This window comes from Pipistrellus hanaki (genome assembly GCF_964339955.1).
Source record: "Pipistrellus hanaki genome assembly, chromosome: 16".
NCBI classification, from domain to species: domain Eukaryota; kingdom Metazoa; phylum Chordata; class Mammalia; order Chiroptera; family Vespertilionidae; genus Pipistrellus; species Pipistrellus hanaki.
Genome location: NC_140518.1, coordinates 39510325 through 39719199, shown reverse-complemented (window position 1 = coordinate 39719199; position 208875 = coordinate 39510325). Strand labels below are relative to the sequence as shown.

Here is a 208875-nt window from a genome sequence, read left to right as displayed (position 1 = left end):
GGAGTCTGCTCCTGGCTTCCAGGAAACGTCCTGTGAAAGACAGAGCTTCTGCTTGCAGGTTCAGGGTCAGAGGGGGCGTCCCACGGTGCACCCTGCCGGCTGCTGAGTCTGGGGCCGGCCGGCGGGGAGCGTGCCTGAGTGCCCTCCTCCGAGGGGCCCGGACCCGGAGCCCCACGGAGGGGTAAGGATGCGTCCCTGGGGTGGTTTGGGGGGACTCAGATACAGCTCAACCTGTTTGAGAGACTTTCAACCCCAGGACCTCCCAGCAAAGCTGCCTTTTCCTTTTTGTTGTTTATCTGTTTTTTGATAGTTGGAGTCCTGCTGGGGGTTCTCAGCGCAGAATCCACGTTCCTTAAATGGCACCAAGACCTGCCATCTCCCCCCCTCGCCCACACGCCCACCGCCCCCAGCTCAGACCACCAGTGAAGACGGGGAGACAGAGAACAGTGTACAAGAGTTTATTTAATTGATATCTGAATTTAGTTCTATCATGTGGGGCCCACGTTACAAGTTCCATCAGGGTCCATTACAACTCTAAACAAACAAAAAAAAAAACTTTAAAAAATCCACAACTTTTTCCATGTCATTAAATATATTCATATATAATAACCATAATATATTAGTATGCATTGGAAAGGAGCACTGACCCAATGTCATGGTCACAACTAAACATTTACCATCTGAGCGAACAGAATCCCGGAACGCAGCGGGGAGGGGGGAGCGCGCCCAGGAGCGGGGGCGGGAAGGACGGCGAATGGCGAGGAGTGGGCCGGCTGGGGTGGCCGAGGCGAGGCCTCGGGGTGCACACTGTGATGCCCCCGGGGTGTGGCGTGGCTGCGGCTGTGCACTGTGGCCCAGGAACCCCCTCCGTGAGTCTGGTTTGTCTACTCGGTCTCTCTCGTGGGGTGTGACGGGGGCGCCTCCTTTGAGCATTGAGATCCCCACATTTTTCAGTTCTCCTGGCGGGATCGCTTCCTGATTGCTCAGAATCTTCTCGATTTCAGTCTCATTCCAACCTGGGGCCAACCCGAGAAAGTCGATACCCATTTCCTGCGTGCTACTGTGGAGGCAGGACTCCAGGTCACTGCAGCCTGGCCTGGGGCAGCGCACAGCCTCCCTCTGTTTCCCAGGACCTGCGGGGGCTGCTGCCCGCCCGCCCGCCCGCCCTGCTCAGGACAGAGGCTCGGCTGCAGGTGAGTCCGGGCCGCCCCGAGCCCCCCTCCTGCCGCCCCGTCTTCGTTCCTGTGCTCAGTGAAGCAGCCACTCCGCTGTCGGGGGCTCCAGACCACCCAGCAGGTAAGAAAAAGGACAACTGGGGAATCTTTTGCTTAAAACAAAAAAGGACTAATCTGGTGTGTTTTTCTTCAAATACCTACATATCACAATTCTGGTTAATACACTCTTCAAAATCAAAGTCTAGTTCACTTTACATCCCTTCCTAACTGTACACACGGGCACACCTCACTTCCTGTTCATCTCCTGGGGGAGGGGGAGCTTCCTCGGGGAGGGGCCTCACTGCTGAAGGGGGGGCTGGGTTCCAGCTGGGTCAGTGACACAGGGGCTGGGGCCAGGCGGCTGGGGGGGGCCTGGGTGGCCTTTGCCCTCAGGGGAAGAGCAGGAGGGTGAGGCTGGAGGCTGGTTGAATTTAAAGCAAGATGTCTTATTGCTTGGCAGGCTGCTGGCTCCAGAGCCGGGGGCCTCGGCGACCACCAGGGCTGGCCGTTGGATGGGCCCGGTGACTCAGACCCAGGGCGGGAGGTGGCGCGGCTGCCATGCCCTTCTGGACAAGCTGGCAGGGAAGCCAGGCCGGTGTAAATACCAGGACCAGCCCGAGCAGTGAGTGCCTGCACCAGACTGTGAGCCAGCAAAGTGCCAAGGCCCGCAAGGTGCTAATGGCACTCGGCAAACCACGCTGGCGTCAGAGGGCTCCCTGCGAGGAGAGCGGTCCCTCTGCTCCGGCCTCGGGCTTGGATTCAGGGAAGACAAATATCCCTTCCCAGGGCCATTCTGTCTCCTCTCCCCCCCCCCCCCCCCCCCGGGCACCTCTGCCAGCCAATTTCTCCTGAAACCCTCCACACACACCGGCCGGGCAGCCAAACGTCCTTTCCACTGCGTCTTAGACCAGCCAAGGCCCCTTCAGAGCCTTTGATCTACAAATTGTTTGTGTGCCTCACTCTTGCTCCACCCCTGAAGATGGCGTCGTGCCCGCCCCACACGCTATTCGCCAGGTGTAACCAGACGTGTCTCCGTGGCGACCTCCCGGGAGGTTGCCCTGGGAGCTGGTGCGCCGGGGCCATGGTGAGGGGGCCGTGGTGAGAGAGCCTGGCTCTGCACTGTGACCCCAGTTCTGCCGCCGCTCTCCCGGTGACCCCGGGCACATGTGCGTCAGTCTCCCCGCTGGTGAGGGGGGGGCAAGGATCCCTGCCTCACGGGGCCGTCCTGAGGGCCACAGGAGGTTGTGGGTAAAGTGCCAGGCCCAGGGCAGGTGCTCACTGCATGGCAGCCAGGAGGCGGCCGAGGGCAGCCGGACCACAGGGCCGAGCGTCACACTCGGTGTGACCCCTCTGAGCAGGCAGACTCGAAGGAGGGGACGCCAATTTGCGGACTGAGTGCTCAGGGGAAGGGAGACCGTGGGCCCCGGGCTGGGAACAGGCCCTGTGGGAGGCACTCAGACCCAAAGGTCGGCTGCCTGCTTGAAGGCAGTGTCTCTGAGCTTCGGCAAGGAGGGCATGGGGGGACCCACAAAGGGGGCAGCCGGGAAGGGTAGGCAAGGCTCTGCCTGGGATAGAGCAAGGCAGGTGCAGGCAGCCCGGGGGGGTGGGGGTGGGGGGGGGGACCTGCAGCAGGCTTTCTCAGCCCAGCAGCCGCTGCCCTTGGAGCCAGGAGTGAGGGCAGCAGCAGGAAGTGGTCATGGTTTCCGTGGTTCCCCGGAACCTGGTCATTCCCGGCCTTGCCTGCCCATGGTGCGGGCACACTGCACCCTGCTGAGCCAACAGACCCAGCCCTGACTCCAGCCAGCCCCGTCCCCCAGCCGTGCCAACCGCCTCTGCAGCCTGCATTCCATACCCATCCGGGCCCTGCCCAGCTGCGGGCGCTGCTGAGGGGCCTGGCGGGGCTGATGTCATTACACAAACAGTGTCACTGCCATAAACCCAGCCCGTGCCGTCCCCTCCCCTGGAAAATGTCATCAGGGGCTGCTTCCAAGTTTCCAGAGAGGAAACTCTCTGGGAGGTGGTGCCTGCCCAGGGCCGCCTCCGCCGGGCAGCTCCGTGAGGCACGACCACCCGGCTAGAGCTTCTCTGGGGTGTCTTTGGGCCAGAATCCTGGGCTGCAGCTGAACCCCAGCTGGGGTGGGGGACGGGGGGGGGGGGAGGGGGGAAAGGAGGGGTCGGTGGGTGCCAGCAAGGGTTCCTTCTTTGCCCCGCCCAGGAGGACCAATGCAGCAGGTGGCAATGGACCACCATCTGCAGGGAGAATCCCTGCTGCCCCCCAGATGCCTGTCTGGCCCCTTCCAATGGGGCCCACGTTGTCCCAACCAGGGGGTCTGTCCTGTGACACAGAAGGGTCCGGGAGAAGGTGGGGATTTTCAGTCTTTTATATTTGGGTGATGGTTTAGGCCGGGCTCACTCAGCCCCTGGCCCAACTGGGGGCCTGAGAATTCACAGTTCTCCTCCTCACGTCCCCTTCTCCATAACGGCCCACCGGCCGCAGGTGCAGCTCCACCTGCAGCTTCTGGGTCAGTCCCCGGGGCCCAGATCAGGCCACCCCGCCCCCGCCACGGCGAGACCCGCCCGGCCCTAGGGAAGCGCGTCCCTGCTCTGGAAGGAGCCCGTGAGGTAGCTAAGTCTCGTCCTCCTTTCTCCAGGGCCTGGCCTGTCGTGCGCCCCTCCCCGCGGCATGCGGTTCCACCCGGCGCGCAGAGTGGGGCGAGGGGCGGGGCCGCCGGGAGAGGAGCCGCCGAGGCCCCGCCCCCGCCGAGGCCCCGCCCTCCCGCCCCTCCCGCACCTGGGAAAGCCCTGGCGGGCCCCGCCGCCTCCTCCCTCCCCTCCCGCTAGGCCTTCTTGCACTTGCCCTTCTTCTCGCGCTGCTGGAACTTGCGCAGCCGCCGCGCCCACGTGTCCCGCCACTGGATGACCAGGCTGCTCTTGTCCGCCACGATGCCGCTCTGGTCCGGCGAGTCCTCCGCGTTGCCCAGCAGCAGGTACTTCTTGAGGGGCTTGATCTTGGGGCACTTGCAGGCGATGTCCCGCGAGCGGACCCACAGGCTCTGGTCACCGCGCCGGATGCGGCTGGCGCCCTGCTTGTACACGGAGATGATGCTCACCGTGAACTTCCACCAGTCCCCCGCCCTGTCCGCCTTCAGGATGTGGATCTGCACGGCTGCAGGGAGGAAGCACAGGCAGGCGGTGGGCGCGGGGCGGGTACGGCGGGTACTGCGGCCCGTGTGTGTGTGTGTGTGTGTGTGTGTGTGTGTGTGCCTGACCCTCCCCGAGGCGGGACTAACTGACAGTGGGGCAGCCTGTTTGATGGAGAGGAAAAGGACACCTGGCATTCCCATTGGAGGGGAAGAGGGGGTGGATGGTGGCAGAGCTAACCTAGAACCCCACCTCCTGATACCTGGGCTAGGGCCCTCAAGCCCCCTCTTATGTCCAGGAAGGAAAGAAAAAATTACGGAACTGCCCCCCACGCCCAGCACTCTGGGTAGAGTCCATCTGCCCAGGGCAGGTGCCTTCAGAGCACCTGGATGCTCCTTGCTGGTGAGAAGGAGGGGGAGGGGACACAGGGCCTCCTCAGGTGACCCCAGGCAATCCCAAAGGCCCCAATCAGCACCAAGCCTCATAACACTTCCAGACACACAACCTTGCACTTAACGTAATCTCAGAAAACCTGTGGGAGCTCAGTGCTCAGGTGCACCCCGATCCCACCCCTCAAGGTGCCCACAGCACCTCTTCCAGAGCGCAGGGTTCTTGTGCTTCTTTCCTTCCCCCCTCATTCTCCAAGCCATTCCCCTTCCCCCCAATTCTCTAGCACAGTGGTCGCCAACCTTTGGACCTCACGGACCACCAGTAGGCCATGGACCAGCAGCTACCTTAGCACATGGGTTCTCAAACCAAAGGGCTTGTCAAAACACGCAATTCTGGGGTGGAAGGAGGATACGCATTTCTCACAAATCCCCACATGCCGCTGAAGCTGCTGACCCAGGGATCGCACCAAGAACCAGTGCCCTAGTGAGTGTCACTGAATGTTACTTCTGCAGGGTATTAAGAGTTTAAAAAACAAAACAAAACAAAAAACTAGGAAATTATATATATATATATATATATATATATATATATATATATATATAGAGAGAGAGAGAGAGAGAGAGAGAGAGAGAGAGGGGAAAAAGCTTATTTTCCTCTGCAGGACTTTTCAGAGTAGCCTATATAATAAAACCCTAATATGCAAATTGACCAAACAGCCTAACAACCGGTTCCTACGACATGCACTGGCCACCAGGGGGCAGGCGCTCACTATAGGAGCTCCTCCCTGGTGGTCAGTGCATTCCCACAGGGAGCACCGTTCAGCCAGAAGCCGGGCTCACGGTGGTGGTGGTGGGAGCTTCTCCTGCCTCTGGGGCAGCGCTAAGGACCCCTTGGGATGGCTGACCGCCAGCTTAGGCCCGCTCCCCACTAAGCCAGCAGTTGAACTCCCCTGAGGTTCCTGGACTGCGAGAGGTCACAGCCGGGCTGAGGGATCTCTTCCCCCCGCTCCCGTGCACCAATGTCATGCACCAGGCCTCTAATCTATAAATTGTGTAGGAGGGAGTGTGCATGCGCATGTGCCGGCTTGGTACATTTCCCCTTGGGGCCTACGTGGGGAACAGCTGGTGGGAGGCCACATTCTCCCCAGTCCAGTGGGTAAATGGAGAGGCCTCTGCCATGGCCTCCATTAATGGACTCAGATCCTCTTCTGTCCAGGAAGACGAGAGGAATTCTGAATGAACTGACTGCACCCCAGCACCCTGGGCCAGGTCTGTCTGCCAGGGCCATAGTCCCATCCCCTCGGTCAGAACAGGGTGCCGTTCCAGTGCTGAGCCCACCCAGCGTGCCCTGGACCCGGCTGAGGATTACCCTGGCATCTGAGTGGACGTGAGTCCCCCGAGAAAGGCAGCTGCTTTTACAGTGAGAAAACTGAGTCCTAGCAGGTTCAGGGACTTCAGCAACCAGGAGGACGTGTCCCCAGGCAATGTGTCCCCAGCGCCTGCCCATCCACAGCTCCAGGCTCTGGGCCCACCCACAGTTCATCCCAGCCTCCCAGCTGGCCCGCTTCTCCCAAGGATTCTGTGGGCCTCTTTGCCACCTCCATTCCCAGGGCCTCTCCCCTCCCCGCCTGGGCCCAGGGCGATGGGAGGGGCAGGGATGGCTGGGCCCAGGGGAGCATGAAACACCATCCAACGCATCCTTCTGGGGTGAGGGAAGTGGCAGATTTTCCCATATTTTCATTTCATCTGTTCTTGGGCATCCTGAACTTTGCACTCCCCGTCTGAGGGCTCCAAAGAATGGCTGCCATGGCAACCGTTTCCATGTTTTTGTCACCAAGGGACTCAACACTCACTGTGAACTCTGATGGGGGCGGGGAACCCTCCAGCCGAGAGAAGTGGCTGGGTTGTGTGTGTTTGACTGTGCAGACGGAGGTCACCGTGGCAACTGAGTGCCCCTTAGCTAAGCAACGGGGAGCCACCCCCCGCTTCCCTGAGAGCCCTGGTTTCCTCTCCTCGGGGCTGAGCAGAATACGGAATGAGCCTCCGTCCGGATGTGGCTGTCCCCCTGCATGGACCGCAGCCCCCCAGCCAGCCAGCGTCCCCACCAGGGTGGGCCGGGGCGGCCGGCGCGGACGCTACAGAAGGCGCCTCTGGCTGCGGCCGCTGGAGCATTTGCATTGATCCTAAGCCCCGAGCACCTGTGGGTGTCATGCGCTGAATCGTGATGCCCAAAATCCATACGTTGGAATTCTAACCCCCAGAGCCTCAGAAGGTGACTGTGTTTGGAGATGGGGGTCTTTAAAGAGGTGATTAAATTGAAATGAAGCTACTGCTGTCCTCATAAGAGGGGATGGGGACACGGACACACACCGAGGAACAGCCACGTGAAGACAGAGAGAATGCACTGCCTGTGAGCTTGAGAGAGAGGCCACGGGAGAAGCTGACACCCTAATCTTGAACTTCCAGCCTCCAGACCTGTGAGACAATAAATGTCTGTCGTTTGAGCCCCATTTGTGGTGCTTCATTCTGGCAGCCCCAGCCCCTGGACTCCGAGTGCTGGGCCTCAGCCGCGGGCCAGGTGGGAGGCCGAGCTGGGGAGGCCACGCATTCTGAGACCTGGCTGGACGAGGCCGGCCCTCCTCTTCCCTGCACTTGCAAGAACAGTGGCCCTTTGCAGGAGGACTTGACACCGGCCCCGCCTTCCTGACCTGGAGCCACCACCCCTCCCTCCTCCCCCCAAAGGACTGCCCTGGACACCACCAGGCAGGGCATCCAGAGCAGCCACCACCCCACTTCCCCAGGCTCAGCCAGCACGGGGAAGGGCACCCACTTAACACTGAGGACACAGCCCAGAGGGGTACCCACCCCTGGTCACCTCTCTGCTCTCGAGAATCCAGGGGTCAACGCAGGGGACACGGGTCTGTTGGGACAAAGCACTGGCCCTTGTGCTCCGCCCACCCGGCAGCTCCTGGCAGCTCCTGCCGGGGGTGAGGCAGCTCAGGCCCGGGAAGGTGCAGGGAGGGTGGTGGTAGGATTCACATGATTATACTGGAAAAAATCCACATTTCCGCTGCCCTTGGCAACGCCTCCGCACATTACACAGCCCACCAAGTATGAGCTGCACACGCAGTGCACGGGCCAAGTCCCGCCGTGCACATCCAGCCGAAAATATTCAAAATACACTGAGGCGGTGACCTCAGGCAGAGCCGCTCAGCAGGCTCCCGGCGCGCAGCCCGCACAGCATGGCACTGCCCGGGGCCTCCGCCAGCCCGGCTGCCGGAGCTGGAAGGACCAGGTCACTGGGGGTGCACACTGCCTGCCTGGCGCTGCATGGTGACCTCGGTGGCTCTCCCACCCCAGGACCATGTCCCTGAGGGCTGGCCCCTGACACCCACACTACACTCGCCCCAGGCCACCTAGTCTCAGACCTCAGGATGCCTGAGCCCCTTCAAACCGGCGGCATCCTAAGCTGACACCAATGAGGCCAGAACTCCCGCATTCAGAGGCCGGCCATGAGGTCAGGAGACCAGTGAGGCACACAGAGACCCCACTATCAGTCTGGTCTGTGGGAGGGCCCAGGTCCAGGACAGAGGAGCTGTTCTCAGGGGCAGGGATAGGGGGTGGCAGAGGCAGGCGCCAGCCAGGTCCCCCTGGCCCTCAGCCTCGGTGATAAGTGGTCCCACCTCGGGGTCCACACCTCAAATCCTCTCTCCCTCCCTCCGAGCCCTCGTTCACACAGAAAGTGAAGCCCGGGCTGGGCAGCTACTGAAAACGTGCCATGAGCTCTGCTCAGCGCAGACATAAGCGGGCACCGGGGCGTGGGGGTCAGAGCCCACAAGGTGGTGGGTGAGGCTGGCTCCAGAAAGCCCAACGGAGCTGCGGCCCCAGGGCCGCTGTCAGTCTGCAGGACGGACAGACCCGGCAAAGGGAGCGGGTTCCGGAGCCCAGCCCAGGCCCAGGCGCCGGCTGCCATGGGTCCCGTCCTGGGCTGCCCGCACCTGGGCAGTGATACCCCTTCCTGCAGCGGCCAGGCCCACAGCCACCCCCCGTCCCTCAATTCCAGGCTCCCAAGAAGGCCTTCCATGCAGTGACTGCTCAGCTACTGGGCAGGCTGTGAGGACTGGCTTCCGTGCTGAGGCTCACACTGCCCCTCCGACTGGCAGGGGCACACAGAGGGATGCTGAGACCCCCAGGAGACAAGAAGGCGACTGAGGACCAAGCCCACGGAGGCCGACTTAGCAAGAACAGCATGTGCCGGTGCTGGGCTGGTTCTGGCTGAGGGGAGGGGCCTGAGAGTCCTCTCAGCAGCTGTTTACTGCGTCCCCGGCCGCGGAGCAAGGCTCCTGTGTGTCCTCCACAGAAGCAGCCCTCTGGCTGTGCTTCCCGGTGCCCTGACCCCTCAAGTCCCACGCTGGGAAGTGGTGAGGCCGTCACCAAGTGGGACATGCTCTCTGCCCTCCACCCCATTCACTCGAAGCCTGCCACTCCCCTCCCCAGCACAGCCCTGGCCCAGGAAACCTGGAGCCTGTCAGCTCTGGGCCCTCGAGGGCCTGGCATTGCCACCCCTTGGACAGTCAGGGGCAGGAGGCAGCTTCTGTAGACTCTGCCCTTTCCCTCCTCTCACCCCCACCCCCTCACCCCTTACAGACTTTGGGATCATAGTCCCTGCCCTGGGACCAGGTTCTAGGAAAGCTGCAGGTCAGCAAGTAGACAGTTGTTGCTCATTCATCTGCTGGCCCCGCCCACCTGACAACCTGCTGGGCAGCCCGGGGGGCGTGGCCTTGGCCCAGGTGCCCAGGGTGCGCGGAGCTCCTCCCCTCAGGCCGGAGCTGGGACACCTCGCTGGGAGGGAGGCTTCCTGCCTCCTGGAGGTCCCGGGATTTCGGGATTTACGGGCTGCTCACTGCAGGCCCCCAGGGCTTCCCGGAGCCGCCCCTCCCGAGGAGGCCTGTGTGGTCAGCCCCCGCCCCCACCCAGCCCTACCTTCCTGTCCGGTGAGGGAGGCTTGTCACCCATCTGCCTCGGAGACAGCGGCCAGGATGGATGGGGGAGGACACTAGCCCCACAGAAACCATTAAAACCATGCAGCCCATAAACCTCCCGGCACAGAGAGCGCGTCACGGGCTGCAGCTGCTTTCATAAAACGCGGCTCTGACCACATGTTCCCCAGGCCCCCGTGAAGGTGGGAACCGCCGGGCAGGGCCAGGCCGGGCCTGCTGCGGGGGAAGCTGACCTGCCCCGGGCTGGGGGCCTGCAGGGCAGGGGGAGCGCATGCGGAGAGCATGCCGAGGGGGGCTTGCAGGCGGCAGGCAGGGCCCACACACCCAGGACAGGGTCACAGCAGCCCTGCCCAGCGTTCACTCAATGAGGGGGAGCAGGAGGCTCCCTGTGGCCAGATCCAGCCCCAGCCACACCCACCCCACTCCCGGGAGCCTCAGGAATCCGGGGCTGGGACCTGCACCCACACCCCCAAAAGCCCTGCCTCTGAGCTTGAGTAAAGTAGGGACACCCACTTAGAGCCAGAGGAGGGATGGGACGCCCCTCTCTCCGGACCCACAGCGATGTGCGGCTGCCTCCGTGTCCCGGCCGCGGCCTGGTCCTTAGGCTCTGCGCTCCGGAGGGGAAGGGTTCGGTGCCTGAGACCATCGGACTGCACGAGGACCCCCAGGGAAGGGACATCGGAGGGCTGGGAACGGGGCCAAACTCACACAGACATCAGGTAGGAGATGGGCCTGCGTGGGCCCAGTCCTGCCCAGCTAGGTGCCCTCACTCACCACCATGGCTGGCCTCCTAGTCAAGCAGCCAAGGAGAGAGCCCTGAGGGATGTGGGGTGATCAGGGGCCTGGCCTGTCTCCCTCCCCCAGTCAGGGGGAACTAGGCCAGCCCGAGGGGCTCCCAATGCAGTGCCACACACACACACAAACACACACACACACACGCACACCATGGTCATGGCCAGAGCTGCCAGAGTGACATCCTGAGGAGAGGCGAGTCCCCTCCCCGAGGGCTCACCCAGCCTCATGAGATGCCCACTACACCTGCTCCCAGGCTGGCTGGAGCACCCTGCCTGCTCCCCAGCGGCCCCCACATGGAGGCCGTGCTGCTCGGGACCACCTGGCAGGAAGGTCAAGCAATGAGCGTCCCGCACTCCCTCAGCATCAGTGGGGCCCCAGCTTCTGGAGAAAAAGGCGGGAGGGTCGGCTTTCCCCACATGGCATCAGCCCAGGCCCCCGATCACCCCACGTCCCTCAGGGCCCCGGCCCCGGGGGCTCACAGAATGCCTTACACACAGTTATACCTGCTCCCGGGGAGGTATGGCCCATCCGAGAGCACCCCAAACACCAGTCCTGACCACAACCCCCTCTGGCAGGAGAGAGAAGAGCCTCCTCCCAGCCGGGCTGGCCCTCGGGCCCCTCCCCTCCCAGGGCACGCGTGCGGCCTGTCCCAGCAGCACCTTCGTCCCCCGTGAGCCTCTGACGCCACAGGCGGCCCTGGCTCCCTGGTCAAAGCACCCCGAAAGGGTGAAACTGCTCCCCCAAGGAGACCCAGGGAAAGGGGTCAGGCCTGGCACCAGTGGGATCCAGACGGAACATTTCCTGCTGGGGACCAAGCCCCAGGTGACCTCAGCCCGCCACCCTCACCTGGGGGTGAACGCAGGCCCCGCGCAGCAGGTGGCGGGCAGGTGTGTGCAGGCTGCCTCCCAGGGCGGGTCTCGGGAGGAAGCCCAGGACCGGGGACGGGGGCGATAGGGTGCTGGGTGCCAAAGGCGCTCATCTCAGGGACCGGGCCCACCAGATCGACCCCTCTGGGGAAGACGCCCCCGCAGTCCAGCCCGGGTGGGACAGGTGCTCCGGGACTGAGACAGGGCCCCGGGCGTGGAGAGAGGATGCTATAATATATGGCTGTGCAGGACCCCGACGGACCCCTGCCTCCCCAGCCCCACTCAGTGCCTCAGTGTCCCCGTCGGGGAAACGGAAGGAGGTTCTGTCCCTTAGATGGTTTTCGTGGCCCCTATAAGTCTTCCCTACCGGCCCCTCCTTCCCTAAAACCAGGATGTCCAGAGGAGGGAAGACAGTGTGAGGAGCAAAGAGAAGGGAGCTCCAGAGAGGGGGACAAAGGAGGGCTGGGAGCCGCTAGGCCCGGGGCAGGCCCCCATGGAGTCCTTGGGGAGGGGCCGAGGGCCCGAGCCTGCCTCCCGGCTGCCCTCCCTGTCTGCGGGACGGAGATCACCGTGCTAGAAGGACTGCAGAGCCCCCCACCCGTGGCAGGAGGCCCCCATCCACGTCGCACCCTGTGGGCCTCGACGCTGAGCTGTTCCCGGGCCCCCGCTCCCTGCCGTCCCTGCCCAACCTGGTGGTCACCACATTCCGAGACCCAGGCTGACTCACGCGGACCCGGCCCCACATCTGGCCTCCAGATGGGGCTGGTACTCCCCGGGGGGGAGGGGGAAGGTCACATCTGGTGGGGAAATCAGAGGACCCCAGGGGGCCGGTGACCCCCAGGGAAGGGTCAGCGAGCCTCCGAAACACATGCCACGTGCTGCTGGCCGGCCTGCGTCCTGGCCCCCGGAGCCCCGGGCAGCGCTTGGGGGCGGGGGGCTGGCTCTCAGGTCACGGCGGGCAGCTGCCCCGGCCTCGGCCAGGACCCTGCCCACTGCCCTGCTCCCCAAGCAACCCTCGTTCTGGGGGACAGCCCCAGGGGCTCCCCTACCACCTGCCCTCACACCGAGCCCCACAGTCACCTCCGCAGACGCCACTTTATCTCTAGGATGTGGCCGGCACCCGCCCAGTTCTCCATGAAGGGATGGGTCTTGGTCAGAATAGCTATTGACCTCAAGGTCAAGGGAAGGAAGGGGAAGGGGTGTGGAGGGGAGAGGCCAGCCTGTGCTGAGAGGCCCCATGTGCCCGGGGCAGGCCGGGGAGAGAAAGGCCGAGCTCTCCCATTTTCCCGGCAGCTGCGCAGGGGCCGGCAGCGGCTCCCGCCTCCATCGTGGTTCTGCCCAGGACCTTCCTCTCCCGTGAGGCCACGCCTCTCACCGAAATGGCTGGGCCCGCCCCGCCTCTGCCACCATCACTGACACCCCAGCCAGGATGCCCGTCACCTCGGCTCCATCCACTGTGACCGCCACCCAGGGAGCCATCGCTGTGCCTCCACGGAGGCTGCCAGGAGCCGGGAGCCCAGGGCCTGGGAGGCCACCGTCTAAGGCAGGGGTCTTCAAACTACGGCCCTTGGGCCACATGCGGCCCGCAGAGGAGTCTGATCCTGCCCGCCAGGTTTTTTGGGCAGTGAGCGCAGCCGAGGTGTTACAGTAGGAATTAGTAGTTCATATAGTCCGGCCCTCCAGCTCTCTGAGGGACCGTGATCTGGCCCCCACTTTAAAAAGTTTGAGGACCCCTGGTCTAAGGGAATGAGTGCCGCTCTGCGCTGCCCCAGGCTCGGGGCCCTGGCACAGACGGAGACAGGCTCGGCTGTGGGGTTCCTGATCGCGGGCACGTTGTCTCATCCGGTTGCATCTCCACATCCGACTGACAGACACATCCCTGCCTCCCGGAGCCCGGAGGGGGCCACAGGATAAGGACACAGGCGGCGAGGTGCCCGGCCCAGGGCCCGCAGGGCAGGGAGCAGGCGCCGGCCTGGCAGGCTCTTCCCTCGGTTTCCACTGCCCGGGAGGTACCGGGGCACACGGGGTGCGTTGCTACAAACGGAGGTTCTGCCCGGGCCCCAGGCCCACCTCGGCCAGGGGCCCCCGAAGCACAGGGGCCCTCGCACCGCCGAACGAGCCGCTTCCCCCGCAGGCACCCACAGACCTCCCTCCGAGCGGGGCCCCGGCTCTCGGAGGAGCAGACAGACCCGCTGGTGAAGCATTCCGACTTTTCCATCTGGCAGTGCCAAGACGTCTTTCAACAAAAGGGGTGACTAATAAACATTTCTGGGAACGGATAATTTTTCCAAGAACTGGCAGAAGGGAGATGACCTCACCTTTCAGAGCGAGCTGTCTGTCTCCCTCCGTCGGAGCCTCGGGGGGAGGGACGAGCAGCGGCGTGGGGAGTGCCGGGAGCTGGCCTGGCTCTGGGGGCGGGTGATGGGGGTGGCAGAGGGGTTCTGGGCACGGATGTGGCTATGCCTGCTGACGTCCACACCACTCTCCCTGGCCCTCCCCGGGAGGCCTCCTCCCACCCGGCTCAGAGGACGGGGTCACTGCACAGGCTGCCCCCCCCCCATCCACCTTCTACGTTCTCCTCTGCGTGTCTGTGCCCCTCCTGGGCGGGAAGCTCCTTGGGGACCAGGCCCGTCTCCTCCACATCTGTAAGCTCAGCGGCCAGAACAGGATGGGGCACACGGGCACTCAGTGGAGTTTAGGGACACATCCCAAACCCTTTGCTCGGTGCCCACCCAACCCCCAAGCTGGGCCCTCTCTCTCTCACAAAGGAGGGAAGGCCTGGGGGTGGGGATGGCTGTGTGAGGGAGCAGGGCTCCTTTGGTTACGCCCTGCTGCGCCTGTGTGTGCATGTGTGTATGTGTGCATGTGTGTATGTGTGCATGCGCTTGTGTGTGTGTGTGCGTGTGTGTGTGTGTGTGTGTGTGTGTGTGGGAGCCTGTGCAGAGTGGCCCTGTGAGGTGAGAGGACCACACGGGCTCCCCCAGGGAGCACAGGGACAAGGTGGGGTAGAGGCCGGAAGGGAAAGAGAAAGGGGCGGCTGAGGGGCAGGCCTGGAAGGAGCCCGGAGGGGCCTGGGCCCACAGGATGGGGTGAGGGCGCTCACAGCCGGTCAGGAGGATGGCAGGCAGGTGCTCTTCTGCCCCTTCCATGCCGTGTCGGCTGGGGGCACGGGGGGGTTCCCCATGCCGGCTGAGGTGCCCAGCCCGTGGTCAGGCCTGGCCAGCGTCCTTGCACAACAGATGCCCGGGAACAAGGTGCACCCAGCACTCTCACCGCCGGCTCCGCTGGCTGGCAAGACACGTGCCACGGAGCAGCGCCCCCCGCAGGGGCGCAGGGCACAGACTCTGTGGCGGACACACACACACACACACACACAGTCACACACACACACTTGCGGCAATGTTGCATCAAGGACAGGCCTCCCAGGCTGGGCTTCCTGCAAAGCTGCCAGGAACGGCTGAGACACTTGAAAATAATAAAACTGTCTCCCGTGAACAACCGGCTTCCTCGCGGGCGCCGCCAAGCCTGTGCAAGGTGAGCCGGGTCCCCTAGAGGGCATCAGAGGACTGAGGCGGCCGGGAGAGGGGCTGCAGGGACCGTGTCACCCTGGACCTGCCCGGGAGCGGGCACGGGGCGGGGCGGGGCCGGGGCGGCTCAGCTGGAGGATGTCAGTGCCCGGGGCACGCCTCCATCTGACAGAGGAGGACACTGAGGCCGGGTCACAGAGCACCCCGAACCTGTGCGCCAGGATGGGGCCCGCGCCCTTTCCCTGTGGAGGAAATGGGCCGGCCACCTGCCCTGCCCTGCCCTGCCCTGCCCTGCCCTGCCCTGCCCTGCCCTGCCCTGCCCCGCCCCGCCCCGCCCCGCCCCGCCCCGCCCCGCCCCGCCCCGCCCCGCCCCGCCCTGCCCTGCCCTGCCCTGCAGTGTCTCTGGGGGAATGGCGGCAGAAGCACGGAGGGACGTGGACCTGAGACCTCCCCACCCCAATGCCCTCCTGCCTTGCCAGGTGCCCACCCCAGCCCCACCCAGGCCGGGCTCTCTCATGGGCAAACATGCCCAAGAGAACACAGGGTGGGACCTGCACACCCCACCAGCCTCACTGCCCGCTTCCCGGCCTCGCAACCAATGACCACCGCCCAGGCCAGCGGACCCTGGTTCTGCACCAGCCAACACAGCGCTGAGCTGGCCTCCGAGGGGCCGCTCTTCTCCCAGGGAGCGAGGGGGGCAGGGGAGGGGGTGGGCGTGGGTGGGGGGCAGGCCCAAGGTTCTAATCAGCAGCTCCTGGAACACCCCAGGGCCCCGTCTGTAGGTGAAGGAACCGTGCTCCCTCATTGGCTCCCCGCCCCGGGGTGTCCGTCAGAGGGCAGACACTGGACAGCCTCTCCGACCCCCGACCCCGCCGCCCTGGCCTCCCTGCCCGGCCTGCTCTGGCCTCACCTCCTCACCCAGGCCAGCACCCCCTCATCCTCTCCCTGCCCATCTATCCCGGGCCGGCCCAGGTCTGCTCCTGGGTGGGAGGGACACCCCTATTCACACTCCTTTCCAGATCCAGGGTCCCAACAGGATCCACCCTAGCCTCAGAGCCAGCTCTGCAGCTGCGGGGGGGGGGGGGGGGCCTGCCCCCTGCTGGGCCCCACACCTTTCTCACCGAACCTCCCCCTCCCCCGCGGGCTCTCGTAAGCCGTCCCCAAACCCCGCACCTCCTTCCTGGTCCTTCTCTGTCCTGCCTCTCCACACACAGGCCTCAATGCTGAGCTGAGTGGGGGACCCCAAGCGTATCAGGGACAATCCTGGGGGCCAACCCCCCCCCCAATGTTTTGGGGGAATGGAGGGCCTTGGGGTAAGAGGCCAAGGGCGTGGGTAGGAGGCATTAAAGCAGTGAACAGTTCCTGCGTGTGCTGCTCCTCACGCCCGCCTGGCAGTGGGTGTGGGGGACGGGGCGGGGGCGGAGGGGAAGAGGGGGTCTCAATGAAGTCTGGGAAGGTGAGCACGGGGACCTGGGGCTAAACGTGATGTGGGGAGGAGAGGGGGATCCAGGGAAGGACCTGTGGGAGGAGCAGAGGCTGGGCCGCCACTGGCCGGTCAGCGTCCAGCTGGCCAGGTCCCACCTGGGGCGACAGGGGACTGCAGCCTGCCCCCTGGACCCTGCTTCGTCCTGATCATCCCTGGGAGTCAGGTGTGAGGGGAAGACCAGGGCTGAGTCAGAGCAGAGGTCAAGTACAAGCCAGAGGCTGTGCCCACCTGTCCCAGCAGGACAGGGCCCGGGCCCCAGGGAGGCCCCAGCGGGGAGAGGGCGCAGGCCGGCCGGGGACCCTCCGGGTCTATGACGAGAGGGTACTGGGCGCCTTGGGCAGAGAGAGGGGCTGCCAGCTGGTGGGCCAGGAGGCCCGGAGAGCTCGGAGGGGCCGTGCCCCCGGGAATGGTGGGCGTGAAGGTAGACTTCCACCGAGAACGAAGAGCCAGAAGAGAACAAAACAGGACCGAGTCCAACAGAACCAGGTGGTAACGGGTTCCGTTTTGGTAACTTTTACACAAAAATCCAATTTTTCCTTTTTCACTCAAAAAACAGAACCAGGAGGGAGCCTGCTCAGCTCTCTCGTCCCAGCCCCTCCCCAGCGTCTACTTTGGAGTGCTTCAAGCGAACATGGAAACACCCTGCCCCACGTGGCCACCCAGTCCTCCCCTTCCTGCCCCTGTCCTGGCCGAGAGGTGGGGGGGAGGAGCAGGGGTGGGGGGAGCAGGGGGGGCATGGTGAGAGGCACAGGGCCTGTAAGGACAGCCTGGGCTCGGCCCCCAGCCCCCAGGTCAGGAGGAGGCCCGGGAAGGTGCCAGGCCTGGGCTCACAGCCCCGGGGCTGCCTCTAAGCCAGGGGTCTTCAAACTACGGCCCGCGGGCCACATGCAGCCCCCAGGGGAGTCTGATCCTGCCCGCCAGGTTTTTTGGGCAGTGAGCGCAGCCAAGGTGTTACAGTAGGGATTAGTAGTTCATATAGTCCGGCCCTCCAGCTCTCTGAGGGACCGTGATCTGGCCCCCACTTTAAAAAGTTTGAGGACCCCTGCTCTAGGCTGTGCTACTACTTCCTGGGGCGGGGGGGGGGGGTGACCAGGCCCTCGGCTGCCCAGGAGGACGCCCAGTCTACAAGGGGTTTCCTGCCCTGCCAGCAGCAACGGCTGGATGACTCTCTCGGATTCCCGTTTGCTTTCCCTCCGTTCTTTGCACACAACCTGTGGCCTCCCTGCAGGCTGTGCCCGTGTCGCGTGGTGTCTGGCCAGTGAGAACACTCAGAATCACAAGGCCGATGCCTCACCTCCCGCTGGGCGGGGGCACAGGACTCAGCAGATGCTTAAGGAGGCAGACAGGGAACTCCAGGGGGAAGGGGGCAGGGGCTCACTGTCCCGAGGGGGGAGGGGGAGAACAGTGTGTAATGAGAGGAGGGGGCAGGAGACCCTTCCCAGCTCAGAGAGCCTGAGGGCTCAGGTGAGGGGTCTGCAGGCGGCGCCCAGGCTGGCAGCCCCGTGGCTCCCGTGGGCCGTGTTCACACCCCCACTGCCGTGGATCAGAGTGACACTGCAGTTCCCCTGCCCAGCCCCAGCTGTGCCTTCTGGGGTCAGCCCCTGAGGAGGAGGCGTCAGGAAGCGGCATCTCAAACGTCCCACGGACCTCCTCCCTTTGAGCAGCAGACTCAGGCCTCAGTCTGAGCCCCCCCTCCCCGCCGGCCCGGGTGCCGCCCTCAGGCTGGGTAACCCGGTCCTCACGCCCTGTGGGCCTCGTGCCCCTCGCCGCCAAGGACCGAGGGGGAGGAGACGAGAGGTCCTGGGCGTGGGGTCTGTCCGGCTCGGGTGCCTCCCGCCCGGGCACAGGGACTGCGTCACCCACACCCACTCGGGGCCCCCGGCACCGGACCCCGCTCCACGCTGGCCCCACCCCTGCCCAGCCCTCACTCACCATAGTCCTTCTTGCAGTACTTCTTCATGTTGATCTTCAGCTTCCCCTTGGAGGCCTTGCAGTAGGAATCGCAGTCTGCAGGGAGGGAGAGCACAGACAGAACCTAATTAGCTGGTGCTGCTGACCGGGCCTTGGGCCAGTGGGGGAGGAGGGCACCCCCCTAGATACCCAGAGGCATGTGACACCCCTGGGCCAGGCCGGCAGCGGCCATTCAGGGCAGGCCTGGCCTCTAAAGAGGCCCCCTTCCCCCTCCCCCCCCCCCCACACACACAGCCTGAGGAGTCCTTCAGCCGCAGCCTGCAGCCCCCACCCCCCCTCCCCCTCAGCCTCTGGGAGGGACACTGGCGGCTCCCACTTAGCACCACCCAGGGCTTCTGCACACCACACAACCACTCCCCACCCCCTCCCCCACCCCCCACCCTCCCCCACCCCGCTCTCAGACGCCAGAGGGGCCTGATTAAAGCCCACAGAGGCCGCATTGTGGCCGCGCCCCGGGTCTGTGTCAGGCGCTGGCTTCCAGGGCGTGGAGCCTCTGGCTGGGGTCAGGCCCCGACAAAAGGGGTCACGGGGGAAATTAGCAGCCCGTGAAGCATGAGAAGCCCCTTTGGTGTCCACTCCACCGGGGTGTGCAAATGAGATGCGCCCGCCGGAGAGCTCAGTCCTAGTGGGCCCCGCTGCTGGACGGGGGCCTGGCCGCGGCCGTGGGGGGTCACCTCGGGTGTGGGGGGCCTGGGCCCGGCCAGAAACCAGGCCTGCTTCTCCTGGGGGTGGCCCGTGGCAACCCACCCAATGCAGGCCTCCAACCCCAGCCCAGCGCGCCCTCCCGCTGCGGGCTCCTGCTGCTCTGTAGCCAGGGGGAACATTCCCGCCCTCAGTCCACGTCTGGCGCCCAGCCCACCACAGAGGCCCAGCGACTCATCCCGGCCTCCCTGCCCCACTGCCCGGCATGCCGGGTCCCATCCAAGTCTCACAAACGTTCTCTGTGGGGTTATTCCCATTCTGCAGATGCAACAGCTGAGGCCGCCTGCCCAATGCGTCCCAGACAGCTAGCACCACGACTGGACCCAGAACCGAGCCTGAGACGTCAGAATGACCGTCCCCGTGCTTACGCCATGCCGGGTCTCAGGGAACACGGCAGTCCCTCCGTGGGAGTGCGTGTCGGGCTCAGAGCCGGGGCTGAGGCGTGGCCCGTGTTCCGCCTGCGGGGGCAGCCAGGCCGGCCTGGGCGGTGGAGGCCCCCCTGCTCCGGGAGCAATGGCAGCCTGGGCGGCTGGGAGCGGGCTGGGTGTGTGTCCCAGGAGGGTGGAGGGTGACTAATAAGGTGAAGGGGACACACACACACACACACACACACACACGCAGACGTGAGAGTGACCGGCCAGCCCCTCGGTGTGCAGGCAGGGAAACCGAGGCCACGTTAGGGGAAAGCGGTGACATGGGCTGAGAGCACAGGACAGAGCCAGGGCATGAGGTTGGGCCTCCGGTGCCAAACGCCCCCACCCCTGGCTGAAGACCGCAGGGGACATTCAGAGATCACCCAGAGCGCCGCTGACCCCACCGGAGGTTGCTGCTTCCTTGGGGCCTGCAATCCACGGACACGGTGCCTCAAAGTCGAAACAGCTCCGCCCCATGCCCTGAGCGCCCCAGCTCGCAGTGCCTAATGCCTCCAGAGCAGCTTCCTGGGGCACCAGTTAGAAGCCAGTCTCGGGAATTGAGAAAAAACAGCCCCCTCCTACCCCGGGCCAGCTCCCCTGGGTCTGAGCCCTTGGACCCCACCTCGGGATGCCCTGCCCAGGCGCACCGAAGGCTGCAGGACCATCCCTCCTGCCGCTGGACGGTGGCTGGCTACTGCAGGGAGAGCCTGCTGGGGGGCAGGGCCTGGGGCGTGGCCTGCACTCTACCATGGCCAAGTCTGAGAGGGGAGCCGAGCGGGGACGGCGGCCTGGGCACCAGGGAAGTAGCACCGTCACCACCTCCGTCACCGCCGGGACAGCCCCGCTGCCAGCGCAGGGCCGGATGACGCGCACAGCAGCCGCTGCTGTGGCCAAAGCCAGGCTGTGCGTAAGTCCCCGTGGCCCTGGGTGCCTGGCCGGGCCGCCGGCTCTCCCCGCTCAGGGAGGCGAACTGGGATGTAAGTGGTGCCGGGTGACGTCATCCCAGGGACAGCCGTGAACCCGCTCTCCTCGCCTTCCGGTTATTTTTCAGGAAAGTCGCTGGCCCCTGTTCGTGCTGCCTCCTGGTGAGCAGGGAGCGTGCACGCTGCCTCCTCTGCAGGGCCCGGCACGTCCTGTGTCTCAGCCGAGGCAACAGCGGGGCCAGAGGGAGCCTCGGGGCACGGCCCCAAATTCGGCTCACAGCAACCAGGAGGCAGGGACCAAATCCCCCTTAAAGAGCAGGACACTGGAGATCGGGAGGTCCCCAGGTGCCCGCCCCGTGAGCTCTGCCCTGCGGAGCAGGAGGGCAGGCGGCGGAGTCCTGGGACAACCTAGGCCTGCACCTCCAGCTCTCACCTCCTCCTTCCCCCTCACCTCTCCCTCTCGGCACAGCGTCAGCTCCTCTTTTCAGAGCCAGGAACCCACTGAGACAGGAAGCGTGCTGGGATGTGTGGCCCCCATCACTGCCTGGTTAGTGGGAGCTCCGGACCCTGATTGACGAATCACAGCCACCCCCGACTATCCAGTCTGTGCCTCAGCCATGGCAGCCGCTCACAGGGCACTAACGGGGCCCAGGGCACAGCCCTCTACCCCGCCCACCAGCCCCAGGCACAGATGGGAGATCCTGGCTGCAGTCTGTGCTCCCAACCCCTGCTTCCCAACCCGGACCACGCAGCGGAATCCCCCAGAAGCTGTAAAAACACGCCGATGCCCGAGTCCCACCCCGGAGACATTCTGAAGTCACTGGTACAGGGGGCCGCCTTGAGAGTCCGGGTCCCTAAAGTCCCCAGGTGATTCTAACGGGCAGCCAGGGTTCGAAACCACCGTCTGGATCGGGTGTAACGGCGGAGGAGGGGATGGAGTCCCCGCACCCAGCACTTGCACAGAGCACCCAGCTGGGCACGGGAAGGCCAGCCAGGTGCGTGTAGGAGACGGGCGCTCACACAGTGACACTCAGGCTGCCCGCAGGACACGGAGCCAGGCTCTGAACGTGTGCAGTTGTATGTGTGTGAGTGTTTGGGGAGAGGCGGGAGGCGGGGGGGGGGGGGGGGGGGGCGGGGAGAGTCCTATGTCTTTCCTTTCAGTTGGCCAGAAACTCGCCAGGCCGGTGTGCTTCTGGCTGTAAAATGTCCCCGACTCTTCACATTCTCGGCTTCCAGTCTAAGTGTGAGCTAAGGAAACCAAGTCACCCAGCTCGTGGGGTTGTAGGTGAAGCACGGGCACCGGGGCTGGAGTGCGAGACGCCTGCTCTCCGGCGGGTGACGTGACTACCCTCGGGGGTGCAGACACACGCGGTCCCTGGGCTAGGAACACGCTCCTGCCTTTTCCTCTTTCACCAAATGCACACTGAGCCGGGGAGGCTGTTCGAGACGGACAACCCGGCCTGCAGACGCAGCTCCGACTCCCTCAAATGGCATCGCCTTGGCTGTCACCCACGTGGCCCCTCCCTGTTTCTCTCCAAAACAGCTATAAAGGCAACGAGGAAAAGTGAAAGTTCACACCGGTGCCAAAAACAAAACCAATAGAGCATGACCCAATGCTGGGATCTGGGAGCAATCCTGAATTAAAGGCAGGTGGTGGGGGAACACGCTAAACCTGTCCAGGTTTTACCTCCGGACACAGTTCTTTGTCTGGTGAACAGAAAGATCCTAAAAAAAGAAAGAAAGAAAGGAAAAAAAAAAAAGGTGGTGGTGGGGGAGAGAATGACAGAGAAACAACAACCAGAAAACAAATGGGCAGGAAGTGGGCGGGGCCTGGTGACAGCGGCCTCCGTCAGGGAGGGAGAGCTTATGGAATGGTAGGGACTGGAAGGACAGTGTTTGCAGGAGGTACCCGAACCTGCATCTTCATCCAAGTTATGGGTGAGAGAATGAGAGAGTCGGCATCAGTGAGGAGACAGGAGAATGCCAGTGGCACAGAGCAGGAGTGAACCGAGGGGGAAGGCTGGCCGGGATGAGGAACTGGAGATGGAGCTGCATTCAGTCCCCTGCCATCCCACTTGGAGCGAAACGGGAATCCAGCTGTCACGCTAGTACAGGGATCTGTGGATTTTTTGTTGTTCTTGTTGCAAAGTGCCAAAAGTAAATATTTTAGGCTTTGTAGGCCATACGGTCTCAATCACAACTCCTCAAATTCTGTCGCCATCACTGGAAAACAGTCATAGGAAATATGTAACCAAATGAGTATGGCAGACTAAAAGAATTCTAAAAAGACACATCCTCTATAAAATAGGAGAAGAAAGCCATAAGGGAAGACTACACAAATCTGAAAAGGCCATATGATGACACATGAAGAGTGGCATAGGTGGGGATGAAAGAACTAAAAACAAAAAACAAACAAACAAAAAAAAACCTTAAAAGCCAGCACAATTAAAATCCACTCTGGAAGCAGAAAAGAAAAATGGTACTGCAGAACACTGACTCAGAACATGGAGAATGAATTGGGGGAGTTCTCCTAAAATATAGAGAGAAGGACAGAGACATGGAAACTATGAAAGAGAAAATGATAAGGTGTAGGGGAAAAGTGATGAGGTGCCATATAACTGGAAGAGGACTACAGTGGAGGCCAAGTGGAATAGAAATCACCAATGATGGGATACCTGAGCTAAGACAGACCTACACAAGCACAAGAAAAGGGCTCATTAATTTGTTTTTCATCAAGGAAAAGACACTAACATCTAGACATATCTTTGCAAAAACATATAAATACCAAGATGAGGAAAAAATGCATACAGATTAAAAATCAAGAAGAAGAAGTTGGCATGATGACTATGCACAATGTCTATGGGTCTTGAAGAGGAAAAAGTTTGTGACCCAAGAATTTTATACCTAGCTGGACTGTCTTGCATTTTGCTGGCCATGATAAACAAAAGGCATTCTCAAGTAGGCAATGATTCTGAAAACATTCCAATCATGTATCCTTTTTGAGAGAAATACTTGAGAATATTTCCCAACCGTGAAATAAATCAAAAAAGAGTTTAAGAGGAGAAAAGTCAGAGTATGAACATACTGGTAGTGAGAACAAAACCAGTGAGCATAGACACTTCAAATTTGGTTCTAAAACAAGGCAAATATCAAAGTGATTTTAAAATGTTTCAAAGAAAACATCAGAAAATGTATATGTATAAATAACTATAAAAATGTAGATCATACTAATTATATGTTAATGTGATCTAAATATGATCTGAAACTTTAGATCCATATTAACAAAAACTAAGAAATAAAGTGAGGTGGAAAATACAACTCTCTCTATACGAAGGCAGAATGCAAAAGATGCTATTTCATCTTTACTCTGACAACTTGGAGCTATTAGATCAAGTAGTGCTTTATGAAAAATCACAACACACCAGAGAAGATAGCAAATAAATTATAGGCAATATGCCAAAAGGGAAAAAAAAAAAAAAAACAGGAAAAGTGGACATATATAAAGCAATTGTGATAAATGAAGATCAGAGAAGAACAATGACTGTAAATGGATGTAACTCTATTGAAAAACCGGTCCGAGTACATTAAGTAACTTTTGCAGAGGGACAACACCAAATAAAGCCACATCTCTAAGTTTACAACTTTAAAGAAGCTGTAAGCTTCTGAAACAAGCATGTCAAACCCAAAGACTAACACGGGTCACAGAAACGAAGCATGCAGCCCGCAGGCCACGAGCTTCACATGCTTGTTCTAAAATAACATTTCGTGTGGAATCACATCTTAGTCAAATATATTAAACAAACACGTTAGAAATACAAAAAGGAATAGACACATAAGTATACAAGAATGCTAAATTAATTCCAAGGAGCTGAAACTGTACAGGCCACACATGTCCTGACCGCAATGTAACAAAATAGCAAAAAATAATGAAAATAAATAAAGTATATTGAATTCTACTACCGTATTTTCCGGCATATAAGATGACCCCCTAATTTTACAGTTAAAACATAGGTTTAGGCCTATATTCACTGTATAAGATTACCCACTACTTCCGAGGCAACACCAGTTCTTTTTTTAATAGACCGCCTCTCTAACTCAGCCAATCTGAGCAGGCTTTTTATGCATGCAAATTATACATGTTCTGTACCCGAAGCTACACTGTGTTCTAGTAAAAAGCCTGCTCAGATTGGCCAGAGTCAGAGAGGCGGTCTATTAAAAAAAGAACTGGTGTTGCCTCAGAAGTGGGGGGTAGTCTTATACAGTGAATATAGGCCTAAACCTATGTTTTATAACTGTAAAATTAAGGGGTCGTCTTATACGCCGGAAAATACGGTATTTAGAAACAAGCAAAACAAAACATGAAGCAGGAGGGAAGAATTAATAACAACAGATGTAGCTATTAATAAAGTAGATACTAAAAACCTCCAAGGTTATAAACACACCCAAGAATTGATTCTCCAGAAAGCGCCAAAACCAACTAAAAACAACAAAAAAACCCAAACAGACAATACACAATCATGTCTAATTATGAATAAAAGAGAGAAAATATATACATTAGAAAGGAAGGAGAAAGGGGAAATAACCACAATCTAAAGAAGCTTTTACACATTCTAAGGCTATTGTTTAGCTGTAGGCCGAAATCTTGGGTGTCTGAATGAACTACGTCACATAAATGACCAGGTTGAATGAACCCAAGGAGAGATATCAAAGCTGAACGGAGAAATAATCTTAAGAAAGCGCTGAATCCAGACAGCGTCGAAGGCTGAGTCCACGTGACCATGGAAAGGGCTCATCCTTTTCATGCGATTTGATGTGGTCAGAAACACCGAGAAAGATAGAAAGCTATTCGGATGAACCACATGCAAGTGCCTAAAATTAATCATTCATTTGTCAACTTCAAAAAAAAAAAAAAAAGGCTGTTTCCTATAGTTCAACCCGAATAGAAAAGCTGGCATACGCTGAAGCGCACACAGACCCTGCAGATCAGTGGGTCGACCTCATTTGCCAAATGGGTCCCGGTATTTTATGCCCAGCACGCTCCCATCCTCACTGGACCCAACGGTTGGGCCCCCACCCTCCCCGGCTCCACACAAAGGTAGTGAGGACAGGGTGAGCAAACAACTCCTGCCCTCACGCTCTCGGGCCACCAGTCGAGGGCACAGGTACATCCTGGACGACCTGCACAGACCAATGAAATGGGGGCTGCCAGGGACAAACACCAGGACCGCCTGGCTCCCCGCCGGGCCAGCTCTGTCCTGGGGAGAGCGGCGGAGGCCCCGAGGCTGCCATCTGCAGCGCGCAGCAGGCCCATCCTGGCTGCCTGGCTGGCTGCTGGGAGCAGCCAGCTCTCCCTTTTATTCCCCCCACCTGCTCCGAGGGCCGAGCCACGGCCAAGAACCAAGAGGGGGCCTCGCAGGCCCAATCCCAGCGGCCAAGCCCCCGCCTCCTCTCCCTCCACCTTGAGTAGCCGGCCCCTCCGGTCTGCCTCCTGTGCCCAGGTGCCAAAAACCCTGCCGGGCAGGCCTGCTCGGCAGATCGGAGCTCATCTCGGAGCATATGGCAGGCGGGCCGGCGGGCCCTGGCTGGAGCCAGGGGCGCTGCATCTGGTGCCTCCCTGGGAGCGGGGCGGGGAGCTGGCAAGGTCTCGCTCCCAGCAGCACCCCTGCCTCTGCTTCTGGGCCGTGGGGCTCAGGAAGGTGGGGCTGTGCGGGTAATGAGCAAGGGACACCCAGCTACCACGGTCCATCCCAGGACAGGAACCTGGAGGGCTGGAAGAGTTCAGACTCCTCTGGCTGGACACAGGGGAGGGGCCCTGGTTCCTGGGCCCGGGGTAAAAGCACTCAGGGCACGGGGGCGAAGAAAGGGGCCCCACTGGCTTCACCCATTTTGGCTGAGCCACTCTGCCCACCAGGTGACAAAAGGCAGGTCAGGTGGGTCTGCCCAGGGAGGGTGTTTGGGCTCTGTCGGAGCCACCAAGCTGCCCGGAACCCCTCGGGCAGACTGCGGCCACCCACAGGGTTCATAACAGCCGTCGTGGGGTGTAGACGGAGGAGGCGGTCCCTGTGAAGCCAGCTCTCGCCTCTTGGTCCTGACACAGATGAGCGAGTGACTGTCCCCCTGCTAAAGCCACCCTCACCCACAGCACGACCCCCAGCGCCCAGCACCCTCTCTGGAAAAGCTGGGGTCCAAGGCAGCTGTTGAGCACCCACACGTCTCGCCAAACCCACCCACTCTATCACCTCCACCCCTACTTGCTTCGAGAGCATGAAGGCCCTTTAACGTGGGGTCCCGGCACGGAGAGGCCACGGACTCCCTGAACAAGGCGGCCTCGAGCAGTCTCCTGGCAGAGCAGCTGGGTGTGGGGCGCCTTACGGCAAATGACTGGGAAAAAGCCCCAAGGTGTTTACAGCGCAGATGGCAAAGGACGGGTGTCTTTGATATATAAAGAGCTCCCCTGAATCAATTAAAATAAGACAAAGTGACCTGAAACTCAAAGCAGACGAACAAGCAATTCACAAAAGAGGGACAGAGGGGATGCGGAGAGGTAAACATGTTCCATCCCAGCGGGACGCAGCTCAGTTCCACCGGACTTTGGTCAGGCGCGTACACAATGTGGTTAGGATGCAAATCCACACACACTTTCCCGAGTGCTTCCGGTTCAGACATGAGGGGCGCCCCTCCGTGCAGACACTGAGCAGGCCGAGAATGGGGAAAGCAGAGGCATTAGGGAGTAGGGGGCAGCATTTCCGAGACAGGAAGGCCAGTCTGAGGAGGGGATGGGTAGGATGGCAAGGAATCAGCCCTGTGAGATGCCCGGGGCAGGACAGGGCCAGGCAGGAGCGAGGAACCACAAAAAGGGGAGCCTGGAGCTGGCGAGGGGGCCCAGCCAGAGCTGAGGCTATGTCAAGGCTGGTAGGCGGCTTGCCGACCATGGCAGAGGCTGGATTTTATGGTGGAAGAATGCACCATGCCCTGAAATGCTGGGCGGTGGGTGTGAACCCTGTAACGAGGGGGTATCCGAATTTAACAAAGGTGACACGTATTGTGAACGGGTGGGGTTCTGCTGCTAAGTGCCGCGTGGGCGTGCAGCTTCCTCTGCCCCAGCTCCACGGCTGCCGACACCCAGGGGAAAGGAAGCACGAGCTGCCAGCCAACTGTGTGCACGGGAAGCGGCTGGGAGTGAGGACGCGGCTCTAGCCAGGGTGGCCAGGAAAGCGCCCCCGGGAGGTAGCACAGGACAGAGAGTGAACGCTGTGCATGATGCAGGGCTAAGACCCGCGGCCAGGGGGCGCCAAGCACGAAGAGCGGCCGCCGTGCAAAGGCCCGAAGGCAGGACTAAGCCTGGCACCGTCCAGGCACGGAATGAAGGCTGGGGAGCCTTGCCCCGCATGGAGGAGGAGCAGAGGAGAGAGGTGAGCCACACAGTCTGAGTGGGCCCTGGGGGGCTGGAGACGGTCTGGATTCCATTGGAAATGTAAGCAAAGCCACCGGGAAGTTCTGCCAGGCCGGGTCACATGGGCTGAGGGAGGCTTTTACCCTCTTGCTACCACAGGTGGGCCCAGGCTGCCCAGGCCCACTCACACTGAGGTTACCATGATGTCTACTCTGCGCTGTGGATACAAAGGAGCCTCCAAGCCCTCAGAAGCATAACTTGCCATTCTACAACACGAGCCGCGTTCCTTCTCAAGGACCACCAACAACCACTCTGGCGGGGAAGCCGGAAATGTGGGCTTTACGCAAGCCCTGGGTCCTCTCCCCGCACCCCGCTAGGGACAGGGGCTCCGCTGCGTAGAGCAGGGGCTGGTGCTCATACCTTCCCTGGAGAGCCACCCGCTGTGCCAGCTTCCGACGGCAGGCCTGGGTCTGGCATATCCACTGTGGCCTCAGATCCCGTGTTCCTATCCTCCCAAATAGCAAAGCTCAACGTCTCTACTTCAAATGCCCTTCTGGCAGCTCCCCAAGGCCACGTCCGCCCTGCGGCCCTGAGGGAGGAGGTGTTGGCGGGCTTCAGAGAAACTGGTCGTTTCTGGAATAAAGGGGTCGCTTCACCAGCCCTACGGTCTGACTACTCCAACCTCAGTTTGCCCATCAGTGAAATGGGGTAATAGTAACCGTCCTGCCTATGCTTAGGGTTTAGGAGGATATAACTAGAGTGCGGCAGGAGTGATGAGGGATGTCAGAGACGGGCTCTCAAGGAGATGATCCTTCAGCTGGGACCCAAAGGATGAGAAGCTGCTGCTAACGGGGTGTGAGGGGCTCAAGGCGGCCTCCATGGCCCCCACTGGATGCTGGTAAATGGAGGGCGAATGATGGCAGAGCAGTGACAAGATGGGGCCCCACCAGTGGGCCTCAGGAGGCAAGGATGGGGTGACTGGCCCGGTCCTCAGCAGAAGCCTACAACTGACTCAAACCAAGAAGCCAGCTGGTGTGCTGGGTCTGAGCCACGAACTCCCAAGAGAAAGATATCTGCCCCCAAGATCCTCTCTGGGCTACACTGCAGACCCACAGCCAGGCCACAGCCAGACAGGGATGTCCAGATGCAGACCCACAGCTGGGACCCTGCCTGTGCCCCAGGTCCATGGCCTCGGGACGGATACTCTGTTCATACATCTCCTCCTCCATTCCAGTGAGCGGCGCCTGGATCCTACTGCCCGCAAATGATCTGGAAGGACGAGGACCGCATCTCAGAGATGCTGGAGAAGCCAGAGACCACAGGGGACCTGTGGTACAGCCATCCATGCCTTTCCCCTCGAGACCTTCTCTGCAACCCATTCCTGTATCGTTTCATTTCCCGGTGCAGCCTTCCTCTCTGCTCCCAAGCATAGCTGGGCACCGCTAGTTCTCAGCACCCACCTCAGCTCTGGATTGTCCAGGTACTTCCTCTGCCTGCCATGGGGTCACCACTAAATGTTCATTGAACCCCCTGGAACATGACCCCGGCCCCCGGTGCTCACGGGTGTAAAACTGGCTTCCCTAGAAAGTCACAAGTCAGCTCCCTTTGCCATTATGCTGGCGACCCGTGAGAATGCCTGGGTGAAGGGCTTAGGTGTCTTTTAAATTTGCCAAGCTTCCTGATGACAAAGAGGGCGTGGCTTGGGCTGCAGGGGTCGTGAGTGGCAGGAGAAATCAGGAGACCCGCCCACCTGTGTCACCTAGGAAACACAGCCTCGAGCTCCAGGCCACAGGGCTTTTCTGTACGCCGTGCCTGCTGTCCCGGGGCCCAGAGTGTCCGGTGGACAGACTGCCTCTCCCTGGACCTGGGATACAATCCATGGCAGCAGAGGGCATGGCTTGACTCAGGATCATAATGACCTGCAGGCTGCGGAACGCTGGGCAGCAGTGAGCAGGTAGGCAGACCATGGAGGGCCTCAACTTGCTGATCCCGGGCCTGTCGAGCTGTGTCCCTGAGCACGTGACTGCAGCTCTCTGGACCTCAGATTCCTCGCTGATTAAACAGGGTGAGTGTGGCCTTCTCGGCAGCTCTAGTGAGATGAAGCCTGACATGCTAAGCTCCGAAAGATGTTAGCGTTCATTTTTACTCAAACTTAGGAGCATGAAAAAACAAAACAAAACAAAACAAAACAACAACAACACACCAATCTCTCTGTATTCCTGGCGCAACCAATTAAAATGCTTCTCTTTCTCCCTCGAGCACGTACTGACGGACCTCGGGCTGTCCTGGACAGCACACTCCTCGTCAGGGGGCCTGGCTCCTTCCCAGCACCTGTCACAGGGGCAGGGGCAGGGTTCTCAGGTTGGCTTGCCTTCTGCCTCCCTCCCAAAGGGCCAGGATTGTCTGTTCACACCCAGGGCCGGGACCCAGGACACAAGCTCTCCACCAGCAGGGAAGCAATGGCTGAAGCAGGATCCGAAGGGAGAGCGGGAAAAGACAATTCTGGGAAATGCCGAGGAACCAAACGCTGACACTCGGGGCGTGTGGCAGGAGCCGGTAAATCTGACCTCTCCGGGGAGCTCTGCAGGGCTCTGGCGTTCTGTTTGGACTTTAATAACAAGATTCTAAATCCCTGCCTTATTGTGAAGGAGATTTGCAGATTTAAAATGCTGGGCCTGGGACACTGAGAGCAGCTCCCACAGGCGGAGGAGCCAGGGAGGCTCGGAGCTGGGGTGACGGGGAAGGCGAGCCCCTGCCAGGTTGCCTGCCGGGCAGGGCCCTCCCCTGCCCCGCTTCAGTCCATCCCGGGGCACTGGACTCGGAGAAAGCAGGCACAGGCTCTCTGGCTGGGCTTTCTGGAGGGGTGACCAGCAAGCCGAGCTTCCTCTCCCAGCAGATGGAAGTGGCTGAGCGGCAGCCGCTCCCTCCCCGTGAGGTAGGGCGGCCTGCAGCCGGTTTGGGGGGGGGGGTGGCTGGGCTGGGAGAGGTCAGGGCTGCCCTGGCCACATGAGGCAGGAGAGCAGCCCCTTCTCCACTCGGAGCCGGAGGGTGCCCCGAGTCCCCAGCATGCTCTTTCTTCTTGCTGAACAAGATGGATTGGAAAACAAATTGGCTCAAATAAAGCATGTAATTAGATTAAAGCCTCTTGCCCGGAGCCTTCGGGGCTGCAGAAAGCCCTCCTGACTGGAGGCAGGAGACGAGGTGGGCTGAACCAGCTCCTGGCCATCTAGAATTTTCCCGACCCTCGGGTGCTCACCCAGGCTTCCCAGCAGGGGGTCACTGTGCCGAGAAGGTCAGTCTCAGCACGAAGAGGACTGCAGGGCCCGCTCCGCCACCAGCCACCCTGTTCCCTGCCCGCAGGTACCGCCTCCTCCCCGCCGGAGCCCATGTCCAACCCACGTGGCCCCCCTCAGCCCATCTCCAGGGGCAGTGATGAGCCGCACCTGGGCGGCCCTCAGCAGCACTCCTCACCCACAACCCCAGGCAGGCAGCACAGGGTCCTGTCGGGAACCCAGCAGGTGGTGTCAGGACCACAGGTTCCGTCACACACACGAGAAAACAGGCCCAGAATGTTCAGTGTCCAAGGTTGCCCGCCAGTGGGGGCAGTTTTGCTAACACCCCCCGAGGCCACCCACCTCTTTGTCCCCAAGTCCATAGGCAACCTGATGACCATTAAGCAATGACCCTAACCTCCCCCCACACCAATGCAGCGGCTGCCCCCTCTCAAGGGTACCTCCTCTCAGCGGCCTGTCCTCAGGAGGAGCCTCAGGGTGCCTCCCCCTCACCTCCCCACACTCAGCTCCCACCTGACGCCCCTGCCCGCCCAGCAGCCAGCCCTCAGGAAGATTGGCTGTGCTCAACGGCTGCCCGAGAGAGGAAGCAGCTCAGGTTCCTACTCCGAACGGCTCAATGATGAGCAACTTACCTCCAGGTGGGAAAAGGGAGGGTCGCCAGAGAAGACACTGATTGGGAGCGAGTGTGGAAGCAGGAAAAGCACAAGCCAACGGATTCCCGGCCAAGCTCGTGGCAGGCATGACTAATCAACCTCAGCACCCAAGGGAGCCCAGAACTCAATCAGGTGCTCCTGGTTACTTGTGGGAGAGCTGACACATTCCTGCCATCCCGGTTGACTCAGTCATTGTCCGGTTACTGACGGACTGGCCACCAGCCACAGAACCTGCCTTCTCGAGAGGAGAGGGTACTTGAAGGTCGGTCCACCCTTGCTCCTCCTGTTGCCATCCCACCGTCTGGACAGACTTCTGTGAGCCGAGCCGAGCCTGTTTCTAAGCTCCTCCCAGGTGGCCCTCGTTCCACCTTCTGGAACGGCCCAGCATAAGCCTGTTTAGCCAACAGATCAGCCCTCGAGACTTTCAGAGAAAGTGCCCTCCCTCCCAAGCCTTCCTGGGTCCCCAAAACCCAGGGACCTGGCCGCCAGAACCCCCACCAAGCGGGTCCCTCTTCTTACCCTCTCTGCTCCTCGGTTATTCGATGTGAAAACTGAAGAGGCGAATTCTGTCTCCTCTTTTACTTTATAGACGTCTCTGTTGAGGACGGATACCATCCTGCTTAACCTGCGCATCTCAAGTCTCTGGATCTCAGCTGAGAGGCAGGAAGGAAGAGGTCTAAGCAGCCTCCAGGTCCTCATTCACAGCTGAATTATCCTTTCCTCACAAGCAGGGTCCTAAGCGTCATAGCCATCCCAGAGCACGGCGCCGTGTGAGCCACACATTTAAAGGGGGGAGGGGAGGCGGGGACCCACTGACCGGAAGAAGGAACAGCCAGCCAGCAGGTGCAGAAAAGGGACCAGGGACCCTGAAACCATGAAGAGCAGGCAGAGAACACCCAAGGGCCACTCTGAACAGAGGCAGACAACCCAGAACAGCTGAGAAAAGCCCCAGGGTTAGGCTGTACTGGCCGTGCCATCCCCACAGGTGAAATCGCGTCCGTGTGCATGGCTCAATGCAGCAGGAAAGCTGGGTTTTCTTTGGGAAGGATTCCCACCCAAAATGCATGCCATGTTTAAAAAGCACACGATGTTCCAGTGAATTACTCCTCAGGCGTCTGAAAGCCGGATTGGGTGTGTGTGTGTGTGTGTGTGTGTGTGTGTGTGTGTGTGTGACTGCTCCTCCCATGAGAACAGGGGCAGACGCTGAAACCTTCCCGCCAAGACCAGCCCAGCCCGACTGCCTCCTCCGGAGAGTAAAGGGAGGGAGGGGTTCTCTCCACACCCCAGGGAGCCAGGCCCCCCAGAAGGCGTGAGGAGCCCTCACATCCCGGCAGAGGCCTGTGACCGGACAGCCTGAGGGGTCAGTGGACACTGGACTTCCCCTGCCCTGCACTCCCCACCTGAAAGCATCTGGGTTTTTACTGGTGGCCAAGTTCACATGTTACACCCTCTTCCGCTGCTTAACCATCTCTTCTGTCTCCAGGAACCCCAACACAGGGTTTCCATCGGGTGCCCACGTATGTCCCCCAGTCTTAGAGGGCCCCTCTGAGTCAGTCCCTGACACCCGCCTCCCCACCCCCACCCCAATACACACACACACACAGAGGGGGGGAGCTAGAATGAGGGGATGAGGCCTCAGGAGCTTGGGCGAGGGTGAGGCACAGGACCCCATGCCCAGCGCTGGCCCTGACCTATGGGAGCTCACCCTGACCTCCCAGGAGGCTGCCAGACAACCCGCTGGACAAAGGACTAACCAGCTTTCACCCGCCGAGGAGGCCGTGGGTGTGGGCGACACCGTCTCACTCCATGCCCAGCACCCGCTTCGGATAGGAACTGGGAAACAGCTGCTGGGCCCTGGGACCAGTTCCCGCAGAGCCTCTGGGGGCCACGTGCCTCTGACCTGGGGAGTCAGAGGTGCCCCGAGGTCTGCCAGCCCCTTCCCGCTGGAACAGGCCAACGGAAACCTGTGTCCGGGGACCACAGGACGCGTCTGAACATCCTCTGCTAGCTGCCAGCGTGGAAATGAAAACTCATGGCTGGCCGAGAGGAGCCCTGCCACCCCAGGGGAGAGTGCGGGCAGACCCCTGCTGGCTGCCAGGCTGGGCGGGGGAGGGGGTCTCACTGCGGGGTGGGCGGCCCCTGCTCTCAGGGAAAGCCCCGGAGACCAGCCTACTGCAGAGCCCAAGATTACCGCCCGCAGCTTCCTCACAACGCACATTCTGCCACATCAGACAGTCTCCGTGGAGGTTTCGAGTGTGGATCCCAAATTGTTTCTGGCTTTGCCACCGGTCCCTCTTACCTGCTACCAGCACCATCAGCGAGCAGCAGCCCGGCTGGAGGCGTGAGGAGCCGCGGAGAGCACGGCGTGCGTGAGGGCAGCACACACACACAGCCGGCTCTTAGCCCGGCCAGCAAGGCCATGTGGGCCTCCGCTGACACCCTCGCTGCATCTACCCTAACAGGCAGCAGCTGGTAAGAATCGCCTCCGGGGCATCTTTCTGGCATGTAAGCCAAGATCTCTTGAACCCAGGGCTCCATGCTTAAGGTGACCAGACGTCCCGCTTTTGGCAGGACAGTCCCGATTTTTAACAATTTGTCCCGCGTCCCTAGGCGTTTTAAAAAAAGTCCCAATTACTTTTTTTTTTTTAAATGCCGGGGGACAAATTGTTAAAAATTGGGACTGTCCCGCCAAAAGCGGGACGTCTGGTCACCTTAACCATGCTCTATACCTATTCCTGTAACCCCAGCACTAACACAGCCCCAGTGAATGTGCAATTTGAACGAATGAAGAGAAAATGAACAGACACGTGCACGGTGTTCCCAAGTAATGCTGGGAGTCGGGGGAAGGAAGGGGTACTAAAAACCACCGCCAAGCCTGGCTGAACAAGAAGTCCCCTCTCGGCCTGTAGCCGGACGAGGCCGCGGGGAGAGTTTGTAGGGCGAAGATCAGTATTTCGTAACGGGTCCGAACAGCAGCGAGACCTGCACCTGCCACCCTCAGTCTGCACCGCTAATCCGCTGGAACAGCCCTCGCCCTCCTCCCCTGCATGCCGAAGGCAGGGCCCGCCTGCGCAGCCGCCTTCAATAAGCTGGAGCGTTCGGGCGCCACATTCACCGGGGCTGCTCCCACAGGGCAGCCCCATAGGGTCCCCTTGTCGGCTCTCCGAGGGAACAGGAGATTTTGTGTTCAGCGGGGAAAACAAAGCGGCCCCCATGGGGATCCAGTTGGCTCTCCATACGCTTTTCCAGCGAGAGCCAATGGCAGACACGGCCCAGCGTGCTGGCAGCAGGAAAGGGTGATTCAGCGAAGCCGAGGGGGGCTAAGCCGGGCTCCGGGGAAAGGCCGTGAAAGACAGGGAAGCCTGTGGCCTGTATGTCCAGCCGCTGGTTGGCTGGCCCGTTCGCCCCGCTGGTTAAGCCCGTGCCAGTGAGGTCATGCCTTGGAAGCCAGTGCCGCCTTTGCCCGGTTCCCTGGGTGGGCCTTCACCCCCGGCTTAGGCAGCTGCCGTGCAGGAGACAGACCCCTGGGCCAGGACTGCTTCCTCCACAGATAAAAGACCCTTCAGGTTCACCATTCCTTTCTGATGCCAATAACTCCATAATGAGGTGGCTTGCAAATGCCCAAGAAGTCAGCAGAGGGAACAAAAATGTCTATGGTGGAAGCTGTAGGGAGTTACCAAACACCATTTCATTTTCCTCCTGGGGGTATAAACTACATTCTCCAGCACCCCTTGCGGTTAGGTGTGGTCATATGATGAAGTTCTGGACAATGTCATGGGTAGAAGTGATGCATGGTACTTTCAGGCCCAGCCTGGAAAAGTCTCCAATGTGCTCCCCTCTGATCTGTTTCCATACCAGCAATGAGTCTAAGGCCCTAGAGCAGTGGTCGGCAAACTGTGGCTCACGAGCCACATGCGGCTCTTTGGCCCCTTGAGTGTGGCTTTCCACAAAATACCACGGCCTGGGTGAGTCTATTTTGAAAGAGTAGTGTTAAAAGAAGTTTAAAAAGTTTGGCTCTCAAAAGAAATGTCAATCGTTGTCCTGTTGATATTTAGCTCTGTTGACTAATGAGTTTGCCGACCACTGCCCTAGAGGATGGCAGAATCACAGGATGGGAGAAACCTGAGTCTGACTCACTGCTTGGAAGAAAGCCACCCAACCAGGCCACCTGTGCGCTGCAATGGATCACCAGGGCTGCTTGTTATAGCACGCAGCCTGTACTGGTCAGTACAGGGGTGTGTGAAGAGAGTCTGATTGAAGACACCCCCAGCAGCAGTGTGCATGGTAGAGAAGAGGGGTATGTGAGATGTCACGGTTGAGAGACTGGTTGGACATCAGAGGAAGGACATGTGGCCCCAGAGAACCGCCACCAGGTCTTCCCACAGTACAGGGCTGTTGGAGAGTGGACAAAACAGAAATCCTCAGATGGCTCCTAAGTCCCAATGAACTGGTCTTCCTCTCAAGTAACTCACCAAGATGTGGCTGGGCCAGTGCGCCTACCTCCAGCAGCGGCCAGTGCCTGTGGCTAATGGCTCACACTTGCACTTTCCCTGAAGGCTTGCCCTTACCTGATAAAGACTGCCTGGCTTGGGAATGCCTGGAAGGTTACACATACCCCTCCCCAGGGGCAGTCCTAGCCAACAGCCAGCTACACGGACAGGTATAACCGCCCTGCCCTCTTGCTTTGAAGCAGGACAACTTTGGTGCAACTTACTCTCTCTCCAGAGCCCCCTGTGTGATTATGTCGAGGCCTGAATTCTCTCGAACTCACGTGTTTCCCTGGTGTCTTCCCTGCCCTGTCCTGCTTCCCTCACTCCCTCACTAGTTTCTCCTGAGGATACCCCCTCAATAAATCATCGGCACAAGAATCCCTGTCTTGAGGCCTCTTAGAACCCTGGTGACCCAGAAGAATGGCTGGAATTCCACCTCTAGTCCCAGCCACAGCAGCACATTTGTCATAAAGAGGAAGAAGACGGGGTGAAGTCCAAGCGTGGACAATCCCAGACTCTCAGGCCTGCAGAGATCGCCACCTTCCCAGAGGTCTCTCCATCGATGACGATGGACGCTACTGTAAAGATGCCATGGCCTGGAGGGACACTGGAGACGCTAAAGCACATCTTCCCATCCTGGGGCCGAAGGAGGAGACCTCGTGGATCAGAAGGAATGCTTGGCCAGGAAACGGGGAAGTGCCCGCCCTGCTCGTTGGGGTGGGGGAAGGAGGGTGAAGAGGAGGGCAGTGGGTGGAAGCCTAATCCAATTTGGCTTGAAGAGAAAGTCAAGGCAGGTTCATGAAAGCAGCTCCTCCAAACATTCATGAACTTCTAACCTCTCCTCAGCAAGAGGAATCTTTTCCAAGTCCCCAGGTCTGATTTCTCTCCAGGACTTACCACTTGAAAGGATGCTTGCTTGAGGCCCTATGGTTAACAAAGTTGCGAGACTGGGTCTCCATTGGTGCTGCCCTCAATCATAAGGCAAGTCACGGCTCTCCTCTGGGCTCAGTCTCCCCATCTGTCCAGTATGGTGACCAGACTTCATGAGTATCTCTAGGTTTCCTGCTGCTATCAGAATCCAAAATCCCACTTCCAGGACGCCTTTTGGGAGAAACGCTGAGGCATATTTAACAACTGGCTCTCTAGGAAGAAAACCCTTGATTTGTAGCATGTTGCCAATTTCCAAGGTGTAAATATTACGTCATGGCCAATACCAAACCACCAGCATGATGCCCTGAATGCAGAGCTGGGAGGAGATGCCCACAGTCAGTTCTCACGAGCCCATGTGAGCAGGTGCATGCTGGCTCCAGGACACCACTGGCTTGCAGGACACCACTGCACAAAGTAACTTCATTTCAGACCTGGCTCATTTCTGATCTCTACAAACCAAAGCGCTTTCTCCTTTCCTCAACCTACAGACTACTTTACTCTTTTATATATATATATATATATATATATATATATATATATATATATATTTTTTTTTTTTTTTTAATTGATTTTTTACAGAGAGGAAGAGAGAAGGATAGAGAGTTAGAAACATTGAAGAGAGAGAAACATCGATCAGCTGCCTCTTGCACACACCCCTACTGGAGATGTGTCTGCAACCAAAGTACACACCTTGACAGGAATCGAACCTGGGACCTTTCAGTCCACAGGCCAACGCTCTATCCACTGAGCCAAACTGGTTTTGGCTCCACTTTACTCTTGAACAGAGACCACAAGGCACTCCAATGACACTTGCCACCATCTTGGCTGAGGGAGACCTGAAGGGAAGGTACAGGAAGGGCACGGCCCCTCCCGAGATGCAGAGCCACTGCTCGTACTGAATGAGAGCTCTGGGATCTGCCTGGGGACAAGGCACAAGGCCCCAATCTGAGTGATCACACCTTGGGGCTTGTGTCATGTGTCTGTACCTATAGCTTTAGGGACACAGGGCCAGTGCAGCAGACAGCAGAGCCCTGTTCAACAGGAGACAGGGTTGGGCTTGGGGACAGGCCTTGAGGCCATGAAGGGGGGACACCTGGCGAGCGGGCAGACACTGTCCCCAGTCCATTCTCCTCTTCTCCTTCCCTCCTCTGGGTCTGGGTACCCTTCTTGGTCCAAATCGCCCACAATCCCCCCAACACAGCCTGAAAGACCCTCCAAGGCAAGGCCCTGAGGCCACTGGGGCCTGCAAACAGTCGACCTCCCAGCGGCTTGGACCCAGGGAATTCCGAGCTGGGAGGGGACTAAATGAATCATGTAGCCCAACTCCCTCGTTTCATTGAGAAGCCTGAGTCCAAAGCTATCAAGTGGCCTGCAGGACGCTTTCACTGGGTGGAGGGAGGGTAGCAAAAGACTGAAAATCCACGCTCTTCAGTGATGGTGTTTAAGACTATTTGTTACTATGACTACTTGCTGTGGACTAAACGGTGTCACATCAAAATGCCTACATTGAAGCCCTATCTCTGCATGTGATGGCATTTGGAGGCGGGGCCTTTGGGAGGTAAGTGAGGTTAGATGAGGTCAAGAGGATGGGGCCCTTGAGGATGGAATTAGGGCCCTTATAAGAGGAGACACCAGGGAGCTCTCTCTCCCACCCTTTGAGGGCTCATCAAGAAGAGAGCAGTTGGCAACCAGAAAGAGGGCATTCCCTGGAACTGACCACACTGGCACCCTGAATTTGGGCTTTCAGTCTCCAGCTTGTGAGAAATGAATTCCTATTGTTTAAGCCACACAGTCCATGGTGCTCTGTTATGGCAGCCCGAGCAGACGAATGTATTTTCAGTCTTGCAGGGTATGTAGGAAATCAAAGGGACCACTGCGGATGCCGCCCACCCCCCACTTCTAGGGTTGGGGATATGACTCCCACCCATCCCGTTCAGTGGCTGTTGGGGTTCCCCCCACCACCCCGGGCAGGAGAGAGGGCTATCTGTGTGCCAAGGGCCTCAGGCCTGGGCGCCAGGCATGGCCCATTTCCATGCACCCTCCCCCCAGTGCCCAGCCAGGATCTCGACAGGAATCCCCAAGGGAGATGTCAGGCCCAGCTTGGGCTGGGGACCACCCTGGGAGTGGGGGTGGGTATGGGAGTGGGTCTCTGCATCCTGCAGTCCTCCCTCCTCTGCCAACAAGGACCCTGTGACATGAGTGTGACAAGGGGCGGGTCCTGGGGATTCCAATCCTCTCCCTCATTGACACCTGTCACTTGTCCATTCCCATCAGCCGTCCCCTTGAGTCCCCAGTGGGAACAAGGGCTAAATATTCCTCCCCCGCTCGCCTCTGCCTACCCGCTCATCCCTTTATCCCCCTCTCTGAGGGTGGCAGCCCCACCTGCAAAGGCCCCTCCGAGGGGAAACAATGGGGCCCGAGACACACAATGCAAATGGTTCCTTTGTGCTCCCTGGGGTGGCGGGCCGAAGGGGGCAGCTGAGCGCTCCCCGCCCTGCTCGCCCCAGCCTGACCTCTGCCCCTTCCCTTTGTGCAGCCCCCAAAGAAGGGGGAGGGGAAGAGGGAGGGGAGGAGAGCAGGGAAAGCCAGGGAATACAGAGGTGGTGGAGGGGGTGGAGGAGACAGACAGAGGGAGATGAGGACACAGAGAAAGGCAGTCAAAGGAAGGGACAGACAGAGTGAGGAAGAAGGAAGGAGCGCCATGCAGGCTGCCGGGAGCAGGTCCCTGGCCACGGGAAGCATGCAGTAAGTGGGATCGCGTGAAACCGCCATTTCTGCAGGACACAAGTGGCCAAATACAACGGTAACTCCATTCAGTCCACCTGATCCACGTGGGGTGAGTCTGGTCCCCAGCCAGGGCAGTGAGCAGGTCCCACCCACGGTGCCCATTCCCGGGGCTTAGTCTCTGGTTTCCGAGGGGGACTGGGCTGAGGGAGGAGGCCAGAGAGGCTGTGCACAAGCCAGCCGCCCCCACCCCCCCAAAAAACACACCAAAAAACACTAAAAGTTCTCCAGCACCGCTGTTGGCAGTGCCTGGATCAAGAAAGCCTGCTTCAGCCCTAGCTGGTGTGGCTCAGTGGATAAAGCATCGGCCTATGGACTGAAGGGTCCCAGGTTTGATTCTGGTCAAGAGCACATGCCCTGGTTGTGGGCTCGTTCCCCAGTCGTGGGCAAGCAGTAGGCAGCCGATCAATGATTCTCCTTCATCATTTATGTTTCTATATCTCTCTCCGTCTCTCTTCCTCTCTGAAATCAATAAAAAAATATATATTAATTTAAAAAGCCTGCTTCAGAACGGTGGTGCTCACTTGTCTTTGAGCTTCGGCACCCTCTGCTCCCGCCACACTGTGGACTTCCTGGTCCCTCTGCTGGGCCGGTCCCTGAAGGAAGCACCGAGCTTGCAACCCTCCACCTCCGAGACCACAGGGTGGGCTGACGTTCGGGCTGGCCGGGGAGCTCCCTGCCTCTCCTTTCAGAGCACGCGATGATGATGACGACATGTAACATGTGGGCAGCACGTTTCACTTGACACGCCACCCCACGTGCACCACATCATCAACAGCAGCCCCCGCCTGGGGACGCAGATGTACTGCTAAGCATCATGCTTTGCTATTGCATAATGCTCCCATGATTAAAGCACAGAGCAAACCAGCTCTAAGGACACTCGGGGGATAAGAAAGCTGGGCAGGGGTGACAGGATAGTAAAGCATTGTCCGCTTAGGGGTAATGAGGCTACCGAAAAGCTGAGGAGAATATTTTCAGAGACGGCATTCCGAAAGATGCAGGGGTAAAATGTCATACGTCAGCTTTCCTTTTAAAATATCTCCGCAAGAGAAATTGTGGAAGCCACTGTTTATTGCTCTGGCTTTAAAAAATTATTGGCTATTCTCACTCACTTATTTTTCTAGCTGAATTTAAGAGTCATGTCCTGTCCAATTGGGGTTTTTGGCTAGAATCATGCTAAACTTAGATTATTTCAAGGAGAATTGACATTTTGCAACTTCAAGTCTTGCCCCCGCCAGACATGGTAAAACCTTCCTTTTTTTTTTTTTTTCCCTTTGGGAAATTTTTATCTTTTAATATCCATTGTGTACTTTTACTGCTATATTTACTCTGTGTTTTTGATTTGCTGCTATTCTAGCTGGGCTTTTGTTTCCAGAATCATAAAAATGATGTGTATTCATGGAGCACTTCCTACAGGCTAGATGCTGTGCCACATGCTCTTCAGTAGCTATGACCCTGTTTTGTAACTAGTTATTGCTGATAGATAAGAAAAGTTGCCACCTTTGTATGTTAATGTGGTAATGGCCTCCCTGCAGAATTCTTAGCAATTTCCAGCTGATTCTCTGCAGGCTTGTTCTCACCATGCAAGGGCTGTCAGGTGTGAGGAAGGGGCCGTGAGCCCTCCCCCTCCCTCCCCCGCTGGTTTACTGGTAGACACTCACGTATTTGCCCTGTCTCGCTTGGCTGCCTTGTGACCAAGAGGACAGCTTTGCCCACCACTCACCATGCCCAGACCCTGTGGCCTCAGCCATGCCTGCCCCACGCACCAACCCACCGCTCTCAGAGATGCTTTACCTGGCATCTGCAGAGCACATGGCCTTTAACCTCCACCTCTACCTTGTTTTCAGGTCCCCTGTGAACACGTGAGTTTGTCTTGGTAGAATGTCACCACACCATCAGCAACAGCAAAACCTTCTCCTGCATGGACCAACCAGCATAACTACTGGGAGGCAGAATGACACGGAGGCCCACACCACTGACAGACGGAGGCCAGGCGCCTCGGCTGCAATCCCAGTAGCACGCTGTGCATTGGTGCTCACGGATCTCTCTGTGCCTGCTCCCTCCCGTGGGCAATGGGGATAGCCAGGTGCACCCGCCTCCACTGAGTCTTCTCCTCCATGGCGGAGAAGACTCCTGGCTGATAACTGAGAAGAGTGCTGGCATCATGTAAAAGTCGAATTCTTCACTTACCCAGGGTCCATTTCTCCTTTATCACGGGTCTGGGTCAATTTCTTCTCAGGAGACGAATTAGCTGATGGTCGTTTCCTGAACAGCAGATCCCGGACGGCCTAACATCCTGTTTCATACCATGCTTTGAAGGCCAGGCCGCAGTCCATTACAGACCTGCTCCTTCTAAGTGGCCTGGGATCTCCTCACGATCAGCCATCCTGGCTCCAGCCCCAGCCCCCCACAGACCCACAGGCCCCTAGCTCCTATGCCAGGAGTACCGAGGCTCCCTCACCTGGGGCTCATGTGGCCGAACCCCCAAAAGAGAATAAGGCTGAAGGCGGTGAGCCAGACCTCTGCTACTTAACACAAGGCCATGGCCCCCCCGTGTGCCTGGAGGGCGATGGAGGACACCTGCCATTTCTTGTGTTGGCTGAGCTAACCCTGCTTGGAGGTGGGTGAGGAGGAGCTAAGAGACACCCCCTGCTTTCAGAGTCTTCTGCTGAGCAAGGGGCAGGAAGGCATGCCCAGGCCCAGCGCTCAGACCCCATGGCCGCTGCTCTCCACTCCCCCAACCCAACAAGCCAGACTCACGTCACCCTTGGGCTCTGACCACAAGTGCTTGACATCTGAATCGTTTTTAAACATTTTAGTCCAGTGGCATTACTGCATTCACTGTAGCGCCACTGCCTAGTTGCCCAGCTTTTCCCTCCTGCAGGGGAAGCCTGCACCATCACCTCTCGCCATGCCTCCTTCATCCCTGGCTCTGGCAACCACGGATCTGATTTCTGTCTCTTGATTTGCTTATTCTGGGCCTCTCTCTCTATAAAAAGGCAATGACTGCGACTACCGAAACAACTGTTCCACCGGTCACTATGCAGTGCTAGCATGGATGCTTAGACACAGGTAAAGTCTGAGTGAACTAAGAATGAACAAGACAAAGGTTTGCCTTCCCGGAGCTCACACTGTAAGAAGGTTAGGTCAAGGATGAGAATTCAAAATTGCCACCAGCACAGACTTGAGGTGCCGGTTCTCAGAGCGACTAGGGGTGTGACTGAAGAGCTGGTGCTGACTGAAGGTGAAGCCATTCTGGATTTCCTAGAGGAGCCAATGGCTGCCTAGGAGGCGGAGCTTTTGACACTGTCTGGCATAGAAACTGACCAATCACAACCTAATCTGGGTGAACTGCAAAGGCAGAACCTAAGGTGGGGGCTGAGGAGGGTTTTAAGGGCAACAGCTGTTTGGTGTAAGGTGTAAGAAAGTGGTTCAATTTTTTAATAACTAGTCCAGATTTAGGGGTTATGTATTTTTGTCTGCCAAGAGCATCTCCTTCTGCTGTAAAAGGCTTCGCCTAGTCCCATTTAAGCAATCCTATCCTATATAATCTGTCTATACTAATAAAAGAGTAATATGCTAATTAGACCGGGTTGACCAGCCATCTTCCAGATGTCCAACTTCCTTCCAGACAAAGCCATGGTGGTTGGGGCCAAGGCAGAGGCAGTTAGGGACAATAAGGCCAGCAGGGGAGAGCAGTTAAGGGCAAGATCAGACTGGCAGGGGGTTAGGGGCGATCAGGCCAGCGGGGGAGGCGGGGTGACCAGGCTGGCAGGGGAGGGCAGTTGGGGAGCAACCAGGCTTCAACTCTCTGCTGGGTTCAGTGTCTAACTTCAGCTGCTGGGAAGGATGTGATGAGGCCACCAGCAGTTTCCACTTAGCAGGCCCTGCACACCTGTCCTCGGGCCACACCTCCTGCTGCCCACCCTGCCTTCCCATCGCAGAGCTTACAGACACCTCAACACAGTCCCTCCACACACTGGGTCGACACTGGGCATGTATAAGCCCACCACCAAGTCCAAAGCTTTATCTGGATCATCCCATTCCATTGACTACCCTGTTTCCAGAGAAGGAAACAAGATGAGGCAGAACTTGGGTCTGAGGCTCCCATCCGGTGTCCTCTCCTCTCCGTCCGGCCCCCAGCACCTGGGAAGTCTGCACCCCAGTCTCACCAGCTCACGTTCCCTCCTCATCACCTATTCTCTGTCCTGGAAAATAAGCTTAACACGAGGACAGTCCAAGTTGCTCCAGGCTGCAGGTCTCTATAAACCCAAGTTTCTTTCATGAAAATAAGTGGAGGCGCTAAGAGGCCACCAGGTGTGACAACTCTCAGGTGACTGCCCCGAGGCTGGGGCCACGGAAGCAGGTTGCAGAAGACACCACACCAAATACCAGTGGGGCAAGTGCCATGAGGAGATGAGGCCCAGAGAGAGGACCAAGACCCTGCAGGGAGGGGTCCCAGGAGTTGGCTACTTGCTCTTGCACCTCCATCCCAAGTCCAGCCTCCACTCAGGAGACAGCAGTGCCCCTTGGCACCAAGGAAGCCAGCGAAAGACCACAGCCTCTCGCCCGGCTGAGAGGCGGCCCTTCCTCCCTCCGTATTTTCGTGTTCCTATGCCTACACTTCATTTCCGGGGGAACCCGCAGGCAGTGCTGGGTGGAGTCAGCCCACCTGAGCTCCGAGAGCCCATCATATGCATCTCTTCCCACCTGCATGTTCCATGGCATCAGATGGGGTGTCTGCAACCAGCCACCAGGAGTGCTGACACCAGGGAAAGTAGCAAATGCCAGGCGTCAGACTCTACCCCTGCCAGGTCGTAACTATTCACCAGCGCCGCTGCCTGAGGAGACCTCAGCACGGGGCTGCAGGAGAGACTGGCCATCAGAGGCAGAGGAGACAGAGCAAGCATTTCTGAAGAGGAAGGAAAAAGTCTATTCCTACCCTGAGAAGAATGCAAGAAAGCCCCTCCCCTCAACATGGCGTGCGGGGGGCAGAAAAGCGAAGTCTTTGCATGTCCAGGGCCTCTCAGCCAACAGCAGAGAATCATCAACCCAGATGCCCTGGTCCAAACCGGGACTCATCCCGCTGAGCCAAGTGGCCGCCACGAAGCCAAACGATGTGCGATCAACAACTACACAGAGCTAATGGAGGCCGAGGGAGGCCGAGGGAGGGAGGCCGAGGGAGGGAGGCCGAGGGAGGGAGGCCGAGGGAGGGCAGGGCCCTCTTTTAGCCCAGAGGATGGGTGGGTTTGGAATGGGTGGTCCCTCTCTGCCCCCCCAGCCCACTGCCCTCCTGGGCCCTGGCCTAGACCTCCCACGGGCATGGCGCTCCTGCCTCCTGCCCCATCACGGGGCTCCGGCTGCTCAGACAGCAGTGGACAGCATTCCGTACGTGAGCTGGCCCTGCCAGGGGGTGGGTTCAGCGTGAGGTTACGTCCATCAGCTTTCAGGACAAATTCTCGGTTTATTAATTCTCCTCCGTTACGCAGGCAAAAGTAAATAAGCTTTTCTCCGGCAGCCTGGCACACAAGCCTTCCCTATTCAAACACGGCAAGAACCGACAGGCTGGGGAGCGCTGCGCTCCGGGCCCCCAGGGGCCCCCTGGCCTCCTGCCCACGCCGTCCCGCCCACCGAGACCGGGCAGCCGTGCGTGGCAGGCCCAGAGCCCAGCGCCTGAGGCCCGGGCATGGCCTGGTCCTTGGGTGAGAGCACCAGATCCTGGGTACCCCGGAGCACCAGAGGAAGTCCGAAGGGTCTGCTCAAAGCATGAGGATCACACCTGCTCGCTCAGCCCGTCTGTGAGCAAAGCGGTGCTGTGTACGTGTGTCTACTGTTTGCTTTCATTTAAAAAACGTGTCTTTTAAAGGTTTGGAAGGAAGAAAAGAAATAAGCAGTAACGAAACCGAACGGAGTCAGGATGTTAACTAACTAAGAACTGAAAAGGCCTTGCAGAGGAGGAGGCTGCCCGTGTTTGTAAGCACTCGCTGGGGAATCTTGTCTGGCCGAAGACCGCTGCTTGCTCTCCTCCAGCTTCCTGTGGCTGGCATCTCGGGAGTCGTTTTTCTTTTTCCCTTTTTTTTTTTGTCTCATTTGGGCCGTTTCTGATTTGCAAGGGGAAGAGCCAAAAGCACTGCAGGGACTGGGGAAATGGGAGGCAAGAGCGAGATGCTGGTCTGCCTGGGCCGTGGCTGAGCTGGGTGCACAGCCCCAGGAGCTGGGCCAGGTGAGCTCCGAGCGGCGGAGGCCACACTGCGGGAGCAGGAGTGGAGACTCCAGCCAGCGGCAGTGTCAGTGCGCCCAGAGCTGGATGGGATATGCCTTCTTCAGTCTCACGCCGGCTCCTGCCTCCCGCCTCCCAGGCCCCCAAGCTGCTTCCTCCTGCAGTTTTTCCTGTGAGAGTCCCTTGCAGCTCAACCAAAGGTGACTGACCACTCAACCCAATCACCCAAGACCAGCGTCCCTGGCTTTCCCGGGTGTGACCTCAGCAGCCCCCTGAAACACTCTCTGTCCGCCCCTCTCTGGAAGCTGTGCTCTGACTGTGCACACATGCCGGTTTGAAACGTCCTCTCAGCCCCCAGCACACAGCCAGCACTCAAGTCTAGTCTTTAGTCTAAGACCGTGGTCAGCATACTGCGGCTCACGAGCCACATGCGGCTCTTTGGCCCCTTGAGCGTGGCTCTAAAACAAAATACCACTGTGGCCTGGGCGAGTCTATTTTGAAGAGGTGACGTTAGAAGAAGTTTACGTTTAAAAAATTTGGCTCTCCAAAGAAATTTCAATCGTTGTCCTGTTGACATTTGGCTCTGTTGACTAATGAGTTTGCCGACCCCTGTTCTAAGACATCAGGCAACCACGTGGGTGCACAAGCCTCCCGCACACCTGCCTGGAGAGGAGGAAGGGAGTCCCCAGAGCTGACACTGATGTCCACATGGGCCCCCCATTCCCACTCCTACCCCAAGTGCCAGTGCACAAAAGGCCCGTGGGACCCCAGGACCAGACGCTGGGTACCAGCCTGGCCTGCTCTCCGCGTGGCACCCCGTCCAGTGGCTCTGAGCTGCACGAAACCTCCCTGGGCCGAGGACTGGTGACAACATTCTCACAGCGTTATCTCCAAATGCAGAAATAAAATACACGGGACTCCTGTGGATGGAAAAGGGCCCACATCCTACACCGGACACACTCAGGACCCTGCATGGGGGGCCTTACAGACTCTGAGAGCGAAAGTAAGCACAGGAAGGCCTGAACACGCAAGTCCCAACTCAAAGCGGGTCCTGGCAGGTGGCTCCGTCCCAGGCCTGTAGCTTCCCTGACAAAGGTCACTCTTTACCGCAGCGGAGCCTGTCTATCTTTCTGCCTCTGTGACCACACACCTTTGAAATGCCAGGGTAACCTCCTTCTGCGGATACCTCGGGGCCCCCCACATACCAGACGCCACACCCTCTCCCCTCCCCCAAGGCCCTCTCCACGGGATCTTGGTGCGAACTGCTAACTACCCTGCACCCGCTCACAAAGAGAAGCGTCTCTCCGTTTTATTTCTCTTCGTTTTACTTCGAATCCAGTCCCAGCCCTTCCCCACTCTGCTCTCTCCCATCCCTTTCACCTACCCCCAGCGGCCTGCAGGTAACCCCCTCACACCTCCTCCCCTGACCGTAATGTATAAAATAAGCTGTAAAGCTGCCGTTCTCCGAAGCAATTTCTCCATGGAGATTTTTGCTTCCCGGCAAACATCGTCCGTTTGGCTCAAGTCCACTCCCCTCGGACTTCTTCTTAGGCTGGACGTTCTTTTGTCGACAGCACAAAGGAAACAAATACCCCAAAATACACCTAACCAGACACGTCCACACCCGAAGTCTACGAGGCAGTCCCTCACGGCACCGCTTCTTCATTAGCGGCTACAGGTGGGGAGGCGGCAGCAGGCCTGGCAGCAGGCTCCCGTCGTTTTGAAGCAACACTGACCTAACGGCATGCTGGGATACCTGCACCCACCCTAACGGGGTGAGAAAACACCGGTGGCTTCTGCTGACGCCCAGGTCCCCGGGCTGCTGGCCCTGCTGTGGTTTGTGGCCACCTTGGCAACCGAGGGAATGCTCAGGTTCAGCGAGAGGAGGGGGACAGAGGCAGCGTGGTTCTCTCCCTGTCCTCACCCCCATTTCTGAGTGCGGCCCCCGTTCTGTCCCGGTGCTCAGGAAGGCGCTGTTGCCTCCTTCCCGGACCTTCTGCAGCCCCGGAAGGGGTGACACGGCCCGGTCGGACGGTGTTGGGCTCAGACCGCTCCCTAACTTGGTGGGTGAACAAGAGGAGCCGCTGTGAGCGTCCTGGGCTTGGAGAGAGGCTGGCCCACAGGACTGATCAAACCCCTCTCTTTTATTCTTGCGGAGGGGTGGGGAGGGGGGACTCCCAGAAAAATGCCTGGGGCTCCATCCTCCTCAGTCCAAGCCGGGTACCACTCATGCCAAGTAGCGCCCTGATGGGGGCTCGGAGGATTCTGTCCCCTGTAACCCCCACCCCCTTCCCACCCTCCCAAAGAGACGAGCAGAGGGGGCAAGCCTACCTTCTGGCTCCTCCACGCTGCTGGCTGCAGTGGTGGGCGGCGCCACGGGGATCTCTGCAAGATTCAGGACGGAGGAAGGGGAAGTGAGGTGAGGAGGAGGTGTTATTTTTGACCTTAGAGCAGGATGGGCACAGCACAGACCCCTCCCAGCCTTCCAGTGTCCCACTTACCCCACCCCCACCACCATCGCCTCCAGACAGGGCCCTCCCCCCGCACCCAGGCCCCCCCGGGCGTACGTACTGATGCAGGGGGCGATGGGGGAGCGGCTCTGCTGGTAGCCCTTGGCACAGCGGTTGCAGGTGATGCCGGTCACTCCGTCCTTGCAGGGACACTGGCCGGTGGTTTGGTTGCAGGTTTTGCCAGCAGCACCCACGGGGTGGCAATCGCAGGCTGTGGAGGACACACAACAGGAGGGTCAGAGGGCGGGAAGGGGCCCCGTGCACACCCTCCCCCTGGGGTCCCTCCCCAGCGAAGAGCAGGAACGGGGGAGTGGGACCAGCCAAGCCCACACATTCCAGAAGCTCTGAGCGCCGGCCACCTGCCCGCCGGGAAATGGGGAATGAGGATTAGGACACTCGGACTCGAAAGGATGTGCTGGCAGCAGGGAAACAGAGGTGGGGAGCCCTTCCCAGGCCAGAGAGGAAGGCCCGCCATCAAGCATGCTTCGAAGAACGTAAACTCTGACCGTGAGTGGAGGAGTCAGACCTGGGAGCTGCCCCTTCTCCCCGTGGGTTTGTGCATTCCCGTTCCTCCGCCCGCCCACCCGCCCCGGGCCCCACACTCCCCTGCTGACCCTCTGGGCGAGGGGGACAGGGTCTGGAGCCTGATGGGGGAGTCACCAGGAGGTGCGGCCTGCAGGCTGCTGCCCCCACCTGCTCTGCCTATCCCCCATAACCTGGAGCTGCGGGAAGAGGCACAGTAGTTGTTTAATAAATGTGTGAAGACTGGGAGATGCGGGATCCCTCCCCCACGGGTCTCACAGAGGGAACGGCCCCGTTCTCAGGCCACTGGCCAGCCCATGCCCGTCCTCCTGGCTGTCCATCCTGACGCCCACTCCTGTGCTCTAAGGACCCTATTCCAGCGACGCAGTGGCCAGACAACACTGGGGGGACATCCCACTGCTGTGGACTGAATGTTTGTATCTCTCCAAAGTCTTACCTTCAAGCCCTCAACCCCAAATACAATGGTGTGGGGAGGTGGGGCCCCTGGGAGGTAATTAGGGTTAGATGAGGTCATGAGGGTGGGGCCCCCCTGCTGGGGTTAGCGCCTTTAAAAGAGGAGGGAGGGAGAGGTCTCTGCAGGCACACAGCAAGGAGGCAGCCACTGCAAACCAGGAAGCGGCCCTCCCCAGACCCTGACTCTGCGGCCCCTGACCTTGGACTTGTCCGCCTCCAGCCGGTGAGAAATACAGAGCTGTTGTCTAAGTCTGTGGTGTTTTGTTACAGCAGCCAGAGCTGACTGAGACACCCACACCTGACGCCGGGGCAAGAGCTGCTGCACCAACCAGGCGGGACCTGAGTCCCCACGGTGTCCTGCCCCCACCCCGAGTGGGAGTGGGAAGGGAAGACAGGATGGAGAAGTGGTCTGCCTCTCGCCTCCTCCCTCCGCCCCTCCATCCCCCAAGGGCAGTGGGGCGGCCTCCCGCGGCCATTTCATCCGGTGCCACAGGCTGCGCTGGACTCCTGCCCCAAAGGGGAAAGGAGCCCAGAAGGTAAGTGGGAGAGCGCTCCTCCAGGAGCTGACGGGGTTCCCAGGCCAGCTCTGCTCAGGGCGGAGGCAGAGTCTGCGATGGAGACGGGCCTCTCCCCACAGCCCTGGGCCAGGGGGACGGGGAATCGGAGGAGGAAGGAGGCAGGAGGAGAGCAGGGAGGAGAGGAATGTGAGGAGATGTTTGCTGAAGTTGTGTCTGGACACGTGTGGCTTCCTGAAGCTCCTGGAGGAGTGGGCTCCTGGTTGTGGGTGCCCCCTGGCAGGGGAGAGGCAGGGGCACAGGCCCGGGACAGAGGCCCTGGGTGCCACGCAGGCGGCTGGTGGACCGAGGGGTCCCTCAGTGCTGGCCCCACAGAGGAAGAAGATGCCTGCTCCCATCTCGCCTCTGTGAACCCGTCTGCTGGAAACCTGTCTTCTTAAATCTGCCCCGAATTCAAGTCCATGCCTCACTGTTGTTTTCTTTCCTTCTTGTTTTTGTCTTGTTTGGTTCCACTCAGTAAGAACAGACTGCGCCTCGTGGGTGGTATGAGGAGGGACGGTGGGAGAACACGCTGACCTTCCCCTCGGCCTCCACGTCCCCGTGACGGGAAGGGCATTCACGCGTGGGCGGCGTGTCTCAGCTGCCAGGTGAAAGCAGAGGCCACAGCACAGGACCCTGCTGTCCCGAGCTCCTGACCGGGCACCCATTGGATGTGGGCTGAGGCTCCCGCCAGCTGACGCCCTGGCCTGCTCTCACAAGCTGGCTGCCGAGGCCGAGAGGCCTCCTCTCTGTGTGACCAAACCTCGCTGCCTGCGCTGGACTTCAGACCCCTGGACTTGGCTGGCAGAGGTCACCAGAGGCTGCTCGGGGACTGAAGGGTCCGAGCGAGGTCACCCGGGGGCACCACCATCAGTCCAGGGACCTCTACTGTGGTGGGAGCTGGTCCAGAGCAGAAGTCGGGGCGCAGTAGGAGGACTGTGACCCTCCCCCGCGGCCCCCCACAGCTGTGACTTCTCAGCTGCGCCCGCTGAGGTACGGTGGAGCCGGTGGAGCGGAGGCCACCCTCTGTGCTGTGGGGGCAGCTGTCTGCTGGGTGGAGCGGGCACCGCTCAAGGACCATCTTTTGATTCAAGGAGAGGGTGCTTCATCTCGGCTTCCCAATCTTTCTCCTGAGATCTGCAAAGACTCTGAGCAGCTGGCCCTGCAGCCTGGTCAAGTCTACTTTGAAGAAGTGGCATTAGAAGAAGCTTACGTTTTAAAAATGTGGCTCTCAAAAGAAATTTCAATCGTTGTCCTGTTGACATCTGGCTCTGTTGACTAACGAGTCTGCCGACCACTAGCCTAGGGTTTGCTGTCTGAGCCGGGACCATCCCCCACTGCTGCAGGCGTGGCAGTGTCCCCTCCCCCGAGGGTTCGGGCGCTGGCTCGCTTATACTGCCGGGCACAGCACGCCTCCCGTCCACACCCACCGGCCGCCCTGCCGGACACCGTTGTCCACCGAGTAGTGCCAGGATGTCCTCCCTGAGACTCGGTTTCTCTGCCGGGGAAGAGCAGCCCAGCAGGACCCCGGAGCTCTGGCGGGGTGACGGGCAGGCAGACAGTCCCCACCGCAGGCTGCTGGTCTCCGGCAGCTCCTTCCCCTGTTTCCTCCAGTGTCTGTCCAGGCTGCCCCCTCTCATGGTGGCTCACACGGTGGTTTTGGGGGGCCACCCTGGGAGGGTGTCTGGCTGCTTTTCCTGACGATCTGGCTCTAAGGGCCTTCGGATGGCAGTGACCTCAGGACACAGGAGAGGGGAGCGGCCTGGTGCCCGGCTCCCAGAGGAGCTCCAGGCAGGAGGGCGGGAGAGGGAATGGCCACAGACCTCAGCACCGATCCTCACTTCAGACGTCACCCAAGGCCGCTCAGGCCACCAGCCAGGAGTGAAGGGCAGCTTCGGGCCTGAACCCTGACGTCCGGCCCTCAAAGAGGCCCTCCCTGGCCACTTGTAGAGCAGCTGCCCCCACTTGCACTCCTTATTTCCTCCCTGTAACTCACCACAACATATAATAACTTTATGCTCTTCTTCTCCTTCATCGTCAGCCTCCCCCCAGAGAGCAAGCACGTGCTCCCTACATACGGGTGCAATCAAAGACCAAACTCGGGGCAAATCTGCCCAGCCCTCCCCATGGGGCACGGCTATCTGATGTACCCGTGAGTATGGAAGAAAGAAGGGGGCGAGCGGGGAAGACCATCCTGGGGCCCAGCCTGACCCCAGAGCACCCCCTGCTCTCGCGTTCCCGTGCTAACGAGGGGGCGAGGGGCGAGGAGTACTCCGTCCACAGATAATCCACCAGCCAGCTCAGCTGTGTGTGTCCACCCCCTCACAGCTCTGCTTTTCTTGCTCCCAGCAGTCGCTAACGAGGCACAAAAGCATAAATGTTTCAAGTGGTGCGACCTCTCCTCTACCCTGCCACTCTCGGATCAAGGTGCAGACAGCAGGAAGTGGAAGGGGAGGGGCGCCCCATAATCCCAAACCGGGTTATTTGACCCTCCTGATCCGGTTAACTACAGTCTCCCTGCACCTGATTTACAGCGAGGGACAGGCCCGGCTCCTGCAGATGGCTCCCCATGGGCGGGGGCGGGGAGTCCGCCCGCACAGGCCCGGGGCAGGCAGGCGGGCAGGGGGGGATCTCTCCAGCGGCACTTTCGCCTTCAGACACGCGGCCTGTCCCCACCTCTTCGCACAGGGCCTCCCGAACAGCTGCCGGACACTCATCTCCGCCGTTGGACGTGTTTGCCGTTCTTGCTCCCCCGGTGTGCAAAGCCTTTATCCGGAGTGTGCAACAGCCTTCGGACAAACCCCGGGGGCTGGCCCGTTCCTGTGGGAATCTGCCTCCGAGTCCCCACGGGGGCTGAGCCCTCCAAAGTGAGAGGCACCCCGCTCACTGAAAGAACTAAGGCAACAGAAAAGCTGAGGGAGCTGAAACCGGTTTGGTTCAGTGGATAGAGCGTCGGCCTGCGGACTGAAGGGTCCAGGGTTCGATTCCGGTCGGGGGCATGTTCCTTGGTTGGGGGCACATCTCCAGAAGGGGGTGTGCAAGAGGCAGCTGATCAATGATTCTCTCTCATCAATGTTTCTAACTCTCTATCCCTCTCCCTTGCTCTCTGTAAAAAATCAGTAATATATATATTGAAGAAGGAGGAGGAGGAGGAGGAGGAGAGCCGAGGAAATCCGTGTGCCTGCTTGTTCTACTTTCCGCTAATTGTACAGATAGTCCTGCCGGCTAGCAGGTGTGGGTGACACACGCCAGGAGCCTCCTCCATGTCATTTCATGTAGTCGCCACCATAATCCTGAGGGAGGAGGAACTATTGTTGACAGCATTTTCAGATGAGAAAACGGAGGCACCGAGGAGGACATACATTGCCCAGGGATGGACCTGGAGTCCTGGTCTCTAACTCCCGGATGTGAAAAGCCACCCACCCCCAGGCTGTTGGCTGGAGCCATCTGCTGCTGACAAAGGCTGTGTCCCAGGTGACATGCCCTCCATCAGCAGAGGAGCTCAAGGCCAGGGCACTGGGCTGAGAGCAGCCTTCAGAGGCCGAACTGGCACCCCAAGGGTGCCCTGGGAGATGAGACCAAGGGCTAGGCCTGAAGATCCCGTTTTAGCATGGGTCACTGTGTGGCCGGGGTGCTGTGTGGACCGGGTACTGTTTGGGCAGGAGTGCTGTGTGGGCCGGGGCCCTAGAGCAGGGACTCCTCATTTGTAAAAACCTTGGGAGCAAAGCCCCTCTGCCCGGTGCCTGCCAGCTTGCCCACGTTCTCAGCTCACAAGCTTCCCTGAGGCAGGACAGAGTCCTGCTGCACCAGGGACCGATGAGACGCTTATTTAAAAAGAGCATGTGGCGTGTAGAATGTCAAAGCTGACCGGGACTCAGAGACCATACATCTGAATATGACTCAGAGGTGAGAGACTGAGGTCTAGGGAGGTCACATGACTTCCCCCAGGCTTTAAACCTAGAGCCTAATATGGAGATGGGGGTTTCCGATCCTCCCCCCACCCCCGGGGACCAGGAGGCCCAGAGGCCACAGTTGGCGTTGAGTGTGGAGCTTCCATGGGGATGTTCTCTTCTCCCTTCCTCCCTCCCAGGGGCACTGGCCTTAACTGCACCCTAGCACAGTCCACTCCTTGGCTGTGGCCTCTGCCCTCTGAGCTGGGAGCTGCTCCAGCCACTGAGTACCTTCCTGCCTAAGGTGACCGCCCTGCACCTGCACCCCGGAAGTGATGATAAAAAAAATGGAAACGTGGCCAGGGACCCACAGAGTGCAAAGAGGGGTGTGTGAGATGCTTTTAGGCTTTTGTGGGGTGCATGGACCCTGCCTTAGGGTCAGGAAGGGGTGAGGTCCCAGGTTCCTAACCCTGATTTGACTATGATCAAATCCAGACATACACACGGGTGCACATGCCCGGTCCCACGCTCTCACCCGGACACTAGCACTTCGGCTGCCTAGGTCAGCTCCCAGTCTCACCTGGCAAGATTTAAATTTAAAATTTTTAAATACGCACCCCCTCCACCCAGTTTTCATCAGGAGAGCCATAAAAGAACAAAAATTAAAAAATATATATATTTAAATTACTGATAATAAGCCTCTTCCCTCAAAAGAATCAACCTGGAGCCTGGGCCGCCTTTCTCAACGCAAGAGTGAGACTGTCCTCTCTTCTCTCCCGCGGCCCTGGTTCTCACCTGGGCTACACATCTGCCCCATCTTGGGAAGCTTCTCAGGTTCCCAGGGCCCACCGGGCCCAAGAATTAAACCAGAATCTCTGGGGGCAGAATTCAGGCGCCAGCATTTCCAAATCTCCAGGCGATTCCAAAGCGCAGCCAAAAGGGCGAGAACCTCCACACAGGTCAGGGAAGAGATACAGACACCGTCAACAGCTTCCGCAACTCTGAGTGAAGTAACGCATAATGGAACCAACATGACTCAAGGCGAACGGAGATTCACCAGTGAAGTTCCTACAGCAGTGGTTGTTGGCAAACTGCGGCACTCGAGCCACATGCGGCTCACGAGCCAAGGTTTGCACTGCTGACTAATGAGTTTGCCTAACACTGTCCTACAGTTTCTCATCCACCTTACAACAAAACGACATGGAAGGCGATGATGTTATTCCAGGACCTGCTGTGCTGAGGATGCCCGGATGTGACGGGAAAGGAGAGAAACGGAAAGCTGCACACGGAGGGCAGGGAGCCGAGAGCCGGCCCAAGACGCTTGCTTCCTCCCCAAGCTCGGCAGAGCGGCAGGGGGTGGGTGGGAGCAGCAGGTGTGCGCCGGCCAGGAGAGTGGCCCCCTGTTCCTCTGCTCCCACCGCCTGCATCTCCTGAGACGTGCACCCTCCCAGCCGCCGGCACTCAGCAGCGTAGACCTTGGACTTGAAGGGGGCAGGGCTGCGAGTGAAAGAATCGGGCTGCTCGGTGAGATGGAACGAAGCCCTTTGTGTGGGGTGCTGGACGTGGCGGTTCACTTCTTAATTCTCATCGCGATGCGATTCACGGGAGACTCCTGGAATGTCTTTATCCATCACAGATGGTTTGGGGAGATGATAAATTAATATCGCTTAAATGGGGGGCCCAGCTGAGATGGTGAAACGGGCACCGTCTTCTTTGCCGGCTCCAAAGAGAAGGCGCCCCCCCAGTCCATAAAGAAGACAAATGGCAAACAAAACCCCCTATCGCTTGACAGATTCCGGGACGCGTATCATTCACAAGCCATTCTGGGGAGAAAAGAGAGAGATTCATCTCCGCTGACTTTGTATGGGACAACGGCCCGCACCATAATGAGGCCTTCGCGGGGCTGTGAAATCGCGCTGAATAGCCGGGGAGTGCAGCCGCCTGTTCCCGGGCATGTTTATTACAGGCCTTTGTACGCGCCAGCCCCGCCAGCCGGGGCTCGGTTCTGAACCACTGGAGAGGGGAAAGCACCCAACAAATTTGTTGCTACGAAACTTCCCAGATGGGGGACGGCACAGTAACGTCTGGAATCGAAGGCCCTTGCTCCGCACTGTTCCTGTCTGGGTCCACCCCTGCTCTGGACTGAGCAGGGCTGGGAGTCAGCCAATCGCCAGGAGCATATGGGTGGCCTCAGCCCCCCGCCGGGCCCCTCCCAGGCCCTGGGAAGTCGGGCGGTGAAGAGGGCCCTGAGGCCATTCCTCAGCTCAATTGCCAACCTCCTGAGTCCGGAGCCACGGGCAGTGGTTTCAGTTCCCCCAGAAAATGCACCGGAAACAGAGCAAAGGAGGACGCATTCAGCCTTCACCTGCAGGCTGGGCCCAGGTCAACCCCAGGAGGCCAGGGCACGGGGGAGGGGGGGGGGTAGGAGGGGGGCTCCTCGGCGACAAGGTTTTGAGAAGCTTCTGAGAGCAAACCCTGGGAGATCAAAATACCCGGCCAAATGCTTCTGCCAAAGGAACCACTTCCTTAACCCAGTGGCCAGCAAACTCATCCGTCAACAGAGCCCAATATCTGCGGTACAACTGTTGAGATTTCTTTGGAGAGCCGAATTTTTTAAACTTAAACTTCTTCTAACACCACTCCTTCAAAATAGACTCGCCCAGGCCGTGGTATTTTGTGGAAGAGCCACACACTCAAGGGGCCAAAGAGCCACATGTGGCTCGAGAGCCGCAGTTTGCCTACCGTTGCCTTAAACCATCCAGTCCGGGGAAGGCAAGGCAGCGGGCTCCCTGGAGAGGACGAAGAGACCTCCACCTGCAGATCTCAGGGGTGTACTTGCCCCGCCAGCATCTCGGCTCCTGACAAGACTGCAGGGCCTCTCTCAGCTGAGCAGTATCCTGAGAGGGGACTGAGGATTCAAAGTCCCCACATGCCTGCCCAGCGGGGGTGACATCCGGAAAAGCAGAGCAGAGGGGGAACCTGGAACCATCAGGTCACATTCTTCTTGCTCAGCACTCAGAGAGCCATTCTTCAGGCAGTGGCTTTTCACCACCACCAAGCCCTTCGGGTAATACTTTCCCCCACCAATCAGTGTGAGGACCGGCCACGTAGCATTTCGCCTCACCAATCAGGTGGCAGGATCCTGGAAGCATTGTTTTTCCTCACCAATCAGGACACACTGAGAGTTCCCGCCCCTTTCTGTCACTTTGCCCAGTTGAAAATGCAGGAATCCTTCTGAGCAGAATCCATCCATCCATTCCTCCTCCTCTGAGGGTTCTTCTCCCTGTGCTCCCGCCAAGACGGGCAGCTGCTATCCGGGGCTGAGAGGGAGCACACAGCCCCCACGCTGGCCAAAGGGTGTGGAATAAGGCCGGCCACACCCTTGCCTGCCTGCATCTGTTCCTCCTGGAAGCTGGGTGTCCACACATCATTCACCCAGGTGGTAGAGCCCCAGAGAATGGCCTCCAGGTCCCAGAATCCTGTGGCTTCTTGACATGTCACTCAAAGCGTAACAGAGGAGAGGAGGGGGAGGCAAATGGCAAGACGGCCAAGATGCTCCTTCCTGTCTCTCCAGGGGACACACCTCCCCCGCTCTGACAGCAGAAACTGACACGGAGAGCCCAGACCTTCTCGCCCACCAGCCAGTTTCCCCATTTATCCAGCTGAGTGGCCACTCTTGATCAAAATTTGTTGGCTAAATCCCCAAGATATCTGTGTGCAAGCAGCTGTTGGCTTCAATTTCTTCTGTCAGGGAAAGACAATGAGCACTGGGGCATAGGTGAAGGGGTTGGATTACCTTCAATTATGCTCTCTGACAAGCCAAAGCCCTCACTCCCTGGTCATGTCCCTGCTCAGGCCTTCCTGCCACGGCAGGCCTTGTTTGGGTCCCTCTGCCCAGGCCACTTCCTTGGTCCCTGCTCAAGTCTCCTGGGGGGAGGGAGTGGTGGGGGGGGGAAGGAAGGGGTTCTCACCTGGATGAGTTATTGTTTGATATGGAAATAGCCCAACTACCTGTATGCTTACGTTTCTCTGGACAACCACCAGAGGCAGCCTTCAGCCCACAGATCTGAGAGGGGAGCTCTCGGAGCCACCTACCTGTTCGTTTGGAATCGAAGGGATTTCTCTCAGAAGATGCAGACTGGGAACCTGCTGTTTTGTTTTGTTTTGTTTTTTGTTTTATTTTTTAAAAATATATTCAATTGATTTTTTTTTACAGAGAGGAAGGAAGAGGGATAGAGAGCTAGAAACATCGATGAGAGAGAAAAACATCGACCAGCTGCCTCCTGCACATCCCCTGCCAGGGATGTGCCCGCAACCAATGTACATGCCCTTGACAGGAATCGAACCTGGAACCTTTTAGTCTGCAGACCGACGCTCTACCACTGAGCCAAACCGGTTTTGGCCTGCTTTGTTTTTGTGGGTTTGTGGAGTGTGTTTTTGGTGTGTGTGTGTGTGTGTGTGGTTTTCTGTTTGCTTGTTTTTAAGAAAAGTGTTTCATACAAGCAAGGCCAACTTCATGAGCCACATGCTCAGAAGGTCACATGCTTGGTGGAAGTTCTGATGTTGCCATTTTGAAATCCTCAGTAATTCCTGAACAAGAAGCCCTGTGTTTCCTTTCTTTTGTGTGTGTGTGTGTGTGTGTGTGTGTGTGTGTTATTGATTGCAGAGAGGAAAGGAGAGGGAGAGATAGAAAATCAGTAATGAGAGAGAATCATTGATCAGCTGCCTCCAGCACTCCCCCTACTGGGGAAGGAGCCCGAAACCCAGGCACGTGCCCTGACCAGGAATTGAACAGCGACCTCCTGGTTCATAGGTGGACGCTCAACCCCTCAGTCACGCCGGCCAGGCATGAAGCCCTGGGTTTTCATTTTGCACGGGGCCTGCGGATCGTATAGTTGTCCTGCGTACCAGTGCCCGACATCCGGTGGATTCCTGTTGAGAAGATGATACTCTGGCTTCGTCCAAAGGCTAAGCAGCGGCCACAGAAGGATTTCTCTGCTGCAGCTCAACGTCTGGGCCCGAGTCTGCCATGGCTGGGGTCCCTCACGTGTCCCCCAAGAGCCCTCAGAGATATCACCTTGGGAAGCCATGCTCACAGCAAGCCCTGGCTCCAGGCTCCAAATTCTGGACCCAAGGAGCCCTGATTCCTGGAATTCCCAGCAGCTAATGTGGGGCGGGGCTCACTTCTCCCCAATACCCTGCAGTTCCCCAGCTTTTCATCAGCTCCTCTGAGCCATCTCACCATCGCTTCGTTTGTGTTGGTGGGATTGAAAACAAACACGCCGTGTGCAGCCAGGAGGGCTTGCTTCTGTGAACGAAAACAGTCTCCTTCTCCCGTTCACGGTAAGGCTACTTGCAGGTGGATTAAATGCTCCCCCTTCGACCCTGCCCCCGGAGCTGCGCTGTCTGTCTGGGCGAGCTGGGGGTGGGGCCGGAGGGGCACGCAACATCCAAAGAAATCCGCCTGCCCGGTTCTGGTAAAATAGAGTCCTTTGTGCGGCGGTAAGCCCGGCGAACCTGACCCCCGCCCTGTGGTATGCAGCACACCTGTGCGAGGGACGAGCAGCTGGGCGGGGGCAGGGCGGCCTGCACCCTCCCGGAGATCACACCTCCTTTCTTCTCCTCCCAGTCCCTTCTGCATCGCCCCTTTGTTTGGGCCTACACCTCCGAATGCCAGGGCGGCCGAGTGTGCGTGCGTGCGTGCGTGCGTGCAGGCAGGCAGGCGCGTGTGCGATCATGGACAAACGCAATAGGAAAGGAGAAGCACCGAGGAAAGAGAGGGGACAGGGTGCCCGCGGCCCCGCCTCCGCCGCCTACCTTTGCAGGCCTTCCGGTGGGTGATGGGCTTGCCCATGTCGCGGTAGTAGCCCTCCTTGCAGTAGTGGCAGTGGCGGCCGGCCGTGTTGTGGCGGCAGTTGAGGCAGACACCCCCGCTCTTGCGCCCCGACAGCTTGTAGAGCTCCATGTTGAAGCGGCAGCGCCGGGCGTGCAGGTTGCAGCTGCAGGCTGTGGAGGGGCAGGGAGAGCATCAGGAAGGGGCACCCGGGGCCCGGAGACTGCCCCCGAGCCCCCGCCTCCACCGCAGACGGACGAGGCAGAGCTTCTCCTGGGCTCCCGCGTCACCCACACGCGCTCCCGGACGCCTGGCAGTGCCCCACCACGGGAGGTTTCCTCTCCCTCAGCACCGGCCCCCCAGACACACTCGGGTGGGAGGGGACCGGGCATCTCCTTGGGCCCAAATCCCGCTTGCCAAGGGCTGTCTTGTGCCTCCTCCATCCCAATGCTACCCTAACCCCGGACCTCAGAATGCGACGTGTTTGGAGACAGGGCTTGAAAGAGGTGGTTATGTTACAATGAGGCAGTGAGGGCGGGCCCTCATCCAATCTGGCTGGTGTCCTGGGAGGAGGGAGTGTGGCCACCGAGCCGGACACCAAGGCACACACATAGGAAAGACCAAACCAGGCACAGGGAGAAGGTGGCAGCTGCAAGCCACCTGCCGCACAGGACCCCAGCCTTCCTTCCGCCCTCCCTCCTCCCTCTGCGGGTCCCTCCTGCTCCTCAGGGTTCAGCACCCTTTCCCTTGTTCACCCCTCACAGCCACAGGACCGCCTCTGCGCTCCTGACTCCCAGATCAATGAAATCAGCTTGGACTTTGGGGTCCACACTAGGACCCAGAGGTGCGTCCTCCAAATCCATTCACTGCTCTCCGGGCTGCCAGACCGCAGCCCGTCGTCTGTCTCCTGAGCTGAGCTCTCTAGGCCAGTGTTTCCCAAAGTGTGGTACGCGTACCCCCAGGGGTACAGGAAGAGTTTGGTGGGGGTACGCGTTGCACCAGAGTTTGGTGGGGATATGCACTGCACCGTGCTTAGCTGCGCCTAATTCTACGCTCTCATGAGTGCGAGGGATATTCAGTGTTACAAAAATTATAGAAGGGGTACACATATGTCAAAAGTTTGGGAAACACTGCCTAGGCCAAGCGTGTCAAACTCCCAGCCTGCGGGTCACCTGCCTAGTTTAAATAAACAGGTTACTCTAGGCCCGTGGTCGGCAAACTCATTAGTCAACAGAGCCAAATATCAGCACTACAATGATTGAAATTTCTTTTGAGAGCCAAATTTTTTAAACTTAAACGTCTTCTAACGCCACTTCTTCACAACAGACTCGCCCAGGCCATGGTATTTTGTGGAAGAGCCACATTCAAGGGGCCAAAGAGCCACATGTGGCTCGAGAGCCGCAGTTTGCCAACCACTGGGCTAGGCTGTTCTCAGAACAGGAGAGCTTGAAGCATCTGAGGATGCCCTTTCCCTACTGAGCTCTTTCAGTGGCTCCCAGGTTTGCCTCTGTATAAAATCGAAGTCATTTCACACGGCCTCGAGGGCTCTCGATACGCTGATTCTGCTCCCACTTCTCGCTCTTAAGCTCCAGCAAACTTGCTTCAGCCTAGGTATGCCCTGTGTGAGGAGCTCCTGCCTGCCCCCGCTATGACTTTCCTGGCCTCTGAGGATCCACTCCTCCCAAGCCCTCTCCTCACCTGCCTGCCACCTGCTCACCCTCCCGGACTGGTCTCCACTGTCACCTCCACCAGCCTGGCTTAGGCACGAGGGCCACGGGCTCCCCGGGCATCGGCACGGCCCCCGGCCCTCCTCACGCCGCCCCGGGAAGCGCGCTGCCCGCTTCCCCCTCGGGTCTCTGACGCCGAGATAACTCGACCTTAGATCCGCCCGATCTTGCTCACTCTGCACCATAATTTGCCCCTCTTTGGGGCTAGGCTTGTTTTAAGTGGCATCTTATGTAGTTTCTGAGGAAAGACGTGTTTAATGCCAGGCATTTGGAAAACAAAAGCAGAAAGGAAAAAAACTGCACTCAAATTTCCACCGACTGCTGCTAACACGGGGTCCGTCCTCGCCGACTCGAATGAACACTTTGGCTCAGCTGTGGAGCAGTTTAACTCTGCAGACACGGATTACACGTGGGCATCTCAGGCTTGTGGCCTCACTCCTCATGAGGGTGAACATTTTTAGTGTCAGGCAACGTTCTTCTTGATTTTGAAAGCCTATCTAGTCCACCACCGTCCGGACACGTGTCACGGGGCCGCCTGGATCTGCAGAGGGTGCAGTGAAGCTCAGGGCCTCCCCGGCTGGTTGGGTGGTTGAGCTGCTCCCTCCCAGTGTTTCACTGTTATGAACAACACACCGACAACCACCTCTGCACTCCCAAAAGGTTCCTCTTATCTGATGACGGCTGTCTAGAAAGTTTCTCAAGACAGAGTTGGTAGCCGAAACCGGTTTGGCTCAGTGGTAGAGTGTCAGTCTGCGGACTGAAAGGTCCCAGGTTCGATTCTGGTCAAGGGCATGTACGTTAGTTGCGGGCACATCCCTGGTAGGGGGTGTGCAAGAGGCAGCTGGTTGATGTTTCTCTCTCATAGACGTTTCTAGCTCTCTAGCTCTCTCCCTTCCTCTCTGTAAAAAATCAATAAAATATATATTTTTTTAAAAAGACAGAGTTGGTAATTAGATTTGGTGTCTACACTAAGGTGACCAGACGTCCCGCTTTTGGTGGGACAGTCCTGATTTTTTGGCGGGATGAGGGACAAATTGTTAAAAATCCGGACTGTCCCGCCAAAAGCGGACGTCTGGTCACCTTAGTCTACATGTTTTAATTTGGGATCCAAACTGCCAAATTCCCCTCAAAAAAGGCTTCCGCTCCCATCAGCAGGATATGAGAACACCTATGGGACACACCCTTGAAAAGAACAATATTATGCATTTGGTATCAGCATTCATTTAAAAAAAAAAAAATCTTTGCCAATTCGTGTGGAAAACATACACACACACACACACACACACACACACACACACGATTTTAATTTGCATGTCTTTGATTGCCTGTGATGCTGAACGTCTCTCCATGTTTGTCTTCCCGTTTCCCCTTCACGTTTTGTGCATTGCCTGTTCGTGCCATTTGCCTAGATTTCACACAAGGTGCTGTTTTTCCCACCACGTTCAGCGCACTTAAATACGATGGATGGAAAACCATTTGTCCTTTCTACTATATAAGCCGCCAATATTTTTACCAGTTTCTTATTCAGGTATTACTTTTGTGGTTTTCACAAAATGTCTGCCCCTTTAATTTCTTCCTGGGATGTCATCATAAGCTTCTTTAAATGTTCTCCCCGGAGTCACCCTCCCTGTCACGCACCCGTTCGTTCGTCATTGGATTAACATGGCCGGATGGCCCGGTGCCTGAGAAGGCTCAGAGGGGGACAGAAGGCGGCTCACGCCTGACGTGTGGAAGCAGCGGGACCCACGAGGCCAGGGACGCTCCCTCAGCACCGCAGCCCTCGGGGCTGAGCTCAGCCAAGTACAGAGAGAGAAGCCCCAGCGCCCAGCACCAGGGGTCATGGTGCATACACAAGTTCATGATCCCTGTGGACTCTCAAACGGTCCAGGTGACAGGGAGCTTCTCAGCGAGGGTAAGTGACCTACCAGCCCGGGACCACCAAGCCAGTGAACGGGGGACCCGGGACTGGAACCCAGGTCCTCGGGCTCCTGGTCCACTGCCCTGTGGAGAGGACCGGGCCCCTGGAAGGAAGGACAGCTGGGCCTAGGCTACAGCCTGGGAGGGCGGCTTTCCTACCAGACAGAAGGCACAGGGCCTGGCACACCTGCCCAGCGACAGGGATCTGGAAAGATCACCCAGGCCTCACTCCCTTGGTCCCTCATCCTGGGAGAGGCCTCAGGGGCAGTGTCTTCTCAGTCCTTCTTGGAGGCAGATGCTAATCCTGTGTCCTTCTCTGTCAGGATGGCTCCAGCTGCCCCCCTAGGCCCCCAATAGGACCACCCCAGCCTCTGAGCCCCTGCTGGGAGCCCAGCCCGCGCCCCCACCCAGACTCCCACTCCCACCCTGAGGAAAACCCTGGGCTGGCTTCTCCCTTCCACAGGCACCTTACACCAACAAAAGGTTCTTCAAACAACTGGTCACACAAAAGAAAGCTCAGAGGCTGAACATCAAAAGGCAGGGTTCCCCCAACCCCCCATCCACCCCACCCCCACCCCTGGTCTCGGCGCTCTCAGGGGACATCAAGTGGCAATTGCCCACGCTCAGCCTTCTGCAAAGGATTTTACAGCTTGTTTTCTTTTCTCTTTGTTTTATTTTCTCTGCGCAGATGGAAAGATGCACTGGGCAAAGCAGCTCGCATCTGGATCCCCCGGCTGCTCCACACAGAGAGGTCGCCCCATCCCAACCTGTCCCCAGCCCCTTTCTCAGAGACACCTTAATCCCTCACGCCTTCCTGTTTACCTCATGCCTCTCTGCGAGGCAAAAATATTGGGTATTAGTTTCATTATCGGATTTCAAGGCGGGAAGGAAAGGGCAGCTTTGTGAGCACTGAGAGGTCAGCCCCGGGGAGGAGGGTGGGGGCTGGGGCAGCACAACTTCTGAGGAGCCTGCACGGGCTGCCCCGTGAGGCGCTGTGTCCTGTGCAGGGGTCGCCCAGCCACCCCAAGCTCTATGCCCCCTCACTTGTCATGTGGGGATCGCCAAGGACACACCGCAGGTGGCTGCGTTGCAGACCCAGAGGCATAACATGGGGTAGGAGGGGGGAGGAAGAGGTCCCCCTAACCAGAAACCCAACAGGAAAGAAGGCCCAAGAGACGAGGTTCTAGTTTCTTCTCCGTGAAAAGTTCTCCCATGTCCTCGTTGAACATGTGCCAGTCACCACGCTCCTTAAGCTTTTCCTAAACCGCTCCCACCAACCCGGACTGTGCAACCCCGCACCGCCCCCAGCCAGTTCAATCCAACACAGAGAGGGGCGCTCCGGCCACCTGCCAGGCCCTGTGCCGCCAGCTGTGAGGGAGACGGGATGGACGGTGCTCCCCCGCCCAGAGCTCCCCTCGGAGGGAGGTGAAGGGACAGGCAGGCAAGCTCAGCGGCCGTGGAGGAACAGTGTTTGCCTTTTACCCTCCAGCCCAGAGCAGACCTCAATGGTTTTGTTGCACAAATGAGAGAGAGCAAAAAAGTAAGTCAGACAACATGGATGGATGGATGGATGGATGGATGGAAGGATGGATGGAAGGATGGATGGACGGATGGACGGACGATGGATGAGTGTGTGAATGGATGGGTGAGTGGATGGTAGGTGGGTGGACAGATGGATGGGTGGTGGATAGATGGATGGGTGATGAATGGGTGAGGGGCTGGATGAGTATGGATGGATGGATCGGTGGTTGAGTTGGCAGGTAAGCGGGTAAATGGGTGGGTGAATGAATAGATGGGTGGATAAATGGAGGGTGGGTAGTGGGGATGGAGAGGTGGAAGGAAAGATTGTGTGGTCTGCCAGACCACACCCTGACAAGGCATGGCCTTGGGGTATGCGGCATTCCTTTTACCTTGCATTGCTGCTTTAACTGCCTGCTCGAGTAGCCTGCAGTGCTTTAAGGAGAAGGACCCATATCTAGGATGCCCTAGACCAGCCGTCTCTCAGGATATCTGGGTGTGGGTCCCGGAAATGTCACGGGGCTCAGGGTTCCCAGGGGAGCAGGAAGGCCACTGGCGATGGGTCTCCTCGGAGGCTCTGTGCGTGGCCCAGGGCCCCTCCTCCGCCCTCCGCACACAGAATCACCCCAATATCCCCCTCTCCTTCCCAGGGCAGTTCTTTTGAGAAGGTTCCCCGTGTGGTTTCTGCAGCCTAACAGGGAGCTTGGCCTGACCTGTCGGCACTGCCCTACGAACCACCTGCAGGCTGGGGGCTCCATAGGCAGGGGGTCGGCCCGGCCCCGGGGTCCCTGCACACCCTTAGCACAGCTCTCATGCCTGCCACTTCCACGTGGCTAGGCCGCAGGGGCAGGCTGGGCACGTGGGCGCGTGCAGGGTGGGGTGGGGGCTGCTTCTCTCACCATTTCATTTCCCAGTTTTATCTGTGGCTGCTGGGCAGCACCATGAGACCTACTGGCCACAGCTGCAGGGGGTGAGGACTAGACTGGCGCTTCTCCACTGGGGTGACTGTGCCCCCAGCAAACACATGGCAACACCTAGAGACACTTCCAGTCGTCACCGCTGGGGAGGAAGGTGCTACCGTACTGGCATCGAGGGGACAGAGACCAGGGATGCTGCTAAACACGCACAGAACAGCCCCCTCTACTCCTCCCCACCACCACCACCCCCCCCCCCCCCCACACACACACACACAAAACAGACTTATCTGGGCCCCAAATGTCAACAGCACCAAGTGTGAGGAGCCTGGGTTAGAGAGACTGGGCCGTCCAGGCAGGGGTATGTAAATGCTTACCCCCCTCACCGCTAAGGTGGTTTTCTGAGTGCAAACCCTGCAGCTGTGAGTGCTGCCCAGGAAGGAGAGAAGTTCTCCACTCCAAGCCTTTACCAGGCCAGCAGACGGAGAGGCCCTTGGGCAGTCTGCTCAGACAGGCAGCCATGCCCCTCACTCCTATCAGCTCTGCATTCCCAGCGGGCTGGCTGCTGCCTGCTGGCACTGACCACAGGCGGGAGGCCCTGCTTCTTTGCTCTGGGAAGAGGTAGAGAGGACGGGGCCTGAGGAGAGAATCAGAGCCCAGACAGAAGAGTCTGGCCAGCCCTGCCCCTACTGCAATGGGCATAGGTCACCCAGCCCTGCCCCATGCAGCGGGCATAGGGTCACCCAGCACTGCCCCTACTGCAGTGGGCACAGGGTCACCTAGCCCTGTCCCATGCAGCAGGCACAGGGTCACCCAGCCCTGCCCCATGCAGCGGGCATAGAGTCAACCAGCCCTGCCCCATGCAGCGGGCATAGAGTCACCCAGCACTGCCCCATGCAGCGGGCACAGGGTCACCCAGCCCTGCCCCATGCAGCGGGCATAGAGTCACCCAGCCCTGCCCCATGCAGCGGGCACAGGGTCACCCAGCCCTGCCCCATGCAGCGGGCACAGGGTCACCCAGCCCTACCCCATGCAGCGGGCACAGGGTCACCCAGCACTGCCCTATGCAACAGACATAGGGTCACCCTGGCATCCAGGAGATTCCGACCCAGGAGATCTGGGTGGGCCTGGCTGGATGACCCCTTCACGTCCAACAAGCACCAGTGATGTGGCTAATGCCGGGCGGCAGAACTGGAACTGAAGGGGAGAGAAGCCTCAGGGAGACCCCAGGAAGGTAGTGGGCAGAGGTCTGGTTTGGTAAAGAAATGCCTCCTTCAATGACTGCTTCGGAATAATAAAACTATGAAAACTATCTTTAAGAGTTTGAGATGGTTTGTATTTACTGCTTAGTTACTCCCCTTGGTATACTTTTTATTTAGAAGCTGTTTGACCCTGGTTTATACATGTTAAGCATTCTGCTCCCAGGGATGGCTACTCTAAGCCCGTTTTCAGCTTCTCCCGAAGACAGCCGAGCAGCCCCCGCCTCCCACCCCCTTGGCTCCTGCCAGCCCTTGGGACACAGCTGGGCTCGCTAAGGACTCCTTTTGGGAAAGGGGCTGAGGCAGGACTGGCCCAGGCACTTCGGGGCCTGAGCCCTTTCGTGTCTGCATGTGAGCTGGGCACATGAGAAGTCATCACACACACGGATACACTTGCAAAACAACCAAAGCGCACTTGGCAAACCTGGTAGCTCATGGATTTGGGTATTCAGGAAGTGTCTACTGAGCGCCTTCGACGTACCAGGCACCTGGCAAGGCTCTGGGGTTTGCAATCATTTGATGGGTGCACATGTCCATTTTAGTTTTAAACACACTGTTAAAAAGCATCACTGAGCCGGAACCGGTTTGGCTCAGTGGATAGAGTGTCGGCCTGCGGACTGAAAGGTCCTGGGTTCGATTCTGGTCAAAGGGCATGTACCTTGGTTGCGGGCACATCCCCAGTAGGGGGTGTGCAAGAGGCAGCTGGTCGGTGTTTCTCTCTCATCGACGATTCTAACTCTCTGTCCCTCTCAATTCCTCTCTGTGTAAAATCAATAAGATATATTTTTAAAAAAAAAAAGTATCACGGAGAAATGGCCAGGAGAACTGAAAACTCGTTCTTCTGTTAAAAAGAGAGTCAACCGTCCATGCTGAGTGAGACAGACCCCGGAGAGGTGAGGATGTTCGCTGGGACTCTGGGGGGACACATAAGCAAAGATGTGGCACCTCACAGCGTGAGAGGGGGCCCCCAATGACATCCCCACAGGACCTGCTTCTGCAGGACTGCTCGGCCCTTCCTTATTCAAGGAACATAAACGGGGCCCCTCAGACGCGTCAGCCTCTGAGCAGAGAAGCACAGCTGCTGTGGGGTCATTCAAGTAGCCATCAACTCCCGCCCAAGACCCAGCATGTGATGGTTCTCAAACTCAGGTGCCCAGAGTCACCAGGATGCCTATCAGAACACAGGCAGCTGAGCCACACCCTCAGGAGTCTCGGATCGGTAGATGGGGCTGGGGAATCTGTATTGCTAACAATGCCCAGGTGAGGCTGAGCTGCTGGTCCCAGGGCCACACTCTGAGAAACACCGGGAATACCAGTAAAAACCACTGATAATGCAGAGGAGAAAAGAGATGGCTAAAGAGAAGGATGTTGGAGTCCACAGGTGGTGCAGTTATCCTGTATAATAAAAGCCTAATATGCAAATTGTTTGACTGGGAGTTCGACTGCTCGCTATGACGTTTGCTGACCACTAGGGGGCGTGGAACATGCAGGTGTTGGTGACGCAGTGCTGGCAGCGGGCAGCAGTGTAGGTGCTGTTGGCCCTGACCGGCCACAAGGAGGTGGGACCACAGCAAGATGGTGGAGCAGGTAAGCGGGCTGCACAGCCCTGATCAATCACCCCACAGATGAGATGGTGGAGCAGGTGAGGGAGCAGCACCAGGCCACAGTGGGGTGCCAGGCAGGGCTGCAAGGCTGGGGGCACAAGCTGGGGCCCGATCCCTGCTCAAATTCGTGCACTGGGCCTCTAGTTAATAAATAAAGATTGAACGGCACACAAGGATGAGAGGAGAGAGAGCTGGACCTGGTTTGGGAGACCTGGTACCTGGGCCCCAGTCCTGGTCCTGCACCTCACCCAGGTGTGTGACCCCGGAAAGGCCACGGGGCCTCCCTGAGCCTCCACGTCCTCATATGAAAAATGAAGACACTGGTCCCTGGCCAGGTGGCTCGGTTTTTGGAGCAGCATCCTGTATACCAAATGGCTGCAGGACACCCCCTCCTGGTCAGGGCGCACACCCAGGTTGCAGGTTCAATTCCCCATCAGGACACGCAAAGAACGAACCTATGGATGTTTCTCTCTCTCCCACCCCTTCCTCTCTCTCTCTCTCTCTCTAAAGTCAATTTTTAAAAAAATGAAGACCGGGGGTCTGTTGAGCTCTGAGTTCTTTTCTGCCCTAGAAGTCTACAGCTGCAGGGCACCATAATGCCTGGGAGGTGAGGGCAGGTTCCCATCAGCAAGGAGGGCACCCTAGAGTCCAGGAGGGCAGCACTCCAGGGGAGAACACGCCCCAGGGGTGGGACTACGCGGGCAGTACGGCCACCACCAGCCCAGGTGGATCAGAGATGGGGCATGATGATACCATGGCCCTGAAGGGGCATCATGCCGGCTTCCAATCACTCAAGGTGAAGGTGATGGGGGGAGGGGGCTTCAGCAGAGGAGCAGCATCAGAAGGGGAGTAGCTGAGAGGGCTGGTGACCGCCTGGGTCTTCCAGAAGGAGAGGCTGTGGCAAGGATACTCTCCAGGGCACTGGGCAGAGAGAACCATTCTGAGGGAGAAAGCAGCAGTCCCCTGTTTAGGCATGTGGCAGTGATGGTGGTGGTGGTGGGGGTGGGCGGGGGGTGCTGGGAGGCCTTGTGAGAGCTTTCCCAGGAGGGCAGTTATCGAGAGGGACCCAGGTGTTCCTGAAGCCAAGTCTTCAAGGGGGAGCCCACCGAGCCCTCTGACTGCACCTCCCGCGGGAGACAGACCTGCAAAGCCAGCCATTGTTTTTAAAACTCCACCTGGAACACCGAATCTCCGACCCCGGCCCGCCAGGCCTGTGCTTTATCTCTGATACCAGAAACAGAAGGGACAGGAGGTGGATCAAGGTGGTAGGAAGCATGGCGAACCAGCACACACTGGAGGACGCTTTAGAAGCCCAGCCCGGGGCCAGGCCGGGAGGCGGGAGCTCCCTGCCCAGCGGCTCTGGGCTCCTCGGGCCGTTCCTGGTGGAGTCCCTGGAGATAAGTGGCCTGTGTTTGTCCAGGGCTTAGGGAGCTTTAGCCGAGGCCGCACGCAAAGGGGCCCTCTGTCAACAGCCCTTCAGGCCACTAATAGGGCTGAGCAAACACTAGGGGAACAAGCTCTTCACACCTGTGGGGCTTGGGAACGGCCTGGGCCCTTTTGTCAAGATGTCAGACAAAAGAGCCGCTGGGAGCCCCAACCCAGCCAGGCCCTCTGGGGCTTCTGGAGGAGGGACGACGGGGAGGGGGGTACAGGGGAGGCCGGTGGGTCCCGCTCCTTCTTGAGGAGGAGAGGTCCGTGGACGCCATCGGAGCTGGGAGCTGGGAGACCCGGTAACGCTGTCTGCACACAGGCTGCTCCTCGGAAGGAGGGTATGGGCGGCGGGGCTGGGATGCATTTGTGGGGCTGGGATCGGGATTGCAGCCACCGCCCGGTGCTCTCCCTCCCGCCGTGTGGGGCCACCGGCCCCTCCCCAGCCAACTGCGCAGGGCCATCCCCTGCCTCGGCTGGATCCCGCCATCATATTTTCCACTGACTTTCCTCTCTGTAAACAGCTTGGCCTTTTCTTTCTCTGGCCCTTTTTTGGCGGCCGCGCCTCCCCGAGGCTCTGAAACAAGCCCCTCCTAATGTCTCCCAGGCCTCTCGCTGCTGAGGAAGCAGCCGCTCCTGCCGCACACACCCTCCTCTGTGAGGGCAGCCCCTCCGAGGAGGAGGGAATGCCGAGGAGGCTCTGCGGGCCCAGCCGCCCTCCGTGCTTTGTCTGCGTCCCTCCTCTGATCCTCCCTCGGCTGGGCCCGATCCAGGCAGCCAGGCGAGGGGGGCGGGGGGTGGTGGTGGTGGTGGTGGTGGTGGTGGTGGAACCCCCCTGGGGGACTTCAGCCCTGGCCCACCGTGTGTCATTCCCAGCTCAATAGCCCCCCACCACCGTCGTCCCTCTTCGAACACGCCACCCACCTGTCACTGCCCCGTTCTGGAACCTCTGGTGGCTGTCTACTGGCTACCAGATGTGAGTTCTCTGGTCCTCACAGGCATTGGTTTCAAAATAAGGGTCCAGAGACAGAACCTACAGAAACACCCCCGCCACTCCCAAACCACACCCAAAATCTATCCCACACAGGGAAGGGGGGTGACCCCAAGGCAGGAGCAGGCTCCCAGGGCTGCTGCAGCTGCCACGGTTTCCCAGTGCACCCTGTTGTCGTGGGAGAGATGAGACAACGGGGTCCCCAGCAGGCAACGCGACCTTGCCAAGAACCCGGAAGCAGTGAGGGAACGCTCCTCCTCCAGGCCCTTCCCGGACCTCCAGCGTGGAGGCCAGGGTGGCTTGGCGCCTGATAAACCCCATGGCCCCTGGAATTCCTTTCTGGAGGCCCAGAATGTTCCGAGTAGAAGAGATGAGAGTAAAGCTCCCCACCCCTACCGCCCTGGGCCGAGGTTGCCATGAAATCCTCTTTGCCTGTGGCTGCCCCCCTGCCAATGCCTGTCGGCAGCACAGGCTTCCTCCCAGCCTTTTGCCCAGAGGTGTGCACACCCCCCACACTTAGTAAACGGACAGATGAGCACTGATTTGCCAGCCTCGCCGGCCAGGCCTGGCCCCAGGCTCCCGGGAGTCATTTCCCATCTGTAATGGGTCCCATCACCGAGTCTGGCTCACGCCAGCCACCTGCCGGGAGGGGCAGGGCCGACTCCAGCGGGAGGGGGAGAGGCGAGGGGGGTGAGTGACTCGCAGTGGGTTCCGCGCCCCGGGCACCAGGCGGGAAAGCGTGCCATCCCCAGGACGCCACTCCCTCCCGTCACCACCGTCCCTCTCTCTGCTGGACCAGTCATTTAATTCAGCTCTGCGGTTAACTTGGACTTTTAAGCTCAGAGACCAGCCTACCCTGCAGCCTGAAATGCTTCCAGAACTATTAACACCACACACACAGCCAGGTGAGCTCCACCGTTCGGGGTTGATGCTTATGGAGACATTTGAACCGGGGGGTCCAGGTCAACCCCAACACGCCTTCTCATTCTCCTAATTCACTTGCCAACGAGGGGTACCAGATTCAGAAAATAAAAATGCAGGATGCCCGGCTGAACTGGAATTTCAGCGAATACCTTTTAGTAAAAGGATGCCCCTATCGCCAACACCTGGTGGACCCCTATCAAAGCTGTGCTTTGCTTAAGACGTGACAATTTTTAATCAAAGGAAACGCTAATCTTCTCAGCACCTAGAAGTCCCAGGGGAGGTTAAGAGAGCCCTGGATTCCACAGGACCAGCAGGGAAGAGGCCAGTGGGCTTGTCTGAGCCCCAAGGCTTGTCTGACACTTCAGTTCCTGTTTGGTCAGTGTCACTCTGACCTTCCTTAATCAGGTTCCTTTCTCCAGCTGCTAAATGAGAACAGAAACCCTGCCTGAGACCTCGGGAAATGTGAGAGAGGGGAACGAGCCTGCTCATCTGATGACCCAAAAGGTGTACCCCGGGCTACACACTCTGCCATCAGGGCAGAGCAGACAGGCCCGTCCCCGCCAGGCCTGTGAGGGGCCAGGATTTCCTTAGAACGCCTCAATACCCCTCAGAACTCCCCTGTGGACTCACGCTGCTGTTTAGGGAGAAACAGAAGGAAGGCAATTATGACCAGGATGGCCTAAAATCTTTTTTAAAATATTTGTATTGATTTCAGAGAGGAAGGGAGAGGGAGAGATAAACAGAAACATCAATGATGAGAGAGAATCATTGATCGGCTGCCTCCACATGCCCCACGCTGGGGATCAAGCCCGCAACCTGGGCATATGCCCTGACCAGTCGACGCTCAACCACGGAGCCACACCCCAAATCTTTACCCCAAACAGGCCATTTTCATCAGGACATGCTTTACGGTGAAATTGATCGAACTCTGAACCCCAATTCTGAATGCAGTTTATTTTAATCAAATCAGTAGGTAACCTTTATTTAGATATCAGTAAAGTGTTGATGAGATCACAATGAAGACTTTAATGAAACATCATCCTATCACTGAAGACTGTACTAGTAGGTGGCCTGCCTCAGACCTGACAAAGTGACAAGGAAAGGCAGATTCCAGCTGATGGGGCACAGAATGGAGAGAGAGAGAGAGAGAGAGAGAGAGAGAGAGAGAGAGAGAGAGAGAGAGAGAGAGCGCCATTCCTGGAGGCGTTCCAGAAGAGGGACACCGGCCGGAGATTCCAGCTCAGGAGAGGAGGCCCAACTAGACTGACAGAGTCCCTTCCTTTTCAGAGAGCCTTCGAGAAGATTCTGTTCCACCTCTGGGCTCACTCAGAGAACCTCCCAGGTTTGAGTCTAGGGCTGGCCTTGTTAATATTCTTTCTTGTTAAGTTACTGATTTAGAGAGAGAAAGAGAAACATCAACTAGTTGTTCCATTTATTTCTGCATTCATTGGTTGACTTTTGCATGTGCCCTGACTGGGGATCGGACCAATCAAGCTACCCGGCCAGGGCCAGCCTGGATAGCAATCTTGTGGTTGGGTTTGTGGAAGGGGCCTGAGAAGTCTCCCAGACCACAGAGACCCTCAGTCCTTCAGAAGGGACTGTGCATGCAGGAAGGAGACGGCAGAAGACCTGGCCTGTGGGCAAATGTGGGGGCTTATTTGCCGAAAACGAACCAAATGCTCCTTCTGGAGGGTGTCCTGAGTTATCAGACGGCAGAAGACCTGTCCTGAGAGCACACCTGGGGGCCACGGTCACCGCTTCCTCACCGCAAAGAGCCTGCAGCGACAGCAGTGGCTTCGTTGGAAAACCAGCCAGACTTCCAAGATCTCAGAGGCCTGAGGGCAGGCCCATCTTTTGCAGAAATGCACCTTTACAACTGCCCGCTGAGCACCTCTGGGGGCCCCAGGACAGGGACGACAGAGAGCAGCACCCAGCCACGGTCTGAAGGATGAGGCGGGCAAGCAGTGGGGAGCAGAGGGCAGGGCAGGAGGGGAGGGCAGTGCTGACGGAGGAACAGCGTATCACCTGCCCACCTCAACCCATGTTACCACCCCACAGCAGTGACCGGTGAGCCACCCGCAGTCATCTCTCTGCCCTGCGGTAGGTACCAGACACCCACGATTACATTTACCTTCACAATTGCCCCCCTACCCCCCAGACGCAGGCATCCCTAGCGTCCCACCTCGCACGCACACCCTACTTATCTCCCTCAGTTTCCCCATCATGAAGCATCCGCCACTGCTCTCAAGGTAAGTCACGGAGGCGAGGGAGGAAAGACACGGAAGCCATCCGAGCAGAGACACAAAACCCTTCCCCTCTTCCTCTCCACGGGAGGCCCAAGATGGAAAACGAGTACAAACACATTTGCTCTTCTAACCCTCCTGCCCTACACGGGACAACTTCAAATGGTTCTCACCAAGGGAGGCCATAAAATGGGAAAGTGGGGACGCCAGGGGCCGACGTTGACGTTACCCACCCAACGTTCTCACAGACAGTGGGTGAGGAAGGCGCGGCCAGCCCATCCCACAGACGAGGGCCGCAGGGGGCAGCCCGCTCACGCTGCCCACAGGGGGTGACTGGCACAGAACCTTGCACCCTGATCGGCTCTGGCTGGGAATCCTGGCTGGTCCCTCAGAGCCCTGGCTTGTCCCTCCCTCCCTGGCCACATGGGGTGGGTTGGTTAGCCCTCCCCGCTGGACCTCCGCTGCTGGGGCCCGGGTTGGCTTTGGATAAGAATAGAACTATTTAAGGGACATGCTTGGTGGGGCCTCTTTTATGACAATAGTTCCCCTCAGGTAAAGTCTTTGGAAATGTCTTTTCTTGCCCTAAAATTAGGGGGTTTGGGAACTAGACAGGTTCCTTGTACACGTGGGGTGAGGCGGGCTGGGGGTGGGGGGTGGACCCACATGTGAACGCCCCATATTTCTTGGCCCTGCTACTCCTGGCTGCTTTGGATTTGGCTAATTCCCCAGGCGTCCTCTGTAATTCCACAGTAATATGGCTTTAATTGTCCCCAACTCGGGCCATGCTCCCTTTATTGTGCCGTAAACTTCCCCCCACAGTTCGGATTGCATGCACGGGCCCCAGCCAGGGAGCAAGGAGCCCGGCCAGACACAGGGTCCTCACGGTCAGCCTCTCGCCTGGCCAGCTCGCCCCTCCAGCCTCTGGGCCCGGAGCTGGGAGACCGACCGACAGGGCCCGGGGCGGATGTGAGGGCCCCAGGGGTGGGGCGCCCTGGGAAGGGGGCAGGGACACTGGTCTGTGGTTCTGTCTGGAAAACGAATTAACTTAAGAAATGCAAACAAGCTGTAGCAGCAGGATTCATTAGGCCCACTGGGAACTTGGTTTCATCCATTTGCTGGTCTGTTTCATCAGCAAACACCACCGAGGCAGGAGCAGGAGGTGCCGAGAGGGGGACCGGGAGCCTAAACAAATCTCCCTGTGGGACCTGGGCCCGGTCCCCTGACCTTCCCTGGTCCCTGAAGAAAATGGTGACTACAAGCACCCCTTTATCAGATGAGCTACTGCTGGCAAAACACAGTGCAGGAGGTGCGCCTGGAGCTGGGTGCACGAGTCAATCGGGTGAGTCCAGACCCAGGGTCGTTGGGAGTGTGGCCCCTTTATCACCATGACCTCCTCTCTTCTCTGCCCCCAGCCAAACAGCCAGCCCTTCTGGAGAAGTCACACCACAGGGAACATGGACTTCCGTGAATCCGTGACCACAAAGGGTCTCCCGGTCACACTGGCCTGCTCCGTGCTCCCCACTGCAGCCTCCCTCCCCACCCCGTAGCTTCTACCATAGCATATCTGTCCACAGCATACACACACTTTACATACTGATTCTATTATACTAGAGGCCCAGTGCACAAAATTCATGCACTGGTGTGTGTGTGTGTGGGGGGGGTGGTGCCTTCCCTCAGTCTGACCTGTGCCCTCTTTCAGTCTGGGAGCCCTCAGGGAATGTCCTACTGACAGGCCCAATCTCCTAAGCCCGCAGTTGGACATCCTTAACCGCCACCACTGCTGCGCTACCAGCCGTGAGCCCGGCTTCTGGCTAAGTGGAGCTCCCCATGTGGGAGCACGCTGACCACCAGGGGGCAGCTTCTGCATCAGGCATCTTCCCCCTGGTGGTCAGTGTGCATCACAGCGACCAGTCACTCCACCATTGGGTGGATTTGCATATTAGCCTTTTATTATATAGGATATAGAATAGCACATACTTCACATACCCGTTTATTTACCATGCTCCCCTAATCTAAACTCCTTGAGGGCAGGGATGCTTTCTGTCTGTTTTGTTCACTGTTACATCCCCAGGACTTAGACATCATTGGCTGGTACCTAGTAGAGACACGGTAATATTTGCGAGTGAATGAATGAATGGGTCCTTAAGACTTGTCAACCCTCTCTGCCACCCGGAACAATTCCTTATTTCGAATGCTCCCCACCCTCTTTCAACCTCCAGCCCTGCCTCGCCCTCCTCATGTCCACAGCTGCAGTGTGTAGCCTCACCTGCCACTTCTCAGAGGAAACGGACGTCGTTCAACAAGAGCTCCGACAGCCTGCTGCTCCCAGCCCTGAGGACACCTCCATCGGGGGGGGGGGGCACCCTCCTTCCTCCCCGTGTAGAGCCAGCCCCCACACTGCTCTCATCCTTATCCCCTCGGCTCCTTCAGGAAAAATAAACCATCCTCCCTACGCCAATGCTCGGCCTCTCCCTTCTTGTTCCCCCTTCGCCTCTCCTTCTACTGGCAGTTGTGCCCCAGTGGCTCCTCCCTCCAGCCACACCTCCCCCAGCCCCTCTGTCCTGCCGTCCCTGCTCAGCTCTCATGGCCTCCCTTCGGCTGGCTCTGCAGTTATCCCTCTGCCTCCGTTGTGATTATTCCACCGAAATGGCCACACTAAGGTCACCCACAGCCTCCATGCTGCCAATCCAATCGACGTCGCCATCTGCCCGTTAGACCGCTCGGTCCTGAGCGCCCCCCACACCTCGCTTCTCTGATGTTCGCACGGCACCCGAGCCTGGTTTTCCTCCAGCGGCCCCCTCCCCCCGCCGTGCTTGGCCATCATCAAAGCTGGAGTTCTCCGCTGACGTGGACCTTCTCCCCTCTCCCTGGGCTATCTCCCTCCCCAATCTGACCCAATTCAATCATCTTCCCGGGGGACAGGGGACTCCCAGATGGATGTCTCCAGCCCGGAAATCCCTGCGTGGAGCTTCTGACACGTGGATGCAACCGCCTGCCCCGTCTCAGACCTCTGACAGGCGCTTCAAACTGAACGTGGTTCAAGATCAAAGCCACGCCAGTCCCTCCCAAACCCAGTTGTCTTCCGGGACAGCCGGCTCCCATCTGCCCCCGGCACATGCCGGAAGTCTAGGAGTCACCTGTGCCCCTCCCACCCCTCCATCCTGCTATGGAATCTATCACCGAGTCCTGTTGACTCTTCCATCCCCAACCTCTCCCATATCCCCCTACTTCCCTCCCGGGTCCAAGTCACAAGCATCCTTGACTTGCTCAGGGGTCATGAACCTGGGTTTTTATACCCCTCTGAGAGCTGGTTATGAGTTCTCTGGAGACTGTCTTCCCCCTTCTGTCCAGTGAGGAGGTCAAAACAGGCCATTGCACCAAACACCGGAGGTGGGAGGGTGGAGTCGGTGGGAAGCGATGCCACCGTCACTGCCGGCTCTTTACCGAGGTCCGCGGCGATGAGCCCTGTCCCGTGAACCAGAGCACGCACAGCCACGCGCTCCCCCAAGCAGCACGCTGCTCCCCGAGGCTGCCTGCCGCCCGGCGTGAGCGTGTTGGCTTAGGCGCTCCAGTGTGGTCAGCACTTAGCAAACGAAGGTAACAACCCTGCGGCAGGCCACGAGATCATTTCGTGCAAGCGTGTCAAACACACGGCCTCGTGCGGGCATGTGGCCCACTGGCCACGACTGTGACAAGCTTGATTTAGTGGCCGGTGAGGCAGCATAAAAAAAAGATAAATAAAGGCAAACGGAAAACGAACCACATGTCGTAAGGGTTCCTTACCGTTTTATTTTGGATGGATGGATGGATGGATGGATAGATTAGCTCATGATTTATAATGGTAAACATATTTCTACTGTGCGCCATGGTCCAAAGTGTTTTGTTTAAATGCCACTGAGCGTGGTCTGGCTGGTCCTGGTGGACGAGAGCCACGCTTCACCCCTCTGCTGCTGTCTCCCTCAGCTCAGCAGCATGCTGGGCTCGCAGGAGTTCTCGCAAACACTGAGAGACACGGGTGGATGGTGTTCCTGGGGAGAGTGAGGAAAGCCATTTCTCTCGGAACCGAAACCTGTTAGGTCCCAGCGAGCTCTCTGCACGGACCAAGGTGAAGGCCAAGTCTGTGCTTGCCACAACCTCGCCTTGACCTTGAAGCCGGTGCGTGGTGAAAACCAGGCTTCCTCCATGCTGCCTCACGGGAGCTGGGAAGTGCGGGTGGCAGGTGCCAGGTCTGAGAAGTCATGGCTACCGGCTGGGGGCTCCCTGTGCCCTCGTCATGCCTACTTTCTGCCCCCGTGGCATCAAGTCTGGGCTCCCGCCCCCAACTCCTTCCTCCTGTACCCACACCACTGCCCAGTGGGCAGGCTGAAAGTATCTCTTTTATCCAGGCCCTTTACAATCAGAAACCTGCCTAAAGGACACATCTAGATTCTACAGGTTGGCATTTGAGGCCCCTCACATTCCCCCAACCCCTGGAGTCACCCCCACAACTCCCCACCACCACCAGCTGCCCACCTACTCCCTCTCTCAGAGACCCCTCTGACTAACCCCCCTCCTCCATGGCATCCACCAACTTGACTCAAAACAGCCATCCCCTCCCCTACCACACGCTGCACCCACAAACAGCACACTCGGGGGCCACTGCCCGGGACCGTCTCTGCTGCAGGAGGTGGCCTGGGGCACGCCTGGTGGGAAGCTCAGCCCCAGAAGTTCCTGGCCAGCTTTCACTGCCCTAAGTCCCCATCTTCATCCCTCAGGCCAAGGTCTCACCCTCACAGCCCATCCTCACCGCCCCCCCCAACTCCCCCCAGCTCCGACGGCCCATACCCCTGGCATGGCACCTAACACAGCTGCCTTGTCTGGTCCGCACGGGTCCCCGAGGGAGAGTCTTATCTCCCTGCGTCTTTCGCTTCTTCGTCTGCCAGCGGCAGCACCCAGCGCCTGGCTGTCAGTATCCCGGGGGGAGCTCAATAAGTCGGTGTGGATGGATTGACTGATGGGGACGGGATGCCAGAGCCCAGGTGGGAGCGAGGGGCTGTCTGGCTCTGTCTCCTACCTGGACAAGGACCTTTGGTGACAACATGCAGAGAGAGGGGTCCAGGTCAAGGCCAGGGCCAGGCGGGCAGAGTCTTGTGCCCTCTGGAAGTGGTGCCATCTTGCCTGCCTTTCAGCCACCCGTGCCAGCCGCCTCGCGGAGGACAGAGCTGAGAAAATCACAGGCACACACCCTCGGCCAGACGCAGTCTGCCCCTCGTCTCTGCGGCCCCATTACGAGGTCTATTTGAGCTTCCTGGGCCTGGGGCGGTATCTCACCACTGAAATTTATGCAAATGAAATAATGAACCATTTGGGGAAAGGAATGAAATGCGGAGCACGATCCAAACCACCGCAGACACTGCCGGCGGGGGTTTTCAAGTTGAGCAATCATTTTAAAGACGATTTAAAGTCACTCAACGGGAAAAAACACACCGGGATTCCTGCAGACGGCAGGCCTTGTGGCTTCCAGAGGCGGCTGGCCTCCCTGTGGGAGCGAGGGAGGCCGGCTGGGGAGGGGCTGGAGTCTGTCCTGGGGCTCACTGTTCTCCAGGAGGATGAGGGACGTCGGTGGGGCCCGCCCCACAGCAGGGACACAGCCCCTGAAACACTACCTTCTTTCCCAAACCAAACACGAGGCAGCTCCAGGTCCAGCCTAGGACACCCCCCTTACCCCCCCCCCCTCCCACACACACACCCAAATGCCGGCCAACTCTTACTAGTAGAGACATGGCTGCCCCAGCAATAGGAAACTTTAGGTATTCATTCATTCACTCACTCATTCATTCACTCACCAATCTTTGTGCCCATTGACCTGGGCAAGGGAGTGGGGGATGCGAACACATACAGGAGACTCAGTCAGTGGCCTTTGGGAATTTACAGCCCCATGGGAGGGAGGGACAAAGCATGGACAGAACTCAATTTCCGGCTCCGATCATGGGCCAGGAGGTTTAGAAAAGGCAGAGGCCACTTCTGATGGGGCTGACAGAAACCCTCACAGAAGAGGTGTCACCTGAGCCAGGGCCTCAAAAGTAGAGGGAAGACGGTGTCTGGGGGAGGGAGAAAGGCATTCCCGGAAGAGGAAAATAGAGACATGCCTGGGAGTCTGGACCATCAGCCCTCTCTCCTGAGCTCTGAAGCAGAGAGTCGGCCTGAGTGAGGAGTAGCTTTGTTTTTTTCTTACCCTCTATATACATTCCTTTTAGATACTAAACAGATGGGGCCTCCCGCTGCCTCACTCCACCCGCTTTCTGCCCAGGAGTGAGAAGCCGGGCAGGGGAGAGCAGGGAAAGCAAAGCTGGACCCATTGCGAAAAAACCCTAAATCCCATAAGGAGCATGTGGCAGGACCAGAGGGAGGGTCTGACCATGGTTCCCAGGTGCTTTCCCTCCCTCCACACGGCACCTCCCACCGTGCAAGGCCAAGGAGGAGAAGGAAGAGGAGGAGGAGGAGGAGGAGGAGGAAAAAGAAGAAGAAGAAAAAGGAGGAGGAGGAGGAGGAGGAGTAGGAGGAGAAGGAGGAGGAGGGGGAAGAAGAAGAAGAGGAGGAGGAGGAGGAGGAGGAGGAGGAGGAGGAGGAGGAGGAGGAGGAGGAAGAGGAGGAGGAGAAGGAGGAGGAGGAGGAGGAGGAGGAAGAAGAAGAAGAAAAAGGAGGAGGAGGAGGAGGAGGAGGAGGAGGAGGAGGAAGAAGAAGAAGAGGAGGAGGAGAAGAAGCGGGAAAGGAAGGAAGGGAGGGAGGAAGGGAGGGAGGAAGGGAGAGAAAGAGAAAGGAAGAAAGAAAAGAAGGAAGGAAGGAAGAAAGGAAGGAAGGAAGGAAGGAAGGAAGGAAGGAAGGAAGGAAGGAAGGAAGGGAAAGAAAAGATGAAGCGAAAAGAAGGGCATAATGGTGCAATCTGACAGAGCTGGAGGGGGACACATAGGCGTCATCACAGTGTCCTCTGAGCTGTGTCATTATCCTTGTAACCAGCGCAGAGTAAAATAAATGTCAGTTTGGTTGGGTGGACTGAGGAACGGAGGCGAGTGCTCCCTCCCTGACCTGGCCGCTGGCCTGGTGAGGGGACACTTCCCGCCTCCTCCTCCAGGGAGAGCTGCCCCTCCGCTGGCCTGGGACAGCGTCTCCTCGGTGAGGACTGACCCTAGGAAGACCCAGAAAGCAGCCTGGTCTGGTGCCCCCGGAAACTGTGAGACCCGGGCTCCGCCTCTGCAGCAGGAAGCGAGGAGGACAGGGGCCATGTGCGCGTGTGCACGTGTGTGCAGAGGCTACGACACGGGGTGTGTTTCAGCAGGAAGTTCCCTCTGTGTGTGTCCGGGCTCAGCCAATACTCAGTCACACTCTGTCTGGCCCCGGGGGACCCCGGGCTGGAACGCTCCCCCAAACAAAGCCAGGGCAACGCCCTCTGAACGCTGGAAGCCGGGGTGGCCTGTGGGCCAGGGCTCTGCGGCAGCCACTCCGGAACCTCGATCTGCAGTGACACGAGGGCGCCAGAAGTCCGAGTCCAGTCTCTACAGAAAGCGCGGGCTCCGCGAACACCACCCGAAGCCACACGCCAGGGCTCCTTACGATTCGGGAGGAATCGCGGGCTCTGGGGAACATGGGAATCAGCCCATCCTCTGCTCCCGGGTCAGGCAAGAGGCCGATGGTCACAAAGGACCACCTCGCTGACCCCTGAGAGTGGCTCATGGGCCAACCTGACCGGAGCAGGGGAAGAACTGGAGTCTTCCAAGAACAGGGAGCAGGGTGTGCAAAGGCTCAGGGCAGGAAGCAGCCTTGCGTGAGGGTGACATCAGCACCGTCGGGCCGGCGGGGAACGCTGGCTGCGTCAGGGGCTGCAGCTGGGCACAGGCCCAGAGGTGGGCACGGGTGTGCTGGGGGCGGGCACTTTCAGACCCGGATGGCAGCGGGCCTCACACCCTTTCCACGAGGAAAGACCAGACCAGGGGGTGATGCAAAGACCGGGTAAAGGTGGGCAAAGGTGAAGGAGTGGAGGAGTCGGGACGGGGAGCAGAGGGCGGGCCTGGGAGAGTCAGGAGTTGGGGACGCTGTGCCTCACTGGGTCCCTGGAGCGGATGGGGAAGCCAGCTTCCGGGGAGAGCGTTCGGAGGGTTTGGTTGAGAGTACTGGGGTTGGGGGAGTTGGAGGCACGTAGATGCGGTTTTCATTCAGATCCTCTGGATCTGGGGCCTCCCAAACGAGACCTTCAAGTCCTGGGACAAGTCTGCTCACCCCTGCCAGGACCCAAATCTGAGTGGCCTGGCGAGGTTCACGTCAGGTCTGCAAATGCCCAGCAAGCAGCCACCACAAAAAAGAGCCCAGGTTGCAGGCTCACCCCCTGCTCCTGTGATGCAGGGACTGTCTGCACACTCACTCTGCACACTCACACCACACCCGGCCCGCCCAGAGGACAGTGCAGTGGGCATCCGTGTGCAAAGGGCCCTGAGGGCACGGGCTGTGCAGAGCAACCAACTGTTTTAACGGCAGAGCAATCATCCACTCCTCAGTGAGGACCGACTCCAGAAAGATTCAGGAAAGCAGCCCGGTTTGGTGCACCAGGAAAATGTGAGAAATGGGCTCAGCATTTGCAGCAGGAAGCGAGGAGGACAGGGGCACAGTAAACCCACCGGAAAGCTTTAAGAAGAAAAACAAGGTTTCCTACCCCCAGAAGGAAAAACTGATTAATCTGATTAATTAGTCCAAGTGACAGTAACACACAAGGAGTAAGACTCCCCGAGAAGCCGACCTTTGTCATTCCAACAACATCCACAGAGACTGGTCTGAGGAAGAGGCGGCTGCACCCCCGGAAGTGCTAAGAACTCGGGGGGAGGGCGTTTCACCCAGTTATCACTCAGGAGGAACTGGCAAGAGACCAGTCATCGGAGGGCACGAGGGGAGTGTCATCAGCCCCAGAACAAAGGGGTCCAGGCTTCGGGGAGACCCCCATTTCTGTGGCCAGTGGGACTGGCACACATCCGCTAGGAAGGCCCATCACAGACGCAAGGCCACGGCGGCCACTTGCTTCCCAGCTCCAACGACAACAATGCAAGCACCCCAGCTCACACCCCGTGGTCACTAGCGCCCCAGACAAAACCCGCTGTGCAGACCGAAGGCGCGGGGTCACACACAGCCAAACCCGGGGACGCCAGGAGGAGGAGGAGGAGGGCCCTGCCCCGGCTGGGCGGCCCAGCTCCCTCTCCAGCGCGTCCTCAGGCGGGCACCTGGCCTCGGCCACAGCTGAACGGGCTGGCGAGCGGGGACAGGGCGGGGAGGCGAGGAGAGAAGGGGGGTCATCAGCCAGACTTCCCCTCAGGAGGACAAGTCGGGCGAGGAGAAACACTGGAGCTGCCTGCCAGCGCCCTGCACCTCCCGCCCCCCCCCCCCCCGCCCCTCCCAGAGGCCTCCAGAGGAGGCGGTTAGCCGTGGCCTCCAGACTCCCCACTGGAGAACGCACTCTCGGAGGACCCGGAGCGGACGGGAAAGGGACCGAGCAGCTGCCCAGGGCCTGGGAGGCATTGGCATGGCTCTGCAGGGAGCGTGTGGCCGGCCGTTGCAGGGGAGGAAGGACTCCTATCGGGCTGTGAGCACCAACAGTCGGCGCAGGGGTTCGGCCAGAGCCCTGAACCAACGGCATTACAAAGGCTCCAGGAGTCAGGCTGGGCCACACTCACGCAGACCCTCCGTCAAAGGGAGCTTTGTGTGAGACCCGCTGATTCATCCACTAAACGTGCGGGTCAGCTACATGCCGAAAGCTCACTGCGCCGGGCCCAGGGGCACAGGATGTGGTGGCTGGCCTAAAACGCTCATATTCTATGCAGGAGGTAGGCGTGATCTGGGGGTGGGCCCTGCTGAGGGGTGGGGGGTGGGGGGCGCGGGACATGCAGGTGTGCACAGGGAAGAAGGGTTCCATGCAAGTGAGGGATGCCTGGGAGCTCTCCCGGAGGCCGCAGGCACGCCGGACCGGCGGGACAGCAGGAGAAAGGCGTGGAGCGGGACCGGAAAGCGCGTGGCCTGTTAGTGGACAGAGCGAGGGAATAATGAGCCCCGAAGGCGAGCACACGGGGCTGAGAGAGGGGGAAAGCGGGTACATGGCAGGTGATAACGGGATAAGTGGGTGCCGCAGAGAAACCACCCAGGAAGCCGGCCTCTCAAAGGCCCAAGCGCGTGCTCCGATTTCCACTGAGAGACAGATTTACACAGAGGCCGGGACCACATCCGCTCAGCAACAAGGAGCCCAGGAAATACTGTGGCCAAGCAAAGACCAACGGCACACGGCCCTGCCGCCAGGAGGCCAGGGTCCAGCGGAGGAGAGGCCAGAATGGGCCGTTTAAAAATGGGGTACATGGACTTTATTCATTCACTCACTCATTCATTCATTCATTCAGTAAATATCCCCTGAAAGCTACACGCCAGGCACAGAGGACTCGGCAGCACACAAACAGACCAAAGTCCCTGTGGCCAGACACTGAAGACAGACGATCAGCAAGGCACAGAGGAAGCCGTCCGGCCTGTGCGAGGATGACAGTGTCGGGAAGAGCAATAAGCCGGAGAGGGGAGAGGGGTCCCGGGTGTCAGAGAGAAGTGTGGTTTTAAAAGGGGGGATTATCATGCCGAAACTGGTTTGGCTCAGTGGATAGAGCGTCGGCTTGGGGACTGAAAGGTCCCAGGTTCGATTCAGGTCAAGGGCATGTACCTTGGTTGAGGGCACATCCCCAGTAAGGGGTGTACAGGAGGCAGCTGGTTGATGATTCTCTCTCATCAATGTTTCGAACTCTATCCCTCTCTCTTCCTCTCTGTAAAAAATCAATAAAATATATTTTTAAAAAATAAAATAAATAATAAATAAATAAAAAGGGGTGCCATGGAGGCCTCGTGGAGCAGGTGACCTGTGAGTATAGACCTAAAGAAGTGGAGGTGTGAGCCACGCAGACACACAAGGAGGGAAGGGCATGTCAGGAGGAGGAACAGCCAGCACAGAGGCCCTGAGGAGAGAGCATGCCTGCCAGTCTGGAGGAGCAGCCAGGAGACCATGACTGCAGCGCAGACAGGAAGTCAGGGCAGGGACAGAGGAGGGACGCGACCCAGCCCCAGGCCGAGGGAGGGCACAGAAAGCTCCCTGATGGACATCAGCAAGCCCCGCCTCCATATTAATGACAGAACAAAGCGCCCAAGACACTACGGCAGTCGGGGTACGATGCTCTCGGTAGGTAAGGACAGCCATGGTGCCACAGGGCCTTGCAAACTTGAGGGGGACAGTATGGAGCTTATGGGCCACTCAGGTGTGGGCTGAGGGCTGGAATCAGGGGCGGGTGGGGGGGGGAGATGGAGCCCCACTGGAGGTGTCCTTGGCTGTCCCAGGGCGGGGTCGTACGCCAGCATGTGAAGAAGGGAAATGCCCTGAGGTATTTAGGGTCCAAGGGATGTCAGGGACCAAAGGGGAAACCCAGAGGGGGAATAGGTCTGCTTGAGTTTGAGGGGAGCCAGTAGGCACGATCCCCTGCTGAACAGCTGCCCAACCAGCCGCAGCTTTGGAGAAAGATCGCCAAGCAAGACTGAAACTCCTGGAAGACAGGCTCTGGGTCTCTGATCGCCTCCCCAGCACCTAGGAGAGGGGAGGACAGGATCTCCCTCCACCTCCCTTAGTCCTCAGGGTTACCCCCACCTTGTAGCCAAGGGGACAAGCGCATGAAGGCCTGACCTGTGGGAATGACAGTGTCGGAGGAAACCCCTGTCCGGCCCATTCCGAAGGCTCTGCCCTTCCCACCCATCACCTGCCTCCCATGGGTGACAAATCCAAACTCGCCAGCTAACTCGCATCAGGTAGAAAACAGGAGAGACAGGTGTGCACAGGGAAGAAGGGTTCAATGCAAGTATGGAGCCAGCCTGGCCCTGGAGTCACCGGGCTCCCATCGTGGTGTCAGAGCGAGCCCGCGGTGGCTTCCAGGGACAGACATATCCTCTAGGACAGTGGTCGGCAAACTCATTAGTCAACAGAGCCAACTATCAACAGGACAACGATTGAAATTTCTTTTGAGAGCCACATTTTTTAAACTTAAACTTCTTCTAACGCCACTTCTTCGAAATAGACTCGCCCAGACTCGCCATATATTTTGTGGAAGAGCCACACTCAAGGGGCCAAAGAGCCGCATGTGGCTCGTGAGCCGCAGTTTGCCCACCACGGTTCTAGAGCATCAGCACCTGCACCCCAAGGGCCCGCTCCCAAATAGGCACCTTCTTCCCGACCCCTTGCATGAGCCGCTGGGCCACCGGGGGAGGCGCAGACACAACCGCTGGCCCAATGGGGTCACAGTTTTCAAACTCTTTGTTGAACGAGATTTCATCAATCCTGAGGAGCATGTCTCTCTAAGTTTTGACATTTCTGGAACCGATGTCGATCGGGCTGTTGGGGTAGCCCACTGGTTACTGACTATAAATGAACACCGAGGCCTGCAGCATGGGAAGGGGCAGCATAGCAAACACGGGCCAAGGTTCGGGCAGGTGCTGAGCGGGAACGTTTGGGGGCATTTCTGATCTCCTTTGCTTTTCCCTGTGAGCATGTGCGCAAACCTTAGGCTCAGCAGCACCTCCGTGGTGATCTGAACGCTGGCCCTCCCCCGGAATGTCTCCTTCCGGAGGGGGAAAAGCGATCGGGGACACGGAGGTGCCTGGTGAGGGGCGGCAGTCAGACCAGAGGCCCAGCCGCCAAAACTGGGCACTCTTCCCGCCACACCAGGCCTCTCGCATCCGCCTCCGCTCCCACGGCTCTTCCCTCCGCACGGCCGTTCGGGGCCCCCAGATAAAGCGCCTTTTAACGAGGCCGCTGGCGTCTGCCGCGAGCACGCCGTAAACCCAGCTCCGCGCTGGCTGGCGTGTTTTCCAATTTCCTCAGGTCTGAGCTCTGCAAAGACGCGGCCGAGGGTGTTAATCTCGCCCTCGCTTTCCTGCAGGAGCAGGTAATGAAAGCGGGCGCTGCGCGGGATAGGGTTACCGCCCAGAGGGGCCGGGGGATGAGAGCCAGCCCCCGGGTTTGCGGGCGGAGGGAGGAGGGCCTGGCCCGGTCACGCGGGGTAGCGTCCAAGATGGGGCTGCAGGCCCCTGGGTTCATGTTCAAATTCTCTTCCTTCTGTTCCATCGCACCTCGGAGGAACGTCAAACGGATCCCCCCCCCCCCCCCCCCCACACACACACACACACTTTTTGCTCAGGGGACCTTTTCCTTCTGTTCTCAGTGCCTGGAAATTCCAGGAAGGTGCCGGTTTGGGTCATGACAGCGCTCGGCGTAGGTGAACTTGATCCAGGCAGCCCTTCAAACGGGGCAGGTAGGACACATGCTAGAGGCCTTGAGGGGACTCCCTGGTAATGGACCACGTCCAGGACCCTGCGTTCCTCCTACTCCCAGTAACTGAATCCAAGGGAAGCATCCAGGTTTAGAGGAAGCACATTGGTCTAAAAACAGGGGGGAGTCTGGCTAAAAACAGTTTGGCTCAGTGGATAGAGCATCGGCCTGCAGACTGAAGGTCCCAGGTTTGATTCCAGTCAAGGGCATGTACCTTGGTTGCGGGCACATCCCCAGTGGGGTGTGCAAGAGGCAGCTGATCGATGTTTCTCTCTCATTGATGTTTCTAACTCTCTATCCTTCTCTCTTCCTCTCTGTAAAAAAAATCAATAAAATATATTTTAAAAATAAAATAAAATAAAAACAATAAAAACAGGGGGGTCCGAATGGGGGGCACTCCCTCTGCTGTGCACTGGGGACAGATGGCAGGCAGGGAGCCACCTCCACTCCCTCCTGCGGGGCCCCTCCGCCCCAGGCTGATGCCGGGAGCACCAGGCCCACGGGCCCTCCTTCAGCTCCTCCCCTGTCACCGGTAACCCACAGGAAGGTTCTGGAGGGTGTAGGTTGGATCACAGAAGCTCTGGCTCCCAGACCACAGAGGCCATGGTTGCCGAGGACTGTGGTCGGCAAACTGCGGCTCTAGAAGCCACACGTGGCTCTTTGGCCCCTTGAGTGTGGCTCTTCCACAAAATACCACGGCCTGGGTTGAGTCTATGTTGAAGAAGTGGCGTTAGAAGAAGTTTAAGTTTAAAAAATGTGGCTCTCCAAAGAAAGGTCAATCGTTGTCCTGTTGATATTGGGCTCTGTGGACTAATGAGTTTGCCGACCCCTGGGCTAGGGTACCTCAGAGGAGCCTGACATTTCTTTCCTAATTCCTAGGAAGATTAACTCCACCCGGGCCACGCAGGTCTCATTGATGAAGTCACTGGTGACAGCTCGTGTTCTCAGACAGACTTCCCACCATCCCCCGGGGCTGGGCTCAGGTTTGCGGTACTTGCCTCTCCGGCCCTCGGGGCACCAGTGGTCTTGAAGGCCAAGTGCAACCAAGGAAACCAGATGACAGAGCCCGGTCCTTCTCCTCTGTCTCTGCCACCCGCTCTGAGCGTGCCACCCTCCAGCACACACAGGCTCACCCTTCACCCATGTCCTCCAAGTGGCGCCAAGCTTTGGCATCCTACAGCCTCTTGGGAAGAACTCAGGGTCACTTCTTTTGTTTCCACAAGTAGGCCACCAAGTTCTAGGGGCACCGCCTCCCACACCCCAGCTCCTCACCATCACCCCATCCACACCCAGGCCTCCATCATCTCTGAGCTGGAAACTCCCAGGTCCTCCCCCAGCCTCCCACAGAGCGGCCAGGCTGACATTACGCAAAGGCAGACAGCATCATATCATGCCTCAGCTCAGCACACCCCTCATTTTCCCTTTGCACTTGGAATAAAACCCACACACACCCCATCTCTGCCCTCCCACATCTAGCCTCTGCCTGCCTCTCTGCACCCCCGCTCCCCCGGACCAACCTTCACCCTCCCACCCGCCCCACCCGCCCCACCCGCGGCTGCCTTCCCCAGGTCCTTCAGGATGTACACAGGACACAGGGCAGCCCTGCACAGCGCCCTCCCCAGGTGAAAGGACCCTCTGCCTGAGCGCCAGCCCCTCCCCTGGCCTCTGTGGCCCTCCACAGGGGATGCTCACAGGCCACGCCGCCCGCTGTGCCGGGATGTTCCGCAGGTGTTTGCATCCCGTGGCACCCGCCGTACCCTCTGACCGCAGACCTCCTGCCAGTGGCCGGAGCGGGACCCAAGCCCTCCTCCTGCAGGAAGGCCCCTCTCAGCTCTGAGGCCCCTGCACCAGGCCAGCCAGAGGGGCAGGCAGAGCAGCCTGGAGGCCGAGGTGAGCGTCTAAGCCCCTCCACGTGCCAAGCGACTTTCATTTCCTTCCCAAACCAACCGTCGTGAAATCCACCCGACTCCCAGCCTGACTGCCCGGCAGCCCTTCCCCTCCACGGCACCCACACCGATGGGCCCCATTAAATTCCTTAAATGCCATCTTGTTCTAGAATTCTTTCAAGTCATCTCCCTTGTCCCCACCCCATTCGTCATCATCCATTCATCCTGACCCTGCTTTGGGGTCAGGCGGCCTGGGGGTGACTCTTGGCCCTGGCGCCTGTGGGCTGGGCAGCCTTTGGCGAGCCTCCTAGACCCCGGAGCTTCGGATTTCTCATTTGTGAGACTAAATAACACCGATTGCGGAAGCTCTGAGGATTAGGTCAGGTACCGGGACCAAGAGCCCAGCACAACAGGGGATGATAATCATTCACATCTGTATTATCAGCAACGGACTGACTGCAAAGGTTGTGCAACGGTGAATACAAAAAGGGACAGAAGACTCTCATGGAGCTTGGGGTTCGCTGGCACTATAGGAGAGGCAGGCACGTACCCAACAACCACAGCAACAATAATAATAGCTGCAAACCCTCAGCATGGGCCAGGCACTGTCACGCTTATACACTGAGTGGCCAGATTATTATGATCTTTGAACACATAATAATCTGGCCACTCAGTGCATTCCTATATAATAAAAGGCTAATATGCAAATTGTCCCCTCAACCAGGAGTTCGACCAGTAGGCAGGCTGGCCAACCGCCCATGTCCACTCCCCCTGGCGAGGCTGGCCAGACCCCATCCTTGCACGAATTCATGCACCGGGCCTCTAATACACACACACACACACACACACACACACACACACAGATAGATAGATGTATACACACACACACACACACACACACAGAGATAGATAGATAGATGTATACACACACACACACACACACACACACACTGAGTGGCCAGATTATTATGCATTCAGAGATCACAATAACCTGGCCACTCAGTGTATATACGAACTCTTTAATCCTTGCAACTTCCCAGAGAAGCATCATTCCCAGTGGACGGTGAGGAAACCGAAGCACAGAAAAGTTCAGTCACTGGTCCAGGTATCACAGTAGGGGCACAGTCAGGGTTCAAACGGAAGGAGTCAGGTCCCAGGGTCTGGGAGCTGAACCAGGAATTCTGGCCTGGGCTGTCAGCATGAGGGCGAGCACTGGGCAGGAAGCTTCTTCTAACGGCCCAGAGCATCTGCTGTCGCATAGGGCACAAAGCAGGCAGGTGCTCGGGAATGTCACTACAGCCTGTGAACAGGAGACCCTGCACGGTATCGCCAGCTACTCCCCGGTGGCCGCGGGCTCGTCCTCACCGTCACTATCACAGAAGGAAGGCATGGCTGAAAAAGAAAGCATGGCTGAGTGTGGTCTGAGGGCCGCCCGGCCCCTCTTAGGCCCTGGGAGTGGCCGAGGCTGCCTCGGAGCCTGGGCAGACCACCCTGCGGGCCGCCCACCCACACGCTCCCTCTGAGCTCAGGAAGTGGAGTCAGAGAAGCCGGAGGGAGGAGGCACAGGGAGGACGTGTCTGTCTGACCCACTGTCATGGCAACAGCCCAGCGACGGGAGTGGGGAGGCAGCATCCCCGGCTCGCCGGCCTCCAGGTCCTCCACCCCATCTCCACCCGGAACCCCCATCAGGAAGGAAGAAGCCGGGACGGAGCCCGGCACACCCGACCAGGGGAGAGAAGCGTCTAGCCGTCAAGAACATGAGTCAGCAGAGGGGCGCTGCTGGCTTTTAAGAAAAACGGATGTGATGAAGACTTGGCCATGGAACTGACACAGACCTGCCTGCGGGGCCTGGGCTGACAGCGACCTGCCTCTCCCCGGCCCCAGACACGGTGCAAGGCTCGGGGCAGGGGGCAAGGCGAACATATATTAAGAGCCCGAGCACTCGCTGGTGCAAATGACAAAGCCAGTACACTCAGCATCCCTGAAGAAAAGCCGGAAAAAATAGAGACGATTTACTCTCAACATTTACTCTCCCCAGGGAGGACAGCGACTGTATCATACACAGCGACTGTAACATACACAGTGACTGTAACATACACGGCGACGCGGATCGACACCACGCACAGCCCTTGGCTCTGGCGTGTGCTGTGCCACTTGCAACGCTTCCCAGCGCCTGACAGCGTGTCATCGGCCACTGGAATCAAAACAGTGCGAACTGACATAGGAGCGGAGAGAGGATTTGGTCCCACAGAAGGCCTAGAGTGAGACCTATCTATTTCATAAACTGAGGGGGACACAGGGAAGCAGAGGACAGATTGAGTAGTACATGGTGTAATGCTGACATTTTACTTTCGAACCTTCTACCAAGATACTTCAGACGGATTAAGTGTTTACACGTGAAAAGCGAAACTGCAAAAATGACTAGACGAAGCCGCTAGTAAATATTTATATAATCTTGGGGTTGAGAGGGCCTTTGTACAGGATGACACCAAAAGCAAATATCGTAACATATATCTGGATAGAGGACAATTTTAAACTATGTAAAGAAAGCACACACATGTAAACTTTTAAATAATAATAAAAATCAATAACACTTGAGAGAAATATCTGTAAGACAGAAGATGGGCAGAAAGTTACAATCTTTAATATATAGAGTTCATTAAGAAAAAAAAAAGTGGGCTGAAACCAGTTTGGCTCAGTGGCTAGAGCATTGACCTGTGGACTGAAGGGTCCAGGTTCGATTCCGGTCAAGGTCATGTGGATTGGTTGCAGGCACATCCCCAGTAGGGAGTGTGCAGGAGGCAGCTGGTTAATGTTTCTCTCTCATCGATGTTTCTAGCTCTCTATCCCTCTCCCTTCCTCTATGTAAAAAAATCAATAAAATATATATTTTTTAACTGTTTTTTTAAAATATATTTTATTGATTTTCCACAGAGAGGAAGGAAGAGGGATAGAGAGTTAGAAACATCTGCCTGCCTTTGCCGGCCTAGGCCTCCACTCAAGGGTACACAGTTTCAATTTTAGAAGGTAAATAAATTCCAACAGAAATGGCGGCAGCCACGGAGCTGGAAGAGCAGGAGGCTAGGATTGCCCCGGGTGATGGAGGAAGCCAAGCTTCTGCAGCCTTGGCCGGCCCGGACCTCCACTTAAGGCTAAAAAGTTTCAATTATAGAAGATACATAAATTCCAACAGAAATGGCTGCCACCATAGAGAGAACAGGAGGCTTGGCTCAGCTCCAGGCTACGAAGTTTCAATTGTAGAAGACAAATAAATTCCAGATATCAGGGCCTCTGCTTCAGTCACCAGGGGGCGTGGCTGGCCTGCAAACCACCACAGGCCCCTTGCCCAGGACTTCCCACGTTCCAAGGGAACCCCCACTCTGATCCGGGACACCCTTCAGGGAAAACCAGCTGGCCCCCACCCATGCACCAGGCCTCTATCTTAGCTAATAAAAGAGTAATATGCAGATTGACCATTACTCCAACACACAAGATGGCTGCTCTTATGTGGTCAAAGGTCCTGCCCTCATGTAGATACAAGATGGCCACCACAAGATGGCCAGCAGGGAAGGGCAGTTGGGAAGCACCAGGCCTGCAAGGGAGGGCAGTTGGGGGCGATCAACCCTGCAGTGGAGGGTTGTTAGGGGTAACCAGGCTGGCAGAGGAGGGAAGTTCATGGCAAACAGGCTGGCAGGGGAGCAGTTAGACATCAATCAGGCTGGCATGGGTGTGGTTAGGGGGTGATCAGGCTGGCAGAAGTGATTAGGGGCAATCAGGAAGGCAGGCGGGGGAGCAATTGGCAGCCAGCAGTCCTGGATTGTGAGAGGGATGTCCGACTACCCTCGAGGGATCCGAGATTGGAAAGGGTGCAGGCTGGGCTGAGGTACACCCCCCATCCCCACACAAATTTTGTACACCGGGCCTCTAGTAATAAATATGTATCCAATGTCTTAAACATTGCTTATTCTTTGACCTAGCAACCCCACATCCTAGGGATTTATCTGAGAATGGCATAAAGATCTACTTAGTGGGATATTCAACACAGCAAAGCTTAGAATGCAAACACCCAAGCACAGCCCAGCCGGCAAGTTTAAATGTCTGATGGAGGCGTGTAGATCCACAGATGCAATCCTACACAGCCACACAAAACCACAGGTTAGCAGACAATTCAGTAACATGGACAAATGACAAAAACATAGCATATAAAACGCAGTGTGACTGCACACACATCAGACACACACACGTGGAGAAAGGCCTAAGAGGCAACAGAGACTCTAGGTGTTAGCAGTCACTTGGGCTGGAGGAATTCACTGTTACTTGCATTTTCTTCTTCCCCCTAGTCTATTATCTTCTAACTAGAGGCCCAGTGCACGAATTCATGCGGGGGGGGGGGGGGGCAGCTGTCTGGCTAGCCTGGCCCCAATTGGGGCAGCTCAAGGCCAGGCCTGACAGGGGAGGGGGAGAAGGAGACAGCAGGAGATTGGCCAGCCAGCCCAGCTGAGGGGAGGGGTCATGGGTGATTGGCCGGCGGGCCCTGCCCCCAATTGGGGGGATGATTGAGGGCAGGGCTGGCCATGGGGAGTGCCTGTGGGTGGTGGGCTGGCCACCCCAGTGTTACGGTTGCTGGCTTTTTATATATATAGATTCTCCCACCACTAACAGGCACTGCCTTTGTAACATGAAAAATAAAACAGTTAAACTGTAAACAAAAGCACAAGACTAGAGCCTGGGGTTATGCCTTGACAACATGCTCACTCCTCAGTATGTTACACTCCTGAGACCCACTCACATGCTCTAGGGCAGTGGTCAGCAAACTCATTAGTCAACAGAGCCAAATATCAACAGTACAACGATTGAAATTTCTTTTGAGAGACAAATTTTTTAAACTTAAACTTCTTCTAACGCCACTTCTTCAAAATAGATTCACCCAGGCCGTGGTATTTTGTGGAAGAGCCACACTCCAGGGACCAAAGAGCCGCATGTGGCTCTCGAGCCACAGTTTGCCAACTACGGCTCTAAGACACAGCAACCCCATCATCTGGTGAGGAGTACCATGGGAAATTAAAGCCATTGCCTGGCCCCCAGCACCTCCCATCCAAGTCACTACTTGCTAGTTATGATGCTAAAAAAAAAAAAAAAAAAAGAGGGGAGGGGAGGGGAGGGGAGGGGAGGGGAGGGGAGGGGAGGGGAGGGGAGGGGAGGGGAGGGGAGGAGAGGGGAGGAGAGGAGAGGAGAGGAGAGGAGAGGAGAGGAGAGGAGAGGAGAGGAGAGGAGAGGAGAGGAGAGGAGAGGAGAGGAATATCGCTCCATTGCCTCCAGTACGCACCTGACCAGGGATCGAACCAGCAACCTTTTGGTGCATGGGACAACAGTCAACCAACTAAACCACACTGGCCAGGGCTATTTATGTTTTTAAATCAACCAACTCACAGAGGTGCCTAGCAAAGAACATTTTAGTCATCAAAGTAATTTCAATGGCGTAAGCATCACTGGTTCTTAAGGAAACGTCAAACCCAGTGACACTGATTTGAAAATGAGATAAACTCAGAAGGGCCCATTAAACTCTATTGATGTTAGCTGGGAAAGTTAAAAGACAATAAATTCTGTTTTAGTAATAAATAATATATTGACATTTAAAATATTAACTTAGTCCTCATATCCCTTTTCCGTAGGCACTGACATTAATCCCCTTTTATTTTTTAAGTTATTTTTAATGTATTTTTATTGATTTCAAAGAGAAAGGGAGAGAGATAGAAACATCAATGATGAGAATCATTGATCAGCCGGCTCCTGCACGCCCCCTACTGGGGATGGAGCCCACCACCTGGGCACGGGCCCCTGACCAGAACTGAACCCTGGATGGACCCTTTAGTCCGCAGGCCGACGCTCTATCCACTGACCCAAATCGGACAGGGCTTAACCCCCTTTTTACAGGTGAGAAAACTGAGGCACAGAGAACTCTGTGCCCCCGGGCACCTGGCCAGGGGCAGAGCCGGGATGAGAAGCGGGCAGTGTTGGCGCCGGCCGCGGGAACCTGCCTGCAGCCTGAGAGGTGGCACCTGCCCTTCCCGGCAACACAGAGAGGCAGCAGGGTGGTCCGCGGCCTCCCAGGCCTTTCCCACGTGGGGCAGGTGGCTCCCTTCCCGCTGTGGACTGCCACCCACCTGAAGGTCTGGGGGTCAAGGTGAGCGGGCACAGCCCCGCACAGGCAAGGCTTCTCCCTGGCACAGACCAAGGGGCAATGGCTCCGTTTGAGGCTCCGTCTGTCCTCACGCTTCAGAAATGCATGGGCCTGCCGAAGCCGGTTTGGCTCAGTGGATAGTGTGTCGACCTGTGGACCAAAAGGTCCCGGGTTCGATTCCCGTCAAGGGCATGTACCTTGGTTGCACACATCCCCAGTAGGAGGTGTGCAAGAGGCAGCTGATCAATTATTGTCTCTCATCGATGTTTCTAACTCTCTATCCTTCTCTCTTCTTATCTATAAAAAATCAATAAAATATATTAAAAAAGAAAAAAGAAAAAAAAGAAATGCATGGGCCTGACTCCTGGCCTCCCCAGCCACTCCGCAGGGGCTCCAGCCCCCTCTGCCTCCCCTCGGGGCCTGAGCCTCTGCCTTCCCCCGGGCGCAGCCGCCCCGCTCCGGCTCCGGCTCCCGATGACAATCTGTTTTATGTCCTCTGCCTCCCTGCCCGTCTCTCCGTCGCTCGGCTTTCTCTCCATTCATGCGCAGTCTCCTCAGACGCTGCATTTTTTCCTATAACATCATGTCTGACCCAGACTTTCCTAAAAGCACCCTTTCACACCTCCTGGCTTCCCCGGGCCGCTCTGGCTGGGCTGGCCCCGCCCCGAGGCCCCTCCTCCGGCAAGCGGGGGGCCATCTCTGCCCCTTCCCACACCCCATTCACGGAGCCACAATACACATTTTCATATCAATACCCACCCCTTGCACCCCCGCGCCCAAGGCCACAAATCCTTCCAGAAGGCAGACAAAACATACTCCGCCGGCGACAAATAAAATAAACGGGATGCGCTCAACACTCAGAAAATATTTCTGTCCCGACCTTGTACGTTCACGCAGCATCATATCCTCCGAACGTCTGCTGCTGCCGGCCTTCGGAATAACCCTCCCTTTCCATCGCCTCCGCGGGGGAGGAGGGGGGCACACTGCCTCTGGGAAAGGCGGCCCCCGGCCACACAAACAGGACTCTGTCCCCGGCGGCAATTGGAAGCTGACCTCCGGGGACCTCCTAACGGGACAGTGAGGACGTGATGGATGGCCGTGTTCCCTGGCCCTGTGTTCCAGCCGGGGCGAACACCCTCGTCCTCGGCTCACAGAAAGGCCTGGGATCTCAGCTTCGGGAACAAAACAAGGGCGAGCCTGTGAGACGTGGAAGAGAAAGGGCCGCGGGGAGAGGCCCGGGGGGGGAGGACCCCGCCGCTGTCGCAGCTCCGCGGTTCACACACCCCGAGGCTGGCAGACACTGCAGGGACCTCGGCTTGACCTTCTGAGCAAACGATGGGCAGCAGGGGCCCGGGAAGTGAGGGCTAGCGGAGGCCACCCAGCGAGTGGAGGGGGAGGGTATGGGGGGAGTCAAAACGGGGGGGACTGCTTCCCCACCCCATGAGGGCTCTGCTGGAGACCCCACACTGCCTGCCTGGCCCCGGAGCACCTGCTGGTCGGCTGGGTGCTGCTGAGCCACTCGCCGGTGTGGACCGGGATCTGAGGCGCTCACGGCCTCGTCTCCAAGAACAACAGAGCCTCTGCCAGCACCGGGAACCGAGATGCTGGGACCCACGGGTGGGCGACTTTCCGGACCTCTGCCGGCTCCCACACTCTGCCCCCGGAGAAACAGGTGCGGAGGCTGGAGGAAGGGCCACCCGCACTGCCTCCGGGCCTTCACTCTGTGGCTGGTGTTCGCCTTGTTTCTGAGAGGAAAATGCTCCAGGCGCTCAGAGAGAGAGAGACTGGGTCCCTTCCTCGGAGGCCGAACAGACTGGCAGCGAGGACCTCACTCCTATTCGGCCCAGGATCTCCTCACCTCGCACCAGGGGGAGAGGCAGCAGCCAGTCCACGGCTGCCCAGAGCCTCCAGGGGCCTCCTGGGGTTGTGAACTCAGAGAATGTCAGAGCCAGGTGTCCCCAGCCCAGGGAAAGATGACAGTGCAAAGAGCTCGCTCCACCTGCCTCCTTGCCTTCTGAGGCCTCCCGTCCTGTCTGCGAAGCTGGGTTCACATGGACTCCAACACAAGAGTGGGACCATTGACAGCATTCAGCAAACCCTCCAGATCTCAGTGGGATCTATCCAGCTCCAGGAACTTCATGGACAAGGACAGTCTTAGCAGAGATGAGGCTTTCTCTCCCCCACTTAAGCACAGGGAAGGAACCCGTCTACCTGCTCAGAGAGATGCCTGTGTACCTCAGCCGGACCCCGGGGAGATGTGCTAGGCCGACACTAACTCACAGCTATTTAGCATAAATAGCATAAATAGCTGTGAGTAGATCTTTGCAGAACCCCACAGAACTTTCTCTACCTCCTACACTTCCATCCAAAACGCAGAAGTTTTCTCAAAAGCCTTGAGCTTCCTGAATCGTTGTCAACACAGCTTCTAATCCACCTGCATGACTGAACTCACGTGCCTTAGTGTGTCCTTCTCCCGCGTCCAGTGGCCCCTGGCCTGTCACAGTTCCCACCCTTAAGGAGCTGGGCAGGAGGATGGAGAGGAGTTGGGGCAGACCTAGGAACAGAAGGACGGGGGCCGAGCTGCAAGCCCAGGCTGGGGGCCCCACCTCCACCACTTCTCCCCACAAGAAGAGTGCCCTGAGCATCACACACACACACACACACACACACACACACACACACACGGCAGGCTTTAGAAATATGAAGGCTGGCTTCACAGTTTGAGGAGGGAGATGGCCACAGCCACAAGTGAGCAAGTGCTGCCAGCCAGAGAGGACCAGGAGCTATGGGAGAACAGAGGAGGGAGTGTACCAACAGTCCACACTGGCAATGCCTTGTGTTCTGTATCCCTACTTCCCTACTGTAATATTTTTAATGCAAATTAATACATTTTTTTTTTCACAAAATCAAACACTACAAAATCAAGCATGTCGAATGCTAAAATGGAACATCCCACCTTAAATACCTTAATACAGTCATCCAGGCCTTTCTCTAAGTAAGCATGTACTTTAAAGAGAAAGGGAATTAAAAACATCATACACTCATGCTATTTTATTTTATTAAATATTTTTTATTGATTTCAGACAGGAAGGGAGAGGGAGAGAGCGATAGAAACATCAGTGATGACAGTGAATTGTTGATTGGCTGCCTCCTGCATGCCCACCCTGGGGATCGAGCCTGCAACCCCGGCATGTGCCCTCGACCGGAATTGAACCCGGAACCCTTCAGTTCACAGGTGACGCTCTAGCCACTGAGCCAAACCAGCTAGAGCTGCTCATGCTATTTTAAATCCTGATTTTTTTCCCCCCTTACTCCTTTTAAGTTAATAAATAAGGCACAGCATCTGAATAACCGAATCATACACATTTCACTTTATAGCTAATTCAGGAACCTAGTGTTGGACACATTTTCTGCTCCTGATGTGTGCCCTATGGATTTTTGATCCTGCAATTAACTTTTTCGTTTCCTTGTAATCCTTCCCTATTTTCCATCTCCACTTCCATCTTATCCCAAGGCCTTCTAATCTCAGACTGTCCTCCCCTGAGGAGCATGTTGGCTTCGCTTGCACATAGAATGCATCTTCTTGCCATTTGACGGTGCCAAGTTCCAGGCAATTGCTCCTGGATCTTATGGGGCACAGATGTAGGCTCTTCCAGATTCCATTGGTCCTCATAATTCATGGCAGTTATAGTCTACTAGAGGCCCGGTACACAAATTTGTGCACAGATGGGGTCCCTCAGCCTGGCCAGCAACTGGGGCTGATCGGGGCCAATTGGGGAGCAAGAGGTTGGCTGGTGGGGTGGAGGGGTCATGGGAGGTTGGTTGTGGGAGCATACTGACCACCAGGGGGGGCAGCTCCTGAGTGTAGTGTCGGCCCCCTGGTGTCATAGTGACTGGTCTACCTGCTGTTTGGTTGGTCGGTCACTTAGGCTTTTATATATATAGTATATAGATAAGGCTGCCGGGGACACTCTATTAGCAAATTCTGATCCATTGCTCCTAAGAGAAATACAGAGTTAGGTTCCTGCAAGCCTCTGGTCACATCTTCACACATTGATCAATACTGAACCTTTTTATGTGTGTTCCTGCTTAAAGACACCTTGTTTTGCACACACTGCTGCTTCACTCGCATGGAAGTCATGGCCAACAGCAGCCTAACTCATGCCTGAGGGAAGCCTATCTAACACACATGTTTTTTTCTCCGTGAGGCACATCACAGCCTCTTGTGCCTCGGGACATTAGACAGAGACACACACGTGGGGCATGTTAAACAGTGACATCAAGAAAAAGCACAAAGGTTTGGAAAACACACCGAGCTGAAACAAGAGGGCAGAGCCCGGCCCGGCCCAGCTCCCCCTCAGCTGGGGCCATGCACATGGCTGACCCAGGTTCCTAGCTGCCTTCCTCAGCCCACGGTCCCTGGGAAAGGACCATGAGTCTTGCTTTGGGGGTCATGAATAGTTTAGTGAGTAACGAGGCAAATATGAACTCCACAAATAATGAGGGTCAGCAGTGCCAGTCTCCTCCTCGGCTCTGTCCTATTTTCTCAGTGGGTCCTTCCTCTTTTCCCTTTACTTATCTTCAAAAGGACAGAATCTGCAACGTTTAACATCTGGGAAGGGACAGAGCAGCCCACCCTTGGCTCCATCTCACCCACTTCTGCAGGCGTGCAGTCACCTGCTCAAGCTCCACCACAAGGGACCGGTTAACAGCCACTTCCAAGGTGCTGCACGGCTTATACCTGCTCACCCAAAGGTATTCCTTTATTCCCACCTCCTGTCTTCTGGGTATTCCTTTATTTCCACCCCCTGTCTTCTGGGTATTCCTTTAATCCCACCCCCTGTCTTCTGGGTATTCCTTTATTCCTATCACCTGTCTTCTGGGTATTCCTTTATTCCCACCACCCGTCTTCTGGGTATTCCTTTATTCCCACCACCCGTCTTCTGGGTATTCCTTTATTCCCACCCCCTGTCTTTTGGGTATTCCTTTAATCCCACCCCCTGTCTTCTGGGTATTCCTTTATTCCTATCACCTGTCTTCTGGGTATTCCTTTATTCCCACCACCTGTCTTCTGGGTATTCCTTTATTCCCACCACCTGTCTTCTGGGTATTCCTTTATTCCCACCACCCGTCTTCTGGGTATTCCTTTATTCCTACCACCCGTCTTCTGGGTATTCCTTTATTCCCACCACCCGTCTTCTGGGTATTCCTTTATTCCTACCACCTGTATTCTGGGTATTCCTTTATTCCCACCCCCTGTCTTCCGGGTATTCCTTTATTCCCACCCCCTGTCTTCTGGGTATTCCTTTATTCCCACCACCTGTCTTCTGGGTATTCCTTTATTCCCACCCCCTGTCTTCTGGGTATTCCTTTATTCCCACCACCCGTCTTCTGGGTATTCCTTTATTCCCACCCCCTGTCTTCTGGGTATTCCTTTATTCCCACCACCCGTCTTCTGGGTATTCCTTTATTCCCACCCCCTGTCTTCTGGGTATTCCTTTATTCCCACCACCCGTCTTCTGGGTATTCCTTTATTCCCACCCCCTGTCTTCTGGGTATTCCTTTATTCCTACCACCTGTCTTCGGGTATTCCTTTATTCCTACCACCTGTATTCTGGGTATTCCTTTATTCCTACCACCTGTATTCTGGGTATTCCTTTATTCCTACCACCTGTATTCTGGGTATTCCTTTATTCCTACCACCTGTCTTCTGGGTATTCCTTTATTCCCACCACCTGTCTTCTGGGTATTCCTTTATTCCCACCACCTGTCTTCTGGGTATTCCTTTATTCCCACCACCCGTCTTCTGGGTATTCCTTTATTCCTACCACCCGTCTTCTGGGTATTCCTTTATTCCCACCACCCGTCTTCTGGGTATTCCTTTATTCCTACCACCTGTATTCTGGGTATTCCTTTATTCCCACCCCCTGTCTTCCGGGTATTCCTTTATTCCCACCCCCTGTCTTCTGGGTATTCCTTTATTCCCACCACCTGTCTTCTGGGTATTCCTTTATTCCCACCCCCTGTCTTCTGGGTATTCCTTTATTCCCACCACCCGTCTTCTGGGTATTCCTTTATTCCCACCACCCGTCTTCTGGGTATTCCTTTATTCCCACCCCCTGTCTTTTGGGTATTCCTTTAATCCCACCCCCTGTCTTCTGGGTATTCCTTTATTCCTATCACCTGTCTTCTGGGTATTCCTTTATTCCCACCACCTGTCTTCTGGGTATTCCTTTATTCCCACCACCTGTCTTCTGGGTATTCCTTTATTCCCACCACCCGTCTTCTGGGTATTCCTTTATTCCTACCACCCGTCTTCTGGGTATTCCTTTATTCCCACCACCCGTCTTCTGGGTATTCCTTTATTCCTACCACCTGTATTCTGGGTATTCCTTTATTCCCACCCCCTGTCTTCCGGGTATTCCTTTATTCCCACCCCCTGTCTTCTGGGTATTCCTTTATTCCCACCACCTGTCTTCTGGGTATTCCTTTATTCCCACCCCCTGTCTTCTGGGTATTCCTTTATTCCCACCACCCGTCTTCTGGGTATTCCTTTATTCCCACCCCCTGTCTTCTGGGTATTCCTTTATTCCCACCACCCGTCTTCTGGGTATTCCTTTATTCCCACCCCCTGTCTTCTGGGTATTCCTTTATTCCCACCACCCGTCTTCTGGGTATTCCTTTATTCCCACCCCCTGTCTTCTGGGTATTCCTTTATTCCTACCACCTGTCTTCGGGTATTCCTTTATTCCTACCACCTGTATTCTGGGTATTCCTTTATTCCTACCACCTGTATTCTGGGTATTCCTTTATTCCTACCACCTGTATTCTGGGTATTCCTTTATTCCTACCACCTGTATTCTGGGTATTCCTTTATTCCTACCACCTGTATTCTGGGTATTCCTTTATTCCTACCACCCGTCTTCTGGGTATTCCTTTATTCCCACCACCTGTATTCTGGGTATTCCTTTATTCCCACCACCTGTATTCTGGGTATTCCTTTATTCCCACCCCCTGTCTTCTGGGTATTCCTTTATTCCTACCACCTGTCTTCTGGGTATTCCTTTATTCCCACCACCTGTATTCTGGGTATTCCTTTATTCCCACCACCTGTATTCTGGGTATTCCTTTATTCCTACCACCTGTCTTCTGGGTATTCCTTTATTCCCACCACCCGTCTTCTGGGTATTCCTTTATTCCTACCACCTGTCTTCGGGGTATTCCTTTATTCCCACCCCCTGTCTTCTGGGTATTCCTTTATTCCTACCACCTGTCTTCTGGGATTGTGAATCCGATAACCTCCATGCCCAACAAGTACAGCCCTTCCTGCCTGGGGGAATGGTACCTCCCAGAATACACACCTTTCTCAGAAAGTACTCTTCCTCCTCTACATCCTCCCAGCACTGCACCCCACACACACACTCACACAGGAGCACAGACACCCTGCTGTCAGCTAGTTGCTCCCTGGGATTCACGGAGTTTGCCTAACGTAGTGGGTTGAACAGTCCAAAAATACATGTCCACGTCCTAATTCCCAGTGCCTGCGAGTGGGACCTTACGCAGAAGCAGGGTCTTTGCAGATGTAATTAAATTAAGGATCTCGATGTGAGATTATCCTGGGTTTAGGGTGAGGAGGAGATGCAGAGTCGCACAGAAGGGAAGACCGTGTGAAAAAGGAAGCAGAGACTGGAGCTCTGTGCCTCCGAGCGTTGCCAGCGGCCACAGACACTGGGAGAGAGGCATGGACCAAACCCTCCCTCCGCGCCTCCAGAAGGAACGGCCCTGCCAGCACTTTGATTCGGGGTTTCTGGCCTCCTGACTGTGGAAAAATAAACGTCTGTTGTGCTAAGCCACCAGGCCGAGTTAATCTCTCTCCGCAGCCCTGGGAAACCAGCACACCTAGATCCAGAAAGACGGAGGCGGCGGGGAGAAGCGAAGCCATTCTGCTCTGCCCGCCTCCAGGGGCAGCGGCTAAAGGGATTTCGGGTTATCTCATTGACATAGAAGCTGGCGTTCTGAGCCCAATCGCTCAGATGGTGGGGACTCATCATTCTGCCCTCATTCAAACATGGGCATGACGCAACACCGGGTCCGAGGACACAAAGGACAGAGGGGGAAATGACAAGGACAGACTAGGAGGAGAGAATGGCACCACATGTAACGAAGAACTGTATCCAGAATACATAAAGAACACCAACAAGTAAACAAGAAAAGACAACCTAAAAGAGAGAGCGCGCGCGCACACACACACACACACACACACACACACACGAGTGCATGCAATGAGTGTTCATGTTACAGAAAGGAAACCTGAAGAGCTAGCCTCACTAATAATCAGACATATGCAAATTAAAACAACAATGCAAATGTAAACCAATACACCCATTGGACTGGCAAAAATCTACAACTCTTAATGATGTCCAGTGTTAGCTAAAACGGGGAAATGAAAACTTCCATGTAGATCTGTTAGGAGTGGGAGGTTCACCTTAGCGATCTGACAAATATCTGGAAATAGTCAAGCAGTTCTGCATCTCAGTGCCCATCCTGGAGAAATCACACACAAGCCCGGGAAGCTCAGGCAGAGCTGCTGAGGGCAGCAATGTTTACAGAGAGAAAACACTGGGGGCGGCTGCCTGGCCATCGATAGGAAACGGACACATGATTTGCAGCCTGTTTATACAAGGTCCTCTCATCTGACCCTGACAAATGAATGAAGCGGAGCCTGATGAAGCAACATGGGCCCATCTCAAAAACACAGCAAATTGCAAAAACACATCTGGCGTGACAGCCTTTAGATCAACTCATTAACTCATAAGCAGCCCTCTGTGCTGTGCACAGACACACACATGCAGTAAAAGTTGAAAAATATGGAAAGATAAATCGACTCTACTATTTGTCTCTGGGAAGAGGGGAGTTTCACGGAATGAACAGGAAAATGAGAGGTACTTCAAAGGTACTGTACCAGCGATGTTCTGTTTTGGTTTTTGTTGTTAAAAGAAAGACATGGGAGAACATAGGTGGAACAAAGTGTTCTGAGAATGCCAGAGGACAGAAACTTCCACCTCCTTCTATCTGAAAGTGGTGGCTCTGGGGCTTTGAAAGATAAATACCGGTATGTATGTGGGGAAAGGGGGGTGGCGCGAACGCAGTGAGCAGCGAGAGTCCCAGTGACTGAGATCTCTGCATCTGCTCAGAACCCCCCTCTGTGTGGCTTACTCTGGACCCCATACGCCCCAGGTGCCAGGACCCAGGAGTCCCAGGGCTGCCTCCTCCCATCCCAGCAGCATGGGCCCGGAAAAGAACACAGGGCACCACCAAGAGCATGTCATGGAACATCCCGGTGTCATCAACCAGCCAGATGTCCCCGCCAGAACTGCAGCTCCATTCTTTCAAAACGCAGGATTATGATGGCGGTGATTTGCCTGACGGCCTAGAACTACCCACAGCCACCGCTCATGTCCATAAGGAGGATGGGAATGAGCAGACACCACCAGTGAGGGAAGAGGAGCTGTTTAACTTAGTAGATGGTGCTTTAAGAAAGGATGACAAGACTAAGCACAGTTGCAACCACAACCCTGAATTTTCGAAATTAACTACAGTAGACACTTTTTGACCATCTCTGAGTTGTTATGCAAACGTGCCCCATTATAAGAGGTAATACAGAATAACTCATTTCCAACTACTGCTGAGGTGCTTTGGTCAGAAACTTAATAATTGTGACACTGAGATAAGGAGGAGAAATAAGAGAGAAGAGAATGGGGTGTGCTGTAGTGAGCTCTCCTGTTGGACAAGGGTTCCTTCCATTAAAGAATCTTTAAGACGAGTTGGTTACCTGGAGCTGAGACCTCAGGAGCGGGACTGGAGAATACTGCTGTCCTCTGGGTTTTCACTCACGCTACCTGAATAGCAAGACGAGCTTGGCCAAGTGAACACACCTTTCAGTGACAGGGAAGGAATGGAATGAATGCCATACGCTTCCCCTTGTGGGTCCTGTCTATTCAGGTAAACGTGGTCAGTCATCTGTAAACTTCCCCTGGCCTACGTGACCACTTGCCTCGGGGACGTGAGTATACACAGATGTCAAACACGGAGCTCAACCAGCTGCAGAGTCCGTATCTTCTGGCATTTGGAATATGACACAACATTGACCTGAGCAATGAACCTTTTTCAGTGTGTTACGAAACTACTGCCATATCCTTCAATTTTATTTCTCTTATGTCTTCTTCCACCTGGGAGAGACCATGAATTTTTTTAAAATATATGTTTTTTTTTTATTGATTTCAGAGAAGAAGGGATAGGGAAAAAGATTTAGAAACATCAATGATAAGGGAAGATCATCAATTGACTGCCCCTGCACGCCCCACACTGGGGATGGAGCCCCCAACCTGACCGCGAATTGAACCGTGACCTCCTGGTTCATAGGTCGACACTCAACCACGGAGCCACGCCATCTGGGTGAGAACTTGAATTTGAAAGTGTTCTCTAAACAATAGCAATGTTTTAGGTCTCTTAATATTTCTGTGTAACTCTTGTTTCTAGGGTTTCACTTCTGCAGTTTAAAAACTTAGGAATGCAAGGACTCATCCCTTTTGCTGATACAGCGGGGATAAAACTACTAGCTGCTGCAGCCTAAGTGAGAAGTGAAAAGGTCACTCAGCAAGCACAGTGATCAGCCAAATATAACCCGATACAAGTTATATTTGGAAGGAGTGTTGTTTAAATGACCTTTTCTAGCCGAAATACATGAATTCTTTCATATCAGGGGAGATTAGGAAAAGAAGCCTAAAAACTCTCAGCAGTGTGACTCTCAATAGTGATTGAAAAGGAGAAGTGGCAGCAAACTGTAATTTGGTTTACTGAGTGTGATGGACATGCTGTGATATAAAATCTAAAGTGATAATTGAATGGGGGGAAACTGCACCAATCTTTCCTGTAAGAAATAGAGAGACTTATTTTCTTTATTGAAGTATCCTTATAAGAAAACATATGTATTTGTAAAAATGGCTTCTTAGGTCAAACATTTGTGATGTTAGAGCTAAATGGTAAACTATCCTTATAAAATCTGATTATTTTGAAAATTTTATATAATGAATTCTGGATATATGACAAGTAGAACTGATGGAACAATAAATAAATAAATAAATAAATAAATAAATAAATAAATAAATAAAAATAGGTGGGATTAGGCCAAAACCAATTTGGCTCAGTGGATGGAGTGTCAGCCTGCAGACTGAAAGGTCCCAGGTTCGATTCCGGTCAAAGGCATGTACCTTGGTTGTGGGTACATCCTCAGTAGGGGGTGTGCAGGAGGCAGCTGATCAATGTTACTCTCTCATCGATGTTTCTAACTCTCTAATCCTTTCCCTTCCTCTCTGTAAAACTCAATCAAAAAATTTTTTTTAATTAGGTGGGATTGGGAGTTAGGGCTGAGAATAACTTCCATAGTATCTACTCCTGCTCATTTGGGTATTCTCAGTCAAACAAAAGACAATGTTAGGCCAGGGTTTGGCAAGGTTTTTAATGTAAAGGACCAGAGAGTGAACATAGTTGGCTTTGCAGGCCATACCATTTCTGTCTCAGTAACTCAACACTGCCCTTGTAGTGTGAAAACAGCCATGGACAGTTATGCAAACAAGTGAGTGTGGCTGTGTTCCAATAAAACTTTATTTACAAACATAGCTGGCTGCCTGGATTTTACCCATGGACCATAGCTTGCCAAGCACCCCCCTCCCCATAAGTTAAAAAAACAATAAGCCAGTCACCAAGTGACCCTAACCTGTGGGGAAGTAGGGACAAGTCAGCGATCCCCTGGCCGTCTACGTCCCATTCCCAGCGGAAGGAGCCACAGATCTAATCCAGTGTCCACATGTTTGCTCAGGACTCCTCCCCACTCCAGACTTTCTCTTTCTCTTCAAATATACAGTCTGCAAACAATCATAACTAAAGAGATAGTGTCCATATGTCCTTCACTTTGCTTTTTTTGGCAACAGCATAAATCACACTTACTTGAGCATTTAGGATTCTTTTCTCTCAACTGGCTGAAGTATACAGAATTTCCGTTTCAGCCTTTATAATTAAAATACAATTAAAATGCATATGGAAACTTAAACTGATACAGACATTAGCATTTATACCATAAAATGTCTTCATAAACTTTAACATATGGTAATAATAACAGAACAGATTTGGCACTTATCGGGATAACTTCTGCACCAGAACCATAAAATTTGGACGATGTCAGAAATACAAAATGTACTACAGTTTCACCTAACTTCCCCAGTGTAAATAAGTGTGACGGTGGAGTCACATGGGCCTTGGTCCAAATTTCTTCTCTTCCTTCATCTACATGAGTGCCTGAGAGCACATCACCTCTCCTCCTGAGCCACCTCTCCTCCTAAGTCTTGGTTCCTCAGCTTTATTTGAGTGTGTGGTTGGTGTGACAAGTGAGATAACCTGCATAGATCCCAGTGAAAGCCTGCAAAGGGGTCAGTGCTGTGATGATGATGACAGAACAAAATATGTTCTGAAATGTCAGCAGCTAGAGGGCGAACTGGTGATCCAGAACCAAGCCCACAGCATGTCGGGAACTCAGCTCTGCGTTAGCTCCGAGGCAGGTCTCCATCTTCACAATTCTACCACCTATGCATATAAAAGGCTAATGTGCAAAGGGTCCTCTCAGGAGTTCGACCGGGAGAACAGGAGTTCAATTGCTCGCTATGACATTCACTGACCAACAGGGGGTGGTGTGAAACACAGCAGGTCACCAGCAGCAGTGGCAGCAGTGGTGGTGTGCAGGCAGCAAGGGAAGGAGGCAGAGAGGTGGGGAGGCTGGGAACCTTACTGGCTCTAATCACAGGCCAGGCCTAGGGACCCTACTCGTGCACAAATTTTGTGCATCGGGCCTCTAGTCCTTCTATAATACCCTGTTTCCCCGAAAATAAGACAGTGTCTTATATTAATTTTTGCTCCCAAAGATGCGCTAGGTCATATTTTCAGGGGATGTCTTATTTTTCCATGAAGAAGAATACGGTACACATTTACTATTAAATGAAAATAAAGGAAATTTATTACCTGTATACGGTACGGTAGTACGGCAGTTGTCAACACAAACCAGACAAACTGTGAATCCTACAGTATCAAGAATTTACTCATTTATTCAATGACAATCATGTCATCATCTTCTGGAACATCATAACAATCCAATTCCTGAATTTCCTGGTGAATTTCTTGTGACTCCATTTCTTTCAGAATCAGTGGACCAAATCTCTCATGTTTAGCCTGGGGCGGGGGGGCGCCTTATTTTCGGGGGGATGCCTTATATTTCACTCAGAAGGAAACCTGTAAGTAGGTCTTATTTTCGGAGGATGTCTTATTTTCGGGGAAACACAGTAGCTTACGTAAAACTTTAGTCTCCAGGATACAAAATGCAAATGAAAAGACAAATCCTTAGTACCAAGAGTCAGGTCCCAACTCTGCCCATCTCACCTACACAGCAGGTAGAAAGTCCCACCTCTGCAATTAAGCACCCGTGGGACCACAGACAAGCCACTTCACCTCTCTGTGGCCCATTCAGTGCTCCTCATGTGACACACCTGGAGAGTCTTGTTAAAATGCAGGTGCTGGTTCAGTGGGTCTGAGGGGGGGCCAGTAATTTGCCTCACTAACAAGTTCCAGGGGTGCCGAGGCATCCTGGGCCACACTTTGGGAACCACTGATCTAGGAAGTCTCTTGGTTCCCTCCCCTCACCCCCAGACTAGCATGCTTTGATCAGAACACTAGGACATGTCTATTCACCATTTATTTATTTATTTTTCCTTCTCTTCAACTCTCTCCCCTTTTTTCTCTGTGTGGCCTCCTTCTCTCTCCTAACCATGGGTCGGGGTAGGGGATTCCCACAGTTCCTAAAGAGCCAGAGAAAGGGTGGCTATTCTCTACCAACAGCATGGAGGAAGGGGTTGGGAGGGTATAAAGAGAAAGGTACAGAAGAAGGGAGGGAGGGAAGGAGAGATGGAGGAAGGGAGGGAGGGAGGGAGGGAGGGAGGGAGGGAGGGAGGGAGGGAGGGAGGGAGGGAGGGAGGGAGGGAAAGAGGAAAAGGGAGAGACAACTCCTCCCCCAAAAAAACCTTTTTCGGGGCAAACTCTGTTTCTCCTGAGCCTGGAGCCTTGCCCCCACCCCTCTCTCCAAGCAGAAGGCAGGGATGATGTTAAGGAACTCCCACGTCTCCATAGATTTATAACAAAACCATCAGAGTAGGAAAAACTATTCTGGGTGAATGCCACCTACATCCACCTGCCGACTGAGAGCATTCTTTCCTCGGACCCAAAATGCGCTTAAGCCTTTCCGGGCTCCAGGTCCTCCAGAGAGGCGGCTGGCTGCCTACAAGACAGGTCTGGGTGGGGCTGGGAGAGGAAGAGCCGACTTCCCAGGCCCCGGCCAACAGAGTGGCCTGAGCTGACCAGCCAGAGGCTGGCCCAGAAGTCCGGGTGCCAGGAGGAACCTTTTCTGGGAGTCCTATCCCTGCTGGTCAACGAATCACAGGGTGCCTCCCACATTCTGAACAAAACACCTGGGATCCAACAGAGATGGGAAGCATGAGCTGTGCCCCCAACGGGCCCCGGGTCCAGGGTGCTTCCCCGGGACCCACGTGGTCAGCAGGGCCTCTCCTGCCACAGTAGCCCTGGCGACAGGTCCCCCACCCTTGCCCCACTTGGAGGCACTGACTGTGCTCCTGGCCCTGTAGTGCCGAGGAATGCGACTCTGACTGAAATGCCCTGTGGGCAGCGGGCCCTGGCTGGCCCATCAGGACTGTGGTTCCAGCCTCTCGCTCCACAGAACAGTCCCACGCGGGAATTCCTGCCCGTCCCAGGCCAAACGCCTCCTGACGCCTCCTGTCTCCAGGACCTGACGGGAATGCTGCCCTGAGCTCAGAAACCAGCCAGACCAGGGTGCTGGGCCAGCAAGACAGAAGCTCATTCCGGCTCGCATGAGCACCCTCAAATGTGCCAGTTTCGACATGCCAGCCTGCTTGCTCGATGATTCTGACCCTATTGTTACCTCCAAGGACACATGGGGCCTTCTCCACCCATCGGGACGTTTTCAGAGCCCCTCTCAGCCAAGCTCCCTCCCTGTACTCAGCAGCGGCACTGCCTGCCAGAGCTTCTCACTGGCCCCTCGTCAGAGCTGGCATTGTGCTGTCAATAATTATAACTAGAGGCCTGGTGCAAGAAATTTGTGCTTTCGGGGAGGTGGTGTTCCTCAGCCCGGCCTGCACTCTCTTGCAGTCCAGGGGCCCTCGGGGGATGTCTGACTGCCGGCTTAGGCCTTCAGGGAGCCTTCTGGCTGAGCAGCACTCCTATGTTGAGCATCTTCCCCCCTAGTGGTCAGTGCATGTCATAGCAACTGGTTGTTCTGCTATTAGCCTGGTCGATTTGCATATTAGCCTTTTATTATATAGGATCATTTACTTTTTTATTTTAGTAAAATATACATGACAGAATCTACCATGTTAACCACTTTTTTTTTATGTATCAACTAAGCAGCATTAAATACACCCACACTGTTGTGCAACCATCACCACCATGTCATCCCCAGAACTTTTTCATCTTCACAAACTGCAACTTCATACCCATTAAACACTAACCTCCCCATTCCTCCCCACCCCCCTAACCCCTAACAACCACCACTCTACTACTCTCTCTCTATGAATTGGACTCCTCTATGAACCTCACACAAGTGGATCACACAGTATTTATCCTCTTGTGTCTGGCTTATTTCACTTAGCATAATGTCTTTAAGGTTCATCCATGAATAGCATGTGTCAGAATTTCCTACCTTTTTAAGGCTGGATAATATCCCATTGTATGTATGTATGTGTATATATTAGTGTGCGTGTGTTTCCATTCATCTGTCAACAGACACTTGGGTGGCTTCCACCTTTTAGCTAATATGAATAATACTGCTATGAACATGGATGCATAAATTGCTATTCAATTCCCTGCTTTCAATTCTTTTGCATATATATCCTAGTATACCCCGTCAATTACTTTTTAACGTGTTCTTGACATATAATATTTGTCAGAAAATTGCTCAGGTAAGTGTATTGTCTGTGGAATTTCCCCAAACTGAGCATGTCCATGTAACAGCACCCAGATCAGGAGCCACTTCCCCAGAGGGCCCTCCGCGTCACCACCACCCCAGACAGCCACTACCCTCCATCCAACCAGGGAAACCGATATCCTGTCTTCTAACAGCATGCATTCGCTTAGCTTGCCTGTTTCTACCCTCCACATAAGTGGATCATATAGTGTGAGTCTGGCATTTTTTTTTACTCAGCATCACGTTTGTGAGGTTCAGCCAGCTGTTGCATGTAGCTGTGGGTTACTCACACTCATTCCTGTATGGCATTCCACTGAATGGTACATAACATTTATCTTTCTATTTTATGGTGGATGGGTATCTATGACCAGAGTCCAGGTTAGGACTCTTACATTGTTTCTTTGACTCTTGGTAGCGGAGGCACACATTTCTTTTTCTTTTCTTTTTAAGTATATTTTAATGATTTTTTACAGAGAGGAATAGCGAGGAAGAGGGATAGAGAGTTAGAGACATCAATGAGAGAGAAACATCGATTCAGCTATCTCCTACACACTCCCTACTGGGGATGTGCCTGTAGCCAAGGTACATGCCCGTGACCAGAACTGAACCTGGGACCCTTCGGTCCGCAGGCCGACGCTCTATCCACTGAGCCAAACCGGTTAGGGCAAGTACACATTTCTTATGGGTACTCATCTAGCAGTATAAACTGCTGGGTCGTACGTGTACACATATCCATGTTAGTAGATAAAGCCAAACCATTTCCCAAAATAATTGTACCACTTTACATCCTGCCAGCAGAGTATTCAGCCAGTACTCAATATTCTCTTTTTCATTTTAACCACTTGGGCGGATATGTAGTGAAAGGGCCTTGTCCTTTAAATTCACACTTCCCTGATGACTCAGGAAGCTGAGCATCTTGTCATGTCTATTGTTATCTCTCATGTGTGATGGACAGCTCACAAACCTCCCGATCAGAAGACACGATAAGACACAGCAGGGCTCTCAGTGCCGTCTCCATGCCTCTCAGGCAGCCAGGTCTCATGATAAGATCCAGGTACGTTTGCCACTCACCTGGCCAGGTCCCTGTCACGGGTTCTGGCCTGGATTCAACATGACTGGCCTGCTCCCCAAGCATTGTTTGCTCATAGCAGTGTCCCAGGGGCCAGGCCTTTTGCCAAGGGAGCCAGATGTCACCGGGTCGGCATGTGTAAAAGCCAACAAATAACAAGTGTGCAATTCTTAGGAACAACAAACCACAAATATGGAGAATTCCGCAATCAGTACAGGAACTAAGAGGAACCCATGCCTGGTCTTGCTCAAGAATCATGCCAATCAACTCCCTGAGCTAGATCTGATCTGTCGGTCTCCCCGACGTCAGTCTGACTCCATCCAGCAAGTATTTTCGGAGGCCCTGCTGTGCGCCAAGCAAGGAGTCGGAGACATGGAAGACGGTCCGAGCCCTCAGAGCGTAGAGTCTAAAAGAATGTAACTGTTAGGAAAAATGCGATCAACATTGCAAGTAAGACATGAACATAATGTAAGCAGGACATGATAAATTTAGTGGAGAAAAAGGTGTCTGGTTATAGAGAGAAGTGTGAGGTAGACTCGGTACAATGGGTAGAGTCTTTCAAGAACTGGACAGTGGAAGGGAAGGCCCTCCAGATGGGAACAGCATGAATTACAACAGGCTGGGGAAGAGGAGGTTAAATGGCTAGAAGAAGTTTCATGTTGGCATGAAAAATGACAAAGGCAAAAATCTTTGAAGGAAGATACTGACATGTCGTAAAAGTTAACCTTTGGATTAAAATTTAAAAAACCACACACACACACACACTCACAAGCATAGTAATTAAATGGCAAATGCCACAATGGAAAAACATTATTTGCATCATAAGGTAGACAAAGGGCGTTGTTTACATGAATTCTAGAAATCCATATACTGAGCCATTAAAACGATGGTGTAGAGCTATTTACTGGCCAATTCAGATATTTATGACATCTTGCTGAGCAGAAAATGCAGTCCCCAAACAGCACAGGGTAAAATGTATGCACAATTGCATACAGCGAGGTATCTTGAAGGACTGTCAGCAAAATATAAGTGATGATTTTTCTCAGTTGAAAAGGATGACTCAATAACTTTTTCTTCTTATTTTTTTTCTACATTGTATACTATTTGAAAAAATAATATAGATACTAAATTTAGAAAAAAGGCAATTCAACCTTTACAAGTATGACATGTGATGATTGTTTTCCCTAATACACATGCAAAACATGTTTTATAATAACTATTGTGGGCAAGAGTCTGAAGAATTTTCATATATTTTTGGTAGAAACATGATTGCTTTGATCTTTTTGGAAAGAAAATTTAAATAGAGAATAAGCTTACCCCTTGACCCAGAAATTTCACCTGTAGGAATTTATTATAAATACATTATGAGTTTATGCAAATCTACATCCAGGACGTTCCTTATAGGATTTTGTAATAAATAAATAGAGAGGGAGGCAGGGAGAGAAGGAAGGAGGGAGTAAGCAGATGAGGGGCAGAAAATCAGCAAAGAAGTGCAAAGGCTTATATTTATACAGATGTTCACTGTAGCTGTTTCTGTTACAGCAAAGGACTGGAAAAACCTAAATACACTGAACACTGTATAAATAACAGTGCCTGCGTTCATATGTGCTGGTTTAGAAAGATTGCCACAATATATTAAGGTGGGGGGAGGAGCACTAAATTGTATGAATAGTGATTCTGTTTGTGTAAAAAAATATATATAAAAATACATATTCATATATCCTGGTATATTCATTGAACATATCGGGAAGGATACAAAAATGTTGCCTTTCTCAAAGGGAGCAAGGATTTGGTGTGAGAGGGAGATACTTTTTATTATAATGTTTGGATTTTTTTTTTTTTTTTTGCTTTTGAATTTTTACTTTTGTAGTGTTAAAATGTTTTCCACACTCAAAACAATGGTTTAAAAAAAAAAAAAAGAAAGAAAGAAGGGGGAGAGGAATAACTTTTGGAAGTAGATTCAGTGATGGCAGAAATAACTGATAACAGCTCTCAAACAAGAGAAAAGATACAAGGAAAGTTTCAGTAAGTCACCAATCCAAAAGAAAGAGAAGGGGAATGTGAGGAAAAAAAATAGAAATTTGGAGCCCATAGCCAAATAGATATGTAACACCCGTTTGTCCCTGGCAATATTACTGTATTATAAAACGATGTTTAATTATGTGCTAACAATGCCTCTAAAACATCAAAATAAAATTAGCTTAACACTCTTTAAGCAGAGACATTTGAAACACTAGAGACATTCCCACTTAACTCAGAATTAAGACAAAAGTACCTGCTGTCGTTCCTGTTGTTTAAAATTGTTCTGGGTGGTATAGCCAATGCAATAAGACAAGAAAAGAGAATGAATGACAGAAAGCATTAAAAAGAAACAGAAGATGCTTGTAGGATGCTATAATGGACTACCATAAAACCCAGAAAGACTGCCCCTCTGTTCAGTAAGCAGGACGATTACTAAATAAAAACATGAGAAATTGCCCTGGTCAGTTTTTCTCAGTGGTTTGAGCATCAGCACTGGGGCTGAAGGGTCCAAGGATTGATTCCGGTCAAGAGCGCGTTCCTTAGTTACAGGCTTGACCCCCGGGCCCTGGTCAGGGTGTGTGCAGGAGGCAACCAATCAATGTGTCTCTCTCACATCAGTGTTTCTCTCAGAGTCTCTCTCTTTCCCTCCCACCCTTTCTGAAAAATCAATGGGAGAAAAAATTCCTCAGGTGAGGATTAAAAAATATATAGATAATAAATTATATAGATAATAAAACTCTAATATGCAAATTGACCGAACTGTGGAATGGCTGGTCACTATGACACTCACTGACCACCAGGAGGCAGACACTCAATGCAGAGGGAGCGGTTCTCAGCCAGAAGCTGGGCTCACAGCTGGCGAGCACAGCGGCGGTGGCAGGAGCCTCTACCGCCTCCATGGCAGGCAGACATCCCCCAAGGGTTCCCAGAATGGGAGAGGGTGCAGGCTGGGCTGAGGGATCCCTCCCTCAGTGCACAAATGTTGTGCACTGGGCCTCTAGTAATAATAAAATACATAAAAATCCATTTTTAAAAAATATATACCAATAGCAACCAATTAGGAAATATACTGGGGAAAGAAAGATAGCATTCACCTGGACTGCAAACAACACAAAATGCCCAGGTGTCAAGAAATGTACAGGGACCTACTTATATGGGAAAGCCATGGGAACATCTGATGGGCATACTGAAGTCCCAGGGGAGCAGATCCAATCTTTTTATAAACATTCCCATTCCCTCCACATTCTCCTACAGATTTAATGCTATTTCAACCAGAATCATGGAGGAATTTTTTTTCCAAGTTGACCAAATCATTCTAAAATTCATTTGGATATGAAATGGAAGAGAGCGGCCAAGAAATTTTGTAATCATGGGATTCATGCCCTAAAATAATTAAAATATTAAAACAGCGTGGAATTGGCAAAAGAGCAGAGATTCATATCACTGGGCAGAAAGAACTCCGGAAACAGAACCAAGAATATGTGAGAATTAACAGATGACAGAAGGAGCCTTTGGAATCAGCAGGAGAAGGACAATGTTGAGAAACTATAAGGTTGGATTCTTTACCTCACATGAGATATTAGGTCCTGTAGAAATGATTTCAAGATTTAAGTATAAGAATTATTCAAAATGGTAAGTATGAAAGTGTTAGAATAAACTATGTAGATGAATATCTATAACGTATTAGAGGAGCATAATCACTAAGAATGACACCAAATGCAGAACCTAAAAAGAAAACACTCAGAAATACCTCTGCAAGAAAATAAAAGCATTTTTATGTCAATAAACACTAGTAGCCAAACTGAGGTGCAAACTGTGGTAACACTGTTTGTAATGGATAGGACAAACAATTTACATCCTTGATATACAAAGGCTTCCTACAGGTTAATAAGAAAATATTAATCCACCCCCATGGAAAAATATACAAACGGCATGGATAAGCAACTCCCAAAAGAAAGAATACAGCCCTAGCTGGTTTGGCTCAATGGATAGAGTGTTGGCTAGCGAACTGAAGGGTCCCAGGCTCGATTCCAGTCAAGGGCATGTACCTTGGTTGCAGGCACATCCCCAGTAGGAGGTGTGCAGGAGGCAGTTGATCAATGTTTCTCTCTCATCAATGTTTCTAACTCTCTATCCCTCTCCCTTCCTCTCTGTAAAAATCAATAAAATATACTTTCTTAAAAAAGAAAGAATACAGACGCATAACGTATTTTAAATGTTCAAAGAAATGTGCACTTTTAAACCAAGATGCTATTTCTTACCATTCACATTGGCAGAGAATTTGTGAATGACAATACTCAGCACTACCCTTCCATGCTGCTGATTAAAATGCAAATAAGTAAAACTCATCTGACAAGCAATTTGCCGATATGTGTGAAAGATTAACCCACCAACTGTGGTTCTAAGACTCCATCCCAAAGAAAGCACTGAACATGTACAAGAGATTGGGCTCCAAGGATGCGCCTCACGAGCTGTTGGTAACAGAGAAAAACCGGAAAAGTCGAGAAAAACTAGTTAGGATGTGTGATACATTCATGTACTAAAACGCTAAGAAACTATTAGAATTATGTCACTGCAAGAGTCTCAAGACATCAGTAAGTTGAGAAAAGCAAGTCACCAAATAGTGTATGTTTGAACATGAAATCCTGTTCTTAGAAATGGAATGTATATATGCACTAAAGGTGAAACAAAACCATATATATCAAAATGGAAACATACATATCAAAAGCTGCCCAGATAATGAGATTATGGGTGATTTCTTCTCTTTTAAGTTGTCTACATTTTATCTTTTGCTCTCAATTTTCCAACTTTTTTAAGTAGTTGCCCTTTTATCTTTGATAATTATTACAACATATAATTTTTAGAGCTTTACAGAATTTAATGACCTGTAATTGGCACTAAATAATCTATTTTCTTTTTTAAATAATTTTTATTTTTCTATTACACTTGGTGCACAATCTTATATTTTCAGGCATACAACCCAATGATTAGACATTTCTAATTTATGAAGTGGTCATTCAGATTACCCATCTAACATACCTAGTTATTATAATATCATTGACTCTATTCCATAATGCTATATTTTACATCCCCATGACTATTCTGTAACTATCAATTTGTGTTTCTTAATATCTTTACCTTTTTCACCCAACCTCCAAGTCCCTCTTACCACTGGCTACCTTCAAAATTTTCTCTGGATCTATGAATTTGTTTCTGTTTTGTTTGTTAATTTTGCTCTTTTGATTCTGCATGTAAATGAAGTCATAGGTATTTGTCTTTCTCTAACTTATTCTACTAAGCTCAATACCCTCTAGGTCCATCCATGTTGTTGCAAATGGCAAGGTTTCATTCTTTTTTATGACTGAGTAATATTTCATTATATACATATATAATGTATGTACCAAATTGTATATATGTACCAAATCATCTTTATCCATGTCTATCAATGGGCACTTAGATGGCTTCCATATTGGAAATAATACAGCAATGAACATATGAATACATGTCTTCTCAAATCAGTGTTTTGGGTTTCTTTGGATAAATAGCCAGAAGTAAAACTGCTGTATCCTTTTTTCTCTCTTGATGTGGCCTCTGTTTTAAAGTCGATTTTGTCTGGTGTAAGTATTGCTACCCCAGCTTTTTTGTTTGTTTCCACTTTCATGAAATATCTTTTTCTATTCCTTTACTTTCAGTCTGTGTGTGTCTTTTGATCTGGAGTCTCTTGTAGACAGCATATGTATGGGTCTTATATTCTTATCCATTTAACCACCCTGTGCCCTTTGATTCAAGTATTTTATCCATTTGCATTTAAAGTAATGGATGATAGATATGTGCTTAGTGCCATTTGATTACTCAGATTTTTATCTTTCATTTTTCTTTTTTTACAGAAGAGTCTTTAACTTTTCTTGCAATATTTGTAATACTGGTGATGAACTCCTTTATTTTTTTTTCTTGTCTGGGAAGCTCTTTATCTCTCCTTCGATTCTAAATGATAGCTTTGCTGGGTAATCTAGGTTTTTGCTTTTGATCACTTGGAATATTTCATGCCAGTTCCTCTGGCTTGCAAAGTTTCTGCTGAGAAATCAGCTGACAGTCTTATGGAAGGTCCACTGTAGGTAACTAACTGCTTTTCTCTTACTGCCTTTAAGATTCTCTCTGTCTTTAACCCTTGGTATTTTAATTATGATGTGTCTTGGTGTGGGCCTCTTTGGGTTCATATTGTTTAGGGCACTCTGTGCTTCCTAGACTTATGTGTCCATTTCCTTCCCCAATTTAGGGATGCTTTCTGTCATTTTTACAAATAGGTTCTCACTTCCTTGCTCTCTTTCTTAGCCTCCTGGCACCCCATTATGTTGATGTTGTTGAATCTAAAGTTGTCCCAAGGTCTTTATTATTATTATTATTATTATTATTATTATTATTATATTTTTTGCTGTTCTGATTGATTTGCCTCCGTATTTTCCAAACTGATGGTTTGATCCTTTATTTCAGCTAATACATGGTTGATTCCTTCTAGTGTAGTCTTCATTCAGTTATTGTATTCTTCATTTCTGACTGGCCCTTTTTTATGTTTTCTATCTCCATTTTTATGTTTCCTATCTCTTTAAGTTCTTGCCAAGTTGATCTGTTCTTCCCGTTTTTTCCCCCCCTACAGTACTTTGCTGTCTTTTTTCTATAAAAGTCTTTCCCTGAGCTCTTGTCCGTGGAGAGCTCCTAACCACTTCCAAGTTTGGCACTCCTCAAATAAACTCTTAACTTTTTTATTTTCTTTTTTACTGAATGTATTGGGGTGACGTTGGTTAATAAAGTTATGCATATTTCAGTACATTTGTATAGTACATCATCTGTGCATTTTATGGTGTGTTCACCACCCCAAGCGTTCTTCCCCTATGTTTATCGATCATCCTTATAACCAGCGTTTTTAACTGTCTCCATTTTGTTTAGTTCTTTTTTTGGAGCTTTGTCCTATGTCATTTGGGACATATTTTTCTGTCTCTTCATTTTGGCCATGCCTCCCCCTCCTCCCTGCCACCACCATGTTTGTTTCTATGTATTGGGTAGAGCTGCTATGTCTCTCAATCTTGGTTGAGTGGTCTTATATGGTAAATTTCCTATGGGGCACAGTGGCACAGCCTCCCCAGTTGGCACCCAAGCAGGGTGCTCCAGGTGTGCCCTCGTGTGGGATATCTGGGCTCTCCTGTTGTAGTTGAACCTTGATTGCTATTGGCAAGTCAATTAGAGGGCTAGCCTCCTCCTCCCCCTCTGATCCACTGTGAGGACCAGCTGCAAATACAAGGGAGAGGCTGTTGTGCAGGACTCACTTCAGTAGGACTTACTTAAGCAAGACTCACTTCTGGTGCCTACCAAGTCTGCCCCCTAAGCGTGTCACTAGTGGAGGTGGTTGGTGGTACTCCAATGTGGTCTGAAGCTGTGCACTCGGTGTGCTGGCTCTGGGCCTCCCAGGAGGTTTAGGACAAGGTCAGCCACTGCCTGTGCCCTGCCCAGGGCCACCCAGAATGAGCTGAAAAGTGATCTGCAGACGGCTGTCACTAGTGTTGGACCTGGAAGTGCCCCCTCGGGAGAGCCTAAGCTATGCATGGAAGCAGCTGCCCCTAATGCAGAGCTTGGGGCTATTTAGCAAGAGGTGCAGGGCATACTGAGGCCAGATGCTGCTTGTTTGGGGTATGTGGACCTTTGATATTTTAGGGAAATCCACTGCATGAGTGAAGACAGGCCGTTTGTATAGAAACGCTCCTGGAAGGGGCTTGGGTGAGCCTGCAAGTTGGGTCTCAGGGAATACAGAGTCGGGGAGGAAGGGGGCAGTGGGAGGCAATGGTGTTAGCCAGCTTGTAGAGACTCAGATACAGCACCACCTGCATCTGCAGTGGGAGGGCTCAGCAAAGGGACAATGGCTTCTGCCAGCACATCGGCCTGGAGAAAGCTGCCCCTCCAGCCTTGTCCTGATGCCAGACAATTCAGTTCCTCCCCATACGTCCCTGGACCTTTCAAGCTGCTGCCCCAGAGCTGGAGCTCAGAGCGAGTGAGTCAGGGTAAGTTTGTGCGCAGCAAGCCTTTAAAGAGAAACATCTAGAACTCCAGAAGCCCTCATCTCACTCAGCCACAATCTCCACTGGTTTTCACAGCCAGAAGTTATGGGGACTTCTCTTCCTGGCACTGCAACCCTGGGGTGGAGGGCCAGGGTGGGACTGAGACCCCCTCGCTCCTCAGGGGGACCGCCACATCTGAGATCTCCCTCCCAATTTTCAACCACCACACATGGATGTGGAACCAGCCCCTTCTGCATCTCCGCCCTTTCTGCTAGCCGTGTTGTGGCTTCTTCTGTACGTCCTCTGTTACAGGACTTCCGTTCTGCTAGACTTCAGGTGGTTTTCAATGACGGCTCTTCTAGTTTATTTCAGATTTTGATGTTAACTTGCTTACATTAGTTATTTATTTGTAATATATTTTTTATTGATTTAAGAGAGGAAGGGAAAGGGAGAGAGAGAGGCAGAAAACAACGATGAAAGAGAAAATTGATTGGCTGCCTCCTTCACGCCCCACACTGGGAACTGAACCCACAACTCGGGTATGTGCCCTGACCAGGAATCGAACCGTGACCTCCTGGTTCACAGGCCAATGTTCAACCACTGAGCCACACTGGCCGGGCTTGCCTACATTTTCAAAATGTTTTTTAAATGAACACACTTCTGACATAAGAAAAAAACACTTCTCAAAAGTTTTTTAAGAGATAGCTTGAGTACACCTATATTCAAAGCAACACTATTCAAGAGAAAGCTGCCCCTCCAGCCTCGTCCTGAGTACACCTATATTCAAAGCAACACTATTCAAGAGGTGGCAGCAACCCAAATGTCCATGAGCAGACAGATAAACAAGTGTGGCCTATGCATATAAAACAGGAAGTTCATCAGTCTTCAAAACAAAGGGAATTCTGACACATGCTACAACATGGATGGACCGTGGGGACATTAGGTAAAGATACATATAAGCCAATCACAACAGAACAGATATTGTCTGATTCCACTTACGTGAGGTACCTAGAGTGGTCCAATTCATAGAGATGGAAGTAGAATGGTGGCTGCTGGGGCCGGGGAATGGGGAGTTAAGTGTTTCATGGAACACTGACATCTTCATCAGCTGTGATGATGAAGAAAGTTCTGGAAATAGATGGCGGTGATGGTTGCACAATAATAACATAAATATACTTAAGGCCACGGGACAGTGCACTTAAAAGTGGTTCAGATGGTAAGTTTTGTGTCATCCGTATTTTACCACAATTTTTCTAAGAAGCTTGGCGCACAACATACTAGGTCAGTTGTTAAAGTTTGGGGGAGGAGCCTCAGTTCTTCGGAAGCCACTTAGGAAGAAGCACAGCTTCTCTCCGATAAGGGGTTAGTGTAGAAAGTGAGCTATCACCAGCACTCCAGAGGCCTTCGCTGGGCACAGCTGACTTCTCTGCCTGGCACCCAGTGCCCTTAGCAAGCTGGCACTTTTCCAACCCATCTCCCTGTGGTTGGCTCCACCCCACTGGCCCCGGGACCAGAGAGTATGGTGGCAGTAGCAGGGCCTCCGCCAGCTCCTGGCCGCCCCTCCCTCCTGCCGTAGTCTCAGGATGGACAAGCACTGCGACTGTGGCCAAGCCTCCGCCAGCCTCCCTGCCCCCTCCTCTTGGCTGCCAGTCTGCAAGAGCATTTGACTTTCTAATTCTCTCCTCCTCACAACAAAAAGCTAAATGTTCCCCCGGCACTTGGCCTGGTTTCTGTCCCCAAACGGACACGGCCGGGGAAGGCGGGCAGCAAGAAGGTGGCCCCGGCGAGCCAACGAGAGCCGCTGCCCGCACCACCCGGTTCCACACCCCGGCACCGATATGCCCCTCTCTCTGCTCGTCCATGGCCAGAGACACTGAAGGACCCTCTTCCTTGGGGTCATGGAGTGAACCCTTGGGAAAGCTGCTGGGGAAAGCAAGAAAAACCAACAGCCGGTAGCGCACGGGCCCCTGGTTCCCACCAAAGGATGAATCAACGCCTGGCGGGGGGAGGAAGCAGGTGCTCACGCCAGTCTCTGCTCGCAGCCCGGAGCCGTGCCGGGGCCTGGCCGCTCCCCTGTGTCCTCAGATGCCACCGCCCCGCTGGGCCTCAAAAGGCCGGGCGGCCACGTGGGCTCCGGGGTTTCTGGGTACGGAACGGAGCCGTGCTCATTTTGCTTAGTAACCGTGCTGCTGTTTCCAGATAGTCTCGTTAGTGTTTAGCCACTAACAAAACTCTGTTTAGCCACTCTCACAAGTGGTCGCCAGAAAGCACAGGAGGCTGGTGGCCAGAGCCGGGTTCTAAAAGGAGACGGAGCCCCGGGCTGGAAAAAGACGGTCACACGCAGGCAGCTGCAGCTGTGAACACAGCCCCGTCTGCAGCACTGCGGTGTCCGGGGCAGCGCGGGGGCGAAGGGCCCAGCGTGGCTGAGGTGCCCGGGCTCAGGGGCCCCTGTGGGTCGGGGCGGTGGCAGGGCAGGGGTAAGTAATGCTCAGTCTGACCCACAGAAAGACACCTGCCAGGGACCTGGAAGCGGGAGCATCAGCAGGGCGCAGGCAAAACTTTCACGAAGGTGCGCGTCCTCCACAGGAAATTCTTGCCTCCCAGGGCAGCTGCAAGATGTTTATTGGGGGGGGGGGGGGGGAGTAAAAATTGGAGAGCAAGCAAAACATGTGCGCTCATTGACTAATAAAGAGCGAGCCAATCAGGCTCCTCGCGCCCGGTCTGCTCAGTTCCCCGATGTGGCCGGAAGGACCAGCCCCACATCCATCACCTCCGTCCCCATGGCAGCCACCCAAGGTCCGGGCACCGGGCGAGAGGGAAATTCATCAGCCGACCCAGCCATTTACATAGGTCAGACACAACACGCCCGGCAAGGTGAGCAGGTGCGAGAGAGGCCGTGGTGGTGGGTGGCCACGAGGAGCCCAAGAGAGGCCGTTCCTCCGGATCGGAAGTCGTTCCCATTCCTGATCAGGAAGGACAGACGTTCCTTCCGGAGGTCCTCCACGCTCGCTCCCAGCCGGCGCGGAAAGAGTTACCGTGGCTCAGCCACGCTGCCAGCCTGCCTGCCTGAAAGCCTGAGCAGTGTCACTGGAGCAGAAAAACCCTGCATCTGCGACGTCTGAACGCGGCCCAGGCTTCCGGGTCTGCCCGAGGTCTCAGTCCCCAAATGCCATCCCGCCTGGGAGTGGCGTAGAGTCGGACCTGGAGCCTGGCCACCCCCATCTGTCCGGGACCCCTATTTAGCGTCAGTCACTGGGGTGGGAGGGGCTCCAGACACGGTCCAGCCTCTCAGCCTGGAGGGACCTCAGATGAAGTCTAAGGCCAACCCCTTGTTTCTTAAAAAGGAGACCGAGGCCCAGAGAGGGGAAGGGTGGGCACCCACATTGCCCAGGGAACTGGTGATAAACTCCAAACCTCCCTCCAGATTGTCCAGAGCAGGGCGGCGGGAAATTGCAAGTCACAGAACAGGTGACCATGGGACCCTCGAGGCCGATCTGCAGATGGATGCCCACCTGGGCGCGCCAGGACCCTCTCAGCACGACCTTCTGCTGTTCCCCTTGCCTCCTGCCTCCCGCCTGTCCCCATCGGGGCCACCTGTTCACCATGGGCGCCAGCTTGGTGGAGCTGGTTCTGGCTCGCTCACCTGGCCCTCCGCTCTGGGCACGGCAGCCCCGTCCTCCAGGAAAGTCACCACGTCATGCTGCAGCCTCAGGGGAGGAGGGACAGCAGCTGGGGCTGGGACAAAGGGGCTTCACTCAGCCTCCTGGTTCTTAGGTCATAAGCTCCTGGGGGCAGGATGCCCAAGAGCCGTCTTCATCACCCTGGGACTTGGGGACTCTTAGACCGTGACCTTCCTGGGCCAGACCCTTAGCCTTGAGAGGAGTGGCTCAGAGGCACCGCACTCTCCCTGGACTGGGGACCAGGTGGAAGGGTCAGGTGGCCACAGCGCAGGGGCACCTGGGGACGCACCCAGATGTAAACCTCCCTTCCGTGCTCTGCAAGGTCACAGTCCTCAACAGGGTTGACTTCAGGAAGCACAAGTCTGGCTTTAAAGAAATATAAAAGGCTGAAACCGGTTTGGCTCAGTGGATAGAGCGTCGGCTTGTGGACTGAAAGGTCACAGGTTTGATTCCAGTCAAGGGCATGTACCTTGGTTGCCGGCACATCCCCAGTAGGGGTGTGCATGAGGCAGCTGATGGATGCTTCTCTCTCACTGATGTTTCTAGCTCTCTATCACTCTCCCTTCATCTCTATAAAAAATCAATAAAATATATATATTTTTTAAAAGAGACATAAAAGGCAGAGTGGGATCGCTCTCTTCATCAGCTTCATGAACTCATTTTTAAACTGCTGGGCAAATAGGCCCCAGGTCCAGGGCCCCCAAACAAGAAAGGGGCCGCTGCCTGAGAAAGAGGGGTGAACTGTGCTCCCAGCTTGACTGATCCCCTCGGGGTCGGTGGGACGAGCACCCAGAGGGAACGCGAGGATAACTAAGTGCATGCACAGAGGGCACCTTCTCTTTCAGCCCCGGACTTCAATGAGGGGGAGCAGTCGACTCCAGACCTCACCCCCGCTAACCCCGGCTGCTGTCTCCCTGCCTCAGTCTTCCCCTCCGCTCCACTGTCTCCTTTGCAATCAGGGTGATCCTTCTACAGCACAAATCCAAGCAAGCCCCCATTCTGTTTAAAACTCTTCAACATCTGCAATATCTGCCTCGTCTTTTCATCGGCTACAGTCCAAACGTCAGCATGACCAACTCTGGCTTGTGGGCTGGATCCCGTCCCACGGCCGGCCTCTTCTCTAAGCCCTCGGCCGAGGCACGCCAGCCACACAGAGCTTCTTGGTCCTCACCTGCCCCCAGCAATCTGCACCTCTGGGCCCTGGGCCCGTGACCTCCTCTCCCTGGAATGCTCCCGGCCCCGGCGCCCCGGCCAACGCCCATGCCTCTTCCCAGTGTGCTGGGTGCATTAAGGTGCCAGGGCTTGAATCTTGACACCCCCGCAGTGCGACCCTGGATAGGCTGCTTAACCTCATGAGCCTCATTTTTCTCGCTTCTAAAATGAGAATAATAATTCGACTTCATCGGGTCCTGGTGAGAATGAAATGAGACGACGCACGCAAAGAGCTTCGCACAGTGCCAGGCACACAGGAGGTGCTCAGTACCTGCTAACTGCGAGCAACCACCTGGAAGATTCTCGCAATGAGCCCAAGGTGGTCAGAAGAGGCGACAGTTCTGCCCGAGTATGTGCCACTGCCCCCACCCAACCCCACCTCCACACACACACACACACACACACACACACACACACTAGAATGTGAGATCCCGAGGACTGGGCGTTAGCCTGGTGTGTTCACTGCTGATCCCCAGCACCCTGACCACAAAGCCTGCAGGCTGATTGGCTGGCTGAAGACAGCCGGGACGGCAGCTCCCGTGTGCATGAGTACCCACCTCCATGTTTCTTGAGGTCAGCACTTCTGTTACTTCCATTTTATAGGTGGAGATACTGAGGCTTAGAGGGCGTAAGGCAAGGGCTGGAGAGACTGTTCGTGATCCTATGGCCCTCGTTCTATTGATACAGGACCTGAGGCTTTATTTTTTTAAAATATATTTTATTGATTTTTTTTTTATCAATAGAGAGAGGAAGGGAGAGGGATAGAGAGTAGAAACATCGATCAGCTGCCTCCTGCACAGCTCCCACTGAGGATGTGCCCTCAACCAAGGTGCATGCCCTTGACTGGAATTGAACCTGGGACCCTTCAGTCTGCAGGCCGATGCTCTATCCACTGAGCCACACCAATTAGGGTGGAAGAGAGGTTACCTGTCCCCTCTCTGCCCCTTCCTTTTAGCTATGGGGGCACATGGCCACCCAGCTTGAGACCCTGCTTCGCAGGATACCTTACAGCCTGACGTGGCCATAACAAGCGTGAGGTCATGCCAATGAGCGGAAATGACACATGAAGCTTCCACATCGCTTCCTTCAGTGCCATTCCTCTCACCACTTTCAGGCGGGCTGGAGTGAGCACAGGCCTCTGGGGAAACAGCTTCTACCGGGAAGATGAAGACAACACCCCGGAGGGCGAGAGCAACAAGGCAGAGGCTGGGTCCCGTCCTGAATGACATCACGGAGCAGAGCTGCCTACTCACCAGGCTCGGCCCCTACCTCCGAGCTAGTGAGGGAAAGAGAAATAAACATCCACTTTGCTCGAGCCTGTGTGTTTGGAGGTTTCCGTGTTACAGAAACAGCCCGCAGCGAAGCAGGAGGTCCCGGCCCGAGTCACCCGGCTCCTCTCTGTTTGTTTCTGTAGCGTGCTGGTGCACGGAGAGGAGTCGCTGGCTTCCCTCCTGCTCCTCGAAGCCTCAGAAGGCAGCGTGCAGGCTGCCACGAGGAGGGCGAGGGCTGACGCAGCCCGGGCGGCTGTGGGCCCGGCAGCGGCCCGTCCGGAGGTCTCCGGCCACCTACGCTCACTGCTCACTTGCAGCGAGGCCAGGAGGAGCAGCCGGCTCTCAGGGGGCTGTTGCTCCCCAGATGGAAATCTCCCCAGCGAGTCCTTCCACACTCCCCCCAGGGCCACCCTGAGACAGCCTCTGGTGAAAACAACACTCCCGCGGCTATTTCTACGCTGGAATGAGGACAATTTGGGATTTGGGTTTCCCTCCCACAAAAGGACTAGACAAAACAGCTTCTTTTTATTCAAAGCGCCCTGTGCGCCTCGGTGGGAATGCTCTCTGGCTGTTCCCAGCGTGTTCGAGGAGGCAGCGAGTGCACTTTACCGCACGCGGTACCTCGGCTCCTGAGACAGGAACCATTCCCCGTTTCCACAGAACCTCGTCCTTTTATTTTATTTTCTATTTTTTTAATATATTTTATTGATTTTTTTTTTACAGAGAGAAAGAGAGAGGGATAGAGAGTTAGAAACATCTATGAGAGAGAAACATTGATCAGCTTCCTCTTGCACACCCCCTACTGGGGATGTGCCCACAACCAAGGTACATGCCCCTGACCGGAATCGAACCCGGGACCTTTCAGTCCGCAGGCCGACGCTCTATCCACTGAGCCAAACTGGTTTTAAAATGGGCGTTGGGCTTTCCATGTAGGGGAGTGCTGTTATGAATCTATACACCCCACTGTACATGCTATCCCTAAAATCTGATTCTCTGTCCCTCCCTAAGCCTCGCAGGTCTTTCTCGGCCACTCTGCAGCTCCTCGGCGTGCCAAGCAAGGTGCCTCCCCCGGAGGAATCTGGGGTTCTCTCCTCTGTGGCAACTGAGGCTCTCTCTGTGCCAAGTAGTGGAAAGCTCAAGTCAAAGTGGCTTAAGAGGATTTTCTGGTTTGGGTGACGGGAAGGTCTGGGGGTAGAACTGGTTTCCTTCAAAATGTCATAGAGACTCGGTACCTTGGCGGTATTAGCCTCTCTCCCGAGGGTGGGTGTTCCTTGTGGTGGCAAAACGGATGCAGCAGTTCCAGGCTTTGCATCCACATACCATCCAAGGCACGAGAGAGAGGGCTGGTTTCCAGCGTCTTCTCCAGAGGAGTTACAGCGACGTTGTGACAGCAGCCTCCAGCCAATGTCTTCTTACGCCTCTTTGGGCCAAAACTGGGTCATACGTCTCTCCCTGGACTAATCTCTGTGGCCAGGGAAATGCTGTGTGTTGATCAACCATGTGGCAAAGGAGATGGAGTCATCCTGATTGGATTATACAGATCGCAGACAATTCCCCACCCCAGGCCCCTGGGCTGTACACAGACAAGGGGCGGAACGAATGTTGGGGGGATAATCAGCGATGGAAGATTCCATTAGCTTCCTTTGGCAGCCACACCGCATCGCTGACTCATAAATGTTCCTTTCAAACGCAATCCTTAGGCCTCTCCGATGCTGTGTTTGTCCATCACATGGTCACGGTGCCGTTCATCCTTCAGACCTGTGGCAAAGACTTTAGGCTTACCCCCACACTGTCCATCCGGTTAAGTTAGCTCAGGTGATTTTGTCATCCAAGCTCTACTCCCTGCACTTGCCGGCATAGCTTACACTTTCTCCTCTCAGGCCCCCGTGCACAGCACAGTGAGCGCTGCCCATGGCTGCAGGCCCTCAGCCCTGCGTCCGAGCGCTCCTGCTCTCACCGGGCAGCCGTGTGGGCTCCCCACTCACTAAAAACAGCGTGAGAAGCGCTGTTGTTTCTACAAAACGAAACTGGAAAGACAGCCGAAGCAAGTCCCTACATTTACAAAGAAGTGCCGTCAACCGAGATGGGAGAGGATATCTGGAAAAGATTGGAAAGAACTTATTAAAAAAAAAAAAAAAAAAGGGAGATTCTGAACTCAGATAACTTCAGAAGCTCCTCCGAGGACGTGCTGCCCTTTTCTGAAACCGGAGACTGGAGACGATGCGTTGTGGGCAAGGGTTATGCGCAAGAAAGAACACAGGACCCAACCAGCGGACCCAACTCAAAGAAAACGTCTTGGCCCCACATCAAAAGCTTGGCACATGGACCCACATTTACATGTCTTGAGTTAAAATCAAATATTTAAATGTTTATCTGACTTATTTGATTACCCAGCCAACTCCTGCCTTCAACCCCGGGACATTAAAGGGCTCCCCCGATGGCTATCCCGCTCCACACACGCCCCAGCTTCCTGCGATTCATGACTCCACCGGCCTGTCATCAGTCTCCTCCTCAAAGGAGCGAGACTGCTGAGGGAGGCAGGCCCGAGCTTAGCATCCTCTCTGTGCCAGCAGGTCTGCCTCCCCGGTGACGTGATGGAGGAGGAGCTTCATAACAGTGAGTGTGAACCTGTGGGTCAGGTGGGATTTGGCAGGAAGGGGGCCAGGTTAGACTAGATGGGAGGGTAGTCATGTCTGCAGGGGAAGAGGATGTGGGTGCTGGCCATGGGAATGAAAGGAACAGGTGAACGTAGGTCGTTACAAAGGGATAACCAACAAGACTTGGCGGATTGGTTGAGAAGTCAAAGAAGACCAAGATGGGGCTCCTGGGGTTTCTCCTCGGCCTGAACAGAGAAGACGACAGAGGAATACATTTTGGCTTGGGAATGAGATTTCAGGCGTTCTAAGGATGAGATCAGAATACTTGATATTTCCAAAAAGACTAGAGCATTGGCGGACACATCGGACCCATCTACATCTCACCCCTAAGAATAAAGTAAGTCATTGGGATGAGAACTATGGAAGGCGGGGCTCACCTCGGGACACACCCACAGTTCAAGAGCTGGAGCAGGAGGGCAGGCCTTGGAGGAAGGAGACAAGGGCTGGACAGAAACGTGGGGAGGAGCCTGCTTGTGAAGACCAGGTGAGGAGGCCTTCCGAGGGGGAAGAGGTCCATGTGGCCCAATGCTTCAGGGACGTGGAGCAGGGCCAGTGAATTCAGCCCCCGAGGTCACTGGGTGCCTCCGTGAGCGTGTTTCAGCGGTGTGCTGAGGAAACGGTGGGAGTCCGTGGAGATCCAGCTACATGGCTGCCTGGGGGACCACTCCTCCTGCAGGGGCCAGAAGCAGCTAGAAGGGATGTCAGGGGAAGGGGATGGTGTTCAAGAAAAAGGAAACACAGCTGACCCCTGAAGCCATCCATACCGAGGGGAGGGGAGAGAAGAGACGCTCCCAGCCCACCTCATTGTGCAGGACACGTTCTTCAGAGGACGAGGGACAAGCCCAAAGCCCAGGAAGAAGTGTTGCAGACACGGGAGAGGCAGCCAGGCTGGAGGAGATGGAGCACAAGCCACCACGGCTCCCCCCTGGGCACCTGTCTCCCCCAAGGTCAACAACCTGCCATCCCTAAGCAGGCTCCTCTCCAGCAGCACGGCGGCGGAGTCTGCACAGGGGACCTTGCCCGCAGAACCTCGGTTCCTGGCTACACGGAAGAGTCCAGCATCCACTGCCTTGCCCTCTCAGGCCTGTTTCCTGCACTGGGTCCCCTTCCCCGAGGCCAAAGGCTGACATGGGTGATGGGGGACTGTTGAAGAGACCATAGAAGCCACTGGGACCATCCCTAGAAGTGATGTCTTTCCGGCCAGATGTACCCCAGACTCCTGAGGGTACATCTATTTAGAGAGGGTTCAAAGTACAACAGGAGGGAGGGGAGGAGGGAGGGAAGGCCAAAGAAGAAGCAACACTCAGTGTGGACAAGGAGAGCTTAACCGCTGTCTGGGAATGGGAACACAGGAGTGGAGAAATGGGAATAAAATCCGTTAACGAAAACATCTTTGGGTTGACCTTCACATTCCCAGCATGGAGCCCTGGACTCCATAAGCCTCCGCAAACACCGATGACCAAGACACAGCGAGGGAGCTTCAGCCCCGTTACACACACTCAGAGGGAGCTCTGACTCTCCCGGGTGGCTGGGCGTGGACATCTTATGTCTGAGATGAGATAAATGGGCGCTTTGTGCATCATTCCTTCTACCTTCAGTTTCTTCCAGAAATGTCTCCACCATCTTTCCAGCCCTCCTGGATGGCCGACTAGCAAGGAGAGCTCATCTTTCCAACCTTTCTCCACTTCATTCCTACCAGCAACATCATATTCATAATAACGACAACAAGTCCTGGCAGCCGTGGCTCAGTTGGTTGGGTGTCATCCTGTGCATCAAGAGACCGCCAGTTCCATGGTTTGAGTCCCAGTTGGGACACACGCCTGGGTTTCGGGCTTCATCCAGCAGGGGGCATGCAGGAGGCAGCTGATTGTCGTTTTGCTCTCACATCCATGTTTCCTCCCTTTCTCTCTCTCAAAATCAATAAAAAGTATATTTTTAAAATAACAGAAATAATAATAAATAACAATTATGATGGCATCTTAAAATAAAGTATGCCATCTTTGTCTTAGCTCATTTGCTAGTCACAGTCGCCTTGGGAGGTAGCTGGGGATTATCGTTTTGCAGGGAGGACACTGAGGCTCGGAAAGGGGGACTGACTTCCTCGAAGCCCTACAATGAGCTGTGGTATCGGCTGAATCAGAAACCAAGCCTTTTGACTCCCGGCCCAGTGCTCCACCTCCGAGATCCTGTTGCCTCTGGATGCCCTCCCTCTCACCTCTAATGCATCTGAACTGAAGTTCTCCTGGGTCTGCTCCTCAAACAACATGCAGCCCCAAACTCTGTCCCTCTTTCTGGCCAAAACCTACATCATTTCTTCCATTTCTTTTCTCTAAAAAAAAATCTCCATTTCCATTGCCCACATTTTGGAAACACTTTATCTCCAGCTGTTATCAGCTCTTTCTTCTGTCTTTTCCTTTGTTAATTCAAGATGCCCCACACAGGAAAGAAAATGATAACATGGCTACGCTCACCCAGCGTCTGGCCATTAGTACCTACCGCAGAACAGGGCAGGATGTGCTTCCGGGAGAGAGTAAGCACCATGGCCAAGGTTTCAGCTTCAAAAATGCATTTCCACTCCCCTCTGGTTTCTATGCAACGGCTGCAACATGCTAGGACTCACACTCTTAACCCAAACCTCGGAGCCAGGTTACCCTAACTGACCCTGACTTAGGGTTATGATGATGGTCTGCATTACATTTCCTAGAATAAGGGCGGCGAGAGGGCACCTCTGACTTGGGGAGCCCGGACCCCTGAGTCCTAGCTGAGGGATGCCCCACCCTGGCTGGTGGTGGGTCATTGACAAAGTCATAAAGGAGTGGCAATTATTATCACAATACTTAGATCACCAATAACTACACAGAATGCATTGGTCTGTGAATTCATTTGGGACTCTGATTATTTGTCAGGCATGCTGAAGGGTGAAAACTGGTGAACAGTGGGAAAGGGGGCATGTCTGAGCCTTCCCATTACTGACCTGGAAGCACTTCCCATCCGTGACGGTTTGTATGGGGGGAGCGGGGGGATGGACAGGGGACTCAGCAGGCTGTGTCTACTCCACCTTAACATGGGGTCCCCTGTTGTTAGTGTCGTGAGTATGAAAGGACACAGTGGGGCCGCACGTCTTCCAGAGGGTGTGGCCCTCCAATCAGCTCCCAAGTGACACCAGCACCGAGGTCAGCAAACTGCGGCTCGAGAGCCACATGCGGCTCTTTGGCCCCTGGAATGTGGCTCTTTCACAAAACACCATGGCCTGGGCCAGTCTGTTTTGAAGAAGTGGCGTTAGAAGTAGTTTAAGTTTAAAAAAGTTGGCTCTTAAAAGAAATGTCAATCGTCGTACTGCTGGTATTTGGCTCTGTGGACTAATGAGTTTGCCGACCACTGCACCAGCAGAGTGACCTTGGGCAGTCGCTTCATCTCTCTGACCAGCAGATCCTAAAATACCTCACGGGGCCTCAGGATCTGGTGGCATCACCTCAAGGGCCCCCCTGCCTGGGTTGAGGGGTGTCCTAGCCCATGAGCTTCTCCAAACTTCAAGCCCAAGGTCATATCATTGTGAGGTGATAAGGCTGGGATCTGAGCTTGGGTGGTCTGGCTTCAGAATCCATGCCCTTAACCACTGCGCTATACCACCTCTTCATGGGACTCATGCTGCACAAACCAACCGGGCCTGACCACAACATGGTTGAGGCTGGCCTTTTAACCACCCAGAATATTCCACAGCCACGTGTTCTTTGAGGAAGACCCTTGGGTGTCGGGGAAGGCGGGGTGAGGGCTGCTCACTTCTTTCAACAATGACACCATCATCCAAAACATGGCAGGGACCGTCTGGGGAGCTGCCCTCAGGCGTTCCTGAACATCCCGGGGGTGGGGCGGCGACCTCAACCCCTGGGTGCAGAGAGCGATTTCACATCCAGTCCCAGCCCTTGGGTGTCACACATGGTGCGTCCAGGCTCCGGGACCCAGCGTGGGTGATGTCGATGTTGGAAGAAACGTGTGTCCTCCCGAGGGACTGCTCCAGGGGACAGGACACTCATGGGGGCCGGGGCCTGGGGTCTGTGTGGTGGAAACCACGAGGGCTGGCTCCGTCCTTCACAGTCACACCTCTGAGGCCAGCGAGTCATGAGCGTGGAGTTGTTTTTGCAGCGGCGGAGATGAGTTTCCACTGGTCCGCACCCCCGCTCCCCCGCTCCGCCTCGTGAGGAATGACACACATTTTCGAGAAGGCCGGCCAGGTGAGGGTTCAGCCCAGGGCCGCGCACAGAGACGCGCGGTGACCCCTGTCGGGAATGAGTCACCGCGGGGAGCTCCGGCAGGAGGGAGCTGGCCTCGTCCCATCCCTCATCCTCCTGAAGAATGCAGCTACCACCCTCCCCGACCGACCGAGGCTTTCCCTGCGCTGGTTGGGTGTCAATGCCGCAAGCAGGCGGCACGGGTGCCTTCTCTCGGACGCTGCTCCCTCCGTGGCCCACGCGGTGCCCTCTGGCTCTTGTCACCAGCAGACCGCTTCACGCCACACATCCACCGCTTCCCGGGCCTCCCGGGCTGGTTTCTGTCCCCGGACCAAGAGCTCAGGGTGCTGGGACCTGGGCAGCAAGAGCCACGCATCTTCCAGGCCCTTTTCCCAGAGGGTCTCCCTCTTTCCTGCTTCCCTTGCAAGGCCACTGAAAAATGGTGGGAGGACCAGCTCAGGAAAACACCCAGCAAGGAGGTGCTGGACCTGCCGCTCCGAGAGCTGACGTCCCAGCAGCCTGCCCCGCCGAAGGGAAGCGCAGCGAGGGACACGCTCACAGCATGCACCTTCCCAACGCCCACCACGGCCAGGCGCCCAGCAGGCGGGACCAGGCCGCTCTGGTTGGGGAAGGCACCGCTGGGCGAACAGGTGCGGCTCCCAGCAGGTCTGTCTCTCCGAGAGCTAGCCTGGGGGAAAGGTCCCGGCCGCCGAGGGAGGCTGAGGGGTCGGTGTCAGGGAGAAGAGTAAAGGGGATTCCTGCTCTGGGTGGAAGGTCAGACGCTGGAGAACCCCTAGAGTCCTCTCGACCCTTAACCTGTCACAAGCCCAAGAAAATGTGATAACAAAGCGAGATCCACACAAGCACACGCCCCAGCCCACCCCGGCGCTATCGCCTCTCCAGGCTGGAAGTTCCGGTGGAAAATCTGCCCTAACATCGTGCCCTGCCCTGGTGAACTCCTGGGCAGGACGTGGTGGGGACCTGCTTCAAGAGTCTGAACTCTCCCAGGGACCTGCTTTCAGAGTTCAGTTTCTTCCCAGACAACTCACTTGCAAGTTCTGCTCCCTGCAGCACCTCCCCTTCCCAACACACACATCTTCACCAGCTCCCACCGCCATTCCCTGCCCTGGAGGCAGGTGCCTGGGGCCCAAGTGGGAGGCCAGACTCCCCAGAGCCAGTGAGCCATGGCCACGAGCCACAGAACCATGGCCGCAAGCCACCGAGCCACGGCCACGGCCACCATTGGCAGAGCAGGGCCCTGAGCAGCTGCCTCCACCGGGCACACCGAAGCGCGCCCGCCAGCCTGCTTTCAATATCCGCTCGTCCCTCGCCGGCCTACCAGCCAGACGGTCCCCCCCCACCCCGTTCTCTTTGAAGAAAAGTGATTTAATTTCATGAGACTTGGGGTAATCATGTTATGATCTTCAACATTAACCAGAACCAACTCCCTGCTACAGGAGGGTGGGGAAGGCGAGGGGAAGAGAAAAGTAAACAGTCCCGGTCGGGGCGGCCAGAAATGAGAGGAAAAAGAAAATCACAGCAGCTGCTCCGCTGGTTCCCTGATGAGGACCGGCCTCTGCCAGGAGCGGGGCCTCCGTGCCAAGGTTTCTGGAAACAAGGAAGTTGGGCTTGGCAGGACCTCCGCGTCTACAGGTTAATCAGCCCGGCTCGGGTGGGGGCAGATACTGGTGTTCGTTCCTCGGCCTCCCCCGTTATTCCCACCCCGCCCCCACCTCCACCCACGTCTCAGGGCTCTCTGCTCGCCGGGCCGAGGCTACCTGGCCGCCTCCACCTGAGCCCGGCCTCCCAGGCCGGCCCCGGGCACAGAGCGGCCTCGGGCTGGCTCCAGCGGCCACATTAGATTTCCCTGAAGGGCTTTGCCTCCGCACCCTTCCGACCTCTCAAAGCTTTCTGGACGACAACAACAAAGGCGGGCTTGACGGGAAGGTTGGGTCCGGAGATGGCAAGCATAAGTCAGAAGGGGGGGAAGGGGGGCCTTAAAAAAAAGACAGGGAAGAATTCAGGGCACAACCCCAGAACAGTGCATCTAAGGGTTAGCTGGAGCCAGCAAGGAATTCTCATGAACAATGGCCCTTCTTGGCAGCCGGTGCAAGGGTGTGGTGCTCGCTTCAAAAAACAGCAAATAACCCGGCTCCAGGGCCACCGGGAGGGGCTGGTGTGAGGCTGGAAAGATGGGGCAAGGGGCTCCCCACAGACACCCAGGAACGGAGGGTCACGGGGGTGCTCCCCTGGGGCGCCCGGCCCAGAGACGTCTCGGCGGAGCTCAGCTCTCAAAGGGCAAAGAGCTGGCCTCCCAGCCCCGGCCTCCCTCTCATCGCTCTGGCTGCCTGTCTGCTCAGACCCCCCCAAAGGCCGATGGAGGTTTTCTGGCCCCTCCCCAGGGATGCTGAAACTGTCACCTCTGTGAGGGGCTGTGGCGCGCAGGGACCACCATGCCACACGAGGCCCCTCCCTCACCCCATCTCGCAGTCTCACCGGCACCCCTCAGATCAGGCTGGAACCCAGAAGAGTCTGAGGAACCCCGAGGGGAAATGAGACCCCGGTCCTGACGGTGAGACATATGTTTGCAGTTTAAGTCCCTTTCTCGGGTGCAGGGGGGAAACAGTTCCGGTGGAATCGGCCACCGCGGGACTGCCACCACGCTGTCCCCAGGCCTCCGTCCCCGGCTGCTGGCTGGCGGGCGTGTGTGTGGGGTGTCTCTCCCTCCAGACAGGCAGGTGGGGGCACCCTGCACCCAGGGCCAGCTCAGCCAGCTCCTCCAGCGCCAGGCGTAGAAACTAGGAATCATGTTAATACTTTTTGTCTTTGCAAACACATTTTGGTTTGTTAGGTTTTTGGGTGTGTTTTTTTTTTTTTTCCAGACTTCATATAAAAATTTAATTTAAGATAAAGGTCAGGCAGAACAGAACAGGGGGATTACGAAGTCTCATTACTGGGGATGTAAGGAGATATGATGATATTAGAAAGTGATCAAAACAGGCTTAGAGCACGCCCAGGACCCTGTCCGGGGCTCACCGGGCGTTCCAGACCCTGCCCTTTACGTGCCTGCGAAGCACGAAGGCACCGGTGCCAGGCGAGCCGTGTGGCCTCAGAGCTCCGTCTGTGGCCCCGAGAGCGCAGACCCCGGGGGCAGCTGCCAGGGCGAAGGGGCGCTGGTTTGTGGCGATTCTCCCGAGACAGAGTTCCCAGGGGGTGACGGGCTGAGGTCCGCGGGAGGCGCTGAGCTGGTGACCACAGAGGGCTCTGGCAGGAAGCAGGTGGCGGTCCCACGCGCTGGCGCCCAGAGCATCGCGGAAGGCTGGGGGCGCCCCTGGGGAGGGCCTGAGCCCACCCAGCACAGAGCCTGTCTCTGAGCTCCACGCCAGCGGCAGCTCCGAGGAGAAGGAGCTATGCCAGATGTTCTCTAGGTCCTCCCTGAACAGTGAAGTGTTCAGACAAAACTTCCTTTCCAGCCCTAACCAGTTTGGCTCAGTGGATAGAGCCTCGGCCTGAAAGGTCCCAAGGTTCGATTCCGGTCAAGGGCATGTACCTTGGTTGCAGGCACATCTCCAAAAGGAGGTGTGCAGGAGGCAGCTGATCGATGTTTCACTGTCACCGATGTTTCTCTCTATCCCTCTCCCTTCCTCTCTGTAAAAAATCAATAAAATATATTTTAAAAAAAAACTTCCTTCCCAGGAGGGGCGACCACAGATGAGATTTCCTGAGTCGCCCTAACCAGTAGCTTAAGTAAAACCGACCCAGAAGGCTTAGCGCTGACTTTTATGGAGCACATGCTTTGAGCCAAATACCATCCCACGCACTGATACCGGCTCTTTTAATTCGCAGCAGCCCCAGGAGGGGCATTCACATCACCCCGGGTGGGCAGGAGGAGAACCAGAGTCGCCCCGCAGCTGAGGCCCCTAACCAACATCACCGAGTTAGTAGGTGACAGAGGTGGTGTCTGAGCCTGCCTCTCGGGGCCTCTCGGCCACACAGCCTGCGGAGAAGAGGAGGCGGGGGGCTCCCCGTGTGCCCGGGACACGCAGGCTCTCGCCACGCACCCGTGAGCGCCGCTGAACTGACTCACTTTCCCCAAGAGGCTGCCCGCTTGTGTCTGGGCCGCCCACCAATGTCTCCCGGAAGGTGGCACAGAGGAGATTCATTCGGCCTGTGGCATGCCACTGGGTCTTTACCCTCGCCAAAGGGGGCAAAGGGGAAGCACATAGTAGGGCCACAGGTAGGGGATCCCAACTTCAAAGATTTTCTTAAAAACTGACCGGTCTGTCTTCAGTAGGAGCGATGGGAGCCCCATGCAACACTTCCCGTCAGACCCTTATGTTCTGGCTTCAGGTTGCCTTTCGGCCCCTCTGCCCCCAAATCCCAAGAAGCCCGGTCCCTGCGATGCAAGCAAGGGAAGACCTCTCTGTGGAGAACATTGGGGGTTTAAGGAAGGAGGCAGACCCAGAAGACAAAACTCTTCTTGAAAAGAAGCCGAAACCGGTTTAGCTCAATGGATAGAATGTCGGCTTGGGGACTGAAGAGACCCGGGTTCGATTCCGGTCAAGGGCATGTACCTTGGTTGCGGGCATATCCCCATGACTCTCTCTCATCGATGTTTCTAGCTCTCTATCTCTCTCCCTTCCTCTCTGTACAAAATCAATAAAATATATTAAAAAGAAAAAAAGAAAAGGGCCTTCTTGGCTTCGTCATTTTTTTTTTAACAGAGTGAAAGTGATTAATCCATATTCAAACTAAAATAGTTTATGTGCAGAGTCTGCTGAGGGCCTTTTAATTATGAAACATGAAAGAAAAGAAGTGGCCATTCTTCTGCTCTGGCGTAACAAGCCAATAAAGTGGAAATTAAATTGATCTGTAAAGAAGACCAGAAAATGTTCCTAAAACTTAATTTCCACTCTCTCTCTCTCTCTTTTTTTTTTTTAATTCCCATAACTATAAACTCGTTGAATAGACCTTTAAAATGTTTTAATAGGAAAATTCCTGGGAGGGGAAGTGAGATGTTGGTGTCGAAGAGGTTCGAATTTAACAGCTGAGAAAAGTGTCTTAGCTGCCCGCAATCCCCACAGGATTGTGAAATTCATCAGCACAGGGCTCTGGGTGCCCGGACTCCACACACACACACACACACACACACACACACACACACACACACGCACAGGCACACATGCACATTAGGCCACGCCCAGAGGGAAGCTGGAGGCCATGTGCAGGGTAGGGGGATTCGGCGTGCAGCTTTGAAGAGCCAGAGGCGAGCTGATGCCCACGCTGATGGAGGGCTGGAGGGGTGACCAGGACACAGGACATCAGCCAGGAAAGGAGCGAGGGGCAGTGTGCTTTGCTTTGCTGCCCTGTTATCTGGAAGTCAGCCACGCCCCCTCCCGCCGCGCAGATGCCCGCGCTGAAAACGTGACGCTGGCACACAGTTCCCTCCCAAGGGTCTAACGTGAGAAAGGGCCTATAAAAAGGGGAGGGGGCCTTCACTAGGGAATCTAATCGGACTCTGTTCACACCAAAAAGGCACTGTATAAGTTCATCAGTCCCTCTCGAGCTTGGCTGTGTTTCCATTTACCCAACCAGTAAACCTTCGCCCAGTGACTCGTCAGAGGCGCTGTGCTGGGAGGCACAGCCTAAGTGCGGTGGCGGCAGACTCGGTGGGAGTTTGCACCCGGAGACCCAGCCCCCGGGCAGGGAGCGTCTGGCTGAGGAAGGATGGGTGAGGCGTTCATCCCCCAAGCCTGGAGCCCGACTGCCTCTCACCTGCCAAGGGGCGAGACAGGCAGAGATGCCCGGAAGAACTCCCCACCAGGCCCAAACCTAATGGAACATGTGTGCAGCACAAACCTAATGGAACATGGGAGGCGGCTGAACGAGTTAGAAAGGTGGACATTAGGGACAGACGGAGAAGGGCCTCAGATCCCATGTGAATAAGGAGCTTGGACTTGATTCTGCAAAAGAGAGGGATGAAGAATCCCAATCACAGGGTGGCGGAGGCCTGGGGTGAGGGCTGTGCCGGGCTTATTAGATATATACTAGAGGCCCGGTGCATGAAATTTGTGCATTGGGGGGAGGGGGGAGGTCCCTTCAGCCCAGTCTGCTCTCTCTACAATCCGGGACCCCTCAGGGGATGTCCGACTGCTGGATTAGGCCTAATCTGCAGGCCTAAACTGGCAGTCAGACATCCCTCTCACAATCTGGGTCCACTAGCTCCTAACTGCTCACCTGCCTGCCTGCCTGGTTGCCCCCAACTGCCCCCCCCCCCCCCCGCCACTGGCCTGGTTGCCCTTTAGTGCCCCACCTCCAGCCTGGTAGCCCTTTACTGCACACCCTGCCAGCATGGTCGCCCCCAACTGCCCTCCCCCCCACCCTGCAGGTCTGGTAGCCCCATGCAGCCTGCTGCTCACTCATTTGGTTGCCCCTCACTAACCCCCTACCAGCCTGGTCACCCCACACAGCCTGTTCAGTCCCTTAGCCTTTTATAGATAGATAGATAGATAGATAGATAGATAGATAGATAGAGATACTGGTAAGGGATCAAGAGGAGAAAAATAAAGTTTCAACAATAAAGTTTTTGAAATAATGATAAATATTTTTTAAAAGAATCAGAATCACAGAAGAAGGCAGCTTGGGTGGCAGTTTGCCAAAGAACCATGTGGGTGTGAATGAATGCAACTGGAGTGTGGTTATATAAAACGCACTTATTTCATGGACAAGTGTATTTACTGTCCTGAAACCATTATTCTAAGGTAGCAGGAAGCTCAGAGAAACTAATATTCAAAATGTGTATTCTTTCCTGTGGCTTACTCTAGAGCTCGGAGCCCATATACCTTTCTTCACACTCCACCAAACGAGTATTCTGTCACTGAAAGAGTCACTGCCATGCCCACGTCCCGCCCACCACCGGCAGAGCCATTCTCAGGACTGGTTATCACACCAGCCAGGCCTCCGACTCGGCCATTCTGAGTATTTGCTATTGAATTGCCTCTGTTTGAATGGAGGCAATGCAAGCCTGTGTCTTTAATAAAATGAGTGACTTTCTTAATCAGACAATGATAAATGTTATTGCATTTTACCCATTTTTATTTTAATGTCTTGCAAATACATTGGAGTGTCCATGCCACCACATTCTTCACTATGGATGTGTATATCGGTCATATATTGTATACCTTTCTCCAGACACATGACTGCATGTAACCTCAAGCTGAAGGTAAATATTCTCACAGAGGAGCTAGGATTAGCAAGATGATAAATGAGGATTTGGGTCGTGTATGGTTAACTCTGCTCATTATAATAATTTGTTTAAACTAAGCTTTCCTGCCTTCCTGGGAATGCGTCAGTAAGTGGTCAAGTGTTTAAATTGCCACATACTTCCCTTACCCTAGCACCCTGTCCACGCTCTGGCAGGAGCCCAGCCCAGGGTCCGAGGTGGTCACACGGCCTTCCTTCCTTCCTTCGTTCCGGGAAGGTTTATGCTGCGCTCACACTGACTGGGCCCAGAGTCCTCCAAGAGGCCTCATGCCTGGCCTGAGGGCGTTTGCAGTCCGCTGTCAGAAGGCAGGCATCAAATGAGTGAGCAACTATGTAAACAGGATCGTTTCAGATGGTGGAAACACGACAACATGAAGCCCAGCTCTACGGGGCCACTGCTCGTCAAAGAAGGCCTCTCTGAGAAAGGCATTCGGGCTGAAAGCTGAGAAATGAGGAAAAACAGCCCCAGGGATATGGGCAGAGCAGCAGAAGGGTGGCTGTGGCAGTGGCAGTGGCTGTGGCAGTGGCAGTGGCTGTGGCAGTGGCAGTGGCAGTGGCTGTGGCAGTGGCTGTGGCTGTGGCTGTGGCAGTGGCAGTGGCTGTGGCTGTGGCAGTGGCAGTGGCTGTGGCTGTGGCGGTGGCTGCCATGTGGGGACTGCTGTGAGAGGCAGGCCGGATGCCGCCTAAAGGAATGCATTGGAAGCCACCCGGAGTTTCAGGCAGAGGCTCTGTGTTTTCCCTGCTGCAAATGTGGAAATGAATCCACAACAGAAAGGGCAGTTTGAGGTCCCTAGTAGATATCTCAGTGGAGGAAAAATGGAGGGATTTGTGGGGTTTGGAGCTCAGAAGAGAGGTCAGGGCCAGAGAAGCAAAACTGAGAGGCTCGGTGTAGCTTTACACAAAGTCAAGAAGGAGGAGGAGGTCACCCCAGAGAGAATGTGCAGAAGGAGGAGAGGAGAGAATTCTGTGGGGAGCTCCTACATGGGACGGCCCAGGAGAGGAGGGGTGACCAGGAGAGAAGGCTGGGCAAGAGATGGATGGATGCATGGACTTATCCGCAAACGGCCCTAACAGTTCCTGTCATCGGCAAAGGAACAGGACCACTTACTCCGTACACACATTTTCCTCCCCACTGACCGGGTTTCTCCATCCCTGCCAGACAAAGAGCCCTCTCTCCTACTCCGAGGACAGCAGCCGGCCACGGCCACCCACTTGATCTCGAGTAAGACATCGCCAAATAAGGGACTGGTCACTGGGACGCACTGTATTGCTTACTCGATGGTTTTAAAAGTGCGTAAGTCACGCTGGAAAACGCTGGTAAAGAAACCCAGATGGGTCTCTCTCTTTCCCAGAAGCAGCGCGCTATGACGCTGGCCCCCTCAGAGCATGTATCAGTCTCAGCTACATGAGAATCTTCACGCCCCTCAACACGCACGCTCACCCCCTCACAGCAAAGAGATGGAACCTTCAGATTACGCTCTAACTCCTGCCTTTGAGCTTGGACCACAGAGAAACACCATTTTGTGCGTATTGTGGCAAAAAAAAAATACCAAAAAAATACAAAAAAAAAAATCTTTAAAAGCCATTAATGAGATCCATAAAAGACTACAGTATGTGTGAAAATCAGTTTTTCCAAAGGAGGAGGAGGAGGAAGAGGAGGAGGAGGAGGAGGAGGAGGAGGAGGAGGAGGAGGAGGAGGAGAAGGAGGAGGAGGAGGAGAAGGAGGAGGAGGAGGAGGAGGAAGAATTAATTAAGTCTCATCTCTGGGGCAGGATTTCTCAGTGGAAAACAGAAAAGTGGAAGTTTAAGAAAATGTGCTTTCCCATGTTAGATAGGCGTGTGACGAGTTCTAAAAGTACTTGCCACAACCCGGTGGGTAATTTTTTTTCCCCCTAACAGAAAGCAATGCTGGCAAAGCTGTGAGGTTTCTGCCAGGAGTTGACATTGTCACACCTACAGATATACTGGGTGTCAGATACCCTCATCACATGACACACGAACATAATTTCAGGAGCTATTTGCCTGAGCTCTCTCTTAAAAGGCAGGGTGGCTTCTGGGGGAGCAGCAATTTACCTTTCACACTTCTGCAGTAATCACGGTGCCTGATTGCCCTGAATTACATTCCGGGCTGTCAGAACGCTTCACGGCTGTGAATTAGCATTTCAAACCCTTTTGAAACCAGGGGTAGGAGGGCTTTTTCCCTCTGCTCTAGACTTGGCTGGCTGCAAAGCAGCCAGTGTGAAAGGCACACCTGGAGAAGCCATATTTCTGCAGAATATTGGAGAGGGCTATCAAAAAAAAAAAAAATGTGTCAGAAAGCTTGAGTAACGTTCTGGCTCAGATATCATATAGCCTGAAGTTCCCGGAAAGGATCTGAGTCCATATATTCTGCTCTGTGTCTTTATAATTCCATAAAACATCCTGAACGTCTCAACGCTTGAGAAACAGCATTTCTCCAGGTTGCTTCTGTCACCCAGGACGGGTCCCACACATCTTTGGTTAGGCCGCAGCCCCTGATCTGGAGCTGGGGGAAGAAACTCCATACAGAGTCTGTGGTCCTCACAATAGAAAGGCCTCAAAGACGTTTTGTTCGCACGTTGAGCATCTGGGGCTCAAAATCTCCGGAGACGTGAGACTGGCTGAGAAACAAAACCAGCTGACTGAATGACTGCTCTCGCCGCCTCAGCCAGCGGCCACCCTCTGCCCTGTTCCAGCAGACGTGACCCTTACAAGAAATGGGTCCTGGCTCCCCGCTGCCTCTTAGTGGTTCTCCAGGTATAGTCCTCGGATCAGGAGGTACCAGCACCACCTGGGAACTTGCCAGAAGTAAAAATTCTGGGGCCCTTCGCCAGACCTACTGAATCCCTGGGGATGGGCCTCGGCAGGCTGTGCCTCTGGTGCATGCTGCGGTGTGACAGCCACTGGCCCACAGACATCTCCATCCTCAACCCGGAGGCCCCCCCCCCGCTCTGCTCCAGCCCCTGCTTCTCTCCCAGGCCACGCCTCCGTGCCAGCCAGGCTCTCTCGCTGATGGGACATTCCCTGAAAATGCCAGCTCCACACTTTCCCTCTGGGCCACCATCCCTCCCTGCACTCCCTGACCTAGAATCTACCCCCGTCCCCATCCATTCGCCCACCATCACGTAAGTCTTCTATTCTCTAGGGAAGAGAAACAGTAACCCAGACTGAGCCCTCCCCTGCCGCTCCCACCAGGCCTTCCCCTTCCCCCCGCTCCCCCCCGCCCCCCGGGGAACGAGGGGGCTCTGCCAACCAACAGAACATGGCAGTGTTTCCCCTCTGCAAAGTAAACCAGCCTGAGATGACTCGGTTACAGTAACGGTGGCAGCACAACTAGCTGTCAAATAATGTTCGCCATTTAATGCCTTTCCAGTTGCATATTTCTCCTAAACCTTTGCTGCCTGCCCCCTGCCCTCCCCCTTGCGTGCTGGCCAGCCAAGGACTAAGCAGACAGCCTAGTGTCCTGCAAAGAGCAGGATGGCTGCCTCTGCCGTGTGCTGCGCACGTCCCAAGCCCACTGCTGGCACCACACCTCGTTATGAGATAGGCTTCTGTCCCTATCTGTCCTGGCCTCATCCTAACGGCTAGTGTTTGGGATAAGTATGCGCGCGCACGCATTTACACGCACACACACACACACACATTTACACACGCGCACCCTGAGGGCAGTGTGCCCCATTTCCTCTGACCAAAGTCGTCCTTGCCACCCTGCCAGGCCCCCTCCTCTGTCCTCAGAGCTCATGGACACGCCCACTCACCTGCACATGACCCTGGGGGTTTAGAATCACCCTCTGCGCTCTTCCCATCTGCAGGAATCTCTTTAAAATATATATATTTCTTTATTGATTTCAGAGAGGAAGGGAGAGGGAAAGAGAGATAGAAACAGAAATGATGAGAGAGAATCATCGATGGGCTGCCTCCTGCACGCCCCCCACTGGGGATTGGGCCCGCAACCCAGGCATGTGCCCTTGGCCAGAATCAAACCTGGGACCCTTCAGTCCACAGGCCAATGGTCTAGCCGCTGAGCCAAACCAGCTAGGGCTGCCTGAATCTTTTTTTAAACTGAGATGAAATTCACATAACATAAAATTAACCAGTACAATCCAGTGGCATTTAGCACATCCACAGGGTTGTACACCCATTGCCTCTGGCTAGTTCCAAAACACGTCTGTCGCTCCCCATTCCCATGAAGCAGTCACTCCCCACGGCCCCCTCCCTGCAGCCTGGCAGCCACCAGTCTGCTTCCTGTTTCTGTGGCTTTGCCCATTCTGGGTATTTCACATGGAGTCATAGAACACGGGGCCTTTTGTGTCTGTCTTCTTTCACTTAGCCTGTGCCATGGTAGCTTATATCAGTACTTGGTTTCCTTTTACAGCTGAATAATATTCCATTTCATGTGTGTTCCATGCTGTGTTTATCCATTTATCCACTGTTGGGCATTTGGGCTGTTTCCACCTTCTAATACAGTGTTTCCCAAACTTCTCTCATGATGAGAATCACCTGGTGGAGTTGTTAAAACACAGATTCCTGAATCCCAACTAAGAAGTGCTAAACTAGAATTTTTGAGAACATATAGGTAAAATTGCATACTTAACTTAGTGCTCTGTATATAAAATCTGTCTTAGAGCACTAGTTAAGTATACAATTTTACCTATATGTTCCCAAAAATTCTAGTTTAGCACTTCTTAGTTGGGATTCAGGAATCTGTGTTTTAACAACTCCACCAGGTGATTCTCATCATGAGAGAAGTTTGGGAAACACTGTTCTAATATGTAATAAAAGTGTAGTATGCAAACTGTCCCTTCGACCAGGAGTTTGATCAGCCAAGGGAAAGGAGAGAGGCCCTGGCCAGCATGGGTAAGAGAGGGAGGCCCCAGCCTGCAGCCAGCAGCTGCTAGGGACCCTACCAGTGCATGAATTTTGTGCACTGGGCCTCTAGTTGTTAATAATATTGATATAAACATTGTTGTACATGATCCAACTTGATTTCCTGCTTTCAGTTCTTTTGAGTATGCAGGCTGGGTCATATGGTAATTCCATTTTTATCTTTTTTAGATTTTTTTTTTTAACTTTTTAAAGTTTAATATATTTTTTTTAATCAATTTCAGAGAGGAAGGGAGAGGGAAAGAGAGATAGAAACATCAATAATGAGAGGGAATCGTTGATTGGCTGCTTCCTGAATGTCCCCTAATGGCTATCGAGCCTGCAACCCAGGCATGTGCCCTTAACCAGAATCAAACCTGGGACCCTTCAGTCCACAGGCCAACGGTCCATCCACCAGCCAAACTGGCTGGGGCTTTTTTTGATTCTTATATGAGTTCCTCAATGTATCTGCCCTATGTCCCCCCAGTGTTATCTGTAGACAAAAACAGAACCTCAGGCACCTTCATAATATACTCTCATCTTATACCCAGGCCCTAGCACAAACAGTAGGGAGGCATCACAACGAATGATAACATAGAGGGCTTACCAGGCATTTTGCTAAGAGATTTATGTGTATTAACTTATTTAATGCTCCTAACAGACCTGTGAAGTAGTACTTATTATTGTCTCCATTTTTCCAATAAGTAAACTGAGATGCAAGAGAGTCAACGGGTGGAAAGTGACAGAGCCAGGATTCGAACCCAGGCAGTCTGACTCCAAAATGTGGGCACTTAAACTACTACACCATCAACCACCCTCAACTCGGAAAAAGACACAATTGGGGTGGGAAGGGTGGGGCTCAAAAAAACAAAATCAGATCAACACAGCGAAAGAACTCACATGAAAATCATCCAGCCTCCTTAGCATCTATTGCAAATTTTCATTCCTTTTTTTTTTTTTTTAAGCTATTTTAAGGTCCGAAATCCTCTCTAGCCCCTAATCTTCACTGAAATCCTAAAAGATAGGTATGATTGTCCCCATCTTATGGACAGGAAAAAAAAAAAATGAGACTTTAATATATATCTGGAGCCATTTAGTGTCAGGACTAGAGTCTTACCCACTCTGTCCGTTACGTTCAACGGATGGCCCTCCTCCAGATGACCTGAGTCGTCAAGAAAAAGATTACATTTGGGGCGCTCTGCTTAAGGCAGGTCATACAACATGCATTGTAGGAAGACTGTTATTCAAAATAACTAAGATGCTATCCAAAGGATTGCCCTTAAAGGAGCCACGTACAATTTTCTCACATGGGATCTCGAACCCGGCCTTGGTCAGCCGTCAATGAGCCTGCCTTGTGGGTCAACAATACGGCCTTCCCCCCTGAGGTCCTTACGGCGACGTTGTGTAAACTGCTACCAGCCGGTGTGAATTATAAAAACAAGGAAGAAACAGCAGTCCACATATTATGGGATGGAAAATACCTGAGAAATCAATGAACACGGGGAGGTGAAGGTGCATTAACCAGAGGGAGAAGGGGGTCACCAAGAACGAGGCGGACGGGTCCGACTACCGCCCCTGGGAAGCACATCAGCGAGAAGAGCAGAAGCAAACAGGACAGTGCTAATCCCAGGCAATAGCTAGGAAACAGCCTGGGGTCACCTGATCTGTGTGCAGCCAACCAGCCGGGCGTCAAAGTGAGGATTAAGTGATGAAATTATTTCAGCTAACAAACCTGACGGCTTGTTGTTTGCACAGTAAATTCAGCGAGGTCAAAAATAAAAGGTTGTAGCCCTGGCTGGCGTAGCGCAGCAGTTGAGCATTGCCCTACGAATCAGGAGGTTAGGTTAGATTCCCAGTCAGGGAACAGGCCTGGGTTGTGGGCTCGATCCCCACTGTGGGGCGTGCAGGAAGCGGCCAATCAATGATTCTCTCTCATCACTGATGTGTGTGTGTCTCTCTCTCCCTCTCCCTTCCTTCTGAAATCAATAAAAAATATATTCTTAATAATAATAAAAATAAAAGGCTGTATAATTTGGTCCCAAGTCTCTCTTTGCAAACCACTTCCCCGATAGCCTAGGTGTCCTTTGGTCTTTTGGGGGAATGTCAGGGTGACACTCCAGCCACCCCCGCTTCACCAATACCTCCTTCAGCCAGAGCACCTCAACTTTCTCCTTTTTTGCCCTCTGAGTTTTCATGTAAGAGTTGTACTTAATAACAACAACAAAAATCTATACTAATAAAAGCCTTGGAGGTGATCAGGCCAGCAGGGCAGTGGTTAGAGGCAATCAGGCAGGCAGGCATGTGAGTGGTTAGGAGCCAGCAGTTCCGGATTGTGAGAGGGATGTATGACTGCAACTGGACATCCCCCAAGGGGTCCCAGATTGGAGAGGGTGCAGGATGGGCTGAGGGACACCCCCTCCCCCCCTCCCCACCTGTGCACAAATTTTGTGCACCAAGCCACTAGTACATAATAAAATAATAAATTAAAAATAAATTAATTTAAAAAAGAAACTTGCAAATAAAAAATCTTGAAGACAAAGGGAATCTGCAAGGCAAGCAGGTGGGGCAAGAGGCAAGCCCTACAGCATCACACAGGGTCTTGTGTGTGGTGGAGGCATAGCCAGCACATACACATTGTGCCTTCTCTGGACTGTGTCTCCAGCTTCTCTTCATCCCTGACACGGGATAGGCCCCCAATCTTATCATTTCTTCCTTCAGAAGGGCGACTCACTTCTTTCCCAAAGCCTAGGCCACCAACCCAGGCACCAACCCAGGCACGGCCCCTCTCCGGGGTTCCAGCAACAGCCTTCCTGCTGCCGGTGGCCTGGCCCCCCACCACCACCCCTCACTTGCATGGAGCACACCCTCCTGATGCCACCTGTGGCCCAAAGGGTTAAGTGCCCTGGGTGGCCTCAGAGCATGTCCCAGGGCACTCCCTCCAGCCTCCCTCGTCCACAACAGTCCGGCCAAGAGGAGAGGTGCTCCCCGAGTTCTCCGGCACCCCAGTTTGCTGGTCATTCTACTTCTCCCTGGTGCCCCTGCCCTGGCAATGGAGAGAATGTGTCCAGGTTACATTCTGAGGCTCCAGGAAGCGCCCCTGGCCCCTGCCTACCAGCCGCTGGGGCTGCCTGGAGGGCAGGGGGGTGGGTGTTAGGGTTATGGTTAGGGGGTGACCGATAGAAATCACTGCTGAGGTATGAACACAGCCGGAGGACAGGGAAGGCTGCAGGCCGGCCTCTGCCGACGTGACCACTCGGCCCTTCACTCTCAGCACAAGGGCTCCCTCCCTCAGTGCTGATCACTGGTCCCTCCAGGGTGGCCCTGGGAGCTCTGGGCCTCCTGCCTGTGCTGCCTCGTCCACCTCCACAGGGTGGACATCCTATGTCTGGACTCTGAGCAGAGACTGGCCAGGCTGGGGTGAGCGCTCACCTGTTTTGGGTATTACACTCAGGACTGTGGGCACATTCCCCAACCTAGACTAATGGACGGCGCCCCGCCCACAGCAGCTCTCGCTCCGCCCAAGCCGCACCAGGCCATCCCTCAGCACCCCACACTCGCCACTCAGGCTCTGCTCACGGCCATCGGCCCAGGACCCTTCCCTGCATCACCCACCAGCTCCCTGAGGTCCCCGAGAGCTTCCGTGGCCCTCAGTAACATTTAACCTCTCACCGAGCCCACGGAACCCGTGGGGAGGGCCGCCCTCCTGCCGTCTTCGCTACTGCCTCTCCCACCCCACCCCCCTCCTTCCTCACCGGCCTTTTCTCTGTTCCTCCAGCACAGCAAGCCTCCCCCTGCATCAGGACTTCATCCTGGTCCTCGACAGGCAGCGGCCTCCACTCCGACCTCTGCACGGCTGGCCCCCGGCCCCGCTCAGGTCTCAGCCCAGAGGCACCTCCCCCGAGAGAGGCCTTCCCTGTGCCTTCCTGTTGCTGCCTTCCAGGCACTGTCTGCTCTCATCTCCCAGCACCCACTTCTCTAACATCCGTCTCCGGAAAGAGCATGGGCTTCGTGAGAGCAGAGACCCTGCGTGTCCACCGTGTGTCTGCGGCCTTCAGCACTCTGCCGGGACGCGGTGGGTACTCACTGGGCATTTCCTGAATGGGCGAATGGGAAAGGGAGTGAGTGAGTGAATGGGCTGAGTGCATGAATGCATGAATGAGTGCTCCGATGAATGCCGCGAGACAGCCAGCAGCGTCTCCGATCAGACAGGCACCCCCTGGCAGTCCTCAGCGGGACCCGCTGCCCTTCGCTCAGGGAGGGCTGGAACCCGGCAGACACCAGCCCAGCCTCCACGGGTCCACGCCAGACCCCCTGTCCCCCCGACCGCGATGCTGCCCGGGGCTGGTGCACACACACCATTCTCCTTTCTCATAACACAGATACAACTTTTACTCCGTCCCTTTACACGGCCTTTGTGTGGCCCTCCCCGGAGGAAGCTTCCCAACGAAAATTCCTTTCTCCCCTCATTTTGCCCCTTTGTGGCGGCACCAATGCTCCATTTAGCATTCCTAAAGGGCCATTAGCATCCCAAAGCTCTCGTTGTGCCGCCAGGCTGGAGGCTGATGGACGGACTGTGGGCCGGGAGAGTCTCGGCCTCTGGAAGCCCCTCCGCTTGGCATAATCCCCCTCCTCCCCGGCCCAGCGCAACCTACCCTCGCGTTTCCCTTACGGAGGGTGCAGGCTCTGCTTTCCTTTGTGTTACGCTGACGGGGGTGATACTGGTTAGCAAAAGCATACAGGTTTCAGGTGCTCTGTGCCGCTGCACATCATCTGTGTACCGTGCCGCGTCCGCCTCACCCTCCACGCCCCCACCATCACCACACAGCGGCCCGTGAGCCCCCTGCCTCCCTACCGCCCCCACCCCCCTGCTGTCAGCCTGCTCTCTCTCTGAGCCTGCCTCTATTTTTTGCAAAATAGAGAAGGAGTGTATGCTCACTCTCTGACTCTCCTTCTGAGGCATTTCCCTTCTGCCACCTCTTCTCCGCCCCTCCCCAGCCCGCCCCCTCCACCTCCCCAGCCTCTGTCTGCCTCGTGAGGGGCCCTTTGGATAAAGGTCCTCGCAGGGGGGACTTTTCATTCCCATGAAAAAGACCCCTCCACCAGGCAAAATGAATATCCCCTTTACAGAATGGACCGGGGGCGGGGGGGGGGGGGGGCGCTAATCCTTCCTGAGCCGCCCGCCCCCCCCATTCCCCCCCTTCGCCCCCCATCCCGGGCAGAGAGAGCAGGAGCCCTGTCCCGGCGGCGAGGGAGGTGGGACCGCCGGGCAGGGCCGCTCTGCTCCCGGGCGGCAGGGGCGGGCGGCAGGCGGCAGGCAGGCCCGGGAGCGGTTCTCCCGGAGCTAACGCCACCGCAGCTCGCCGGGGAGGTCCCCCGCGGCACCCTGCGCCCCAGACACTCGCCCTGCCACCGCTGGAATGAGCTTGTGCCTCAGACGGAGACTCCCGGGAAGTGCTCACCGGCTGCCAGGTTCCCTGGAGGGAGATCACGCCCCCGCGTCCCCGTGGTGCTCCCCAAGCCGGTTCTCCCTCCTCAGGGTAGCAGCCCTGCATCGCCTACCTGCGGCCTCAGAACCAGAGGCCAGGCACCCCCGGGGATCCCTGCCAGCACAGAAGGGGGGCCTCCCCTGGAGGCACGGCCCGGCAGCCCCGACACAGGCGGTGGGGACGTGTCCCTGGACCCGGAGCCACCAAGGCATTCCCCGCACCGGGCGCTCGTCCCCCATCAGGGTCCGAGAAGGAGGGAGAGCGTGCCCTTCGCTCCCACGGAGCTCCAGACCCGGGAGCCCTCCGCCTGGCGTTCGGACAGCTGGTCATTCACTCAGGGGAACGGGTTTCTTTTCTTTTAAAAAAAAATATATATATATATATTTTTTTTTATTGAATTTTTTTACAGTGAGGGAGAGGATAGAGAGCTAGAAACATCCAAGAGAGAGAAACATCAATCAGCTGCCTCCTGCACACCCCCACTGGGGATGTGCCCGCAACCAATGTACATGGCCTTGACCAGAATCGAACCCGGGACCCTTCAGTCCGACCCGGGACCCTTCAGTCTGCAGACCGAGGCTCTACCACTGAGCCAAACCGGCTTCGCTAGTTTCTGGAGGATCCTCTCTAATAGGCCATCCCAGGGGCCAGACGAAAGAGGACACTTTTTAAAGGTACATTTCACTGGTGTATCTAGCCACGCACCTGCTGCGTGCCAGCATTCTGTGGGCCTCGAGGATACAGAGGCCGCAGCCTGTCCTCCTCCTGGGGGTGGGATTCAGGAAACGAAGCGTTTCAGGAGTTCCAGTGCTGGACGGGCAGGGGATGCAGCCACTTTCTCTCTTTTGTTTGCTTGTTTTTTGTTAATCCTCACCCGAGGATATTTTCCCCATTGATCTTTAGAGAGAGTAGAAGGGAGGAAGGGAGAGGGAGAGGAAGAGCAAGAGAGGGAAGGAGAGAAACATCATGTGACAGAGACACATGGATTGGCTGCCTCCCGCATGCAGCCCCACTGGGGTCGAGGATGGTACCTGCAACCCAGGTACCGGCCATGGACCCGGAATGGAACCCCAGACCCTTCAATGCTTGGGCTGATGCTCTATCCACTGGCCAGGGCTGCAGCAACTTTCTTAATGATTAATTCATAATCAAGTAACCTTTAGTCCAGGCTTTCCTCCTCCCTTTCCTCCCCCCCACCTCACCCCCACCCCCAGCTCTTCCAAATGCCACTGAGTCCTATGGCAGCAGCAGGAGGGGCCAATTCCTTTCAGTATTCCCCAGGTATGGGGGGGGGGGGGGGGAATGGGGCTGGTCCGGGAGAAGGATCTAGGCGAGGTTCCACAAACGCAGTGAAAGGCCGATAATGACTATTTTAGGCCTTGTGGGCCACAGGGTCTCTCTCTCAGCTACTCCACTCGGCTGTTGTAGGGAAAACAGCCACAGACAAGCCATAAACAAACGGGTGTGGCTGTGTTCCAATACGGGTTTATTTACAGCACAGGCAACAGGCAGAATCTGGCCCACAGGCTATAGTTTGCCAATTACATGGTCCAGTTCAGCACTGAGAAAGAATCGGCTCTGGGCCTGGTTCTTCATTAATTTAATGAATTGAATTAATAATCCACATAATAATGGCAAACTCCAGTTAATTAACAAACTTGCTGAAGCCAGCTCTATTGCTTACAGCAGCCACGAGACCCGTGTGTGCCAGGGCTGAGTCAGGACAGGGGTGAGGAGGAGGGAGCCCTCCTGCTCAGAGGGACACCCATGACCGACGAGGCGTGATCTTGTTTTGATATGTAAGCGGCATCACACTTCATGTATCATGGAGTCCTGTGCATGGGCACACATAAGACATTTATGATTTGACCTGCAGCACTCAAATTCTCTGGTGTGAGTACCCCAGTTTATTTATCCATTTCCTTACTGGTTAGGTGTTAAGGCCGAGTCCTCCAGGGTGTGTGAGTGTGTATGTGTGTGTGTGTGTGTGTGTATGTGTAACATAGAGACAGTAAACAATCACAATAACAGAGGAAGACTGGTCTAGATCTATACACATCTGGGACAAACATATGCACACGCCTCTTTGCACATGTGTGTGTTTCTCTAGGGTGGGCACTGCGAGGTGGAATTGCCAAGTCACGGGGAAGCTCGTGTAAAACACGATCATTCTAATGTTCTATACCTGTGCCTCTTGTCCCATGGCGGTGCCAAGTGACAGCACACAGCCAACAAGCTACCCAAACGACCTGGCCCAGGGGCACGCTAACACAGCTGCTTTGTTTTCAACGTACAAGGGAGGTGCCTCAAAGGTTCCAACTCCCAGTTATAAGGTCAGGTGGGGACACGATTTCAACACGATGGCGATAGTTAACACTGCATGGTGTTCGGGGAAGTGGTTATGAGAAGAGAGCTGAAGAGTTCTCATCCCTAGGATTTATTTTTATTTTTTTTGTCTTTTTAGCGTATCAGCTGATGGATGGTAACTGAACCTATTGTGGGACTCATTCTACGTAAACACTCTACGTAAATCAAAGCATCGTGCTTGCACAGTAATTGCAGACCATTTCTTGAGAAGCTGGGAAAACAAATGACGTCGGTAAATAATCAGCGAAGAAAACTGCCCTGGCACGCACACCCGCGCTGCGCAGTGGGGAGGAGTCGGGAGGGACGGCAGGTGGAGGGACCACCACCTCGGCCCAGTGGCCCAGCCTCCGCTGTCGGCAGAGCAAACCCCGCGGGGAACTGGCTCCCATTTAACTCTAATTAATTTGGACCCCGGGTCCACAATGGGAGCAGCCCGGAGAGCGAGAGCGCCACGGAGGGTTCTTGGCATTCCGGGCGCGGGGGCAGGAGGGCGTAGGCACGGCGTGGCCTGTCTGAGCACCGAGGACTTGGCCTCCTGAATCCAAATGCCAAGCCAGGCCTGGCACCAGCCAGGTTGAGCCTCTCTTTGTGTCTGAAAACGTTTTTTGTTTGAAGTCGGTGTAACTTTAAGCAGCCTGCCAAGGAGAGCCTGTGAGAACGCTCCCCGGCCAGGCTGCCTCCCCCGTGGCCACCTCGGTCCAATCCCCGCTCCCAGGGTGCACCTTTTCCCAGCTGCCAGGCCGGGGAGCTGGGATGGCTCCTTGCCAGGCGCAGCAGCCCTGCCCCGGGACTGGTCCTCGCAGGGCCTGGAGGCTGGGGAGGGGGGAAGGGGGTAACTCCGAGAGCATGACCCCCTGGAGAGCCAGTGGTGGCGGGTCCCGCGCCTGCACCTAGCATTTTCCATACATCGTTTCCTCTGGACCCTCCAGCGGCCCTCGGACACCAACAGGATGACTCCATTTCACGGATGACGCGCTGAGGCTGGGAGGCTCAGGGCCCCGCTGGTCACTGATGGAGCTGGTACCCAGCTGAGGCTCGCTGACTCCAAAGCCAGAGTTCTCTCTGTACGACCCCGCTGGTCTGCACACTGTGACCCACGGTGTTCTAGGAGAGGGCTTTGTAAAAAAATATTCCCGCTGAAACCGGTTTGGCTCAGTGGATAGAGAGTCAGCCTGCGGACTGAAAGGTCCCAGGTTCGATTCCGGTCAAGGGCATGTACCTTGGTTGTGGGCACATCTCCAGTGGGGGTTGTGCAAGAAGCAGCTGATCGATGTTTCTCTCTCATTGATGTTTCTAACTCTCTATCCCTCTCTCTTCCTCTCTGTAAAAAGTCAATTAAATATATTTTCTAAAAATATATTTAAATAAAATATATTTTTAAAAATATATTTCCATTTGAAGTAATTTTAAACACAAACAGTTGCAAAATGGTGCAAAGAATGTTTACCCCAAATGTTTATGTCTCACCATCCCACTGTGATCAAACCCAGGAGATGGAAATCCACAGGTTCTGTTCACTGCCCCACAAATGTCCTCTCCTGGTCCAGGATGGCCCCTGTTCTGAATCAGACACTGGATTGAGGTTCCGTCTCCTTCATCATCTTCACCTCCTCACTGTGGCCGTCGCTCACTGTCTGACGCTCCTGAAGAGTGCTGGCCAGCTCTTTTGTAGTATGTCTCCCCTTTAGGGTTATCTGATGTTTCTTCATGATTCAGCTCACGTTATGCGTTTTGTTTTGTTTTTTAGCGAGATCCTCTCCTCAGTGCCTCCCATCAGGCGTCCTCCGGAGTCAGCATGTCCCATCACGGGCCATGTGAATTCTGATCACGTGGTCGGGGCGATCCCTGCCTGAATCCTTCCCCGTCGAGTTACTGTTTTTCCTCCTGAACTTGTGGGGAGAGATACTGTGACACTCCACAAGTTTTCTATTTCTCAGCGGACTTCACCCTCTCACGTTAGCTGATATTCTGATTCTCTACAATAGGGGTGTCGAACTCAATCAGAGAAGGGGCCAAAATCTAAAATCCAGCCTAAATCGCGGGCCGAATGGTTTACTGAACAGTCATAAACTGACAATGTCATAAACTGACAGCGGAGTGCAGTGATGACAGCGCGGTGCGGGCCACATTGCAAGGCCTGGCGGGCTGGATTTGGCCCGCGGGCCTTGTGTTTGACACATGTGCTCTACAACAACTATTACTGGGATTCCCCCCACACTCCCAAGTAGTGAGTTTTTATTTCAATCATTCTTTTTTTTTTCTTTTCTTAAAAAAAAACACTGGAGAGTGATTAAATCTCTCTGTGCACTGGTTTCACCCAAGTATAGATTTCTAGGCCCTACTTCCAAAGATATGACTTCATTAAGTCAGGAAAAGCTCAAAAATACACATTTTAATAAGTATTTCCCACTTCCCGTGAGGTTTTTTTAAAAGTTATAATTCACATACCATACAATTTACCCTTTAGAAGTGTACAGTCCCAAGGTTTTTAGTATATTCACATGGTTGGCCCATCAACATCATCTAATTCCAGGACATTTTCATCATCTCAAAAGGAAAATCTATATCCACTACCTAGTCACTCCCCACCGACCCCTCCCCCCCGTCTCTGGAAACCACTAACTGCTTCCTGCATGGATTTGCCGTTTCTGGACATTTTGTACAAGTAGAGTCATACAGTAGGTGATCTTCTGGGGCTGGCTTTCAATTACCACGAAGTTTCCAAGACATATCCATGTTTAAGCATGTATCAGCACTCCATTCCTTTACATGGCAGAATAATATTCCACTGTGTGGATATACCAAACTTTTTGGCTACTAAGTATAATGCTAATATGGACATTTGTGTCCAGGTTTTTATGTGGATATGTATTTTCACCTCTCGAGTTTATACCAGGAGGGGAATTGCTGGTCATCCTGAGACTGTTTAATCTTATGGGGAATTATTTTTTAAAACAGCTACATCACTTTCTGTTCCCACCAGCACAAAGGTTCCAATTTCTCCACATTCTTTCAACACTTGTTGTCACCAGTCTTTTTGACTACAACCTGTCCACATGAGTGCGAAGTGGTATCTCATTATGGTCTTAATCTAAATGTCTCTGACTGCCAATTACATTGACATTTTTTTCACGTGGCCACCTGCATGTCTTCTTTGGAGAAACGTCTATTAAGTCCTCCCACGAATTCATCACCCATGGCAGGAGAACGAGGAGAAGCAGAGGCAGGTGTGGGGCTGGGTAGCCTGCCTGTTCCCACAGGAAGCCGCCCATGGGCACGCTCTTTGGGAGAGCTGAGAGCTCCTGGGGGGGTGGGGGGTGGCATATTCCAGAGCCAGATGAAGCCATTCGGGTCAAATTTCATTACAGGAGGTGGCACCCCTCACCACTGAGTTCTTGTGGCCTCACCATCTTGTGCTTGCAGGCTGGCTTCTCTGTCAGCAAATCTCCGTTGCCAGGCCAAAAGGCAAGGAGGCAGATGCTCATGTAAAGACAGCAATGAGCCAAAGCAATAATCTCGGCCCCAGCTGTCGGCTCAAACTGCTCCAGTTTCAGTGAGTCTTCCTGACCTTTTCTTTGCTTCTAAGTCTCATTCCCAGTTAATTCCTTCCTTGGCACCACTTGGTAGGGAACCCCAAAACCTCGGAGAGTTGGAAGGAATTGAGAAATCATCTGTCCAACTCCCCCTTTTAAGGAGCAGACAGAGGCCAGGGAGTGTCCATTCAAGTTCAAGATTCGGTGCTCTTTCTCTGCTTATCAGTATAAAACCACCAGCCGGGTCCTATCTGATGCATTCTGCTCTGAACTCCATACTTAAGGTACGATTTTATGAATTCTGCTTTTGCTTGCTGTTCATTTGCCTTATATGCTTTTGTACATCTCTTAATTTTGAAAAGCTCACTTAACTTGTTAAATACTGAGAGTGAGTCCTAGCTGGTTTGGCTCAGTGGATGAGAGTGTTGGCCTGCAGACTGAAGGGTCCTAGGTTCAATTCTGGTCAAGGGCACATGCTCAGATTGCAAGCTTGATCCCCAGTGTGGGGTATGCAAGAGGCAGCCAATCAATAATTCTCTCTCATCACTGATGTTTCTCTCTCTCTCTCTCTCCCCCTCTCCCTTCCTCTCTGAAATCAATAAAATATATTTTACAAAAATTAAAATAAAATAAAAATACTGAGAGTGATATGTGAGAGGCTACCCCTAATATTGTGTTTTTTGTTTCAAGTAGGCAAAACTTGAGAGGACAGAGTACCTGAAGAATGTAATCAATAATACTGATTTCATAATATATTGGAGTCTGTGCTCTAAACAGATTTCTCCATCATTTCCCATAGGATAGCAAAAAAAAAAAAAAAAAAAAAAGAGAGAGAGAGAGAGAGAGAGAGAGAGAGAGAGAGAGAAGTTCTTATATACTCATACAAGATGATTTTTTTTTTTTTTAGGATAGTACCAGCTGCAAAAAAATAAAATTGGAAATTAATAACCAAAATATGTTTTGAGGACAAATTCTCCTGAAAATGAAAATCCAACTCGCCCTGGCCAGTTTGCTCAGTGGTTAAAGTGTCGGCCCTCAGACCAAAGTGTCGCCTGTTCGATTCCTGGTCAAGAGCCCAGATGTCAGTTGCAGCTCACACTGGCCCTTGTCGGGGTGTGAGCAGGAGGGCAGCCAGTCCATGTGTCTTCCTCATGTTGATATTTCTCTCCCTCTCTTTTCCTCTCCCCTCCCCTCTAACCCCTCTCTTTCCCTCTCCTTTCCTTTCTCTTCCTTTTCCCTTCCACTCTCTCTGAAAAATCAATGGAAAAAATACCCTCACTCCTTTAGTGAGGATTTTTTAAAAATCCAATTCATAAGTAACTCCAGGAGCAAGAATAATATCAAAACGACTATGATATAGTCACTGTAAAACCGTGACAGTGAGAGCAGAGCAAATAAAGACCAATGGGAAGTGGTCAAAGCAACTCAAGGAAGAAAGAGTCATTACATTAAACGGCTTTACTGCTAAACAGACATAGAGAACAATATTATTTGAACTTAGCATTCAACTAAAACTACTGGGAGGATCACAAAATCCTAAATGAGAAATTAATAAACATAACTTAGACAATTAAAAACAATAAGACATTCAAAAATAAGTGGCAGCCTAAAATAGTAGATAAGACCCCTAGTTCTGAGAGCAGAAAGGTCTTATTTGAATTACGTGCTGGGCTTTGTAGCTGTGTGACCTCAGGCAAGTTACTGTACATTTCTAAATTTCTCAACCACCTGTAAGATGAGAATAATAGTCCTCAATTCACAGAGTTGTAATGACTTTAAAAATTAGATTGCACACAGGGCCCGGCCAATAGATATTATCAGATGTGATTAGCATCACTTCTGAAATGTCAAGGAAACAACAAACTTAGGCAAAGAGAGAGGGAGAATAAATATTCACTATTAGAAATTAGAAAGGTAATAGAGCCACATATGGAAATTTAAAAAAATATATTTTTAGTGATTACTCTATACAACTATGCTTAAAAATGAAAACCTGGGTAAAGATTTCTTGGAAAAGAAATCACCAGATTTGACTCAAAAAGCAGTCAAAATTCCTGAGTAAACATACAAGCATGCAAGAAGTTGAAATGGTTATCAAATAACTACTTCCAACAATGGCCCAGGGCCCAGGTGGGCTAATTCTAACAAGTCTTCAAGGAGCAAATATTGTTCATGCTACTTAAATTATTCCAGAGCACACAAAAGCATGGAAAGTTCTCACTTCATTCCATTATATTAGAATAGCTCTGATACAAAAAAACAATATAAAGAGAAATCTCACTTTGGAGCAGACATAAAAGTCAAAAATAAAATATGAGCAAAAAACAATGTATCACCAAGTAGAGTGTATACCAAGAATGCTAGGATAGCTTAGACTTGGAAATTCACAAAACCCACAAGAGATAGCCCTTCACACCTACCAGAATGGCTATAACAAAAAATACAAAGAATAAGTATTGTTGAGAATGTGCAGAGACTGGAATCTTCCTATGTTGCTAAATGGGAATGCAAATGGTGCAACTGTATTGGAAAACAGCCTGCCAGCTCCTCAAAAGGTTACAAAGAGGTATCATATGACCCAATAATTCCTCTCTTAAATATAAATTCAAGAGAAATTAAAACACATATCCATACAAAAACCTGTACATCAATGTTCACAGGAGCATTGTTCATAATAGCCAAAAATGTCCATCAATTAATGAATAAATAAATAAATGTGGCATATTTATACAATGGAGTATTATTCAGCCATACAAAGAATGCAGTACTAACACATGCCAGAACACGGATGGAGCCCTGAAGACATTAAGCTAACTGAAAGAAGTCCACCACACAAGGCCACATATTGTATTCTAGTTACATGAAACATCCACAATAGGTAAATCTATAACAACTGGAAGTAAATGTTCTGAGATTAATTTCAGTGACGCTTGTAACAGTCTAAACATACCAAAACCACTGAATTGTACACCTTAAATGGGTGAGTTGTATGGTATGTGAGTCATATTTCAATAAAGCTGTTAAAGAATTTAGAAAGTCAATTAATATAATTCATTGTGTTAATAGTCGAAGCAGAAGTATTTACTGTCTGATCATTCTGACTGATATCCAAAGCATCAACATTCCACATATAACAACAAAAAGAAGCAAGCCTCCCATTAATGGAGGCCACTCCGTTTAGCACAATAAGGGTTATTGATCTGAAACTAGTAACAAACAACAGACTTAATGATGAGACTCTAGCATTCCCACTCATGTTAGGATCAACCCAAAGGTTTATCTTACCATTACTATATATCATAACTTTGAAGTTCTAGCCAGTGCAATAAGGCAAGAAAAACAAAAATGCAGGTATTGGTAAAGAAGAACTAAAATATTCATGATTTGTGAGATTATAGCTGAACATGAAAAAAGTCCAAGAGAAGAGAATTAACTGAAACACTATGAGAACTAATTTAAAGAGTTCAGTTAAGTTGAGGGTTACAAAATCCTATATAATAAAAGACTAATATGCAAATAGACCAAACAGCAGAACAACTGGAACAACCAAACAAGTCGTTTTGATGTGCACTGACCACCAGGGGGCATATGTGGAAAATAGCGGGTGTTGGCCGCGGTGGGATGGTGGAGCAGGTGAGCAGGAGCACCAGGCCAAGGCAGGGTGCCAGTTGCTGTCATTGGGCGAGCCTCTGGTGGTTTCTAAAAATTCTTTGCTCCTGCGTGCCACGGTCCCGCCTGGCGCTCACATCTGCAGCTGGCACTGGTCCCAAACACTCAGCACCATCAGCGGGTGCGAGCAGTGACTGCCAGCCTTGATAGCCCCTGAGGGCTTCTCCACCTCCCCCTGCTCCTGAGGGGTGGATTGGGGTAGCAAGTGCCACTCACAATCACTGCTGGCCTAGGCCCCAATCGCTCTGTGCTGTTAGCAGGTGCCAGCAGGGCTGGCACCGTCAGTACATGGGAGTGGTGATAGCAGGAGCAGGGCTGCCAGCAGAAAGGGGATGGGGGGCGGGGGCAGGGAGCATGATAAAAGGGGCCAGGCAGGGGCATGGAGGATGGGCCAAGACGCGCCCCTGTGACTACCACAGCCTCACAGCCCACAGTTCCTTTCAAGGTGCACGAATTCATGCACTGGGCCCCTAGTACTTATATAAAAATCAATAGCTTTCCTACATGTCAGCAATAGCCAGTTAGAAAATAAAATGAGAAGGAAAAAAAATCCATTTTGTAATAGTAATAAAAATTATAAATACACAGAAATAAAACCTTTAAGTGTGATACCAATACAAAGAAATTTACATACTCTACAAAAAGGCATAAAAGACATAAATAACTGAAAATGTTCAATGTTCCTAGATGTCATATGACATTTACTTTATATAAATTGAAGTGTTAATAACCAAATATATGTTTCGAGGACAAATTCTCTTGACTGTAACACTTAACGTTGTAAAACTATCTGCCACATACCTGTTGGAATGACTAAAACTAAAAAGAAATCCATGTGTAATTGACCTGCTAACAGCACATATGAAATGCTGATGAGCAGCTAGAACTGGAGAAACTGGAATTCTACACCAAGCATGTCAAACTCACAGCCCACGGGCAGCATGCGGCTCACAATGGATACTTTTGCGGCCCAGCCAATGTAACGGAATGTAAGAAACGTTTTAATAAAAATTTTGTAACTTAATTTTTACAATATCCTGTTATACATAATTATTAATAACAAACTACAAGGTTCGCTAATGACTAATTACTATAATCATGTTGCATTCATTTCCCTTACACGCCTTATGCACAGGCACACCATTTCCCTCCACTAATACTGGCAGGAAATATTTTAGCAGCAGATTGCTATGTCATTAGTCTTGGACTGACTTGTATGGTGTGCGTAACAGGAAATATTTCGCTTTCGGAGAACAAGAAAAATAAGTTTATTTGCATTACGTTTATTAATTTGTGCAGTTATTCAGTGTCTGGTAAGTCAATGTTCAAGAAAAAATGTTATTTTTTATTAAAATTTATTATTTTATGTTAACAACGACTCACTTATTTCAGCCCTTTGTATTCAGCATGTCTCTATCAAAATAAACCCACGTTTCTATGAAAATTGAAGCTTTTATTTTTTTGCGGCCCACTTTAAATCTTGTTTATTTGGCCCGTGTTAGCCTTTGAGTCTGACATGCTTGGCCCACACTGCTTATAGGAATATAAAGTGGTACAACCATTTCGGATAACAGTTTTGTTAGATGTGACAAGGGCCTCAACGTGTAGGCAGTACTAAATGTTATTACTAAATGTCATTCTTGCTAAAAATTAAAAAGCAGCATGGTATTTTGCCGCTGCAACTGTAAACAGTATGAGCTTGACAGGAACGCAACTGGGTAAGTACAGCCAACCGCAAAGGAGAAATCCATGTGTCATGGACTGAACAGTGTACATAAGCAATGGCTGACCTTCCCTTAGGCGAGACAGAGCTTTGGGATGTGTGTCCACTGTCTCCTTTTCTTGCTGAAGGAAACAAAAAGAACTTGTTACAGCGACCTCTCATTCTGCAGATCACACCCTAAGAGGCAAACCCCTGAGCTCATTCACAAATGCGACGACTCAGATTTGGGATTCTCCTAACGGGACTCCCTCTCGGCCTGGTGTGGACACTTGGCCGAGTAGTCGGCAGCGGCAGCTCGTCCAGGGCTTACACATCGGCCTCCACAGGACGGCGAGTCTGCTTCCAGGAGACTCTGCCTAGGTGCTCACCACCGGAGCGGCCGCCTGGCCGGCCTCAGCAGGGAAGTGGAACGGCCACCTGAACCTGCCCCGGTCAGCATGTGGGGAGGGAGGTGAGTAGGCCAGCGCCTAGAGTCACTTCAATTAGTGTTTCTACTCCTGTTTGGGACAGAGGGTTGTCAGAAAAGTAGTGTCAGTTCTGGTGCGTGCCTGGGACGCCAGATTCAAGGCCTGACCGAGGTCTCACTCGGAAGGGTTGAGGAATGCCTGCGAGACCATCCGAGACATCTCAGGGGCAATCTCTGGTCTGGCTGTCGGTCCCGCAGGAGGTGGATTTTGTGAGTGTGGACATTTGGGTTTGTCCTGTGTGCAAATGTACTGTCTCTGGGAAACTCAAATCCTCCAGAACTGGATCTGTTTATTTGACATAAAGAAATAAAAAGCACTTTGCCGAAACCGGTTTGGCTCATTGGGTCTGCGGACTGAAAGGTCCCAGGTTCAATTCCGGTCAAGGGCATGTACATTGGTTGTGGGCACATCCCCATTGGGGGGTGTGCAGGAGGCAGCTGGTCGATGTTTCTCTCTCATCAATGTTTCTAGCTCTCTATCTCTCTCCCTTCCTCTCTGTAAAAAATCAATAAAATATATTTTTTTAAATAAATAAAGCTCTTGTATAAATTAAGAAAGACAGCAAGTGGGTCAACGGTAGGCAGCTTCCTGTCCTGCCCAGGCAGCTCCCGGCTGCGGGTCTGCCATGGACTGGGAAGCTCTGCTTTCTCCGTGCAGCTCCTTCACTTCCTCCAGTTTCTGCATTTCCCTTGACATCATTTAAATATGTTTTTATTGATTTTTTTAGAAAGAGAGGTAGAGAGATAGAAACATCAATGAGAGAGAAACACTGATCAGCTGCCTCCTACACACTCCCTGCTGGGGATGGAGCCCACAACTAGAGCATGTGTCCTCACCGGGAACCAGACCAGTGACCCTTGGCTCCTGGGGTCAGCACTCAACCACTGAGCAACACCGGCCAGGGCAGGATACAGAACTTCAGATGTGAATCCCCTTCTCCTTTAGGTGCTGCCAGTGAGTAAAATTAGCTTCTGACAGCATATATGAAATAAGTTCGACGGTTTCTTTTTTTTTTTTTTTAACATATTTTATTGATACTTTAAAGAGAGGAAGGGAGAGAGACAGAGAGCTGGAAACGTCAATGAGAGAGAAACATCGACCAGCTGCCTCTTGCACATCCCCTACCGGGGATGTGCCCGCGACCAATGTACATGCCCTTGGCCGGAATCGAACCCGGGACCTTTCAGTCCGCAGACTGACGCTCTACCACTGAGCCAAACCGGTTTCGGCCGACGGTTTCTTTACAAGTTAAACGTCCACCTACCATATCACCAGTCATTCCTCTCCTAGGTATTCACCCAAGAGACATGAAAGCATATGGCCAAGCAAAAGGTATACAGAACGTTCACAGCTGCTGTATCTGTAACAGCCCCAACTAGAAATCCATAGGTAAAAATTTGTATAAAAAAATCTAGAAAAGGCAAACTAATATAAAGCGATAGAAAGTATAATGGTGAAAAGGGGCCAGAGGTTGTCAAATGTGTTAACCAGCTCAGGGGTTTGGCTCTTAGGTTGAACTGCAGAATGAGAGGTCGCTGTCACAAGTTTGCTTTATTCCCTTCAGCAAGTAACGGAGAAGGAATTGCCAAGGAGCTTTTAGAAACATTTGAGGCCGATGGGTATGTTCTTTACCGTTAGTGTGGTAGTGACACATGCATATATCAAACTTACCAAAGAACTCTCTTTAAATATGTGCCATTTATTGAATTTCAATTATACTCAATAAGACTTTTTAAAATTCACCTGGAAGAACCAGAGAGAAACACGCAATTTGTGATTTTATCCAGACTCCCTTTTGATATCCTAGCAACCCTAATGGAGACATTTCAGTAATCAAATCATTAAGTATAACATGTTACAATTGTAAAAGTGTAAGGTTATCAATGATCACCAAGTTTATTGTAACAATACTGCCATAAATCACCAATGGCGTTTGTACTGAAATATGACAAATGCATCTAACATTTCTGTATAAATAAATAAAAATAGCAATGGAAATAAGTAAAAAAGGATAAAGGAGTGAATGCTGAACCCACCAGATTTTAAAATGCACTATCCAGACAGATAGGAAATGGCAGGAAAACAGGCAGATCAGGGAAAAACAAAATGGAAAAATCCAGAAGACAGGTCCAAGTTTACACAATACGTAAGCGTTTAAGAAATGTGGCACCTCAAATCAGTGAGAATAATTTTTTTTTTCAATAACTGTCACTGAGTAACTGGCTAAGTATGTGATGAGAGAAATGGAAATCTTTACCTTCACACCGTCTGTCACCGTGCCAGATGCACGAAGGGTTAAAATATGCAACGTGAGGGCTGGCGGCGGAGTGGACTGAGCTCATGCAGAACTGCTACCTCTGCACACATCTCAAAATACTAGATGAAATGCAATTTCAAAAACACTTAATGTGGAGCAGATCTCACAAGAAAAAAGAAAGGAAATCCCTGGGTGTTAGAGGAAATAAGAATCTGAAAGCCAAAGGATTAGAAGAAGCACAGAGGCACGATGATCATGAGGTATGATGAATGGGGAGGGAGGGAAGGAGGGAGGGAGGGAGGGAGGGAGGGAGGGAGGGAGGGAGGGAGACAGGCAAAGGATATATTGGTTATTAGACTTGGAGATAGGCCTTCATGGCGATGGGCTTGGGTTTAGTACCTACACACACACACACACACACACACACACACACACACACACACAAATTGAGGCCTTGGTTCTCTCAGGAGTTAGAAATGAGAGCCTAATGCCATGCCAGCCCCCTGTCAACAAAACAGACAAGGATCAATTCCTGCCTTCACATCAATTTATATTCTGGCAAGTGCCAGAAGGCAACAAGTGGGAGGAAAGGAAGACAGTTAATAAACATAATAAACACGTAAATTAAATAGTATGTTAGAAGGGGTTAAGTGGGGTAGAAAATAGAGCAAGATGAGGGTGTGACCAGAAGGGTGAGATTGTGCGTGGGGGTGGGAGGAAGAAACGGAAACCGCAGGCACAGATAAGGAAATTGTTTGAGGGTATTAAACAGGATGGTCAGGGCAGGCTGCACCGAGAAATGACAACGGATCGAAGACTCAGAGGAGCTGAGGAAGCCATCCATTCAGACACCTGAGCAGAGGAACTACTGGTAAGAACATGGGGGGGTGGGGGGGGGTAGAGGCAGGGAGACCAGTTCGCAGTAATCCAGGTGGCGAACAAACCTGGACCTTCCGAATGTCCCCGGAGTGAAAAGGACACCAAAAGTCGTTGTCCATCAACCTGAGGAGACAGGGTCACACACTCTCAAGCAAAGGGAGAAAAAGTCTCCAGTGGGAACATGGAATGGAAACCTGCCCGAGATCAGAGGCAAAAGGCACAGTCCCCTTTCGATATAGGAATTTCCAGGATAATTCGTTAATGGGGGAAAAATCAGTCCCAAGCCAATGATAACTCTAGGCTATCGGGCAAAATCACTCAGCAGAAACGTTTCCAGAACTAAGACCAGTGGGATTTACACAAAACCACCAATAAAGATAAGCTCGCAGGCAGACAGTACGAAACACACCAGGAAATCATTCACTATGAGGAAAGGCCAGCAGACAGAACAAGCAGGAGGACCAGCCCCCCCAAAAAAGGTGAGATTCTCCCTCAAACTAAAAAGGATTATAGGGTAACTTATGCCTAAAACTCTTTATAAGAGAATGACACTGGGCAAAAGAAGCCAGGTGTTGAAGAGAACAAACACTGTGATTTCATGGACATGTATGAAATTCAAGAGCCAGCAAAGCGAAACGTTGGTGATAGAAGTCAATATGGTGGTACCAGGGGTGGGGCATGATTGGGAAGGGCACAAGGGGCCTTATGGGTAACTGGCTCCGTCTGGATGACGGAGCCAGTTACGCAGATGAGATGTGAAGAGAGAGGGCTGGCTGACATGCCAGAAGGCAAGGACGGCATAGGTTCCATGTCTTCCCGCATGGAGGAGCTGGTGAGTGAGGTGGAGAAATTCCCAGAAGTCTTGGAGGGCAGGCCCAAGGGAGGCCCCCAATCAGAGCCCGAGCAGTCTTTGGATGGAACCCCAATGGAACAGAGGGGGTGGGCAATACACCATTCAAGAGGAAGAGCTGCTGCCCTGACCCCGTGGCCAGCAAACTGCGGCTTGTGAGCCACATGCGGCTCTTCGGCCCCTGGAGTGTGGCTCTTCCACAAAATGCCACGACCTGGGCAAGTCCATGGTGAAGAAGTGGCGTTAGAAGAAGTTCACGTTTAAAAAATGTGGCTCTCAAAAGAAATTTCAATCTTTGTACTGTTGATATTTGGCTCTGCTGACTAATGAGTTTGCCGACCACTGGACTAACCGGTTTGGCTCAGTGGATAGAGCGTCGGCTTGTGGACTCAAGGGTCCCAGGTCCCATTCTGGTCAAGGGCATGTACCTTGGTTGTGGACACATCCCCAATAGGGGGTGTGCAGGAGGCAGCTGATGGATGTTTCTCTCTCATCGATGTTTCTAACTCTCTATCCCTATCCCTTCCTCTCTGTAAAAAAATCAATAAAAAAAAATAATATATATATATATTTTTTTTTAATGGTTCTTTATTTTTTTATATTTTATTGATTTTTTACAGAGAGGAAGGGAGAGAGCTAGAGAGCTAGAAATGTCGATGAGAGAGAAACATCAGAGAAACTGCTGCCTCTTGCACACCCCCTACTGGGGATGTGCCCGCAACCAAGGTACATGCCCTTGACCGGAATCGAATCTGGGACCCTTCAGTCCGCAGATCGAAGCTCTACCACTGAGCCAAACTGGCTTCGGCTATTTTTTTTTTTTTTTTTTTTTAAAGAAGAGAGCTGCTTCTGGTTGAGATGGGACTGGGGGGGTGGGTAGTGTAGATTGGGGAGTCCCCGGGAAGGAGGTGCACCCAGTGGAACACAGACTATCAGAGCTAAAGCGCCTTCAGGGCCCAAACCCTCATTTTATAGAAAAGTAAAGAACTTTACTCAGTCACCTCTGTGACCCATCCTCACCCCCGTTACAGCTTTCCTTGGTGGGTACATACGGATTAAAGATAAAGGCCACCAGGAAGAGTGGCGAAAGGCAAGCCTCCAGAGCCACATCACTTAGATTCCAATTCCAACCCTACCCCTTGCTGGCTGGTTCTGTGTCCTGTGTGCATCTATCCCTCACCCGTAAAACAGTGTGTGACTCTTCCTACCAGATGCAGAACCCATGCACAGCCACCTGCTGCTACCGCTGAGCAGAGACCTACCCTGGGACCAGCGGTTCCTCTCTGAGAGACAGACCCAGCAGACATGCACCCACAGGTGCCCCCGAAGACACGAGCAGGGCTGGCCACAGCGGCATCATGTCTCACAGCTGAAATCTGGAAACAACCCAGATGTCCACCATCGGTGGAACAGATAAATAAATGCACCGCGTGTATCACAGATCACTATAAAGCAATGAGAACTAACAAAACTACGACTGCCCGTGGGTCAACACCACAAAGTTACTACTGAGTAAAAGAAGCCAGAATACATTCAAGCCGAAACCGGTTTGGCTCAGTGGTAGAGCGTCAGCCTGCAGACTGAGGGGTCCTAGGTTTGATTCCGGTCAAGGGCATGTACATTGGTTGCGGGCACATCCCCTGTGGGGGATGTGCAGAAGGCAGCTGCTCGATGTTTCTCTGGCATCGATGTTTCTAGCTCTCTGTCCGTCTCCCTCTCCTTTCCTCTCTGTGAAAAAGAATCAATAAAATATATATATTTTTTAAAAAGCATACATTCAATTTATATAAAATTCAAAAACAGTCAAACCTAATGTGCAGTGGGCAGGGGTGTGGTGACGGGAAGGGAACACAGGGAATGTTCTTTTTTTAAAAAAATGTTTTTATTGATTTTTAGAGAGAAAGAAAGGGAGGAGAGAGAAATCATCGATGAGAGAGAAACATCCATCAGTTGCCTCCTGCATGCTCCCTACTGAGGACCAAGCCTGAAAACTGGGCATGCACCCTGACTGGGAATTGAACCCATGACCTCTTGGTACATGGGATATGCTGGCATGTTCTTGATGTGGGTGCTAGTTATGTAGACATGGTCACATGGTGCAATGTCTTTGAGCTGGCTGTTTATGATTCATGTGCTTTTCTGTATGTATATAATACTTCAATAAAAAATGTTCACCTGTCTTGGCTAGTGTGCTCAGTGGTTAGAGCACCGACCTGTGCACAGAGGGTCAAGAGGTTCCTACCTGGGTTGCAGGTCCAATCCCTGCCCCGAGTCGGGGCATGTGTGGGAGGCAACCAGGCAATCAATCTATGTGTCTCTCACATTGATGCCTCGCTCTCCTCTCTCTCCCCTCTCTCTCTCTCTCTCTCTCTCTCTCTCTCTCTCTCTCTCTCTCCTCCCCCTCCCTCCCACTCTCTCTCTCAAAAAAAAAAAAAGATAAATGGAAAAAAATCATGGTGAGGATAGGGAGGAAGGAAGGATGGAAATGGAAAAAAGGAATAAGTTTACTTAATGATAATAGAACCCGCCTCAGAACGCCGTTGTGAGGGAAGAAGTGATATCTGCAAAGTGTTTAGAACAGGGTGTGGCGACGGTAAGAGCTGCAGAAATGGATGCTGATAAAAGCCCAACGCTGAAGGTAAGTGCCAGGCCTTTGGTGTCCGTAGGAAGGCGCCCCCGCCCTCACAGAGTGAAAGGGCTCCTCTCTCCCCATCAGCCTCATAGCTTGGTCCTGAGCCCAGCCCCCAGACACTAAGCCAGGGGAGGCCCTAAGCCAGGGGAGGCCCAGTGGGCCTGAGGGCGCTCACAGGCTCACACAGCTGGCTCACACTCCCAGTGCCCTGAGGGGGATTTGCCCCGAGGCAGCCTGAAGCTGGAGATGAGCTCTCAACCATAACCCCTAGCACATACCTCTTGGTATTTCATACATCCTGTAGCTAATAAAGAGGGAATATGCTAATTGATCCTCACACCATCGCAAATATGAAGGCACCCACAGCCAATAAGGAGGGAATATGCTAATTGACTGCCCCAGCCTCAAAGATGGCGGCACCCACAGCCACAAGATGGCGGTGCCCAGTCCCCTCAGCCCCTCAGCCCCCCAACTCCCAGGGCTGGCCTGAGGCACAGGCAAGCCTCAAATAGCAGCTGCCCTGCCACCTAGGGCTGCCCAAAGCTCAGGTAACCAGGGCTGGCCAAGCTTGCGCTGCTGGCAGTGGCAGCAGCAGAGGTGTGATGAGGGCACTGCCTCCCCCTGATCACTGGGTCGCCTCCTGCCCCTGAGTGCCCCCAGACTGTGAGAGGGGGCAAACCTGGCTGAGGGACCCCCCTCCAGTGCCTGAGTTTTCAAGCATCAGGCCTCTAGTTATTAGGTAAAATACTCTGCCCTGGACTTTAGGACTATTTCCTAAGGATCAGAAGAAGCCGTACTTGCTTTCCACTTTCACTGGGGTCATATCCTTCTGCAGAGATCTTTGATTTAAGCAAAACAAAAAACACACACAAAAAAATGACAACAACAATAAAAACAGCTGTCGGGCCCCGGTTCCAACAATAACCAGGGTGAGAACTTCAGGGGAATGCTCGGGCCCTTCTTCCCTAGCATTTCTGGGTATCGGGACGGCAAATCTGCCAGCAGATGTGGTGCGAGGCGGCTCGATTCCTGTAGATTGGAGTGAGAAGCCATTTCCTCCCTCGTGGCAGCTGGGCAGGCCGAGCACTTTCTCACCGTGGTTCTCCGGGGCCTGAGCCAGGCGGGAGGCTGGGCTGGGCTGGGAAGAGAGAGCTGGCTGCCATCCGCCTGCCCACCTCGGAGGCCTGGCTGCGGGCAGAGGAAACAAGTTGGCCGCAGGACCCCGAGCAGGGGGGCCCTGGGGCGCCCGGCCCAAAGGTACTTCCATGTTTCGGGTGCCAGATCCCGTATCTTGTAAACACAATGTGTTTCCTTTCTCATGCCAGGCTCGGGGCTGCTATTGTTCAGCGTTCTCTGCGCGGCCCGAGTGTCAGCAGAGCGCGGGGCGGAGTGGCCTGCGCCGGGTCCTCCTTGCTCAAGGCCACGCAGAGGTGGATGGGGGTCAAGGGCCCAGCTTCTGAGGTGGGACTATTACACCCCAACCTGGGCAGGGCCCCGCGAGCTCACGCAGGGGTGGGGGCATGTGACCCTGGCAGGGCTGTGACTTCCCCCACATGGTGGGGCCCTGGTGAGCTTGTCTCAGAATGCAGGTGCCCTGGAGCAATCCCCCACTTCCTCTCTACCCTCCCCCCCCCCCCCCCCCGCTGCCTGGCACCCACAGAGCTGCACCCCAGGAAGACGGCCCTTTTCAGGGAACCGTGGTCTCTAGACAGCACGGGAGCAAACGGAACCACCAGGACAGGGCAAAGGCAGGAGGAACATGTGAAACCCAGGAGCCAAATCGGACACCCGCCTCAGGACCTTCACCCCCTCCCCCGCGTCCCAGGCATTTGGCAAACCTCCTCACTTTGAGGACCCTCCCATGTTGCCAGTTAGTACAACTTCCCAGGTATTCCCCCTGCGGGGAGGGCAGCCCCTTCTCACTGTCTTGCATGCCTTCCAGAGCCAGCGGACCGCCTGACCACAGACGGCCCCAGAAACACCCACTTGCAGGTACCTCCGCGTCTACAGCTGGGGCAGGGGGGAGGGGGAAGGGCGGATGTGTGTGGAGGTAGTGTCTTCTGAGAGTGACAACGGCACCTGGTTCTCATCTCTGAGGCAGATGCTGAACCAGCGGTAATGGCTGCTGGGGCATTATCGGAGGCGGACTCCAATGGCCTAAGGCCATTTCTGGACTCGGGAGAGGAGAGGGCTGTGATGGGTCAGCAGCGTCTGTCTTGGTCCCAGAGTTGGGAAGTGGGGGTGGACTTGCTATGGACCCCCCACGCCACTCCCAAAGCTGGCACCAGCCCTCAGGCAGGCAGGAGGTGTCCATCACTTTGCACACGTTTTTTTGTTTTTGTTTTTGTTTTTGTTTTTGTTTTTTTTAATATGTTTTTACTGATTTTAGAGAGAAAGGAAGAGAGAGAAGCATCCATCAGCTACTTCCTACTGGGGATTGAGCCTGCAACCCGGGCATGTGCCCTGACCCAGCACCACGCTGGTGACGTGTCGGTGCGCCACACTGGCCAGGGCTCACTTTGGGATCTCAAATATGGGACATAGCGCAGCATATAGGATAGGCCCCTGGACACTAAAAGATGTCTCGTTTCCTTGTTGCCTAGGACTCTGTTATTCAGATCCAGCCCCTTCAAACATCCCTGTGGTCTTACAGATTATCTAACTCAGGTGTGGAGCCTCTGGAACGTGTACAAATTGGACCTGACAACCAATAACCTCTCATCTGTGGGCAGAAAAGGCCTGGGGGAGCGGAGGGGGAATTTAGCACTACAAGGAGGGGACATGGGTGGGTTCCCATCTGAAGAGGACCAGCACCTCAACTGGGCTACTCTCAATGGTCCTCAGAGAGAGTCCCGCATCTTCTCCCAGGCACTAGCCGAGCTGGGGAGATGCACTGGTTACCATGGATACAATGAACCGGGGTGTTTGGTTACTTTCTACCTGTCAAGGTTCTCACCCACACGTTTTCTTCGATCTCTGGAAAGCCACCCCTCCAACAGCCTGGAAGGCTCCCTCAGGGACAGAGACCCCTTTCCTCCTGGTAAACGCACCGCCACATCCCAGCGGCAGGAGGACCAGCGACCTCTGGGGACGACACCCACCCAGGAGAGGGCAGAGCACCCTTCTCCACTCCTTGGCCGCGCTCTGAGAGGTGCCCCCCCCCCCCCGGGTTCTCTGCGCGCCAGCAACATCCCCACGGAAATGTCCATGCAGAGGAGAGGACTTCCCATCTCGCCGTCTCAGGGCCACAGTCCCTTCCCTGTCAGAGGGCAGAACCGGCCCAAAATACCGCAGCCAGGGCCGAGCGCCTGCCCAGCGCAGGTCTCCGGGCAGCTGGGCATGGGGAGGCAGCGTTATCTCCACAGGCAAAGGGCTGGCGACCGGAATGGGTCTCTGCCTTCTGACCCGGCGGAGGGCACAGGGGATCACAGAAATTACACAAGGTTCCCAAGGCAGGGAAAACTTAATGCTGAGTTGACGATGGAGACACCCTCTTGAAATAAGACTATGGGGATGCCATACAGAATTAATTCACTGTGCTGTGTGTGCCCCACAAAGTCAAACCTCAGGCCAGCCGTCAGCACCGAGACAGAGAGGCGTGTGTCAGGACGGTCCGCGGCAGCTCCCTTGTCTCAGGCGCTATTCCCAAACGCCGTGCCTCGGAGCCGATTACAGCAGGGCTCGGCTGTTAGGGAGACGGGCCTGCAGAGCAAGCCCTGCTCATTCCACACACACACACGCCCCACTCTGTGTGTGCAACGGTTGTCCCTGAAGGAGCCAGGGTGTGCCCCGCACGCCCGTCCACACTTCGTTCGGTTTGGGTAAAAACTGCCCGTGGGTGGCAGGGACATCTGTTTTGGAAAAGCTTCCCCTCCTAGTGGCGGCCTGAGGCCCCAAAACAAAGCCCGTGTGAAGCCCCCGGTACGGGGCCTGGCATTCAGGAAGGGTTTGCAGGCCGTTTTCAGGATGGAACCCGACAAACCACCGTGAATGGGCATTCTGCGCTCTGCGGGTCCCCAGCCGGCCCGGGCAACGCTCACCACCAGGCCACAGGCAAACACTCTGGGCCGCTCTGCAAGTATCAGGCTCAGATCCTGAGCGGTCCCCACCCCCACCCCCCAATGTAAGGCGCTGCACAAACCCCTGGCGCGGTTACCTCGTCTAAAAGGAAGAGAGAAACCCTGCCCCACACGCTAGCCACACTCGTGCGCGGACAGATAAGGCTGTTTTCTAACCCGGCTCCCCGGTGAGCCATTCATTCTGGTGAGGCCGGCGTGCACAGCAGAAACTATAGAAGCCATCAAGATAACACGAATACCAGCCCCGTGGACTTTTGAAGTGTAAACATGAAAGTCTATTAAGAATACAACGTTGGTTTAATCCCAAGACAAAAAAATCGACTTAATGAAAAGCACAACTCATCTCAAGAAGGAAATATCGATACCAGCTGTGAGCAGAAAATGAGGGGGATTCCTTCCAGGGAACGTTTGAATTTCAACCCACTGCCTTTCCAATATTTTCTCTGGACCTAAAGCCTCAAATACTTTTCCGAGGATCTCATTTTTCTACGGGAGGAGGCGGTCGGAGAGAAGGCTGGGCGGGGCCCCAGGAGAGCCTGGAAAGGCAGAGACCAGTCCCACGAGGGGACCCTGTGACAGGAAGCTGTCCCCTTCTCCGGAGACACAGGGAGCAGCCGCTCTGCCCACCAGGCACTGAGGACCCAGCAAGACCCTCACGCCAGTGCCAGCGGCCAGCGGAGATCGATGGCAGGCCTGTGCTGCTGACACCGGGCGCTGCACCGACCAGCACCGTGCTGGGACCAGGATGTGCCATGACACTTCTTAACCACTGCCCCGATTTTATTTTATTTTTTTCAATATGTCCCAGAGAAGCAAAGGGAATCCAAGCATTAGGGAGACAGGAGAAGGCCTTATTAAAGAGGATTTCTGGTTATGAGCTCTGTTCCAGCATCTCTGAGATCAAGAGAGACGGGGCCATCGGCAACCCCTGTGGATGCTGAACACCCACAAGGAAGCATTTAAACCCTCTTCACTGACATCCCTCACTCCAGCCCCCATTAGGCCTGACGGCTAAAGTAAAGGACAGCTTCTTGTATATAACTTCATATTAAGCATGAGTAATCACCATAAATATATAATAATAATATTACATACTCTAACACCGGATCCATGTGCAGTTCTAGCAAGAAAAGTCGTGCCGACTTTTCTCCTGTACGTGGATGTGTGCCTGCCATCCCCCCACCAGCCAGCCACCCATTCTCTGGGGAGGCAACACTGAGGATGCTTTCAAAGCATAAATATCAGCCTGGAGTTTCACCTCCACCATCTCCTAGGTATATGTAGTACTACCAGCTGGTAGCCCTCGGGCAAACTGTTTAATGTCTTGGCTATGCTTTCCTCACCTGTGAAATGAAAGCAATAATAGTGCCTCTTATTAGCATGGTCCAATGGTCGGCAAACTCATCAGTCAGCAGAGCCAAATATCAACAGTACAACAATTGACATTTCTTTGGAGAGCCACATTTTCTAAACTGAAACTTCTTCTAGCGCCACTTCTTCAAAATAGACTCACCCATGCCAAAACTGGTTTGGCTCAGTGGATAGAGCATTAGCCTGCGGACTGAAAGGACCCAGGTTCGATTCTGGTCAAGGGCATGTGCCTTGGTTGTGGGCACATCCCCAGTAGGGGCTGTGCAAGAGGCAGCTGATCGATGATTCTCTCTCATTGATGTTTCTAACTATCCCTTCTCTCTTCCTCTCTGTAAAAAATCAATAATTTTTTTTTTTTTAAATAGAATCATCCAGGGCAGTGGTATTTTGTGGAAGAGCTACACTCCAGGGGCCAAAGAGCCGCATGTGGCTCTCGAGCCGCGGCTTGCCGACCACTGGCCTACTCACAATGACAAAACGATTCCATGAATGAGTGCAAAAAACATAAGCTCTCAAGAGTTCATCCTCACAATGACGATAATTATAGTCCGTACCCATTCACTGATGTGCAGCTGTGTGCCAGCCTCCGGACCAGGCAGCAGATAGCGCTAGCCTTCCGATGTTGCCAGCATCCTTTGCGGGGCATTGGATTCTCCCTGCAACACCGCCGGGACAGGCCTCCCTCTCCAGCCGAGGATGCTGGTAGGCCCAGACCCTGGAGCCACTTACGGCATGAAAACCTCCCTCCCAGAGCCATGTTTAAACAATTACGAGCATTAGGTTGCAGGTACCCATGACGGGAGGAGGCCGGCCCAGCACGGTGCTCCTCTGGCAGAGATGTCTTTTGTGTGGGTTTTGGGTTTCAGCTGGGCCACGCAAAGCCGGAGAGAGGGAGTCGAAAAACGGGTTTTCACAAGCTCGCCCTGTCACAGGCCAGGCAGGGGTTCCCGCTGACATCCCCACAGCGAGATTAAACAGCGTGCTTCGTCAGGCCCTAAACGCTAACACAGCTCCGACGTCAGGGGGACGCTGATTAAAACTGATGCCAATAATTTATGAAACACAATATGGTCTTCAGATGCTCTTTTTGAAAGAAGGAAAAAAAAAAAAACAGGGAGGGAGAAAAAAAGGGCCTAGCAACCCAGGTGGTTTAAAACTGTTCCTGCATTTCCCCTTGAATGTACACTGCCCCCCCCCCCACAACACACACACACACCATGCATGGATGCTTCTTGACACCATGAATGTAAATGCACATGTGTAGAAAAGCATGTGAACACTGCTGATACACATGGGCGGAAGAGAGTCTTTAGCTATCCCATGGAGAGCTGTCGAGGCTCTGTAACGTTAGACACAGCCTTGTCTTTCATATTGTTTGGAGGGCGTGTGTTTTTCCGGAAGAAACCCAAAATGGCATTTAAAATAAAATGGAGTTTTACAAAAGTTCCCATGGATTCCATAGAGAACTCAACCTTGGAACAATGCGGAAAAGGAAGCTTGGCCAACGGAAACCTACAGGACACATGCATTTCTTAGTGATCGGGAAGGACTGTGGCCCTATCCAGCAGAACCATGTAGAGAAATAACACCAAAAGTTTTTGTTTTTTTCAGAGGTTTGGGGGTGTGGGGGGGGAATCACCTGGGGAAGGGTGCCATTGGAGTCTCTTCTTCATCATGTCTCATGTTATCGAGGCAAAGACAGAACAGCACGGTAACAATGTGTTTATCGAGACTGGTTTTGGGAATGAAAAACAGATTAATATGTCTTCGATTTGCCTTAGTTGTAAATAATCCGAGAGCTTGAATGTAGGTCAGCAGTGTGAAATTCACAAGATGGGATTATGTTGGAGAGAGAGCGAGAGGAAAAAAAAAAATTCTGAGCCGCTGATCGTACAAAAGTTAGTGTTTGAAGGGTTTATTAAGGCTTTTCCCTAGCACAGTGCCCTGTAGTGTCTCAGATCACCTGTCAAATACTAATTCATTCACATCTCTCCGCGGCGGGGCCTTTTCATAAAAAGCTCGACCTTTAATTGTAAATCACTTTTAAATTGTCTCTGCTGGCTTTCTCTTTCACAGGAGGATGGAAAAACCACTAAGACTTCAATTAAGACTTTATGGGAACTTCACCCGACTCCCCCAGTCTGTATCTACAAGATATCAGAATATCTACTCAAAAAGGAAACGGTAAGAAACTTTGACATAGCCGAATAGGCTTTGCTTTAATAGATTTAAAGATACTTTAACTAAGTGAGAATTAAAATAACTTCGGTAAAAAAAAAACAAAAAAAAAACCTGAAAATATTGTTAGCTGATTATTTGTCATGTAGATCATGTGCTTATTAGGCCTAATTAAACTTTTTGAGCAAAAAGGCTTTACTAATTACATTAGTGAATATGTTGATTGCTCAATTTGGCTTAAAAAAAAAACTGTCAATCCAATTTGTGCCTAGTTAGTGCTGTCGTCAAAAGACAAAATCCTAAGCTACAGAGGTTATTTCAAGTGCAGGACTATTGTTGCAGCAAATGCGGGTTCTGTCCCCACATCCAAAGTGACTGGGAGAGGGAGAGGTGGCTGATGAATCTGAACAAATCTGCACTAAGTAGACAAATCTTCAAACCAGTAAAATGTCACCACAACAGCCAGCTTATTTGCCTCCACGCATTCACTAGCATTTGTCCAATTAGACCCTGCCGGTGACAATTCAAAGGTATCTTTCATATGCACATACAAACTAACACTGATAGCAAAACCCTGGGAGGCCCTTGGAATGTCAATACAGGGCTTTTACGCACAAAAGGAAGAAAAGAAAAGAGGAAAGGGGAAGAGGAGGGGGGGAAGAGATGGGAAAAACCAATATTTCTGAAGAACTCGAGCAGATCAAAGGCATTTTATTCTCAAAGACCACGAACGCCCGGGTATAACTATCTCACTATTGCAGAATGCTGAAAAGACTCTCTTCAAACCGGCCACCGGTTCCATCTCTTCAAGGAGAGGGGAGAACAATTAGGTCTGCAAAATCCCCGCACAGCGAGTGCAAAAATGGAGGGTTCGCCGTGCAACAGGAGGCCCAGCCCCTGCAGACCAGGAGGCCTTCCCGGGCCTCAGTGCCCACCCAGCGCTCCCAGACATGTTTTCCTCTGGATTGCTCCAAAGTCTGCATCCGCAGTCATGAGGCACAAACTATTCGACAACAACATGACACAATTAATCAGAACCAGACCTCCAAACGTGTGTGCGTGGGGACCAGCGAGCTTTGCAATGTGCTTCAGAGGGTGAAGCAACCGAGGAGACTCACACTGGCTGTTCAGGAAGGGGGAGGGGGGGGAGAGAAGCAAAGGAAAAATCTATACATTCACAAAGGATGCACACCAAATGGCCCTTTACAACCTAAATCATTTTCCTTAAAATAGAATGAAATTTACATCTCATACTGGAAGAGTCATGTCTCGCTACCTGCCCCCTCCTCCCACCACCCCCAGAAATCGGCCCTGAGTTTCTATAGCAACAAAGTTGCAAAATTCAGAAATAGAATATAAACTCTTCCCCGCCCCCCCCCCCCCCCCCCCCTTATTCTCATTTCTAACAAAATCTATTCGCCAACGCGCTGGTTTTGTCAGTTTTCTCTTTCAGGAACTGAAACCCCATTAAAAAGTGAGAATCTGGATCCTTCGTTAATTCAAAACTATTTAATTTCACCCGATTCTGACACGAACACATCTGTTGTGCTCCTTTTTTTTTTTTTTTTTTTGGAACCAGAATTGAATTAGTTTAAAATAATTAATGAACTCTCCTTTGTAATCTGTAGATAAGTAATTAACTTCCATCACATCATCATTTTGCTAACACAAGCACGCTGTCCAAAAGGGGAGGGAAAAAATTCAAACCATAAAACATAAATGGAGGGCGCAGGAATGGATATTCGCCAGGTACTGAACTGGCCCCACACTGCAAATAAACCCCTCTGCCATCTCCCCAGGGGATTTATGGTTGTGGGGCTGGAACCACCGGGGAACCAGGCCGGCGGGCGGATCCCCCACTGCGCCCAGTTTCAGCCCCAAGACAGGACGGTCCCGCCGAGCTGAGGGGAAGGCAACCTTGCATGTGGATCCCAGGTTAGAGGAATATTTTCTGCAAAACGCTCTCTCTCCCCGCAACATTTCCCGTGCTTCTTGGCTTTGCAGAGCGCACCGGTCGGTCGCAAACCGGAGAGAGTCCAGGGCCAGCGCCACGGGGAGCGCGCGGTCCTGAGCTCTGCCCTTCGGCTTCACCGCATCCCAGAACGCACCTCCCTCCATCCCCGCGGCACCACCGCTGGGGAGGATCCTCCGTGCAGCCGCGGCGCCCCGGGGTGCGAGGCCCCCCCAACAGCCGCCCCGCGCCCCCGTCCGTCCACCCCCCCTGCCGCCCGCATCCCGCATCCCGCACCCCCCCCCAGCCACGCGGCGCCGCACTCACCCACGCACTCGTTGGCCTCGCGGGCCGTGGCGCGCTGCCAGGGCCGGTCATAGTGGAAGGGCTTGCAGCGGTCGCACTCGGGCCCCGCCGTGTGGTGCCGGCAGTCGCACACCAGGCCGCCGTCGTCGCGGTCGCGCACGCAGCGGGCCGCGTGGCCGTTGCACTTGCAGCGGCCGCCCACCTGCAGGTCGGACACGGCGTAGAAGTACGAGTCGCGCGCCAGCTCCGGGTCGTCCTCGTTCTCGTCGCCGAACGTGTGCAGGCGGCTGAAGGCCACGCGGATGTCGGTGGCCGTGACCCAGTCCTGCAGCACCGGCGAGTTGTCGAAGTCGTGCGCCGAGGGCCGCCCGTCCAGCGTGCTGAAGGCGATGAGGCCGCCCTGCAGCGGCCGCATGTCGGTGTGCGAGTCAGTGCACACGGCCTCCTGCTCGTTCTGCTTGGCGATGGGCGCGCGCGGCGGCCGGTTGTACATCCGGCGGCACTGCGTGGAGTAGAACTGGAAGGGCACCCACGTGCGCCCGTAGTCCATGGACTTGAAGATGGCCATGGACTCGGGCCGCGGCGAACAGAACTGCAGGCTCACGTAGGTCACCTCGAACTTCTTGCCCAGCGACAGCGTGAGCGTGACGTTGTGCGGGAACTGCGGGTAGGTCTCGGACTGCCAGCACGTGAGGTTGTGCGGGTTGTGGAGGTCGGTGAGGAAGGCGGGCGGGTGCGCCCTGCGCGGGTCGGACGCGTTGCAGAGGTGGCAGGCGCGCAGCCGCTCCTCGCCGCGCTCGCTCAGCACGCAGTAGCGCGCGGGCGGCCGGCCGCAGGTGCTGGACACGCGCACCTCCTTGCCGAAGGCGGCGTTCACGAAGTCCGGGATGCAGCGGCGCGGGTGGCCGTGCTCGTCCGAGCAGGGGTCGGGCGGCGCCGCCTGGCCCGCGAACGCGCTGAGCCCCGGCCCGGGCCCGCCGCGCGCCGCGCCCGCCAGGCACGCCACGGCCGCCAGCGCCGCCAGCGCCCCCCACGCGGCGCGCATCATGCCGCGGCCAGCCTGCCCGGCCCCGCCGCCGGAGAGGGTCCGCCCGCCGCCGGAGAGGGTCCGCCCGCCGCGCCGCGCCGAGGAGCCGGTCCGCCCGCCGCCGAAGGCGCCTGCGGAGAGAGGGGAGCTGCGCTCAGCCTGCCCGCCCGCGCCCTCTACCCACCCAGCGCCGGGTGGAGAGCCGGGTGCGGGCTAACGCCCCCCGGCTTCCCCGGCACCCACCCCGCCGCGGCAGACCGCCCGCCTCGCAAAGGAAGGCGAGTCCGGGGGTTGAGGGACCCCCCGCCCCAAGCCAGCATCGCCCGCGCTTCTCCCCGGCCCAGCGGCGCAGCGGGGCCGCGGGCGAAAGCCGGGCTTCCCGGCCGCCGCCTCCACGCCGCCCGAGGGGCATGCCCGCGCCCGCCTGCCCGCTCGCAGCCAGCCAGCCCGCCGAGCACCCCAAAAGTTTCGGGCGCAGGAGAGCGCGGGGAGGAGGGCCCCAGCCCCGCAGGACCCGCGCGCTCCTTCCTTCCTCCCGCAGCCCGGGGGGTCCCCCTCCGCTGCCCCGATCGCGTCCCCGCCGCCGGAGACTCCGCGTTCGGGACGTTACCTCTGGGACGGGCAAAAGAGAAAGGAAAGTTTGCCGGGCACCGGCCGGGAGCCCGCACGCCGGGCCGCGAGAGGCTCCTCTCCCTCGCCGCTGGCGGACGCGTCCTGCCTCAGCGCGGGCTGCCCAGCTCCATGCCCGGCGCGGCCGCCGCCGCCGCCGCCGCCGCCGCTCCCGTTCGGGTGAAGCCGCGGCCGCCGCTGCCGCCGCCGTCCGAGTGCCGCCCAGCCCGCGCCCGGCGCGCACTCCGCTGCCGGCGAGCACTCACCGCCGCACGCGCGCCTCCGGGGGCTCCGCAGCGGCCGCCGCTGCGCCGGGAGCGGGGAGCGGGGAGCCGAGGGGGCGGAGGGGAGCGGGGGGGAACGGGGGGGGGCGGAGGGGGCGAAGGGGGGCGGGGGGGAATGGAGGGGCGGGGGGCGGGGCCGCCGGGCGGGGCGCCGGCCAATAACGAAGCCGGGCGGCCGCCCGCTCGGGAGCAAAGTTTTCGCCCCGGGAAAGAGGAAAGTTCAAGGGAACCCGCCGGGGGCGCGGAGGGAGCGAGAGCGCCCGCGGGTGGGAAGCCGGAGAGTCGGAGGAAGGAAAGCGGAGACAAAGAGAAAGCTAGAGGAGCGCCCGGGGAAACCCCGGGGAGGAGCGGAGCGGAGCGGAGGGGAGGGGGCCCGGGCCGGCGCGCGCCCCGCGGAGGGAGGGAGGAGGGGCCGGCGGGGGACGCGGGCTGTCAGCCCCGCTCCGGCCCGCGCTGGCCGCCCCGGGAGCCTCGCAGGTTTCCGCCGGCCCCTCTCCTCCTCCTCCTCGGCGGGCGGGGATGGGGGAGGGGACGGTCCTCTCCCTCCAGGTCCCATCCACACACATCTGTGTTTGCTTTCTTGGCTGCGCTGCTGCCCGCGGAGGTGGAGCCTTCCTCTCACCCAGCCTGATGGCCATGGTGGCACCGCGTACATCTCCGTGCCCCTGCGGGCAAACAGCCTGGGGTCATGAGGAAGAGGAGGGTGTGACCTCTGCCTGCTCACCCCTCCTGCCCGAAGCCCCCCACCCCCACCCCCACCCCCGGTCTGGCGAGAGGGGCTGCCCCTGTGCACCAGTTCCCCCCCCCCACACACACACACACACACACACACGCACACACGCACTTCCTCCCAAGGACACACAGTTGTCACGGTGAGGTTGGGCCTATCAGGCACCGGGCTTCTTTCATGCCCGGGGAGCCTAGGTGGGCAGTAGACTGAAGGGGAAAAAAGCAGGACAGCACCGGGCACTGGCCAGCGGCCCTCTAGCCGGGTCTGCGGGGCCCCAGGCTGGGGGGAGCCCAGCCCGCCCAGGTCCCCTGAGGCAGGCTTATAGGACTTCTTCCTGGCGGGGGTTCTGAAGGGTGCCATCCCCTGTACCAGCTCATGGGAGCCCGCAGCAGCTTTGCAAAGCAGGCATGAATTCCTTTTTGCAAATTAAGACACTGAGGTCTCCAGAGGTGAGGAAACTTGCCCAGCTCTCCCAACTGGTAAACATCAAATCCTTCCTCTCCTCACATTTGTCAAGTGGATATTCCCACCCAGTTGTAGTCTCATGGGGCCTTCTCGGGGCTGCCCATGGGGCCTTCTCAGGGCTGTCCATTCTCCTTACCTCATTCTCTACCTTAATGACAGGACTGAGGACAGTGGCAGCATCTGACAGTCTCCTTTGACCCTTGCAGCAGCCACCAAGAGCTCTGGGGACAGAATGCTCTGGGCTGGGAGACTGGGACTCCATTTCTGTTGCTTTTATGTCACAAGTAACAGAACTGGATGGAAAGCCCAGGGTCCTGCTTCTGGCCCAGCAGCGGACTTGCTGTGGGAGCTCCATTAAGTGCCTCACTTTGTCGTATTGGCTTTTTCCTAAATTCCGAGACTCTAAGAAGGGGCCTCCGGCTCGCCTGGCCCAGCTTGGTCTCAGAAGAACAGCTTTCCCCGAGAGACAGCTCTCAAGCCAGCTCTTCCCGGGCTGGGATGTCACCCAGCCCAAAGAGCAACATCAGGTCCTTTGCAGGACAGCCCGGGCCCACCCTCTTTCTGGGGTGACCCATGAACTTTGCCTTCTTGTGCCACTGCCACTGGGCACTGGTTACTTATGCCTGATCTATGGCTGAGAGGATTTCAGGTGACTTACAGGGGAACTTAAACATGGAGACAGAGCATCAATTAGACAGGGATGGGAGAATGAGATGTCTAACCACATGGACTGACACATCCCAATGGCACGTTAGGCAGCACAGCGGTTAGGAGCGAGGGTGCCGCTGGCAAGTTTTGCAACTTTCTGCGCCTTATTTTTCTCATTTTCAAAAGGGGGTACGACATTGTCTACCTCACAGAGTTGTGAGCATCAAAGGAGTTAACATGAATATTATAGCTTATAAAATGTATACATGCTGTATTTATATAATCTATATGAATAGACTCTCACATATAGGTACATGTACATATACGTAAAACCAGGCACATAATAAGTGGATGTAAAATGTTAGTTCTTACTATTAAATTGCTAAATCTTTATGGGAACTTAAAGCTAATAAGTAAATTTAATTTAAAAATTATAAAATGGGGGGGGGGGGAAAGCAAATTACAAAACACTATAGCCCAAAGCACGCTGCACAGTATACTATCAGTTGTTTGTTTGTTTTTAATATGCATACAAAGACAGCATTGTTAATTGTGGTTACCACTGGATAGTGAGATTAGAGGTGATTTTTATTTACGCTTGCTTGTATATTCTCGATTTTGTGGAGTAAAATAAGAGGGAAAGCTAAGAGGAAAAAAAAAAGAAAAGCCAAGAGGAAGGACCAAGTAGAGATGGGGACAGAGCTAAAGTGCACCCTGGAATGCCTGTTCACCTCCACACCCCACCCTCCACCCCCAAACAGCCAAAGTGAAAAGGAGACCATGTCAGTTACACAGTTCCCCGTGTCCCAGGGATAAAAACAGACCTATTACTCACGAGAACTACAACTAACTATTCTTGGTACTAAAATCAGACAGGAATTTATCCTGGCGTGGAGGAGGGCCCCTACACAGAACACCGTGTGAGGTGACAGCAAACACCCTCATCAACATCCTGCTCAGTCACAGCAGTGAGCTCTGAGGGGCAGTTTTTTGTTGGTGGCCCACCACGTGAGCTGTTGACAGCGCTCCAAAACACAGGAAAAGACACCCTGACAAGGAAGGACTGAGAGGGGCAAATCAGAGGGCCCCACTCCCCACCCAGCCCACTGGCTCACTCAGGGCCCTCCCAGCCTTCCTTCCGCCGCTCTCTCTGTCCGCAGAGCTGCGGGCAACCCTTTAGCAGGGTCAGCCCGTACTCCTGGACTGCAGCTGCAGGGGGCCTCTGAGCCTAGGCAGCGGCCTTCTGGGGGGCCTTGGGGGGAAGCTTTCCACTTTGCTGGTGGTCACATAGGCCTACCCTATCTTTAGTGGTTCCAGGTGAGCCGGACTCTCTCACCTTGTGCCTTGAAGGCCTGGAACATTCTGGGACACAGCAGAGCCTGTCTACGCCACATTCAAACCCACCTACCTCCCTGTAGCTTGTTCAGTTGGTCCAATTCCAACTCCACCATTCTGCCTCTTCAAATGTTTGACATCAACCCTCCATCATCTCTCAGTTTGATGTCTTCTAGGCCAGTGGTCGGCAAACTCATTAGTCAACAGAGCCAAATGTCAACAGTACAACGATTGACATTTTTTAAACTTAAACTTCCTCTAATGCCACCTCTTCAAAATAGACTCGCCCAGGCCGTGGTATTTTGTGGAAGAGCCACACTCCAGGGGCCAAAGAGCCGCCTGTGGCTCGCGAGCCGCGGTTTGCTGACCACGGTTCTAGGCTAAATGTTTCCCAGTTCTTTCAAAGATTTCGGCCAGGACATTGTTTTCTGACTACTACTCTGCAGACTCGCCCATTGCCCTCTCATTTGTCAATGTCTGTTCCGAAAGCATACTACCTTTTGAGGGGACAAATGAAAAAAACAGATGTCCAAGTGTCCTGAGAGCTCCTCAAAGTGGGGGTTATAAATACACGGCCCGAAAGGCTGTCAGGCCAGGCGCTAAGCAGCAGGATCCCTGGTCCAGGCTGGAGTTCAAAACACAACAATGGCTGCTGGGTGAGAAAGCAAATTCCCAGGTGTTTCTGCAAGGAATGTGTCTGGAGCAGGAGCCGCCTGTTCTTGGAACCCAGCCTCACCTGAAGCCCGGGGTCCCCCAGAAGAGGGGAATGTGGCAGTTTCGAGAAAACTTACAAGAAGCCAACATAGAAGGAGGAAAAACAGGAGAGTCGGGTGTCCTAGAAACCAGCAGGCAAGTTCGGGGAAGCAGGGGCCGCAAGCGGTATCACATGCTTTCAAGGTCGAGATAAGATCTGAAAGGAGTCCTTTGGATTAAACTACAAGGAGCCCATTGGTGACCTTGACCAGCAGCGGCCTGCCCCAAGGAGTGGTAAGGACAGAAGCCAGACTGCCTCGGGGCACGGAGAGAATGGGAGGTGAGAAAGTGGAAGATAGTGAGTGTAGACACCTCTCAAGAAGTGTGAAAACAAGTGGCAGGAAAGAGAGATGGTGATAGCAGGAAGCAGATAGGGGATTGAGGGGACACCGGGATTTTTTACTGTTGTTTATAAGATAAGGCTACTTAAACAGGCCTCGATGTGGATCCGAAGGAGGCCCAGGAGACAGGTTGAAGACAGATAAAACCGGCCTTGTAAAATGTGTGGTCAGGTGGTCTGGAAGCTGCTCCTGTTACAGTGGAATAGGAAGTGGCACCACCTGCGGAGAGTGAGGGAGCAGGTGGGCGCAGGGGCGGTTTCAGAATCGGGGAGAAGGCTGGGGGGGTCATTACAGAAAAGAGGATAATGTGTGCTGGCAGATAAAGGTCCCATTGAAGTGGGTGACTATCTAGGAGAAAGAATGCAAGCCAGCAAAGTCGCCGGGCTCCCCTCCCCCCAGCAGTGCTCAGCAGCCCTCTGTGTGGATTTAGGAAAAGCAGAGCAGTTGAGTTAACCTCCAGTTGAGGATTTGTTCCAGGAGGTGGGACAACAGGGAAGCGGGTGGCTGATGGGATGGACCAGGAGGCAAAGCCAAAGAGAGAAGGAAGTGAGGACAGGAGAGGGTAGAAGAGGAAAGAGAGAGAGATAGATGCCAGCCCGGGCTCTAACGCTGTGCTGTTGAATGCGATAGCCAGGAAGCACGTGTGGGTAGTTCACTTTCAGCTTGAAAGAACTGAGGTTAAGCCTGGCCGGCATAGCTCAATGGAGCATAGACCCCTGGGCCTGCAAGTCAAGATTCAATTCCCAATTCCCTGCTCAGGTCAGGGCTCGATCCCCAGTGGGGGGCACGTAGGAGGTAGCCAATGGATGATTTTCTCTCACCCTCTCCCTTCCTCTCTGAAAGCAATCAAAATATATATATATTTTTTTTTTAAAAAAAAGAAATAAACTTAAATAAAATGTAAAGCTCATTCCTCAATTACCCCTGATTTGGATAGTGCCGATAAAGAACATTTCTACCATCACAGAGACTTATATTGGACAGAACTGGCCTAGAGGATTCAGGAAAAAAGATGAAGAAATGTCATGGGGAATAACTTGAGAGATTGTGGCCCAAACCAGATGTCTGAATTGAGGATCCCAGATGTGGAACAAGTCTGGGTGGTGACAAGGCCCACGGAGGGTAACGTCGGGGATTGGTACTGCCCGGAAGGAGAGGTGAAAATGACAGGAGATAAGGTGGCCAAGATACCCTGGATATTAAAGACCAGGGCTTGGGACAGAGAGGAAAACCAAGTCAGGAGCCAGTATCTTCAAAGAAAGGGAAGTGACCTAGATCTTCGATTATCAACCGGTGTGCTGCAAGAATTTTAAAATTGTGCAAGACCTGACCGTTTGGCCAGGGGCACTGATGTTTTTCCCCTTAGATTGTCAAATTCCCAAAAATGACAACAGCCAACACGACCATAGCCATCTGGTGTTGAATGAGTAAGAATTACACCTATTTATTTTATTTTATTTTATTTTTTTTTGTCAGATTGGTAAAAGAATAGATATTTGGGTGTGCCACAGAATTTCAGGAATTAGTTTGTGTGTGCCGTGAGATGAAAAAGGTTGAGAATCGCTGGCCTGGATGGAGAGGAGATTCCGAGGATGCCATGTGGAAGGTGGACTGAGTGGTTCTGGCCTTAAAGGGACGGAGTGTTGCTGGGGTTTTTCGTGAAGATGGAAGGAACACTGGGGCCTGAGGATGACAACAGCTCCCCCTCCAGGGCATCGGGTGTGTGTGTGATGTGGGAGAAGAGCCCCGCTGAAGGGGGCTGCCCTGTGCATGGGGCAAGGCTGTGGGAAAATCCGTGAGCAGGGGGAGGAGGCAGGGGAGAGCATGCCCAGGGATGGGGGGCACCAGGTGGCACCGGCTAATGGAGAAACGAGATGACCCGAGGGGCCTTCCTGTCGAGCCTGATGGAGGGTTTTACTTTCTACATAGAGCATTTATAGAATGAGTACTCTGTGCCAAGCACTCTTTTAGAACTTTATCCATCGTTAACTCATAATACTCATCACAACCTTAGGAGGCAAGTCCTGTTATCTCCACTTTACAGAGGAGGAAACTGAGACACAGAGAAGGAATCTGCTGAAGATGCCATCGCTGGTAAGCAGAGGAGCGGAGGTTTGACCTAACGTGGTCTGGTGCCAGTGTCTGGAGCTCTTAGCACCTATAGGCAGGATGGGCTGGTTGCCATAAGCTTTCCAACAAACGTGGGTCTCCACGGTTTTGAGATGGGGGAGGAAAGTCAGGTCTACCAGAAACATGAGCTGTGACCTGGCTCGGCTGTCCAGTCCAGTTAAGAGGACAGACATTGAATGATTTGATTTCCAGGACTCCCAGCATAGGCTGGAAATTGTAGCTGCAGTGGTGGCCCCAGGATGTGGCCCCTCCAGAAGGGTCAGAGTGGCTTGGATTGATTGTGTTTCTTTGGGAAATGGAAAGAATTTGACTCAGACAGAGCTTGATTCCAATTCGCCGTAACGGATGGCATGACCTGGAGCAAGCTGCCCGACCCATCTGAGCACCAGTTTTCTCACAGTGACATGGGAGGCATTGCTCTCACCTGATAGGGTTGTCAGGGCGGCTACAAAGACAGATCTGGAAAAAAGAAGCTGGAGCAGAGCAGAGGCTCCATAGGTGCTAGGTTAGAGGGGCTTTCTGTTTGTTTCTTTTTGACACTCATAATTCTCAGGTCAGGCTCCCAAACCCCTCACCCTGGAAGAATTGGGGGCATCCTCTCATTTCAAGGCTTCTAGCGATCAGCTCACCGATCAGCCTCAGGGAGGTTGCTCCAGGGCCCCCGCCCAGGTCCCCGGCAGGATTTCAGATCTGGCCGTTCCGGGAAAGGTTTGGGAGCCTGGAGCACAGGCCTGGAGCGTGCAGAGGATTCCTGGAGACTCGTCCGCTTCCTCTGCGTTGTTTATCTGCATCTTCAGCTCAGGCCTCCCCTGCTGCAGGCTACTTGGCTGAGGGCTGGGGAGATGGGCCTAGAAACCGTACAAACCCCAAATCCGACAAATCCTTTAATCTACCAGAGCTCTTTGAAGGGGTGAAATGCCTGGGGATAAGGGGAACCAGCAGATGTAATTTATTTTCATTTGTAAAAAGGGTTTGACAAGGTCCCACCCTGAACACTGTTCAAATAAAGAAGATGGAACACCATGGGGGGAGCTTTGTCATGGATGGAAGCTGGCCTTGGAGGCAGGAAACAAAGGATGCCAATAAAAGGATGTTCTCTAGGTTGAGAAAATAGTGTGTGTGTGGAGGGGGGGGGGGGAGCGGCGGAGCCCCAAATTGGGGCTCAACTCATTGAGTATTTAGACAAAATTGGAAGGGGCAGGAGTCTTCTCGGTGAAACCTCAAAATTTAGAGATGACACTGGAGTGACGCCAAGAGGAAAGAGGTGAACTGGGGCATCTCAAGAGGTTGTGTGAACGGGCCGTGGAACACAGGTTCAGCAGAAGGTGATGTGATCAGGGAGAAATAATTTGAAATCCTCTTATGGGATAAAAGGTTATCAATTAAGGTTGAAAAACACTATTTTAGGAATGGAATACAAACTATTTTTTTATAGTGTTTCTCTTTAAGGTGAATTTTTTATTTTATTTTATTTTATTATTTTATTTTATTTTTTAAATATATTTTATTGATTTTTTTTGCCCCCATCCCTCCCATATATACCCTCCCTTCCCAGAGTTTTATGTCCATTGGTTGTACTTATATGCATGTATACAAGTCCTTCGGTTGATCTATTATCTCCCCCAAATCTCCTTCCCCTCCCCGCTGTAATTTGACAGTCTGCTTGTTGCTTTACTGTCTCTATATCTATCTTTTGGTTCATCAGTTTATAATGTTCTCAAACTATTTCTTTAAGATTGTTTCTCCACAGAGGCATTCTGGGTCAGAAAATTCTTCACTGGACAGAACAGCCCTGTCCATTACAGGACACTGGGCATTCCTGACCCCTGCCCACAGTGAACATTACCTTATATGAAAAAAAAAAAAAAAAAAAAAGTCTTTACAGATTAAGAATCTTGAGATGGGAATATCCTGGATTATCTGGGTAGGCCCTAAATGCCATCACAAGTGTCTTTACAAGAGAGTACCAGAGGGAGATCTGACAAGATAGGAGAGGAGAAGGCCATGTGAAGACAGAGTCATAGGGTGGTGTGGCCACAAGCCAAGGAATATTGGCAGCCACAGGAAGCTGAAAGAGACAAACTCATTCTCCAGAACCTGTGGAGGGAGCCCTCCCTTGACTTCAATCCAGTGACAGTGATTTCAAACTTCTGGCCTCCAGATCTGTGAAATAATAAATTCCTGTTGTTTTAAGCCACCCAATTTGTAGGAATTTGTGGCCACAGGAAGCTAATACACAAATAACCCAATAACCCAGTAATGCTAGAATTAAGAGGGTTCCTTGCAGCCCAGCTGGTGTGGTTCAGTGGTTGAGCATCGACCTATAAACCTGGAGGTCACAGTTTGATTCCCAGTTGGGGCATGCAGGAGAGATCGATGATTCTCTCTCATCATTGATGTTTCTGTCTCTCTCTCCCTCTGCTTTCCTCTCTGAAATCAGGGGAAGAAATATATATAAGAGTATTTTTAAAAAGGGTCCTTTACAAATATTCAAAGGGGAGCTTGGGGTAAAAGAAAGGAACAAAAAGAGGGATTGCTAGCACTCTGGTTTTGAAATGCTTGTGAAGTCTTCCTTTGGGTCCTCTCATGTGCTGTGGCCATGCCTCACTGTCCTTTACCTCCCACAGTGCTGTGTTCAGCCCTTCAACATAAGCTTGCCAAGTGCCTGCTCTTAATATTAAGGTATTATAAACCCCCTTTTCTGGAGGTCAGGGTTGCTGCACTGTTTATGATTTTGAACATATTCCAAAACCAAATCAGTAGCCCCCTGAGCATTTGAGAAAAGAGGAGTCACAGCATCGGGGAGTTTAGTCCAGAACTCCCTTAGAAGTGTCTGTAAGGCATCTTCTGTTGTCCCAGTGTCACAGAGAACCACAGATTAGGGTCCTTGGAGGGATGGGTGACTGCTGAACATTGTTACACTGAGAAGTGAGAGCTGACAGTAGAACCTACCCCAGCCACTACCCAGGGACTCAAGACAGGTCCCATCCAGATTCATTGCTGTATTGGAGCCCAGTGGAGACAGAGAAGAATAGAAGGAGCCCCTAGAGAGCACCCATCCAGTGCTCCCCAGTCTACAAGTGAGGAAACTGAGGCAAGGGAGCTGAACGAATTGCCGAGGAGCTGATGTTCCTAAAGATGGCTGTGAGTCATCAGAACAGGTCGTGGGTCGCCCATTTAACCACACCTGGGGGACACCTGCTATACATTCAATCCTGCTGGCCTCGGTGGAAAAAAGATCATGATTTTGATGGGAAAATGTTTTTCATGAAATATTATTACATAAAAAAAGCTCTTATGCTTCAAGGAGTAATCTTCTGTTACCTGCAAAAACTCAGCTATGTAAAACAGCTATTTATCCCAAATAGTAAACTGAGGTATAACTGGTCTTCGTGGCACACAGGGAGAAAAATTAGGCTTCAGTTTAAGAAGTGATACAGGATGAAACAGACACGGACCATTGATTCCAAACTGATTGGGCAAGTACAGGAATTATAACAAGGTATAAAAGGAAAGCTGGATTTGGGGGGAAGGAGGGGACCTCTCACCGATGGTAACATCAGGTAGAGTGCTACATTCTAGCCCCAAGATGGATGCTGGAAATTAGACAGAAGCTGGCTAGACATGACCTAGCCTAGAAGCTACTTCCTAGCCCCCGCTGGGCACCTGGCCATGGGGTCTCCCAGGGAGCCCAGGTTCCTAGCGCTGTTTGCAGAGAGCCCCTCAGGTGGTCGACAGGATGGTGCAGGGCCAAGAAGACTTCTTGGGTTCTACTCCAGTCATGTACACAGTCATGTACACCCCCTGACCTTCACACGTCTGAGACAGTGGGTACTATGGACTAAAGGACTGCGTCTATTAAAGCCCTAACCCCCAGTGGTGGGATTAGTGCCCTTTTAAGAAGAGACGGGAGAGACATAAGCCCTCTTTCCTCCATGTGAGAGCACAGCAGGAAGGCAGCGAGCTGTCTGAAAACCAGGCAGAGAGCCTTCACCAGGAACCAAATTGGCCAGCACCTTGGCCTTGGCCTTCCCAGCCTCCAGAACAATGAGAAATAAATGTTTGCTGCTCAAGCCACCCAGCAGTCTATGGTATTCTGTTTCCTTCTTTGCTTCCTTCCTTCCTTCCTCCTTCCTTCTTTTCATCCATCCAAGTCTCCCATGGATATCAGGAGTACAGAGTAAAAAAGTATATTCAAAAGACCCTGAAGTGTCCAAAGCCCTAAACAAAACTAATCTTTATAAATTTGTGTGGAACCAGATAACCCAGTGCCACTACCATCACCATGGTTACCACAGGGACACCACTCTCTTGAGGGGATGACAAGCTGCCCTGGGCAACTGAAGATCATGTGCAGGACAGTGACAACTAGCACTACAGGAAGGCTGGGCTTGGTGTTAATAGCACGTGACTAACTACTAATGCACAGTAATCATACATAATAACTACCAAATTGTATTCATTTCAGCTTGGGCTCAGGTAGATCCCTCAAGAGTGGTGTCTATGATCACAGTCACAATGACAGCTCACACGTACAGGACACACTGTATGGCTGCCAGGCTGAGTCTGGGAACAGACATGTTGTCTCAGCTTATAGAGGCAGCCGTGGTAGCAGAGGTGCTAGAGGTGAAATTGTGAGTTTATCTGCTTAGGGACCACAGAGCTGGGGTTGGGAAGCCAGAATATAGGCCCAATGACTGGGCACACATCTCTATTGCTCAATACTATACACTCAACACCCAGACAATAGTAGGCACTCAAAAAATGTGTGCTAGCTGAAACTGGTTTGGCTTAGTGGATAGAGCCTCAGTCTGCGGACTGAAAGGTCCCAGGTTCGATTCCAGTCAAGGGCATGTTCATTGGTTGTGGGCACATCCCCGGTAGGGGGTGTGCAGGAGGCAGCTGGTCGATGATTCTCTCTCGTCGATATTTCTAGCTCTCTATCCCTCTCCCTTCCTCTCTGTGAAAAATCAATAAAATATATTTTTTAAAATGTTTGCTAAATGAACACAGAGAAGGCCAGCCAAGGCATCCATGTGTAAGGAATAGCGATTTCTTGGTACCTGGGAGTATGTCTGGCTTGGGTTTAGTGGGTCCAATTTGGTTCTGTATCCACAAACTTTGGCTTCCCATCAATTCTTCACCCCCACAAAGAAGACTCACAACGCAGGACATGCTGGCCTTCTCCAGAACTTGGACGTTCCTTGGTATCATCAAGATCTCATCATCTGTCTCACACACACACGTGCACACACACACACACACACACACACACACACCCATGTCTCCTCGCTCCGGAGTGGGAGCCAGCCTTTCTCCTGGAGCTGAGGACCCTCCTGGTCTGAGTGCCCTCACACCCTGGATCCAAAGGGCTCAAGAGACAACTGCCTCCTGCCCGGGGCCCCTCAGCTCAGATCTGATTTTCTCATCATCTGGATAGTCTCAGCAACTTGCAGCAAAAGGATGAACCGGGCTGACCTTTCTGGAGGTTTGTTTAAAGCAGAACAATGTTTGTCTTGTCCAAACACTATGAATTACTCCAGAGAATCCTGCCTCGTTTTACAATGCACAGCTACAAACGGCTTACATAAATAGGGACTCGTCCCCTTCCCTGCCCCCTCTCTGTTTTTACAGCTTCTCCTCCCCCCCCCCCCCCACACACACACTCTTCCAGACCTTCCCCTGCCCCCCACCTTCTCTCCTCTGAGCCCCAGCATGGTGGAGGGGCAGGTGTCTGGTATTCTGGGCCACAGCGTGCACCTGGGTTATTCCTGGCACGGATCCCCTATGGCGGGCGGCTCTGTCCCTGGTGTGGGCAGGGTTTGCCTTGCGAAGGGCCCCCCAGGCATATTTGTACGGTCTGTGGGGGGCCTGTGGTGCACGGTGTTGGGTCCAGCTGTCAACGTGTGATGGTAAGAGAAGGCCCCCAGGTTTGGGGCTCCGTGTCCAGGGAGGGTGCGGCCCACTCAGCCTGTGCCTCGCTTGGCGCGTGCTCAGCTCACCAGCAGAGGCTCCCTCCGAGGCAGCGCATTCAGGCCTCCAGAGGTGTCTCCTGGGAGACTCCGCCCACCGCGGCCTCCAATGGGGCCAGAGACAGTCCGGCCTGAGCTGCTGATGGGCTGGGAGCTCGGGAGGAAAGCTGGGCCTGTGGTCCCTGGGGAAAGGGGCTGCTGGGGAAAGCCCAGTTGGGGCTGCATCTCCCTAAATACAGTCCCTAGGGCGCGGACATCTAAGTGCTGTAGGAAGCGTGCTTAAAATGCAGATTTCCGAGCTCCTCCCCAGGCCCAGGGGAGCGCTCTCTGGGGGCGGGGCCAGGGCCTGGGATCCACTCTGCGGTGAAACCCTTGCTCCTTCAAGTTCTCTGGCGAGCTGGGTCACACTGGCAGCCATTTGTGGCCTCAGGGTCACCGTCTGTGCAATGGCCCCTAGAAACTCTGAAAGGCTCTTCGCACGTTTCCTTCCAAGGAGAGCCGGACACCACACCCAGGAGCCGGAAGGATGGGTGAAAGCAGCCAGAGAAAGACGGGGAGTCCCTGGAGCTCCGAGGAGAGGTGTGGGTGGAGACTTGGAGGGATGCCAGGGCGCGCTGGCTGGACCGCTGGTTGGGGGTGTGTGTGGGGTGTGTGTGGGGGTGCGGGATCCTTCTCCTGAGGGCCCTGCACTTGGAGCCCAATGTGATCCCATTTCATTCCTGCTTCCCAGACAAGGAGAGTGAGGCTCGAGGGAGGTGTGACTTCCACTCAGAAGCTGGCAAGTGCCATAGGGTTCCACCCCCTGTGCCTGCCGCAGGGTCACCCATCTGGCCATGCCAGGAAGGTCCCTTCTGACCAGCTGCTTCCCCTGTCATTCCAGCCTCTCCGCCAAGCTGAGCTTCGGACTCAGAGGCACACAGCTCCTTCTCTTCCCCCATGGGGTCCCGCTGGGCCCCGAGGACAGAAGACTGAGTGGCTGGAGCGCCACCCGGGATACTCCCCCAGGCTCAGGGCTGCAGCCCGGGCTCTCCATCCAGCTCCGCTAAAGGGCGGGGCGCCGCCGGGAAAGGGCCCCGGCTTTCAGAGCCGCAGACCGGGTATGCCTGGCACTCTTGGGGCGACCCCGGGGTCAAGAAGAGGTCAGAGGATAAAGCTGCCGCCCCCCCTCCTAAGCTGATGCCTTGGGGCACACCTGGGGTCCCGGCAGGAGGCCGCGGATGGCACGGCGCCCCCTCCCCAGCCCCGCCGGCCGGAGGGCCGATGCCGCAGGGAGCCCGGCTGGAAACCGCCGGCCAGGGTCGCGGCTGCACCGCGGGCCCCGCTCCTGCGCCCTGTGCCGGTGCATGGGGCCCCGGTTATACTTTGGGGGACCCCGAAACTTGCGTGCGGCCTCGGGCACCCCCCGGACCGCCCTGGACCACGCGGGTCCTTCTCCTCGGCGAACCGTATAGGGTTTGAGACGAGGGCTCCCCCAAAACCCCAGCTCCGACCGTGCGCGCCTCGGATCAGCATCGCCTCCTCCCAGCCTGGCATCTGATTTTCTAATCAAGCTCTTTGTCCCCCGCGGCCTCCGCCGAGTCCCTCCTTTCCCGCTTCCCCTCGGCCCCGGCCCGGGTCGCGCTCTCGCCGGCTTTCCTCCCGTCGGAGGCGCGGGCGGCCGGTTCCCGGGCGGCGGGTGCGCGGTGCGGCCCGCGCTGCAGGGAAACGGCCCGCGGAGCCGGCGGGCGCGGCGGCGATGGATCCCGGGAGTGACAGCCCCTTTGAGCGCCGGGCGAACAGCATTCTGTGCCTGTGAAAGGCTTTCCCCCCACCTCTGCTCGGATTAGCCCCGGGGATGAATGCGCCCATTATCCAGCCCGGTGACCATTCTGAAACGCCAAATTAATTACCGAGCGCTGAATCGGGCGCCGGGGCCGGGGCGCCGGGAGGTGTGAAAAGAGCGAGCGGCTGGGGACGGGGAGGCGAGGGGCGCAGCGCGGAGGCCGGGCGGGGTGGCCCGGAGCGCGGGGCGCGGGGCGCGGGGCGCGGGCGCGGCGGGGCCGCCGAGCACGATCCGCCGGGTGACCGGGCGCGACCGCGGGGCGAGGGGGCTGCAGGGGGACCCGGCGGGCGGAGGGCGCGGAGCCGGTGGCGGCGGCGGCAGGCTGGGGCTCGCCGGGACCGCGGCCAGGGCGCGCCAAGTGCGCCGCGCGCGGGGGTTCCCCCGGATCCCCGCCGAGAAGATCGCCCCTGAGGGCCCAGCGCTCGGCCCCCCGCGCCATCCGCGCCGCTCTCTCCGGCTTGCCCTCCGAGGCCTTGGACAAACTTGGGCGCCGCCCTCCAGCAGCAGCCGGGCCGGGGCTGTGCGAGCGCGGGGCCGCCCCGGGCCGCCCCCGCCGGACCCCGCCCGCGGCAGGCGCTCGGACCCCCGATCCGCACTTACCTCCGGAGGCGCTGGGGGACGGAGAGGGCTGCGAGCGAGGCGGCTCCGCTGGAGTGCTCGGGGCGCCGGGGAGCGCGCGCTTTAAGCCTCTTCCCCGAGGCTCCGCCAGGTGGTGTCAGGCCGGCCCGGGGCCGGGCGGGGGCGGCTCCTCGCCCCGCGGCCACCCGGCTTCCCGGGATCCCGGCCCCGCGCGTCCACTCCGCGCCCCGCCGCGCCCGCGCCCGCGCCCGCGGAGCTGAGCCTGGAGCCCAGGAGGACGGCGTGGGCACCTTCGGGACACGGATACCCACGAGCAAGCCCGCCATCCTGGTGGGCCTGGGGAGGGAGGACTGTATTGGGGCGCGGGGGGTCGTGCTGGGGCAGTGAGGGAAGGGGCAGGAGGAGACTGAGGAGTCTTGCACAAGGACCTGCGGTGATGTGCCCACTGTCATCATTTCAGAAGGCGCTCAGGTCCGTGTCAAACTGGTGCTCTCACCCTTTGATCTAAAATGGCGAGTGCAGGCCTCCTCCCCTCACCACTGAAATGACTGAGCTGTAGAGAACTATTGTCACCGAAATCCAGGGAAAGGTGTCCTTTAAGCTCCTGAAACAGGAGAGTTTAAGAGGAGCCCAGGGAAGGAAGAAGGGACTCGGCATTCATCAGGCGGGAAGCAGGAGTGGGCCTGGGAAGGGCTTGGAGTGACCCTGATCCCCTGCCTCCTGCCAGCTGGGGGGGAGAGAGGGGGTTCATCCCTGGCCCCTGGGCCCCACCACAGAGCCCACCTGCTACAGGGGTAAACCACGACTTCAGTCCATTCTCAACATTTTACATCGTCTGCCTTCTCTTTCAGAAATTATTTTTGTTATTCGCACTGAGATTTCAAATGGCATTCATAGTTAATGCGGCTTTCCCATTTCTTCGTGGTTTACCATTTCTTTTATATAAATGCCTTCCTCATTCTTCAGTTGCTTATTTTGGTTAATTTCTCACACAGCTGACATGCTACTCTGAGTCACCTTTGGGGGAAGGGTGTGTGGATGGTGGCCTTTTTGAGTCATTGCACGTCCAAGAATGTCTCTGTTAACGTATCCACAGGCCCTAGGTAGACTTAGGATTCTATAGGACAGAGGCTCCAAAACCCTTTACTTACAGGTACAGCTCTGTAAGGCAGGGGTCTTGTCAGCATTAGGCAGGGAAGCACATGAAAAGTGCTTACTCTGCTCTGTGGCTAAGACACATGTTACTACCCGTGTTTTCCCGAAAATAAGACATCCCCTGAAAATAAGACCTAGCGCAACTTTGGGAGAAAAAATTAATATAAGACACTGTCTTATTTTGGGGGAAACAGGGTAGTTATTGATTCATCGTCTTCTGGTTTTTATAGTTGCAGAACCTTCTAGATTTAGAGGGTAATATAATCCAGTCTCTCATCCTTTTTAGACATCTGTCTTCAGTTTTCTTTGTCTTTTAAAGGGGAAAAAAAAAAGATACAGGTTCTGTCACTGCCTCCTTTACTAATTGGGAGCTTGAGTTGGCCCCTTCTCTCCTCACCTTCACTGCCTCTCCTGTAAAATGAACAAAGTGGGCTATATGATTGCCACGGTCCCACCAGCTCCCACCGTCCTGGAGTCCATTGGTCTGTGATGAAAAGCAACAGCCCCACCACAAGGATAATTCACACCAATAGGATGGCTGTAATAATAAGACAGATAATATCAAGTGCTGCGGAGGAGGTGGAGATGTTAGATCCCTCATGCCTTCCGGGTGGAAATGAAAAACATGGTGCGGCCAGTGCCCAAATGGTGAGCCATACAGTTGCCATGTGACCCAGCAATTCTACTCCTGGGTATGTCAACATAAGTCCATGCCCTTGTACACAAATGGTCATAGCAGCCAAAAAAAGGAAGTACTGACACATGCTACAACATGGACGAGGCTTAAAACGTCATGCTAAGGGGAAGAAGGCATCCACCAAAGGCCGCAGGTGGTATGGTTCCATTCATTATGAAGTGCCCAAAACAAGCAAATCCAAAGAGACAGAGAGGAGGTTAGTGGTTGCCTAGGACTTGGGAGGGGGGTTGGGGACGATGAGAAGTGAAGGTTCGTAAGACTGGTTTCCTACTTGGTGTGATAAAAATTGATGGTGGCGATGGTTGTGCAACCCCATGAACATATGAAACACCATTGCATTCTACATTGTAAATGGATGAATTGGATGGTATGTGAATTCTGCCTCAATGCAGATATTATGTGAAAAAATATTTATTGAGCACTCAATGCATGTCAGGCACTGGAATGAATACCGAGGTAACCAAGAGATGTGGGCTCTGCCCTCAGGAAGTTCACAACGTAATTGGGGGTGTAGCCATTTCAGGGCGCTACAGCCTGCCAAAGGAATGAAACACCCCCTCCCAATTATGCACAAAGATTTTCATGGCTCATAAAAGTCTCCTGGGTCTTACCGTGTCCTAATACTTAGGCATCAACTTTTCTCTTCTTCCTCTCTCTTGGCAATCCTCCTGCCCCGAGAGAAATGGCTGCAGTAGCCCTACAGACTCAGTCTAGTTTTTCACTCTCAGAACAATGTCTCCCAGCAGAGGAGCTCTGCAAGGCCACAACACAATGGTTCAGAATGGCAACTGCGGAGGCAGACGCCAGGTTCAAATCCCAGCCCCGCCTTGAACATAGTCAAGCCTCTTACCTTCTCTGTGCTTAGTTTCCTGACAAGCAAAATGGGAATAAAAGTGCCTATGTCATAAAGACTGCATATAGATTAAATAAATTCATATGTATAAATGATAGTCTGTGGTGTAGGCATCCCATAAGCATTAGTTGACCAACATTATTCAGCTATTATTGTTAACCACCTGCAAATGAAAAGTGCTGAATTTCTTACAGGGACTTTCCCTTGTCCCACTAGGTGGCGTAGGCGCAACACTTCGGCAATGAAAATGGCCCTCGGTGCCTTGCACAGTGAACCCTGGACTGTGATAAACCATGCAAATCACGTGCTAGTGCTGTTGTTGTGGTTCCATCGGTGAGCGACCTATAGTAATATCACCTATAGCCCAGCAAATTTCTCTATTCAGTGCCACTCACTGGACAAAAATTTCTCCAACACAGCTGAAACCGGTTTGGCTCAGTGGTAGAGCATCGGTCTGCGGACTGGAAGGTCCCAGGTTCGATTCCAGTCAAGGGCATGTACATTGGTTGCGGGCACATCCCCAGTGGGGGGTGTGCAGGAGGCAGCTGGTCAATGTTTCTCTCTCATCGACGTTTTTAGCTCTCTATCTCTCTCCCTTCCTCTCTGTAAAAAAAAAAAATCAATAAAATATATTTTAAAAAAAATGTCTCCAACACAGAGAAGCCAGCCAGTGCATGTCTACAAATAAAGGGCATGATGACGATCGAACATGAGCTGCTTACCAACCAACTGATGTCCTGCAGTGAAACACATATGTGACTTTCCTCCCAGCACCCTCCTCCCCTTTATCACGAATATTCTGTCACACCTTCCTTCATCATCCCGAAGTGACATTTGTGGACAATACAGTTTTCCTTCCGACGCGTAATTTTCTCCCCCATATCAGCATAATGACCTGACGGTAATATGAGGAAGAAAAAAAAAAATAAAATAAAGTCACATCTAGTAAAATAACATGCATTTCAATATGTAAAGGCTTAGGCACAAAAACATTAGCCAACGAAAGGCAATCATTGCATGCCTCCATGGGTAAGTAAGAGTCACCAAGAACACACGATGTCTGATAGGAGTGTGTCATCATGGCGACTCGAACATCCGGAGTGGCCTTGCAGAAAGCACCGTGGTTTTCCAAAGTGGCTGGCAGTTCTTGGGTAAGTCGCCTTCCTGGAAATGGTAGTGCATGCTCACGTTGTTCATCAAGACAAAACCAAACCAAGCCATGCCTTTGCATTCACAGACAAAATAAAGTTCGACTCTTGGCACAGGTGAGTTTTTCATCTTTTTAAATTTATATATATATATATATATATATATATATATATATATATATATATATTATTGATTTTTTTTACAGAGAGGAAGGGAGAGGGACAGAGAGTTAGAAACATCGATGAGAGAGAAACATCCATTAGCTGCAACCAAGGTACATGCAGAATCGAACCTGGGACCCTTCAGTCCACAGGTGGACAATCTATCCACTGAGCCAAACCGGTTAGGGCGATTTTTCACCTTTATGAATGTCCAGTGGGACGAGAGCTGGAACTCGAAGTGGTTCCAGAGAGAAAGAGGCTGTGGGTAGGGTCTTCCCTCTGGCCCCACTCTGTTAACTTTGTCCAGAAACCGGAGGCCTAAGGGGAGGCTGGCCTCGCCTGCCCATCTCAGGGATAATGGAGGGGTCTTTTTTGAGCTTTTCCTAAGACGCAGCTGGGAAGTAAATCAGCACAGACATAATACTGACTTTAGCTAGAGGGGCCAGGGCCCCTGAGCAAGCGCCTGGTTTGTGAGAATTTCCTGCCCTCCACTTGCTGGGCATGTCAGTCGCGAGCTATTCTTGCTCTGCTTCCTCGGGGAAGGGCTAGCAAGCCCAGGGCTCCTTGGGACAAGGTTTTGACAAGTTGGCATGTATAGGCTCGCTCCCCGGGCTCCATCAATTATGTCCACCTCCACCTGCTATATCGGGCTTTTTCCGGTCCGTGCATCTGGCCTTTCCTTTCTCTCAGCACTGCTGGCACCTCCCCCCGAGCCCCGCCCGGACTGTCAGCTTGTTTGTCTTGAGAGGCAGGTATGACATGACCCAATCTCCCGCTGGTATTCCTGGAATTCGGCTGCTTTAGCAAACCAAGACTGGATCTTCCTGGGCAGGGCGGCTGCGTGTTTCTGCACACATTCCATCACCTCTGCCAATTGATGTCTGGGGGCCAGCTGGTCATCTACCACACAGGTTCGGCCGCCTCGAGAATTCCTTCCCAGACGCTTTGGCCTAAAAAGGGCAGCAGACGGCCCAGAAGCCTTCCCGTCATCGAACCAAAGGTCAGACGCCTAGGACTCTGCATTTCTGCTCTTCAGTTATCTGTCCAGATGGCTTCTCACCCCGGCATCCGTCCATGCACCTGCAGCGTAAGCCTGTGTGACTTACCTGGCGCACAGACATGTAGGGAGCACCTCCTGTGTACCAGGCACCATGGGTACCGTGGAATCTGGGCGGGCACAGTCCCTGTTCCCCGAGGGCTCACAGCCTGATGGGAAAGGCAGGCATCGGTAAACAACACACAAACATGTGATTGCAACTACGATAAGCATGACAAGGAATGCAGGAGCCCTGGGAGGGATCAGAACACAGGCTGGGGAGAGCAGGGACACCTTAGCCTCTGCCACTGAGGAGGTGGCATCGGAGGGAGGAGGTGTTATGCAGGTGAGGCGCATGGGGAAGAGCCTTTCCGGTGGCAGCAGCAGCCCGGGTGAAGGCCCTGAGTCAGAAGGCAGCTTGATGGGACCCAGAAATCATACTAGTGGACATTTGTGCTCCCTATGTGCCCAACCGTTCGGTGTCAGTGCTTCTAACGCTCACAATGTTGTGAAATAAAAGGCGATCAGCCCTGTTGCACGAATGAGGAAACCGAGGCAGAGACAGGTTAATTACCTTCTCAAAATGACAGGGACTGCATTTGGACCCGGGTCATGTGACTCCGGAGACTGTATCGATTTTTAAAGAAACATTCCCCTCAGCTTTATCCTATATAGTAGAGATGTAATATGCAAATGGTCATTACACCCTGAAGCATAATGACTGGATCATGGATCTGCAGGAGGGTGGGGCCGCGAGAGCTACGGGAGGGGGCAGGGCAGCAAGCTATGAGGGGGGTGCAGCGGGCGCTACAGGAGGGCGGGGCAGCGGGCAGAGAGCTACTGGAGGGCAGCAGGGAGCTACTGGTGAGCGGATTCATGCGCAGGGATACTAGTCAAGATACAATTGACATATAACATAATGTCAATTCAAGGTGCCTGATGTGAAGATTGGATATATAACTATGTTACGAAATGATTACCACAATAAGATTGATTTCCACGTCTTTCACCTCACAGTTACCATTCTGTTGTCATTGTTTTTGTTGTAGTGAGAACAATAAAGCTCTACTCTCATAATAACTTTCAAGGACACAAATACAGTATTGTTTGCTATAATCACCATACTGTACTATCATCTCCCCGAACTTATTTATTTTATACCCGAAAGCCTTTCCCCCTGGACCACGATCTCCCTATTTCCCCCACTCCTCAGCCCCTGGCAACCACCTTAGACTCTTGGTTCCTGTGAATTGAGCTTTTTTAGTTTCCACATTTAAGTGAGATCATACAGGGTTTTTCCTTCTCTGTTGAATTATTTCACTTAGTATAATGCCCTCAAAGACTATCCATGTTGTTGCAAATAGCATGATTTCCTTCCTTTTTTTGTTTTGTTTTGTTTTTTTTGTTTAATGATTTCCCACTAAGTAAATAAACAAACATTTTCTTTATCCATTTATCTACAATGAACACTTAGGTTGTTTCCATGTCTTGGCTATTGTGAATAATGCTACGATGAACACTGCAGGGCATGTATCTCTTTGAGGTAATGATTTAATTGCTAAGGATGTATACCCAGATGTAGAATTACTGGATCATATGCTAGTTCTCTTTTAATTTTTTTAAGGAACCTCCACACTGTTATCTATAGTAGATGCCCCTCTTTACCCTCTTTTTTTCCTTGACAACTTATTTCTAGCCTTTTTTTTAATTTTTATTTTTTATAATAGCCATTCTAATAGGTGTGACGTGGTATCTCATTGTGGTTTTGATTTGGATGTTGAACATTTTTCCATGTACCTATTTGCCTGTTGTGTGTCTTCTTTGGAGAAATGTCTACTCAAGCCCTCTGCTCATTTCTAAAAAATATATTTTTTATTTTTTATTTTTTTATATATTTTTAATTGATTTCAGAGAGGAAGGAGAGAGAGAGAGAGAGAGAGAGAGAGAGAGAGAGAGAGAGAGAGAGAAGCATTAATGATAAGAGAGATTCATTGATCAGTTGCCTCCTGCATGGCCCACACTGGGGATTGAGCCCACAACCAAGGCATGTGCCTTTGATTAGAATCGAACTTGAGACCCTTCAGTCCACAGGACGATGCTCTGTCCACTGAACCAAATCAGCTAGGGCCTCTGCTCATTTTTTAATCTGCTTATTTGGGTTGTGGTGTGGTGGTGGTGGTATTTTATTTTTATGTTTGCTATTGAGTGGTTTGAGTCCCTTGTATATTTTGACTATTAACCCCTTATCAGATTCCTTTCATTCTTTTTCTTTTTGCTCTTCTGACTGAATAATTAAAATTGATCTGTCTTCTGACTCACTGATTCTTTCTTCTGCCTGGTCAAGTCTGCTGCTGTAGCTCTCTGTTGAATTCTTTAGTTCAGTCATTGCATTCTTCAGCTCCAATATTTATCTTTGGATCTTTTTTGTTTCCTACCTCTTCATTCTTGCATTGTTTTCATGATTTCACAAAGAGTTTATCTGTGTTTTCTTGTAGCTCTCTAAGCATCTTTAGAACAACTGTTTTTAATTCTTTGCTGGGTAATTCATGTATCTACATTTCTTAGAAGTCAGTTATTGGAAATGTACTGTGCTCCTTTGATGGCATTGTTTCCATGATTCTTTTAAAAAATATACATTTTATTGATATTTTTACAGAGAGGAAGGGAGAGGGATAGAAAGTTAGAAACATCAATGAGAGAGAAACATCAATCAGCTGCTTCCTACACACTCCCTATTGGGTATGTGCCCGCAATCAAGGTACATGCCCTTGACCAGAATCGAACCTGGGAACTGGAATCAGCAGGCTGAAACTCTATCCACTGAGCCAAACCCGTCAGGGCAAGTTTCCCTGATTCTTCATGGCCCCTGTAGCCTTTTATAGGTGTCTGCACATTTGAAGAAGCAGTCACCTCTTCCAGATTTTACAGACGGACTTCAGTAAGAAAAGACCTCTGCCTGTGGTTGGAGAAGGCTGGAGCCTGCTGTGACCTGGGTCTGGTGGTGCAGGTCACCCCGTGCAGGGGCGTGTAGAGGCTCCGGGTCGGAGGGGGCATGATGTCTCATCAGCTCAGGCCACTGGGGTCCACAGCATCAACCACCACATGGTTCTTGGCGAGTGTAGCGGGGAATCCAGAGTGGCTGCCAGGGCTGTTGGGGTCCTCAGCAGTGTCTCTAGGTCCAGCAGTTAGAAATCAAGGCAGGCGGCAGTTGTTGCTGGAGCCATGGGTGCATACAATGGACTGTGGGGGCCAGCTGTAGGTGCTTGTTACTGGCAGAGGTCAGTTGCAGACACCAACACCTTGTGGTGGGGATCAAGGCCGGCAGCCAAGGCTGGGACCAACGGCAGGCACTCTGGTGGTTGAGGGAATCCTGGCTATAGGTGTGCACTGCAGGGTCTCACCTTGGGCAAGCACATAGCAGTAGAAGCTGATGACAGGGGTCGGGCCAGGGGCACTGAGATACACAGCAGGAGGGACTAAAGCTTCTTAGAGAAGCTAAACTCTCCCAGGGCTATTTTTGTTTGTGGATGGCTGTCTAATGGTGGGTCTTTGTCAGGGGAACCAGGCTGGGGTCTCCTACTTCGCTCTCTTGGTGATGTCATTCCCAGAGACTGTATCCTTAAGCTCTATATCAGATCAAAAGTCATGGTCCTATTAGAAATATATACACTGAGTGGCCAGATTATGATGATCTCTGAACACATAATCTGGCCTCTCAGTGTATATCTTATATAATAAAAGGCTAATATGCTAATTGTCCCCTCAACCAGGAGTTCGACCAGCAGGCAGCTGGCCAACTGCCCATGTCCCCTCCCCCTGGCCAGGCTTGCTAGACCCCACCCATGCACGAATTCATGCACCAGGCCTCTAATTTATACACACACACACACACACACACACACACACACACACACACACATTGAGTGGCCAGGTTATTATGCGTTCAGAGATCATAATAATATGGCCACTCAGTGTATATGTTGGCATGTATAAAGAGACTGACAAATCATAGCAGAAGGGAGAATCAGCTACGTTTGCTTGTTTTCTGTATCCTTGGTGCTTTGGCATCTGGGTGTTGTGGATTCTGGAGGGACTGGCCTCCTAGGGTTATCTCTAATTCCTAAAGATAGCAAACCACTTCCCTATGAACGTGCCTTTGATATGCAAACCCAACGATTCAGAGCCCACAGCCAAGCTATCACAGGCCCGGTCACTATCTCTCCCTTCCTAATTACCTCAGGGCAGTGGTCTGCAAACTCATTAGTCAACAGAGCCAAATATCAGTAGTACAACAATTGAAATTTCTTTTGGGAGCCAAAATTTTTAAACTTAAACTTCTTCTAACGCCACTTATTCAAAATAGACTCTCCCAGGCCGTGGTATTTTGTGGAAGAGCCACAATCAAGGGGCCAAAGAGCCCCATGTGGCTCGAGAGCCCCAGTTTGCCCACCATGGCCTCAGGGCCATATATGGGACCATTACAGACATCACTTGAGCCCGCTGAACTGATTCAGATTGACCCAGTCCTGAGCTGGCTCACCCTGCCCTGCCCTGCCTTTCCCATGAAAAGCACAGAAGAGGCTCTCACCACGTTTTCCGTTCATTCCTGTGCCCCATGACTGATCCGGGTGGTCCCGAGTGGCCCCGCAAGGCCTGGGAACTGTAACAAGTTCTCTTCTCAGCAGCAGATGTCCCTGCTCTACTGGCCTCACCACCCCACATCCTAATAAAACCCACATTTTAACCCAAAGGGGCCCAACATGCTTGGTTGAGGCTCGTGGACAAGAAGCAGGCCTTGGGCTCCATCTCCTGTGCTGATCTCCCTGCTGGCCCCAGAAAAAGCAACAGGGAGGGCTGGGCAAGTTTTGGGAGAAAAGGACTAATTTCTCAGATAAAAACACGTCATGAAGGGAGGAAGAAACTGGAGTGGATTTTTGGTTAAGTGGAGCTAAGGAGAGAAGAAATAGCTGAAGTGTTTTCTTTATTTTATAACATTTATGCCAATTATTTTTTAATATATATTTTATTGGTTTTTTTTACAGAGAGGAAGAGAGAGGGATAGAGAGTTAGAAACATTGATGAGAGAGAATCATCCATCAGCTGCCTCTTGCATACCCCTACTGGGGATGTGCCTGCAACCAAGGTACATGCCCTTGACCGGAATCGAACCTGGGACCTTTCAGTCCACAGGCTGATGCTCTATCCACTAAGCCATACCGGTTTCTGCATATGCCAATTATTAATAACAGCAAAATCTTACTAGATACTTGTGATGCGGGCACTTTTCTAAGTACCTTCTGGGTAAGATGTTGTTTAATCTTAAAAGCTCAGGACGATTATTATCTCTACTTTGGAGATGAGGAGCTGGAGGCACGCAGGTTGAATAACTCACTTAAAGTGGCATGTACTGTAGGTGGCAGGGCTAAGGTTCTCAGTCAGGCCGTCTGGAGTCAGCTTCTGAGCCACTCCTCCCACGGCCTCTCCAGTGACTGCAAAGCCAGCTCAGTGCCCTCCGGGAGCACCAGGCGGCGAGAGCTGGCACTTCCCTCTGCTTTGTGCTCGGAGAACGACAGCAGCATACACGCTGCTCCTGCAGGAAGTTCATTCCACGCTCCTTCTGAGCGGGATTGGTCAGGGAAGCTGCAACCACAGGCACCTCTGACCATCACAGCGTCACAATGCCAGATGCAGGCAACACACAGATCATTCTTCTCTGCTGGGGGGCCCCCCAAATACCAGGAGAAAACTTTCCAGAAGGCAAGTGGCCCTGCTGAGATGTCATCCGAAGTTGCCCCCGGAGCCCTAGCTTCCCACCCCTCACAGCAGGAGCCATGGCGGGGCCTATGGGAGCACAGAGCCTGTGCTGCTCCTGGGAGGTCTTGCTGGCTGCGTGGACCTGGGGGGAGGGCATTGTGACAGCCAAGGGCAGACCTGGGCGCGTTGAGGGGCGCCCACCACGTGGCGAACCCTCTGAGTGCTGGTTGGCAGATGATTCGTCCCCAGGACGCCTCTGTGTGTGACACCAAGAGCTGTGCCTCCCTGTCAGCAGGGTGTGTGTGAGGAAGGTGGGGGTCACAGGTGGGGTTCAGCCTGAGGAGGAGAAGGCTGGGTGAGCTGGGGCCCTGCCCTGGCAGTTGCCTCTCCCTGGGCTAGCCAGAGAAGTCAGCTCCGCTTTCTAAAATCCCAGCGCCCCCTCGTGGAAGCAAGTCTCCATCCACTTCAGGATTCTTAATTTGGGGAGTCCCCGAACTTAGGGGGCAAAAACACACACCTTAATGTTCACTGGCTTCTCCCTGAAATGCAGCATTTCTGTTAAGAATGAATGCATGCAGCAAATCATCATAGTGTCAATGAACAGTGCCTGGACTTTGTTGCAGGGAACAGGTGTTTTGATTTCCCATCTCCATTGTTGCCGATAACCTGAAATCTCATTTTCATTGATCACTATGTCACAGTATGCCAGCTGTTAGATCTGCCACTGGACAGTGTTATAATATTTAACACATCACTAAGGAAGCATGAATGTTACTGGGTTACTAATTAAACAAAAATTATGCTAAAGTGGGTTGGCCAGAAGTCTGGGAACCCTGGGACTTGTGACTGGTGTCTGAAATTGGGGCCAGTTTTGTGGGCTGAGCGCTTACATTGTGGTGTCTGTGCTAACTTCAGTAGTTAGTGTCAGAACCAAACTGAGTTATTGAACATAGAGAATTAGAGAATTGATTGTTGGTGTTGGAAAACACTCCTGAAAGAAAGAAAAACAAAAGAATACATGTTTTTTTTTTTTTTTTAATTTTATTTAAAATTCTAGAAAATGAAAACTAATCGATAGTGACAGAAGGTAGGTCAATGGTCGCCTGGAAATGGTTTGGTTGGGAGGAAGGAATTAAAAGGGGCACAAAGGAACTTTGGGGATTGAGAGTTGTGTTCAGCATCCGGATTGTGGTGATGCATTTTCATGCATCCCTACATGGGGCAAAACTTCTGGAATTGTACTCTTTATGTATGCACACTCCACTGTCCGTCAGTTAT

General features: G+C 54.1%; 1 protein-coding gene across 2 annotated transcripts; it reads right to left on the bottom strand.

Moving 5' to 3' along the window:
* Window positions 1–442: 442 nt before the first annotated feature.
* NTN1 (netrin 1) lies at window positions 443–196893 on the bottom strand. 2 transcript variants are annotated; one of them, XM_084863941.1, is made up of 7 exons: window positions 196814–196893; window positions 180119–181255; window positions 59958–60146; window positions 48762–48911; window positions 48522–48575; window positions 18351–18425; window positions 443–4380 (listed from the first exon to the last, which is right to left on the bottom strand). In XM_084863941.1, the coding sequence occupies exons 2-7, from the start codon at window positions 181143–181145 to the stop codon at window positions 4052–4054; spliced, it is 1824 nt and encodes a 607-aa protein (XP_084720067.1). In that variant the 5' UTR covers window positions 181146–181255; window positions 196814–196893; the 3' UTR covers window positions 443–4051. The 2 variants fall into 2 exon arrangements, with proteins under 2 accessions (XP_084720067.1, XP_084720068.1); XM_084863942.1 differs by lacking the exon at window positions 196814–196893 and adding an exon at window positions 181735–181843.
* Between the last annotated feature and the right edge of the window lie 11982 nt (window positions 196894–208875).

What these genes read in the sequence shown, in the direction of transcription:
- NTN1 (XM_084863941.1), bottom strand. Translation starts at nt 181,145, where the DNA reads ATGATGCGCGCCGCGTGGGGGGCGCTGGCGGCGCTGGCGGCCGTGGCG. An exon ending in CAGCGTGGAGGAGCCAGAAG is followed by an intron (nt 18,426 to 48,521) that starts GTAGGCTTGCCC and finishes CCCTCCCTGCAG; the next exon opens with ACTGCGATTCCTACTGCAAG. An exon ending in GTACTGCAAGAAGGACTATG is followed by an intron (nt 4,381 to 18,350) that starts GTGAGTGAGGGC and finishes TCCTCCCTGCAG; the next exon opens with CCGTGCAGATCCACATCCTG.